Source organism: Panulirus ornatus, chromosome 10 (assembly GCF_036320965.1).
Source record: "Panulirus ornatus isolate Po-2019 chromosome 10, ASM3632096v1, whole genome shotgun sequence".
Taxonomy (NCBI): domain Eukaryota; kingdom Metazoa; phylum Arthropoda; class Malacostraca; order Decapoda; family Palinuridae; genus Panulirus; species Panulirus ornatus.
In genome coordinates this window covers 6,493,012-6,781,369 of record NC_092233.1, presented here as the reverse complement: position 1 = coordinate 6,781,369, position 288,358 = coordinate 6,493,012, and the positions used below count along the sequence as shown (strand labels likewise).

Below are 288,358 nucleotides of genomic sequence, written 5' to 3'. Positions count from 1 at the left end.
CATCACCATCACCATCACCACCACCACCACCACCACCACAGTAATATCCTCCGGGTCTGTCCCATCTCAACAGTCAAGACTCAGTACAATGGAAGCCTGGTGAGCGGACAATTGGTAACTGGCTGAGCCACCTGCCAGGCCCTCCAGCACCAGCTGCATCCTGGAAGGTCCGGACGAATACCCTCCAGCGCCAGCTGCATCCTGGAAGGTCCGGACGGATACCCTCCAGCACCAGCTGCATCCTGGAAGGTCCGGATGGATACCCTCCAGCGCCAGCTGCATCCTGGAAGGTCTGGACGGATACCCTCCAGCACCAGCTGCATCCTGGAAGGTCCGGATGGATACCCTCCAGCACCAGCTGCATCCTGGAAGGTCTGGACGGATACCCTCCAGCACCAGCTGCATCCTGGAAGGTCTGGACGGATACCCTCCAGCACCAGCTGCATCCTGGAAGGTCCGGATGGATACCCTCCAGCGCCAGCTGCATCCTGGAAGGTCTGGACGGATACCCTCCAGCACCAGCTGCATCCTGGAAGGTCCGGATGGATACCCTCCAGCGCCAGCTGCATCCTGGAAGGTCTGGACGGGCAGTTGAGGAACCTGCCAGGCCTTCCAGCACCAGTTGCATCCTGGAAGGTCTAGACGGGCAGTTAAAGAAAAAAAAACCTGCCAGGCGTTCCAGCATTTTCATCATCCTGGAAGGTCTTTACGGGCTGTTGAGGAACCTTCCAGGCCTTCCAACACCAGTTGCATCCTGGAAGGTCTGAACGGGCAGTTAAAAAAAACCTGCCAGATCTTCCAGCACTCTCATCATCCTGGAAGGTCTGGACGGGCAGTTTAGGAACCTTCCAGACCTTCCAGGATGGGCAGATAAGATAATTGCTAGAACTTTCAGCAGTAGCTGCATGCTGGAAGGTTCCTCGAGTGGTAGTTGAAGCGCCTGCCAGACCTTCCAGCACCAGGTGATTCCTGGAAGGTCTGGATGGAGAGTAGTGAAGAACCATGGAACACTTGGCATATCTCACTATAAGACTCAGAAAATGATATAAAACAAATACCTGTTGAACTTCACTCACTGAATCATCATATAGTCATTTGTACTCTCAGTCTTTATGTGTACTTTGTACACTCTGAATCACGTCTCGTTTAGTACATCCTGAATCATGTTGGCCTTTGCACTCTAGGTCTAGGTATATATTATTTGTACACTCAGATATGTGCAGTTTGTACTCCCCGAAGCAAGTTGTACTTCTGAGTCTTGCTTTGTCCTTTGTACATTCTGAATTCGTATGTGCATCGTACGCCCTGAATTATGTTGTACTTTGAACTCCTTGAATCATGTACTCTGTACTCCGTGAATCATGCTACGCTTTGTACTCCCGAATCTTGCTGTACTTTGTACACCCTGAATCATGTTGTGCACTGTGCTTCTTGAATCACGTTGTACTTTGTAACTCCCTGAATCATGCTGTACTTTGTACTCCCTGAATCATGCTGTACTTTGTAACTCCCTGAATTATGCTGTACTTTGTACTCTATGAATCATGCTGTACTTTGTACTCCCTGAATCAAGCTGTACTTTGTAACTCCCTGAATCATGCTGTACTTTGTAACTCCCTGAATCATGCTGTACTTTGTAACTCCCTGAATCATGCTGTACTTTGTACTCCCTGAATCAAGCTGTACTTTGTACTCCCTGAATCATGCTGTACATTGTACTCCCTGAATCATGCTGTACTTTGTACTCCCTGAATCATGCTGTACTTTGTAACTCCCTGAATCATGCTGTACTTTGTACTCCCTGAATCATGCTGTACTTTGTACTCTATGAATCATGCTGTACTTTGTACTCCCTGAATCATGCTGTACTTTGTAACTCCCTGAATCATGCTGTACTTTGTACTCCCTGAATCATGCTGTACTTTGTAACTCCCTGAATCATGCTGTACTTTGTAACTCCCTGAATCATGCTGTACTTTGTAACTCCCTGAATCATGCTGTACTTTGTACTCCCTGAATCAAGCTGTACTTTGTACTCCCTGAATCATGCTGTACTTTGTACTCCCTGAATCATGCTGTACTTTGTACTCCCTGAATCATGCTGTACTTTGTAACTCCCTGAATCATGCTGTACTTTGTACTCCCTGAATCATGCTGTACATTGTACTCCCTGAATCATGCTGTACTTTGTACTCCCTGAATCATGCTGTACTTTGTAACTCCCTGAATCATGCTGTACATTGTACTCCCTGAATCATGCTGTACATTGTACTCCCTGAATCATGCTGTACTTTGTAACTCCCTGAATCATGCTGTACTTTGTACTCCCTGAATCATGCTGTACTTTGTAACTCCCTGAATCATGCTGTACTTTGTAACTCCCTGAATCATGCTGTACTTTGTAACTCCCTGAATCATGCTGTACTTTGTACTCCCTGAATCATGCTGTACTTTGTACTCCCTGAATCATGCTGTACTTTGTACTCTATGAATCATGCTGTACTTTGTACTCCCTGAATCATGCTGTACTTTGTACTCCCTGAATCATGCTGTACTTTGTACTCCCTGAATCATGCTGTACATTGTACTCCCTGAATCATGCTGTACTTTGTACTCCCTGAATCATGCTGTACTTTGTACTCTATGAATCATGCTGTACTTTGTACTCCCTGAATCATGCTGTACTTTGTAACTCCCTGAATCATGCTGTACTTTGTAACTCCCTGAATCATGCTGTACTTTGTAACTCCCTGAATCATGCTGTACTTTGTAACTCCCTGAATCATGCTGTACTTTGTAACTCCCTGAATCATGCTGTACTTTGTACTCCCTGAATCAAGCTGTACTTTGTACTCCCTGAATCATGCTGTACATTGTACTCCCTGAATCATGCTGTACTTTGTACTCCCTGAATCATGCTGTACTTTGTAACTCCCTGAATCATGCTGTACTTTGTAACTCCCTGAATCATGCTGTACTTTGTACTCCCTGAATCATGCTGTACTTTGTACTCCCTGAATCATGCTGTACTTTGTACTCCCTGAATCATGCTGTACTTTGTACTCCCTGAATCATGCTGTACTTTGTACTCCCTGAATCATGCTGTACTTTGTACTCCCTGAATCATGCTGTACATTGTACTCCCTGAATCATGCTGTACTTTGTACTCCCTGAATCATGCTGTACTTTGTAACTCCCTGAATCATGCTGTACATTGTACTCCCTGAATCATGCTGTACTTTGTACTCCCTGAATCATGCTGTACTTTGTAACTCCCTGAATCATGCTGTACTTTGTACTCCCTGAATCATGCTGTACTTTGTAACTCCCTGAATCATGCTGTACTTTGTAACTCCCTGAATCATGCTGTACTTTGTAACTCCCTGAATCATGCTGTACTTTGTACTCCCTGAATCAAGCTGTACTTTGTACTCCCTGAATCATGCTGTACATTGTACTCCCTGAATCATGCTGTACTTTGTACTCCCTGAATCATGCTGTACTTTGTAACTCCCTGAATCATGCTGTACTTTGTACTCCCTGAATCATGCTGTACTTTGTACTCCCTGAATCATGCTGTACTTTGTACTCCCTGAATCATGCTGTACTTTGTAACTCCCTGAATCATGCTGTACTTTATCGCTCTCTTGACTCGCGTCTCCCTGCGTACTTCTGGAGAATGGTTATCATTAGATCCTGTTTTCTATGTAAAGATGCTCGTTTTCTCTGTAAAGATGCTCGTTTTCTGTTAATGTTGTTGAACCATGGCAGCTGATGTTGTGAGCGAGATCTTGACTTGAATAATTGAAGGAAAGGTGATTGAGACCTGCTTTGTCGAACGAAAAATGGTGAATTTACATTTCTCTCTAATTTCCTATATATTCTTTAGTGAACCTTGAAGTGAGGCAGCCGTGGCCATGAATATTTCAGGAAGTCTTTTATGAATATTTTAGAAGTAAAGGGAAATTCTCGGGAGTTGGTGACAAGAGTTCGTGTCCCGTTGCTTCACAGGACTTTAACCTCAGCCAGGGATCAGACACACACACACACACACACGTTCACGGGCCGCCCGGGGTCCAGTGCATAGGTTCGAATCCTGGTTACGGCAGTCGGTTCACCGTCGACCCAGCTGTTCATCCACCCTTTCAGGTTTAATCGATAAAATGGGTACCTGGCTTACCCCAGATGTGTGTATATATATATATATATATATATATATATATATATATATATATATATATATATATATATATATATATATATATATATATATATATATATATATATATATATATATATATATATATATATATATATATATATATATATATATATATATATATATATATATATATACACACGAAGCGTCGTGTTGTTCTCTGTTGTGTTTTGTTGCGTTATATTACTGTATCCCTAAGTGGAATTACACTAATGGGTTCTGCCTGAGTTTGGTTTCAACCCTGTTATAAAATTTTACCAGCTTATTGGTAAACTACCAGAGCAATATAACAGAAGCATTAGACAGGTTGTGAATATATATATATATATATATATATATATATATATATATATATATATATATATATATATTTTGCGACAAAGCAAAATATATATATATATATATATATATATATATATATATATATATATATATATATATATATTTTTTTTTTTTTTTTTTCAAACTATTCGCCATTTCCCGCATTAGCGAGGTAGCGTTAAGAACAGAGGACTGGGCCTTTGAGGGAATACCCTCATTTGGCCCCCTTCTCTGTTCCTTGTTTTGGAAAATTAAAAAAAAAAAAAAAACATACATATCCACTTTATCTACCTCTCCTCATGCATATATATATATATATATATATATATATATATATATATATATATATATATATATATATATATATATATATATATATATATATATGCATGAGGAGAGGTAGATAAAGTGGATATGTTTGTCAGAAGTGAAGAGGAGAGAGAAAGGGAGGAGACCAAATTGGAGATGGAAGGATAGAGAGAAAAAGATTTTGAGTTCTGGGTCTCAGCATGCAGGAAGGTGAGAGGCGTGCACGGGATAGCGTTGATTGGAAGAATGTGGTATACAGGGGGTCGACTTGCTGTCAGTGGACGGTACCAGGGCATGTAAAGCGTCTGTGGGGCCTGGTTGTGGATAGGTAGCTGTGGTGTCGGTGCATTACGAATAACGGCTAGAGAATGGATACGGGCGAATGCGGCCTTTCTTCGTCTGTTCCCGGCACTACCTCGTTGATGCAGGAAACGGCGGTCGAAGTATGAAAAAGAAAAAGAAAAGATATATATATATATATATATATATATATATATATATATATATATATATATATATATATATAAGGATGAATATCCTCTTTCCTCTACCTTGCTGGAAAAAAACGCTCCTCTTTCCAGTGCAGAACAAGATGGTGTGAAGACTCTCATACGACCTCGAACTGGATCAGAGACGTGGAAAACATTTAAGATGATACCTGGAGGAAGAGGAAGGCAAAAAAAAAAGCATTCAGGAAATATCTTTTCGCCTCTCCCAAAGAACAGACAGCAGCAGCAGAATTCGCCTCGGGTACAATTGAATTTCCCATTTGGAGTTGACGTGTGTGTGTGTGTGTGTGTGTGTGTGTGTGTGTGTGTGTGTGTGTGTGGAGGCCAGAACACCGTGGGGACTCAGCCTTCTCGTCTCCCGCCCTAAACTCGTGTAGTAAACGAATAATACCCTTCCCTTACTGGCGCTATGTTTGGCCAGGCGGCTCCCCCTTCGTCCGCTCGCCTCTCCAACACCTCGACCCGTGTAGGCACAGCCTGTCTGCCCCAGCCATTATAAAAGCCGTTCTATTCATAAAACTCAATGTAATTCCTCCCGGAAATGGGCTTAGCGCAGCGCTCTCCCGTCTTGATTCCTAGTAAAGAGATTCCGGAGTGGTCCCCTGAGGGTTTTGTCTCGCTAGGAGGGAAGTACGTTTGCCAAAGGCTTGAGTCTAAGGCTTAGAGAGGGCTCATTACCGGTGCACAATGCAGTGGCCACCTTCTTGATGTTCGGGGGAGGGGCTTTGTGCTCCTCCTGGTGCACCGGGGGTGAAGGGGGGTTACTTCTGGATATTCCCTCCTGCTCGTAGCTTCCTCCTGAAGGGCCTGGTGAGGGGGTACCTCTGGGTATTCCCTCCTGCTGGTAGCTTCCTCCTGAAGGGTTTGGTGAGGGGGTACCTCTGGATATTCCCTCCCACTGGTAGCTTCTTACATGAGGGCTTGGTGAGGGAGTACCTCTGGGTATTCCCTCCCACTGGTAGCTTCCTCCTGGAGGGCCTGGTGAGGGGGTACCTCTGGATATTCCCTACTTCTGGATATTCCCTCCCACTGGTAGCTTCCTCCTGAAGGGCCTGGTGAAGGGGTACCTCTGGGTATTCCCTCCCACTGGTAGCTTCCTCCTGAAGGGCCTGGTGAGGGAGTACCTCTGGGTATTCCCTCCCACTGGTAGCTTCCTGTGTTAAGTCCCCAGGGGAGTGGTGCCACTCATTACCCTCCATTGCCAACTTCGTATAGGATTGGTGCGTGAGGGGGTACTTACCTCAGAGCGCCCTCCTCCACTGCTGCCAGCATCCAGGACCAGCAGCGCCCTCCACAGGTCCCGCCAGGGAGGTAGGAGGGAGGGAAGGATGAATAAATGAACATGTGCCTGACCTACTGTTGTCAACATGCACATGCCCAGTGTGCGCGTCCGGTTGCGCAACGGTTATCATTGCGATCCGTAAGTCTCCTGGGTCCGGGTACGAGTTCCGGATAGGGCCATCCGGTCCCGAACAGCCACCTCATCCGGTATTCCACCTCCTCCTCCTCCTCTTCCTCCCCACCATAGATCGGTCCATAGACGTACATCTGTCGTAAGATGAGGGATGTGTATGGACGTAGAAGGTTTCTATATAAACTCCCCTCTGATACGCCCACACACACACACACACACACACACACACACACACACACACACACACACACACACACTCCGGGTGTGTGTGTGTGTGTGTGTGTGTGTGTCATAAATCACCGGATATTAAGAGAGACGTCATCAAACATTTAGCGGACATGATCAAGTGCTGCAGGGCGTAAAAGCCTCGTCAGTGAGAGTGAATGATTGATGTTAATTCCTGGCTGGCAACTGCTGCAGGATGAGGCCTTAATCCCGCGCTACGCCGTTGCCTACCACGCTACAGATATTCGGATCTTCCTGAATATTTGACGGCCCGCCTGGTTTAGCACTTTCATGTACCCATAATGTATCATGGTGTTCCTTTCATTACCAGCAAATGCCGCCGTGATTTTCTTTTGATGGGGAAAATTGTGTCTCGTTTGAAGCACGACCAAAAATGTCAGAGGTTTTTCCGATGTCATCCTATTATATATATATATATATATATATATATATATATATATATATATATATATCTGTGTGTGTGTGTGTGTGTGTGTGTGTGTGTGTGTGTGCGCGTGTGTGTGTGTGTTGTGTGTGTGTGTGTGTAGATTATTTTATGAAAAGTTTTGTATATGGTTATTGCCTTCGAACTATTGTGTTACTTTATAAATTATCTATCATTTTAATCTTCTAAGGGACATGATATAACTATTTTCTTTCTTTTTCTTTCTCGTAACTTGTATTTCAAGTTATGTGGCATCCTCTTACAACTGTCCTTTCCTTCTTTTCTTTCATTTAGGAATGAATGAAGATAACCTGCTCTATGAATGTATGATGTCGTATTCTTTTCTGTTGCTTTCTTTTTAAGGATTTTATTCTGCTTGTATTTCTACTGCTTGGTGCTTGCTCTGTGAATGTGTGTGTGTGTGTGTGTGTGTGTGTGTGTGTGTGTGTGTGTGTGTGTGTGTGTGTGTGGCCTGCCTGCGCCGCCAGGGAACAACCAAGAAAGCAATCGTTTTACTCATGCTTGATGCTGAAAGCAGTTTTCTTTTCCGGAATTCCACTGTGGCAGGTTCATCTTTCCACACACACACACACACACACACACACACACACACACACACACACACACACCGACGACCTCACGCTCACTACCTTCCTGGAGTGAGAGAGAGAGAGAGAGAGAAAGAGAGAGAGAGAGAGAGAGAGAGAGAGAGAGAGAGAGAGAGAGAGAGAGAGAGAGAGAGAGAGAGAGAGAGAGAGAGATTGTGTGATACACACAGCAGAGGCAGGGGGTGTGGGGTGTACTTCCCCTCCTGTTAGTGAGTGTTGACGTGATGGCCAGAACCATCTCCCTTACACCCCGACGTGTCAAGACTGCTGCTCTTAATTTCTGCCGTCATTCAAACCAAACTGCCGAAACAGACTTTTCGCCACACAGAAACTCAACACATTTCCTTCATCATCTTGTTTACCCTTCACGTCATTGCACTAGTGTTTTTTTTTTCCTTCATCATCTTGTTTCCCCTTCACGTCATTGCACTAGTGTTTTTTTTTTCCTTCATCATCTTGTTTACCCTTCACGTCATTGCACTGGTGTTTTTCCTTTTTTTTTTCTTTCCTTTCCCGTGTTTATTTAATTTTCCTCTCCTTCCTCCCTCACAGGGACCTGGCCTTGATGGTGTCATGGTCTCCGGGAACGGAACCCTGGTTACGGTAAGTACACAAGACACTGTAGCTGTACCTTGCATCTCCGACGTCAAATTATAATCCCAAAATTTCATATCTTTCTTCTTTTTATTTTATTTTTTCTTGAGATTTTCCTCTTTTCCCCTCTACTCCTAAAAGGAAAATAACATCATGAACTTCATCAAAAAAAAAGAAGTGTTTTGTGATGTATCAGGGATACTAGAGGGTTGGTGAAGAATAGGTACGGGTTGAGAACGTCCCAAATTTGCAAATTTAATAAAAAAAAAAAAAAAATATCTAAAATTATACCTGCGTCACCTCGCCTGTTGTTGCCAGGCCAGTGAGCAAGCGATGGAAAATGAGGAGATAAAAATGTTCAACGCAACTTTTCTTCTTTCTTTTTTTTCCTTCTTAACTAAGACGCGAGTGAGTTAAGCAACACTTAACGTCGTCTTTTAGGAAGTGAAAGAAAAAAGAAATTAGAAAGAGAGGCAGCCATGACGATATGTGTGTGTAGAAAATATAATCAATATATTAGGTATGTTTGTGAAGATAGATGGAATGATAGATGTTGATCTATTAGCTGAATGTATGAACATAAGGGCCAGTCCAATAGATAGGGAATCATTACAAGCAGAGGTATATGTATATACATGTGTATGTGGGTGGGTTGGGCCATTCCTCGTCTGTTTCATTGCGCTACCTCGCTGACGCGGGAGACGACGATTAAGTATAATAATGAATATACATACATATATATATATATATATATATATATATATATATATATATATATATATATATATATATATATATATATATATATATGTATGTATAATTATCCCTGGGGATTGCGGAGAAAGAATGCTTCCCACGTATTCCCTGCGTGTCGAAAAAGCGACTAAAAGGGGAGGGAGCAGGGGCTGGAAATCCTCCCTTCCAGTTTATACTTTCCCAAAAGATGGAACAGAGAAGGGGGCCAAGTGAGGATTCTCCCTCAAAGGCTCGGTTCTCTGTTCTTGATGCTACCTCGATAAAGCGGGAAATGGCAAGTATGTATAGAAGTATATAATGTATACGGACAAGTATGATCATCATATCTACATATATATATATATATATATATATATATATATATATATATATATATATATATATATATATATATATATATATATATATATAAAGGAGGTCCCCATTTGAACCGCTCGTTCTTGCCTTTTTTTTCCCCCACTTTAATTTACTCTCTGGAGTACGCCACTCACCGACCTCTCGACAACCACAGGCTCGGCACCACAATATCTTGCTTGAAGACCCCCGGTTCCTTGGTCCTGCCTCGTATCCCCCTCGGGACTCATTCTTTAAGCCAGCTTTTGTATGACCCAATGAGAGGGGGAAGACTTCGACGCCTACCTTGCCTCAGCCACACACCTCTCGCTCCACCCGCACTCCTCCTTCCCCACCTCGTCCACCCACACACACACACACACACACACACCTTTGCCTCACCGACGTCTTCCGCCTCCCATCCTCCACCCACCCCACCCTCGCGCGCGCGCGCGCGAGCTGAAATTATACCGAGTGTCGGCAGAATAAGGAAGGTGAGCATGGGAGTCTATGGGAAAGAAAAGACAGATAAAAGGATGTATTTTATAACCACGACGAGGTTATCTGCTGGTGGGGAGTAATAGGGACCTGATGTCCTGGTCTTATATGATGGAGAGAGGATAATACAAGTCGAAAGTATCACTCCCTCCCGTCCTGCAGGAGAGAGAGAGAGAGAAAAGAAAACAAATGTGGAGTTAGTAAGGAGAGTATATACTGTCACGGAAATTCTATAGGAAAGTGTTTACCGGAAAAGAGTTTCCCGCGCTGACAGGAGCTGGTTTCTCAAGGGACGAGGATCGAACGGGAGAAGAAAACGATTTTGAGAAAAATACATTAATAAATGTCTTTTTTTCTTCATAAAACACTTGTAAATGCTGATGATAGGTACCGATCAAGTATTGGTCCAGCCTTCTTGATACAGGCATATGTGTACTGATAACAGATACCACAGAAGTGTTGCCCCCAACTTTGGTCTGAGGGCATTGCTCAACTTGGCATTCCAGTATTCTACGACTCCATCGCTGAAAAGAAAAAGAACTTGTGCTCGCGTCCCTGTTACATTTAATTTCATTTTGTTATTTCTGGTCGATGAATCTTTATTGGATGTCGAGAAATTCTCTAGTGTCATATTGTCGAATGTATCTTCTGTTAGTCTCCTCGAAGTCTGTCATTTTTAAGAAAGATTAGCTTTATGTATCTAAGTTTTCTTCGTCAGGCTTTTCTCTGAGTGACGGAATGAGTCATGCTCCTCCTCTCTAAATGTGTTCCAGGCTTTCTCCATCTTTCATCAGGTTTGGTGACCAGAAGTGAACACTGTGTTGGTCTTGGTCACGACGTTGCAAAAAGCATGTCTTTGATCATTTATTATACGGTCGATATTTCTGGCTGTGAAACCTTGTGTTCTATTTAACTGTTGTGTGCGTCATTATCCCAAGGACTCTTTCATCCCTTACCGAGGATTCTGTAAAAGGAAATTTTCTCACCGATATCCTTTACTTTACCTTTGTTTACACTGAGGACTTTTTGCCGACCCAGATGACCACTCCATCAATTTATCACAACAATTTCGAACGCTTTTGTGTCTGACTAGGCTATGTTTCCTAAGTTCACGTCGTGGGCAAAATCTTGACATTGGACTGGTGAGTCTTGTCTCCCGGTCGTTGACGTAGATGATGAAGAGCATAGGTCCCAGGACTGATCCTTGTGGTACCCCGCTCCCTCTTGTCTCGTGAAGCCAGCCAGTTGGATGTGTGTCATTTAAAACCGCGCGATGTTCCCCCGTTTGTGGGGGCGCCAATCCGCCACCCATCCGTAGGTAGACTCGCTCTCCCTAAAAGCCGTTGGCTGTAAGTTATCGACGCTTATCTTTTTTAATGTGGCATTGTGGAGTGACTTCTATGGAAGCCTAATGTAGGAGGAGGAGGAGGATGCGAGGGTGACGGAGGAAATGAGAGAAGGGAAAGGAAGGTGGGTAAAGAGGGAAGAATAAGGAAGGAGGGAAGGAAGGAAGGAAGGAAGGATGGAAAGGAGATGAAAAAAATAAAGTCTGACTTGAGGGCAACTTCTACGCCCTCTCTGGTGGAGACAGGAACCATTATCTCTCACTTAATTAACGGGTAAGTTCCTTGTCTCATTACGAGGCAAGAGTTTGCCTCTGTTGTCCCCAAATGGTCCAAGACTTAATGATAACGAATATTCCTGTTATGATATATAGGTTCCTCAATGTCTCTGTTATGATATATAGGTTCCTCAATGTCTCTGTTATAAGATATAGATTCCTCGATGTCTCTGTTATGATATAATGGTTCCTCAATGTCTCTGTTATGATATATAGATTCCTCGGTGTCTCTGTTATGATATATAGATTCCTCGATGTCTCTGTTATGATATATAGATTCCTCATTGTCTCTGTTGTGCTATATAGATTCCTCGATGTCTCTGTTATGATATATAGATTCCTCGATGTCTCTGTTATGATATATAGATTCCTCGATGTCTCTGTTATGATATATAGATTCCTCATTGTCTCTGTTGTGCTATATAGATTCCTCGATGTCTCTGTTATGATATATAGATTCCTCGATGTCTCTGTTATGATATATAGATTCCTCGATGTCTCTGTTATGATATATAGATTCCTCGATGTCTCTGTTATGATATATAGATTCCTCGATGTCTCTGTTATGATATATAGATTCCTCGATGTCTCTGTTATGATATATAGATTCCTCATTGTCTCTGTTGTGCTATATAGATTCCTCGATGTCTCTGTTATGATATATAGATTCCTCGATGTCTCTGTTATGAGATATAGATCGCTCGATGTCTCTGATGATTCATCCTAACTAAAGACTAATCGTACTGATAACAGTAGTATACTGTCTTCTTAGAACTTGTGCTAGTAGACTCAGTGATAGACGGCCAGAAATTATCCATTTCTCCACAAGCAAAGACGAACGACGAGTGGGAATACATCGTCAGTGGATGACCAACCTCGCGCCCCATAAATGTACAATATTACTAGCCAAATTATCTACATCTCAGGATAGTAATGCTTCTCCTCGTAGCTTGGAGGTCTGGTGAGGGGGACGGGAAAAGGGTTTATTGTACAGAGCGATGTGGTGCTGATGCTGATGGTGTCAGGAGGGGAAACTAACATGTGTCTAAAAGTGATTTGTTGGAGGACTTTTGCGACTCCGCTGCGTGCCGCTCCTGGGTGAGGCCGCTCCTGGTGGTCCTCAAATCTTGATGCGCGGGGATGTCGGGGCCAGAGAGAGACAGGTATTGAAGGAAAGATGCTTATATAATGTTACTTGTGTGTGTGTGTGTGTGTGTATATATATATATATATATATATATATATATATATATATATATATATATATATATATATATATATATATATATATATATATGTATATATATATATATATATATATATATATATATATATATATATATATATATATATATATGTATATATATATATATATATATATATATATATTATCCCTGGGGATAGGGGATTAAGAATACTTCCCACGTATTCCCTGCGTGTCGTAGAAAGCGACTAAAAGGGGAGGGAGCGGGGGGCTGGAAATCCTCCCCTCTCTTTTTTTTTTTTTTTTAATTTTCCAAAAGAAGGAACAGAGGGGGCCAGGTGAGGATATTCCAAAAAAGCCCCAGTCCTCTGTTCTTAACGCTACCTCGCTAACGCGGGAAATGGCGAATAGTTTGAAAGAAAGAAAAGAAAGATATATATATATATATATATATATATATATATATATATATATATATATATATATATATATATATATATATATATATATATATATACATACATACATATATATACTTAAAGCTTCCAGCCCCACGACCTTGTTCTCCGGGAACTCCTGCAGCGCTCAGGGAGCTAGCCACGTCCACCGGGGGGTTGTCCACAGGCCAAGTATAGTGTAGTAAGACGTGGATATCGTGTGCTTGTCTTTGTGAGGTGAATGAAGGACAGGTGAGGAGTAAGTGTTCTGTGTCTCTGGCATGGAGGCTGTGTCTGTGGTGTGGAGGCTGTGTCTGTGGTGTGGAGGCTGTGTCTGTGGTGTGGAGGCTGTGTCTCTGGTGTGGAGGCTGTGTCTGTGGTGTGGAGGCTGTGTCTGTGGTGTGGAGGCTGTGTCTCTGGTGTGGAGGCTGTGTCTGTGGTATGGAAGCTGTCTTATTGAATCGTTGCTCGTAATGTTAGAGAGGCAGGTGGTGTCCAGAGTGTAGAGGAGAAAGTGTAACTCATACATGTCTGGTAAGTGTAGTTTCAAATGGGTGTATTTTTGGCGGTATTGAGTCTCAGATTAGCTTAGATGGACTCCAGTGTGAATGTGTTTTGTCAGTGGTGTGTTCGTTGAGGGGGTGGGTGTTAGTATAGATTGACACAGTGAGATGAAAAGATTATATTTTTTTTCTACATGGGTTTGCTGCCTGGTTGTGGAGTGGCTTATGTGGGAAGAGTTGCACAAATATATGTTGTACCGAACATGTTGAAGTGGGAGTGTGACTGGGAGAATTTTACTTTTGTTACATATTGTGTGTGTGTGTGTGTGTGTGTGTGTGTGTGTGTGTGTGTGTGTGTGTGTGTGTGTGTGTATGGACTGAAGCATTGTTACTTTTGCCCTTGGGAAGTGTGGATTACCAAGGAGGAGGGAGGAAGGCATATGTCAGGGTGGGTTACACGTCTGGATGCTAATGGGTTACAAGCCCCTGTGATAGGGGGTTACAAACCTTATGTTAGTGGGTTACAAACCTTATGTTAGTGGGTTACAAGCCTGAATATTAGTAGGTTACAAGCCCCGGTGTCACTGGGTTACAAAGTCGGATGTCAGTGGGTTGCAAGCATGGATGTTAGTGGGTTACAATCCTGGGTGATATTGGGTTACAATCCTGGGTGCGAGTGTGTTACAACTCTTGGTGTTTGTGGGTTACAAGCCTGGGTGTCAGGGTGGATTGGATGAATTGTTTTGCTCGAGGGTATTGAAGTTCATGGAAACTAGTGGTTGGGAAGGCTCTTCAGAGAGGGAGGGAGGGAGCGGGTGAACAGCAGTGTGTTAGTTTATGGCCTCTGTGTTGACGCTTGTGGTTTGAGGGGATGATTTGTACATCCGTGTACCGTGTGTCGTCAGTGTTGTGTGCAGTGGGAGTTCGAGGCTGCGGGAGGATGTCAGATGAACCCACGTCTGCCTGGGTTAACAAGGTGACGGAGGCTTTCCAGCCGGGTCGCAGACTAAGTTTGAGTGTTGAGTAGAGTCTTGTGTTCTCGTGATGAAGGATGTGTGGTGGAGATAGGAGGAGGAGGAGGAGAGAGGTAGGTAATGTGTCGCTTGCCTGTTGTTGTTCTGTGTACAGTGTGCTGTGATGTGAGTGTCCGGCCATAAGGCATCATTCATGCTGTGGGTCGTTGGAGTGGGTGAGAGGCACGGGCGGAGGAGAGAGAGAGAGAGAGAGAGAGAGAGAGAGAGAGAGAGAGAGAGAGAGAGAGAGAGAGAGAGAGAGAGAGGGACTTATGGATCAGATTCAAGGGAAGTTTGACGTACACTAAACACACACAAACAGATGACAGAGACATCTAATACTATGCAGGCGGTGTAACGTCTCCGCAGCGAACGTGTATTACGAAGGAAAGAGGAAAGAAAACGAAGAAGAAGAAGAAGAAAGGGGGGGAAAAAACACACGTAAAAGCTAGAGCGATAAAGAGGCAACTCCTGAATTTGGCAAGGGGATGAAGGTGGTAAAAATAAATGAAAACTCATCATAAACTTCTTTGAGGAAACTGAGGAAAAATACAGGAGCAACAAATATCAATGGTGTGTGTGTGTGTGTGTATGTGTGTGTGTGTGTGTGTGTGTGTGTGTGTGTGTGTGTGTGTGTGTGTGTGTGTGTGTGTGTGTGTGAGCGCCGAGGAAAAGAAGAAATTGCTTGAAAGAAAGGACGAAATTCTGGAGCGTTCAGTGGTGTAGTGCCACAGCAGAGTCACCACCTGACCGGCCTGGCTGCTCCTCCTGTTGTATCTGCTGCTGTACAGGCTGCTGCTCCTGCTGTGGGTGGCTTGGCTGCTCCTCCTGCTGTGCCTGTTGCTCCTGCTGTGGCTGCAGCTCCTGCTGTGGTTGGCCTGGCTGCTCCTCCTGCTATGTGGCTGCTGCTGCTGCTCCTCCTCCTGCTGTGGCTGCTACGTGGTGAGGGAGTATCCTCTACCCCTGGCGGGACCACAACGGAGGCAGCCAAAGCCTCCGATATGACCGCCAGAGAGAGAGAGAGAGAGAGAGAGAGAGAGAGAGAGAGAGAGAGTGGGGGGGGGAGTGGTGAAGGGAGGAGTAATGGCATATTATGTGATAAAGATTCGGTTTTGTGGAGAATATTGATTAAAGATAAAGATACGAGGGAATGATGAAAAAAAAAGAAAGAGAGAGTGTGTGTAAAGATGAGTGAGACGTAATGAGGATAAGGTGAGAGTGTGAGAGACACTCACGGAGTAGTAAAGTGTAGGATGAGAGAGAGAGAGAGAGAGAGAGAGAGAGAGAGAGAGAGAGAGAGAGAGAGAGAGAGAGAGAGAGAGAGAGAGAGAGCAGTCAATGCCAGGTGAGGCAGAGACGAGAGGGTTGAGGGGGAGGCAATGGCTGGAGTGAGGCAGGATGATATTGCCTCGGGGGGGAGGTGGGGGGAATGCACGACCGTGCACTGCTCTGCACGATGGTGGAGGGAGGAGGTAAGGAGAAGGAAGGGGCTAGAAGAGAAGGATTGACGTGGTGGAACTGGGAGAGAGAGAGAGAGAGAGAGAGAGAGAGAGAGAGAGAGAGAGAGAGAGAGAGAGAGACGTAGGTTCAAAAAAGAAACCACATTACATTCGTCGACTGTCAACTGTGTATTGATACCTTGCTGGATGTTATGATGTCTCCCATGTCCCATGACCCATGGCTCCCGCCCACCACACTCCTTCATCAACATCACCCTCTGGGACGCTAGTTATCCCTCCCCGTCTCCCCACTACTTTATACACCCCTGGGACATTAGCTATCCTCCTCCCTACCCTCCCCCGTCTCCCCACGGCATTAAGCACCCCTGGGGGCGCCCCGCGGGTCGTGACCCCAAAGTAGCTATGATAGAAGAAGCCCCACCTGGTGGGTGGTGGGCCCTACCTGCGTGGCTTGTGTTGGGAGACTCATGTCTGGAAGTACCTGCTTGTACTGTACACTGGTGGGGTCTCCATCTCTTGTACTGTACGTGGAAGTCAGTTGTACACTGGTGTGGTCTCCGTCTCTTGTACTGTACGGAGGAGGGGGTTGTACGCTGGCGGGGGGCCCCATCTCTTGTACTGTACGGAGGAGGGAGTTGTACGCTGGTGTGGTCCCCATCTCTTGTACTGTACGATGGAGGGAGTTGTACACTCGTGGGGCCCCATCTCGTGTACTGTACGGGGAGGGAGTTGTACACTCGTGGGGCCCACATCTCTTAGACATTTTCTGATACCTTACAACTTCTTAAAGTTATGTTTTCTGTCCATATTTACATTTTCATCCTTCAGTGTGTTTGTGTGTGAGTAATGCTAGCTCGTGTTTAGCATTTGTGTGTTGCGGGATGAGATTTTCACTCTTGTGTTGCCCCGTCTCTGAACCCTGAACATGTGCCATGTCTTAACCTTATATTTATTATTATTATTATTATTATTATTATTATTATTATTATTATTATTATCATTATTGTCATTTCTATTATTATTATTATTATTATTATTATTATTATTATTATTATTATTGTTATTGTTATTATTATTATTATTATTATTATTATTATTATTATTATTATTATTGTCATTATTATTATTGTCATTTCTATTATTATTATTATTATTATTATTATTATTATTATTATCATCACACACACACACAAACCCCCGCTCCGTTTTCTATGCGCAGGAGTGTTCGCCTTTATTGGATCCGACAATGAATGATGAAATCTGAGTTTCTCTTGGTTTGTGAACACAGAAATATTTCCTCTATTTTTCCTCCCATGGCTCCATACGAGCCCTCCAAGGCGGTTATCTTGCCTTTCGCAATGACCTCAAATGACCTTTAATGACCTCAGGTCACGTATCGTCCTCCTGTATAACAGCTTGTCGTTTATTTCAGGGAGGGTGGCCACTAGATGTTACGTGGTGTCTGCCTTCCACTGTAGGTGGGTGGTGGTGATGTCTGCCTTCCACTGTAGGTGGGTGGTGGTGATGTCTGCCTTCCACTGTAGATGGGTGGTGGTGGTGTCTGGCCTCCCACTCTAAGTGGGTGGTAGTGGTATCTGCCTTCCACTCTAAGTGGGTGGTAGTGGTATCTGCCTTCCACTCTAGGTGGGTGGTAGTGGTATCTTCCTCCCATTCTAAGTGGGTGGTAGTGGTATCTGCCTCCCACTCTGGGTGGGTGGTGGTTGGTATCTCCTCTCCCCCCCTCCCAACTCTAAGTGGATGGTAGTGGTAACTTCCTCCCACTCTAAGTGGGTGGTAGTGGTATCTGCCTCCCATTCTAGGTGGGTGGTAGTGGTGGGTGTCTCCCACTGTTATTCTTATATAAAGTAACTGCCAGCTTCGAACAAAAGTCCTCTTTAAGGCCAGGCTTTTATCAGTGAAATATTACCACGGTTAAGAAACACAGGAGAAAGAGAGAAAAAAAAAATTCAGCTTTTGGAGAGAGTGGAAAAGCTGCCTTTTTTAAAAAAAAAAAAAGGGGGGGGGGGTGTCAGATAGTAGCTGTTAGGGAGAGATATGAGAAGATAAAGAGCTCCAAAAGCTTAGCGGTGGAGGGAAAGAAACAGAGGCCACAACAACCCCTCCGTGAGTTAACACAGACACACTTTTATCATGTGAGTCCGAGGCTTGCCGAGAATTAAGTGTTTTAGCAGATAGCGGCGGCAAGCAAGCAGCCTGCTCTCGGAAGCAAAGTAATATATATATATATATATATATATATATATATATATATATATATATAAGAGGGAAAGAGAATCGACGCTGCAGCCTAGGGTCAAGTGGGTCAAGTTTGAACGTCAGGTTGGAAAGGATGATAAGTATGATTGAACTCGACCCGGTATAGAAAGAAAAGTTGGAATCTCTCCACAAATTATGTCTGATTGGCTTCAATTTTGTGTAGTATGTGGCATTGGAACCTCTCGAAAAATTATGTCTGATTGGCCTCAATTTTGTGTAGTATGTGGAATTGGAACCTCTCTAAAAATTATGTCTGATTGGCCTCAATTTTGTGTAGTATGTGGAATTGGAACCTCCTCAACAAAAATTATGTCTGATTGGCCTCAATTTTGTGTAGTAAGTGGAATTGGAGCTTTTTCAAAAATCAAGTCTGATTAGACTCCACTCTGTGTAGTAAGTAGAGTTGGAACCTCTCCAAAAAAAATTATGTCTGGACTCCACTCTGTGTAATAGAGTTGGATCCTCTCCCAAAGTAAGAGCAGTACACCTTACAAGGAACGAATGAATCCTTTTTGTGTACAACTTATTTTTCTTTCTTTTTTACCTCTTGCGAAGATGGTCAAATCTGCACAAGCCTCTGCAGGAGTGGCATGCCTGATGCAGGCAGTGTCCTTCGTTGATATGGTCAAGTATTACAACCCCGTAATGGTAGTACTGTGTTGGCTTGGCCTGGCAGCAGCAGCAGACGGCTCGGCTGGTGGTGTATCCGATCTCCCTCAGGTGGTGTCGAGGTACACTTCGCCATCCCAAGGTCTCCGTGGCGGTCTGGGATGCCCCCATATTATTGCGCGAGGTGAGTTGTGTGCAGGGAGGAGGAGGAGGTGGGTGTGGCGTCCTCTGTCTAAAAGGGATTCAGGTTTATATTCTCCGCTGGAGTTGAGGACACCTCTTGGTAATGAAGATTCTGGTGATGGTTCTGTGGGTACCGCGGCTGTGCTATGGTTAAGGAAGTTACACAGTAATATTTCTTTACTTTCCTGTGTATGTGGGTGTAACTGTTACTTCCCTGTGTATGTGGGTGTAACTGTACACAGGCGTCCGCTCATCCAAACCTTATCTAAGGCTTTGCTTATGTCTCTTTGTATAATCGTGCAGTTATTCCTACTTTTTTTTTGCCCCTGGTACTTCTTGCAAATAGGTAGGTGGTTTTTTTTAGCGTGCAGTTCAACGTGTCTGATATTGCTGTTGTGACGGTTACCAGACTTCCCAGAATCACAGAGGAAAGAGGTGTGTGTTGAGCGCTGATGTGTGGCTAAGGACTATTTCACGGTTAGATACTTTATTTTGTGTGTGTAAGTGTGTATCTGACTCTCTCCTATGGCTGTTTATATCGTTATTAGGATGGCTGTCTGTAGCTGTGCTCTAAGAGAGGTCATTTTCCTGGAATAAACGTGGAGAGGCTGTCATCTGGTCGGGGAACTGTTCTGTGACCGATCTCGGTCAGTCAGTTGAGGTGCTTCCCATTCTTTGAATTGATTTTTATTTCCGTTTTCTTCGAATGTAAAGATTTGGAGCACAGACTTTTATATATTTCCGAATTTACACGCCATACCTTGGCCGTTATCTATTTTGATATCACAGGCCTTAATATATTTGATGATGCCTCAAGCGTTTGTTTGTAGCCTCCGAACCCTTCATCAAAATTCATTTGTTTTCCATATATACTTGTGCTAGAGTGGATCATCTTTTCCAGTCTTTTGCAGTATTCTGTTTTTGCCTTCGCCATTAGAATCATCAACAGGTTGGGCCTTGTGTTGCCATATGCAGTGATGATGGTTTATCATGTCTGACACATCCCTCTGTGTTTCCTCCATTACCCCCAGCCAAATAGTAGATTTTCTTGCACAACAGAATCTCATGTTCATGATCGTTCAGTCAAGCAATTTAACATATGTCTTATCTAATGTGAGGCACCTGAGGACTGATGGAGTTTATTCACTGTGCTCTTGCTTAAGGGCAACAAGGGCAGTGAATTCGGTAAGGTGTATGAAAAAGTGGAGATTGAGAGGTAGTCACGCACAGAGCAATTGACTGAGGAGAAGTATTATGGTCTTAAATGCAGAGGATGTATGAACCAGTTGCTTACATTATAGAGGGTATGAGGAAAATATGGAGAAAGTGACTTGCACTGTATGTGACACTTTTGTATCTAGAATGTAGATAGGACTAACAGAGAACCCTGTTGGAATATGTCTTGGATATATGAGATAACAGGAAAACTATTAGATACAGGAAGGAGATTATACTTGGGCAGTAAGGCATGTGCACAAGTAGGAGGGGAGGAGAATGTGTGGTTTCTAGTAAGGGTGGTAGCGAAGTTGGGCCCACATTAAATATGTGTGATGTCACCGAGGATATTTAATTTGTGGTTAGGGTAGTGATATAGATATATGCAAGGGAATGGGGACTTTGAAGGTGACTCAGTCGTTGTTTGTAGACAAAGCTTTCATGGCAATTTCCAGAAACTCGGAGCTAGTGACAGATTTAGGGACACTGTGAGGGTAAGTACGTAAATGAAGAAAATTGAAAGTTAGTTCGAGCAAAAGGTAGATAATGAGTTGCAGAAAAATTTTAGAGAAAATTCTCTAAAATCAACATGAAATATATGTAAGGTAATCCAGCTGAACTAATACCCACATTACTTATACCATCAGAGTGACTGCCAAATTCATCTATGATTGGTATGCAAAATGAGAAAAAGATATAACTCCATTATGAAGATGAGGAAGCTTGATCAGCCACTCAAAAAAAAAATAGAGAGCAAATCATTTGATATGACCAATGAGAAAAAAATAAATTTGATAACTTAGGTTTATTTATCTATTATTAGGGAATAAATTAAGCAGATAACTGTACATTTTGGATATTACTACCATCTAGTATACCATTCAATACAGGGATCATACACACATTGGAAGGTCAGAATTCAGACCTTTTTCTAACTTTTCAGGTCCATTATGACCACATTTCAAACACTTTTCAGAAATGTTAACTTATATACAAACTATAATTAATAGAAGTTCTAAACAAATATAATTATGCAATCACAGCATCAGTATTAAAATACAGGTACTTATCTAAAAAGATACTTCATAGGAATAAAGGATTAAGTTTATGGGAATATTTATCTTTTGGGCCTCTTTTTCAGGTCTTATGTCTAAAATTCAGACCAAATAGCAATTTCAAGACTATTTTTCAAACTTTTCAGTTTTGAAGTTCTTGCCATGCAAAAATCATTTTGGCTTTACAGACTCATGAAAACCCTGTCAGTATAAATCATTTATAATTTCAAGCCTTGATAATTCATTGAAGTTAATTTCATTAAAAAATACAGAGCACAAGGTACTAGAATAATCAATATGTTCATTTGGGTAGTGAGCGTTTATTTTCTGAGAATATCAGTATGTTTATGGGCTTTGATCATCCATGACCATATCTTCAATTATAAGGGCTGATGACTGACTCTCAGTATGGCTCAAAGAATCTCCACCTACATCTGATGAATGCATCACAGGTTGACCTGTGGATAAAAGCCAAGATTTTCAGAATAATATCTAATATATACATATACTAATGTTGGGAAAAGAATCTTGAAACATGTTGCATGAAACATCATCTGGTGTTAAAACTAAGTTAATTATCAAGTTGAAAGATGTAGGCTGAGAAATATATCCTCAAATTTCTAACTGGTACACAAAAATTCTAACTTTTATGCATATGTGAAAGAGTATGAAACTACAGGTACACCACCGGATTTCCGACAACTGATGGTCGGCACCTCCTTTAGTCCAGACAAAATTACGTGAGGGAACTTGAAATTCGTGGCCACCAGACAAGTTTACTGGGCGGCCACAGATGGCATTGTGTGTAGGGCGCACTTATTTACATTCTTTATACTGCACTTGGTGGTAATCCTGCAACTCTGTGAGATTCTTAGCTTATTTTGCTTTAATTCAACCCTTGATATGGCTTCTAAGACATATGAGAGCGTCACTCATAATGTCAAACGTAAACACCAGTCAATATCGATCCAAGATAAAGTAGAACTGTTGAAAAAATGGATCGTGATGTTTTTGTGCATAAGCTGTGTGACATCTACAGTACTGATTCATCAACTGTTTATGATATAAAGAAGCAAAGGAAGAAAATATTGAAATTCTGTGCAGACAGCGATTCCAAGAAGCAAATGACAATTAGAAAAACTATGAAAGATGGTAAGAGTACTGAGCACAATCGAGTGATGATAGAATGGTTTTGACAGTGTCAGAGTGATGGTGTGGACTTGTCAGGTAGCATGATAATGTACCAGGCTAAGTTGTTCCAGAAAGAACTTAAATTACAACATGAGCGTGACTATAGTGAAGGATGGCTTCAAAGATTCAAGAAGCATCATGGAATTTCCATGAATGAAGTGTGTGGAGAAAAGTGATCTCAAGCAGAGAAGGAGCTGCCGAGTATGTGGACGAATTTGTGAAACTCGTAGCTAACGAGCACCTCAGTCCTGAGCAGGTGTATAATGCAGACAAAACTGCATTATTCTGGCAATACACACCAAGGGAAAACACTAACAACAGAAGACAAAGAAGACCCCACAGGATTCAAACTAATGTACTATTGTACAAGCACCTGTATTTCATTTATTTATTTAATTTACATTTAATATTTGTTTAATTTAAATTTCTAGCAGTCCATGGTATACTTTAGACACATGGGAGATGTATAATTAGTGGGTTAGAGGTGTGTTGATGAATTATTATTTCGTGACCACAGTTAGTCCGGCAAAATGGTTAATCCGGCAAGACTTTGGAACCAAGAGTGCTGGAAAATCAGTGGTGTACCTGTACTACCTTACCTACAAACTATCATTGAGGGGTCTCAATTAATTAGATTATTTTACTAAAAAATTATTGAAAAGTAGGACAAACTCTACCGAAATTCTTCACCTCTATTGCAACAATCATCAGAATTATCATTATGCTCTGTATAAACATTTACAAAAATAGTTTATATTACCTCATATGCATCAGTGTTCATATAATGTTCAGGCAGAATTTTTTCTTTAATACAACTGTTTCTTAAAGACTAATGCACATAAAATACTAGCTTTCTGTTGGTTTTCTTAATTTTTCTCATATACACTTATACACATTAGGTAGAAGTAAATGATAGGAAAACTATGTAGGAGCCTCTTAAAACACTGGCTACAGCTGCTCTCTGCCAGTGGCCTTTTAAGGATGAGACAATAAAGGATAAAAAGTGGCACATGAGTTCAACAGTTGAGTGTAATTGGTTCACATGGGGTATTCAGTGTTATGAAAAGAAATGGTGGAGCTTGTGGAGTTGTGTGTTGAAAGAACACTGGTGAATGAGAATACCTGGTTTAAAAAGACAGATATACACAAGAATACATATGTGGGTAGGAGAGATGGTCAACGGGCATTATTAGATTCTGTATTAATTGATAAGCATGTAAAAGAGAGACTTTTGGATCTGATCTAAATGTGCTGATAGGGGCAGCTGGTGGGATGTCTGCTCACTGTCTTGTGGAAGCAAAGGTGAAGATATGTAGAGATTTTCATAAAAGAGGAAACACTGTTAGGGAGAAGGTAGTGATGAGAGGAAGCAAGCTTAGAAAGGTGACTTATGAAAAAAATACCAGTGGAGATTGATTGTAGAATGGTAAAAGGTGAAAGCAAATGAAGTGAGGGGAGTGGATGAAGAATGGCATATATCAGGGAAGCAGTGGTAGCATATGCAAGAGATGCATGTGGCAAGCGAAAGGTGGGAAGTGGGCAGATTAGAAAGGCCACATCCGCTCACACTCGTTCTCTAAATGTCGTGTGTAATGCACTGAAACCACAGTTCCCTATCCACATCCAGACCCCACAGATCTTTCCATGGTTTACCTGAACACTTCACATGCCCTGGTTCAGTCCACTGACAGCATGTCGACCCCAATATACCACATTGTTCCAATTCACTCTATTCTGTGCACGCCTTTCACCCTCCTGCATGTTCAGGCCCCGATTACTCAAAATCTTCCTTACTCCATTCTTCCACCTCCAATGTGGTCTCCTGCTTCAACTTGTTCCCTCCACCCCTGACACATATATCCTCTTTGTCAACCTTTCCTCACTCATTCTCTCCACAGAAAACAGCATCGCTACCTGCAAGGTAGTGCCAGTAAAACAGACAAAAAAGGCCACATTCACACTTTGTACATGGGTGATTAAAAATTTAAAAGAATCACCTGTCATTAGCTCCCTAACTTCTTATGTATAAACATTTCATATCTGCCAATACCTTAAATCAAACTTCATTTATGAAACCTAAGATATGAATAATACAACTGTGGTCTGTGTTTTAAACATAAGCTAATGACCCAAAACTTACCTATGCTGGACCCTAAGATATTGGTGTCACTGAGGGGGTCTTCTGCCGAGGCTGGTGTAATATCACTGGTATTTGTGTCTGTACCCACTAGCTCCGATGGCAGATCTAATGTTGGCACATTATCATCACCTTAAATAAAATATTTTCTGAATTAGATATACATTAGAAAACCAAATCTGGAGCTGAAAAAAAATTCATTTCCTCTCACCTTAAACTGCTTTACCAATTACTGTCCCTTAATCCAGTTGCTAACTAGTTAGACACTTACCATAAAAAAAGAGCATGTAGATCTAAGCATGCTTGCACTAGATGTGTGCAGATACATTTGACAAACTTCTTGAAATACTGCTCAAGATGTTACTGAAGAGAGGGAAAATGCAAAGAAAGTGGAAAGGGACAAGCATCATACCTATCCGCAAGAAATGAGACTGGGAACAGGCAATGAATTACATACTGGTTGCATTGATGAGTACCATCTGTAAGATTCTGGAGAAGATAATTAGAAAGCAAATGAATGATTGTGTACAAAGCAGAAATTAACCAAGTGAGAGACAGTACAGTTTTACAGAAAAGATAATTAGTAAGCAAATGGATAATTGTGTACAAAGCAGAAATTAACTAAGTGAGAGACAGTACAGTTTTAAGGAAAAGATATGGACTTTTGTCCATGACTGGAGCCATCAACATAAAAAAAAATTAGATTTCTATAGAGAGAGTGAGCTTTGTCTCAGATAAAAGGGAAGGCTAGGTGAATTGCTTATATTTGAACTGCTAGAAAGTATTTGACACAGTCATGGATGGGTCGCTGATTAAGAAACTGGATCACCAGGCAGGAATATGGGGGGAAACAAACTCGTGGATAGGATCAAAATATGCATGTCAGAGGAGCCTTCTCAAAATGGGCTGAGGTCACCAGCATAGTGCTTCATCTTTCAAGGGGACCTTGACATACTTCAAAGTTGGTCTGATACATGGTTGATGAAGTTCAACCTAAGCAAATGTAAAGTGATGAGAATAAGGCAAAGTGAAAGAAGACCTCATTATGATTATCATCTAGGACAAAACCAGCTTCAGGATTCTGTCTGTGAAAAGGCTTTGGGAGTTGACATCATCCCTAATGTAGCACCAGAATTCCATAAGAATAGTTTTCAAGTACGTGAATAAGGAAATGTTTAGCAAGTTGTTCATATCTTGCATAAATACAATACACTTCTCAAGTTTGCTCACTACTCCTAAAAAAGCACAGAGAATTAACAAAGGAAGGCAATAAAGATGGAACCAGAATTAAGAGAGCTGAATTACAGGGAAAGGCTAAAAGCCAAAATTTTGCCCATCTTGGAAAAAAGTGGAGTTGGGGAGGACCTAATCACAGTCTTTTAGTTTTTAAATCAGATTGATGATGTAGACAGTGAACAGTATGCCTGTAAAGGTTGATGGGAAAGAACAACCAGATGATATAGCTTGTAATTAAGCGATAAACTTTTTAGAAAAGATGCAAAGAAGTACTGTTACAGAATGAATGGTGTATGAATGGAAGAAAATAACTGAGTTAATGCCATGGTTAATGCAGACAGCATACATAAATTCAATAAGCTTTATAATAGTGAAGAATGTGTTCAAGAGATGGGGCCCCAAAATTGTTAAACTCCCTTTTTGTCCACTGCAAATAAGTAAGTACACGCTGCAAAGAGTATCAACTCCTGGTTTCGAAACAGGAATATCCATACAGTAAGTACGCAGAATGTCCTAACAGTAAGGGAATTGAAAGAAATCCTGGTAAATGATTAACCAATTTAATCTATGAAGAAACAAGCCCTTACACTTCACAGCCAATAATCAGATGGAAAGTTTGATCTACAAAGAAGGTTTAACATATTTTTTTTTTTTAAAAATGACATAATTTCTACAGGAAAGAAATATGAAATAGGAAAATCTTGTGCAAAAGATTCCTTGTTACTTACAAATTACAATCTTCAGCAGCATATTCACGAACAGTACTATCAACAATTCACTCCATCTGGAAGGATTTAGATAAACTTGAAGAGGATATAAAAAAGGGCAACCTGAAGCCAGTACTTTGCAAAATTAATGCCAGTTGTTTGGCCTACACATAGATGAATACTAGTGACAGCCACTGTAATATGCTGCCATCACTAACTCTCCAAATGACTAAGCAGGACAGTGGTAACTCCATGGTCGTTGGTTGCCTTCCACCCACTATCTATGAGTGCAATCACATATTTATACTGCATAGGAAGGGTATTCTACATGTGTATAATTAACCTATGTGTACAGCATGGGAAGGGAGCTTTACACTCAAGTGGTCCTTAAGCTGAGATTGCACGGGTAACTGAAACCCTAATCAAGGCCATCTCATTAATGCTATATTTATGTATATATATATATTCCCTAGCTTGACCCAGGACCACATTTTATCAACCAACCCTAGGGGTGGATGAACAGTCAGGTTAACTGTGGACCAACAGATGTAAACAGGATTCAAACCTATGTACTCAACCCTGGGTGGCCCATGAATGCACCAAGGTCAGGACACTAACCATTATGCCACCTTCTCTTCTATCATACAAGTTTTTGAACCTTTATATGCTGTCTGCATCTCTCATTACCTTATTTGGTTCATCCACCACTATTAGACTGTACAAGCATTTCCTGACATCAAGTTTCTGGCCTAATTTCATGCTACATCCTTTGGTTGTTCTGTCCCTACATCTTTCAAAAAACTGTTCACTGTCCATGTTATCAGTCTGGTTTACAAACTCACAGGTTGTGATCAGGTCACTCTCTATTTTTCTCTCTTCCATAAAGGGCACATTTAAGGCCTCTAGCCTTTCCCTGCTACACAGCTCTCAGTATGTAATCACCACATGTATTTACTTATTTATACTGTACAAGAAAGGCATTTTACACTCATGATAGCCCACCTCTGGAACCATCTCATCTACCATGCAACCTTCTAAACTTCTGTATACTTTTTTCAATCATACACCACTTCTGTACCATAAAAGTATTTATTGGTCTTTTTTTCAACATATTTTTGGCTTTAATTTGAATTATGGCATCTGGTTGTTCTCTCCTTGCATCTCTTGAAGATCTGTTAACTATCTACACCATAGCTGATTTAAAACTTCAAAGTTGTAGTCAAATCATCCATCAGGCCTTTATCCATTCCGTCACTCAGCTTTCTTAATTCTGGTACCATCTTTGTTGCCCTTCTACAGACTTTCTCTATTAACACTTTGTGTTTTTTTTTAGCATTGTCTTTCTCTATTACCACTTTGTGTTTTTTTTAGCTTTGTGACAAAACATGAGAAGTATATTCTAGTAATCTCTTTATGTAGGATGTGAACATCTGAAATATTTCCTTATCCTTAGACTTCAATGCAGTTCTAACATTTGCAAGTCAACCACTGGCCTTCCTAACTATTCTCCTATGCTGGGGACTCAAGTGATAGGTTATGGATGATGTTGACTCACAAGTCTCTCTCGCACAGATTCCTCAAGCTACTTCCATATTCATATCAAGAGTTTCTTTTGTAGTAACCCCTCTTCATTATTCTATATCAGGGTTTGTAACAATTTTCTCTATGTGGATCACATAAAGGCACCCAGTGTGTCTGAGGACCATCTTCAGCATATATCTAATATTATATTGGGGTCTAAAATCACAATCAAGAAGAAACAATACCACTCAAACACTTACTAGTGATAGTAGATTTTTTGTCATACTTGATTGCCGTTTTCTACATTAGCAAGGTTGCAACAGGAACAGATGAAGGAAGGCTACATTCTCTCACATACATTCTCTAGCTGTTATGTCTAATGCACTGAAACCACAGCTGCTTATCCACAACCAAACCCCTCAGGCCTTTCCATAATTTATCCCAGATGCTTCACATGCCTTGGTTCAGTACATTGACAGCACACTGACCCCAGCACACCACATCATTCACTCTATCCTGATAATGCCTTTCACCCTACTGCATGTTCAGTCCCTAGTCACTCAAAATCTTTTTCACTCCATCCTTCAGTCTCCAGTTTGGTCTCCCCATTCTCCTTGTTCCCTCCACTTCTGACACATATATCCTATTTCTCAAGAGGATATATGTGATATTCATTATTTATTTCTATATTTTTGTGGACCATATCTCTCCACTTCTGATGCATATATCCTCTTTCTCAAGAGAATATATGTGTTATTTATTTATTTCGACCCTTCTGTGGACCTTGTTCTCTCCACTTCTGACACATACCCTCTTTCTCAAGAGGATTCATGGGTTATTCATTTATTAATTCATTATCTATTTCAACCCTGGGTGGCCCATGGACACTGGGAAATGGTCTATAGATCACTAGTGGTCCATGGATTACAGGTTAAGAACCCTTGCTTTACATTTACTTGGAAGCTTTTCATCAACCATGTATCAGACCAGCTTTGGTTGCTGTCTACGTTCCCTTGTAAGGTGAGGCATTCTCCCCTACTTTCTACTTTTCTCAAGACCTTTGCATCATCTGCAGACATATTACAGTAGGGATCCATATCTTCTTGGCAAGTTATTCATTCAGATCAAGAGTATTTGCAGCACCTCAACCAATTTCAAGATAGCTAACATGACAGGCATCCTTTGTTCCCTTCCATGAAGATAATCTTCTATCTATCTTGTTCCTACATACCATACAGAAAAGCTTCAAATGCTTTTTGGCAGTCTAAGTACAAACAATCCAACTAGCCTTCTCTTTTGTCTAAAACTGAACTCACCCTCCAAAGAAATCTTACAGGTCCATTACACATGACTTTCTTTCCCTAAAACCATGTTATCTCACATAGATAATTTCTTTTTGACAGGAAGTCATCCACTTGCTCTCCGATTATTTTTGCCCAGTACCAAGCAAACCAAAGTCATCTTGGAGACTAGCCTGTATTCAGCACATCTTCCCAGTCTCCTTTCCCATAGAAAAGTATGACCTGCCTTTTTCCACTCTCTTGGCACTTTGCCTTTTCCCTGTGACATCTTAAACAAAATTTTAAGTGGTTTATCAAGTATATCTGCACACATGTTCAGCTTATGTGGTGAAATTTTATCAGGAACATGAGCCATGTATAGGTCAAGACCCTATGTAATCATTTCAATGTCTTTTCTTGATATCTCATTGCTTTTTATGACTTCCTCTCCATTCTGTTTCTTTGATTTTGGGGCTGCCTCTGTGAAAAGACTTTTGAATTTGTCATTCAACCCATCACATATCCTTACATTATTGTCTAAAACTATTTGAATCCTGTTGCAATTTAAGTTGCTTATTAACAGATAATTTGCTGGGATTTATGAGTAAGTTTAGGATTTTCTCCTGACTTGTCTGCAGTATTCTTTTCAAACTTTCTCTGTTTCTCATTTTTTTATCCTACTATACTCATTACTTTCTTTCTCATCCTTCTAAATGCTGTCTGGGTAGAGTACCACCTATATTTTAGCCACAACACATCTCAAAGCTCCTTTGCTTTTGGACATCTTTCTCAACTTCCCTTTGTATTTGAGGCTTGTTGTATCCATGCTCCTAATTATTCACTCTAAAGTTTACATAACATTTCCGCGCAATGCCCTGATTCCTGGCTTCCATACTACAAATTTCAATTTATGTTACCCCAAGAATTTTTAAGACCTATGTAGTTTCCAAGCCTATATCTTCTCTTTAAATCTTGCTTCATCTCAGCTCTATTTACAGTCTTATTTACCACATAGTCGAACTTCAGCATTATATGATAACTTTTTCCATTCATTTTATCCTGGATGTACTGAAGAGTGTGGCGACAGAGAGGTTACTGTCTTTAGGGACAAAGATGGATATGTTTGATGGCATAATAGACAGTACTGTATGGGTGTGAGGAATAGACCACAATAAAAATGTATGGAATATGGTATATGAGTTGGAAATTATATGCTTAAGGAAATGTGGTGTGGGAAGGGTTGAACTAATAAGGAATCATAGGGTAAGAGTTAGTGTGATAATAAGAAAAGTATAGTTGAGGGAGCTGAAGAGGGTGTGCTGAAATGGTTTGATATGGCCAGGATCAATAATGAATGAACATATCAGAAAAGGAGGGTATGGGGAGAAGGGGAAAACCAAAGACTAGATGGAAGGATGGAAAGAAGGATGCTTTGAGTGATCAAGGCCTGAACATCCAGGAGGATACGAGGCGTGAATTAGATAAAGTGAACTGGAGCAATGTGGTTTACAGGGTGCAATATGCAGTCAGTGGGCTGAAGCAGGGCATATGAGGCAATCAAGGGGAACCACAGAAAGATCTGCAGGGTATGATTGTGGATAGGGGGGTTCTGGTTTTGGTACAATATAAATGAAAGTCAAAGAGAGGATGTGAGTAAATGAGGCCATTTTTTGTCTGTTCCTACCACTACCTCACTCCACAGGAAAGGATGAAAAAATAAATAAATTATCCCTATGGATAGGCCCATATATTCCCTGTATGTCATAGAAGGCAACTAAAAGGGATGGGAGCAGAGGATTGGAAGTCCTCCCTTCCTGTTTTACTTTCCAAAAGAAAGAACAGAAAGGAGGCCAAATGAGGATTTTTCCTCTAAGACTCATTCATCTGTTCTTCACGCTACCTCACTCATGTGGGAAATGATGAATATGAAAAAAATATATATATATATACAAATGAATATTGAAACTACATAACTATATAATACTTATTGATAACTTGGTAGGCTGTGCTTCTCACAAATCACTGTGATACCCACAAATAAATATATTTCTGACATCCTAGTCTCTAAATGCTTACCATATTTAATTATCATTATCTTATCATCTGTAATTTAGAGAGTTTTTACTGTATTTTATGACTTAAGTAAGTTTAAAATATATGTTATCTTTAACTGAAATGTATGGTAGTGTCTCAGTGTTTCAAAGTGGATTATGACTCAAAAACCATCTTGGGTCTACATCATGAGTAGAATATTTTGGTTGCAAAAAAAGCGAAACCAAGCCATTGCAAACACGAACACCAAACTCACACATGGCAAGAAAGACCTGTTCTTATATTACTCCTGATATAATCATATTCACATTCTTTGCCATATTCCTACCTCTTAATTCATAATTTCTTTCATCCATAATGTAAATGTATTGATATGAAACCTCAAACAACATCAGTAAAAATATATCAAACAAGGGTCTAGTGCCATTTGCTAAGTTCTGATACTTAAATAAGTTACAGAGGCTTTTCTTGATCCAAATCAAAGATTATAAAACTCCAACAAACAATTGTATATGTTTGTTTACAAAAGCCAACAGCATCAGTAGCTTACCTTGAAATGCTGGAGTCTGTGCCATAAGTTGCTCCATGACAGTTGTCAGAAGAGTTGTGGCAGTTGTGTCATCTCGATGCAATGACAGAGCCTTATGAAGAGACACCACAGCTGCTTCATAATCACCTAGAAGGGATTGTACTAGACCTAAGGCTGAGTACGTTGATGAAACACCAGGACACAGCCGTAATGCCTGAAAGAGGTAATAGCGTGTATAACAACTAGGCATAAATAAGGGAAACATTTTCATTCTCTCTGAGCGTACTGATTACTCCAAAATTCACTTCACAAGAATAGCCTTAACACTTTATAAAGAAAACTACAGGTGGTCCTCTCAACAAAATACGTTCTAGTGAGAAATACGATTCAAATAGTTTAAGAAATATCATAGAGTATAAGGTAAGATTCCATGCTAATTTGTGAAATCTTAATTTATCAGTATACCTGCTGATGAAAGTGAAGTGCCTCTTCATATTTCTGCAGTTTACGACAAGTGTGAGCAAGGTTATTCAGTAAGGCAGCCCATTTCTCTGGTACTACCACCACACCACTCTCTTCCACTAATGCCACAGCACGTCTTAAGTACACCTCTGCTGATGTGTACCTGAAGAATGCCACAATATGTTCATCATCATAATGTATCTAACCTTAATCTCATTTCTTATTCTAACAATAAATCTTGTCCTATTCCTATATAACTCTAACTATTCTTATACACATGAAAAGATGCAGATGACACAACATTTGAAACATATATGACAAAACGACAACATGTGAATAGTAAAATGTATGAAAATTAATGCAGTAAATCGAGGAGGAAGTTTTGTAAAAACACAGTAAATACAGCAAATTATAATTCAAAAATATTTCATACATGTTCTGGGAAAAAATTATCAATAACTTTCTTATTGAATTCTCATTTCTGTTAATCTGGCATAAAAACATGGCTTCTGTTTACACTTATAACATGCCATAAATAATTTCAGAATATTGTGCATTACTGTAATCAGATATTGTCAATTCTAACCACTTCACTTTCATGTCTAACATTTCTTACATCTTTTTACACTCACAAACTCTGAAAATTTCATAATACATAAGATCCTAAGCAAAGTAAGTTGTTGTTACCTAAGCTTTTTTTAATTCTCCCCTGAAAAAATAACAAAACACTCTATTGGTTTCATAGAGTTATCACTCAGAGAATAGATTTTGTTATTAGTAATGATTTGTACTCACTCCTGATTACTAAAAGCTACAACCCCAAGTTCATGTAAGACGAAGGGATCCTCAGGTGCTATTTCTAAAGCCTCTTTGAAAAACTTTTCAGCAAACTTGGGGTTGTTAGTAAGGCCATACTCCATACCAATATACAGTAATGGAAGATGACATCCCTTCATTAGCTGAGCTGCTTTGAAGTAAGCAGCCATTGCTTGATCATGTTCATTCTCTGCTGCAAATGAGTGTCCATAAGCTATCCATGCTGGCCCAAATACTCTGTCTAATGCTGTTGCCTTGCTCAAGTACCTGCGTGCCTGTTCATTTTTACCTAAAAAAATACAGATGTTCATATCGTTATATATCCTATTAAGAAATGGAAGATCATATTAAGAAATGGAAGATCATATATTATGTTTATTCAGTTCCTATGAAAGAATACAAACAACATGTAAGAAATCTTATGTCAAAACTTACACAAAGATAGTTACCTATTAGATAATAGTAACAGCCAACTGCAAACCAAGCAAGTGCACTTTCTGGATACAAATCAACTAGCTTGTGGGCTAGCAAAAACAGTGCTGCAAAAAATGAACGTGAGATATTAATTACAATTTTTGTGCATTATGCATTATTGAAAAAATCCATAACTGCTAGAACCAAACAAAATGTGGATTTTGGATTTTTGCAGGATGTAGAAGTATTTAAAAGTACTGTAGTCTGAACATATCATATCTTTAACTGTGTGTTCCATATATCTAAAGCAGGCACAAAATACTATTAGTTTGTAATATAGACTATACAAAATATTCACCGCAGACATTTAATTAGATTATCAGATGGGTCTCCTGTTTAGATGTCGAAACTTCTTCTGAACAGTTGCTCTGGTTATACAAGGGATTGATTCATTCTTGTATGTATTACTGCTATCACATTTGGGGTGATGCTAGCTCTGTATCCTTACTCAACAGAGTTAAGTTGAAAGTAGTCTGACTTATAAACTGTCCCAAGCTAACTTCCAAACTTAACCCTCTTGCCCTATGTTGCAACGTAGATTCACTTTCCCTCTTCTATAGGTATTACTTTGGTTTTGCTCCTGAAAGTTGGCTGCTTGTGTGCCCAAACCACTAGCTAGACCATGCAATACCTGGCAAGCTGCTGCATCACATGATTGTTGTGTGACCATCAGCAACTCAAGGGTGAGCTGTTTTTAAATTTGCTTCTTTCCCTACACATCGAAGCTTTGGAACTCTCTACTTTCTCATGTCTTTCCCAAAAACTATGACCTGACACATTTCAAGACAGGTCTTTAACTTTCTCAAAAACTAGTAAATACTTTCCCTTGTCTTTTCTATTACCATTTCATAATTCTCCCTACATTTCAATTAAGGCCTGACCTTGATGTGGACTTTTGTCTGTGACTGGAGCCTTCAACATTAGAAAAAAATATATATATAGTATGGCCCAAAACGAGATGCCTGAGGACTGGCAGCATGCCTGTATAGTGCCAATTTATGCTGGCAAAGGGGATAAAAGAGAATAATCACAGTAGAACACCATCTGTTAAGACGTATACCTGGTGAGCTGTATGGGAGAGTGGTGATTGAAAAGGTGGTCGCATGCACAAGGTATCTGACTAGGAGGAGTGTTATGGCTTCAGAAGTACTGCAAGGAATACAAAGGAATTAATAAAGAGGAACATAGCACTGGGTCCTTTTGAGGCTGTGTGATACCAGAAGATATTAGAAACTTGCAGATTAGTGAGGTTGATTCAAAGAGAAAAACCCACAAACTGTTTGATTTGACTAAGGAGGCACAAATAATGTTGACTGTTAACTAAGGACTTGAAGCAAAATATTCATCAAGAATATCCTTTATCATATCTAGTGCTGCTTTCAACTACTCTGATCGTTAAATATTCCAAATATTAACGATTCTTCTGAAGAAAAGTACTTTGCTTCATTTGAGATAAAACATTTGTTCAAAAGTTTGAATCCATTACCATGGGTGAAATCAGATGAAGGAACCCTTAAGTACCTTATTAGATAGAGATTCTTTGCTATGTATATTTGAGTCATTTAGTTGGCTTTAAAAGGATTGCTTTCTAGTCTGGGAATTATCTTTTTTGCTTGACAATATAATATCTCCATTTTCTGTCTTTTTTCAAGTAGGGTGACCATAACAGAACACAATATTCAAGATGGAGAAGCACCAATGAATCGTAAAGTGACTATGATCTCCTAAGACATAAATTTGTAACCCCTTCCTTTGAATCAAAGAAGTTTGTTCACTCTCTTTACTACTTCTGTGTACCGTAGACTTGGCTTAAGTCTCTAGAGATTATTACACCGAAGTGTTTTCCCTTCCTTACTTACCTTTTGTATTTCAAGTGAATTCATACTGTAGTGTACCTTCTCATTTTTACTACCATAATGTAAAACTTTGCACTTATCAACAAAAAAATTTTTGTTTGCTACCAATGAACCCTGTCCACTAGTTAGTCTGTGTCAGTTTCAAACTGCAGACATTCAAGTTCAGTTGTACATTTATTTCCCAGTTTGGTATCATCTGCAAATTTCAGTAATTTACATTGCAGTCTATTATCAGTATCATTAATGTATATGAAAAAGAGAACAATTCAAGTTCAGTTGTACATATATTTCCCAGCTTGATATAATCTGCGAATTTCAGTGTCTTACAATTCAGCTATTATCATTACCATTAATACATATGAGAAATAGAACCAATCCCAAAACTGATCCCTTAGCATTTGTTATGTCAGACCATTCTGAAGCTTGGCCATTAATCACTACTTTGTTAACAGCCATTTAAACAAGTTCCTAACCATCAATCTACGACCCCATCTATATTATGTAACTTTACTTTGCTAACCTTTGATGCAGATTTTATTAGATACTTTTTGAAAATCTAAACAGATGACAACAACTGTTCTACTTTCTCCATTAATACTGAATATATCATAAAAGAAATCAATTAGGTTTGTCAGATATGTATAATTTTCTTGAAAAGCCTGCTGAGAATGGTTTATTAAGTGGTGATCCTCTAAATGGCCTACAATTTTGTCCCAAACGATGGTTTCCACAAGTTTTCCAACTATAGACATTGAGTTTATTGGATGATAATATCTGGGCAGTGACTCATTACCTTTTTTGTATATTGTTTATTGGTGTTACGCTGACAAACTTCCAGTCCTCTAGAACTTTCCCCACAGCAGGCATCTTATTGAAAAGAGCAATCAAGGACTTAAGTGTCTTATTTTTCAAAGGCTGTATATACCTGGTCCTCCTAGTGGAACTGGGAATCAAGAAATCAAGATAGAATAGAATATAAGATTATGCTAAAAGAATTCATACTGTAGCAAAGTTTTGAGGTTTTACTGAAATTACATCAACTTACTGTTGGGCTGTTTCAGCTCCACTAGACATGAAATATGGATGGGTAAGCAACCTGTGTGATAAGGATCTCTCTTCAGTACTCTGAAAAAGGAAAAAATGCATATATAAAGATGATGTGAATATTAGAGCAGCATACAAGTAACCTCAAGGCTCAATGCAAAATTTTAAGCATTGGCATGATACCTATCATTTAAAAACTAATGGTGAAAAAATTTTTGCAGATAGTAAGGCCTTTAAAAAAAAGACTGATTTTCCTAAATTAGCAAAGAATGAAGAATTAAATTTGAACACACTTAGAACATGGTCAAGACTGGAATGTCTTCGAGATATCTGCCCTGCAACATGCTTGCTGGCATTGAGACTGAGACATACAAGGTCAGAGCATCCCAGAGGACTAATAAATGGGCCAAGATCACTCAGAATACTGCGTAACCACTGGTTAGTTCAACTATTCTATAATACCTGAGGTTCATACACAGTACAGAAAAGTGGGGTTATGAGAGGACAGTGAAATTATTTTTCTTTTAGATACCTATTCAGCTCATGTTTCAAAGGAGCAGTAGGATGCTGAATATGTACAACATCTTAAGCCCTTCCACTGTGATATTCCTAATATCCACTGTGCTTTGTGTGTGCAGAATATTCACAAATATTCTATGGAGAATATCTCATAAGTTTGTTATGACTAAGAACATAATTTTCTTAATCAGATTACTTACAGCTCAACTGAGTGAAACATTGTTAAGCATGTGGTATGAATTCTTTGACTTGTGCTGCTCCACTGCCAGGCATATGAGGTACACCAGGCATAGATAATGAGATGTGTGGTATTTTTGTAGAATTTGTTTTGTCATATGATTACTAAGGGTTTTTATCACCGATATCTATAATCTTATAATAGTATCACTATCAGAGCTTTACTTCTGTTGGGGTTCCCTTCAAGATGTGCATGTGGCCTTGGATGAAAGTGATGTGCTTGCAAGCACTTTCAGCAAAAGAAGTAGATCCCATGATCAGAGGCTGAATGTACCTGATCTACCCCCATGAAACTGGGCTTGGAGATGATGAAAGACAGGTAGCTAGAGCTTGTTTTAGAAGACAAAGAGATGCCATAAATTCGTAGAGGCTACCATATATGGACCATGGTTTGTTTGTAATATATGTTAGGCGGGGCCAGTATCGAACTGTATCATAAGAAGCTATCTATTTATTTATTATACTTGATCGCCGTTTCCTGCGTTAGTGAGTTAGCACAAGGAAACAGACAAAGAATGGCCCATCCACTCATATACACACATATATATATATATATATATATACATAAATGCCTATATACATACATATATATATCAACATATACACTTATACATGCACATGCACAAACATACATATATACACATGTACATATTCATACTTAATTGCCTTCATCCATTCCTGGCACCACCCCACCCCACAGGGAACAGCACATATACATACACATACACAAAGATATATACACATGTACATATTCATACTTGCTTGCCTTCATCCATTCCTGGCACCACCCCACCCCACAGGAAACAGCATCACTACCCCTTGCCAGGAAAACAGACCAAAAAAAAAGGCCACATTCATTCACACTCAGTCTGAGCCAGGTACCCATTTTATTGGCTAACCCTAAGGGGTGGACGAATAGCTGGGCTGACCGTGGATTGACTGCCATAACCAGGATTTGAGCCTATGCGCTCAACCCTGGGCGGCCCATTAATGCGTCACGGTCGGGAATACTAACAGCTATGCCATGGGAGTCTATAGATTTTTAAGTCCCTACGAACAAGTATAAACCAGCCTCATATGTTTTATAATAATTGAAGGGGGTAGAAGAAGGATGGACCATTAGGTAAAAATGCTAAATAGAAGTGGTCATTTGGAATATTAGGTAGAAGCCTCTGTAAACACCACGCTAGAGTTGCCCTCTGCCAGTTGCCTGTTAAGAGTGAGGCATAAAGGCTAAGATGCAGCACTGGAGTTCATTAGTAATGGAGATTCTATTGAGGGAGTTCCAGGAGGAAATAGACATTAGAGATATAGATAGATAGAATAGAATCATCATAGATACATCCCATTTTGGAAGATAAACCTGTTTTTACCATATAATGAGCAATTGCTATCTGAAGATGCTCTATCTGTGGGCAAGAAAAAATGTAAATTGCAATATACTTTTACCCAATTAAGAATGGGGATTAGATACACAACCCTGGAAGAAATGGGTAAGAGCTTTTTGAAGGTGTTCACACCAAAACAGCATTGGAAATACTAACTCTTGTGTTAATCGATAACACTGGGCAAAATTGCAATTATAGTAGAGTTTTTCAGCTTGTGCTGTAACAAAATCTGCATTTGATGCCAAAGGAGTAGCTGGCTGTGGAAGTGCTTGGCTTGGGGAACTGTACTTGTTGACTCTTGTTTCATATACAGCCATAACTACAGCACTCTCTGCCTCATTACATGTGCGGGACAGTGGTAGGGATGACAACAGATCTTTCTCTGCAAAAAAATAAGAAAACATTGTGTTTATCTTTATAACAGGGGTTATTTTACTAACATGAATAAAATCATTCCAACTCCAACAAAAATATCTAAGATATGGTACAAGAAAGGACTGTAGATTATCTACTATGTCCATTTGTATCTGCAGATACAGTAGAACTTCTAGTATTGCTCTCTGTCTGTATAAAATTAACTTACTTTGCTAGACTTGATATATTTTTTCAATAGGTGAACCATAAACATATATTCCATTTTTCTTACCCCCTCTCTTCATGCTCTTTTTTCTTATCCTTTCTCATTTTAACTTTTTCTAACAGGTACTAAGAAAATGTGAATATGAACCCCACTGCAAGTGTCATGATATGCAAAAGAAATTCCAGTGTTTTTTCTTCCCCTCCTGTCAATCAGATGGAAGGCTCAGGAAGTGACAGTATTGGCTTCTTCCAAGACCCCTGCTCTTCTGGTAATCTCTTTTTTCATCGTAAACATAGGAGATTGAAGGTAAATGCAAGTAAGAGTAAAGTAATGTTATTTGAAAGGAAATGAAGTGAAAGTATATATTTGTAAAACCATACAGAGTGAAAGAAAGTGTGCTAAATTGTGCTGTGGATATGGGGAGAAAAAGACAGGAAAAAGTGAGGCAATTTAAGTATCTGGGAGTTGTCTTGGGTAAATGCGGTGATATGGAAGGAGGGTTAAAGGAGAGAGCAGTACAGGGTAGAAGAGTCATTGGGTCCCTTAATAGAATAATGAAGGGTAGAAGTGTAAGTATGGAAGTGAAGAGAGCACTAAGGGACAGCATAGTCCTCCCAACCCTGACCTATGCAGCTGAAACATGGACATGGAATAAGTCACAGAGATCAAGAATCCAGGCTGTGGAAATGAACTATTTGAGAAGAGCACGTGGTGTGACTAGTTGGAAAAAAGAAAGAAACGAAAGGGTGTATGAGATATGAGGTATGGCAAGCAATGCAAAGGGAAAGAATTGTGGAGTGATAAAATGGGTGAAACATAATTCTTTGAAGTGGTTTGGGCATGTGGAAAGAATACAAGACTGGGAGTTCATAAGGAGTGTAAGATAGTACAATTAAAGGGGTTGGTGCAAGTGGAAGACTACCTTTGACTTGGGCAAATAGGGTGGAAGAGTACTGGTAGGAGAGAAACAGAGGAAGAATGCATGGAATGGTGTATGCAAGGGAGGCATGTAAGGACAGGGATAAGTGGAGACTCTTTTGCCCTGGTCACCCCTTGATGGGAGTTCCTGGAGGGAACGGGCATCAGAGATATAGACAGATAGTATTGCTAATCTCTGATTACCCTTTCTGAAGGATTTAGGGGAACCTTATGTCATAGTCCTTGATATTGTGAAAACTTCTTACAGGGTCTGATATTAGGCTCTGATCACCATTCTCCCCAACCCCTCTTTTGGGAGGCTTTCTCCCTTCACTATTATATTTTCAGCCTTCTCTGGCGAGAGTAATTTTTGTCAGTAAACTTTTTTCCTTAACAAATAATCCAAATCATTCATAGGATAATTACTCAATTCTGCTTTACATTTTCTTCAAATCTGCTCTAACTTATATTTACATCCACCTTACCTCGGCCATCACATTAAATTCAGATATAAATAGGATTCCCAATTAGGAAATATCACCCAATTATGCTCAACAATACTGAGTCCGACCTTCTGCGTATATCTATTTCTAACTCATGACTTTTTCATCCCATGTAATGGCTTTATAATTCCTCCACTCAGTGCAATAAGTTCTATAGTTCTTCCATTCAGTGCAATAAGTTCTCAATGTCACTATAATGTCAAATCTATCTTAGACACCCAACATTGCAAAAGGAGCTTGGTGTGCCTCTACAATATGGGAAATCTTGCTCAAATATAAATGATCCTTCTCTCATGAGAAGTTACTCTACATGTGCAAATGTTTAAAATGTCTTTATGTGTAATACTGCTCTCGCATCTTAATCAGAATCATTTACTTATTTAACACATAATCTGAAACAATATGAAAATGTGAGAAGAACATGTTGTGTGAAGAAATCATAAGAAAAGTGCATAGACCAAAGATAACATGCATATACAAAGTAAAGTAGATGATAAGCTGGTCAAAAATATGTGCAACAATACAAAAAAGAGTACAGAAAGGAGGGAAAGATCACAGAAGATATGGATAGATCCAGAAAAAGCAGATTGGGATTTGGGATTTTTCAGATAAAGAAGCCATAGTAATGACCCAAGAGTGGATGCAATGGGAGCAATTTCTGTGTATAGGACATTTACATGGAATCACTGGTCTCAATTGATGAATCAGCTCACAGTGCAATGTGAAAAAGTAGGATGCACTTTTATGAATTGGTGTGGGGGCTTATTTTTCACTTCAACATAATGAACATGGGTTGATGATGTGCATGAGTGATTTTGGAGGCTGTATGTACTTGATCAACAACAAGCAATTGGGAATTAAGGTAGCTGTAACATACATACATATGAATATATATGCTCCCCTGTTATATCAATCTATTTACATATGCAAGGCCTTGGGTTGTGTGGGCCAGCTGATATGTCAGGATTTAATATCTGTATGTAGTTTTGTAAACACTATTACTCTACCCCATATGTTAATATATGTCTCTCCCTCACATTCCAGACACCAATAACCTGATATAGAGAATTATATTAGGATTGTTGAAAACATATTTCAGTAACTTCTTTCTCTCTACTGACCTTCCTTTACTGTTAACATATGATGCTGAGTGAGGGCATGGATGGCTTCATAACACAGAGGATCACCCTGGACAGCAGCTCTGAAACTCTCTGTGGCAAGTGCACGGTTATCACTTGCCTCGTATATGTATCCTTTAAGTAAGTGTATTGAACACTCAATCTGTTGAATAACAGAAGAATCTAACTTCATATAAAACATACCGACAACACATTTTTCTAATTATTACCCTACATTCATGTTGCTTGATTTTTCTGGACAACTGCTTTAATCACATACATGAATCTTCACACATATGTACACTACACTCCAAATTTCTGTCATCCACTTATTTTGAAAAAAAAAAATTATAACATAATTGCATAAGGTAAAAGAAAATTCTGGAGGAAAATGGTCCCTTCAAGAGAATACTAGCATGTCACTGAGGGCCTTATGGCCAGAAGGGGTAATACACCAACAATACTCGATTTCATTCTAACCTAAAATAGCCTGGAAAAAGGTAACATAAGGTAAAGTATTATACTAGGAATACTAAGGAAGTCATACAGAATCAGACCATTGGGTCCTTTCAAGCCTGTTTCCAATAGTAGATATCAGAAACACATATTAGCATGGTAAAGTAAGGAGGCACAAATAATGTTAGGTGTTATCTTGAAGCAAAAGATTTATCATGTCTAAGTGAAATATATATTATATCTAATGAATCATTTCTCAAACGATCATAAAGTGCTCGAATCTGTTTATAAGGTTAGCAAAAACATTAAAATGAATTCTACACCTGACCTAAAGATGAGATACCAGGCTGGTAGCATATCACATATAAATTCTTCTTGGACTACCATGGGAAAGGGAATTTCACCAAAACAGTACAGAACAATGTTACAAAAGGTTCTGTGAAATCTAAAGTGGGGGAGTCAGAGAATGGGTAAAATGCCTTATGGAAATATAAATGGCACAAAAACCAAGGCAGGTTTTGAAAATATGAGGATAAGAAATGAGTACTGTAAAATGAGGATGAGGTACAAAAATATGAGAGAAACACAATGGAAAAAGCAAGATAACCTAAGCTGTGCTGTACCAAATACAAGACTAAAAAGTTTTCACAATGGATGCAGACTTTTGAGCTGCTAACTAATTCTAGCAAACATGATATCTCTTAAGAAACAAAGGTACTGAGTAGAAGTGCAGCTTCAATAGAAAGTACACTTAGAATGAGGATCTTCCACTGTAAGAGTTCTAACTTTATAAGGAAAATAAACAATCACGATTGCACCATATATCTTTTGTCAATCATAGGTAATTATATTCTACTTACAGACATTGTATCATCAATCTCTGGAACAGATATGACCTCTCCTTCTGCCTTAATACGAGACACATTGTTATTATCACTGTGTTCTAACATGTCTAAGGCAGCCTGGAATTCACCAACTTCATAGTAGCACAGAGCTACCAAATATCGACATGTTGGATTCTGAAAGTTTGAGAAAAAAAAATCAGTTTCGAGTTAAAAGACCACATAGTATATATAACTTCTGTGTGCTGTTATTGTATTGAGTTATAAAGAATAACTTTACCTTTAATTTTAATAAAGAATCCTGACTGCACATGCGTTGATGACATAATAAAGTTAAGCATGGCATCTTAAAATTGCATGAATTAATGATCGACATTAATAAACATCAGTTCACATTGGCTTACAGTCAATAAATGGAATAATTTCACAATTCCAAATTATCTACAAAGGTAACAAATAGGCTTGATTATCAAATGGAAATTAATACCTTTCCTACCTGTAATGAGTAACAATCAGGTATACATGTAGGTAAGGCATGGTATCCAACAACTCCCTTTTTATGGTAGCACTGTTTTATAACATGAGGTTGCAATATGTTAAGGACATTACTATCTATCACTTTGGACTCAATTCCCAATTCCACAGGATTGATCATATACATACTACCTCTAAAATTACTAATACATACCCTAAACCAGTCTCTAGTGTGTTGAACTTAAGCATGTACTTCCACACTTACCTAAATCCTTTTTACTTTTTCACTTTATGTACAAAATTGATTTGTCATGTAAAACTATTTCATTCACACCACCTCAGTACACAATCTGCTTCCATCACTTCTAATTCCAATCACTGCTCTGACATGCTTATCTAATGGATCACAAAAACAATGTATTTCAAAACATACAATTTTCACAAAATAAAATGTAACATGAAAGGAGAGTCGGAAGAACAAGCCTAGACTAATTACAAAAACAAATGTGGGAATTGCAGTATTTAGAACTCTACAGAAGGTAATCTTATTTGGCAAGTGCTTTTGGTGATATAAGACATTCAAACACGCTGCATGATTCTCAGATTTAGTTAACGATTATGCTAAATGAAGCACTTGGAAACTTACTTTACTCTCAAATACTATACATATGATCAATTTCCACCATAGACATATACAAAGGCTATAATTTACTAATTGCTCAGTACTTACTCTAGTTAGTTTATGACCATTTATAAGCAGGATGGCACGGTGATACTGTTTCGTGAGAAAATAGCTTTGAGCCAGCCAGTAGACATCAGCAGGTGCCCCATTGCTAAGACTAACAACCTTATCTGCCCAGAAAACAGCTGCCTTGTAGTGATGCTGAAATAGTAATTACTTGGGTGAGCCATGCTTCAGAAGCAAAAACACATCCTCACTTTTCAGGAAAAAATGGAAGGGGAGTCTTCTTACAGCTATCAGTACATCAGTTGGAGGTATGTCTTTAGCTGTCTGTAGGATGGTCATTTGCAAAAGCCCTTACACTACAAGCAAGGACATTTGCAAACTGCTTTTGGTTTCCATACACACTCTCCTTCTGTTCTAGTTGATATATTTTCATAAAAGTGGCACCAGTCGATTCTTCACACTCTAACAGTACGTAAGCAGTGCTTAAACCCCCGACACTTTCCCCTCTAATCAAAGTCCTGCCCACTTTTGTGCGGGATTAGAGTTATGGGTTCAGAAAATGCCACAAGTAAAATCCCAAATTCTATATTAACTCTAGTGTATGGAATCCGTTGGTACCATTTTCATTAAAATCTAGCAACTAGATCATGTATGCCCACTTTCTGATAAATTACCCCAATATTTCAACACCCACACAGATATACAAAAGCATACAACTCATAACAGTAATTGATATCTGTATATCACTTTTCTTTTCTTTTTTCTGAGCAATGGGTGAGCATGATTTCAGATAAACTGCACAGTTTAGAAGTTAATCAAACAAAATGATCAGTCTAAAACACAATAACAAATTGACATTCGAATGTTTTCATCTTCATTAGTAACTTAATCACACTTAACATTCATTTACATAATTCACAAGTTCCAACCAACATCACTCATCTCTAATCATGGATCAATGAAAATTTTAATATTAAGAGGAGTGGGTCATGATCAGTGGGCTGGCATGCATGTGAGCGAAGACTCACGGCATCTATAAACTATCTTCTACAATTTCATGTTTCAGCCCATTAACAAAGCAATTTGCAACTTAAACCATACCACCTTCGATCGTTCTAGTCTCTTTTAATTCTTGAAATAAAATCGGAAACAGTATTTTGTGATATCATACGATGAAAATCAAGAAAATTACTCAAAAATGTACATAACGATTAGTTTTACTTTACTAGGGGGAAGAGTAAAACGAAGACACTTGAAAGGAGATACCTATATGTACATCATTATTGGCATCAACCATCCATTTCTATTAATCTTACAACATAAAATGTCATGATTTCTTACCCTTTCTATATAACTTCGAACAATTTTCCGAAACTTCTCCAGATCTAATGATTCTGGAGGAGAAGTGGGCATACATTCAAATTCTTCTGCCATGTTGTTTACAAATACACAACCAGTTGTTGTTGTGGGAAATTTACCAGCGCATACCAGCAGCGACCACTTGAATTAGCGAACGGATCTGCATAAAAATGAACAAAAACAAAATTATTTAAAATTGTTACATGAAGAAATCTGTAGTTTATGCTCTGCCTTAATCTTAGTTATCTTGTGAGTTTTTTTTTCTTTCATTGTTTTCAGCTATGTCTTAAACATGTCCTGTTTCAGTCAGACAACTGAACATTCTGTATAAACTGATTGATTTTATGGTAGCTATTTTTACCATGTGTTGCATCACTTCCAGTTTTCCAGTTACTCAACCAATATAGAATTATAGCGAATATTATTTTCATTGCAGTTCAATGGTGTGATCCATGTTTCAAAAGAATCATGTCTGCTATGGGTTTTTAAAGTACTCTCACGAAAACCAATACTGTTAACAAAGTTGTTTCTTTTCTTAATATCTTTTACACTAGTTTGCTCCCTAGAGGGAAAGCTACCTTGATATAAATACGTGTAGCGACGCTATGAAACTCCTCCCAACTCGCAGCCAAAATGCACGAGAGACTCCCACGATGGCAGCAGTTTTGTAATTGTCTAACGTCTTTCTTGGCGACGAGGACAGAGAGATGTATACGGAAACACTGGTGATAACGCAATACGAATAATTATTGTACAGGGAAGTGTAGCTTCAAGGGAGAGCAGGAAAAGAGGTGAGGCACAAGTGAGGAGTATATTTAAATTTCTCCGCGGTGCTATTGCTGAAGGTGCGAATCATTACCTGGTCTCATAATGCTGTTGTGGAAAAGTGGAGGCTTTGCCTAGGTTCTTGGCTGTTTTCCAAAGGGTATAAGGCGTTGCTGAGATCCTGTGGTTGTGTGCAGGAGGCATTGCTGAGTTTCTGTTGCTGTGCAGCAGGAAGAAGACGTTGCATAGATACTTTGGTTTGTTCTGGGAAGAAGAGGGTGTTGAGATCTTAAGATAGTGTCGTTGCTGCGAGAGGGACGAAGACTGGCTTGCGGTCAACGGAAAGAAGTTTTCAGGCACAAGTTGCGCACTTCATGACTTATCTTTAGCCGGTCGACAGATGATAGGGTTGTGGTGACTGATATGGGCTAGTTGGGTCCTCCATTCTCGGTTGTAAGTTATGATACCAAGCTGGAAAGGTTGATGATGTGGCGGTGTGTCACAACAGGTGTGAATCATATATGGTTGCTGCTGGTAGGGAGTTGTAGCGTACCTAATCTTGAGGTCGTTCATGCTATCTGGAATGTGAATTCTGACTGCAAGTCAAACAAGGTGTTAGGGTGTGGTTTTTGCACGGCGCCCAGGTACTTGCCGGGAGCCCGTGTGGACTCGGGGTTTTGTGAGGTGTTGCTACAGTCATTACATCTGTACTCCACACTGCAGGTGGAAATTATGACTTGGGAGCCTTGTGTAATTTATATCGTGCTTTACAACTCCCCCAAAGGATCCCCCAAAGGATCCGTAGTCTTGACTTCACGTCCTCGATGGCTTGAATGATGTGGGTGCTTCGCGCAGCTTTAGGATCGTCCTGCAACCGTTGCCCCCCGCCCTCAGACATAATGTATACGTCAGTTGGCGTGAACGATCTCTACGCCTTGCGTAACCTCGAAGGCTACAGATGTCACATGCCGTGCTCCTACAAGCCTTATGGGCTGCCCTTTGCCGCAAAGGCATCTCTGTTCTTCAGCTGAGGGCATCAAGACGCGCATTGCCCGTAAACATCTCATTATGATTATTATAATTCTCCGTCAGTAAACAGAGTAACCTCTCAATTCTTGTGTTTGACAAGCTGTGGTTTCTTAGGGTTCCCCCCATATCGTCCTTCCAACTTCATGGTTCTTCCCTTGGTTCTTGGGTTATCAGGTTTCTTAAAACTCTACCTACTACCAGGATTTATTTCATGCACTGTTCTTTCTAATAGTTTAATCCATCTCTGTTGTTTTGCTTCTTTCTTTGTCACTTGTACGTAGCTCTTTCTATTATTATCTCCCTGTATCAACTATTGTCTTCGGTGATCTGGACTCTCTCTTATCTTTGTAAGATGTTGCCTAGTTCTTTGCTGCATTTGATAGTATTGGTACAGGTATACGTTACCATTAGATATATTTAATCTTGTGGGGATATTGGGAACGTACATGTTTTACTGTATTATGTAAAGATATTCTAGAACACTTGCCTACCTATGAGTACACACTTATTTTGCTATTAGGCAGCGTTGAGGCATATAGATCTCATTGTAGGAAATCTAGAGTTATATGAGTTGTGAGTTATAGAGTGTTGTGTGTGAGATGGAGAGAGTGTGTCTGTGTACTACTGAATGGTAGGAACCCATATGTATGAGAGAGAGGAAGACAGCAACCTAAAGGCCAGGAGGGGGAACTTAAGAGCTAATGTAGCGTTGGACCTCTGGGCAGCCGTCGCTAACTCCAATAACCTAGCGGTAGTACCTCCCAGGTTCGTGCTTGCTTATAACCTGCCGTTTGAGAGGAAGAGTTACTTTGATGAACAGCAAATAATGTCGCTTACAACGCACCATACGAAAGCACCAAGTGCATAAGCGTACGTGGCGTGTGATCCTCTTAATTTATGAAGGTTTACAGTTGCCTTCGTCAGCCCTCGCTTCTGAGCAGCTGACTTAATGATCGCCTTCACTAGCTACTATTGAGCGCTTCTTTTGTGTTGCCTCAAGTGTTCGACCCTGTTCGTTGCCGTCTTAAAAGAGCAGGTCCGTAGCCAGCTTTGTGTGGGGGGATAGGAAAGGGGCGAGGATAAACAGTCTTTTCTTGGCAAGGTGGAACTTGTCTTTGTGCCTGGGGGTCCAAGGGCAATGCCCCAAGTGGAGAATCATATATACATACAGCTAGACTAAACTGTTTGATATGAATAACACTTTACCTTATAACAACGTTGTATTTCGTATTGCATAACCCTAAACAAATGAATGTCTTGGTGGGCGCAGCCTTCACCCATTGCCTTACTGAAAACTTCCTTGTAGCCTCGTCACCCATTTTTAGACCGCTTGGAGATCCATGCCAAGCTTTTATATGCAATACGCAGCTAGTTGCTCGAAGAAGCACGTTTGTTCATTGTTTTTTTAATCTAATTTGACTCCCAGTCACAATCAATAGCTTCACTTCCATTTTAGAGAAAGGGGATCTTCATTTTCTAGCAACGAATACAGCAAAAAATATACCACTTGTATATGACAGATAAACGAATAAGGAATACAAGAGCATTGCGACCAAATACAACGCATTACTTCCTCACCCCGACCGAACTCTTTCACCTCGCTGGGAGGGGGCAGGGTTCGAAACCCCCTAACCATCCCTGGCTACGTGCCTGAAGAGAATACCTGCTCAGAACTTTATGTTGATTTGGCTCCAAGTATTATGTATTGGCAAGGGTACAGCGACCCAATAGGTGTGGAAATTGCATGTTATGAAAGTGATGTTACAGTATTCAAGGATTTTGTTTGTAATTACTATTCATGTATGTGACAATTGAACCCACACACAAACATATAACTTTATCGGTGTAATTGTCATGTAGTGTTACATTTTTGTAATCGTAACTGTAATCACTTATATCGTTATATTTCCTTAGTACTTATTGTAATCATGATACTGGATCATTGTAATGGTTTACATGTTCATGTGCTCGTGCCCCACTCTGGCTGGCCTCTGGGGACATGTGAAAGACATAGACCTTTGAAATACCGTGTACACAACGGAATAACGCTTAGTTGTCTAGCCAAAGCCTAGCCCAGACTTCCATTCTCAAAACGCTAATATGCTCTCTAAACGAACGTATTTTGATGAAGGCTAACGAAGAAGCCAAACGAAGTATGAGATCCATATGGCGTGTCGTCTCACAGATAACTGACAGTCTGGCGCACATACAATTACCAGAGTAAAGTCGATAAAACTTCTGTAAGTATTGATTATAATGCTGCGTCCGAATTCAACGACTTTACGGCGCTACCTCGCGCACGTGCGGGGGGGAGGGGGTTGTTATTTCATGTGTGGCGGGGTGGCGACGGGAATGAATAAAGGCAGACTATGAATTATGTACATGTGTATATATGTACATGTCTGTGTGTATATGTATACGTTGAGAAGTATAGGTATGTATATTTGCGTGTGTGGACGTGTATGTATACACATGTGTATGTGGGTGGGTTGGGCCATTCTTTCGTCTGTTTCCTTGCGCTACCTCGCTAACGCGGGAGACAGCGACAAAGCAAAATAAAGATAAATAAATAAATGAATATATATATATATATATATATATATATATATATACATATATAATATTTCTCTATACTTGATCGCCGTTTCCAGCGTTTGCGAGGTAGCTGCAGAAACAGATAAATAGAGGACGTTTTTGTTCCCATCCATTCTGTCATTTGCAGTGCACCAAAACCACATCTCCCTCTCCACAACCAGGCCTCAGAGACCTTTCCATGGTTTACCCCGGCCACTTCAAATGATGTGGTTCAGTCCGTCGACAACACGTCGACCACACTATAGCATATCGTTCCAATTCATTCAGTCTCGGAAACGTCTTTCACCTTCCTGCATGTTCAGGCCCCAGTCTCTCAATATCTTTTTCACTCCATCCTTCCATATCCAGTTAGGTTCCATGTTATCGTTTACTTCTGATACATATATCCTCTTTGTCACTCACTCACCTACTGTATACCTTTACCAGTCATATACTTTTTACCTGTATTTAATACCACAGTAGCCTTAATGGTAGTATCAACAGAGTGTAAATGTTGTGGCGTGACACACCCATATTTGCTCTGATGCAAAAGCCTTAAACCCATTTGTTCCCACGCTAAAATGGCATAGATAGCCCCATCGCAGAAGGGCGAGTAATCTACTGTCGTGTTCATGCTAACATTGCACTGTTCTTCCTGGAAATAATGCTTATTTTGCACGCTAAAAATCCTGGACTCGAGTCTAGAATGTTCCCGGTCTTGAATAATGGACTCTCTGCCGACCTGCATCTCTTTTGGTGCCTCTCGTTGATGCAGTTTACGTATGAATCACACTGATACTGCGGGAATCAGATTCTCTTCTCGTAGAAAATGAATCTGTTTTGGTCTCTTAAAAGGCTCAGTAAAGCTTAAATATAGACGAATTGCTTCGAAATCTCGTGTCTTCTCTTGAGGTAAATCAGCATCAGTTATTGAGTCAGCATATGATGCATTTGAATGCACCATATGTACCGTTCAGATAGATGAGGCTAAAGTTGATGTATCAGAGTCAGATTCCTTACCTGTGATGCTTAGTCTAAAAGGCTACGAAATCCATTGAAGTGAGAGAATGGAGGAAGGAGATTCACTGCCGTTACCAAACACATGGACGATTTGATGATGCCATACCATCTATGTCCAACTTGATGCCGATGATGTCGGTGTTCAACCTAGTATTGCCATACCATCTATGTTCAACTTGTTGCCATACTATCGGTGTTCAACCTAGTATTGCCATACCATCTATGTTCAACTTGATGCCGATACTATGGGTGTTCAACCCAGGGCCTGATTTAAGGTGCTGATATGCCTGGGGATAAATGATCCAGATAGACCTATAATTATATTTTTTTATGGAGACTTCCATGGCTTCAGAGCCGCTGAAGATGCAAAGTCTCGATCCTTCATCAGCTTACAACATCCACAGGAGGATTATAAAGAGCAAAAGTACTATAAAGAACAGTTCGAGAAGATTCGTAGAAAATGCTGAGCAAAAAGCAAATGATGCGGAAATACCTGTGGTCAAACAAGAAGAAAAGTTCCTGGGAAGTACAAATACAGTGCCATTTTCAGATGAAGACCATTCAGCTTCAGTCGTCAGAAGTATTACCATGCCTGTCTTCAGTACTTTGTCCTAGATATCATGATTAATGAAATAAAAAGATCCAAAGGGAAAAGTAACATTGCGACTGGTCAAATTTCGAGATCCCTTCGCTCCCTTACAGTTGAAATCCCTTCACCGCCTTGCACTTGAGATCCCTTCACTACCTTGCACATGAGATCCCTTCACTGCCTTGCACTTGAGATCCCCTCACTGCCTTGCACTTGAGATTCCTTGGCTGCCTTGCTGTTGGGATCCCTTCAACGCCTTGCATTTGAGATCACTTCAACACCTTGCAGTTCCATTTCACTGGGGAAAGATAAGTAAAACTGACCAAACTATTGTCAGTTCTGAGGCTTTCACTGAGAGCAGGTAAAGGTCCTAACAAAGCATTTTTTTTTTTTATCTCAGTTCAATAAGAAAAAGAATGGAAGTGCTAAGAGAAGTCTAAGTGTATATTTTCCTCTCGGGAGTTTATTTTTTATGTTTTGGCGTTTTGTCAATTTTCTCATAATGATTTGGTTAATGATAGGTGCCTGGGGGCAAATTAAAGTTCTTAATATTAACTTTAAAGACAGTGATGCTGCGTGTAACATAATCAGCAGAGGGGTATAGAATAACGAGATTTTCAAGATCTATGGAGTGATCATTTTTATGAGTGTTTAGCGATCGCATTTTTGTGGTCATCCCTGCGTACTGTATGACAGTGCCAATAACATCCCTCCTTTACAGTTTTTCCGGTCTGGTCTGTGTATATGACTGGTACATGCCTTGCATTTGATGGCATAAACACTCCCAATTGTTGCATGATTTGTCTTACTACTTATTAAGTTCTTACTGATAGTGTTGTTGTACTGGAAAGCAACATTACAAGCACTGTTTTCAGAACCTGGCTTACATTGGCTAAGTTGGGTGAATAGGGCAACACTAAACATTTAGACTTATCCTCATTTGTCGCATTTATTACTTTTTTTTTTTTTTACAAGAGGCATGAAATGCCTTCCTAGCTTTCCAGTAACCTTTGTTCACAAACCACTTGGGATAATACAACTGCCTAAAGATACGTCTTTTATAACTACATTTGTCTACCAGGTCTATGGGATCACATATCCGCAGTGCTCTTAAAAACAGACATAACTACAGACAATTTTGTAGAAGAATCATGTACTGAGAAATGATGAAGATATCTCTCAGAGTTGGTAGGCTTCCTGTAGATCTTAAAGGACAAATGATCAGATTCTCTAGTTATCAACACATCAAGAAAGGCCAGTTTGACTCTTGTTTCCCATTCAGTCTTGAATTTGATGGTGGAGTGGATGCTAATTAATTGATTCAACATAATTCTTGGGAGGATGGCCACAGGAACCGCACATCAACATCATCCACGTATCTAAACCAGATTTTCGGGTGATTATTGATTGAAGTTAGAATTTCAGTCTCAAAATATTCCATAAATAAGTTACTAAGAATAGGAGTAAGTGGGAAAATCCAGCACCAGCAATAGCAGATCACCCACGAACCTCACTTCCTTGCACTTATCAGCAATGCATAGTTTTATACCTTATGTTTCCGTATCCCACTCTCAGATCTCACATTACAAGAGATCATATAAAAACGGTTGAAAATATTTAAAAGGCCCCTACTGCCCCAGGTTCAGTTCTAACATTCCTCTAAGCTGGTGAACCTTTAAAATATGCACTTTTGAACTTTGTGTATCCTCAGCACAGGTGGCTAGCTTTGTTGCTTGAGCATAGATTTTCTTATGAATATCTTCGTTTGTAGTCATCACTAATGTCATCAGTATTGTACATGAATAAGCATGATTAGTTTGTTGGTCTGTGTGATGCAAAGGTTAGTCCAAGATCAAATTCTTTGGCGTCAGCATCGGATAGATATTGAGTGAAACAATACGCATCTCGTGAAAGTCCACCTATATTGCCTTCGAGAAGAATGTGAATGTTTTAGACCATCCTGTTACCTTTTAGATTATCCATACGTGTTCCGTGGAGTATGCAAATCTCTCTGCATCTCCAATCACATAACACCGACATATGTTCGGATACTGTCTTTTTTTCCCCGCGTTGTAAGTATGTTTTCCTGCCTCATGTCATGAATGTATGTGTACAGTCATGAGAAGAAAAAAAAAAAAAACATTACATGAGTCATGCGCCTGGTTGCTGCTAGATATTGTAGTAAACGTGAAGTATTGGCGGCGGTGGAGGTCCGTGGCAGAGAGAGCGACGTGATTGGCTGCCGCCGGTGCACCAGCAGCCAAGGCTCAGCCAGCCAGTCGACCTGTAACGCTGGTGAGCGGAGGATTATTGAATGACGCATCCGATCTAAACCCATTAATAACAATGCCGATATTTTCGAAAGACTGGAGAGACCCTGGGGACAAATGGGTAAAGACCGACGGTGGTTGGGAAAAGGAGAAAGTGTTGTGTTGTAGCCCGTTAACGGAGATGGTGGTGAGGCAAGTATAACCACTGGTTTAAACGTCTTTGTTTGCTTGGGAGACAGGACGATCAGCTGAGCAGAAGCGCATCTTAACCACGAAAAGCAGACGCCTGGTTCTCGCTAAAGGTTAAGTGACACCTCAAATTAAGGGAAATAGCAAATACTGTGACCTACGACCATGGTTAGGCTGCAACAGGGAGATGTTAGCTAAACGCTCTTAGGTAAAGCTGGACCAGGAAACTGCGTGACTGTTTGGAGGCGAGGGTGGGCGACCAGCAGGGTAGGTTGGCTGCGTCGTGCTTTTGTCGCCATGCACACAGAAAACCTCCTCCAACCTGGCCAGAATTTGCCCCCATGATGGAAGATCCATATAACCATGAATATGTGTGGATGTGCCAGTGTGCTGAACGTGTCAGTGCACATCAGGTGGAATTATTTTTGTTATTCCCTTCAGAGCATAACGTAGCGTGTACAAAAAGAATTTAATTCGTGTGAGTCAAGGATAGACATGCTATTGGCAACTAACACAACCGATGTATGTGTGGAAGTTTCAGGCGAGCCTTCTGCAAGAGCTAGACTACATTATCGAGAGATCCATGGACGATATATATATATATATATATATATATATATATATATATATATATATATATATATATATATATAGTAATGAGTTTTTTCTGTTAATTGCTGATTTTGTAATGTGTACCGATTACGTTTAGTAAAATATTTTTTACAAGTGACCTGTACTATGTGGCTGCAGAAGGATGTCCATGTATGTAGTTTTTCTTATACCAATCAGTGAGCACTGCTCACGATCACATTCTGTTTGAGTGTTCAGTAAAGAGGGTGAGTGGCCGTGAGATGAGGTAACTTCTCCCTCTATTCTGATGACATTTAAAGAACGTCGAGAAGGAATGTAATTACTAATGCAAAAGTAAATCAGGTCGCATTTTTTGGATGACATTTATTAAGCCCGACGTTTCATCGTGTTATTGTGTATATATATATATATATATATATATATATATATATATATATATATATATATATATGTAGATAGATAGATAGGCATACGGCGCATTCGTATATGCACCATTAGGCGTTTTTCATCCATTGAATTGAAAGATATAATTTACTGTAAACACAGCTGGATAGGAATATTGATGTAACATAGGAATTCAAAGATTTTTTTCCTCTTGGAGTGGCATGTAATGGGCACTGGGAAGTGCGTTGACTATGATGCGTTCCTCAGCATGTAAATATATTCATTGTTGTCGCTGGTGGGGGGGGGGGGGGCAGGGAGAGGGAGGAGGCAAGGTGCCAGCTTTTCTTATTTGCGTATGTGCAAAGGATGTGTGAGTTGAGGCTAGAAGTAACATCTAACGTAGATGTTGAATCTGCCTTTGCCTAGGAAGTAGTTTTGCATTCATTTAAATCGGCCGGAGATGTGTTTATATTGTGAATGTTGACTTATGAAAGATATGATTCCTCCTTCATTGGTAACTGCATTCCAAAGTGAATAGACATTACCATGTTGCTATAACGACCTAGCAGAATTATTTTGAGAAGATAGAATGATGAATCATGGTTACAGTCTTGTATTGTGAATCTTGGGAACGATCAGGCTACAGAATATATATATATATATATATATATATATATATATATATATATATATATATATATATTTTATACTTTGTCGCTGTCTCCCGCGTTTGCGAGGTAGCGCAAGGAAACAGACGAAAGAAATGGCCCAACCCCCCCCCATACACATGTATATACATACGTCCACACACGCAAATATACATACCTACACAGCTTTCCATGGTTTACCCCAGACGCTTCACATGCCTTGATTCAATCCACTGACAGCACGTCAACCCCGGTATACCACATCGCTCCAATTCACTCTATTCCTTGCCCTCCTTTCACCCTCCTGCATGTTCAGGCCCCGATCACACAAAATCATTTTCACTCCATCTTTCCACCTCCAATTTGGTCTCCCTCTTCTCCTCGTTCCCTCCACCTCCGACACATATATCCTCTTGGTCAATCTTTCCTCACTCATCCTCTCCATGTGCCCAAACCATTTCAAAACACCCTCTTCTGCTCTCTCAACCACGCTCTTTTTATTTCCACACATCTCTCTTACCCTTACGTTACTCACTCGATCAAACCACCTCACACCACACATTGTCCTCAAACATCTCATTTCCAGCACATCCATCCTCCTGCGCACAACTCTATCCATAGTCCACGCCTCGCAACCATACAACATTGTTGGAACCACTATTCCTTCAAACATACCCATTTTTGCTTTCCGAGATAATGTTCTCGACTTCCACACATTCTTCAAGGCCCCCAGAATTTTCGCCCCCTCCCCCACCCTATGATCCACTTCCGCTTCCATGGTTCCATCCGCTGCCAGATCCACTCCCAGATATCTAAAACACTTCACTTCCTCCAGTTTTTCTCCATTCAAACTCACCTCCCAATTGACTTGACCCTCAACCCTACTGTACCTAATAACCTTGCTCTTATTCACATTTACTCTTAACTTTCTTCTTCCACACACTTTACCAAACTCAGTCACCAGCTTCTGCAGTTTCTCACATGAATCAGCCACCAGCGCTGTATCATCAGCGAACAACAACTGACTCACTTCCCAAGCTCTCTCATCCCCAACAGACTTCATACTTGCCCCTCTTTCCAAAACTCTTGCATTTAGCTCCCTAACAACCCCATCCATAAACAAATTAAACAACCATGGAGACATCACACACCCCTGCCGCAAACCTACATTCACTGAGAACCAATCACTTTCCTCTCTTCCTACACGTACACATGCCTTACATCCTCGATAAAAACTTTTCACTGCTTCTAACAACTTTCCTCCCACACCATATATTCTTAATACCTTCCACAGAGCATCTCTATCAACTCTATCATATGCCTTCTCCAGATCCATAAATGCTACATACAAATCCATTTGCTTTTCTAAGTATTTCTCACATACATTCTTCAAAGCAAACACCTGATCCACTCATCCTCTACCACTTCTGAAACCACACTGCTCTTCCCCAATCTGATGCTCTGTACATGCCTTCACCCTCTCAATCAATACCCTCCCATATAATTTACCAGGAATACTCAACAAACTTATACCTCTGTAATTTGAGCACTCACTCTTATCCCCTTTGCCTTTGTACAATGGCACTATGCACGCATTCCGCCAATCCTCAGGCACCTCACCATGAGTCATACATACATTAAATAACCTTACCAACCAGTCAACAATACAGTCACCCCCTTTTTTAATAAATTCCACTGCAATACCATCCAAACCTGCTGCCTTGCCGGCTTTCATCTTCCGCAAAGCTTTCACTACCTCTTCTCTGTTTACCAAATCATTTTCCCTAACCCTCTCACTTTGCACACCACCTCGACCTAAACACCCTATATCTGCCACTCTATCATCAAACACATTCAACAAACCTTCAAAATACTCACTCCATCTCCTTCTCACATCACCACTACTTGTTATCACCTCCCCATTTGCGCCCTTCACTGAAGTTCCCATTTGCTCCCTTGTCTTACGCACTTTATTTACCTCCTTCCAGAACATCTTTTTATTCTCCCTAAAATTTAATGATACTCTCTCACCCCAAAGACGCACTGTATCTGATGATTTTTATTCTTTATCATAATAAGTATTCGATAGCTGGTGAAGAATATACCAGACTTCATGTTTTCACGTTTACGATGGCAAGTCGCATTGATATGATAACGACAAAAGTACGGAAAATAATGTCAAACTCCTTACTACATTACAGACTTTTACTTTAGAAAGATGTCCTCTCTCTCTCTCTCTCTCTCTCTCTCTCTCTCTCTCTCTCTCTCTCTCTCTCTCTCTCTCTCTCTCTCTCTCTCTCTTGGGCATCCTTCATACAGATCGTACGAAACACGTCTCATTAATTCTCGTAAAGTCTTCGAGCGCAAACATCCTTTATTGTATCATTATCTAGACATAATATATCTTTCTTAAAGACATCCTTCTGTAAGATGCTTATTACAGAGATTCATCATCCACACACACTGCAAAAACTGACATCTAGTCATACTTCTCTCTAGAGTTGGTTTGTGATTGAATCAAAATGTTTCTGTGAAACTTTAAGTTAGATGTCCATTTAATTTAGATTATTTATTTTTCTCTCTGCTACTCATTACCCTTGACTGTGTGAGATTACGAGACCAATAAACCTGTTAGATATATTTATGTATAATTGTATTGAACATTGCCTTATTAGAAACATAATAGGCAGCTGGTGGGTATAAATTACTGTAGTATTTATTGATTACAGTACGTATTTAGAGACAGTTCATACGTACGGGATATAGGGAGGTCATTGATTAATTTTATGCATGAACACAGTGTCATGTTGGTAATAGTTTTGAATTACTGAATACTGTAGGAATACCATTTCCCCACAAAGATATAAGTAGCGTATTTTACTTTATGTAGTGTGTAGAAGCTTTCAAATAACGACATGTTGGTGATATAATGTAAAATGTTTATAATGGAGTCATTAGATTGTTAGATATCAGGCTCTGAAACTTATTCGATTCTAAACTTTCTTACATGTAATTATTCCCCTCAGAATTTTTTGAATAACTCAGCCCCGAATCCTTCTTCGGGAACTGACATAATATGTAACAGAAATCGTATACAAATGTAGAAAATATTTTCTATGTACCTAGGAAGTTAGATGACACCATTTTTTAAAATTGTAATATATATATATATATATATATATATATATATATATATATATATATATATATATATATATATATATATATATACTGATTTATGTTAATGTAGGTGATATGGATAGAATTAGAATTTTCTTGCCATACGTTATCTGGAGGCGTGACATGTCGCCTTTAACTAGAGTGTAGAAGCGTCAGGAAAGTAGGCCAGGCCGTTTTAATATCTTGTTAAAACGTTTTTCTTTATTAGAATATTAGGCATAATTGTACCAATATCCTGTAAAAACGTTTTTCTTTATTAGAACATGAATCAGTATTGTACCACTACTTCATCCAATGACTTGTGTATTCGTACAAAGGAGTTACGAGAATTCCAGCGAGCACATCCTTAGAACGATTTATGAATTAAGTACCTTTGCATTAAACAAGAATAGCCTAATAAAAAGAAAAAAAAGAATAGGTTCATTTCCATTGACACCCAGAGAGCTGTGGGCTAGGCTAGGCAACCATTCTGGGAACTTGCGTCAAGGTCGATCGTGTTGGGAACTGGTCTCAAAACGTAAACAAACATGACACACACACACCAGGCATCAGGTCGCGCTGGAACTCTATGTCTCTCATGACAGTGTCATTTCCAACTTCCCTGCGGTCTCTAATTGGGCATTACGATAACAGCAGTACATTTTTACTGTCAGTCTCGTTGCTAGGGAGGTTAGGTGAGGATTGCCTCAAGGTTTATTGATTTTTACGAGCGTCTCAAAATTTCTCTCAGCCTCTTCTCTCTCGTCCCTTAAACAGCGTTAACATTACCTTAACATTAGTACATTTTTACTATAAATCGCGCAGCTTGAGAGGTTAGGTGAGATTCAATGTTTATTGATTTTTTTTTTATGTCTCCAACGTTTACACAATACATTTTCCATGATCTTGAAACTTCTCGCAACCCTCACATACTGTCTTTGAGGAAATTATAAGAGGGATAGTGTTTCCGAACTGGTACCATTCCTCGATTTCTCCCTGCTCCAGAACCAGTAGAGCCAGTTACCCATGAGATGCATTTATGTAAGGACCCATACATGGTCTTGAGGTTTGATGAGACTGGTTCCTAATGTTTGTCTGTGGTGATGTCCTAGGACTTAATCAAAGGAGTTAACTAGTGAACTATGATGTGACATAAACATGCATCAAAAGATCTCACATCAACTCAGCTTTTCTGATTCCAGATTTATTTTTATCTTACAATAAATGAATGAGAGTGGGGAGGGGTATGAAGATCAAGGGATAAATGGAGATCATATTGAAAAGTGGTGAAACAATAGTGGAAACCAACACAACCTGTGAAAACCCAATATAACTTCCTCTCTAAGCAGCCAAATTTCTCATAATTTCTTATCATCAAAATGCAAACAATGGTGGCACCATTGCCCATTCTGTCTTACAGTCACGCTTTCCAAATGGTTTTATATCATGTAAGTGTAGGTATATTAAGTGTTGTTAGTTTTTAGTGTTAGGAGAGGTTAGGTGATGGTTTCATAGCTTTCAATGATTTCTACAATTGTATCACTTACCATACTTTAGAATTAAATGAACCCACATTTTCTGTAATATTCATACACCTCCCCACTATCACAAAGGTCAGGAGTTTCTCTTGAAATTTTATCTATTTCCAGTTTTACCAGGCTATGAATAGAGATCTGGGTCTACTTTAGATTTTGATAGTGGCTTTAGGTTAGATTTTATGTTGTTCACTTTTGGTTCCTAGGTTAGTTGATTAAGTTAGAAGTACAACTAGGCCTTAGCTTAAGCTTAGGTACTTGATCTTACAATTGAAGCTAACCTAAAACCTAACCTAGAACTTCATTAAAGCATGGTATAAGGAATTTATCAAGAATATACCTAAGGACATGATATCAAATATAAGGACCTGACATATAAACCTTTCCAAACGTAGGATCAAACAGAAGGACCAGACCAATGAACCTAACTTAGGACTGAACCTAGAAAATAAGTTAACCTAGAACTTATTCATATGTGCCTAATCTTGGGCTTATCAAGGACCTGACTTTATGGACATAGCTGAGAAACTAGCATAAGACCTATGCACTTATGAATAACATTAGGCTAGAAGCTACTATATAACACAAGCCTGGAACTTGGCATGAGACTTAAGTACTTGACAGGAATAACCGTAGGCTCTAACTTGAGAACCAGGCCAAAGAACTTTACATAGAACCTAACTTAAGGACCTAACCTGAAAAAAATCCTATGGATATAATCTAGGACCTAATCCAAAACCTAACAGACAGACCTCAGCAGCATTCCACTGATGCCCTCATCCCATTTTGTGAAGGCTGCTTAGATATGCATACTTTGTTCAGTTACACTTTGATAATTTTCTTTACATCAAAGTATAGACCATGTTATTTTATTTGCAATACCATACTAATAAAAGCAAAATTTGTAGCTATGCATGTAATTTATTATTGGCCAAAGCAAAATAAAGCCCTGCTGACACTCTGTTACTGCTTGACATTACCCACAAGTATTCATAAGCCTCCACATTAGTAAATTTTTATGTTTCCCAAAGCAATTTACTATATGAATCTTACAACTGGATTATCGTTGTTCTGCTCTTCATTATAGGTTGGATGTTGAAGAAAATCAAGAGAACATAAATCCCGAAGATATGGGTCTCTTAGATCGACGTGGCAGTCGTGGTGAGTTGATGGTAGCTCAGCCTTACTGCCGCATCTATACCCGTAACACCAAGGAGGTAACTAATGTCACATTTAGCAGTTTTATATAAGTTTTAAACTCTCTATGTATGAAGAATGATTAAAAAATGTAGAGCACAGTCACCATATAATGTTGATTGATCCGTAAAGACACATAAAGTTTAAAACATGATAAAATTACTTCATTTCCCTCCTTCACTTTCATTTTCTAAAAGTAGGAAGAGAGTAAGCAGCAAAGAGAGAAATGCTTATACTGCTCAAAGGCTCAGTCATGGGTGTCTGAATGTACATGGATGTAAACAATTAAAAAAAGGGAGAGACAGATGGCATGTTTTGGAAGAGGAACCTGGATATTCTGGATCTGGGTGAAACAAGGCTCAAGTCAAAAGGGGGAAGAATAGTTTAGGCAGGTTTAGGAGGGGGTTGGAACTTCTGCTGAAAGAGGAGTTTTGGGAATGTGTTAAAGAGTGTAACTAAGTGAGTTCCAGCTGGATTTGGATGAGTTTTCCAAAAATCAAGTTATCAGTTGATATGAAACAGTAAGAAAATTAAAAGAAAAAGAAGTAATCACATAGATCAACTTTTTTTTTCTATGCAGGCAATTAAACTTCATGTGCCAGTTGTGCTTAACTTATTGCTGGTTTGTTGACAGTCGTTGATATCCATCTTTGTCTCTTCTCTGCCTTTACTACTGACTCTTTCATTCTTACCACTTCTCTGCCACCATGAGTGAATAACTGATATGCATGGAACTTTCCCAGTGATAACAGTTTGACATCAGTTGAATCATCATCTCTATCATTAGTGTCCCAGAGACTTTCATTGATTTACTTGGGGCATACCAAACATACATGCCAGGGTCATACTTTCTTCCATTATGTTATATAGATATCTAACAGTGAAATATTTCTCAGGTGTTTAATTATAGTTGCTTCTGACGAAGGTCATCTCTGCATAGTAATAAATTGTGCCTTCCAATTTAAATTATGGTAGAAAGGGGAAACTTTTATAAGTATGACACCAAAAACTGTTTAAGTCCAGGTAGAGTCCTCTGAGAGTTTAAATATCTCTTTAGGCTTGAACATACATCATCCAACTCTACATACAAGTATGTTATTATTGTGTAGAGGACTGAAGTATATGATCAGCATCCAAAGTTCCGTAAACCTTTTTAATGTAAGAATAGAAAATGCCATTAGTGAGAATGGTTTGGACATAAACAATTGAAGACGTAGGTTTTACTTGGCTCCATCCTTGGAAGGTTCCTGAGACCAAACTTTGCAGGGATTAAATGAAACCAAAAAGCATCATTGCCTTGGTAATGAAAATAAAAGTAAATCCCTTCAGGTTGTTACTAATTATGGTATGATAAGAAAGATATTTTGATTGCCCTAGATGTGATGAAGGAGTGGGTTTTGTTCTAGTTATCAAGAAGACTGTCATCTAGCAGAACTACCCAATAAATCTTACCGTTTTCACTGCAGAAGTATATGGTATTCAGTCCGCACTTAGATTGATTTAGATGTCTCCATAAAAGAATTTTACTATCTTTTCTGTTTCCCAGAGTTCACTTCAAGCTACATCACATTATGCTTCATTGACTCATATAATTCTAAAAGTCCAAGTTTGGATTTGTAAGAATCCAGTCATAGGATAAGGATAAAGAATTCTGCTGTTGTCTTGGACATGCTGGCAAATATAAGAATAGCTTTCAAATTTTTGGATAAGGAAGTATTTTGCAAGCTATTCATATACTACCTACTGCCAAAACTAGAATGTGCTTCTCAGGTTGGTTCACTGCACCTAAAGTATAGAGAAAGTCCAGAGGAGGGCAACAAAGATGGTACCAGAATTAAGAGAGCCAAGGTACAAGGAAAGGCTGGAGGCTTTTAAATTTAGCCAAGTTGAAAGAGAGAATAGTGAGGTGCGACCTGATAATCTTGTAAGTTTTAAAGAGAGATTGATGAATGGACAGTGACATAAACAGTTTTAAGTTTTGAAATATCTTTTATATGCTAAAAAAACTGCTGAATAACCATTAGGTTTTACTGCTTTACAAATTCCAGATAATCAAATCAAACCTTGGATAAACCAGTGTTATCCTTAGAAGCCTTATAAACTCTCCCCAGTAATTTTAGGTAATTTATTTCCTCCTCTACAAGCAATTACAAGTAGGTCCCTTCTTCCCTCATGTGATGAACCATTCTTGCATATGAGACATACTCTGCCAACAGAAATAAGGTTTTGAAATATGAAAAACTTTTTCCTGAATGGAAGTTAAGGATGGCAAATCTTATTTATTGTCCCACCTTTCTCTTCACCTTTGCTTGTCCTTCATCTCAAGTTACCTTCTCGCTTCAGGATGGAAAATGTGGAATATATATACTGTGCTGGATGGGAGTTTACTCTCTTGGGGCCCCATCCCCTGAACACTACAGTCATGCAACCTCTTGAATGCTGTCTGCATTAACCATGTCCTCTGTAACTTGTTCCAGTCATCCACCACTTTTATACTATTAAAGTATTTTTTACTTACTTTTGGGTTATACCATCTGTTCCTCTATTGCAGCTTCTCTCAAAGCACTGTCCACTTTGTACTTCATCCATTTCCTCTAAAACTTTAAAGTTGTGATCAGGTCACCCTTTGCTCTTTTCTTTTCGAAGATGGGTAGATTTTAAAGTCTTCAGCCTTTCCCTGTACCTAAGCTCTTGTAAATCAAGCACCATCTTTGTTTCTCTCCACTGGGTTCAATGGCAGGGATCTAGAATTCAAACAGAGAAGTCTTGTGTGAATGTTTTCAGATCTCAGAGCAAGCATTTGTCTGTTGGACAGGTAAGGGGGATTTCATTCATTGGGAAGGGATCAATTCAACCATTAAAACCATTTGGGTATTTGGACTCTCAATCTTGCTTACAACATTTCAAAATCCCAGTGAACTCCCACAAGTTGATATGAGTCTGTAGCTAATTATAGGATAGAGAAAAAAAGAGTCTTCCTCATTGTGGGATGTGGCTTAACCCTGGAACACTATGCTTGTGTTTGTGTGACCCAATGCTTCTTGAAGTTCATTTGTTCTAAAAGGTTCCCATGTGTGTATGACCATGTGGATCCCTCTACCTTTAGTTTTTGTTCAGACATTGTTGAGTGTAGGTGAGTCACTCTGTGCTCCTGTTCTTTCTTTGTGTTTTTATGGTGTTTGGTTCTGGTCGACCCCTGAATAGCAATAATGTGGGGAATAAATAACATAGATGATAATCATCCCACAGATCATGGTAATGCAGGGAGACTCTTTATCCGCTAGCAGAAACTAGTGATCTGGAGCATGGAGATCTGCAGTATTAAGTTCTTGTAATGAATAGTTTTTGTGTTGATAAGAATTGTGATTTTTTTATATAAATTTTAATTTTTTTTCTTCTTTTTCAGAGTAACAGCATCCATTTACATTTTTTTTTATTTTTGTATCTTGATCAGGTAAACTTAAAGTGCATGAACTTTTTATTTTCAGCAAATTGTGATTCCAACTGTTTTTCTTCCCCCACCGGGTTTATTGGACCCAAGGGTAGTGTGGTGTTCCTAACATGTTACAGTAGTGTCCTAGAATCAATTACATAGAGAAAAAATTTTTCCTTCCCATGTTATTAGTATTCAGAATTCTAAGACTCAACTGACACATGCTTTATATCTTAGAGTAAAGCATTGCATTTTTGTAATTGATAGAAATGACATGTATTCTTTTGGCTGATTATTAGAAAATGTACTTATCTGCTTTGCAGTTTGGGAAATTAACTGTTTTTTTAGATTACTATATAATGTAGTGTAGGACATTCTGTGTATGAATATTGATTTTATGAGTTTTTATGTGATAGGTTTATGATTTCATTTTTATGTCATTTTTACTCAGTCGGATTATTAATTCTTTCTTAGGTGGCTGGCTTTAATGGCTTGGGTGAGACTTTAAAGAAGTTGGACTTCATCAATGCAGTTCATGACATTCGACGTTTCCGATACATATGCAAACTACTGGACCTACTCATCACACAGAAACTTGCTACTCTATCAGGCGGAGCACAAAAGGTTATTTTATTTATATCCTCTAAAGGATTAGGTGTTGAACTGTGTTTTTAGTAATATATAGAAGATAATTTCTGTAATTTATGGACATTCAAGGAAATAAATAAGTGAAAATGAATGGGTAGGAAATTTTGGTAGATGAGGCTACCCATGCTTTATTCTTGGACATGAGCAAGATGTGGTTGAAAAATAATTGAATGCTAAGCAGAGTATAAACAGGTAAGAGGGCTTTTATTGCAGAAATGTTGGATGATTAAGCCTGGAGATATGGTGTTTTTCATACTATTTCACCATTGGTTGCATAATGAGGTAGCACCAAAAACAAATGAAGAATGACTTCCTTAACTCATCCACTCTTCAGCTGTCGCATACCATATACCTCAACCAAAATTCCCACCCCACTGACATTTCTGTGGCTTCCTGTGACTGCTTCACATACAAACGGCCCCAACTTACAGTGGTTCCACTTATGAGTTTTCGACTTTATGATGGAGAGATATTCAACACTCTATTGTATAATAGGCTTTGTGGTAGATGATTTTGTTCAGCCGTAGGCTAATGTAAGTGTTCTGAGAATGCTTAGGATAGGCTATGCTAAGCTATGATGTTTGATAGGTTAGATGTGCAGTATTAAATGTATTTTCACTAAGTTATTTTTAACTTACTATGGGTTTATTGGAGTGTAACCTCATCGTTAGTCGAGGAGCATCTGTACTCTGGTTCAGCCCATTGACAGCTTATCATCTGTTCATAACATCACTCCAGATCGTTCTATCCCATGCACACCACACCCTTCTACACGTTTAGGCCCCACTTACCCAGATCATCCACTATTCCATCCTTCAGTTTTATCCTCAGCCTCCCTTTCTTCATGTTCTATTCTTTTCTAACATATATATCCTGTTAGATGGCCTCTCCTCCCTTATCCTTTTTCTATGTCCAAACTATGTCAGAAAACCTCTTTTGCTCATGAACATACTCTGAAACATTTTTGTTCCTGTTGAATAGGACTTCTCTTTCCACATACTCTGCAATTCACCAAACAAGAAGAAGGGTGAAACTCTTTCAGTGATAGAGGATTACCTAGTGGAAGGTTGAATAGGACACATGCTGGAGGAGCCCTCTAGAAAATGGTTGAGGTCACTGACAGATTACCACAGGGTTCTGTTCTGGAACCATTACTCTTCTCAGTCTGTGTGAATGAATTGCCAGAAGTTATGGACTCTTACCTGAATATGTTTGCAGCTGATGCAAAGGTCATGAGTAAAATGAAAAGCTTACAGGACCTCAACAGATTCCATAGGTGGTCAAATACATGGTTGATGAAGTTCAACCTGAGTAAATAGGAAATAAGGAGGATGGGCCACAGTGAAAGAAGGCCTTGATAGGATTATCATCAATGAGAAAATTAGTTGCTAAAATGTGTGCTTGAGATGGACTTGATAGTCATTATTATCACTAACCTGTTGCCAGAGTCCCACTTTCAGAGACCAAATAAGGAGGTATTAGCATTATATTAAATTTCATGGATGTTTACATTATACATAACACCAAAACTAGTATATGCCTCTCAGGTTTGGTCGCCTTTCCTAAAGTAGAACAAAGAGCTATTAGAAAAGGTCCTAAGGAGAGCAACAAAAATGGTACCTGATTTAACCCATTAAAGGCGGGTGATGTTACCTAACGTTTGTCCTGTAGAAACGGGGCAACGTTACGTAACGTTGGGCTATTTTGTGTCATAATTGTTTTTTTTATTTTGGCAATGTGGCATCACTGTCATCTATTATCATGACCTCTGTTTACGCATTCCTGTAAACAGCTACCTTCTCTTGCCATCCATGGTCAGTGCCGGTATTAGCTGCTATCTAACATTCTTACAATAGTTGGTGGGCAACGTCACATAACATTAGGCCCTTTCGCGTCGTAATTGCATGGTGAAATTAGGTGATGTGGCATCTCTGACATGTAAATAGATGTACATAGTAGTTGTAAATAAATGCATAGATGATGAATTTAGTTTAAAACAAAAGTGACCACAGAGTCCCTTAGCCTCACCGCTGGTGCACCTGATAAGCTACCACTCTGGGTCCTCTTGCGCTACTCCCATCTCCTCCTACAGCCAGCTATGATGCAGTATTGCATAAGTAACGCCTCTTACTTTTGTTTTTCATCCAATTTTTTCTATTTATGTATGTATTGGCTTATTCCTTGATACTTTATTATTCCCAAAATTTGCCTGCCTTTAATGGGTTAAAAGAGCAGAGTTACAAGGAGAGGTGGTAGACCTTAAATTGCTCATCATAAAAGAAAGTATGAAGGATGACCTGATCACTACTGTTTTAAGTTTTCAAAACAGAGTGATGAGAGTTCTTTGAGAGTTGTAGGGATAGAACAACCAGACCACCCAACATGAAATTAAGCAAGAATCATGATAAGAAAGATATATTTATTTATATTTATTTTGTTTTGTCGCTGTCTCCCGCATTTGTGAGGTAGCGCAAGGAAACAGAAGAAAGAAATGGCCCAACCCACCCCCATACACATGTATATACACACACATCCACACACGCAAACATACACACCCATACATCTCAATGTACACATATATATACACACACAGACACATACATATATACCCATGCACACAATTCACACTGCCTGCCTTTATTCATTCCCATCGCCACCTCGCCACACATGGAATACCATCCCCCTCCCCCCCTCATGTGTGCGAGGTAGCGCTAGGAAAAGATAACAAAGGCCCCATTCGTTCACACTCAGTCTCCAGCTGTCATGCAATAATGCCCGAAACCACAGCTCCCTTTCCACATCTAGGCCCCACACAACTTTCCATGGTTTACCCCAGACGTTTCACGTGCCCTGATTCAATCCACTGATATATGGTTATATATTTATTGTATTTGAGTGGTAGATGAATATGATAAAATGAATAAAGACATAGTTAATGTAGGCAGGATACATAGATTTAAGAAGTTGTAAGATAGTAGAGAATGCTCTAGAGAGAGGACTCCTCAAGTGTAAAACTCCTTCCCCAGAGCCATAGCCCTATCATCCATATTATGGTTTACTTCATCTCCCATGGTTCGATTTGCTGCTTTTTTCCACTTCCAGGTAAATGAAAACCTCCACTTTCTCCAGGTTCATGTCATTCAAACTCACACCCTAACCAACCTTTCTCTCTACCCTGCTGCACTTGGGAACTTTACAGTACTTCTGTTCACATTAACTCTGCATTTTCTACTCTCATGCACTCTTCCAAGCTTAGACACTAGCTTCTGTAGTTTTTAGCTTGAGTCTGTTACCAGAGTAATGTCATAAGCAAACAGCTACTAAATAACCTTTCAGGTTCAAAAGATAGGGCTCTGTGAGTTTAAAACTCATTCTCTTTACAGTACAAATATGTATTTACACTAAGATTTTTTTTTCATACAAATTTGCCATTTCCCATGTCAGTGGGACAGTGTCTTTTGAAAAAGTAAAACCGGAGGGTAGGATTTCCAGCACCCCAGCCCCCACCCCTTTAAGTCACCATCTCTGACACACAGGGAATACATGGGAAGTATTCTTCTCCCCTGTCCCCAGGGATAATTTGTTTTACCTTACAGAATCTATCCATGGACTCCTTTGGTGTAGAGGTTAGCATTCCTGACTGTGACACATTTACGGGTCGCCCAGGGTGGAGTGCACAGGTTCGAATCTTAGTTATAGCAGTCATTCCACAGTCAACCCAGCTGTTTATCCACCCCTAGGAATGGATCGATAAAATGGACACCTGGCTCAGGCTAGGGTATACAGTAAACCCTCGATTTAATGGACTGCTAGGTGGAAGGGGTGTCTGTTAAGGCCAAAAGTCTGTTAAATCGAATGTAACCTATTTTTGTGCCACATTCAAGTTCACACACTTTCCATTAACTCCTGTATCACTGTAAGGTGTAGTGTTTAGTACGATAGTTGGGCAGCAGGCACCCAGCAGCATGGGAATGCTAGCTGGACATTTGGAGTCAGGAGTCAGACTGAGATAGAGTCGATGTCATCCCTCTCCTGTGAAAGGATACTTTTTTATAGTAAAGTAAGGATGAACTTCCTGCTTTCATTGCACCTCTGACTCACTTCCCAAGCCTTTCATCCCAAACAGACTACATACTCACCCTCTCCTGTGAAAGGATACTTTTTTATCGTAAAGTGAGGATGAACTTCCTGCTTTCGTTGCACCTCTTACAGTCACTGCTGCAACTTGCATTTATATCCCTAACTACCCCATCCATAGATAAATTAAACAACCGACCTTCACTGGGAACCAGTCACTCTCCTCTCTTCCTACTTGTACACATGCCTTACATCCATTATTATGATTATTATTGTAATTATTTTTATTATTCGCTACCTCGCTTACACGGGAAACTGATTAAGTATAATGATAAGGAAAATAATATTATCATTATTATATCTACCTATCTACTTATAGCCCTTATGCCTGTTCCCTCCAGGAACTCCCATCAAGTGTGGCCTCGGCAAAAGAGTTTCCCTTATATAAACCATTCCATGCATTCTTCTACCATTTTTCTTCCTCCAGTATTCTTCCACTTTATTTCCCCATTATTATATCATTTCATGAAATGTACAAGGACAATGAATGGTGTGAGTTGGTTTGCTCAAATATGTAATAAAAGGGTAAGAGAGAGTCGTGGTAATAGGAAGTGTGGTTGAGAGAGCTGAAGAGAGTTTGCCGAAGTGTTTGGACATATAGAAAGAATGACTGAGGAGAGGTAGACAAAGATGATACATGTGTCAGAAGTGAAGCAGAAATGGAGAAGTGGGGGAACCAAACTGGAGATGGAAGGATGGAGTGAAAAATATTTTGAGTGATCGGGGTCTAAACATGTAGCAGGGTGAAGGGCGAAAGATATGCATGGGATAGAGTCAGTTGGAAGAATTTGGTATAAAAGAGGCAACATGCTGTCACTGGACTGAACCAGGGCATATGAAGTGGCTAGGGAAAGCCATGGAAAGTTCTGTGGAGCCTGGTTGTAGAGTATTAGGTGGTTGTGTATTGCATGACATCTAGAGAAAGGATGTGAGCAAGTGTTCTGGGTGCTACGTGACTGACATGGGAAATGGTGAACAAGTATGAACGAAAAAGAAATATAGTTTTTTTTTTTTTTTTTTATACTTTGTCGCTGTCTCCCGCGTTTGCGAGGTAGCGCAAGGAAACAGACGAAAGAAATGGCCCAACCCCCCCCATACACATGTATATACATACGTTCACACACGCAAATATACATACCTACACAGCTTTCCATGGTTTACCCCAGACGCTTCACATGTCTTGATTCAATCCACTGACAGCACGTCAACCCCGGTATACCACATCGCTCCAATTCACTCTATTCCTTGCCCTCCTTTCACCCTCCTGCATGTTCAGGCCCCGATCACACAAAATCTTTTTCACTCCATCTTTCCACCTCCAATTTGGTCTCCCTCTTCTCCTCGTTCCCCCCACCTCCGACACATATATCCTCTTAGTCAACCTTTCCTCACTCATTCTCTCCATGTGCCCAAACCATTTCAAAACACCCTCTTCTGCTCTCTCAACCACGCTCTTTTTATTTCCACACATCTCTCTTACCCTTACGTTACTTACTCGATCAAACCACCTCACACCACACATTGTCCTCAGACATCTCATTTCCAGCACATCCATCCTCCTGCGCACAACTCTATCCATAGCCCACGCCTCGCAACCATACAACATTGTTGGAACCACTATTCCTTCAAACATACCCATTTTTGCTTTCCGAGATAATGTTCTCGACTTCCACACATTCTTCAAGGCTCCCAGAATTTTCGCCCCCTCCCCCACCCTATGGTCCACTTCCGCTTCCATGGTTCCATCCGCTGCCAGATCCACTCCCAGATATCTAAAACACTTCACTTCCTCCAGTTTTTCTCCATTCAAACTCACCTCCCAATTGACTTGACCCTCAACCCTACTGTACCTAATAACCTTGCTCTTATTCACATTCACTCTTAACTTTCTTCTTCCACACACTTTACCAAACTCAGTCACCAGCTTCTGCAGTTTCTCCATGAATCAGCCACCAGCGCTGTATCATCAGCGAACAACAACTGACTCACTTCCCAAGCTCTCTCATCCCCAACAGACTTCATACTTGCCCCTCTTTCCAAAACTCTTGCATTTACCTCCCTAACAACCCCATCCATAAACAAATTAAACAACCATGGAGACATCACACACCCCTGCCGCAAACCTACATTCACTGAGAACCAATCACTTTCCTCTCTTCCTACACGTACACATGCCTTACATCCTCGATAAAAACTTTTCACTGCTTCCAACAACTTGCCTCCCACACCATATATTCTTAATACCTTCCACAGAGCATCTCTATCAACTCTATCATATGCCTTCTCCAGATCCATAAATGCTACATACAAATCCATTTGCTTTTCTAAGTATTTCTCACATACATTCTTCAAAGCAAACACCTGATCCACACATCCTCTACCACTTCTGAAACCACACTGCTCTTCCCCAATCTGATGCTCTGTACATGCCTTCACCCTCTCAATCAATACCCTCCCATATAATTTACCAGGAATACTCAACAAACTTATACCTCTGTAATTTGAGCACTCACTCTTATCCCCTTTGCCTTTGTACAATGGCACTATGCACGCATTCCGCCAATCCTCAGGCACCTCACCATGAGTCATACATACATTAAATAACCTTACCAACCAGTCAACAATACAGTCACCCCCTTTTTTAGTAAATTCCACTGCAATACCATCCAAACCTGCTGCCTTGCCGGCTTTCATCTTCCGCAAAGCTTTTACTACCTCTTCTCTGTTTACCAAATCATTTTCCCCAACCCTCTCACTTTGCACACCACCTCGACCAAAACACCCTATATCTGCCACTCTATCATCAGACACATTCAACAAACCTTCAAAATACTCACTCCATCTCCTTCTCACATCACCACAACTTGTTATCACCTCCCCATTTGCGCCCTTCACTGAAGTTCCCATTTGCTCCCTTGTCTTACGCACTTTATTTACCTCCTTCCAGAACATCTTTTTATTCTCCCTAAAATTTAACGATAGTCTCTCACCCCAACTCTCATTTGCCCTTTTTTTCACCTCTTGCACCTTTCTCTTGACCTCCTGTCTCATTCTTTTATACATCTCCCACTCAATTTCATTTTTTCCTTGCAAAAATCGTCCAAATGCCTCTCTCTTCTGTTTCACTAATAATCTTACTTCTTCATCCCACCACTCACTACCCTTTCTAATCAACCCACCTCCCACTCTTCTCATGCCACAAGCATCTTTTGCGCAATCCATCACTGATTCCTTAAATACATCCCATTCCTCCCCCACTCCCCTTACTTCCATTGTTCTCACCTTTTTCCATTCTGTACACAGTCTCTCCTGGTACTTCCTCACACAGGTCTCCTTCCCAAGCTCACCCACTCTCACCACCCTCTTCACCCCAACATTCACTCTTCTTTTCTGAAAACCCATACAAATCTTCACCTTAGCCTCCACAAGATAATGATCAGACATCCCTCCAGTTGCACCTCTCAGCACATTAACATCCAAAAGTCTCTCTTTCGCACGCCTGTCAATTAACACGTAATCCAATAACGCTCTCTGGCCATCTCTCCTACTTACATAAGTATACTTATGTATATCTCGCTTTTTAAACCAGGTATTCCCAATCATCAGTCCTTTTTCAGCACATAAATCTACAAGCTCTTCACCATTTCCATTTACAACACTGAACACCCCATGTATACCAATTATTCCCTCAACTGCCACATTACTCACCTTTGCATTCAAATCACCCATCACTATAACCCGGTCTCGTGCATCAAAACCACTAACACACTCATTCAGCTGCTCCCAAAACACTTGCCTCTCATGATCTTGTTATTATTATAATTATTTTGATATGCAACTCCATAACCCCTTTTATGGGTCTCTTGGAACTTTGAGGCTGCTTTTCACTTCAGTGCAGGTAATTGATGGATTCTTTGTAGCAAAAAGTTGCTATTCCTTTTTCTTTCATTGACAAAGGCACAGTCTTGTTGAAGGAGCCTTTCTCATTGTAGTGTAACCACATGCAGGTGGAGTCTTGCAACACCTTCAAATGTGGGATTTATGAGTTTTTTAGTGAAGTGTAAATAGGAAGTTTGTTTGTGGAATGGGTTCCAGTAACCCTCATGTATATGAAGCAGAAAAAGGGAAAAAAACAATATACATGTAGTTTTAATGGGCTGAAAATTTTCCAAGTGTCTTGTTTGAGGTTCATGAACACCCAAGTCCCACAGAACACACTACTGTCGCAGATGTAAAGGAATCTCTTTTTGTTCAATTACGCTTTCTTCTCTACCACATTTTCAGTGCAGCATCAGGTGGATGAATGCCATATGTTCACTGTCCTTTCTGGGATTCTTGTTTTTCTTATAGTGTCCCCACTTCAAAGCAAATAGATAAGATATTACCTTATGCAGTCTGCTTATGTGTTTGTGTAAGTGTTCACTTTAGTTGAGGGGATGCAGTTTTATTTAATCAACTCTTCTGGAATTTTTCTTTGGTTAAACTGAAATTGTGCAAATTTGTGTTCATCATATTGGAGCAGTGTACCATGTTGTGGTGGCCATAAATGAATGTTTACAAAAATTATTATTTGTTGAACATCCCATTTTTTTTATGGTGTATTGTGCAGCGCAATACTTTTATTGTGTATTACGATCCTGTTACATCTATCAATATTTTGGATTGAAATGTTTAAGATTTGTTACGTCCATGTTTAAGATATGCATGTGACATTATTTTAGGCATAAATGGTTTCTCACAAAAAGTACCTTGCATTGAACTCACTCATGCTTTAGCTATATTGTTAAGCACAGTATCTTTTTTGTTATGAGTTGCTATCACAGTTTTGTTACTGGATCAAACTAAAACCTTGTAGTTCATTACATTTAAATTTGAGATGTACATAAATGAATTTTCACAGAAATTATCATGTATTGAAAGTAAGTACACTTATTGTTTTATTGTTAACGATAAAAAAGATATATGCGTTCTTTTAAATGTATCTACTTAGTTCTTCAACAACAAGACACTGGATTTCCTTGTTACCAATTACATATGCAACTGGGGCATTCATGTCATTCTGACTCTCCAGTCTCAAGTTCTTTTTCCTTAACTTTTCTTTGTATATGCTTCCTTACATTTGATTTACCCCCTTTATATATGCTTCCTTATATTTTTTTACCCCCAATGCTTTGATGCTGAAGTAATTAATGTCTTCCACATACTCATATTTTTGATATATTTTTAAATGCAAACAAATGGTGTGCAACTCTTTTTTGTGATGGCTGAATCAGTTTGTAGAATTTAGCACTTAATTTTATTTTTTCTTATGTTGAGATAGCCCATATCCACATTATGTAGGAGGAAAGATTCTAAATGTTCCATCTAGTTTTGATTAGGAAAGGGTGCTTGAGATGATAATGATGATGAAAAGTGTTTGGTAACTTTGTGTAACAGTCAATTTTAAGTCTACTTGGAGCTGAATGTTTACCTTTTGAATGAGTAGATGATAAGTAATTGTTTTGCAGATGTTGTTTGGTATGTTGGAGGAAGTAGCTCATGAGGTCACTAGAAGGCAACAAAATGTACATATGCTCCATCATCTTCTTCAGGAGCTACGGAAAAGACTTGAAGATTACCTTTGGGGCAACAAGCTTGGTTCTGCCATCCTGTGGGAGCAACACTCACGACGGCTTCAGGGCATACATGCTATTGCAACCACCATTCAGATCCAACGGGTACCTACTCTAGGATAACACCTTCTTCCTTTGAACTCAGTAAAGAAAATATGATTTTGCACTAGAGAAACTTGAGAAACACGTAAACTACAAAACTTAAATTTCAGTTTATTGCAGTATCAGCTTTTGTGAGAGTGAATGTTTGCAAATGATTGTATGAATATTTGATACAGTTATAATGCTATATTATGTGATCTCCTGTTCGGTAAGATGGGTCCTACAACTTTTGCATATGTCAGCTGATTAATCTATTCAGCCCCATTAGCTGTACTGCCTTCATACATACATTTTGCCTTATTTTTCTTGTTTTGTTACTGATTTTTTTCATTCTTAATCTATTAATATCTCATGTCTGTACTGTCAGTTCTTCATCTTTGAATTTACAGATAACTTCTTTCAAAATGCATCTATCTCTGTATGTATTATCATTATTCCATTCCCAGTTCAGTGGGTTGGATCAGCTACATATAATCACTGAACATCACTCACACACATCCTTAACCATGCACATTATGCTTAAGTGAAACATGGATCTCCACGCTTTTAAAAGTGCTTTCTTACTGCTCACGCACAGTTGATTTATCAAGTGCGAGCATTTATACCTCTACCACACTCAAATACTTCCATTATGTCCACTCCCCAATCATTCCTCTAGTATCTTCATCAGAAATATTCCTTGCCTTAACTCCGTCAGTACATGTATTCACCTATATCTGGTGTACGTCTCTTTCTTGTACCTTCTGAACTGCTATATATCTCTTTTGACCTGCATGTCATCTGCCTTTCCATCTATATGACCATACCATTGCCAAATACTTTCATTTATGAACCTCTCTAATTATTTCTTCACATATCCCTCAGCCTTAATCGTTCATCCTGTATACCATCCTATTTCCAAAAATATTTTGCAAGTCATTCATCTCTTAATCTTGATCTGTCCTGACTTATATACATTTAGGTTTCATATTCATACATCAGGGTAAGGAAAAGTACTCTTTAATGGAAGCTTCTTTGCATTTTCCTCACACCAAGACTTCCAGTAAACTCTCAGTTTTTCTCCTTTGCATGTCTCTCCTTTCAACCTCAGCCATTACCTATCCTCATTAACCTTACTCCCAAATATTGAAACACAACATCCAGTTCTTCATTGTGCAAACTGGATTTAAACTCAGATCTCTTATCGTGGTCAGAAACTGGCATCTTTCTGTTATTAGTGTGCACTTTCAGCAGTCTTCTGCTTCATGCACCATTGAAACATGCCACCATTCTAAACATCTCTTCTCTTGATTAGCGTACAGCACAGGATCTTCTCCACACAACAACAGTGGCAACTTTCATTGAATTTCCTCATGGTCAAGTATCAAACCACAATCACCCCACCATGCTCTCCTCTCATGTAATGCCCTATTCATAAAACCATTAAACAACCATGATGACATCATGCAACTAAGATGTACCCCATCATCTATTTTAAACCACTCTCACTACATCTCATTCTCACACTTGCTGTACCAGAAGCTTTTAGCTGCTTTCAAAAGTTTTTCATGTGCATTTTGTAGTATTAAAACTTCCCAGAGAGCTTTCCTATTCTTTTGAACTTATTCCTTTTGTAGTTTCATGAATGTTACATACACCTTTATATCGTACACTTTTACCTTTATGTGTCATTGTGTAAAAATGTGATCTGTACACCTTCATCTCTTCATAAACCCAACTTGTTCTTCATCAACAAAGAGTTCACTAATCCTTTTGAAATAGTCAGTCCCCATCCTTTCATACACTTTGCCTGCTAAGCTAAAGGAGTGTATTCTTTTGTTATCCTTACAGTCATTTTTATTACCAGTCTCTTTCCATTTTTGTCCAGTCATTGGACACTTTACCACTTTTTCATGCTTCCAGGCACTCTTTCCAGATCCATGCTAAGCAGTATCATCACTTTTTTACCATCTTGTTCATCATTCCATATAAACACCCAGCTTTTCTGCCCGATAAGAGCTATATTACTCTTCTTTCTCCCTCTTTTGTGATGTTTTTCCTACCACATATCTATTTTACTGTGCCAGTATACATGGTTTTCATTATTAGGATGACTATGAATTTGGATCTGTAGGGAGGAATAAAAGGGGAACTTTTTAACACTCCCACATGAAGGCCGGGTGTCTAAGGTGAGTGAAGCCTTTACAGCTAGGAGTGATGAATGTGGCTGTGGTTTTTGGTTATATATATTTTTTACATGCATTTGTTCTTAAATGATTTTTCAGTAATACTACATGCACCAAATAGTATATCTTATTCCAGGTCCACAATTACAGCAAGTTTGATTAGATGTACTACAGCTAGTACATAAATCTTTATGATAACTAGATGTATGATGCAGTGGTTGATGAAATTATTTTATATTTATTTGTTTGTAAATGATTACTTTGTGATATGTTATAAATCAAACAGTAACTCCTATACCAATATTATCATTATGAAGCAAGTTTGTCAAGTGTTGCTATGAATATTTATAACAGTGATCAATAAACTCACTTTAGATATCATTGGTGTAAGAGTTATTATTTGTTTTATGTAATATTATAGAGCAAGCATTTACATAAGCATGCAAAGGAAATTGTAAGACAAAAAAACAGTATCACAGATTTAAAAGCACATGAAACATGTACATGCAGCTGACTGCTATTGTCACACCTTCTGGTAGTATAGAATGATTCGTTTTACTATTTCTTTAAGTCATTTTCCTGCCATATTGATGAATAGACAATAATTACATTATGCATCACTAACATTTTCAGTGCATGAGCTCATGAGATATGTACTGCCCTGTGCAAGACCATAAAAGTTACTGGTTTGAGGTGTGGTGGGGAGCCCCACTGAACTTAAGACATGTGATATAACCAAATAATGTGCAGGAAAGGGCAGCTTGCATTTTAAGCCATAACGTGCTCCTATAGACCCATCATAAATGCTTGTAGACCCAAGACAGATTTTTATTTGATATTTAAAGGTTTTAATGCCTATTGCATCCAGTGCACACTGGCAAAAAAATATTGTGGACAGTGCATATTGAAACATTTATGTGCGAGAGTGTTAAGTGGAAGGAAAAGTATTTAAGTGGAAAGAAACAGAGAACACTTGAGAGAGAGACTTTTTCATATTGAATAAGAATAACCAGTGAGTCCCATGAGTTTTGGTCTTAAGACCACTGCTATTCCTGGTTTATGCAAATGATTTACCAGAAAAACTGGAATCATACTTGAATATATTTGCAGATGATGCTAAACTTATGGAAGTAAGGAGTCTACTGGATTGTGAAAACCTTTTAAGAGTACCATGAATGGTTCCAACTGTGGTCTTATACATGGCTGCTGATATTCTTCCTAGCTAATTATAAGGTAATGAAGATGGGACAAATTGAAAAGAGGCCTAATTATGACTACCATCATGCAGGAGACAAATGCAGGGACTATGGGTTTGACATGGTACCCAGTCTGTCATCAGAACATCACAACAGGATTGTTAAGGAGGTAAATTGTTTACAGGTCATCGTTAGAATTGCCCCAAGTACATGGACAAGATGTTCAGAAAATATTTGCAGGATGTATTAGACCCAAACTTAGTGTGCAATACCAGTTTAGTTTCTCAACTTTAGTAGACACACTGGTTTGCTGGAGAAGGGTGAGCAGCAGGCAATGAAGATTGTATTCAAAGTAAGGGGACTGAGGTAAGGGGAGAGGCTATCAGACATGAAATTCCACTTGGTGGAAGAGAGAAGTAAATGGGAAGCCAATGCAAATCAGGAGAAAGATTCAATATGGTGTAGTTTCCATATGATAGAAATGAAAAGTCAGTTAGAAAACATGCCCAGAAACTAAGTGAGAATAAAGATACAAAAGATTTAATAACATTATAGTTGTCAGTACATGAAACAGTCTCATTGAGGAAACTGAATGCAAACTATAGATAAGGTTTAGATATTTTGTGTTACTAGGGGTAAATTAAGAGATGTAGCCCCTAGTTATAAAACTACATTCTTCATAGAACTAGTGAACTATAATTTCAAGTAGTGTTATAGCTTTTTTTTTTTTCGTTCTTACTTAAGGTCTCAAAGTTTTAGGCTTGTTATATGATCAGTGTATGGATGCATGTATCCAAATAACCTGTGTCATTTTAAAAGACAATTGAGTCAACAGAACCTAAGATGCCCTTTGACCTATTCTCCAATATTCTCACCCCTTCCACATACAATGAACACATTTTTGCTGTTCTTTCACTATGATCATCATGGCTGTCATTTTGTATGACATATTTATTCTTAACTCCCCTGATGGTTCTTTGTTCTCAGTTTTTCCAGTTTTATATTAAAGCTGGGATTTTATTCTATGTATTCATCCCACTTTGGTCTTCCTTTTTAGAGTACCATTTAAGGCTTAGACAATTTTTTTCATGATTAGGTTGCTTTCTTTTCTTTCTTTTAAACTATTCGCCATTTCCCGCGTTAACCAGGTAGTATTAGGAACAGAGGACTGAGCCTTTTTTGGAATATCCTCACCTGGCCCCCTCTGTTCCTTTTTTGGGGGAAAAAAAAAAAAAAGGCCCTGTAGTTTTGCAACATTTTGTGGAATTCCTTTCCTTTTGAGATGATGCTTGATTAGTACTACCTGTGATCTCTTTTTGCATTGTGGCCACTATGTCAGTTTCTAAGCTATTTCACATCTTATGTAAAGTGTGGAAATCAGTGGTATTTACCAGATTTGTTGGTTTGATATGGTTTAAGTAAGAATTTGCATAAAGAAAGATTATCTTGATATGAGTTATGAATTTCATTCTAGATATGCTTTGAATGAATGAAGATATTGGTTATAAAACAGAACATGTTTTTGATTGTGGAAGTCCGTTTTACATCAGTGCATTAGGTATGGGTTTGATGTATGTGTAAGTGATATTTGGATTCTTTATGTACCTGATCCTTCCCTTTAAGTGTAATGATGATAGATGTGCATTGATTACAGTGGAATCATAACCCAAAGCTAACTGTTGTACTATATATATCATGACCTTTGCTAAATAGTGAGTACATTTTTTTTTTTCTTTTTTTTTTTTTTTTACAGACAAAAGTCCACATTAGGGCTAGGCCTTATTGGAAATATAGAGAGGACTATGAGAGCGGGGGGGGGGGGGGGGGGGAGAGAGAGAGAGAGAGAGAGAGAGAGAGAGAGAGAGAGAGAGAGAGAAAGAGAGAGAGAGAGAGACAGTGAAAAGATTTGTGAATTTTGGAGGAATTGAAAAACCTGTCTTTACGTGCCAGGTCATAGTTATTGGGAAAGACATAGGAGGTTAGAGAGTTTCAAAGTTTTGTGGTGTCGGGAAAGAAACCGCTATCAAAAGGACTTACCCTTGAGTTGCAATAGCACACAGTAATCATGTAATGCAGCAGCTTGCCAGGTAATCCTTGGTCAGTCTTTGGTGGAGGCACACAAGCAGTATTGCTTGGTCTATCTGTGGTGGGGGCACCCAAGCAGCCAGCTCCCAGGAGCAAAAACAAAAGTAATACCTATGGAAGAGGGAAAGTAAGCCAAGATTGTGGTGTAGGGCAAGAGGGTCAAGTTTTGAAGTTAGCTTGGAAGAGTTTATAAGTTTCACCACTTTTGACTCAACTCTGTCTCATGAGGATACAGAGCTAGAGCCACCGTAGATGTGAGAGCAGTACTTCATACAAGGTTGAATCACTCCTTTTTATAAATGGAACAGCTATTCAGAAGAAAAAACTTCATCATCCAAACAAGATTCCCAGTTTCTTAGGAGCAGACTTAGCTACTTCTTTAATTTGGGGTTTCCAAGAAAGAGTGGATGTTACAGTAATGCCAAGCATGTTCATTGAGTCAAGAGGTAGAAATACAGAACTGTCAAAAGAGGGATGAGAGTTGTTAGGAGTTTTTGATTGAGAGATAGGCAGAATTCAGTTTAGGGAGGCATTAAACTTAAGTGGTTTCATCTGTCCCACTCAGATATCTTGTCCAAGGCTGAGTATATATTGAGGAAGTTGTGTCAAGATGAGATGCAGATTGAGTGAGACAAGGAGTGGAATTGGAGGATGTGGATAAGTGCAGTGTTTAGTCATTTGCAGATGAGTGTATTTGCTTATTTACGGAAGAAAGGAAATTCATTTATTAAAAGAAGAAGAATTATAGGGGACAGAACAGAACCTCAAGGGACACAGCTGTTGATTTGGGGCCAATCCATCAACAACCATAAGATAGTTTGGCTAGAGATGAGACCCCAGTGCCTCACCCTCTCAAAAGACTCCTCAAAATATTTCAGGGATGATGACCAGACGTTAGTAAGATAGGGAAGAATATCAGCAGCAGATCTTGCCTTACAGTAGCCATACTGGTGATCAGAGAGAAGACTGCAAGATTCAAGGTGTCTAAGTGTAGGGGAGTTGATGAGGGATTCAAAGACTTTGGAAATGGTAGATGTCAAAGCAGTAGGATAGATAATAAAGGGGTCTGAATGGTCACCCATCTTAGGAATGAGATGTATTAACACATGCCTCCAAAAAAGAAGGGTAAATTTTGTTTTTTAAACACAAGCAGACATTGTCAGTGGATTGAACGAGGGCATATGGAGCATCTGGGGTAAACCATGGAAAGCTTTGTGGGACCTGGATGTGGAAAGGGAGCTGTGGTTACGTTGCATTACACATGTATATGTCGGTATGTATATGTATGTATACGATAAAATGTATAGGCATGTGTATGTGCGTGTGTGGGCATTTATGTGTATACAAATCTGGTGTTAAAATAACGTTTAGACGTCTTTATGACATTAAATTAAGCTCTTCAATGAAGTCTATTTCAAAATATTTTATGCTCCTTTTCATCATATTTCTTCGGTATGTATCTGTAACCGAGAGCATTATGATATATTTTCCATGATTATTTCAAGTATATATGTGTTTGAATATTTTATATTTCAATTTTGGAAGAAAAAGTTTTTGGAGGCAAAAAATACCCTGAAGTATTACCTTGAATTTTTGACATTATTCTTAGAAAAATGGATTTGCTTTAAAACCTCATTATGAAAAGTATGTTTTATGCTGAATACAAATCCAGTTTTAAACTATCATTTACTTGACTTAATGACATTCAGTTAAGCTTTTAAATGAATTAGATATTAAATTCTTCCTGATCCTTTGCATTGTATTTACTGGGTATGTATCAGTGAGTAAGAGCATTTTGATATATTTTCCATGATTATTTCAAGTATAGAAGTGTTTCAATATCATATGTTTCAATTTTATAACTAAAATTTTTTCAGTTAAAATGTACCCTGAATTATTACCTTCAGTTTTTGGCATTTTTCTCAGAAAAACAAATTTCTTTTAAAGACTCATTACAAGAAGTATTTTTCATCTTGAACACAATTCTGGCATTGAAATATCATTTCGTCATCTTTACGACATTCATTCAAGCTTTTAAATGAAGGCCATTTTAAAGTATTTTCTTAACCTTTGCATCGTATTTACTGAGTATGTATCATTAACTGAGAGCATTATTATATATTTTCCGTGATTATTTCAAGTATAGAAGTGTTTCAATATTTTATCTTTCAATTTTGAAAGAAAAAGTTTTTGGAGCTAAAAAATACCCTGAACTATTACCTTTAATTTTTGGCATTTTTCTCAGAAAAATGGATTTCCTTCAAAACCTCATTATAATTAGTATTTTTCATACTGTATACAAATCTGGTTTTAAAATAACGTGTAGTCATCTTTATGACATTCAATTGAGCTTTTAAATGAAGTGAATTTCAAAATATTTTATGCTCCTTTTCGTCATATTTCCAGGGGATGTATCAGTAACCGAGAGCATTATGATATATTTTCCATGATTATTTCAAGTATATATGTGTTTGAATATTTTATATTTCAATTTTGGAAGAAAAAGTTTTTGGAGGCAAAAAATACCCTGAAGTATTACCTTGAATTTTTGACATTATTCTTAGAAAAATGGATTTGCTTTAAAACCTCATTATGAAAAGTATGTTTTATGCTGAATACAAATCCAGTGTTAAACTATCATTTACTTGACTTAATGACATTCAGTTAAGCTTTTAAATGAATTCGATATTAAATTCTTCCTGATCCTTTGCATTGTATTTACTGGGTATGTATCAGTGAGTAAGAGCATTTTGATATATTTTCCATGATTATTTCAAGTATAGAAGTGTTTCAATATCATATGTTTCAATTTTATAACTAAAATTTTTTCAGTTAAAATGTACCCTGAATTATTACCTTCAGTTTTGGCATTTTTCTCAGAAAAACAAATTTCTTTTAAAGACTCATTACAAGAAGTATTTTTCATCTTGAACACAATTCTGGCATTGAAATATCATTTCGTCATCTTTACGACATTCATTCAAGCTTTTAAATGAAGGCCATTTTAAAGTATTTTCTTAACCTTTGCATCGTATTTACTGAGTATGTATCATTAACTGAGAGCATTATTATATATTTTCCGTGATTATTTCAAGTATAGAAGTGTTTCAATATTTTATCTTTCAATTTTGAAAGAAAAAGTTTTTGGAGCTAAAAAATACCCTGAACTATTATTACCTTTAATTTTTGGCATTTTTCTCAGAAAAATGGATTTCCTTCAAAACCTCATTATAATTAGTATTTTTCATACTGTATACAAATCTGGTTTTAAAATAACGTGTAGTCATCTTTATGACATTCAATTGAGCTTTTAAATGAAGTGAAATATTTTATGCTCCTTTTCGTCATATTTCCAGGGGATGTATCAGTAACCGAGAGCATTATGATATATTTTCCATGATTATTTCAAGTATAGAAGTGTTTGAATATTTTATATTTCAATTTTGGAAGGAAAAGTTTTTGGAGCCAAAAAATACCCTGGCATTTTTCTCAGAAAAATGGATTTCCTTCAAAACCTCATTATAATTAGTATTTTTCATACTGAATACAAATCTGGATTTAAAATGATGCTTAGTCATCTTTATGGCATTCAATTGAGCTCTTAAATGAAGTGAATTTCAAATTATGTTATGCTCCTTTTTGTCATATTTCCTGGGGATGTATCAGTGAGTAAGAGCATTATTATATATTTTACATGATTATTTTAAGTATAAAAGTGTTTCAATAACTTATCTTTCAATTTTGAAAGAAAAAGATTTTGGAGCTAAAAAATACCCTGAAGTATTACCTTGAATTTTTGGCATTTTTCTCAGAAAAATGGATTTCCTTCAAAACCTCATTATAATTAGTATTTTTCATACTGAATGCAAATCTGGTTTTAAAATAACGTTTAGTCATCTTTATGACATTCAATTGAGCTCTTAAATGAAGTGAATTTCAAAATATTTTATACTCCTTTTCGTCATATTTCCTTGGGATGTATCAGGAACCGAGAGCATTATGATATATCTTCCATGATTATTTCAAGTATAGAAGTGTTTGAATATTTTATATTTCAATGTTGGAAGAAAAAGTTTTTGGAGCCAAAAAATACCCTGAAGTATTACCTTGAATTTTTGACATTTTTCTTAGAAAAATAGATTTCCTTTAAAACCTCATTATGAAAAGTATGTTTTATGCTGAATACAAATCCAGTGTTAAACTATCACTTACTTGACTTAATGACATTCAGTTAAGCTTTTAAATGAACTCGATATTAAATTCTTCCTGATCCTTTGCATCGTATATACTGGGTATGTATCAGTGAGTAAGAGCATTTTGATATATTTTCCATGATTATTTCAAGTACAGATGTGTTTCAATTTTGAAACGAAATTTTTTTCAATTAAAATGTACCTTGAATTATTACCTTCAGTTTTTGGCATTTTTCTCAGAAAAACAAATTTCTTTTAAAGACTCATTACAAGAAGTATTTTTAATCCTGAACACAAATCTGGCATTGAAATATCATTTCGTCATCTTTACGACATTCATTCAAGCTGTTAAATGAAGGCCATTTTAAAATATTTTCTTGTCTTTTGCATCGTATTTACTGAGTATGTATCATTGACTTTGAGCATTATTATATATTTTCCATGATTATTTCAAGTATAGAAGTGTTTCAATATCTTATCTTTCAATTTTGAAAGAAAAAGTTTTTGGAGCTAAAAAATACACTGAAGTATTACCTTGATTTTTTGGCATTTTTCTCAGAAAAATGGATTTCCTTCAAAACCTCATTATAATTAGTATTTTTCATACTGAATGCAAATCTGGTTTTAAAATAACGTTTAGTCATCTTTATGACATTCAATTGAGCTCTTAAATGAAGTGAATTTCAAAATATTTTATGCTCCTTTTCGTCATATTTCCTGGGAATGTGTAAGTAACCGTGAGCATTATGATATATTTTCCATGATTATTTCAAGTATAGAAGTGTTTGAATATTATATATTTCAATTTTGGAAGATAAAGTTTTTGGAGCCAAAAAATACCCTGAAGTATTACCTTGAATTTTTCTCAGAAAAATGGATTTCCTTCAAAACCTCATTATAATTAGTATTTTTCATACTGAATACAAATCTGGATTTAAAATGATGTTTAGTCATCTTTATGGCATTCAATTGAGTTCTTAAATGAAGTGAATTTCAAAATATTTTATGCTCCTTTTCGTAATATATCCTTGGGATGTATCAGTAACCAAGAGCATTATTATATATTTTCCATGATTATTTCAAGTATAGAAGTGTTTCAATATCTTATCTTTCAATTTTGAAAGAAAAAGTTTTTGGAGCTAAAAAAATACCCTGAACTATTACCTTGATTTTTTGGCATTTTTCTCAGAAAGATGGATTTCCTTCAAAACCTCATTATAATTAGTATTTTTCATACTGAATGCAAATCTGGTTTTAAAATAACGTTTATTCATCTTTATGACATTCAATTGAGCTCTTAAATGAAGTGAATTTCAAAATAATTTATGCTCCTTTTCATCATATTTCCTTGGGATGTATCAGTAACCGAGAGCATTATGATATATTTTCCATAATTATTTCAAGTATAGAAGTGTTTGAATATTTTATATTTCAATTTTGAAAGAAAAAGTTTTTGGAGCTAAAAAATACGCTGAACTATTACCTTGATTTTTTGGCATTTTTCTCAGAAAAATGGATTTCCTTCAAAACCTCATTATAATTAGTATTTTTCATACTGAATACAAATCTGGATTTAAAATGATGTTTACTCATCTTTATGGCATTCAATTGAGCTTTTAAATGAAGTGAATTTCAAAATATTTTATGCTCCTTTTCGTCATATTTCCTGGGGATGTATCAGTAACCAAGAGCATTATTATATATTTTCCATGATTATTTTAAGTATAGAAGTGTTTGAATATTTTACATTTCCATATTGGAAGAAAAAGTTTTTGGAGCCAAAAAATACCCTGAAGTATTACCTTGAATTTTTAACATTTTTCTTAGAAAAATAAATTTCCTTTCATTTCCTTTCCTCATCATGAAAAGTATGATTTATGCTGAATGCAAATCCAATTTTAAACTATCATTTATTGGACTTAAATGACATTCAGTTAAGCTTTGAAATGAATTTGATATTAGATTCTTCCTGATCCTTTGCATCATTTTTACTAGGTATGTATCAGTGAGTAAGAGCATTTTGATATATTTTCCATGATCATTTCAAGGACAGAAGTTTTTCAATATCATATGTTTCAATTTTAAAACTAAAATATTTTTCAGTTAAAATGTACCCTGAAGTATTACCCTCAGTTTTTGGCTTTCTCAGAAAAACAAATTTCTTTTAAAGACTCATTACTAGAAGTATTTTTCATCCTGAACACAAATCTAGTGTTGAAATATCATTTCGTCATCTTTACAACATTCATTCAAGCTGTTAAATGAAGTCCATTTTAAAATATTTTCTTGTCTTTTGCATCGTATTTATTGAGAATGTATCATTAACTGAGAGCATTATTATATATTTTCCATGATTATTTCAAGTATAGAAATGTTTCAATATCTCATCTTTCAGTTTTGAAAGAAAAAGTTTTTGGAGCTAAAAAATACCCTGAACTATTACCTTGAATTTTTGGCATTTTTCTCAGAAAAATGGATTTCCTTCAAAACCTCATTATAATTAGTATTTTTCATACTGAATACAAATCTGGTTTTAAAATAACGTTTAGTCATCTTTATGACATTCAATTGAGCTCTTAAATGAAGTAAATTTCAAAATATTTTATGCTCCTTTTCGTCATATTTCCTTGGAATGTGTAAGTAACGGGGAGCATTATGATATATTTTCCATGATTATTTCAAGTATAGAAGTGTTTGAATATTCTATATTTCAATTTTAGAAGAAAAAGTTTTTGGAGCCAAAAAATACCCTGAAGTATTACCTTGAATTTTTCTCAGAAAAATGGATTTCCTTCAAAACCTCATTATAATTAGTATTTTTCATACTGAATACAAATCTGGATTTAAAATGATGTTTAGTCATCTTTATGGCATTCAATTGAGCTCTTAAATGAAGTGAATTTCAAAATATTTTATGCTCCTTTTCGTCATATATCCTTGGGATGTATCAGTAACCAAGAGCATTATTATATATTTTCCATGATTATTTCAAGTATAGAAGTGTTTCAATATCTTATCTTTCAATTTTGAAAGAAAAAGTTTTTGGAGCCAAAAACTTTCTCAGAAAAATGGATTTCCTTCAAAACCTCATTATGATTAGTATTTTTCATACTGAATACAAATCTGGATTTAAAATAATGTTTACTCATCTTTATGGCATTCAGTTGAGCTTTTAAATGAAGTGAATTTCCAAATATTTTATGCTCCTTTTCGTCATATTTCCTGGGGATGTATCAGTAACCAAGAGCATTATTATATATTTTCCATGATTATTTTAAGTATAGAAGTGTTTGAATATTTTATATTTCCATTTTGGAAGAAAAAGTTTTTGGAGCCAAAAAATACCCTGAAGTATTACCTTGAATTTTTAACATTTTTCTTAGAAAAATAAATTTCCTTTAATTTCCTTTCCTCATCATGAAAAGTATGATTTATGCTGAATACAAATCCAATGTTAAACTATCATTTAGTGGACTTAATGACATTCAGTTAAGCTTTAAAATGAATTTGATATTAAATTCTTCCTGATCCTTTGCATCATATTTACTGGGTATGTATCAGTGAGTAAGAGCATTTTGATATATTTTCCATGATCATTTCAAGGACAGAAGTTTTTCCATATCATATGTTTCAATTTTAAAACTAAAATATTTTTCAGTTAAAATGTACCCTGAAGTACTACCCTCAGTTTTTGGCATTTTTCTCAGAAAAACAAATTTCTTTTAAAGACTCATTACTAGAAGTATTTTTCATCCTGAACACAAATCTGGTGTTGAAATATCATTTCATCATCTTTACGACATTCATTCAAGCTGTTAAATGAAGTCCATTTTAAAATATTTTCTTGTCTTTTGCATCGTATTTACTGAGTATGTATCATTAACTGAGAGCATTATTATATATTTTCCATGATTATTTCAAGTATAGAAGTGTTTCAATATCTCATCTTTCAGTTTTGAAAGAAAAAGTTTTTGGAGCTAAAAAATACCCTGAACTATTACCTTGAATTTGTGGCATTTTTCTCAGAAAAATGGATTTCCTTCAAAACCTCATTATAATTAGTATTTTCTATACTGCATACAAATCTGGTTTTAAAATAACGTTTAGTCATCTTTATGAAATTCAATTGAGCTCTTAAATGAAGTAAATTTCAAAATATTTTATGCTCCTTTTCGTCATATTTCCTTGGAATGTGTAAGTAACCGGGAGTATTATGATATATTTTCCATGATTATTTCAAGTATAGAAGTGTTTGAATATTTTATATTTTAATTTTAGAAGAAAAAGTTTCTGGAGCCAAAAAATACCCTGAAGTATTACCTTGAATTTTTGGCATTTTTCTCAGAAAAATGGATTTCCTTCAAAACCTCATCATAATTAGTATTTTTCATACTGAATACAAATCTGGATTTAAAATGATGTTTACTCATCTCTATGGCATTCAATTGAACTCTTAAATGAAGTGAATTTCAAAATATTTTATGCTCCTTTTCGTCATATTTCCTGGGGATGTATCACTGAGTAAGAGCATTATTATATATTTTCCATGATTATTTCAAGTATAGAAGAGTTTGAATATTTTATATTTCAATTTTGGAAGAAAAAGTTTTTGGAGCCAAAAAATACCCTGAAGTATTACCTTGAATTTTTGGCATTTTTCTCAGAAAAATTGACTTCCTTCAAAACCTCATTATAATTAGTATTTTTCATACTGAATACAAGTCTGGATTTGAAATAATGTTTAGTCATCTTTATGGCATTCAATTGAGCTCTTAAATGAATGAATTTCAAAATTTTTTATGCTCCTCTTCGTCATATTTCCTTGGGATGTATCAGGAACCAAGAGCATTATTATATATTTTCCCTGATTATTTCAAGTATAGAAGTGTTTCAATATCTTATCTTTTAATTTTGAAAGAAAAAGTTTTTGGTGCTAAAAAATACCCTGAACTATTACCTTGAATTTTTGGCATTTTTCTCAGAAAAATGGATTTCCTTCAAAACCTCATTATAATTAGTATTTTTCATACTGAATACAAATCCGGTTTTACAATAACGTTTAGTCATCTTTATGACATTCAATTGAGCTCTTAAATGAAATGAATTTCAAAATATTTTATGCTCCTTTTCGTCATATTTCCTGGGGATATGTAAGTAACCGGGAGCATTATGATATATTTTCCTTGATTATTTCAAGTATAGAAGTGTTTGAATATTTTATATTTCAATTTTGTAAGAAAAAGTTTTTGGAGCCAAAAAATACCCTGAACTTTTGGCATTTTTCTCAGAAAAATGGATTTCCTTCAAAACCTCATTATAATTAGTATTTTTCATACTGAATACAAATCTGGATTTAAAATGATGTTTAGTCATCTTTATGGCATTCAATTGAGCTCTTAAATGAAGTTAATTTCAAAATATTTTATGCTCGTTTTCGTCGTATATCCTTGGGATGTATCAGTAACCAAGAGCATTATTATATATTTTCCATGATTATTTCAAGTATAGAAGTGTTTCAGTATCTTATTTTTCAATTTTGAAACAAAAAGTCTTTGGAGCTAAAAAATACCCTGAACTATTACCTTGATTTTTTGGCATTTTTCTCAGAAAAATGGATTTCCTTCAAAACCTCATTATAATTAGTATTTTTCATACTGAATGCAAATCTGGTTTTAAAATAACGTTTAGTCATCTTTATGACATTCAATTGAGCTCTTAAATGAAGTGAATTTCAAAATAATTTATGCTCCTTTTCATCATATTTCTTTGGGATGTATCAGTAACCGAGAGCATTATGATATATTTTCCATGATTATTTCAAGTATAGAAGTGTTTGAATATTTTATATTTCAATTTTGGAAGAAAAAGTTTTTGGAGCCAAAAACTTTCTCAAAAATGGATTTCCTTCAAAACCTCATTATAATTAGTATTTTTCATACTGAATACAAATCTGGATTTAAAATAATGTTTACTCATCTTTATGGCTTTCAATTGAGCTTTAAATGAAGTTAATTTCAAAATATTTTATGCTCCTTTTTGTCACATTTCCTGGGGATGTATCAGTAACCAAGAGCATTATTATATATTTTCCATTATTATTTTAAGTATAGAAGTGTTTGAATATTTTATATTTCCATTTTGGAAGAAAAAGTTTTATGGAGCCAAAAAATACCCTGAAGTATTACATTGAATTTTTAACATTTTTCTTAGAAAAATAAATTTCCTTTAATTTCCTTTCCTCATCATGAAAAGTATGATTTATGCTGAATACAAATCCAATGTTAAACTATCATTTAGTGGACTTAATGACATTCAGTTAAGCTTTGAAATGAATTTAGTATTAAATTCTTCCTGATCCTTTGCATCATATTAATGGGTATGTATCAGTGAGTAAGAGCATTTTGATATATTTTCCATGATCATTTCAAGGACAGAAGTTTTTCAATATCATATGTTTCAGTTTTAAAACTAAAATATTTTTCACTTAAAATGTACCCTGAAGTATTACCCTCAGTTTTTGGCATTTTTCTCAGAAAAACATTTCTTTTAAAGACTCATTACTAGAAGTATTTTTCATCCTGAACACAAATCTGGTGTTGAAATGTCATTTCGTCATCTTTACGACATTCATTCAAGCTGTTAAATGAAATCCATTTTAAAATATTTTCTTGTCTTTTGCATCGTATTTACTGAGTATGTATCATTAACTGAGAGCATTATTATATATTTTCCTTGATTATTTCAAGTATAGAAGTGTTTCAATATCTCATCTTTCAGTTTTGAAAGAAAAAGTTTTTGGAGCTAAAAAATACCCTGAATTTCTGGCATTTTTCTCAGAAAAATGGATTTCCTTCAAAACCTCATTATAATTAGTATTTTTCATACTGAATACAAATCATGGTTTTGAAATAACGTTTAGTCATCTTTATGACATTCAATTGAGCTCTTAAATGAAGTAAATTTCAAAATATTTTATGCTCCTTTTTGTCATATTTCCTGGGGATGTGTAAGTAACCGGGAGCATTATGATATATTTTCCATGATTATTTCAAGTATAGAAGTGTTTGAATATTTTATATTTCAATTTTGGAAGAAAAAGTTTTTGGAACCAAAAAATACCCTGAAGTATTACCTTGAATTTTTGGCATTTTTTTCAGAAAAATGGATTTCCTTCAAAACCGCATTATAATTAGTATTTTTCATACTGAATACAAGTCTGGATTTAAAATAATGTTTAGTCATCTTTATGGCATTCAATTTAGCTCTTAAATGAAGTGAATTTCAAAATATTTTTTGCTCCTTTTCGTCATATTTCCTTTGGATGTATCAGTAACCTAGAGCATTATGATACATTTTCCATGATTATTTCAAGTATAGAAGTGTTTGAATATTTTATATTTCAATTTTGGAAGAAAATGTTTTTGGTGCCAAAAAATACCCTGAAGTATTACCTTGAATTTTTGGCATTTTTCTCAGAAAAATGGATTTCCTTCAAAACCTCATTATAATTAGTATTTTTCATACTGAATACAAATCTGGATTTAAAATAATGCTTAGTCATCTTTATGGCATTCAATTGAGTTCTTAAATGAAGTGAATTTCAAAATATTTTATGCTCCTTTTCGTCATATTCTCTGGGGATGTATCAGTGAGTAAGAGCATTATTATGTATTTTCCATTATTATTTCAAGTATAGAAGAGTTTGAATATTTTATATTTCAATTTTGGAAGAAAAAGTTTTTCGAGCCAAAAAATACCTTGAATTTTTGGCATTTTTCTTAAATGAATGAATTTCAAAATTTTTTATGCTCCTCTTCGTCATATTTCCTTGGGATGTATCAGGAACCAAGAGCATTATTATATATATTCCCTGATTATTTCAAGTATAGAAGTGTTTCAATATCTTATCTTTCAATTTTGAAAGGAAAAGTTTTTGGAGCTAAAAAAATATCTTGAATTTTTGGCATTTTTCTCAGAAAAATGGATATCCTTCAAAACCTCATTATGATTAGTATTTTCCATACTGAATACAAATACGGTTTTAAAATAACGTTTACTCATCTTTATGACATTCAATTGAGCTCTTAAATGAAATGAATTTCAAAATATTTTATGCTCCTTTTCGTCATATTTCCTGGGGATGTGTAAGTAACCGGGAGCATTATGATATATTTTCCATGATTATTTCAAGTATAGAAGTGTTTGAATATTTTATATTTCAATTTTGGAAGAAAAATTTTTGGAACCAAAAAATACCCTGAAGTATTACCTTGAATTTCTGGCATTTTTCTCAGAAAAATGGATTTCCTTCAAAACCGCATTATAATTAGTATTTTTCATACTGAATACAAATCTGGATTTAAAATGATGTTTAGTCATCTTTATGGAATTCAATTGAGCTCTTAAATGAAGTGAATTTCAAAATATTTTATTCTCCTTTTCGTCATATATCCTTGGGATGTATCAGTAACCAAGAGCATTATTATATATTTTCCATGATTATTTCAAGTATAGAAGTGTTTCAATATCTTATCTTTCAATTTTGAAAGAAAAAGTTTTTGGAGCTAAAAAATACCCTGATTTTTTGGGATTTTTTTCAGAAAAATGGATTTCCTTCAAAACCTCATTATAATTAGTATTTTTCATACTGAATGCAAATCTGGTTTTAAAATAACGTTTAGTCATCTTTATGACATTCAATTGAGCTCTTAAATGAAGTGAATTTCAAAATAATTTATGCTCATTTTCATCATATTTCCTTGGGATGTATCAGTAACCGAGAGCATTATGATATATTTTCCATGATTATTTCAAGTATAGAAGTGTTTGAATATTTTATATTTCAATTTTGGAAGAAGAAGTTTTTGGAGCCAAAAACTTTCTCAGAAAAATGGATTTCCTTCAAAACCTCATTATAATTAGTATTTTTCATACTGAATACAAATCTGGATTTAAAATAATGTTTACTCATCTTTATGGCTTTCAATTGAACTTTTAAATGAAGTGAATTTCAAAATATTTTATGCTCCTTTTCGTCATATTTTCTGGGGATATATCAGTAACCAAGAGCGTTATTATATATTTTCCATGATTATTTTAAGTATAGAAGTGTTTGAATATTTTATATTTCCATTTTGGAAGAAAAAGTTTTATGAGCCAAAAAATACCCTGAAGTATTACCTTGAATTTTTAACATTTTTCTTAGAAAAATAAGTTTCCTTTAATTTCCTTTCCTCATCATGAAAAGTATGATTTATGCTGAATACAAATCCAATGTTAAACTATCATTTAGTGGACTTAATGACATTCAGTTAAGCTTTGAAATGAATTTGATACTAAATTCTTCCTGATCCTTTGCATCATATTTACCGGGTATATATCATTGAGTAAGAGCATTTTGATATATTTTCCATGATCATTTCAAGGACAGAAGTTTTTCAATAGCATATGTTTCAATTTTAAAACTAAAATATTTCAAGGACAGAAGTTTTTCCATATCATATGTTTCAATTTTAAAACTAAAATATTTTTCAGTTAAAATGTACCCTGAAGTATTGCCCTCAGTTTTTGGCATTTTTCTCAGAAAAACAAATTTCTTTTAAAGACTCATTACTAGAAGTATTTTTCATCCTGAACACAAATCTGGTGTTGAAATATCATTTCGTCATCTTTACGACATTCATTCAAGCTGTTAAATGAAGTCCATTTTAAAATCTTTTCTTCTCTTTTGCATCGTATTTACTGAGTATATATCATTAACTGAGAGCATTATTATATATTTTCCATGATTATTTCAAGTATAGAAGTGTTTCAATATCTCATCTTTCAGTTTTGAAAGAAAAAGTTTTTGGAGCTAAAAAATACCCTGAACTATTACCTTGAATTTCTGGCATTTTTCTCAGAAAAATGGATTTCCTTCAAAACCTCATTATAATTAGTATTTTCTATACTGGATACAAATCTGATTTTAAAATAACGTTTAGTCATCTTTATGACATTCAATTGAGCTCTTAAATGAAGTAAATTTCAAAATATTTTATGCTCCTTTTCGTCATATTTCCCTGGAATGTGTAAGTAACCGGGAGTATTATGATATATTTTCCATGATTATTTCAAGTATAGAAGTGTTTGAATATTTTATATTTCAATTTTAGAAGAAAAAGTTTTTGGAGCCAAAAAATACCCTGAAGTATTACCTTGAATTTTTGGCATTTTTCTCAGAAAAATGGATTTCCTTCAAAACTTCATTATAATTAGTATTTTCATACTGAATACAAATCTGGATTTAAAATGATGTTTAGTCATCTCTATGGCATTCAATTGAACTCTTAAATGAAGTGAATTTCAAAATATTTTATGCTCCTTTTCGTCATATTTCCTAGGGATGTATCAGTAACCAAGAGCATTATTATATATTTTCCATGATTATTTCAAGTATAGAAGTGTTTCAATATCTTATCTTTCAATTTTGAAAGAAAAAGTTTTTGGAGCTAAAAAATACCCTGAACTATTACCTTGGTTTTTTGGAATTTTTCTCAGAAAAATGGATTTCCTTCAAAACCTCATTATAATTAGTATTTTTCATACTGAATACAAGTCTGGATTTAAAATAATGTTTAGTCATCTTTATGGCATTCAATTTATCTCGTAAATGAAGTGAATTTCAAAATATTTTTTCCTCCTTTTCGTCATATTTCCTTTGGATGTATCAGTAACCTAGAGCATTATGATATATTTTCCATGATTATTTCAAGTATAGAAGTGTTTGAATATTTTATATTTCAATTTTGTAAGAAAATGTTTTTGGTGCCAAAAAATACCCTGAAGTATTACCTTGAATTTTTGGCATTTTTCTCAGAAAAATGAATTTCCTTCAAAACCTCATTATAATTAGTATTTTTCATACTGAATACAAATCTGGATTTAAAATAATGTTCAGTCATCTTTATGGCATTCAATTGAGCTCTTAAATGAAGTGAATTTCAAAATATTTTATGCTCCTTTTCGTCATATTTCCTGGGGATGTATCACTGAGTAAGAGCATTATTATATATTTTCCATGATTATTTCAAGTATAGAAGAGTTTGAATATTTTATATTTCAATTTTGGAAGAAAAAGTTTTTGGAGCCAAAAAATACCCTGAAGTATTACCTTGAATTTTTGGCATTTTACTCAGAAAAATTGATTTCCTTCAAAACCTCATTATAATTAGTATTTTTCATACTGAATACAAGTCTGAATTTGAAATAAATGTTTATTCATCTTTATGGCATTCAATTGAGCTCTTAAATGAATGAATTTCAAAATTTTTTATGCTCCTCTTCGTCATATTTCCTTGGGATGTATCAGGAACCAAGAGCATTATATATATTTTCCCTGATTATTTCAAGTATAGAAGTGTTTCAATATCTTATCTTTTAATTTTGAAAGAAAAAGTTTTTGGAGCTAAAGAATACTCTGAACTATTACCTTGAATTTTTGGCATTTTTCTCAGAAAAATGGATTTCCTTCAAAACCTCATTATAATTAGTATTTTTCATACTGAATACAAATCCGGTTTTACAATAACGTTTAGTCATCTTTATGACATTCAATTGAGCTCTTAAATGAAATGAATTTCAAAATATTTTATGCTCCTTTTCGTCATATTTCCTGGGGATGTGTAAGTAACCGGGAGCATTATGATATATTTTCCATGATTATTTCAAGTATAGAAGTGTTTGAATATTTTATATTTCAATTTTAGAAGAAAAAGTTTTTGGAGCCAAAAAATACTCTGAACTTTTGGCATTTTTCTCAGAAAAATAGATTTCCTTCAAAACCTCATTATAATTAGTATTTTTCATACTGAATGCAAATCTGGTTTTAAAATAACGTTTAGTCATCTTTATGACATTCAATTGAGCTCTTAAATGAAGTGAATTTCAAAATAATTTATGCTCCTTTTCATCATATTTCTTTGGGATGTATCAGTAACCGAGAGCATTATGATATATTTTCCATGATTATTTCAAGTATAGAAGTGTTTTAGTATTTTATATTTCAATTTTGGAAGAAAAAGTTTTTGGAGCCAAAAACTTTCTCAAAAATGGATTTCCTTGAAAACCTCATTATAATTAGTATTTTTCATACTGAATACAAATCTGGATTTAAAATAATGTTTACTCATCTTTATGGCTTTCAATTGAGCTTTTAGATGAAGTTAATTTCAAAATATTTTATGCTCCTTTTTGTCACATTTCCTGGGGATGTATCAGTAACCAAGAGCATTATTATATATTTTCCATGATTGTTTTAAGTATAGAAGTGTTTGAATATTTTATATTTCCATTTTGGAAGAAAAAGTTTTTGGAGCCAAAAAATACCCTGAAGTATTACCTTGAATTTTTAACATTTTTATTAGAAAAATAAATTTCCTTTAATTTCCTTTCCTCATCATGAAAAGTATGATTTATGCTGAATACAAATCCAATGTTAAACTATCATTTAGTGGACTTAATGACATTCAGTTAAGCTTTGAAATGAATTTAGTATTAAATTCTTCCTGATCCTTTACATCATATTAATGGATATGTATCAGTGAGTAAGAGCATTTTGATATATTTTCCATGATCATTTCAAGGACAGATGTTTATCAATATCATATGTTTCAATTTTAAAACTAAAATATTTTTCAGTTAAAATGTACCCTGAAGTATTACCCTCAGTTTTTGGCATTTTTCTCAGAAAAACAAATTTCTTTTAAAGACTCATTACTAGAAGTATTTTTCATCCTGAACACAAATCTGGTGTTGAAATATCATTTCGTCATCTTTACGACATTCATTCAAGCTGTTAAATGAAGTCCATTTTGAAATATTTTCTTGTCTTTTGCATCGTATTTACTGAGTATGTATCATTAACTGAGAGCATTATTATATATTTTCCATGATTATTTCAAGTATAGAAGTGTTTCAATATCTCATCTTTCAGTTTTGAAAGAAAAAGTTTTTGGAGCTAAAAAATACCCTGAACTATTACCTTGAATTATTGGCATTTTTCTCAGAAAAATGGATTTCCTTCAAAACCTTATTATGATTAGTATTTTTCATACTGAATACAAATCTGGTTTTAAAATAGCGTTTAGTCATCTGTATGACATTCAATTGAGCTTTTAAATGAAGTAAATTTCAAAATATTTTATGCTCCTTTTTGTCATATTTCCTGGGAATGTGTAAGTAACCGGGAGCATTATGATATATTTTCCATGATTATTTCAAGTATAGAAGTGTTTGAATATTTTATATTTCAATTTTAGAAGAAAAAGTTTTTGGAGCCAAAAAATACCCTGAAGTATTACCTTGAATTTTTGGCATTTTTCTCATAAAAATGGATTTCCTTCAAAACCTCATTATAATTGGTATTTTTCATACTGAATACAAATCTGGATTTAAAATGATGTCTAGTCATCTTTATGGCATTCAATTGAGCTCTTAAATGAAGTGAATTTCAAAATATTTTATGCTCCTTTTCGTCATATTTCCTTGGGATATATCAGTAACCAAGAGCATTATTATATATTTTGCATGATTATTTCAAGTATAGAAGTGTTTCAATATCTTATCTTTCAATTTTGAAAGAAAAAGTTTTTGGAGCTAAAAAATACCCTGAACTATTACCTTGATTTTTTGGCATTTTTCTCAGAAAAATGGATTTCCTTCAAAACCTCATTATAATTAGTATTTTTCATACTGAATACAAGTCTGGATTTAGAATAATGTTTAGTCATCTTTATGGCATTCAATTTATCTCGTAAATGAAGTGAATTTCAAAATATTTTTTGCTCCTTTTCGTCATATTTCCTTTGGATGTATCAGTAACCTAGAGCATTATGGTATATTTTCCATGATTATTTCAAGTATAGAAGTGTTTGAATATTTTATATTTCAATTTTGGAAGAAAATGTTTTTGGTGCCAAAAAATACCCTGAAATATTACCTTGAATTTTTTGCATTTTTCTCAGAAAATTGGATTTCCTTCAAAACCTCATTATAATTAGAATTTTTCATACTGAATGCAAATCTGGTTTTAAAATAACGTTTAGTCATCTTTATGACATTCAATTGAGCTCTTAAATGAAGTGAATTTCAAAATAATTTATGCTCATTTTCATCATATTTCCTTGGGATGTATCAGTAACCGAGAGCATTATGATATATTTTCCATGATTATTTCAAGTATACAAGTGTTTGAATATTTTATATTTCAATTTTGGAAGAAAAAGTTTTTGGAACCAAAAACTTTCTTAGAAAAATGGATTTCCTTCAAAACCTCATTATAATTAGTATTTTTCATACTGAATACAAATCTGGATTTAAAATAATGTTTACTCTTCTTTATGGCTTTCAATTGAGCTTTTAAATGAAGTGAATTTCAAAATATTTTATGCTCCTTTTCGTCATATTTCCTGGGGATATATCAGTAACCAAGAGCGTTATTATATATTTTCCATGATTATTTTAAGTATAGAAGTGTTTGAATATTTTATATTTCCATTTTGGAAGAAAAAGTTTTTGGAGCCAAAAAATACCCTGAAGTATTACCTTGAATTTTTAACATTTTTTCTTAGAAAAATAATCATTTATTATTTTTATTATTATACTTTGTCGCTGTTTCCCGCGTTTGCGAGGTAGCGCAAGGAAACAGAAGAAAGAAATTGCCCAACCCCCCCCCATACACATGTATATACATACGTCCACACACGCAAATATTCATACCTACACAGATTTCCATGGTTTACCCCAGACGCTTCACATGCCTTGATTCAATCCACTGACAGCACGTCAACCCCGGTATACCACATCGCTCCAATTCACTATTCCTTGCCCTCCTTTCACCTTCCTGCATGTTCAGGCCCCGATCACACAAAATCTTTTTCACTCCATCTTTCCACCTCCAATTTGGTCTCCCTCTTCTCCTCGTTCCCTCCACCTCCGACACATATATGCTCTTGGTCAATCTTTCCTCACTCATTCTCTCCATGTGCCCAAACCACTTCAAAACACCCTCTTCTGCTCTCTCAACCACGCTATATTTATTTCCACACATCTCTCTTACCCTTACGTTACTCACTCGATCAAACCACCTCACACCACACATTGTCCTCAAACATCTCATTTCCAGCACATCCATCCTCCTGCGCACAACTCTATCCATAGCCCACGCCTCGCAACCATACAACATTGTTGGAACCACTATTCCTTCAAACATACCCATTTTTGCTTTCCGAGATAATGTTCTCGACTTCCACACATTCTTCAAGGCCCCCAGAATTTTCGCCCCCTCCCCCACCCTATGATCCACTTCCGCTTCCATGGTTCCATCCGCTGCCAGATCCACTCCCAGATATCTAAAACACTTCACTTCCTCCAGTTTTTCTCCATTCAAACTCACCTCCCAATTGACTTGACCCTCAACCCTACTGTACCTAATAACCTTGCTCTTATTCACATTTACTTTTAACTTTCTTCTTCCACACAATTTACCAAACTCAGTCACCAGCTTCTGCAGTTTCTCACATGAATCAGCCACCAGCGCTGTATCATCAGCGAACAACAACTGACTCACTTCCCAAGCTCTTTCATCCCCAGCAGACTTCATACTTGCCCCTCTTTCCAAAACTCTTGCATTTACCTCCCTAACAACCCCATCCATAAACAAATTAAACAACCATGGAGACATCACACACCCCTGCCGCAAACCTACATTCACTGAGAACCAATCACTTTCCTCTCTTCCTACACGTACACATGCCTTACATCCTCGATAAAAACTTTTCACTGCTTCTAACAACTTTCCTCCCACACCATATATTCTTAATACCTTCCACAGAGCATCTCTATCAACTCTATCATATGCCTTCTCCAGATCCATAAATGCTACATACAAATCCATTTGCTTTTCTAAGTATTTCTCACATACATTCTTCAAAGCAAACACCTGATCCACACATCCTCTACCACTTCTGAAACCACACTGCTCTTCCCCAATCTGATGCTCTGTACATGCCTTCACCCTCTCAATCAATACCCTCCCATATAATTTACCAGGAATACTCAACAAACTTATACCTCTGTAATTTGAGCATTCACTCTTATCCCCTTTGCCTTTGTACAATGGCACTATGCACGCATTCCGCCAATCCTCAGGCACCTCACCATGAGTCATACATACATTAAATAACCTTACCAACCAGTCAACAATACAGTCACCCCCTTTTTTAATAAATTCCACTGCAATACCATCCAAACCTGCTGCCTTGCCGGCTTTCATCTTCCGCAAAGCTTTCACTACCTCTTCTCTGTTTACCAAATTATTTTCCCTAACCCTCTCACTTTGCACACCACCTCGACCAAAACACCCTATATCTGCCACTCTATCATCAAACACATTCAACAAACCTTCAAAATACTCACTCCATCTCCTTCTCACATCACCACTTGTTATCACCTCCCCATTTGCGCCCTTCACTGAAGTTCCCATTTGCTCCCTTGTCTTACGCACTTTATTTACCTCCTTCCAGAACATCTTTTTATTCTCCCTAAAATTTAATGATACTCTCTCACCCCAACTCTCATTTGCCCTTTTTTTCACCTCTTGCACCTTTCTCTTGACCTCCTGTCTCTTTCTTTTATACATCTCCCACTCAATTGCATTTTTTCCCTGCAAAAATCGTCCAAATGCCTCTCTCTTCTCTTTCACTAATAATCTTACTTCTTCATCCCACCACTCACTACCCTTTCTAATCAACCCACCTCCCACTCTTCTCATGCCACAAGCATCTTTTGCGCAATCCATCACTGATTCCCTAAATTCATCCCATTCCTCCCCCACTCCCCTTACTTCCATTGTTCTCACCTTTTTCCATTCTGTACTCAGTCTCTCCTGGTACTTCCTCACACAGGTCTCCTTCCCAAGCTCACTTACTCTCACCACCCTCTTCACCCCAACATTCACTCTTCTTTTCTGAAAACCCATACAAATCTTCACCTTAGCCTCCACAAGATAATAATCAGACATCCCTCCAGTTCCACCTCTCAGCACATTAACATCCAAAAGTCTCTCTTTCGCACGCCTGTCAATTAACACGTAATCCAATAACGCTCTCTGGCCATCTCTCCTACTTACATAAGTATACTTATGTATATCTCGCTTTTTAAACCAGGTATTCCCAATCATCAGTCCTTTTTCAGCACATAAATCTACAAGCTCTTCACCATTTCCATTTACAACACTGAACACCCCATGTATACCAATTATTCCCTCAACTGCCACATTACTCACCTTTGCATTCAAATCACCCATCACTATAACCCGGTCTCGTGCATCAAAACCACTAAAATACTCATTCAGCTGCTCCCAAAACACTTGCCTCTCATGATCTTTCTAGAAAAATAAGTTTCCTTTAATTTCCTTTCCTCATCATGAAAAGTATGATTTATGGTGAATACAAATCCAATGTTAAACTATCATTTAGTGGACTTAATGACATTCAGTTAAGCTTTCAAATGAATTTGATATTAGATTCTTCCTGATCCTTTGCATCATATTTACCGGGTATGTATCAGTGAGTAAGAGCATTTTGATATATTTTCCATGATCATTTCAAGGACAGAAGTTTTTCAATGTCATATGTTTCAATTTTAAAACTAAAATATTTTTCAGTTAAAATGTACCCTGAAGTATTACCCTCAGTTTTTTGCATTTTTCTCAGAAAAACAAATTTCTTTTAAAGACTCATTACTAGAAGTATTTTTCATCCTGAAAACAAATCTGGTGTTGAAATATCATTTCGTCATCTTTACGACATTCATTCAAGCTGTTAAATGAAGTCCATTTTAAAATATTTTCTTGTCTTTTGCATCGTATTTACTGAGTATGTATCATTAACTGAGAGCATTATTATATATTTTCCATGATTATTTCAAGTATAGAAGTGTTTCAATATCTCATCTTTCAGTTTTGAAAGAAAAAGTTTTTGGAGCTAAAAAATACTCTGAACTATTACCTTGAATTATTGACATTTTTCTCAGAAAAATGGATTTCCTTCAAGACCTCATTATGATTAGTATTTTTCATACTGAATACAAATCTGGTTTTAGAATAAAGTTTAGTCATCTTTATGACATTCAATTGAGCTTTTAAATGAAGTAAATTTTAAAATATTTTATGCTCCTTTTTGCCATATTTCCTGGGAATGTGTAAGTAACCGGGAGCATTATGATATATTTTCCATTATTATTTCAAGTATAGAAGTGTTTGAATATTTTATATTTCAATTTTAGAAGAAAAAGTTTTTGGATCCAAAAAATACCCTGAAGTGTTACCTTGAATTTTTGGCATTTTTCTCAGAAAAATGGATTTCCTTCAAGACCTCATTATAATTAGTATTTTTCATAATGAATACAAATCTGGATTTAAAATGATGTTTAGTCATCTTTATGGCATTCAATTGAGCTCTTAAATGAAGTGAATTTCAAAATATTTTATGCTCCTTTTCGTCATATTTCCTTGGGATGTATCAGTAACCAAGAGCATTATTTTATATTTTCAATGATTATTTCAAGTATAGAAGTGTTTCAATATCTTATCTTTCAATTTTGAAAGAAAAAGTTTTAGGAGCTAAAAAATACCCTGAACTTTGATTTTTTGGAATTTTTCTCAGAAAAATGGATTTCCTTCAAAACCTCATTATAATTAGTATTTTTCATACTGAATACAAGTCTGGATTTAAAATAATGTTTAGTCATCTTTATGGCATTCAATTTAGCTCTTAAATGAAGTGAATTTCAAAATATTTTTTGCTCCTTTTCGTCATATTTCCTTTGGATGTATCAGTAACCTAGAGCATTATGGTATATTTTCCATGATTATTTCAAGTATAGAAGTGTTTGAATATTTTATATTTCAATTTTGAAGAAAATGTTTTTGGTGCCAAAAAATACCCTGAAATATTACCTTGAATATTTTGCATTTTTCTCAGAAAATTGGATTTCCTTCAAAACCTCATTATAATTAGTATTTTTATACTGAATACAAATCTGGATTTAAAAGAATGTTTAGTCATCTTTATGGCATTCAATTGAGCTCTTAAATGAAGTGAATTTCAAAATATTTTATGCTCCTTTTCGTCATATTCCCTGGGGATGTATCAGTGAGTAAGAGCATTATTATATATTTTCCATGATTATTTCAAGTATAGAAGTGTTTGAATATTTTATATTTCAATTTTGGAAGAAAAATTTTTTGGAGCCAAAAAATACCTTGAATTTTTGGCATTTTTCTTAGAAAAATTGATTTCTTTCAAAACCTCATTATAATTAGTATTTTTCATACTGAATGAAAGTCTGGATTTAAAATAATGTTTAGTCATCTTTATGGCATTCAATTTAGCTCTTAAATGAAGTGAATTTCAAAATTTTTTATGCTCCTCTTCGTCATATTTCCTTGGGATGTATCAGGAACCAAGAGCATTATTATATATTTTCCATGATTATTTCAAGTATAGAAGTGTTTCAATATCTTATCTTTCAATTTTGAAAGAAAAAGTTTTTGGAGCTAAAAAATACCCTGAACTATTACCTTGATTTTTTGGCATTTTTCTCAGAAAAATGGATTTCCTTCAAAACCTCATTATAATTAGTATTTTTCATACTGAATGCAAATCTGTTTTTAAAATAACGTTTAGTCATCTTTATGACATTCAGTTGAGCTCTTAAATGAAGTGAATTTCAAAATAATTTATGCTCCTTTTCATCATATTTCCTTGGGATGTATCAGTAACCGAGAGCATTATGATATATTTTCCATGATTTTTTCAAGTATAGAAGTGTTTCAATATTTTATATTTCAATTTTGGAAGAAAAAGTTTTTGGAGCCAAAAACTTTCTCAGAAAAATGGATTTCCTTCAAAACCTCATTATAATTAGTATTTTTCATACTGAATACAAATCTGGATTTAAAATGATGTTTACTCATCTTTATGGCTTTCAATTGAGCTTTTAAATGAAGTGAATTTCAAAATATTTTATGCTCCTCTTCGTCATATTTCCTGGGGATGTATCAGTAACCAAGAGCATTATTATATATTTTCCATGATTATTTTAAGTATAGAAGTGTTTGAATATTTTATATTTCTATTTTGGAAGAAAAAGTTTTTGGAGCCAAAAAATACCCTGAAGTATTACCTTGAATTTTTAAAATTTTTCTTAGAAAAATATATTTCCTTTAATTTCCTTTCCTCATCATCAAAAGTATGATTTATGCTGAATACAAATCCAATGTTAAACTATCATTTAGTGGACTTAATGACATTCAGTTAAGCTTTCAGATGAATTTGATATTAAATTCTTCCTGATCCTTTGCATCATATTTACTGGGTATGTATCAGTGAATAAGAGCATTTTGATATATTTTCCATGATCATTTCAAAGACAAGTTTTTCCATATCATATGTTTCAATTTTAAAACTAAAATATTTTTCAGTTAAAATGTACCCTAAAGTATTACCCTCAGTTTTTGCATTTTTCTCAGAAAAACAAATTTCTTTTAAAGACTCATTACTAGAAGTATTTTTCATCCTGAACACAAATCTAGTGTTGAAATATCATTTCGTCATCTTTACGACATTCATTCAAGCTGTTAAATGAAGTCCATTTTAAAATATTTTCTTGTCTTTTGCATCGTATTTACTGAGTATGTATCATTAACTGAGAGCATTATTATATATTTTCCATGATTATTTCAAGTATAGAAGTGTTTCAATATCTCATCTTTCAGTTTTGAAAGAAAAAGTTTTTGGAGCTAAAAAATACCCTGAACTATTACCTTGAATTTTTGGCATTTTTCTCAGAAAAATGGATTTCCTTCCAAACCTCATTATAATTAGTATTTTTCATACTGAATACAAATCTGGTTTTAAAATAACGTTTAGTCGTCTTTATGACATTCAGTTGAGCTCTTAAATGAAGTAAATTTCAAAATATTTTATGCTCCTTTTTTGTCATATTTCCTGGGAATGTGTAAGTAACCGGGAGCATTATGATATATTTTCCATGATTATTTCAAGTATAGAAGTGTTTGAATATTTTATATTTCAATTTTGGAAGAAAAAGTTTTTGGAGCCAAATAATACCCTGAAGTATTACCTTGAATTTTTGGCATTTTTTTCAGAAAAATGGATTTCCTTCAAAACCTCATTATAATTAGTATTTTTCATACTGAATACAAATCTGGATTTAAAATGATGTTTAGTCATCTTTATGGCATTCAATTGAGCTCTTAAATGAAGTGAATTTCAAAATATTTTATGCTCCTTTTCGTCATATATCCTTGGGATGTATCAGTGAGTAAGAGCATTATTATATATTTTCCATGATTATGTCAAGTTTAGAAGTGTTTCAATATCTTATTTTTCAATTTTGAAAGAAAAAGTTTTTGGAGCTAAAAAACACCCTGAACTATTACCTTGATTTTTTGGCATTTTTCTCAGAAAAATGGATTTCCTTCAAAACCTCATTATAATTAGTATTTTTCATACTGAATGCAAATCTGGTTTTAAAATAACGTTTAGTCATCTTTATGACATTCAATTGAGCTCTTAAATGAAGTGAATTTCAAAATAATTTATGCTCCTTTTCATCATATTTCCTTGGGATATATCAGTAACCGAGAGCATTATGATATATTTTTCATGATTATTTCAAGTATAGAAGTGTTTGAATATCTTATATTTCAATTTTGGAAGAAAAAGTTTTTGGAGCCAAAAACTTTCTCAGAAAAATGGATTTCCTTCAAAACCTCATTATAATTAGTATTTTTCATACTGAATACAAATCTGGATTTAAAATAATGTTTACTCATCTTTATGGCTTTTAATTGAGCTTTTAAATGAAGTGAATTTCAAAATATTTTATTCTCCTTTTCGTCATATATCCTGGGGATGTATCAGTAACCAAGAGCATTATTATATATTTTCCATGATTATTTTAAGTATAGAAGTGTTTGAATATTTTATATTTCCATTTTGGAAGAAAAAGTTTTTGGAGCCAAAAAATACCCTGAAGTATTACCTTAAATTTTTAACATTTTTCTTAGAAAAATAAATTTCCTTTAATTTCCTTTCCTCATCATGAAAAGTATGATTTATGCTGAATACAAATCCAATGTTAAACTATCATTTAGTGGACTTAATGACATTCAGTTAAGCTTTCAGATGAATTTGATATTAGATTCTTCCTGATCCTTTGCATCATATTTACTGGGTATGTATCAGTGAGTAAGAGCATTTTGATATATTTTCCATGACCATTTCAAGGACAGAAGTTTTTCAATATCATATGTTTCAATTTTGAAGCTAAAATTTTTTTCAGTTAAAAACCCTCAGTTTTTGGCATTTTTCTAACGAAAACAAATTTCTTTTAAAGTCTCATTACTAGAAGTATTTTTCATCCTGAACACAAATCTGGTGTTGCAATATCATTTTGTCAACTTTACGACATTCATTCAAGCTGTTAAATGAGGTCCATTTTAAAATATTTTCTTGTCTTTTGCATCGTATTTACTGAGTATGTATCATTAACTGAGAGCGTTATTATATATTTTCCATGATTATTTCAAGTATAGAAGTGTTTTAATATCTCATCTTTCAGTTTTGAAAGAGAAAGTTTTTGGAGCTAAATAATACCCTGAACTATTACCTTGAATTTTTGGCATTTTTCTCAGAAAAATGGATTTCCTTCAAAACCTCATTATAATTAGTATTTTTCATACTGAATACAACTCTGGTTTTAAAATAACGTTTAGTCATCTTTATGACATTCAATTGAGCTCTTAAATGAAGTAAATTTCAAAATATTTTATGCTCCTTTTTGTCATATTTCCTTGGAATGTGTAAGTAACCGGGAGCATTATGATATATTTTCCATGATTATTTCAAGTATAGAAGTGTTTGAATATTTTATATTTCAATTTTAGAAGAAAAAGTTTTTGGAGCCAAAAAATACCCTGAAGTATTACCTTGAATTTTTGGCATTTTTCTCAGAAAAATGGATTTCCTTCAAGACCTCATTATAATTAGTATTTTTCATACTGACTACAAATCTGGATTTAAAATGATGTTTAGTCATCTTTATGGCATTCAATTGAGCTCTTAAATGAAGTGAATTTCAAAATATTTTATGCTCCTTTTCGTCATATTTCCTGGGGATGTATCAGTAACCAAGAGCATTATTATATATTTTCCATGATTATTTCAAGTATAGAAGTGTTTCAATATCTTATCTTTCAATTTTGAAAGAAAAAGTTTTTGGAGCTAAAAAATACCCTGAACTATTACCTTGATTTTTTGGCATTTTTCTCAGAAAAATGGATTTCCTTCAAAACCTCATTATAATTAGTATTTTTCATACTGAATACAACTCTGGATTTAAAATAATGTTTAGTCATCTTTATGGCATTCAATTTAGCTCTTAAATGAAGTGAATATCAAAATATTTTTTGCTCCTTTTCGTCATATTTCCTTTGGATGTATCAGTAACCTAGAGCATTATGATATATTTTCCATGATTATTTCAAGTATAGAAGTGTTTGAATATCTTATATTTCAATTTTGGAAGAAAATGTTTTTGGTGCCAAAAAATACCCTGAAGTATTACCTTGAATTTTTTGCATTTTTCGCAGAAAAATGGATTTCCTTCAAAACCTCATTATAATTAGTATTTTTCATACTGAATACAAGTCTGGATTTAGAATGATGTTTAGTCATCTTTATGGCATTCAATTTAGCTCTTAAATGAAGTGAATTTCAAAATATTTTATGCTCCTTTTCGTCATATTTCCTTTGGATGTATCACTAACCTAGAGCATTATGATATATTTTCCATGATTATTTCAAGTATAGAATTGTTTGAATATTTCATATTTCAATTTTGGAAGAAAATGTTTTTGGTGCCAAAAAATACCCTGAAGTATTACCTTGAATTTTTGGCATTTTTCTCAGAAAAATGGATTTCCTTCAAAACCTCAATATAATTAGTATTTTCCATTTTGAATACAAATCTGGATTTAAAATAATGTTTAGTCGTCTTTATTGCATTCAGTTGAGCTCTTAAATGAAGTGAATTTCAAAATAATTTATGCTCCTTTTCGTCATATTCCCTGGGGATGTATCAGTGAGTAAGAGCATTATTATATATTTTCCATGATTATTTCAAGTATAGAAGTGTTTGAATATTTTATATTTCAATTTTGGAAGAAAAAGTTTTTGGATCCAAAAAATACCCTGAATACCTTGAATTTTTGGCATTTTTCTCAGAAAAATGGATTTCCTTCAAAACCTCATTATAATTAGTATTTTTCATACTGAATACAAATCTGGATTTAAAATGATGTTTAGTCATCTTTATGGCATTCAATTGAGCTCTGAAATAAAGTGAATTTCAAATTATTTTATGCTCCTTTTCGTCATATTTCCTGGGGATGTATCAGTAACCAAGAGCATTATTATATATTTTCCATGATTATTTCAAGTATAGAAGTGTTTCAATATCTTATCTTTCAATTTTGAAAGAAAAAGTTTTTGGAGCTAAAAAATACCCTGAACTATTACCTTGATTTTTTGGCATTTTTCTCAGAAAAATGGATTTCCTTCAAAACCTCATTATAATTAGTATTTTTCATACTGAATGCAAATCTGGTTTTAAAATAACATTTAGTCATCTTTATGACATTCAATTGAGCTCTTAAATGAAGTGAATATCAAAATAATTTGTGCTCCTTTTCATCATATTTCCTTGGGATGTATCAGTAACCGAGAGCATTATGACATATTTTCCATGATTATTTCAAGTATAGAAGTGTTTGAATATTTTATATTTCAATTTTGGAAGAAAAAGTTTTTGAAGCCAAAAACTTTCTCAAAAAAATGGATTTCCTTCAAAACCTCATTATAATTAGTATTTTTCATACTGAATACAAATCTGGATTTAAAATAATGTTTACTCATCTTTATGGCATTCAATTGAGCTTTTAAATGAAGTGAATTTCAAAATATTTTATGCTCCTTTTCGTCATATTTCCTTTGGATGTATAACTAACCTAGAGCATTATGATATATTTTCCATGATTATTTCAAGTATAGAATTGTTTGAATATTTTATCTTTCCATTTTGGAAGAAAAAGTTTATGGAGTCAAATAATACCCTTAAGTATTACCTTGAATTTTTAACATTTTTCTTACAAAAATAAATTTCCTTTAATTTCCTTTCCTCATCATGAAAAGTATGATTTATGCTGAATACAAATCCAATGTTAAACTATCATTTAGTGGACTTAATGACATTCAGTTAAGCTTTGAAATGAATTTGATATTAAATTCTTCCTGATCCTTTGCATCATATTTACTGGGTATGTATCAGTGAGTAAGAGCATTTTGATATATTTTCCATGATCATTTCAAGGACAGAAGTTTTTCAATATCATATGTTTCAATTTTAAAACTAAAATATTTTTCAGTTAAAATGTACCCTGAAGTATTACCCTCAGTTTTTTGCATTTTTCTCAGAAAAAACAAATTTCTTTTAAAGACTCATTACTAGAAGTATTTTTCATCCTGAACACAAATCTGGTGTTGAAATATCATTTCGTCATCTTTACGACATTCATTCAAGCTGTTAAATGAAGTCCATTTTAAAATATTTTCTTGTCTTTTGCATCGTATTTACTGAGTATGTATCATTAACTGAGAGCATTATTATATATTTTCCATGATTATTTCAAGTATAGAAGTGTTTCAATATCTCATCTTTCAGTTTTGAAAGAAAAAGTTTTTGGAGCTAAAAAATACCCTGAACTATTACCTTGAATTTTTGGCATTTTTCTCAGAAAAATGGATATCCTTCAAAACCTCATTATAATTAGTATTTTTCATACTGAATACAAATCTGGTTTTAAAATAACGTTTAGTCATCTTTATGACATTCAATTGAGCTCTTAAATGAAGTAAATTTCAAAATGTTTTATGCTCCTTTTCGTCATATTTCCTGGGAATGTGTAAGTAACCGGGAGCATTAGGATATATTTTCCATGATAATTTCAAGTATAGAAGTGTTTGAATATTTTATATTTCAATTTTAGAAGAAAAAGTTTTTGGAGCCAAAAAATATCCTGAAGTATTACCTTGAATTTTTGGCATTTTTCTCAGAAAAATGGATTTCCTTCAAAACCTCATTATGATTAGTATTTTTCATACTGAATACAAATCTGGATTTAAAATGATGTTTAGTCATCTTTATGGCATTCAATTGAGCTCTTAAATGAAGTGAATTTCAAAATATTTTATGCTCCTTCTCGTCATATATCCTTGGGATGTATCAGTGAGTAAGAGCATTATTATATATTTTCCATGATTATTTCAAGTATAGAAGTGTTTCAATATCTTATCTTTCAATTTTGAAAGAAAAAGTTTTTGGAGCTAAAAAATGCCCTGAACTATTACCTTGATTTTTTGGCATTTTTCTCAGAAAAATGGATTTCCTTCAAAACCTCATTATAATTAGTATTTTTCATACTGAATGCAAATCTGGTTTTAAAATAACGTTTAGTCATCTTTATGACATTTAATTGAGCTCTTAAATGAAGTGAATTTCAAAATAATTTATGCTCCTTTTCATCATATTTCCTTGGGATGTATCAGTAACCGAGAGCATTATGATATATTTTGCATGATTATTTCAAGTATAGAAGTGTTTGAATATTTTATATTTCAGTTTTGGAAGAAAAAGTTTTGGAGCCAAAAACTTTCTCAGAAAAATGGATATCCTTCAAAACCTCATTATAATTAGTATTTTTCATACTGAATACAAATCTGGATTTAAAATAATGTTTACTCGTCTTCATGGCATTCAATTGAGCTTTTAAATGAAGTGAATTTCAAAATATTTTATACTCCTTTTCGTCATATATCCTGGGGATGTATCAGTAACCAAGAGCATTTTGATATATTTTCCATGATTATTTTAAGTATAGAAGTGTTTGTATATTTTATATTTCCATTTTGGAAGAAAAAGTTTTTGGCGCCAAAAAATACCCTGAAGTATTACCCTGAATTTTTAACATTTTTCTTAGAAAAATAAATTTCCTTTAATTTCCTTTCCTCATCATGAAAAGTATGATTTATGCTGAATACAAATCCAGTGTTAAACTATCATTTAGTGGACTTAATGACATTCAGTTAAGCTTTGAAATGAATTCGATATTGAATTCTTCCTGATCCTTTGCATCATATTTACTGGGTATGTATCAGTGAGTAAGAGCATTTTGATATATTTTCCATGATCATTTCAAGGACAGAAGTTTTTCAATATCATATGTTTCAATTTTAAAACTAAAACTTTTTTCAGTTAAAATGTACCCTCAATTTTTGGCATTTTTCTCAGAAAAACAAATTTCTTTTAAAGACTCATTACTAGAAGTATTTTTCATCCTGAATACAAATCTGGTGTTGAAATATCATTTCGTCATCTTTACGACATTCATTCAAGCTGTTAAATGAAGTCCATTTTAAAATATTTTCTTGTCTTTTGCATCGTATTTACTGAGTATGTATCATTAACTGAGAGAATTATTATATATTTTCCATCATTATTTCAAGTATAGAAGTGTTTCAATGTCTCATCTTTCAGTTTTGAAAGAAAAAGTTTTTGGAGCTAATTAATACCCTGAACTATTACCTTGAATTTTTGGCATTTTTCTCAGAAAAATGGATTTCCTTCAAAACCTCATTATAATTAGTATTTTTCATACTGATTACAACTCTGGTTTTAAAATAACGTTTAGTCATCTTTATGACATTCAAATGATCTCTTAAGTGAAGTGAATTTCAAAATATTTTATGCTCCTTTTCGTCGTATTTCCTGGGGATGTATCAGTAACCGAGAGCATTTTGATATATTTTCTATGATTATTTCAAGTGTAGAAGTGTTTGAATATTTTATATTTCAATTTTGGAAGAAAAAGTTTTTAGGGTTAAAAAATACCCTGAATTTTTGGCATTTTTCTCAGAAAGACAAATTTCTTTTAAAGACTCATTACAAGACGTATTTTTCATCCTGAACACAAATTTGGTGTTGAAATATCATTTCGTCATCTTTACGATATTCATTTAAGCTATTAAATGAAGTCAAATTTTAAGATATTTTCTAGTCTTTTGCATCATATTTACTGAAGTTGTATCATTAACTGAGAGCATTATTATATATTTTCCATGATTATTTGGAGTATAGAAGTGTTTCAATCTTATCTTTTAATTTTGAAAGAAAAAGTTTCTGTAGCTAAAAATACCCTGAATTTTTGGCATTTTTCTCAGAAAAATAGATTTCCTTGAAAACTTATTATAAGAAGTATTTCTCATGCTGAATACAAATCTGGTTTTAAAATAACATTTAGTTATCTGTATGACATTCAATTGAGCACTTAAATGAAGTCAATTTCAAATATTTTATTCTCCTTTTCATCATATTTCCTGGGTATGTATCAGTAACTTAGAGGATAATGATATATTTTCCATGATTATTTCAAGTATAGAAGTGTTTGAATATTTTATATTTCAGTTTTGGAACAAATATTTTTTGGAGCCAAAAAATACCTTGAGTTTTTGGCATTTTTCTTAGATAAATAGATTTCCTTTAGAACCTCACTATGAAAAGTATATTTTGTGCTGAAAACAAATCCTGTGTTAAGCTATCATTTAGTTGCCTTAATGTCATTCAGTTAAGCTTTTAAATGAATTTGATATTAAATTCTTCCTGATCCTTTGCATCTTATTTACTGGGTATGTATCAGTGAGTAAGAGCATTTTGATATATTTTGCATGAGTATTTCAAGTACAGAAGTGTTTCAATATCATATCTTTCAATTTTAAAGCTAAATTTTTTTTCAGTTAAAATGTACCATGAAGTATTTACCTTCAGTTTTTGGCATTTTTCTCAGAAAAACAAATTTTCTTTAAAGACTCATTACAAGAAGTATTTTTCATCCTGAATACAAATTTGGTGTTGAAATATCATTTTGTCATCTTTACAACATTCATTTAAGGTGTTAAATGAAGTCAGTTTCAAATATTTTCTGGTTTTTTGCATCATATTCACTGAGTATGTATCATTAACTGAGAGCATTATTATATGTTTTCCATGATTATATCAAGTATAGAAGTGTTTCAATACCTTATCTTTCAGTTTTGAAACAAAAAGTTTTTGGAGCTAGAAAATACCCTGAATATTGAATTTTTGGCATTTTTCTGAGAAGAATAGATTTCCTTGAAAAACTCATTACTAGAAGTATTTTTCATGCAGATAAGAAATCATGTTTTAAAATAACGTTTAGTCGTCTCTATGACATTCAATTGAGCTGTTAAATGAAGTCAATTTCAAAATATTTTATGCTCCTTTTCGTCATATTTCCAGGGTATGTTTCCATAACCGAGAGCATTATGATATATTTTCCATGATTATTTCAAGTATATATGTTTGATGGTATAGTCATCCCAATGGTATTGTATGGATTCGAGGCATAGGCCCTATATGAAAAAATATGAAACAGGGTATGTGTGTTGTTAATTGAATAATTAAGGCTGACATAGGGTGTAAGGGGGGTTATTTCCTAGTGCATATTGAATTGAATGTGAAGAATCATGTCTTCAGTTTTATTTTTATGCCACTTACATGAAAGAAGGTTTAACCTGGTTTCACTCCCAGTAACAGTGCTTTGCTGGAAATGATAAATGTTCCATGGAATTCCCTTCAAATAAAGAAGTTTAACTTGGAACTTAGCATGGTTATTTCACTCTTGAATAGGTTTGATTTAGAATAAAACTTGGCTCATAAAATGTAGAAACTTCCATCATTGGCTATGACTCTTTTTACAGTTTTTTTCCAGCATCTAGAGAACTGAATGGCATAATACCCATAACCCTTTGTTTATCTCTATTTCTTTTAGGAAAAGGTTATGGTGGTTTCACTCCAATAATTATACTATTCTTTTGGTAGATTATGTGCTCCATAGAATGGCCTTTTAATTTCAAGGTATTCTAATTGTCTTAGGCAAATCTGTAGCTGCCCTTTTTTTCATGTACACATAACTGGTACACACTATGAAAATCTTTTGAACCTGCTATTTGATTGATTTATTGATGCACTCTTGTTGGTCTTTATAAGGTCCGTAACTTAAAATCAGTATCTGCAGTACCTCCACTGTTTTTTCACTTTTTTATATTTGATCATATGCCACTCTACCTGAAGGTATTTTTTAGTTTTAATCATTATGTTGCCTGTTTCATTATCATTCTGAGTCTTTTGATCACCACCTCTCCTTTTTTGTGCAGAAGTTTATATATGATAGATGCTTGAAATTTTGAATCATTTGTGTTGTTGTCCATGCATATCTTGTACCACACTTATGTTCATGTACGTTTTCTATACTATTCATACAACTGAAAATAAGTCACTGGTAGCACTGACTGTTTTATACATGAATTGCTGGGCAGGTTACTGTATGATGTATAAGGTTGAATTATTAGTACTTTTTGAACCTCTGACCTGCTTTAGTTTACCAATTTAAGGGCACAGCTGATTACCTTTTATTTACGTTTATGTTTCAGTTTTCATGCACATTTATTCACAGTGACCACAATTCTTATGTGATGTTTGTTTATAATGATACCAGGACCCCTTTCTGAAAGGGTCCTGGTGTTATCCAGGATCTCTTTTCCAGGGGCTCCTACAGCCCAAGGCTGCATTGCACTTACTAACAGGGATAGGATGGACTCTTTTGAAGCGAGAATTTCTTTGATGAGATTCTGCTATGTTTGTCAACTGTCAATGATACAGTCTTGCCAAAGGTGACTTTTAATTTGCTATGTAACCCCAAGCAGGTGTAGTCCAATAGTAACCTCTTTTTTGGCATATGTCCATATACATTAATGTGTCACATGCACATAGGTACATTCCAACTTCCCATATCCATTCTTTTCTTAAGTTAATCTCTCTTCCTATACTTCAGTCCATAGTTTCCCCTCTGCTTCCTCATTGACATCAGTGGACAATCATATTGGTAAGATTAATTTCTGCTTGAGCTCAACTTAAATCTCAAATCAATTACTTTTTATGAGGTATGATGCAGTTTTTACTGTTTTTAAGAAATCTCTCCTTCTTCCATGTTATGTCATTGAAACACTGAAGTATATTTTTTGCTTGGTTAGTAGAGGCATTTAGACTTGCATCCTTAATTCTGTTTCTAACTTGCATCTACTTGCATAATGTGGCTACCTTTCTTGTGAATTATTATTGGATTAAAAATTTCCATGATGTAGTTTCTCATGGTTTGCTAGCCTTGATTTATGACCAAGTACATTGTTTATTATATAGATATTTATCAGATGTCTAATGAATTTACATAGAGAAGATATGATTTTTCAATTTTGCTTATATTAGGTCTTTGAAGAGATAAGGTTGAGGTTTTTGCAAAATGTTTGAATTTACTTTTATAACAGACAGTTTTATCAGGAGTGAATACTTCATAAAATGCTGGTTTGACAGCCTGATGATGATATGCACCCAACCTTGCAAGAAGTCCCTGAGGAATGCATACGGGAAATTTTGAGGCGACTGGACAACCACAATGACATCAGAGTAAGTACTTATAAGATATTTGCACTCATATATATCTCTCAAATTGCAATTTCATACATTAAAGGTATTGTAGATTGTTATTTGAATCCAGTTAAATTACAGCTGAGAAAGGAGATTAGATGTGCTGCAAGGAAATCTTAACGGGAATAAATAAGTATTCAAAAAAAATTAAATGAGGGGCTGGAGTGTGGCTCTGATGAAAAAAGGATGTTTATAAGTGGTTTGTAGTGGATCAAGATACTAGGAAAGAGAAACTACCTTTGAACTTTTTTTTTTTTTTTTTTGCTTCCTGTAATGTTTTTTTCTTCTTTGTTTATTTGAGTTTGCAATGATTTTCTAAGTAAAAGACTTCATTATTCAGTGAGAGATACAACTTGATTTTTATTTCCATACAAGAAAATTCTACCAAACCAGAAAATATAGCATGCTATAGCTTGTAACTTTGAATATAGCATCAAATTAATCATGTTTTTAAAGTTATGCAAACCTCACTTTATCTGTACAGACACGAAGCCATTCGCAATTCATCCACATAGATGGATGTTGTTGCAAACTCCACTAGAGTATGTACATAAGAAAAAATGTTGTTGAGAATGCACCTTGGGAGAGTAAATTCTCTTATAACAGAAGGCAAAGTCTAGCTTATAACTTCTGTGCTTCCCATGGAGGATTTTCTAATCCATGTGCATCCACATCAGACATTAAGTACTCTAATGGGAGGAGGAAGACAACTAGATAAAGCTGATTATGATTTTAGATAAGAATTTATTTTCAAAATTCTATTAGCTTTTAAAGATTGTTGTTTTAGGGGCTGCATATAAGGCAGAATTTAGTAACAGATGTCCCATGCATTCAGAAGCCCTATAGGTACTTGTAGACCTGACTCTTAAAGGTGGAAAGATTATAGAAACAGGGAATTATGAAAGAATGAAGAGAATTCCATAGCTTTGCTGTTGTAGGAAAGGAGGTATGCTTTTGAGGCTGTTCTCCTCCATGGGTAGAAGCCTGCGCTGCAAAGACACACTTGGACAGCTTACAAGAGCTATGACAGAAGGACTAGCTGTAGAACAGGGAGAAGGCAGTAACATCATTTTGAACAAAAAGGAATGGTTGAAGAAAGGTGATAGCAGGAGAATTGCTAGATCAGAAGGCTTTTGATCCCACTCTGTCACCTCAGATATTCAAGCAATACTCCATAACAGGGTGAATAAAATCCCAGTAGATATGGAATAGCTGCTAATGGAGTAAACAGATTTGTTATGTTTATAATGTGAGGTTTCTAGGACAGAGTGAAATGTTTGATTATGCCTCATATGTATACTGTTTTAGTGTTGAATTGTAGTGTTCTAAAATATACTATTGGGAAATAGGAGAGGTTTAAAAATTTTCTTTCTTTCTATCTGTATTTCTGATGCCTGTTCCAGTTGGAACTTCCTCAAAAGGATGGCTAAAGCATCAGTCTCCATAACTAAAGAACTCCAGTGCTGCTTCTTAGCCTTTAGTGCTTCACCCTCAACAGGCCACTGGCAGAGGGCAAGTCTAGTGCAGTTTTTGGCAGAGACTCTTACCTAACACTTCTATCTAATGTTTCTACTTAATACTCCTGCCTAAATGTTCCTGCCTACTACTTCTGTCTACTCCTCCTATTTTGCTAAAAGGCAGAGCTAGCATATAGTGCTCACCGCAGGAGAGTCTAGAGTTATGAAGAATGAGCTGCTTGAGTTAAGTGCTGTCAAGTGTTACATATGTCAAGGAGAGATTGTATGTTTGTGAACAGAATGCCAGTAGTCCACATGTTAGTGAGGCAGAAAGAAAAGACAGTTACCTGGGTCAGAGGAGTGCAACTTGATAACCACTAAAGTGCTGGCTCACTAAGTGCATGTCACTAACCCTCCTTGATACCTAGTTGGGTAGTACTGATAATGTACCTTCTTGGCCATTGGCTGCCTACCAACTACTACCTACAGTTGTAAGTACTGATATAGTTTTTGCAGTGTTGAATTAAACCAAGATTGTTTTCCCATGCAGCACAGGTCCAAATTAAGAAAGAATACATGTTTAGTGTGAGAGAAGGAATGAGTGTTAGAGTGAAAAGAGGACAGTGAATGGGATGAAGCATATAACTGTGCAGTTACAGGATTATTTTTTATGCAACCCATCACCTAATATCCAGTTACATACTTCATCCATGAGCCATGTGATATTAGTTGGCATGGTAGAAAACTCAGTGATAGATAAGTTTAACTTTAATGTTTCTTGGATATATGTGAAATGCTGCTTAAAAACAGCATTGTGATCACCTACTAAGACATTATCTCTTATCTTCCAATCTATATCATCATCCCATCTCTTGCCAAGCTTCATTCTCTTCATGTCATCTTCAGGATCAGCATGTAGAAAGCCTTCTCACAGTTAAATACAATTAAACAGTAACCTACCCCATTAATTTTTAATGTCTGTTTTATAAACCAGTCAGAAAATATGATCCTCAGTGGTAGTTTCTTTGTATAGTGTCTGACATGGCACTGTTAAAACAAGCCCTAATCAAAGGCCATCCAAGTTAAAAGAAAAATATAAAAGAAAAAAATGAAATCAATCAGGGCCCCACAGGTGTTTGTAGACTTGATCCTTGAAAGTAGAAAGGTTGTAAGAAAAGAGGAAGATGAAAGGGGAAGAGAGTTCCACAACTTATCTTTTTGAAGGATGAAAAGAGTATCATAACAGCCAAATCTCAAGTGGCCAATCTTTGCATGGAAACTGTGGGAAGCAGTGGTGAAACATGTGCCTAGGGTCCAAACATGGAAACTGTGGGAAGCAGTGGTGAAACATGTGCCTAGGGTCCAAACCTTGGGGGTAGAGACATGTGTGGACAGCTCATTTCAGTGACAGTTAAAGTTATACCTGGAGAACAGAAATGGAGTAACAACATTGCAGCATAGAGAAAAAGATAGTGAAGGAGTTGATGCCAGGAGGATTATTGAAATGGAAGACTTCTGATTTCACTTTCACTGATAGGGAGGCCAAGGATGTGTGAGCAGTGTTCCATACTTCGATGGGTAAAACCCCTGTAGATATGGAATAGCCACTCATAAGAAAAATGATTAAGGCACGTGTACAACACTCCTTGCTTTTGGCAAGCATACTGTGATGCTGATTGGGTGGGTTTTCCATGAGAGTGGAGGATATGGTTATACACCCACATGTTTGTTATTGCAAGATTGAATTGTAATGTCTTGAAACTGAACTGAGGGAAGTGAATGATTCTTTATATATATATATATATATATATATATATATATATATATATATATATATATATATTTTTTTTTTTTTTTTTTTTTTTTTTTTTATACTTTGTCGCTGTCTCCCGCGTTTGCGAGGTAGCGCAAGGAAACAGACGAAAGAAATGGCCCAACCCACCCCCATACACATGTATATACATACGTCCACACACGCAAATATACATACCTACACAGCTTTCCATGGTTTACCCCAGACGCTTCACATGCCTTGATTCAATCCACTGACAGCACGTCAACCCCGGTATACCACATCGCTCCAATTCACTCTATTCCTTGCCCTCCTTTCACCCTCCTGCATGTTCAGGCCCTGATCACACAAAATCTTTTTCACTCCATCTTTCCACCTCCAATTTGGTCTCCCTCTTCTCCTTGCTCCCTCCACCTCCGACACATATATATATATGTATATATATATTTTTTTTTTTTTTTTTTTTTTTTATACTTTGTCGCTGTCTCCCGCGTTTGCGAGGTAGCGCAAGGAAACAGACAAAAGAAATGGCCCAACCCCCCCCCCATACACATGTATATACATACGTCCACACACGCAAATATACATACCTACACATCTTTCCATGGTTTACCCCAGACGCTTCACATGCCTTGATTCACTCCACTGACAGCACGTCAACCCCGGTATACCACATCGCTCCAATTCACTCTATTCCTTGCCCTCCTTTCACCCTCCTGCATGTTCAGGCCCCGATCACACAAAATCTTTTTCACTCCATCTTTCCACCTCCAATTTGGTCTCCCTCTTCTCCTCGTTCCCTCCACCTCCGACACATATATCCTCTTGGTCAATCTTTCCTCACTCATTCTCTCCATGTGCCCAAACCACTTCAAAACACCCTCTTCTGCTCTCTCAACCACGCTCTTTTTATTTCCACACATCTCTCTTACCCTTACGTTACTCACTCGATCAAACCACCTCACACCACACATTGTCCTCAAACATCTCATTTCCAGCACATCCATCCTCCTGCGCACAACTCTATCCATAGCCCACGCCTCGCAACCATACAACATTGTTGGAACCACTATTCCTTCAAACATACCCATTTTTGCTTTCCGAGATAATGTTCTCGACTTCCACACATTCTTCAAGGCCCCCAGAATTTTCGCCCCCTCCCCCACCCTATGATCCACTTCCGCTTCCATGGTTCCATCCGCTGCCAGATCCACTCCCAGATATCTAAAACACTTCACTTCCTCCAGTTTTTCTCCATTCAAACTCACCTCCCAATTGACTTGACCCTCAACCCTACTGTACCTAATAACCTTGCTCTTATTCACATTTACTCTTAACTTTCTTCTTCCACACACTTTACCAAACTCAGTCACCAGCTTCTGCAGTTTCTCACATGAATCAGCCACCAGCGCTGTATCATCAGCGAACAACAACTGACTCACTTCCCAAGCTCTCTCATCCCCAACAGACTTCATACTTGCCCCTCTTTCCAAAACTCTTGCATTTACCTCCGTAAAAACCCCATCCATAAACAAATTAAACAACCATGGAGACATCACACACCCCTGCCGCAAACCTACATTCACTGAGAACCAATCACTTTCCTCTCTTCCTACACGTACACGTGCCTTACATCCTCGATAAAAACTTTTCACTGCTTCTAACAACTTTCCTCACACACCATATATTCTTAATACCTTCCACAGAGCATCTCTATCAACTCTATCATATGCCTTCTCCAGATCCATAAATGCTACATACAAATCCATTTGCTTTTCTAAGTATTTCTCACATACATTCTTCAAAGCAAACACCTGATCCACACATCCTCTACCACTTCTGAAACCACACTGCTCTTCCCCAATCTGATGCTCTGTACATGCCTTCACCCTCTCAATCAATACCCTCCCATATAATTTACCAGGAATACTCAACAAACTTATACCTCTGTAATTTGAGCACTCACTCTTATCCCCTTTGCCTTTGTACAATGGCACTATGCACGCATTCCGCCAATCCTCAGGCACCTCACCATGAGTCATACATACATTAAATAACCTTACCAACCAGTCAACAATACAGTCACCCCCTTTTTTAATAAATTCCACTGCAATACCATCCAAACCTGCTGCCTTGCCGGCTTTCATCTTCCGCAAAGCTTTCACTACCTCTTCTCTGTTTACCAAATCATTTTCCCTAACCCTCTCACTTTGCACACCACCTCGACCAAAACACCCTATATCTGTCACTCTATCATCAAACACATTCAACAAACCTTCAAAATACTCACTCCATCTCCTTCTCACATCACCACTACTTGTTATCACCTCCCCATTTGCGCCCTTTACTGAAGTTCCCATTTGCTCCCTTGTCTTACGCACTTTATTTACCTCCTTCCAGAACATCTTTTTATTCTCCCTAAAATTTAATGATACTCTCTCACCCCAACTCTCATTTGCCCTTTTTTTCACCCCTTGCACCTTTCTCTTGACCTCCTGTCTCTTTCTTTTATACATCTCCCACTCAATTGCATTTTTTCCCTGCAAAAATCGTCCAAATGCCTCTCTCTTCTCTTTCACTAATACTCTTACTTCTTCATCCCACCACTCACTACCCTTTCTAATCAACCCACCTCCCACTCTTCACATGCCACAAGCATCTTTTGCGCAATCCATCACTGATTCCCTAAATACATCCCATTCCTCCCCCACTCCCCTTGCTTCCATTGTTCTCACCTTTTTCCATATATATATATATATATATATATATATATATATATATATATATATATATATATATATATATATATATATATTTTTTTGCTTTGTCGCTGTCTCCCGCGTTTGCGAGGTAGCGCAAGGAAACAGACGAAAGAAATGGCCCAAACCACCCCCATACACATGTATATACGTACGTCCACACACGCAAATATACATACCTACACAGCTTTCCATGGTTTACCCCAGACGCTTCACATGCCCTGATTCAATCCACTGACAGCACGTCAACCCCGGTATACCACATTGATCCAGTTCACTCTATTCCTTGCCCTCCTTTCACCCTCCTGCATGTTCAGGCCCCGATCACACAAAATCTTTTTCACTCCATCTTTCCACCTCCAATTTGGTCTCCCACTTCTCCTCGTTCCCTCCACCTCCGACACATATATCCTCTTGGTCAATCTTTTCTCACTCATTCTCTCCATGTGCCCAAACCATTTCAAAACACCCTCTTCTGCTCTCTCAACCACGCTTTTTTTATTTCCACACTTCTCTCTTACCCTTACGTTACTTACTCGATCAAACCACCTCACACCACACATTGTCCTCAAACATCTCATTTCCAGCACATCCATCCTCCTGCGCACAACTCTATCCATAGCCCACACCTCGCAACCATACAACATTGTTGGAACCACTATTCCTTCAAACATACCCATTTTTGCTTTCTGAGATAATGTTCTCGACTTCCACACATTCTTCAAGGCTCCCAGGATTTTCGCCCCCTCCCCCACCCTATGATCCACTTCCGCTTCCATGGTTCCATCCGCTGCCAGATCCACTCCCAGATATCTAAAACACTTTACTTCCTCCAGTTTTTCTCCATTCAAACTTACCTCCCAATTGACTTGACCCTCACCCCTACTGTACCTAATAACCTAGCTCTTATTCACATTTACTCTTAACTTTCTTCTTTCAAACACTTTACCAAACTCAGTCACCAGCTTCTGCAGTTTCTCACATGAATCAGCCACCAGCGCTGTATCATCAGCAAACAACAACTGACTCACTTCCCAAGCTCTCTCATCCCCAACAGACTTCATACTTGCCCCTCTTTCCAAGACTCTTGCATTCACCTCCCTAACAACCCCATCCATAAACAAATTAAACAACCATGGAGACATCACACACCCCTGCTGCAAACCTACATTCACTGAGAACCAATCACTTTCCTCTCTTCCTACACGTAGACATGCCTTACATCCTCGATAAAAACTTTTCACTGCTTCTAACAACTTGCCTCCCACACCATATATTCTTAATACCTTCCACAGAGCATCTCTATCAACTCTATCGTATGCCTTCTCCAGATCCATAAATGCTACATACAAATCCATTTGCTTTTCTAAGTATTTCTCACATACATTCTTCAAAGCAAACACTTGATCTACACATCCTTTAACACTTCTGAAACCACGCTGCTCTTCCCCAATCTGATGCTGTGTACATGCCTCCACCCTCTCAGTCAATACCCTCCCATATAATTTATCAGGACTACTCAACAAACTTATACCTCTGTAATTTGAGCACTCACTCTTATCCCCTTTGCCTTTGTACAATGGCACTATGCACGCATTCCGCCAATCCTCAGGCACCTCACCATGAGTCATACATACATTAAATAACCTTACCAACCAGTCAACAATACAGTCACCCCCTTTTTTAATAGATTCCACTGCAATACCATCCAAACCTGCTGCCTTGCCGGCTTTCATCTTCTGCAAAGCTTTTACTACCTCTTCTCTGTTTACTAAATCATTTTCCCTAACCCTCTCACTTTGCACACCACCTCGACCAAAACACCCTATATCTGCCACTCTATTATCAAACACATTTAACAAACCTTCAAAATACTCACTCCATCTCCTTCTCACATCACCACTACTTGTTATCACCTCCCCATTAGTGCCCTTCACTGAAGTTCCCATTTGCTCCCTTGTCTTATGCACTTTATTTACCTCCTTCCAGAACATCTTTTTATTCTCCCTAAAATTTAATGATACTCTCTCACCCCAACTCTCATTTGCCCTCTTTTTCACCTCTTGCACCTTTCTCTTGACCTCCTGTCTCTTTCTTGTATACATCTCTCACTCAATTGCATTTTTTCCCTGCAAAAATCGTCCAAATACCTCTCTCTTCTCTTTCACTAATAATCTTACTTCTTCATCCCACCACTCACTACCCTTTCTAATCAACCCACCTCCCACGCTTCTCATGCCACAAGCATCTTTTGCGCACTCCATCACTGATTCCCTAAATACATCCCATTCCTCCTCCACTCCCCTTACTTCCATTGTTCTCACCTTTTTCCATTCTGTACTCAGTCTCTCCTGGTACTTCCTCACACAAGTCTCCTTCCCAAGCTCACTTACTCTCACCACCCTCCTTACCCCAACATTCACTCTTCTTTTCTGAAAACCCATACTAATCTTCACCTTAGCCTCCACAAGATAATGATCGGACATCCCTCCAGTTGCACCTCTCAGCACATTAACATCCAAAAGTCTCTCTTTTGCACGCCTGTCAATTAACATGTAATCCAATAACGCTCTCTGGCCATCTCTCCTACTTAGATACGTATACTTATGTATATCTCGCTTTTTAAACCAATTATTCCCAATCACCAGTCCTTTTTCAGCACATAAATCTACAAGCTCTTCACCATTTCCATTTACAACACTGAACACCCCATATATACCAATTATTCCCTCAACTGCCACATTACTCACCTTTGCATTCAAATCACCCATCACTATAACCCGGTCTTGTGCATATATATATATATATATATATATATATATATATATATTTTTTTTTTTTTTTTTTTTCTGTCTCCCGCGTTTGCGAGGTAGCGCAAGGAAACAGACGAAAGAAATGGCCCAACCCACCCCCATACACATGTATATACATACGTCCATACACGCAAATATACATACCTACACAGCTTTCCCTGGTTTACCCCAGACGCTTCACATGCCCTGATTCAATCCACCGACAGCACGTCAACCCCGGTATACCACATCGATCCAATTCACACTATTCCTTGCCCTCCTTTCACCCTCCTGCATGTTCAGGCCCGATCACACAAAATCTTTTTCACTCCATCTTTCCACCTCCAATTTGGTCTCCCACTTCTCCTCGTTCCCTCCACCTCCAACACATATATCCTCTTGGTCAATCTTTCCTCACTCATTCTCTCCATGTGCCCAAACCATTTCAAAACACCCTCTTCTGCTCTCTCAACCACGCTCTTTTTATTTCCACACATCTCTCTTACCCTTACGTTACTTACTCAATCAAACCACCTTACACCACACATTGTCCTCAAACATCTCATTTCCAGCACATCCATCCTCCTGCGCACAACTCTATCCATAGCCCACGCCTTCACAACCATACAACATTGTTGAAACCACTATTCCTTCAAACATACCCATTTTTGCTTTCCGAGATAATGTTCTCGACTTCCACACATTCTTCAAGGCTCCAGGATTTTCGCCCCCTCCCCCACCCTATGATCCACTTCCACTTCCATGGTTCCATCCACTGCCAGATCCACTCCCAGATATCTAAAACACTTTACTTCCTCCAGTTTTTCTCCATTCAAACTTACCTCCCAATTGACCCTCAACCTTACTGTACCTAATTACCTTGCTCTTATTCACATTTACTCTTAACTTTCTTATTTCACACACTGTACCAAACTCAGTCACCAGCTTCTGCAGTTTCTCACATGAATCAGCCACCAGCGCTGTATCATTAGCGAACAACAACTGACTATATATATATATATATATATAGGGAGAAATTGCATTTTAATACAATTGAATCTAAATAGGTTACTGCTTCCCCACTGTGAGATGCAGCACAGTTCCAAGTTGAGGGAGAACAAGTATTAGAAGGAGTAGAGGAGGGGAAGTGAGTTGAAGAGTGTAAAGTGGATTCTACCTCATGAAAGTGAATAGGGTTAGAAGTAGAAGAGGATCATTTATTGAGAGAAGAGAGTGGGCAGTAGGCCAGAACCATGAGGAATGCTTGGTTAATAAGATTTGATTGGTAAGTCTTTTATCATTGACTATTTCAATGGAATGGCTAGGGAGGAGACTATCTATTAGGGATAGAGAAGCAGAAAAATCAAATGAAGGTAGTTTAAAAAGCAGAGATCAAGAATTGTGTGGATGATGAAAGTAGAGAGTGGGATTTTGAAATATGCAAGGTTAAGTGTTTTTGTACCTGTGAATATGAATACTGTTTGAGATGAGGATGAATGAATCATTTCCAGAGATATGTGAATTACTGCATAGATGGAGTTGAGAAGGAGAGGAAGATGGTTGTAATGGATTATGTGAATGCAAAGGTAGGATGTGATGAAATTAGCAGAAATTTGTGCCAGAAGATTGAGTTAAACATATTATTGTTCCTTTATCCAAAGAAAAAGAGTGCCTGGAGTAAATGAGAATGGAAGTTATCTTGTGGATGTATGTGCTGAGAGGGTTTTTTTTGTTGCAAACACCTTTTTTTAGCACAAGATGACACAGATATATGTAGATGAGAGATGATGGAAGAGAATACGAAAAGCGTTTGATTGATTATGTGGCGGTGGATGTTTGGCTGAGAAAGGTTGTGTTTAGTGCTAGAGTTGTGAGATGATTCATTAGAGATTCTGACCATTTAGTTCTTGTGTAAGTGAGGATCAGGGAGAAGTGGATGTCTGGTGCAAGGAAAAATGGAGAGGTAAAAGTGTTATTAAGTGAGAAGATGAATTCGAGAGAACGAAAGAAGGGTGACAAAAAATTTAGGTGAACGTACTGTGAATGTAGGACTGCAGTCATGTGTGAATGAGGTGTTTAAAATGTTTAGAAAAAGACTGTTAAAAGTTGTAGAATTAGTTGTTAGATGCAAGGTTGTGAGACATAAGAATAAAAGTGGAAATGCGTGTTGGATGTATGAGATTAAAATTGTGGAAGAGAAGAAAAACACATGTGGTAGAATGCTTGGGTGTGCTAATGGAAGTTCAGCAAAGGAGGAGGAAGATGTGTAAGTGAATTATTAAGGAGCTGTTACAGGAAAGCAAAGAGTACATGAAGATTGTGGAAGAAAGTTGGGTGAAAAGTTTAAGGAAAATAAGAAATTGTATTGGACAGAGGTGAAAAAGGAAAGAGGTGGATGTAAGAGTGTATATGTAAATGTAAGAAGTAAGGAAGGGGGTTTCTCAATCAAAAGGAGAATTGAAAGGAAGATGGAAAGAGTGCTGTGAAGAACTGATGAATATGGGAGGTGAGGCAGCAGTTGTTACATGTATGGATATGAAGGATAAAAGGAAAAGGATCGAAGTGCAGGGGCTTATAGTAAGAAGAGAGGTAAAATGTACAATAGTGAAGTTAAAGGAAGGAGAGGCAATTTGCTGAAGTGGATGAGAATATAATTGAAATGTTGAAGTATGGAGGAGAAAGTGTGATAGAGTGAATGTATTTGATATGTAATTTATCATAGTTGCAGAAATATGTGCCAGAAGATTGAGTTAAACATATTATTGTTCCTTTATCCAAAGGAAAAGAAGCTTAAGATGTATGTAGAAATTACGGGGGAATAAGTCTTTTAAGTACTTCAGGAAAAGTGTATTCAAGAATGTTGCTTGATAGAGTGATGGAAGTGACTGAATGCTGAATAATGAGGAGTAAAAGGGGTTTTAGGGAATTTCTTGATTGGATTTTTGTGGTAAGAATGACTGTGGGAAAGTCCTTAGTGAAAGCTAAGAAGCTGTATGCTGCTTTAATGACTGTGGAAATGTATCTAGCAAAAGGGAAGAGTCTGTATGCAGCTTTTATTGAGCTGGAGGTGTATGAGTCATGTGGAATGCTTTATAGGATGTGTTAATTATATATGGGGTATGAAGACAACTGTTGAATTGTGTGAAAGCCTTCTGTAAAGGAGGAAATGCTTGTGTAAGACTGGATGGAAAGTTGAGCAAAAGTTCCAGTGAGCATGTGGGGGTGAGGCAGGGCCGTGTGGTGTCACTGCGGCTTTTTCACATGGACTGATAAGATAGATGGAAGCAAAACTAAGGAAGAGGGGTGCAGAGATGGAGTGTGATGGTGAGATATGATGGCTAGTGACAAGCCTGCTTTTGGATGATAATGTTTTGTTTGCTGAAAATGAAGAGGAGTTGCAGAAAATAGTGTGTTTTATAATGTGTGTAAGCATAGGCAATTGAAGTTGAATGCAAGTAAAAGTAAAGTAATAGTGTTTGAAAGGAAGCAGAGTGAAAGTATAGATTTTGCAGAGCCCCCAAGAGTGAGAGGAGAAAGTATAAACTGTTTTATAGATATGGGGCTGAAAGACTGAAAGAATTGAGAGAATTTAAGTATTTGGGAGATATCTTGGTTAAGTTTGGTGATATTGAAGAAGTAAGAGAGACAGCACTACAGAATAAGGTCCCTTAAGAGAATAATGAAGGTTAGTGATGTAAGAGTGGATGCGAGAAAAAGTTTAAGTGACATTATAGTCCTCCCAACCCTCACCTATGCAGCTGAAACATGGACATTGGATGAGTCACAGAGGTCAAGAATCCAGGCTGTGGCAATGAGTTATTTGAGAGGAGCATGTGGTGTGAGTAAATGGAATAAAGAAAGCAATGAATGGGTGTATGAGAGATTGGTATGGCAGGAATGCAAAGGGAAAGAGGTGGGAAGTGTTAGAATGGGTGCAACGTAATACTTTATGGTAATTTGGGCATGTGGAGAGATTGCAAGATAGGGAGTTTAAAAGGAGAGTGTATGATATTATGATTAAAGAGGTTGTTGTGAGTGGGAGACCATCTTTGATATGGGGAAAGAGAATGGAAGAGTACTGGAGGGAGAGAAATGGGGGAAGAATGCTTGGAATGGTGTATGTAAGGGAGGAGTGTAAGGACAGGTGGAGACTTTTGTTGTGGCCACCCCCTTGATAGGAGTTCATGGAGGGAACAGGCATCAGAAGTATGGATAGATAGATAACTAGATAGATAGATAGATAGACAGACTTGTACCACATTTTGTCAAATGCTTTAGAGATGTCTTAGGGCTGTGACAAAAGTATCACTAAACTCCCAGAAGTGAATCATGTAGAGGAGATCACCAATAGAGCTGGCTTTGCAAAATTCATGCCAGTGATCAGAGAGAAGGGAGTAGGATTTCAGTGTTTGAGAAATGAGGGAAGGAGAAACTCAAATGATTTTGAGGTAACAGAAGTGAGAGCATGTGGGTGATAGTTAGCGGGGTTTCCTTCCTTAGGGATGGGTTACACTAAGGCGTGCTTCCAGGAGGAAGGAAGCATGTAGGTGTTTAGACAGAGGTGAAATAGGCAAGCAAGGGTTGGAGCTATCTCAGAGGCATACTCCTTTAAACTTGAGGAGGTATGCTATCTGAGCCATGGAGTTTGCACTAGTTATATCATTAGAATGCCTCATTTTCTTAAAAAAATTGGGAGGAGGCATGGATTGAAATATGAGGAAATTTAGGAAGTAATGAGATGATTGCTTTAATGTTGATGAACACACCTTTGTTATGGATATGCTCAACATTTTTATATTTTTGCAGAGTTGAATTGTGGTTCTTTAAAACTGATCAGAGGGAAATGAGTAAGGTATAAGGAGGAATTGCAGTTTAGCACTGTTAGATTTAACAAGGTCACAGCTTTCCCATTCAAAGATGTTGCACAGGTCTGCATGGAGAAAGGAAATATAGTTTGTAAAAGAAGAGAATGAGTATTCATAGGAGGAGACAAGGGAAACTAAGTTGAAGTAAGCAAGACGGAATCATCAACATTAGAGGGAATAGTGGTAGAGTACCTCATGTGTAGAGAGTGGAAAAATATTATGTGATTGGACAAAACCCTGAGGAATGTTACAGTTGGTAGGATAAGAAGGGTCATTCTATCAATGACTACTGCAATGGAATGGCCAGAAAGGAAGCTGTGCATTAATGAATAGAGAAAATTATGGTAACTAAATGAATGTAGTTTAGAAAGCAAAGACATGCCAAACCCTGTCAAAGGCTTAGGAGATATTGAGGGCTAAGACAAAACAAATCACCAAAAAACTTGAGAAAAGAGGGCCAGTTATGAGTCTTTTAGGACACCAACAGCAAAATCTATATGGGTGATCAAAAAGAAGGGAATGGGATTCTGAATACTTAAGAAAGAGATTTGGTATGCCATAATTTTATGCAGTACTGTATACTTCCTAGGGGATTACATATTATTCATATTTGTGATGCAAGAAAAGATTAATGATATGTCATTAATGAATAGCTTTATGTTGCATCAGGAATCCCAAGAACAGTAGAATTGCAGAAAACTCCAAATGATATATCTTGATTAATAGGAATTCAGTTGTACAATAGTTGTGTGACTTCCTTTATTGTTATGTGGGATGTGAAGTAAATTATATTTATCAGATTGAATACCATATTTCAAATAAGTGCGTAGAGCTTAGATAAATGCACATTTAAGTGGTGAAGGTATATTTCAGTCTGCTGGTGAAGCATACAGTCTGATGGCAAAAGTAAGTGAAGAAAAAAGTATTTGGCGTCAGCTGTGCCGGTTTCATTGGACACCTGCCCAGATAGAGCATGTTATTCAGATGCACAAAGAGTTGCAAGTTCAGAAGAATTGGCAACGAATATATGACAGACTAAGGAGGTAAGTGCTCATTTGTAAAGAGAAGTCAACTGATCCTATAGGATGCAGTGTGTGATGTATTTTGTCACTTTCTTTCAGACCATAGATAATGTGATATACTTTGTGATTACCTATTTATACTTTAGGGGGAGGGAGTTTTACATTGATGGGACCCCAAGTCTTTGGACATTTTCTTTTATCATTCAACTTTTTGAATTTCTGTATCCCTTTTGCTTTGACCACACTGTCTTTCAGTTTATTCCTTAAGTCTGTCTCTCTTATATTCTTAAAAGTTACTTCTTTACATCTCTTTTAGCAAGTTTCTTGCTTAAATGCTTGTTATGTCCTCTGGTTCTATCCCTCCTTCATTTGAAGAACTCTTCACTGTCTGTGTTATCAGAGGTTTTGATCAGAATACTCCTGTAACTCAGCTCTCAAAATTCTGTTACTATTTTTGGTACTTTCCTGTGGACTTTCTCTTTAGCTCTTTGTGTTTCTGCAGATATGATGACCAAACCTGAGAAGCTTACTCTAATTTGGGCCTTATGTAGGACATTAATATGTACTTGAATGTTATTCTAATACTTGTCAGCAGACAATTTATTTCCCTAACTATTCCCCTAATGTAGGACTCTTAAGACAGGTTAGGAACAAAGTCAACTCTCAAATCTCTCTCACATACAGATCCCTGGAACTTATTTCATGATAGATAATATTCATATTTAGGCCTTTTAATATCCCATCCTCATTTATTTACATTTACTTGGGTTAGATTTCATCAACCACATATCAGACCAACTTTGTGATGTGTTTAGGTCCCCTTGTAAATTGATGCAATCCTCCTCACTTTTGACTTACCTCAAAACCTCTGATTCATACGCAAATATATTCATGTAAGAATCCATGCCCAATGGTGAGTCATTTACATAAATTAGGAAAAGAAATAGTACCAGAGCAGAACCCTGCAGCACTCCACTGGTGACCTCTGCCCACTTTTTCAGTCGAAAAGATTCCTGCACATGCATACTCTCTTCCCATCCCCCTTATTGCTGCCTGGTAATCCAACTTCTTCATCAGCCTCCCATGCAGTTGTCTCACATGCTCTCTGGTAATCCAGATACAGACTATTCAACAATCCTTCTCTTTTGCGTAAAACAGAGCTCACCTTATTATTAAAATCCTGGAGTTTTTTTTGTACTGTTAATCCAGTATTTTTTTTATTTATTATTTATTCATGCTGTTTACATTCCAAAGGTAGCTTAATTGTGGTTTTGTTTAACTGGTTCATCATACCATCATTTGGCAGCTTTTATGAAAGTACAGCTTTTTCACATTTTAATGAAAAACAGATTTATTGATAATTTTCCATACCTCTTTAACTTATGAAAGAATTTTATCTACATTCCTAGATAAGGTTAATGGTGATATTTTTGAGCTAGTTCAGCAGACCATCAGTTGGCAGCTTTTATGAAAACACAAATGTTTCCCATTTGATGAAAAACATATTTCTTGTAAATTTTTTATTTATGAAGAAATAAATCTTTAATAAAGTTTCCTTGATTTTTATCCCAGCTGCTGCAGGGGATTCATATTTATTGTTCAACAGGTTTTCTTGGATAACCTGAATGGGGATTTTTTTGAGCTGGTTCAGCATACCATCATTTGGCATTTGTAATAAAGATACAAATGTTTCCCATTTGATTATATACAAATTTATTAAAAATTTGCCCTGTCTATCTACCTATGTATATAGGTATGTCTTTTGTGCCCACTCCCATCTGAAACTCCCTCAAGGGGATTGCCATGGCAAAAGAATCTCCATAATTGGTGAACTCCAGTGCTGTTTCATAGCCTTTTAGTGCTTAGTGCTTCACTCTTAACAGGCAAATGGGAGAACAACTCTAGCTCTACCTTTTTAATTCATGAAAAAATAAAGCCATATTCTGCAGTCTACTAATTTTTAGCCCAGTTCTTACCAGGGATTCATATATTTTGTTCAACATGTTAAAAGTTTTCAAGATTAATCATAAATATCACAGGACAAAAGTTAAATGTAAATAGCACTTTATTATGCATATAACTCCAAGTTTATGGCAGGGTAGAATGCAAGAAATATCTGGAGTTTGTTTGACTGTTGTCAGTGAGTTGGAGAATGTGGGTACTAGTCAACTTTCACCCTCCAGCAAGATCTGACTTTTTTCCATTTACTTTGCTAAAATTCCCAGTCTTCCTGCTGATCTTTCTTCTCTTGAACACCGTCAAGCTAGTATCCCTGTTGATTGATGTCTAACTGATCCTAAGGACCCAAGTGTCTAATGATGGACCTTTTTGAATATTCAACCATAATCTTCATCTATAGTTCATACAGAGGAGAAATTGATGCTTATTCTGGCTCTAATATGCCTGGTGCATTCTTGTGGACTGGGAATCTCCAAACTTTAATGTCATCTGGCTGTTGATTATTCTCACAGCTGCCCCAGATTTTCTCTTATGTACTCCGTCCTTCTAACTCTACAAGTTTTATAACATTCTTTGCCTTGAAGACATCCACTCATCCTTTAGTTTAGGTCCTCTGCTTTAGGTTATGAAGTTGAATTAGCTTTGTATTCCTTCAGTTCTTCCTGTCCATAACATCTGCTGCACACTCCATTTCTAGCTTGTAGTAACAACATACGTAGATTTGGATGAAATAGATTCAGATTAAGATAGGATTTCCCACTTTGGGCGGCATAATCAAGGAAAACATTTGGTGAGGTAATTGCATTAATTTTGCATGCACACTGGAGCCAAATGTTCAAAATAATAGGAAAAAAGTTTTAAGCATGTTCTTATGATTAATTAAAGAGTAAAGTTCTGATTACACTTCAAGATGCTGAGTCATTTTTTACAAGGGCTGTAGGTCTTGAACTTGTTGCACTACTTCCATTTGTGTAAGGTACTCCATGAGTATTTTCAGGAATACAAAGTGAGTTATATGGGTTTTTTTTTCTTTCACAAACAAGGATGGTTGCTAAAAGTTTTTACAAGAGAAAAATGTTTTATCTTGTACGAGTGACACAACAAAAATTATTACAGAACACAAGGGTGCAGATTTCATACAGGCATCTTGATATGGATGTTTAGAAATGAAATTGAGGACATGTGTAGTGTGATATGGTTTGATTAAATAAGTAATGAAAGGGTAAGAGAGATGTGTGGTAATAAAAAGAGTGTGGTTGAGAGAGCTGAAGAGGATGTGCTGAAATGGTTTTTACATATGGAGAAAATAAGTGATGAAAGGTTGACAAAGAAGGTATGTGTATCAGAAGTGGAAAGAATATGGAGAATGAGGAGACCAAATTTGAGATGAAAGGATGGGGTGAAAGAAATTTTGAGGGTGAAAGACATACATGGGACATAGTGAGTTGGAGCAATGTGGTATAATGGCGTCAACATGCTGTCAGTGGACTGAACCAGGGCATGTGAAGCATACAAGATATACCATGGAAAGTTTTGTGGGGCCTGGATGTGGATAGGGAGCTGTAGTTTCAGTGCATTACACATGACAGCTGAGGAATGGATGCAAGCAGATGTGGCCTTTCTTTGTCTGTTCCTGGTGCTGGCACAGGAAATGGGAATCAAGCATGAAAAAATACTTTCTAGTGTATGGAGAAAGTTTAGGCTGTAGTTTGGAAACAATGAATGGGAAGTCGCTACAAGTATAAGTGGATGTACATTTCGCAGTTAAGGTGGAGACAGTCATTTCAAGAACTGGTCCTCATATGAGGTCAGCTACTCCATCCAAATCATAAGGTTTAAGTGTAACACCTCAAAAACCCAATTTCTGTTTGGTTCTCTTTCTAAAGCTTTCACAACTTTCACATCTGTTTAATGATTGTAATTCTGCCACTCAGTGCATTTAACATACTTCATATCACCATAATGATTGACGTATCTTGTAGACCCCACATTTCACAAATAAGTAAGTTTGCTTTTAAAAACTGATAAGCTTGTTCAGATGCTGACAGTCATTCTTTACAGAGCACTTACTCCAATTGTACAAAAGACTGATTTGACCTTTCATGGAGTACTACTTACACATTTCAGTAGATTCTTGTTCTGTGTACTTGTGTGATAGAATCAAAAGTAAAGGAGTCTGTCCTAATGGCTATTCCTCTTTTACTTTAAAATTTGACTCACTTTCTAGTGGATTTTAAGTTTTTCTTTTATATATAAACTTCTTCTTGTACATCTGAAGTTTTTCAGATATGTCTAAAGTTCTTGGTCATTTCCAAAATGATTTCATGTATTCATTGTCCTGAAAGATTAAAGTTTTTATCTTCTCAGGACCTACGGGTTGCGAGAGGATTATGCAGAAAAACTTTGCCTCTGTCGGAATTGCAGCTGTATGTTTTGGGAATCATATGGCCATCCTTGCCGGACTGACACAGATCCTAGTGTTTCAGTTGAAGACCAAGTGGAAGAAGTTAAGTCTAATATTATCTGCATCTCCATAACGCCACAGCAGTTTCTCAAGTACTTTCACCTCTAATATACTTTACTGGTTGTGATTAGTAAGATGCTTGCTGGAAATCATATTTTTTCTGTTTGGTTGCCATTTATGGAATAATGGTAGGTGGTGGATGTCTTAAATGACTGCTAAGGAATGAATATTAAGGATATGAATTGGTAAGGATTTTTAGATGTATAATGATGAGAGGTGGATGGCAAATTGGGAATTGTATGTGACTTGTAAACATTAATGGATCATAATGGTACATAATACACGGCAGCTAGAGAGTAGATGCAAGCAAATGGGGCCATTCTTCATATGTTCCTGGCACTACCTTATTAATGTGGGAAACAGTAAACATGTGAAGAATGAGGGCTGGCTAATACTTCATAAAATAGGAAATTAAGAAGAGAATGAATAAATGAATGATTTGATCAGTGTGAATTATGCTGTGTAAGTAACTTTTTAAGGTAGGTTATAATTCTGAATATCTTTATCATGGAAAGTGAAGAAATATAAGAATTCAAGGGAGTCACATTGAAAATTAGGTTTTAAAGATTGACTGAAACAGTGAGTATGCTTTATAGGCTTTATCAAGTATAAAGAGTTATATGGTAAGCACCTTTTGAAATACAGAAAAGTGCTCTGGAGATAACAGACCGTGAAATATAGCTTTAGTGAACTTATGGTGGTGATGGAAGAGGAGAGAGAATGTGATATTAAAATGTAAGGAATTATATAAACCAAGGATTTATGGACCTTTTGTGTTGAAGAAAAGGGTAATGTAATCTCATGATAGCAGGATGGTTTAGGTTCTGCTGACAGTGATTCATATGTTTGATGTAAGTTAGCATCTTTTTTATGCTTTTCAAAGGCAGGTTGAGTTAGGATTCTCTTTTTTCGTTTTGCTACATGCCATCAAGGAGGGATGTTATGAAACTTGCTGCTATTCTGTAGTTTTATTGAGGTTGTTGTTACTATTAAGCATGATTTATACTCTTGAGGAGTGGAAGGAGACTTGACAGATGTTTCAAACACATAATTGTAGTGTAATGATAGTAAATAATTGATGTATCTTCTTTTGTTGTAACTCCTTTTTAAGAGTGAGACAATCATGTCAAGAGACCTATGCCAGATACTGTGTTTTCTTTGTACTGTAGTCTTAAAATGATATTTGTGTTTAATATGTAACCCTAGGATCTCGTGTATAGGGCTCCTGCAGCTTTGAGGCTGTGTTCCATATGGGAGCAGGGTAAGGTGGACTTCTTTTCAGCAAAAATGTCCTTGATGACTTTACTCTTTTCTCTCTGTTGACAATGATTAAGCCTCATCAAGAGTGATGCCTTGTTTTCATGATATTTAGACCATAGATTTTTTTCCAGCAAGATTGGAAAAGGTTTTCTTGGATATTTTTAGGAAAATCAGGGTTTGGACCCCAATCTCTGTCTTTCTGGTCAGGAAATCTCAGCTATCCACACCCCTTGCTAACCACTTCAGTAAGTGCAGTAGCCTGCTCATTTTGGGCCTGCCTTTAGCCAGCCAGAGACTGTAACAGGGATGATGTCATTGACCCACTCGGCTCCACCCACTCAGTAGCACACAATTCTCTGGGATTGCTAGCTGACAGGACATTTGCTATTATACCAATTTTCCTGACCCTATAGAAAATTGTCCTTTTTCTGTTTTTTGATATTCATTATTCATTGTATTAAGAGAATCATGTACTAATATGTGCTTTAGTTAGTATTCTAGGACCTTAAACATTGCAATTATCTGTTCATACGAGGAGGTAGTTTTACATTCGCAGGGCCCCATCTTTTAAACATTTTCTCATATTGCGCAACTTCTTGAATTTATTTACAATATGCTTTTAGCATAAGCATGTTGTCACTCATTCTGTTTCACTCTCCTCCACCACTCTTATACTGTAGAAATTCTTTACGTATTTTTTGATGAGTTTCTTGCATAGATTTTGTGTCATATCCTTTGGTTGCTCTGTCCCTACATCTTTTGAAGAACTGTTCACTTCCCATGTCATCTGTCTGTTTTAAAAACTTAATTTTGTAATCAGGGCACCGCCTCACTCTTCTTTCTTCTAAGGTGTGCAAATGTAAGGCCTCTATCCATTCTCTGTAACTCATCTATCTTTATTCTGATACCATCTGTTGTTGCCTTCATATGTACCTTTTATGTTAGTAATAAAACTCGAGAAGCATATAATAGGTTTGACCTTATTTAGGATATGAATACCGACATCATCTTTTTAAAAATGAGCTGTTGGTCCCATGGTTTTTCACCTCACAGAACATCATGAGTCTGAGGTGCATAATTCTGTCTTTGGTGGACAATAATAAGACTTCCAATGATAAGATTTCCTTTTCAACTGCCTGATAAAGATATGCTCTTGTGAATTCCATCTTCTGTTAGAGGTGGTGGAAAAGATTATTTCTTTGGCTATGTCCTGTGGCATATCTCTCCAAGCCTCTTATCTCCAAGGGGTATTTACTGTCTTAACATATATCCTGTTGATATCAGACACAATATCAACAGAAATATGTGTAGGAAAGGAGGCTCACTTGGATTCTTACCATAGGATTGGCACCCCACCAGAACTAATGCATTACTACTGATGTATGCATCTCCAGATTTAGTCTTGGGGGCATTTGCAATAGATGCTCTGTCCTTTGATTGGAATCATTGGAACTAGATTTGGATATGAATTATCTTTTTACCCCAGTCAACTGCTGAAAGTTTTAAGAATAGCTAGAGTTTGAAGTTTAGTAATGCTGGTAGCCCTAAAGAGGGACAAAAAGCCTTGGTGCCAGACTCCTTCAGCTTTGCTGTACTTCATGGTTGATACCTCATATTCTTTTAAACTGCTTAATCCTTTTTTCAGGACCCTTATCTCAAAGACTTGGATTCTGGAATTTACTTTTATGGATAATCTTAGACACTTCTGCAGATGATCATTAACACAACATTTACCCATCTTAAAAATGTTGATTTGGAAAGCCTTTCAGTCTTTCTTCGGGAGATATGATGCCTTGGACATACCTTTAGCCTTATTTTTAATTCCCCTCTTGCCTTTGCAAGATAAGAATAAGGCTGGTAACACTTTTGCCTCTGATAAGAGTGCCCTTCATGAACTCCCCATCTTTGGGTGTTGGTATTAATCTAACTTGTTCTGTTATAGGATAAAACTTCTAAGTCTTTCTCTTTGAGAAGACCTTGTTGTTTCTTCACTGTAGCTAAGTTAGGAGTTTTCAAAATTCCTAGACTACAGTACAATAGTTTTTCTGGAAGTTTTACTCCTGGGTTTCTTCTGGAAACTTTTCCTTGTAACCATGGGTTCTGAGAGGATAGTGAGTGAAGTACAAGCTATTTCCAATGCAAGAGTCTTTTCTTTGGTGATAATCTCTTGGAAAAAGGTGAATGCAGACCATATTTTTGGCCAAGAATAAAACCATTAAGTTTAGAAACAGCCATGTTGTCATCCATTGAAAGACTTTATCAAGAGAGCATCATGCCTTATGTTGAGTTTAATCTCTTAAGAAGCCTTTTGGACATCATCAGAGATTACCGAGGTTACCTTTTATTTGTGTACCCTGGAACGAATCCTGAGATTCTGTTTGGAAAGGAATATATCTACATGAACTAAGAAACTCATTTTATTGGCTCAGTTTTGGCTATACACTAGAGCACATATGAAATATATGGCCTCTACCACCAGCTTTTTTAGAAACCTTATATTAGAAGAAATCAAGAAAGATATTCTTTAGCACTCATCTACACCACCTTTAGTTAGATAGTATTTTCGTCAAGATATCATGGATCCATCGTATGTGGATCTGGGAATTCCTTGTTCAGGAGAGACACATTCCTATGTGCCTCCAAGCCATCATTAAAGGTAAAATTTTCACCTTAGGCTTTAGTCTTCTTACCGGAAAGGTTTCCTTAAATCCTCTTTCTTCATTTGGGTGTGCTTTCATGCTTGTGGGACAGACTGGAGGGAAATGTTGGTTTTGAAACTTGCAAAGCTTTTTCTTTCTAGGGCTATGTCCCTTGATGTCCTGGTTTGCTTACCCTGCCCTGCATCCCCTTATCTTTTTTGAAAAACCTTTTCTCTGTACCTACTGTGACCAGTTTTTGATTGATGACCATGATATGTGAATTATTTGCTGCTGAACATCTAGAGGCGAGTGGGTTAATGATGTGATCCCAGTGGTTATCACTGACTGGCTGAAAGTTGTCCTTAAACAAGCAAGCTGCTGCAGCCATGGATGAAGAGGGACAGTGCTTACTCTCCAGAAATATTATGGGATAGAAAGCCCTGACCCTGATTTTCCAAGGGATATGATAGAGAATCTATCATGCTCAGGAAACACCACCACAGAGAGATGTTTTTCTACTTTCAGAACTTACATCTCTAATAAACAAATTTAAATATTTTATTTAGTCATTATTTCAAGTTAATAATGTTAACTGAATAAATTCATATGAATGTATTAACATCAAAATTTTCTTTTTTTTCTGTTCATGTGAACTTTTGTTGTAATGAATAGTTATATATTTAACTGTAGTTGTACAGAAGAGAAAAATCAGGTAATGTCCATTTGTGCAAGTTTGATTCATGAAAGCTTTGATATTTTGTACTGCGTGCAACATACTTCTTATGAGATATAATTCATGGTTGTGTATCTGCATTGAGTTGGTGTTTAAAAGTATTTTTGTAAGCTGAGACAAAATGTGTGATATGCTCACTTGCTTATTATTTGACTCAGTGGATCTATGTTGCTTTCTTCTTATCAGGGTTATAGATAGTATATTACTGTGATCTCATCAAATTATCATGCATCTGCAACATGATTTTGATTATTTATGAATTATTACTTCATATATACCTTTTTGTGTGAATGTAATGGTATTCAGTGCATTACTCCTTTCATCAAAGCTGCTTTCACTTTAGGTAGAGCACCTCACAAACAATGGAGTATATTTTACTCTCTAAAAGTCTAATGTTAGAGTATCAGTGTTTCTGTGATTTGAAAAGAATTAAACATTACATACCTCATAGGTCCCTATCAGTCTTGTGGTGCATTATTACATTGAATTTCATTTATTTGTTTTTCTGATTTGATTTCATAATTGACCTACTGCTGCACAAAAGTCGTGTGAATATATTTGATATTGGGTGCATGGGTAGAAAAACCACCTAAAACCTGTTATGATATGTTGAATGATTTCTGTTTATTATGAATGATGAGAAACATAACTAGCAGTGTGCCACTTGTAAAGCATCACCAATGCCATTTTTACTACTACCGTTATTGGTTACTGTCAGCAGCACCAGTCATTATTTAAACAATTATAGGAAGGAGCTATTTTTCAGGGTTTTATGCAAGTGAAAATTAATTCACTGGAAAATAATTACTGTATGAGTTAATATCATGAGTGCCTCTAAACATTCTTTTTTCCCTTCATTTCCCATGTTAGCAAGGTAGTACCGGAAACAGATGAAAAAATCCTCATTTGTTAACAACCACATGCATTTCTTTCCAAACAGGAACAGGTAAAAGTCATTTATCTAAGCAGTCATGTACATTTTTATTACTTTAATTGAATATAACTGTTGTTTATGATTCAGTTTTTTAAGTATCTGACATTCAGGAAATCCTGAAAGTATGGGATAACTGGGATGATTTTTTTTTTTGGGGGGGGGGCATTTTTTCTTTGCAAAGTTTAATTTATTCTTTGGAAGTAGGGTGCAATGCACTTTTTTTCTTTTTTTTTAAAGCTTGAATTCTTTGCTGCATATATTCTTTTTTATGGAAATGACTCTTAGGGTGCCCCTGCTATACTTTTTTCCCAAAATTTTTTAATATCTTAAAAAAGTGCTTGGTTGAGTTGTACAAGATAATTTGTGTAACAGTTTTGAATGTGTCGTGATAACTACCACATATTCTTCCTGCTTTTAAATATAGCTAGAAACAGCATCATCATTAACATAGGTGATCATAAGGGGAAACTTCTTGCTAGAGCAGTACTATATAAACTTTTGTGGTTGACAAGGATTCATGACAAACTGGTTTAGATTTCCAGTATGATAAAATTTAGATGTAAACTAACATTTTTCATTGTGTGCATGAAATACAGAGAAGGGTGAAAATCCTGTTTGATTTAACTCCACAGCTGAGACATGTGTAAAATGAAGCTCACCCAGTGTGATTTTTCCCCTTATAGTATATCTCTATCATGCATTATTGAAGAAAATACCCTAGAAAGTAGTATACCTTCCAATGCATTGGTGTGGGAGGGTACTGAGTTGACAGGGAAGGGCCCTGGCTGGTGGCATGGATGCTTGTATTTATGATAATTATGGGTTTGTTCTTGGTCTGATTTCATTCTGCATACACCGAAACCTATTACTCAAATTATAGTATTTCCATTTACGATTTTACATGTCCCCACATGTATCATTTACATATTCTTTTTACACCATGTATTTTTATGTTTTAATGTATTATAAGCTTTTTTATGTATTCATATATCATTCACACAGAAAACATTATTTACACAAATAAATGAAAACCTTATTTTCATCCAAAATATAAATTTACACTACTATAAGAGAAATTGTCCCTTATTCAACTGACTTCAGTAGTTGCTGTGTAAATCTGGATTCCCGTCCTGATGATGCATTTACACTCTGATGATTTGTGGATGACTGTGATGCATGATATTTTTTTCCCAACTGTATTGTTAAGTTGGGAGTGACATTTGTGTTTAAGATATGGAATCGTACGTCAGCTGGGAATTTAAAACATTGCCTCCAATGTCTTTGCCAGTTTACCAGCAAGGCTTTGAAGCAGGTCAGTATACTAGCACATCACAGCCCAAGATGATTGATGGTCAGAGCAGGTAGACATATTATTTTTGTTTTCTGATGAAGTAATATGATAAGAATATTATTATTCATGTTTTCTGATGAATTACAGACCCTCCTTGCTTTTCTTTGGGGTTGAGTTTCATGCATAATGCTACTTTAAGCAATGCAACGAAATGTCGATGCATAGAAGTTCAGTGTTAGAAGATGGGGTTGCATTTCTGAGGCAGTTTTTAGTAAAAAAAAAAAAAAAAATTGGTAGTATAATCTCTAGTTACTTTAAGTAATGTAAAAATCATAAAACAGTTACACAAGATGGTTGAGAAGCTTGCATATTGAGGCTTGCTGAGTTACGGTAGGGGATGGTGGAATTACTCAGAGAGACATACACATCATCCGCCTTTGCATTTACATTTGCAGGTGGGTCATCTGCCTTTCTCTTGAAGAACACTTCACGAGTTTCCTGAATTGCTGCTTTCTTTTTCTGCCCATAAAGCTCTTTGTAGCATTGTTTTAACAGCTGAAAGCCTCTTCACTAGAGAGCTGTGCTCTCTGTCTGAATCAGTACCAGTTAAGAGATCCTTAATTTTGTCAATTCATTGGAAGAACTCAAGACATCAGTTTTGCTGTTAATATTCATGGGTTGGAAGCATCATCTAACTTCTTCATTGTTTGCCTCTTCCTTGCCTTTTTTGATCCAACAAAATTAAATCCTTTTTAGACTGTGGTTGTGCACTGGTCTCAAGCATACTTTTTCCATTTTTTTTATGCCTAATTGCTTTTCCTGCCTTAATGAGGTAACACCAGAAATAAACAAAGGTCTCATTTGTACATATCCACTTCATACATGGTCATATGTAATATACTGAAACCAAAGTATACCATCCAAAGCCAAGCCCCACAGACCAATTCACATGCCCTGCTTCTGCCATTTCCATCATATAACCCGCATATTACACATTGATCCAGTTCATACTATCCCATGCACACCTTTCACCCTCCTGATATCCCAAAGCCTCCTTCATCCCATCCTTCCATGTCTTTCTTATTTTCCCTGTCTTCGTGCATCCTCCACTTTTGACATGTAGATTCTCATAGTCAGGTCTTATTTTGCTCATTCTTTCCATATGTCCAAACCACTTCAGCAGACCATGGTTAGCTCTCTTAGTCAAACTGTGCTTACTATTATATCTAACTCTTACACTGATGTTCCCTTACACAACCTGCTTCACACAACATATCATCCCGAGGTATTTGATTTCCAGCACATCCACCCTTTTCCATTCTCTGGTATGCAAGGCTCAAGACTAATATGTGTTCTGTAACATTAGAACTACTTAACCTTCAAAGGTTAATTTTTGTCATAACATACATTGGGCTCCCCTCTTAAGGGTTTCTTAATGCATCCAGGACCTTAATCCTCTCACACTATGATTCACTTCTGCCCTCTTGACTTCATTTGTTGTCATGTCCACTTTCAGTTGCCTAAAACACTCCATTTTATCCATATCCAGTTTATTAAAGTTCAAGTGCAAACCATCCTGTGCGCTTACCCCACCTCCCCTGCTGCACCTCATTACCTTATTGTTCACATTAACCCTCTGCTTCCTCATATAACACATTCTCCCAAATTCAGACCTAGCATTTGGAATTTGTGTCTTGAGACTGCCACCATGGCAGTGTTATCTGCAAACGGCAACTGACTCACCTCCTTGGCTTCCTAAACCCCTTGCATATATAGACCTGTCCCCTTGCTCCAAAACCCTCACATTTAACTCCTTTGCCACCTTGTTCCTGAATTCAATTAACTTCTTTCCTTAATCTATAAGTAAAACACTTGAATAAAGTAACAAAAAACAAGGAGGGTTTGTAATATATTTTAAATATTACTTATGTGTTGTGATGAAGTACTATGATATTACAAATATCAATATTTATGTTTTGTGATGTATTATCATGTTAGAATTGTTTAGTTGTTATGAATTTATATTACTGTAGAAATGTATTTATTATATTTGTGAAGTAAAATGTTAGAAACATTATTATTTATGTTTTGTGATGTAATATGATGTTAGAAATAAGAAAAAATTTTCTATTCAGTTAAGATCAACATCCACTGCACTTTTGAAAAAGCAGAAATAAATCAATTTGAAATATGCAAGTAAATATGTCCGTAATTGTTACATTCTGATATTAGCATGTATAGGAATGTTGATTGCTATTCCTACAATACTACAAAATTGTAATTGCTAATACATATAGAAGATCTCTAGTCTGAATTTCATGGGACCAAGCAGTGTTTGAATTATGAATGTTTTCATGTTACAGATACTGAATTTTCTTGTGGGGTTGTTCGGGTTTTGGGTGTTATTTGCATGTAGTATATGTAAATACATACTGTATAAAACTACTGAAATATACTTTATTGTTCTTTGCCAAAATTCTACCTTTTCTTTGCTTTTAGAAAACAATTGTAGACAAAGCTTGAGTTCAGAGATTAGTATAGATAAAGTGCTGGGGGTTGGACATTTTTTATTCATGTGGAAAATGCCCATGTTCTGTCCTTGGAAAGAGCAGAACAAGGTCAAAAACCTCAGAGATAACAAAAACAAATGAGGAAAGCAAGGGGCACAACTGCCTCAAATTCAAACTTCCAGATATCTTACATCATGGCAAAAATCTTAAATGCACAGTATTTTGAATAAGAATTTTTGCTTACAAATACATGGACTGGAGATCTACTACTTGTATTAATATTGGTTTGTTTAAGGAAATGACAGAAAATTTCCTCTGGTGATTGAAGCATAGCATAATGAAGATTCCTGTTTCCAGATGGGAAAGTTGCAGTAATCTAAGGAAACTTGCCTAATGTACTTGACAGTTTGTATGTGTTCAGAAGAGCCAAAGATGCAAAGATCCTTTACATTCTGGCCTAGACTTATTTGTTCTAGAATATGGGAGAATTTTATGTACTGTGAAGTTTTGTAAAAGTTTACTTTTCATGTTTGGAGCAAAGGATTAGAATTGTAAATATAATGTAGCTCTCCTGTGCCTGTCCCTACTTTAAAATAAGAAACAGCGAAGCATATATTAAAGTTAGTATGGAGCTTGGAAGTTATTACATTGATGTCTTTTAATCTGTAGTAAAAGGGTAATATTTTGGTGGCAGACTCCAGAGAGTAACTCCAGCAGCTGGTGTCCAAGTTTGGGAGAGTGTGTGAAAGAAGGAAGTTGAGCACAAAACAGGTAATGTGGTGCAGTAGGGGGATGAGATGGGATTTTTCAAGAGTTAGTATAAATGGGGAGGGCATAGAGAAAGAGGAGTACTTTGGGAGCTTGGCTGTGGATAGACCCATGGAGGGCTGAAGTGAGTCACAGAGTGGGAATGGGGAGCTAAGACCTTGGTTATATTGAGAGGTGTGTGGAGAAGTAAGAGTCCTTTACAGAAAAGATTTTTACACTTGAAGGAACAATGGACCTGGCAGTGTTGTATGAATATGAGTTTTGGCAGCTCTCCCTTAAAAGAAAGAAAGGTGGGGAGGGGGACAGAGGAAATGGAATGCCTTAGGTTGGTATGTGCTGTGAGCCAGATTGATCATTCAAATAAAGACATTGTAAGAGAGGTGTGGTAGTTTGTGCACTATTATTGAGACAGCTGAGCAGGTTGTGTTGAAATAGTTTGGACATAAGGACAGGATAAGCAAAGAAAGATTGACTAAGAGGATCTGCATGCCAGAAGTTGAGGGAGAAAGGGAGACTTAGAAAGAGATGGAAGGATGAGTTTAAAGAGGCTTTGGATTATTAGGGCCTGAACTTCATTAGGAGAGAGTAAGAAACAGTGGGGTAGAATGAATTTCATCATTGTGGTATATGGGGTGTAGTATGTCATCTGTAGGTTGAAGCAAGGTATGATATGCAGCCATATTAACCCGTAGAATAGTATGTGGGGCTTTGCTGTGGATGGTGGGCTCTAGTTTTGGTGATTATATACATGACAGCTAGAGAGTAGAAGTGTGCAAATGAGGCCATTGTTGTCTGTTCCTTATGCTACCTTACTATGGTGGGAGCAGCAGCAGTTGTACATGAAGGAAAAAAAAAAGTCATATTATCTTGTTCAGTACAAATGGAATGATACTGTGTTTGAACTTTCATTTTGCTGTATGATTTATGACAAGGTAAATCTCTAATGAATAAATGTATCCTATAATCTGATTTTTATATGATCATAACAAGCAAATCTTTATAATGATTATCGATTCATATAATGTAGATTTAGGAACTTCCCAGTTACTTCTAGTCAATCATTGAATTATGAGATTGTTAACTATTAAGAATGAGGGCATTAACATATGATATTACCATCAGTAAATTCCCTGCAGCTACAAGGAAGTGCAGAAGAGTCATTTAATTGTTTTAAGGGTAACTTTAAACTCCTTCGTCATACTTCAAGTTAAAAAGTTGATCAGTAATATGTTCTAAGCTATAAGTCATTGTGAAACATACAGGTATCACTTAAGGAAATACTCTCTTTATGTAGATAATAAAAATATACCTAATACATATTGCTGTTAACTTTATTACATAAATGAAAATTCTATTTTTTAATAATGAATCCTATGCAACTAATACGCTACTATTTGCCAGATATACAAGTGTGTTTGTTAATATTGTTCTGAAATTATGCCTTGTTTTTGCTTTTTATTCAGGAGGAATACAGACGCATGTATATACACTGTTCCAGTAATAATTTTTATCTTTCAATGAGATGTTTGATTTTACCCAAGTGTTTGCATGTTTCTGTATAGCTTTACATATCAAGGTTGGATTGAATGGAAAAAATAATTATTTTAGGTGTTTCTTACAGAAATATTTTTGAAAATCAGAGCATTATTATTTCCAAGCTTTCAAAATGTGTTATTAGAGAGCAGGTGGTGTGACAAGATGGAATGAAGAAAGTAATGAGGGGGTGTAGAGAGATTTGGTAGGGCAAGGAATACAATGGGAATGAATTGTAGAGTGTGTGAAACATAATACTTTAAGGTGGTTTGGGTATGTTGATAGAATGCAAGATGGGGAGTTTACAAGGAGACTGTATACTGTATAATTACAGGAAGACAACCTGTGACATGGGGAGAAACAGTGGAAGAGCACTAAAGGGAGGGAAATGGTAGGAGACTGCATGGATTGGTTTATGCAAAAGAAGCATGTAAGTACAATCATAAAATGGAGACTCTTTTGCTGTGGCCACCCCTTGATGCAAGTTCCTAGAAATATAGCTAGATAGATAGCATACTGGGGATAGGGGAGAAAGAATACTTCCCAACATTCCCTGCATGTTATAGAAGGCGACTAAAAGGGGTGGGAGCGGGGGGCTGGAAATCCTCCCCTCCAGTTTTTACTTTTCCAAAAGATGGAACAGAGAAGGGGCTAAGTGAAGATTTTCCCTCAATGGGTCAGTTGTCTGTTCTTGATGCTACCTTGCTAAAGCAGAAAATGGCAAATATGTATAAAAATAACAAAAAAAAAAATGATAGCATACTGGCCTGTTTGTTGCTGTGGAAGGCATGAAAGCAGCCCAAACCTTGAAAAGAGTGCAGCATAACAGCCAAAGGTGAAGGCATGAAAGTAACCAACACTTGAAAACAGGTTTAAGTAATATCTGTAAAAAAATGAGAAAGCAATTAAGGGGAAGGGTTGCAAATTGAGAGGAGACAGTTTTCATGTAATGTTATTTACTTACACCTCTCGAGTTCTAATGTAATACTATTTACTTAAGGTAAACTTGAGGAAGACCTTCCTCAGGTTTGCAGAATACTTTTATGACTGAATGAGAATTCATAGCAATTTTTGAGGCCAACTTATTGTAGTGGAATGCCTCATACAATATCAGAATTGGCGATTCAGCTGAAGAATCCTCAGACGGAAGTAAGACAATCTTGAAGAGAAAAGTAGAAAGAAACTGGGTTTAGAAATACTGAATTTGTTTAGATTATTTTGACCCAACTGAGAAATATTGCCCAAGCTCAAAATGAAGGATAATTGTGGGCAAAAGGTCATGGGTAAAGAGGTAAGAGATAAAGCAGAGCCAGTAAGAACACTACAACTAATAAGGTAGGAAGGAGAGGTTGATCTATCAAAAGTTATAGCAAAGGATTGATCAATATTATTTTGTATAGCAACTGGGGAAGCTGCAGCAGAAAGATTTAAAAATGAGATGTGCCAAACATTCTCCACAGCTTTTGCAAGCTTATGGTCAGGACAAGATCCCTTGAAGTAAAGACAGGACAGAGTAAGGATCAAATAGGAAAGAGTATGAATGATTTTTCACAGCATGAAAGATTTTGGTATCAATCTTTCCATGTAAATTGAGAGGTGATTAAATTTTTTTTGAAAGTGAAAGTCAAGCTACAGCATAAAACCATGCAGGATTACAATGGTCTTCCTCTGGTATATTTTCAAGAAGAAAAAATTCAGTATTTATTTCTACATATGGGAAGAAGGTTATTCACTTGTGGGGCCTTATCTCAAATTCTGTTCTTCAGGCAGAGGCAAAACAAACAAACAAACACAGGTGCAGAATTACATGCTAACTTCTTTGGAATAAAACAAGGAATACCAACCAGTCTGTGTGCTTAACTTGTCCTTAACAAGATGAATAATGTGGGAACTTAAAATCCCCAAGATGAGATGCCCTAATACCTGCTGTTGTTAATACACTTACAGATCAATATTTTTCCTATCAGTAACATAAAGGTCATAAGAAAGGATATTGGTAATGATTTATGATCTAGAGATGTACACAAGGATACTCTATGTATATAGCACATCAAACTGGGATTCTGATAATTAACAATAATTATGGGGTGATGTTTCAGATTAAAGATATTATTCACAATAGCAGGTCTTGGGAAAGCAATTATATATTTCATACGTTCAGAAAATGAGAACACATCATCAAAGGCAGGAAAATATACAGATCAAAAAGTAAAAGTAAACACAAAAAAGTGGCTTATCTTTATGAGTGATTAAAGAGGGTTGGAATAGTAAATTTGTCACTTTGAGAGGGCTCAACTGGTCTATCTTGCACAATAATAATACTTTCCTTGAGACCAATACTGCTTCACCACCACAGTTGTGTTGACCACATAGGACAGGTCATCTGGCTGGGATGGAGTCTCACATCCCTTCTTCTAAATCTTTTTCTCCTGAATTGTGGTTCAATTGCCTTTAATCTGATGCTTGTTGCATCAAAGAGCATTTCAGGCCATGAAGCTTGCCCCATTTCTTGAAACTCATTCCACCTTCATTTTTGCTTGGATCATTGCAAAACAAAATGAATTTCATAGAAAGGAAATGTTCTGATTCAACTGCCTCTTTAAATGACATAGTCTTTCTGGTTTTTAACCCTCAACTCTTCCAGATGTAATTTTACATGTCTCCTCTAGATATGAATATCTGCAACTTCAAAGGCTGCCTGCTGGGCCTCCACACAGTCCGTCATCCTCTAGCCAAGGAAGTGGTGCAGCTTTAGCTAAATGTAGAGGGCCAGGCAGATGATCCTTCATTACTTGATGATGATGATTGGTGATGTTCACCAGTTATAGAGACCCTTGTGCCATGGCCACCCCCTTCAGGGAGTTCCCAGAGGGAATGGGCATCAGAGATGTAGATAAACAGATGGATAGATTGGTCTCTGAATCATGTAAAGAGTCATTTTATGGACATTGATTCTTCCAGCACTGAAAGCTGACCAAGATGAGGCATGAGAAGGTGTTTGTGGGACAAGTGAAGGCCGTGTTGCCACTGTTCACCTTACCTTGACAACACCACATCTGACAAGTGCAACTGATAATGTTACATACTTCTACATTTCTTGCTCTGAAAAAATTTTCAATTAACTACATTGATTATAACAAGATTTAATATATGAAATAAAACAATAATAATCGTAAATACATTTTTCTTCACGGTAAAATAAATGAAAAAGTAAGAGCATCAGCAACTCATGTAACATTAAGCATTTACTCCCACACTCTCTAGCTTATGTGCTGATACAACTATAAAACATATGCATAATATTCAGGTGATAGTACTGGACTAAATATACTTGGAATAAGATTTCTGTCATTCAATGAGTAACTCTGAAACTGTAAGGTTAAATGCATTTTCCACACTTGAAAAATACAAGATTCTCAAAGTTGTATAGGAAACTTAACCGAGATGGTAAAGGGTTAACCAAAAGCATCTTTAACAACATTCTCTTTGAAAACTGGGCCAAAATAATGAGATGTTTCACCTTAAATTATCAATGCAGAAAAAAAATTTGTTATTCAAAACCCCTACAATCACCATTGTGGAAACATGTTTCAACCTCTTAAGCTGTTCACACACTGACCCTGGGGAAAATATGAGGGTTGTTGAAAGACCTATGTGATACGGACAAACATTTATCATCAGATATATCAGGAGGTGAAGAAAGTGAAAAACAGGTGAAATGGAATGAAATAAGTGACTCGTATAATAATATCAATAGATGAGGAAAAAAGTGTATATGCAGAACTGATATTAAGTCAAATGCACCTAATTTTCATGAATGTAATCACAGGGTGACAGAGGATTTTAAGGTAACATACATCTGTGAAGAGCCACAAAATTTCCATGCCTAGTGTGACTAAAGATATTTTTATATAATACTTCATCATTTTACTGAACAAAATGTTTAAGTTCTCTCCATATTTTTAATGTAATTTACCACCAATGCTGCGCTGTAAGAACTAAATATAAAGTGTGATATGTCTTGGAAAAACCCACTAACCAAACAGGACTCTGAATGTCCTCCCTTCTTATCTTAAGGTGAAGGACTGCCCCAAATGTGACTGCCATGCATCCTCCTCCAGCTCCTTCAACGTGCATAGTGAAGCATTTCTACAGATATTCAGATTATTTACCAATAATGCAGTGCAACAAACAGAGTACAGGGTAATACAAAGTTCATAAAAAAAAAAAGAAACCTCCATGTCCCATGCCATATCTTAAGGTGAGAAAGGATCACCCCAAATGTGTCTGCCATACCCCTTCCTCCAAGTAAAAGAAGACAAATGATGTGAAATTCTACAACCTCTTTATTCCATACTCAAACAACTAAATCAAGTCCTGTGAATTCTGATAAAACAAAGAGTTCTAAAGCAAGTGTTTTCCTTGATAACCACATTCCAGATGTATGGTGAATGTATGGTGGAGCTGAGATCAAGTAACATCTGAAAGCTCATAAGAAACTCAACTTTGCAGGTTTCAATTTGCGAGCTTCCAGCAAACTGTCATCTGAGGTGGTTTGGCTTCTCTACTGCCTTTAGAACAAATTATAAGAAAGAGTCTCTCTACAGCCAGCTGTCAAGTGTTGTAAAAAGTGATAAAACCCAAAGAAATTCATTTATACACATCTAAATATATTTGAAATGTTATATAAAAGTTAAAATATATAAATATGTAAAGAACTCTTACAAATAAAAATGCTGGTTTTGAAATATGAAAAACCATTTCTATACCAGAGGGAGAGCCCAGTGACATAAAAGAGAATACTTGCTCACTGGGAAATACCTTTTAACTTCTAAAATAAGGTGTATCTGCCAGGATTCATCCTCTTTGACCACCTTAACATCTATGAGACTTGCTAATGCTTGGTCAGAGCAAACAATAACCACAGCAATCTTCCTCAGTCTATTACTTTATTGGTAAAAGAAAATGTAGACCCACCCTCCCACCTACCTCAGAAGTTCTCTATACTTGATGTACTCTTAGTCTCCACAAAAAGATCTTAGATTACCATCTAAAATAAGGCTTTAATGAGTCAGTTCTCATAAGCAGTACTCACTTATGGTTGGGATGTTGTATGTCTGGCAGCATGGTGCAGTCTTCAAAGTCAGCTGAACATGATTTGTAGCTTAAGTTAATCTAAGCTATTAAGAGTACACGCATACATTTTCTCACCGGCTTTGAGTCTAATGATATTTTCCCTTTTTCTATCCTAGGTGATATTTTACTTCTACCAGTAACTAATCATGGGTCATATGAAGTTGTCCCAACAAGAAAATGTGTCTACAAGCAAGATTTCAACATGTACTGGCAAGGTAGAGTCCACCCTCAGGACAATTGTTGTCTCGGCTGATGGACTTTCTCCTGTCATAAACCTCTCCAAAAAACTGGGTGTGTTTGACCTGGGAAGACCACTAAAGTGATTTGATGACCTGCTGAAAAACCCATTCATATCTGCAAATCAACCAGAAAAATCATCCCATAATCCATGTAAGGGTGTCAGAAAGAATGATAAACACCGCATGCAGGATGATTTCAAGTTACCACTTTAGTGAGATGCCAAGAAACCCCTTTTCACACATCAGATGCATTTGAAATGCTTGGCTTTTCACCATAAAGACTGGACAGTTTCACAGTGGCATGATGTGATGTGATGAAAGCTCTCTTAAGCATACTACAAGGTATAAAAGGGTGTCAGCCAAGTAACATCTGTTGCTTCTCACCTCATAATACACTGAAAACAGTAAACCATCCTTATTCTATGATGGTGATCTTTCAGTGGTGAGAAAGGTTGAGGGAGGTTATATTTTCTCCCCAGGAATTGTAACATGTATGGAGAACATTACAAGTCAGTGCTGAATGATAACTCTTTGTGTTTTAAGATCATCAAGGTACCAATGCTTTTATGCAAGATGATGCACCTTGCCACAAAGCAAGATCAGTGATAGAGTGGCTCAAAGAGAAAAATATAGAAGTGTTAGACTGGCCAGGTAACTAGTCTGATCTGATTCAAAAGAAAATTGTTGATGCGTCATGATAAATAGACTGTCAATGCAAGGCCTTATAAATGTCCAGACTGCAACAAAAAATCAAAAGCATTTGGACTGAAGATATGGACTTTGAACATCTTAAGAAGTTATCAGATTCGATGCTAAACAGGCTGAAACAGGTCATCAAAGCTAGTGGCAACATGACAAAACCCTAAAATGTAAGCAGTTAAGCTTTCTTTTGTTTTACAAATTATAGTATATATACTATACTATGTCACTGTCTCACGCGTTAGCGAGGTAGTGCAAGGAAAGAAACGAAAGAATGGCCTAACCCACCCACACACATATACATACCTATACATTTCAAAATATACATATATACATACACAGACATATACATATATACACGTGCATATTCATACTTGCTGCCTTCATCCATTCCCGTCGCTACCCCACCACACATGAAATGGCACCCCCCTACCCCCGCACGCGTGTGAGGTAGCACAAGGAAAAGACAACAGAGGCCACATTCATTCACACTCAGTCTCTAGCTGTATTGTGTAATGCACCAAAATCACAGCTCCCTTTCCACATCCAAGCCCCACAAAACTTTCCATGGTTTACCCCAGACGCTTCACAAGCCCTAGTTCAATCCACTGACAGCACGTTGACCCCTGTATACCACATCGTTCCAATTCACTCTATTCCCTGTACTCCTTTCACCCTCCTGTATGTTCAGGCCCCGATCGCTTAAAATCTTTTTCACTCCATCATTCCCCCTCAAATTTGGTCTCCCACTTCTCATTCCCTCCACCTCTGACACATATATCCTCTTGGTCAATCTTTCCTCACTCATTCTCTCCATGTGACCAAACCAATTCAGTATACCCTCTTCTGCTCTCTCAACCACACTCTTTTTATTGCACATCTCTCTTACCCTTTCATTACTTACTCGATCAAACCACCTCACACCACATATTGTCCTCAAACATCTCATTTCCAACACATCCATCCTCCTCCGCACAACCCTATCTATAGCCCATGCCTCGCAACCACATAACATTGTTGGAACCACTATTCCTTCAAACATACCCATTTTTGCTCTCCGAGATAACGTTCTCGCCTTCAACACTTTTGACAACGCTCCCAGAGCTAGGAAAAAAATTTGAACATAATCATCAACAAAGTTATTAAAACTTGCATGCAAGAAAGTCTCATTCCATGGCTTGCAGACTTAGACTTTGTCAGGGAGTTGTCAGGACACATGCTACCAAGGGTCAAGGGGACAGTGGGTTAGAGACAATGAGTGAAAAACATTTGCAGAGCTGAGGGCCACCAACAACTTTGGTAAAATTAACTTCTATCAGGGACAAAAAGATATTCATCGTAAGAGCAACTGCAATGAGAAGTACCACCAGACCCTGCTAAAAGGGAGTGTTAAGTCCCTGGAGAGCTGTCACTCTAGATCTCCACTGTTACCAGAACAAATGAAAGTCATGTTATAAGGGGGGTTTACAGTCCTATGGAAAAATTTTCACTAACTAACTTGCTGGTACGGACTGTACGTGAAACACAAATAAACAAAAACATACAAAAAGAAGTGCTTAGAAGACTGACCCACTTACCATAACAAATGTCTATGGTCATGCAATGCTGAAAGAAAAACTACCTCAAAGCTCTAAAATTCAATCATACATGAAAAACACTACAATGCACAAACTACCTTCAAAACATAATAAAGAGACACACGGAGTAGATTACTACTCCAATAAGATGAACATGACTGTTTAATTAGTGACAAGATGCACTACCATGAGCTGCAAAGCTCTAAAGAAAGAAAAGAATATTCATATTTCCAGTCTGTTAAATTGAATACACACAGTAACACAACAGAAATGTGAAATTTCTAGAGAAAAAAGGAAAAGCCATGAGGTAAATATACTGATGGCTGAAAACAACAGTCAAGTCCACTCTGGGATATCATGAACATGTAAGTAATAGGATATCTAAGTAATAGGTTATGGAAGCCAAGGAGCACCACCTACTTTCATGGTGCCAATGATATCACACATCAGGGTGGTTGCAGTATGTTTGTTGCATCTCTATGAACTAGCATCAACCAGCCTCATGATGTTATGATGGTCAAAATGGATGAATCATGGTGGATGCAACCTGCTCTAGGGGGTAAAATGGTGTTTAAACCCAGCCTGTGAGCATGTGCTCTCTTTAATGCTTACATAGCTCTGTCTGGAGGTGAGAAATGTACATACATAATAAAAAGTAAAGAGATCTATTTAAATACAAAACTAATACATACTTTATGATCACAAAAACTATGGCTTGAATTCATGGTAATAAGTTCAGCTTTTCTGCATTCATCTAACCCTGATTTCAGTTATCTGATCCATTACAGCAGAAACTGTCCTCATCAAGGTGGAGTAAACAAATGCCACTTCTGCCAAATTACTTATCAGTGAGACTTGTTACTTCTACCAGTGAATTACTACAGTTAGAGGAATGAGTGTGGTCAAAGTCCTTACTCAGATCCGGCTTCAGCACTTTAGAACTTCAAATCATTCTTAACACCCCATCCTACACCTCTCACATACTATTACAATAATTTCCAACAGTTCAAAACCTATCTCCAACAGTCCCCACCATACTGAAAATACTTCAGAAGTTTCCCTTACTCCTCTTACATATTTTCAAAACAGTACCAATACTTGGCATTTCTCCATCACCACTATTTTTAATATAACACCATCTACAAATTATCCCAACTTCTTCACATATCAATACTTGGCTAAAACATCTTAATTAGTATACTTCAGCATACCTACACTTCTGATATATCTAACTCTACTCCAAAAGTCTTTGAACTTAACTGAACACTCCATCAGTTTTCCCCAGTAAATCTCAAAGAGATCCAACAAGACTTCATCACTTCTCCAAATTTTTCTAGTGGTACCCCATCTACTCTCAAATACTGATAAATATCGCTGTTGCCAAATAACTTCTCAATCACACCTCTAACAATCATTCATTAATTTCAACATTCTCTAGTTGCCAAAAGCTTCAACACTCTTATCAGTAAGGACTTTTACTTTACCCTGTACTTCTCTAATCTCACTGGCTACTGTACTTTTATGTTCATGCCATAAACATTAAATCACAGACAACAGAGGAAACCAAGTATATTTTAGCAAAATTAACTTTCAATAAATTGATCAAGATATCCCCTCTCACAGTCTAGTTAACCTGGGATACACTGTAATCAGTAAAGCATTATCATTTATATCTTTTTGGAATAACAGCATACTTCATTTTCATTGTTAAAAAAGTTTCAAATAGACCTAAACTGCTATTCCTTCACCAATCTTGAGCAACAATTAATATCTAATAAAGATTAGAAAATTATATTACAAGTTTAATTAAGCTTTTAGAAATGTTTACATGTTAGTTATCAGCCTTCAGAAACTAAACAGAGATATCTGGTAAAATCACAAGGAGAACTATGTCAAACAGAATAACAGCAAAGACAGTATTTCTAGTATAAGCTCGAGGTACCTCATCCAACAAATGTGACTACCTGCTAGAGCAGGTGGGCAGTGAGACCAAAGCTACAATAAGAATACAATTGTATCAAATTTGTACTTAGTCCCACTGACCAATAACTCACTTGTAAACCAAAATTAGGCCTCACTTAAAATTAATCATTAATTTGGAGAAAAAAAAAAAAAGGCTTTTTCAATCACCACACTGTAAGATGGGACAAGAGGGTCATGACTTACATGAGGAAAAGGCAATGTAATGAACACATCAGTATGAAAAGATATAGTTTTTTGAATAATAAAATATTTCCTTAACACTGTAACTGAAAACCTATTTACATATTTACAATCACAATAAAAATTCTCCTAAAACACATACAAAGAACTACAGCTGAAGAAATTTACTAACTTATATATAAATAAAGCCATAGACATATCTACGAAATCCTGTACCTGTGGTAATTCAAGACCAGTCAACAGGGTAACTAAGGCGATTGTCCATTTACAGATCAATGATCATAAACATCACACCCCATACTATTGTTATCAAAACCCTTTCAATACACTAGATTATGCCTACAGTGGTAACCCCTTTTGTTCCCTTATACACTGCCAACCATCCTCTTTACTGCAAAACTGACTCAAATCTTCATTGTACTCTACATTTTTTTCCTTCCTCAAACACCAACTCTGAAACACACTGGATACACACACACTTAAGCTATGCCTATTCATTTCACTCAAAGAATGCAATACATCCCAGATACACTGCCAATGAAGACATCTTTCAGATTTAAATTCTAGCAGAATGAAAGAACATGAAGACAAAAATGATGACATGTGGCTTTTCTTTTACCAATATCACAGGAATGGAACAGACCAAAAAAAGAAATGGGCCATATCTTAACTTTTAACAAATGTAAACCTGTCAAATCAACAAACATTTGAGAGTAACAGACAACAGTCTGCTCTAACCATAGGCCAATCTAAGCATTAAATTCTTCTCAAAAGAAAATAAGCTTGGTTGAAAATTTCAAGATGCTTAATTCCCTAAAGTATTTCCCACAGCGTAAGTAGGCAGTTTCCTGAGCGAGGAGTCATGTGGTTTGAAGCCTAAAACAGCAGACTGATCAGTTATGCATATATCATTGCGAGCAATGCTACACCATTCTATTAGTACTATGGACTAAATCCAGGTCCTCCTAAAATGAATGCAGCTTGCTACCTTCTGAATTACAGCAGCCCCTTTCATTTCTCTGGCTGATGCAGCACAGTTACATATTATATCTGACTTTACAAAAATGCTCTCCACACAAATTTGGTGGTACTACAACTAAATTTATGAGTTCGATAATTTGCTACATTTAATTGACTCATGTAGAAAAAGTAGAATATATTCTACCTACTATATATCAATTAATTTCAATATCCATATAATGAATAACTTCTTACAATGCTTATAAATATATTTCAAAATCTATAAACTTTATGGAAGTAATCAACTGATGCAGAACATCATATGCCCACATACCATAAATAAAGGTAAATCATTTACATTATAACATGTAAATTTCAACAAAAGATCTTGAAATATCAGATCTCCAGAGTGGTCCAACTTTGCTTTCTGACTCAAGTTTACCATATCATCATTCTTCACCAAACCATTGTAGTGTCAATATTCTGACATCATCATGCACAGATAGCCAGTTGTTTACCACACTGCTGTAAGGTAGCTTTTGCTGGTTCTTATCTGAACTCCAAATTGGAAAAATCTCCAGAATGCATCTATTTGACTGAACTGCCTTCAGCAGCATTAGTATGCTCCTGCAAAACATCAATGAAAATTAACATCTGATTCTGGAAAACAGGAATATATATTCATTGCAAGGAAAGAAACATAAGATGCCTTGAGCAGGTTATTTTTGGATACAGGTATGTTTATAGATAGGACGGTGAGGGATCAAAAAGTGTGGGGTCTTGCAAAGAGTGTGTGTGTGTGGGTGTGTGTGTGTGTGTGTGTGTGTGCAGTATGTCAGAAGTTGGAGGGGAGTCATTTACTATTTACTGATGACACAGCTCTGGTAGCAGAATTCAGAGAGACACTGCAGTAGCCTGATGTTTGGCAGAGTGTGGGATGGGTTACAGCTGAGAGTTAATATGAATAGAAGTAACGTTATCAAGTTCAGTAGAGTAGAAAGACAGGTTAAAAGGAGTAAGAGTTTGAGGGAACCAAACTTGGAAAATGTGGAGTGGTTTAGGAACCTAGGAGTGGACATGGCAATGGATGGAACCAAGGAAGATGAAGTAAAGCCACACAGTGGGTGGCTGAGGGGCTGAGGTACAGCAAGAAGTGTATGGAAAAGGATGACACTATCAGAGAGGGCAAAAATGGGTGTCTGATGGTATTGTGGCAATGATATTGTTGTATGAATGTTTGGCATGGGCCACAGATGAAAAAAAAGTATATGGAGGAGGGAGGGTGGATGTGTTAGAATAGCATGTGGTGTGAAGTGTTGATCAAGTAAGAAATGATAAGAGTAAGAAAGAGGGATGGTAGCAAGAGGAGAATGTTTGAGATAGCTGAAAAGGGTGTGATGAAATTATTTGGACATACTGTATGGACAGATTGAGTGAGGAGGCTGACTAAGTGGGCATACATGTCAGAAGTAAATGAGATAAGAAGGGGAACACTGAAGTAAAGAAGGAAGAATAAAGCAAAAGATGATTTTGATAGACTGGAGCCAGAGTATGCAAAAGTGTTTGGGGCATATAAGAGAAAGAGTAAACTGGGGTAATCTATTATACAGGAGGTGACATGTTCATAATCACTATCATATATACACAAACTTTTTATAATTCACTTCATGATACATCTAAGTTCAGTCGTTTATGACAATATTTTTCAATCCATGAAATTAAACTCATGCAAAGGAAAACAGGATGAAAACAAATTTTGCTGAATATACATAATTACCAAATAAAGGGTGTGTGGTCCTTACCCTAGGGTCATGTTATGTCCTCTTTAGCATTTGGTTTGTCTTCGACCTCTCGTCTCTCTTCAATATATCGGCGACACATAGGACAGATCTCTAGTTGTAAAGCACATCTCTCACAAAATCCCCTTAAATCAAAACAGCTGTGTTAACCCAATTCCCAAACACAATAAGATCTAAGAAAGGATATAAGGACATGAATAAAAAATGACTAGAGACATGAAAAATACTATACATGGATAAGAATCATAAATGACTAGGGGCATAAAAAGTACAAAGTATTATCCAGAGATGTTTGAGGACAATGTGTGGTGTGAGGTGGTTTGATCGAGTGAGTAACGTAAGGGTAAGAGAGATGTGTGGAAATAAAAAGAGCGTGGTTGAGAGAGCAGAAGAGGGTGTTTTGAAGTGGTTTGGGCACATGGAGAGAATGAGTGAGGAAAGATTGACCAAGAGGATATATGTGTCGGAGGTGGAGGGAACGAGGAGAAGAGGGAGACCAAATTGGAGGTGGAAAGATGGAGTGAAAAAGATTTTGTGTGATCGGGGCCTGAACATGCAGGAGGGTGAAAGGAGGGCAAGGAATAGAGTGAATTGGAGCGATGTGGTATATCGGGGTTGACGTGCTGTCATTGGATTGAATCAAGGCATGTGAAGCGTCTGGGGTAAACCATGGAAAGCTGTGTAGGTATGTATATTTGCGTGTGTGGACGTATGTATATACATGTGTATGGGGGGGGGTTGGGCCATTTCTTTCGTCTGTTTCCTTGCGCTACCTCGCAAACGCGGGAGACAGCGACAAAGTATAATAAAAATGAAAATAATAAATTATCCAGAGACACAAGGATTGAGACAGTGAAAGATAACAATACTGTTGGTAAAAAAATATCACCTTACAAACATACTAACACATCCAATACTTCATTATCCATCAAACATTAGCGTAAAGGTGTATAATTACCAATCTGTAACGTATAGGGAGACAGTTTTATGCTCATGGGGCCCCATCTCTACAATCATACAAACTTATTACCATTTACGTACTGTCTGCATTTTCCACATTCTCTTTCAGTCGTTCCAGTCATCCATTAGTCTTATTCTTTAAAAGTACTTTTTTTTTTAACAAGGATCTTGCTTAATTTCATATGTCTAATTGTTCTATCCCTACATCTCAAGAACTGACCACTGGCTATATCACAATCTGGTTAAAATATAAAAGGTTGTGATCAAGTCATCCCTCACTCTTCTGCATTCAATGATGAAAAAATTTAAACCATCTAGCCTTTCCCTGTAACTCAGTTCTCTTAATTCTAGTATCATCTTTGTTGCCCTTCTCTGAATCTCCTCTATTAGCTCTTTGCACTTCATTAGGTCCGGTGACCAAATCTAAGAAGGATATTCTAGTTTTGGCCTACTGTAGGCCATAAACAGCTTGCAGAATATTTCCTTATTCATGTACACAAATGCTTTTCTAATACCTGCCAGCAGACAGCTTTTTTTTCTACTATTCTCCTAATGTGGGACTCTGGTGACACTTTGCGATATCAACTCTCAACTCACACACATTCCTGTAGCTTATTTCCTGCTAGATAATATTCATATCCACTGTGTCCCATTCTCATTACTTTACATTTAATCAGGGTTAAATCTATTACCAATCTACCAGACCAACTTTGGAGTCTCTCAAAATATCCTTGTAAACTGATGCAAACCATCACTTACCTTATGACTTTTCCATTATCTCCAAACACATTCAAATAGAATGCCATATTTTTCTGGCAAATGGGGAGTGGTAACAGGCAAAAATGAGGTGAAGAGGACTTTGAAGGACTGCTATATGTGTTTGATTACAGGGTGGCATATGTAAGTTGTTAGGTTGGGGAGGTATGCAGAATGAAAGAGTCATAGCAAATGGTTTCATAAAAAGAGAAAAGGAGGTGAAAGCCTTGCATAACAAAATGTGGCAAGGTGGCTAGAGTGAATGATAATGTACTGCAAGTTAAATTCTTAAGGAAGAGGGTGACTGTGCTGTTGATTGGTTGGTTAGGATTTTCATTGTAGGTATGGATCAAAGGGAGATGCCTGAGGATTGGCAGAATGTATGTATACTACCACTGTATAAAGGCATGGGGAAGAAAGGTGAGTGCTTGAATTAAAGAGGTATAAGTTTGTTGAGTGTATCTGGTATGTTGTTTGAAAGAGTGGTAATCAAAAGGACCTGTGGCATTCACAGAGCATCAGATAGGGTAGGAACAATCTTGTTTCAGGAGTGTTAGATGTGAGGATCACGTGTATAAATGATTAAGGATGTTGGAATGAGGGTTTTTAAAGGTAACAAAAGCCAGTGCTATTCAATGCTGAAATGAAAAAAAATCATTTTGTTTGACACTTTTGGAAAAGTCTGCTAATACAAGGAATAAAATCACAAAACAGCTCACCTATGTGTACATGGAAGAAGAATAATGGTGGCACTTTCATCAAAACAGAGGGTACATGCTCCTTCTTCAACACTCATTGCACGTAATTTTTGAAGTCTGATGTGTCTGCAAAAGTTGATATTCCAGGATCAGCAAAAATAATATCTGAACAAGTTTGAAAAAGCTGATATCCTTTTCCACCCCCCTAGCATCTTCCTTTTCTCCAGCCACATCTTGAACAGCATTTCACACTGTCTTTAAAGTGTGTTTGAACAAATCCTTAACACTTACACTAAAATTTCATTAGGACCATGAGCCTTTCATGGGACAAGACCCTTTGGTATTCTGTTAATGCCTTCTCTAGATATCTCAAGTGCTCTCTAAAGCATACTCACATTACTTGGCCTTGGCATTACAGTGTCTTACACTTTAAAAAGACTTTTGAACTTGTCATTTAGTTCCTCATATATCCTTTTATCAACTTATGCAACTCTTTCCTCTGAGTCCCCTGCCTGATTAGCTGTTCTTTAAATGACTATTTACTCCTGAAGAATTAACGGAGTTTTTTATTTTCCCATGCCTCGTCCACAATGTTTTTTCAGTTGTCCACAAAATTCTTTTCAAAGTTTCTTTGTTCCTCCCTTCTTACCCTGTCAAATGCCTTCCTTGCATTCTTTATCTTACAAATGCTGGCAAGCTGGAATGGCACCTATATCTCAAAACTCTTTTACTTTTTGACTTCCTCTATTAAACCCCCCCTCCCTTTTTCTCAACCTTCCCTCACTCTGTGCTTGAGGCTAAGGGTACCCACATTCTTACTTCTTCAATGTAAATTTCAAGGGATGTTTCAGCACAATGACCTATTTGCTACTGAACTCTGTGTCCTAGTTTACAGTATGTTACCAAAGAAATTGCTGAGCTCTGTGTACTATGGTTTCCATGACCATATCATCTCTACGAGTCTGGTCTTATCTGTGATAAACATTTGTAATCAATATTTGTAAGTGATAACCATTTAAGATTAATATTTGTAGTGTTACTAGAAAGAATCTTAAAATAATATTGCTCCATCTCTTAACCTTATTTATGTACCAAATCTTCACTCTTATAAGTAAAAAAGTGTGTGTGTGTGTGTGTGTGTGTGTGTGTGTGTGTGTGTGTGTGTGTGTGTGTGTGTGTGTGTGTGTGTGTGTGTGTGTGTATTCTAAGATATATTCTACTAGTTAACTGTTGTTTCAACTGTACCTGGGTAATATAATCTTCTCACTTTCTTTGAGGTGTGCATGATCATTAAAGCTTTGGAAAGGAACATCTTTAGGTGGGTGAATGAATGGCTTCTTTCCAAAGTTGAATTCACACTGCTGGAAGGACATAAAGCTGGCAGCTGCAAAAAATCCACACCTGTGCAGGCAAAAAAAACTTTTCTTGTATATATAAACTTTCATACAGGTGTTTTTGAATACCTAAAATCTTTGAAATATTTATCTAATTATCATACATGATACCAATTTCCCATGTTAGGGAGGTAGTGCCAAGAAACAGATGAAGAAAGACCCATACACTCTCATACAAATATACACATACATAAACATATACATAAACATAAAAATACATATCTATTATTCATTCTATTTATTAGACTTGATCGCTGTTTCCTGCATCAGCGAGGTAGCACCAGGAAACAAAGAAAGACCCATCCACTCATACCCCCATATACACATACACACACATGCACATACACATGCCTTACATCGAGGATGTAAGGCATGTGTACGTGTAGGAAGAGAGGAAAGTGATTGGTTTTCAGTGAGTGTAGGTTAGCAGCAGGAGTGTGTGATGTCTCCATGGTTGTTTAATTTGCTTATGGATGGGGTTGTTAGGGAGGTGAATGCAAGATTTTTGGAAAGAGGGGCAAGTATGCAGTCTGTTGGGGATGAGAGAGCTTGGGAAGTGAGTCAGTTGTTGTTCGCTGATGATACAGTGCTCGTGGCTGATTCATGTGAGAAACTGCAGAAGCTGGTGACTGAGTTTGGTGAAGTGTGTGAAAGAAGAAAGTTAAGAGTAAATGTGAATAAGAGAAAGGTTATTAGGTACAGTAGGGTTGAGGGTCAAGTCAATTGGGAGGTAAGTTTGAATGGAGAAAAACTGGAGGAAGTAAAGTGTTTTAGATATCTGGGAGTGGATCTGGCAGCGGATGGAACCATGGAAGTGGAAGTGAATCATAGGGTGGGGGAGGGGGCAAAAGTCCTGGGAGCCTTGAAGAATGTTTGGAAGTCGAGAACATTATCTCCGAAAGCAAAAATGGCTATGTTTGAAGGAATAGTGGTTCCAATAATGTTGTATGGTTGCGAGGCGTGGGCTATGGATAGAGTTGTGCGCAGGAGGGTGGATATGCTGGAAATGAGATGTTTGAGGACAATATGTGGTGTGAGGTGGTTTGATCGAGTAAGTAATGTAAGGGTAAGAGAGATGTGTGGAAATAAAAAGAGCATGGTTGAGAGAGCAGAAGAGGGTGTTTTGAAATGGTTTGGGCACATGGAGAGAATGAGTGAGGTAAGATTGACCAAGAGGATATATGTGTCAGAGGTGGAGGGAACAAGGAGAAGTGGGAGACCAAATTGGAGGTGGAAAGATGGAGTGAAAAAGATTTTGAGTGATCGGGGCCTGAACATGCAGGAGGGTGAAAGGCGGGCAAGGAATAGAATGAATTGGATTGATGTGGTATACTGGGGTCGACGTGCTGTCAATGGATTGAATCAGGGCATGTGAAGCGTCTGGGGTAAACCATGGAAAGTTCTGTGGGGCCTGGATGTGGAAAGGGAGCTGTGGTTTCGGGCATTATTACATGACAGCAAGAGACTGAGTGTGAACGAATGGGGCCTTTGTTGTCTTTTCCTAGCGCTACCTCGCACACATGAGGGGGGGAGGGGGATGTTATTCCATGAGTGGCGAGGTGGAGATGGGAATAAATAAGGGCAGACAGTATGAATTATGTAAATGTGTATATATGTATATGTCTGTGTGTGTATATATATGTGTACATTGAGATGTACTGGTATGTATATTTGCGTGTGTGAACGTGCGTGTATATACATGTATATGGGGGTGGGTTGGGCCATTTCTTTCGTCTGTTTCCTTGCGCTACCTCGCAAACGCGGGAGACAGCGACAAAGCAAAATAAATAAATAAATAATACATACACATACATATACATAAACATACATATACATATACATATATATACAAATGTACATATTCATACTTGCTCAGCTTCATCCATGCCTGGCACAACCCCACCCCATAGGAAACAGCACTGCCACCCTTTGCGTCAGCAAGGTAGCACCCGAAAAATGAAAAAAAGGCCACATCCACTCACACTTAGTCTCTAGCTGTCATATGTACTGCACTGAAACCATAGATCCCTATCCACATCCAGGCCCTACAGACCTTCCCATGGTTTACCGCAAACGCTTCACATGCCCTGGTTCAATCCACTGACAGCACGTCGACTCCAGTATACCAATCGTTCCAGTTCACTCTATTCCTTACATGCCTTTCACCCTCCTGTATGTTCAGGCCCCAATCGCTCAAATTCTTTTTCACTCCATCCTTCCACCTCCAATTTGGTCTCCCACTTCTCCTCGTTCCCTTCACCTCTGACACACATATCCTCTTTGTGACATCACAGCCTCACACCTACATGTATCTCAAAACTTTCAGTCAACTCTCCATCCACTCTTACACATACATTTGCTCCTCTCTAGAAGGCTTTCACACCATCCAATAGATGTCCCCATATATCATATATCTTTAACACATAACACAAAGCATTCCACTCAACTGTCATACACTTTCCCTAGATCCATTAAAGCTGCATACAACTTCTTTCCTTTTGCTAAATACTTTTCCATGATCATCTTTACCACAAAAATCTAATCCACACTTCCCCTACCTTTCCTAAAACCTCCTTGCTCTTCACTTATTCTGCATTCAGTCATTTCCATCACTCTATCAATTAATATTCTTGCACACACTTTTCTTGGTATACTTAATAATCTAATTCCCCTATAATCGCTACAGACATCCTTAGCACCTTTTCCTTTGAATAAAGGAACAATAATAGCTTTCACCCAATCCTCAGGCACAACCTTCTGATTCCACACTATCATACTTTCTCCTCCATACTTCAGCATTTCAGTCATAATCCCATCTACTCCAGGCACCTTTCCTACCTTCAGTCTCATCATTGCCCTTCTTACCTCCCTTTTTGTTATAGACCCTTGCACTTGTATCTTTCCTTCCTTCCCTCCATGAATATAAGTTGATAGCATTTCACTGACATGCATGTAAACTAGATTTGAATAAAATTCATCGAAAATCTGTGTAAAGCAACAATCAGTATGTCTGCATAGTGCTAAGAAGCAAATGAAAATGAGTTAGTAAAAAAAAATCACTATGTACAACCATTCCTATGATACAACTATGTAAAGGTAAAAGTAATATCAATTTTTACAATTGCAGCATGATGAAAACTGAACAATAACATTCACTTTTACTTCAGAGACCGCAAGTTTCTTATAAAAGCAGTGTAACATGAAATGAAGTACTTCCCTTCCCATCTTACTTACGTGGCATTATTAAAAACTTGGGTTAGGGGTGGTAATGGATCACCATTGAGATAAAAAATAACTTGAGCTTTGGTGAGGTCAAGGAGTGAGCCAAGAACATCACCTGGCTGCCAACTGGGATGTATGTGACTCTGACTCTGTGCATTATGCCAGAATAGTTGTCTACATCCATCATAGGCTACAGAAAACTCATCATCACCAATGCCATAACCTTCCTATGAAGAAAAAAATTAAGAATATATGGATAGGAAAAAATCATTTTCATTATTTTTCAAACCTAAAGAAATTTATCTATCTTTCTATCACCAGCAACTTTGTTTCTAATTCTACTGGATGGATCACATACATGCCGTCTCTCATCACTGATACATAAAGCTAGAAAAGTTAGTGGAAACTGTTGAAAAAATATTAGTTATCACAACTGGAGCAAATGAAGGGAGAGACTAGAATAGTCCCACCACTATTGCAGAGGGGTAAGGAATGTTAAGGAATGGATGTGTCAGATTGAATGTAGTGTATACAAATGTAGGAGGACTATTATCTTATAGTAAAGAGCTGGATTTCATGGATTTAATCAGGGAAATTATACCTAATAGAAAGACTGGAAGAGGTGAGAGAATTTAAGTGCTTGAGAGCTGTCTTAGGTAACATTTTGATATGGAAGGAAAGTTACAGGAAAAAGCAGTACAGGACAGAAGATTTATTGGGGTCCCTTAATATAAAAATTAAGGGTAAAGGTGTAAGTATGGAAAGAGAGAAAGGATAAAAGGATAGCATGGTCCTCCCAACTCTGACCTCTACAGATGAAACATGGATGTGGCATGAATCACAGAGATCAAGAATCCAGGCTCTGGAAATGAGATGTATAAGAGGAGCATGTGGTATGTACTCAATGGAATGAAACAAGTAATGAAAGGGTGTATGAGATGTTCAGTATGGCATCTAAATTAAAGGAATGAATTGTGAAACAGTAGAGAGGGTGAAACGGAATACTTTGAGGTGGCTTGGGCATATGGAGAGAATGGAAGATAGGGAGTTTATTAGGAAAGTGTATGAGAGTACAATTAAAGGGGTTGGTGTGAGAGGAAGACCTCCTGTGACAAGAGGAAACAGAGTGAAAGAATACTGGAGGACCAGAAATTGGGGAAGAATGCAAGAAATGGTATATGCGAGAAAGGGATGTAAGGACAGAGGAGAGTAGTAAAAGGAGATTCTTTAGCCGTGGCCACCCCCTTGATGGGAGCTTCTAGAGGGAAGACATGCCAGAGAGAGATATGTATATATACATATATATATATATATATATTTTTCTATCATTATTTTGCTTTGTCACTGTCTCCCACGTTAGCGAGGTAGCGCAAGGAAACAGACGAAAGAATGGCCTAACCCACCCACATACACATGTATATACATACATGTCCACACACGCAAAATATACATACCTATACATTTCAACGTATACATATATATATACACACAGACATACATATATACACATGTGCATAATTCATACTGCCTGCCTTTATCCATTCCCATCGCCACCCCGCCACACATGAAATGACAACCCCCTCCCCCCGCTTGTGCACGAGGTAGTGCTAGGAAAAGACAACAAAGGCCACATTCATTCACCCTCAGTCTCTAGCTGTCATGTATAATACACCGAAACCACAGCTCCCTTTCCACATCCAGGCCCCACAGAACTTTCCATGGTTTACCCCAGACGCTTCACATGCCCTGGTTCAATCCACTAACAGCACACTGACCCCGGTATACCAAATCGTTCTAATTCACTCTATTCCTTGCATGCCTTTCACCCTCCTGCATGTTCAGGCCCCGATCACTCAAAATCTTTTTCACTCCATCTTTCCACCTCCAATTTGGTCTCCCACTTCTCCTTGTTCCCTCCACCTCTGAGACACATATATCTTCTTTGTCAATCTTTCCTCACTCATTCTCTCCATGTGACCAAACCATTTCAAAACACCCTCTTCTGCTCTCTCAACCACACTCTTTTTATTACCACACATATCTCTTACCCTTTCATTACTTATTCGATCAAACCACCTCACACCTTCCTTTTCCCTATGCAATGATATTTCCCTTCCCTTTTCTACAAATGTTCTTTTGACCTTCGTTCTCATAAGCTATCTGCACATGTCCCCATCCACAGGGTTTGGAACCATGACATGTGTTTGGCTGTTGCTCCCCAAAGTTTCTGTAAGGAGTCTGGCTATCTAAGGATTGGCTGTTTTAACACTTCCTTCTCCCTCGAACAGCTAAGTTGTGGAACTCTCTTCCTTCTTCTGTCTTTCCCTTTTCGTATATAACTTTTCTTCCTTTAAGAGTCAGATGTGCAAACACCTGCAGCATCCTCATTAATTTCTACCCTCTTTTCCTTTTACTCTGTCTTCTACCTGAGATGGCCTCAGCTGGGGTATGTTTTGCCTATGTCATGTCAGTCACTACGAAAAAAAGTATTTCAAAGGTTTAGTAAGTTCCTATGGATGGAAAACACAAGAGATAGCTATCAGTAACAGATTCTCTCTTTACATAACAATGAAATTACTGTAAATTTAGGCTTCTACTAGAAATAAAGTTTTCATACATTCTATTGTTAAACAAAAAAAAATCAGACTTTAACAGTACTGCACATTTTCCCAGATCAACACAGCCCTCTCCACTCTCATGTAGGTAAGGTTTTAATGCATTCTCTTGATTTAAAGTATTTCCCTTGCTTTTACAATGCTCTACATTTTTCCATATCAACATAACCCTCCTGACTGTCAATTAGTTATGCCTGTCATATGTTTAATTGTCTTCTCAAAGTGTTTCCCTTACTATCATGGAACCTTATATTTTTTCTGATCAGTGCAGTCCTCCCCACTAACAGCTTGGTAAGATTTTCAAAGGATTTCTTAATTTCTGAAGGAGTTTCTCTTGTTTTAATAAAGCACTCTTCATTTTTCCAAAATCTGCATAGCCTACCCTACTGTCTGTTATGTGAGATTTTTAGGATGAGTTTTAATAGGTTGTAATGACTCATAAAACAACAGATCTCCATCATATATCCCCATCATTATATGAGGGCAAGAAGAACCTTGGCATGGGAATGGTGTTGGACCAGTTTTCTGTTTGAATACAATTTCCACCAGTGGTCTACCTCTGCCTCTTTCATCTGTAACCATAATCCATGCCACACCAGCATGAGAAAGCATAAAGTTGTAATATGGCTGAGAAATACCTCAAAAAGGTTAAGTTATCTATTGAAAAAAGACCTTTCATCATTGTCAACTGATTCACTACTTCCAACATTGATAGAGGGTTCCTAAACTTGCAACTGATCTGCTGTGCCCTCCTCTTCATTCTCTGATTCCTCAATTTATCATTCAAAAATATATTTCGAACAAAACTTTGTCAATTTCTAAAATATTGTGTCACTGTCTCTGTATAATGTTACAGAATTAAAAGTGAGAGGTAGCCTGAAATATTAGTCACAAATCATACAGAACCAATGTCTGAACTCACATTCAGAGGATGCATGAAGCCTTCACTTGTTTTACTTGCATGTGCATGATCTAAAAAGTTCAGGAATATTTCAGAATTTCCCAGAATGTTGTAATGTTACATTCTAGAATCTACAATGATCTAAAGAGCTGTCCTTTGGGATACACAAGAAAGAATACATAAGTCTCCTGTAAACCAAAGGGGGTACACAAGAAAGAATACATAAGTCTCCTGTAAACCAAAGGGGGTATGTTTCTGTAAGATAATGTGGTTGACAAAACTATGGTTTGCAAGACCCATGGAAAATGGTAAAATTAGGGAAAGTGCCTCTTGGAACACACACTTTAAGTCTTACAATGAAGGTTGAAAATAAGCTTGTCATACTTCAAAAATAACAACATACTTATTCTATGAAAGTACAAAAAAAAAATGTACAAAACTGTGAAGTAATAATGTGATGGCAATATGTTGCCCAATGCCACGCCTCTGTAATCCCACAAGTAGCCAGCTATCTACACTGCATATAAGGCTACCCTGACACTCATCCACACAACATCGCCTGGTTATGATGCCCCTCTAGCCTCTCTTGAGCATTGTGTTCTGCCCGGCTGAGCTAAAAGCAGCCTGTGGCTATGTGACACTAAGCCAGTGGGCAAAAAATATTGGCAGTGCCTTGGAAAACCATGGGTACTTAAAACCTGATGCTGTGGTTGGTAAAATATAGTACTTTTTTTTTTTTTTTTCTGTCTCCCGCGTTTGCGAGGTAGCGCAAGGAAACAGACGAAAGAAATGGCCTAACCCACCCCCATACACATGTATATACATACGTCCACACACGCAAATATACATACCTACACAGCTTTCCATGGTTTACCCCAGACGCTTCACATGCCCTGATTCAATCCACTGACAGCACGTCAACCCCGGTATACCACATCGATCCAATTCACTCTATTCCTTGCCCTCCTTTCACCCTCCTGCATGTTCAGGCCCCAATCACACAAAATTTTTTTCATTCCATCTTTCCACCTCCAATTTGGTCTCCCACTTCTCCTCGTTCCCTCCACCTCTGACACATATATCCTCTTGGTCAATCTTTCCTCACTCATTCTCTCCATGTGCCCAAACCATTTCAAAACACCCTCTTCTGCTCTCTCAACCACGCTCTTTTTATTTCCACACATCTCTCTTACCCTTACGTTACTTACTCGATCAAACTACCTCACACCACACATTGTCCTCAAACATTTCCAGCACATCCATCCTCCTGCACACAACTCTATCCATAGCCCACGCCTCGCAACCATACAACATTGTTGGAACCACTATTCCTTCAAACATACCCATTTTTGCTTTCCGAGATAATGTTCTCGACTTCCACACATTCTTCAAGGCTCCCAGGATTTTCGCCCCCTCCCCCACCCTATGATCCACTTCTGCTTCCATGGTTCCATCTGCTGCCAGATCCACTCCCAGATATCTAAAACCCTTTACTTCCTCCAGTTTTTCTCCATTCAAACTTACCTCCCAATTGACTTGACCCTCAACCCTACTGTACCTAATTACCTTGCTCTTATTCACATTTACTCTTAACTTTCTTCTTTCACACACTTTACCAAACTCAGTCACCAGCTTCTGCAGTTTCTCACATGAATCAGCCACCAGTGCTGTATCATCAGCAAACAACAACTGACTCACTTCCCAAGCTCTCTCATCCCCAACAGACTCTTTTCTATGGATGTATATTCAAAACCATGGTTGGCAAAATTGTGGTAAGCAAGGGACCTCTGTACTGCCCAAGTATCCCCTGCATATCACAGAAGGCAACTAAGAGGGGTGGGAGCAAGGGGCTAGAAATTCTTCCCCCATATTAGTTTCCAAAAGCAGGACCAGAAGAAGGAGCAAAGTGATTCTTCTTTTTAGGGTTCAGTAATTTGTTCATACAGGAGACAGTGAAAATGTATGAAACAAACATTTTAATGAGTGATCACTTTTAAGTACTTGGTCCTTATGGTTAGATTCACAAAATTCCATTAAAAACAAAGCCAATAAAATCATCGGAACATGATATAACAGCAAAGACAAATTCTTGAAAAGTTAGGGAGTGTCCCTTGCTAACATAACTAAACTCACGGTGACATTTGTCTGAAATATGATAACAGTTAAAAATAACTACTCTGTACTTCTTGTGTTGAGAAGTGTGTGGAAGGAGTGGTCAGTGTTTATCAAAGTAAAATCATTATGTTGAAAGGTATAGTATTCATGAAAATGTTGCAAGGATGTGAATCTTAGGCATTGTAAGAAAGAAAGGAAGAAGGTTGTTGGAAACAAAATCCCTAAGGATACATGGTCTGTGAGCTGGGTCGATTATGTAATGACAGTGTACAAACAAGGTGTGATGGTAGGCACAATCTGGTTGAGAGAGAGATAACCAAGGCGGGCTGAAATGGTTGGGAGATATGGAGAGGATGAACAAAAAAAAGATTAACTCAGGAAATCTACAAGTCAGATGAGATGGGATAAAAGAGAGGAGGCAACTTAGAAGAAGGAAGGATAGAATGAAGGCTTAGGGCCATGCACAGCATCAAATACATTGGACAGATATGGTATATGGTGGGTCACTGCTGTCAATGGGCTGAACCAGGGCATATGAAACAGTCAAGGTAGACCACGGAATGATCTAAGCGGATTGGTTGTGGTAGTCTCTGGTTTAGGTACCTACTACAGGACATAAAAAAACTGGATGTGCCAACGATGCTGTTATTTTTTGTCCCTACTGCTACCTTGCTAAGATGGAAAAAGCATTAATATATAAACATATAATGAAAGTTTAAAAGTTTTGTTCCATGACCATTAAAAAACAAACCAAACAGCATTATACTAAAGAGCAAAATATCTATTCTAAATATTGCTGTTGGATCTCTGTCGTGGAGTAATACTAAAATATATGCTGATGGAAAACTCTACAATTCATTTACATGTAACACGGAATGATCTAAGGCGATTGGTTGTGGATGGTATTCTCTGGTTTAGGTACCTACCAAATGACATCAAAAAACTGAATGCATGCCAACAATGTTGTTTTTTTTTGTCCCTACTGCTACCTTGCTAAGATGGAAAAAGCATTAATACATAAACAATTAATGAAAGAAGTTTAAGTTTTGTTCCACGACCATTAAAAAACACACCAGATAGTATCATACTGAAGAGCAAAATATTTATTCTAAATATTGCAGTTGGGTCTCTCTCATGGGTTAAAACCAAAATATATGCTAAGATGGAAAACTCTACAAATCATTTACAGGTAACACTATGCTATACTTGAAAAAGCAAATACTTTGAAAAAGAATATGAACAGAATACTAATTGAGCTGCATATTTCATATTACAAAAAATAAGCACATACATGGTTTAAAAACTTGCTGTCCTTTGTGGCCCAGCCAATTTGCATGACACCAGCAGTAATTATAGTTGCCTCATAGTACCATACACCAGAATCAACTTGGAAAGTGCACCGCACACTTTCAAAGGATGATGCATCACAACGTGCCTGTAAAGCAGAAGTAACAGTATCATAATACAATACAAACACACTCAAGAAAAAGAATCCTTCGATATCTTTACAATTAAGTCATCTGCTCAACCCAAAACTGCTCTATGAATCACCTTTCTGATCATTCACTCTTTTAAAAACAAACATGAAATACTTCACACAACACAAAACAAAGCACTCAGAATAATTAATAGATACTTAGCAATCATAAATCCTCCCCTCTCACTTTTTTTTTTAATTTTCCGAAAGAGGGAACAGAGAAGGGGCCCAGGTGAGGATATTCCCTCAAGGGCCCAGTCCTCTGTTCTCAACGCTACCTCGCTAATGCGGGAAATGGTGAATAGTATGAAAGAAAGAAAGAAGCAATCATAAACATTCAAAACCTAAACAGTGAAATAAAAATACTTCCTATACAATCCCACTTCAACATGCATGACACCTAATCCTACATAACAGCACTGATCCCCCCCAACCAAGCCACTTCATTAAAAAAACTATTTTACTCATACTTCACCAATTCATACCCACAAACAACTCACCCCCCAGTAAACACTAAACTGACAAAACATATTCAAACTATAATGACTGAACAAAAAACTAACACCCACATCCCAAACCAATTTTTGAAATACTTTCCACCATTCATACACCTATGTGGAATTACATTCCCCAGACATGTCCGAGTCACACATTCTCATCTATAGTTTGGGAGCCATCCATTTCTTTGACACTGCATACATTGATTCAACATATTACAAGACCTTTTATGCCTAAAACACAGTGAAGATACAAAACATCTACTCCTCAACTATCTTAATTTCACTCCCTCAAGACAAACGCATCACACTTCTTGACTTATGGTCCCAACAAGTGAATGTGACTAGGTATTTGAGTGCACCAAGAGCTCCATAACAGGGGCCCTCAGGCTAATAATAACAAAGCACGGGAGAAGTCACCCTCAAACTGGCTGTATCACTACTAATGGATGGAGAGGGGTATGGAATCATCAAGGACCCTCTCCCTACAAAAAATCCTATGTTATCCTTCTCCTGCATAAGGCACATCCTCAAAACTACAGGAAACCCATAAAAGTGGTTCTATGGTTATATAATAATAATATAGTAGTAGTAATAGTAGTAATAGCAATAATAATAATAATAATAATAATAATAATAATAATAATAATAATGTAAATGGAAATGGTGAAGAGCTTGTAGATTTATGTGCTGAAAAAGGACTGATGATCGGGAATACCTGGTTTAAAAAGCGAGATATACATAAGTATACTTATGTAAGTAGGAGAGATGGCCAGAGAGCGTTATTGGATTACGTGTTAATGGACAGGCGTGCGAAAGAGAGACTTCTGGATGTCAATGTGCTGAGAGGTGCAACTGGAGGGATGTCTGATCATTATCTTGTGGAGGCTAAGGTGAAGATTAGTATGGGTTTTCAGAAAAGAAGAGTGAATGTTGGGGTGAAGAAGGTGGTGAGAGTAAGTGAGCTTGGGAAGGAGACCTGTGTGAAGAAGTATCAGGAGAGACTGTGTACAGAATGGAAAAAGGTGAGAACAATGGAAGTAAGGGGAGTGGGGGAGGAATGGGATGTATTTAGGGAATCAGTGATGGATTGCGCAAAAGATGCTTGTGGCATGAGAAGAGTGGGAGGTGGGCTGTTTAGAAAGGGTAGTGAGTGGTGGGATGAAGAAGTAAGAGTATTAGTGAAAGAGAAGAGAGAGGCATTTGGACGATTTTTGCAGGGAAAAAATGCAATTGAGTGGGAGAAGTATAAAAGAAAGAGACAGGAGGTCAAGAGAAAGGTGCAAGAGGTGAAAAAAAGGGCAAATGAGAGTTGGGGTGAGAGACTATCAGTAAATTTTAGGGAGAATAAAAAGATGTTCTGGAAGGAGGTAAATAGGGTGCGTAAGACAAGGGAGCAAATGGGAACTTCAGTGAAGGGCGTAAATGGGGAGGTGATAACAAGTAGTGGTGATGTGAGAAGGAGATGGAATGAGTATTTTGAAGGTTTGTTGAATGTGTCTGATGACAGAGTGGCAGATATAGGGTGTTTGGGTCGAGGTGGTGTGCAAAGTGAGAGGGTTAGGGAAAATGTTTTGGTAAACAGAGAAGAGGTAGTAAAAGCTTTGCGGAAGATGAAAGCCGGCAAGGCAGCAGGTTTGGATGGTATTGCAGTGGAATTTATTAAAAAAGGGGGTGACTGTATTGTTGACTGGTTGGTAAGGTTATTTAATGTATGTATGACTCATGGTGAGGTGCCTGAGGATTGGCGGAATGCTTGCATAGTGCCATTGTACAAAGGCAAAGGGGATAAGAGTGAGTGCTCAAATTACAGAGGTATAAGTTTGTTGAGTATTCCTGGTAAATTATATGGGAGGGTATTGATTGAGAGGGTGAAGGCATGTACAGAGCATCAGATTGGGGAAGAGCAGTGTGGTTTCAGAAGTGGTAGAGGATGTGTGGATCAGGTGTTTGCTTTGAAGAATGTATGTGAGAAATACTTAGAAAAGCAAATGGATTTGTATGTAGCATTTATGGATCTGGAGAAGGCATATGATAGAGTTGATAGAGATGCTCTGTGGAAGGTATTAAGAATATATGGTGTGGGAGGAAAGTTGTTAGAAGCAGTGAAAAGTTTTTATCGAGGATGTAAGGCATGTGTACGTGTAGGAAGAGAGGAAAGTGATTGGTTCTCAGTGAATGTAGGTTTGCGGCAGGGGTGTGTGATGTCTCCATGGTTGTTTAATTTGTTTATGGATGGGGTTGTTAGGGAGGTAAATGCAAGAGTTTTGGAAAGAGGGGCAAGTATGAAGTCTGTTGGGGATGAGAGAGCTTGGGAAGTGAGTCAGTTGTTGTTCGCTGATGATACAGCGCTGGTGGCGGATTCATGTGAGAAACTGCAGAAGCTGGTGACGGAGTTTGGTAAAGTGTGTGGAAGAAGAAAGTTAAGAGTAAATGTCAATAAGAGCAAGGTTATTAGGTACAGTAGGGTTGAGGGTCAAGTCAATTGGGAGGTGAGTTTGAATGGTGAGAGGCTGGAGGAAGTGAAGTGTTTTAGATATCTGGGAGTGGATCTGTCAGCGGATGGAACCATGGAAGCGGAAGTGGATCATAGGGTGGGGGAGGGGGCGAAAATTTTGGGAGCCTTGAAAAATGTGTGGAAGTCGAGAACATTATCCCGGAAAGCAAAAATGGGTATGTTTGAAGGAATAGTAGTTCCAACAATGTTGTATGGTTGCGAGGCGTGGGCTATGGATAGAGTTGTGCGTAGGAGGATGGATGTGCTGGAAATGAGATGTTTGAGGACAATGTGTGGTGTGAGGTGGTTTGATCGAGTAAGTAACGTAAGGGTAAGAGAGATGTGTGGAAATAAAAAGAGCGTGGTTGAGAGAGCAGAAGAGGGTGTTTTGAAGTGGTTTGGGCACATGGAGAGAATGAGTGAGGAAAGATTGACCAAGAGGATATATGTGTCGGAGGTGGAGGGAACGAGGAGAAGAGGGAGACCAAATTGGAGGTGGAAAGATGGAGTGAAAAGGATTTTGTGTGATCGGGGCCTGAACATGCAGGAGGGTGAAAGGAGGGCAAGGAATAGAGTGAATTGGAGCGATGTGGTATACAGGGGTTGACGTGCTGTCAGTGGATTGAATCAAGGCATGTGAAGCGTCTGGGGTAAACCATGGAAAGCTGTGTAGGTATGTATATTTGCGTGTGTGGACGTGTGTATGTACATGTGTATGGGGGGGGTTGGGCCATTTCTTTCGTCTGTTTCCTTGCGCTACCTCGCAAACGCGGGAGACAGCGACAAAGTATAAAAAAAAAAAAAAAAAAAAAAAAAAATAATAATGAAGTGAGAGGGAGAATAGTGAGTATCTTGAAGATTTGTTGAATGTGTTTGATGATAGAGTGGCAAATACAGGGTGTTTTGGCACCTCCCAAAACACTAATCTCTCTTCCTCATTCCTATTGTTATTAGGTGCATAAGCATTAACAACCAACAATATCTCATAATCCAATTTCATCTTCACCCATACACTTTTGGAGCTCCCTTCCTCACATTAGCACATTTCCAAAACTCCAGCAGAAGTGCCACCCATTCCTTAGCTCTCAACCTCACATTAACCCCTGACTTTAGCCCACAGACATTCCCAAAGCATTCTTCACCCTTCCCTTGAACTTAGTATCACTTAAACGATAGTACATCTAGGAACATCTCAATCTTACTTCTCATCCAAGTTACATCTACACACAATCAGAAACACCCATCTGAATGTTCAAAGAGGAAGAAAAGTCCTATACATTCTTCAAACCTCTTCATCATTTCTTAGTTCAGTAAGGAAGCATCAGAATCTGTTGACTTAGACTTAGCAGAACAATCATTACTTTGCTCCTTTCTCTTCACCTTCTTTTGGAGAGTAATAACACAAGGAGGGAAGGTTTCTTGGTCGTCTGCCCCCACTCTTCTTAATCCCATTGTGAAACATGCAGGAGGTTAATGGATTGTATACAAAGATATACAGAGAATTCCATTTTACAAATAAATTAGCATATATACCTTGCAAAAACTTTTATCCCATATAAAGTAATTCAATTTAAGGCAGTGGTTCCCAACCTTTCTCAATGCAGCACCCCCTTTCAAGAAACAATGATGGCAAATGCCTACCTTACAGAAATTTAAATAAACTAAATATGAAGAATGCTTTCTGGTGAAAACCCTCACATAACTCCTTTAATATGAATATAAAACTTTTTAATCCTCAACTTCCAATATCACATGTGCCACAACCATACAAGAATGAGGTGAAAAAAATGGGGCGCATATCAAATGCTTTTACCTAAACAAAATATGGAAACAACCTGTGCAAACTTAAACTGGCAGCTCATGTGGCTGATGCATGATTTCGGTTTTCCCTCTAACCCTTTCTTCTTCTCCAAGGTGGTATTATTCATGGACACCTAGTGTAAGCGAAGTATAGGACATGAGAGACACTTATGGTCACTGAGCTGTCACTCTAATATTACAGTGAGGTCAATGGATAGAAACCTTATGTATATGTATTATGGAAGCAATTGATGCCATTCTAATATTTGTTGTACCTTTAAAATAAAGTACACTGAAATTTTCTAATTGCGCCCTGCTGCCTCCCCTTAGTATTTACCATCACTGGATAGAAAGCTGATGGGTAAGTGATCTGAAAACAATTAAATCTTCTTTACTGTTTTTATTTATTTATTTATTTATTTTGCTTTGTCGCTGTCTCCCGTGTTTGTGAGGTAGCGCAAGGAAACAGACGAAAGAAATGGCCCAACCCACCCCCATACACGTATATACATACACGTCCACACACGCAAATATACATACCTATACATCTCAAGGTACACATATATATACACACACAGACATATACATATATACACATGTACATAATTCATACTGTCTGCCCTTATCTATTCCCATCGCCATCTCGCCACTCATGGAATAACATCCCCCTCCCCCCTCATGTGTGCGAGGTAACGCTAGGAAAAGACAACAAAGGCCCCATTCGTTCACACTCAGTCTCTAGCTGTCATGTAATAATGCCCGAAACCACAGCTCCCTTTCCACATCCAGGCCCCACACAACTTTCCATGGTTTACCCCAGACGCTTCACATGCCCTGATTCAATCCATTGACAGCACGTCAACCCCGGTATACCACATCGATCCAATTCACTCTATTCCTTGCCCGCCTTTTACCCTCCTGCATGTTCAGGCCCCGATCATTCAAAATCTTTTTCACTCCATCTTTCCACCTCCAATTTGGTCTCCCACTTCTCGTTCCCTCCACCTCCGACACATATATCCTCTTGGTCAATCTTTCCTCACTCATTCTCACCATGTGACCAAACCATTTCAAAACACCCTCTTCTGCTCTCTCAACCACGCTCTCTTTATTTCCACACATCTCTCTTACCCTTAAATTACTTACTCGGTCAAACCACCTCACACCACATATTGTCCTCAAACATCTCATTTCCAGCACATCCACCCTCCTGTGCACAACTCTATTTACTGTTTTTATATTCATATATATGTCTTTATATTCATATATATTTTATATATATTTTATATATTTATTTTATTTATTTTGCTTTGTCGCTGTCTCCCGCATTTGCGAGGTAGCGCAAGGAAACAGAAGAAAGAAATGGCCCAAACCACCCCCATACACATGTATATACACACACGTCCACACACGCAAACATACACACCCATACATCTCAATATACACACACAGACACATACATATATATCCATGCACACAATTCACACTGCCTGCCTTTATTCATTCCCATCGCCACCTCGCCACACATGGAATATATATATATATATATATATATATTTATTATTATTTATTATACTTTGTCGCTGTCTCCCGTGTTTGCGAGGTAGCGCAAGGAAACAGACGAAAGAAATGGCCCAACCCCCCCCCCATACATATGTATATACATACGTCCACACACGCAAATATACATACCTACACAGCTTTCCATGGTTTACCCCAGACGCTTCACATGCCTTGATTCAATCCACTGACAGCACGTCAACCCCGGTATACCACAACGCTCCAATTCACTCTATTCCTTGCCCTCCTTTCACCCTCCTGCATGTTCAGGCCCCGATCACACAAAATCTTTTTCACTCCATCTTTCCACCTCCAATTTGGTCTCCCTCTTCTCCTTGTTCCCTCCACCTCCGACACATATATCCTCTTGGTCAATCTTTCCTCACTCATCCTCTCCATGTGCCCAAACCACTTCAAAACACCCTCTTCTGCTCTCTCAACCACGCTCTTTTTATTTCCACACACCTCTCTCACCCCTACGTTACTCACTCGATCAAACCACCTCACACCACACATTGTCCTCAAACATCTCATTTCCAGCACATCCATCCTCCTGCGCACAACTCTATCCATAGCCCACGCCTCGCAACCATACAACATTGTTGGAACCACTATTCCTTCAAACATACCCATTTTTGCTTTCCGAGATAATGTTCTCGACTTCCACACATTCTTCAAGGCCCCCAGGATTTTCGCCCCCCTCCCCCACCCTATGATCCACTTCCGCTTCCATGGTTCCATCCGCTGCCAGATCCACTCCCAGATATCTAAAACACTTCACTTCCTCCAGTTTTTCTCCATTCAAACTCACCTCCCAATTGATTTGACCCTCAACCCTACTGTACCTAATAACCTTGCTCTTATTCACATTTACTTTTAACTTTCTTCTTCCACACATTTTTCCAAACTCAGTCACCAGCTTCTGCAGTTTCTCACATGAATCAGCCACCAGCGCTGTATCATCAGCGAACAACAACTGACTCACTTCCCAAGCTCTCTCATCCCCAACAGACTTCATACTTGCCCCTCTTTCCAGAACTCTTGCATTTACCTCCCTAACAACCCCATCCATAAACAAATTAAACAACCATGGAGACATCACACACCCCTGCCGCTAACCTACATTCACTGAGAACCAATCACTTTCCTCTCTTCCTACACGTACACATGCCTTACATCCTCGATAAAAACTTTTCACTGCTTCTAACAACTTTCCTCCCACACCATATATTCTTAATACCTTCCACAGAGCATCTCTATCAACTCTATCATATGCCTTCTCCAGATCCATAAATGCTACATACAAATCCATTTGTATATATATATATATATATATATATATATATATATATATATATATATATATATATATATATTTCTTTCTTTCTTTTAAACTATTTGCCATTTCCCGCGTTGGCGAGGTAGCGTTAAGAACAGAGGACTAGGCCTTTTTTGGAATATCCTCACCTGGCCCCCTCTGTTCCTTCTTTCGGAAAATTAAAAAAAAAAAAAAAAACGAGAGGGGAGGATTTCCAGCCCCCCGCTCCCTCCCCTTTTAGTCGCCTTCTACGACATGCAGGGAATACGTGGGAAGTATTCTTAATCCCCTATCCCCAGGGATAGTATATATATATATATATATATATATATATATATATATCTTTTCTTTCTTTCATACTATTCGCCATTTCCCGCATTAGCGAGGTAGCGTTAAGAACAGAGGACTGGGCCTTTTAGGGAATATCCTCACCAGGCCCCCTTCTCTGTTCCTTCTTTTGGAAAAGAAAAAAAGAAAAAAAAAAATTGAGAGGGGAGGATTTCCAGCCCCCCGCTCCCTTCCCTTTTAGTCGCCTTCTACGACACGCAGGGAATACGTGGGAAGTATTCTTTCTCCCCTATCCCCAGGGATAAATATATATATATATATATATATATATATATATATATATATTTTTTTTTTCTTCAAAACTATATATATATATATATATATATATATATATATATATATATATATATATATTTCTTTCTTTCTTTTAAACTATTTGCCATTTCCCGCGTTGGCGAGGTAGCGTTAAGAACAGAGGACTAGGCCTTTTTTGGAATATCCTCACCTGGCCCCCTCTGTTCCTTCTTTCGGAAAATTAAAAAAAAAAAAAAAAACGAGAGGGGAGGATTTCCAGCCCCCCGCTCCCTCCCCTTTTAGTCGCCTTCTACGACATGCAGGGAATACGTGGGAAGTATTCTTAATCCCCTATCCCCAGGGATAGTATATATATATATATATATATATATATATATATATATATATATATATATATATATATATATCTTTTCTTTCTTTCATACTATTCGCCATTTCCCGCATTAGCGAGGTAGCGTTAAGAACAGAGGACTGGGCCTTTTAGGGAATATCCTCACCAGGCCCCCTTCTCTGTTCCTTCTTTTGGAAAAGAAAAAAAGAAAAAAAAAAATTGAGAGGGGAGGATTTCCAGCCCCCCGCTCCCTTCCCTTTTAGTCGCCTTCTACGACACGCAGGGAATACGTGGGAAGTATTCTTTCTCCCCTATCCCCAGGGATAAATATATATATATATATATATATATATATATATATATATATATTTTTTTTTTCTTCAAACTATTCGCCATTTCCCGCGTTGGCGAGGTAGCGTTAAGAACAGAGAACTGGGCCACTGAGGGAATATCCTCACCTGGCCCCCTCCTCTGTTCCTTCTTTTGGAAAATTAAAAAAAAATTGAGAGGGGAGGATTTCCAGCCCCCCCGCTCCCTCCCCTTTTAGTCGCCTTCTACGACACGCAGGGAATACGTGGGAAGTATTCTTTCTCCCCTATCCCCAGGGATAATATATATATATATATATATATATATATATATATATATATATATACATATATATATATATATATATATATATATATATATATATTTTTTTTTCATACTATTCGCTATTTCCCGCGATAGCAAGGTAGCGTTAAGAACAGAGGACTGGGCCTTTGAGGGAATATCCTCACCTGGACCTCTTCTCTGTTCCTTCTTTTGGAAAAAAAAAAAACGAGAGGGGAGGATTTCCAGCCCCCCGCTCCCTTCCCTTTTAGTCGCCTTCTACGACACGCAGGGAATACGTGGGAAGTATTCTTTCTCCCCTATCCCCAGGGAATATATATATATATATATATATATATATATATATACATATGACCCAGCCCAAGAAGGGAAGATATATATATATATATATATATATATATATATATATATATATATATATATTTTTTTTTTTGCTGTCTCCCGCGTTTGCGAGGTAGCGCAAGGAAACAGACGAAAGAAATGGCCCAACCCACCCCCATACACATACCTTGATTCAATCCACTGACAGCACGTCAACCCCGGTATACCACATCGCTCCAATTCACTCTATTCTTTGCCCTCCTTTCACCCTCCTGCATGTTCAGGCCCCAATCACACAAAATCTTTTTCACTCCATCTTTCCACCTCCAATTTGGTCTCCCTCTTCTCCTCGTTCCCTCCACCTCCGACACATATATCCTCTTGGTCAATCTTTCCTCACTCATTCTCTCCATGTGACCAAACCATTTCAAAACACCCTCTTCTGCTCTCTCAACCACGCTCTTTTTATTTCCACACATCTCTCTTACCCTTACGTTACTTACTCGATCAAACCACCTCACACCACACATTGTCCTCAAACATCTCATTTCCAGCACATCCATCCTCCTGCGCACAACTCTATCCATAGTCCACGCCTCGCAACCATACAACATAGTTGGAACCACTATTCCTTCAAACATACCCATTTTTGCTTTCCGAGATAATGTTCTCGACTTCCACACATTCTTCAAGGCTCCCAGAATTTTCGCCCCCTCCCCCACCCTATGATCCACTTCCACTTCCATGGTTCCATCCGCTGCCAGATCCACTCCCAGATATCTAAAACACTTCACTTCCTCCAGTTTTTCTCCATTCAAACTCACCTCCCAATTGAATTGACCCTCAACCCTACTGTACCTAATAACCTTGCTCTTATTCACATTTACTCTTAACTTTCTTCTTTCACACACTTTACCAAACTCAGTCACCCGCTTCTGCAGTTTCTCTGCAGTTTTATATATATATTCATATATTATTTATATATATATTCATATATTATTTATATATATGAAACTTTGTGAGTGCTTACCTAATGCTTAACATTCCCCTCAATTTCAAAAGTACCTACAGGGGGTGGTAACACCTAGGTTGAGAACCACTCAGTTAAAGGAATCAACTTACCTGTAATCCATCTGGAGAGATTTTAAGGTATTCACTAACATCATTACTATTCAGCATTGCATTAAGGTGGGTTGTATCCACATTTTCATAAGAGTACGGACGGCCTTCACATATAACTGAAATATAAATATGTTCACGCAAATAGATCTGCTGTAACAATTGCAGGTGACTAGCTAAGTTCATCAGTAAAAATCAGACGCAAAATCTATGACAACGACAACCTTCAGTATACCAAATCAAAGCAATTAATATTCAAGGTTAAATTGAAAACTAACAGTCAACCCAACAAACCAGGTTCTACCTAATCAAAACACCCATTTCAAGTCACATGACACATTCTGAAAGAAGAGGCACAAGATTCTTTTCCCATACTTATGAGGTACGAGGGGTTGCAACTTTGTATCTCTTTTGTATCTCTACAGATGTTGTCTTTCAAAACACAAACTTAAGTTTCTGGTTGCAGAAAGTTATTTTCAGTAGCATCCACAGAGATACAGAAATGCACAAGAGCAGCAAGTGGAGAGCTATTCACCCTTTATGGAGAGCCATGTATCACTTAGTCTATGTCTAGGAACAGAATTCTGTGCAAATTATGAGTGGGGATAAAACACTATTACTCAATCATTTGGATAACTGACTCACCAACATCACTCTTATCAGATTTGAACAAACCCCTTAAATCTATATGTGTGCAATTGTAAATTCTAGGAAGGAGCATATATCCCTAAACTAGCACAGCTGAAAATCTAATCACACTTTATAGAATCCATTTGAAGCTTTATTACAGCCAAAAGTTAAATAATTTGACTGATTTTAATTTACTGCAATTTTCATTGGCTAGAATTGGAAACTAGACACTTTGGAATTAAATAACTAACAGATGAAACAGTTTATCCTTCAAAATAACACTGAAAGACATCAGAAATATGATCACTGCCCATAGTATCATAGTATGTGACTGCATCAATATTTCAAGTAAATATTAATGTTTACATGTATTATATGTATTTACATATATTTGGAAGGGTGTGGGAAAGCAGAAAGTTGAGAGTAAATGTAAACAAAAGCAATGTTATCAAGTTTAGCAGGGTTGAGGGCAGTTTTACTGGGGTTGTGAGTTTGAAAGGAGAAAAACTGGAGGAAGTGAAAGGTTTTAGATATCTGAGCGTAGGCGTGACAGCAAAGGGAACCATGGAAAAAGAAGTGAAGAATGTGTGGAAAGAGAGACTGTTAACTGGGAAGGCAAAAAGAGTGTGTCTGAAGCAGTAGTCCTAGAAATATTATATAGATGCAAGGCACAGGGTACAGAGAAGGCTATGCAGAGGAGGGTGGATGAGCTGGACGTGAAATGTATGAGGACAAGAGGACAAGTCGTGTGAGGTGGTTTGACCAAGTAAGTAATATGAGGGTAAGAGATGGGGTGGTAATAAAAAGTGTGGTTGACAAACCTGAAGAGGGTGTGTAGAAGTGGTCTGGACATACAGAAATAATGAGTGAAGATAGGTTGGCAAAGATAATATATGTGCCCAAAGTGGAGGGAACAAAAGAGAACAGGATGACCAAACTGGATATGGAAGGAGTAAAAAAGATTTTGAGCAATCAAGGCCTGAGCAGGTAGGAGTGTTAAAAGTGTACATGGGACTGAGTGAACTGGAACAAAGAGGTATACAGGGGTCAACGTGCTGTCACTGGACTGAACCAGGGCATGTGAAGTTTTTGGAGTACATCATGGAAAGGTCTGTGGGGCCTAGTTATGTGGCTTTGGTGCATTACACATGACAGCTATAAAATGTGTGTGAGCTGATCAAATTTCTGCATAGCCATGCATGCTTAAATCATCCAAATTTTTGGATGGCTTCAAAGAATACACAAAAGAAAAAATATTTCTAAATATGAAAAATGATTGTAATGAACTTACACAAGTTGTCAAGACACCACTGAGCACAGAAGCCAACTTGACGGTGCACAAAATCCATGTGATACATCCAATCTTCTAGAGTTCTAAGTGGGTTACATATACCAAGCCCAAGACTCTGCCCTATACTGGTCTTGTTTTCACTGGTCTGGGCAAATTTTTCAAGGGCTATAAGGGCAAACAGGATGACACAGGGGTGGTTATTCTCACTCTGTAAACAAAAGATAAATGTTATACCACAACCACTTCTGTATGAAATGTGTAGCATTAGTCAACAGTTGTGTACATGAATTCTAGATGGCACACTTTAACACTGCTAACCCAAATAACCTGGTAAAATTTTAACCAGAAGTGAAGTAAACAGATACCTGAAAGATTCCAGACACTGACAAAGATAAGTCATTCATATGAAATTGATCCTAAGCATTAATTAATGAGAAAGCTTCCTTCGATATGCAGGCTAAAATTTTTCACAATAATCCTTAGACAGCAGGATAACTATCAGCCATTACAAAAAATCTAAAAAAAATATCCCTTACACATAATCTTTATCATATCATCTGTTATTGAAGAAAATATCCAAAAAAGGAATATGACCTTTACACTGATGTTGAGGGGGGTATCAAGTTAATGGGGGAGGGCCTTGGTCAGCAATATGGATGCTCCTTATCTAGTAAATGCACAATGATTATAGGTGGAGCTGTGGCTTCAGTACACTACACATGACAGCTAGAGACACAGTGCGAGTGAATGTGGCCTTTTTTTGTCTATTTTCTTGGTGCTAACTTGATGAGGGTGGGGTCAGCGATTGCTGTTTCCTGTGGGGTGGGGTGGCACCAAAATTGGATTGAAAGCAAGCAAGTATGAATATAAACATGTGTATATATGTATATGTCTGTGTATATGCACTGAGTTTGGTAAAGTGTGTGAAAGAAAAAAGCTGAGAGTAAATGTGAATAAGGGCAAGGTTATAAGGTTCAGTAGGGTTGAGGGACAAGTAAATTGGGAGGTGAGTTTGAATGGAGAAAAACTGGAGGAAGTGAAGTGTTTTAGATATCTAGGAGTGGATTTGGCAGCAGATGGAACCAAGAAAGCGGAAGTGAGTCACAGGGTGGGGTAGGGGGCGAAGGTTCTGGAAGCGTTGAAGAATGTTTGGAAGGCGAGAACATTATCTTGGAGCAAAAATGCGTATGTTTCAAGGAATAGTGGTTCCAACAATGTTATATGACTGTTAGGCATGGGCTATAGATAGAGTTGTGCAGAGGAGGGCGGATGTGCTGGAAATGAGATGTTTGAGGACAATACGTGGTGTGAGGTGGTTTGATCGAGTAAGTAATGAAGGGTGAGAAAGACGTGTGGTAATAAAAGGTGTGGATGAGAGACCAGAAGAGGGTGTTTTGAAATGGTTTGGTCACATGGAGAGAATGTGTGAGGAAAGATTGACAAAGAGGATAAATGTGTCAGAGGTGGAGGGAACGAGAAGTGGGAGACCAAACTGGAGGTGGAAGGATGGAGTGAAAAAGATTTTGAGTGATCGGGGCCTGAACATGCAGAAGGGTGAAAGGCATGCAAGGAATAGAGAGAATTGGAACGATGTGGTATACCGGGGTCGACGTGCTGTCAGTGGATTGAGCCAGGGCATGTCAAGCATCTGGGGTGAACCATGGAAAGTTCTGTTGGGCCTGAATGTGGAAAGGGAGCTGCGGTTTCGGTGCATTATACATGACAGCAAGAGACTGAGTGTGAATGAATGTGGCCTTTGTTGTCTTTTCCTAGCGCTACCTCACGCACATGCAGGGTGGAGGGGGTTTTCATTTTATGTGTGGCGGGGTGGCGACGGGAATGAGTAAGGGCAGACAGTATGAATTATGTACATGTGTATATAAGTATATGTCTGTGTGTGTATATATATGTATACGTAGAGATGTATAGGTATGTATATGTGCATGTGTGGACGTGTATGTATAAACATGACTCTGTGGGTGGGTTGGGCCATTCTTTCGTCTGTTTCCTTGCGCTACCTCGCTAACGCGGGAGACAGCGACAAAGTATAACATATAAATAATAAATAACATAAATGCCGTTACATGCACATATACATATATATACATATCAACATATACACATATACATACACAGACATATACATATATGGACGTACATATTCATACTACTTGCCTTCATCCATTCCTGGAATTACCCAGCCCCACAGGAAACAGCATCCCTACCCCCTGCTTCAGCGAGGCAGCACAAGGAAAACAGACAAAAAAGGCCACATTTATTCACAATCAGTCTCTAGCTGATCCACATCCAGGTCCCACACACCTTTCCATGATTTACCCCAGATGTTTCACATGCCCTGGTTCAGTCCAGTGACAGCATGTCAACCCTGGTATACCACATCGTTCCAATTCACTCTATTCCTTACAAACCTCTCACCCTCCTGTATCTTCAAAACACTTCTCTTTAGTATATTGACCTAACTCATGGACTAATAATTATCCTAATATTCACAAAAATAATGGAGAAAAAGGGAAAAGTAACCAAGACAGCAAACCAGTTTCCATCCACCATGCAAGTACAGGGAAGTACTTCTGCCACACCCTTATGACTCAAAGCATTAATGAAAACTTACCAGAATAAGCAATGATGAGGAACTGAGGTGGTGTAGTGGAATATGGAGGAATAAGGATAACTGGGAGGGAGAGGGATGGGCACTAGACTTCTACGTTCCTACCTAAATCATATGATTCAGCACTGTTGCCAAATCACAGGAATTGCACACTTTACATGGTCCTTCACTGCCCTGGAATTTTCTGACTGCAACATTAAAAAGAACTTCAGGTTAAAATTTCTTTCAGCATTCCCAAACTAGTATGAAGAATTGAGCAGTCTCTTGTTCCTGACTTTCATTCTTCTCTAAAATAAGCCAGTCCCATCCATTATATTAGTTGAGGTGTGTAACCTCCTTCCACAATGACTTTCTTTAAAAATGCAAAAAATGTTAGCATGACCATTCATTCATAATCAGCAGCTGGGATCTGAATTGTAATGTACTTTACTCAGTGTTCTTCGATGTGACTCCATTATTTCCCTGTCAACATTACTGAATTTCTTCTTTAGTTCTTCTAACTTATCTCTGCTTACTGAATTTTTTAGCTATTTCTTCTAATTTCTTCTCCAATTCATCCACTGTTTTCTGTCTTTTGCTATCTTTATTTTACAAGTTTTCATTTATATGGCACCAATAATCATTTGTTTTACAAACTGATAAAAAACTGTTGTAATTGTTTTTGCTTCATTGTGGTTGAGAACTTCTTTCTATTTATATTCGCAACTGAGTACTTGCTTCATTCCACACTATCTAATCAAAGTAAAATCATACAGAATTGGACAGAATGAGGAAAACAAGAGAAAAAAAACGTGAGCATCAGCAAGGGGGTGCAAAAGGGAAATGGTAACAGGCAAAGAAGAGGTGAAGAGATGGAGAGAGTATTCTGAAGACTACTGAATGTGTTAGATGATATGGTAGCAGATAAGGGTGTTTGGGACAAGGAAGGGTCCGATGCAAATGAGAGTCATGGGGAGGGTTTGGTGTAAGATGAAGTGTGGCAACGAGACTATTGTCGATGGGATTGCAACTGATTTTCTCAAGAAAGTGCCAGTACTGTTGACCAGTTAGTTACAATCCTCCATTCATAAAAAGCCTAAGGTGAAAGATCCAAGGACAAGCAGAATTCCTGCATGATACCTTTATCAAAAGGCAAAGAGGATCAGAGAGATTGCTTAACTTACAGAGTTACAAGTTTGATGAGTACGCATGGTAAGTTGTATGCAAGAGTGGTGGCATGCACACATTATCAGACTGGTAAGGAACAATGTTATTTCAGGGGTAGTAGAGGGTGTGTGGATCAGATGTTTGCTTTGAAGAATGAGTATGAAAAATACTTAGAGAAAGAAGAAGTTGTAAGTGGTATTTATGGATCTGGAGAAAGTGAATGATATGGCTTACTCAGAGACCTTGTGGAAGGTGCTACGAATATGCAATGTGGGAGGAAAAACAGTGAGAGTCTTCATCAAAAGAATGAAGCACGTGAGAAAAGGATGGGAGGAAGGTGAGTGGTTCCACATGAAGGTGGGTCAACATAAAGGGTGTTAAGATCACCATGCTTTATATAAGTTGCAATGGGTTCATCTCTGTCAGATCAAACAGCAAATGAATTACTGTCCTTCACAATCAAAGTGTCTATGCTACCCATCACTTCAATACTTAAACCTTACTATTCCTCTAGCACTAAATCTAAGTTTCAGTGTTTCAGTTACTTGAGTGTCTTCTTTTCCATCACATCCACACACTTCTCTGTCATGATATCACATCAGAATAGTTTTGAGCTTCATCACCTTGCTGACAGACTTACCAGGTGTGCCACCAAGTACTCAAGGGTGGTATGGGTAAGAAGAGCTATTGAGGCTGGTCCAGCAAGCTTCTCAGCAATACAGCCCAGCACTACACAGATATTGCGATGAAGACGGGGATCTTTCCAACTCTCATGTGCACTCTCACCACCTAATTCAAAAAACTTGCAAAGATGGACAACAGTCTCCTGCAAAAATATAGAGATGTTGCAAGTTATATCAACTGAAAAATGAAATACTTGACAAGTAACATCACCTGGATCAGACATGCATATCAACATGATTCAAACTACTGCATTCATGGCTCTAAAAAATTTCAGAATCACGAAGATTTGCAATCTTTTAATAAACTGGAAACTAAAGTAAAAGCCTTTCTATGGAAATCCTTGGAATCATGTCTATTCATTTTTGCATCTAATAAAAATATTCATGTGGATGACTTGGTGAGAGTAAAAGTAAACAATGTAGTATGCACCAACTCCTACAATGAGAAATGGCTTTCTATGAGGTATGATGGGTCAGTTTAAACAGAAGCCTTAAACCAATTTTCCCTAAGCATACCATACGGAAGAAAACACCATTATCTATCTCAAAGATGAAACTGAGGAGACATTTAAGAAAATATAGAATTCTTCTTCAAACTCCAGATGTTCAATAAAAGTAGAGAAATGGAGGATGACAAGCCAAACAAAATGAAAGTTATGAAATTTCCCAGGGGGAGTGTTGAAATAAAGAAGTGAGGAAAAGTGCATCCAGGAGTGGTAAAAGTTCATTTAGGGATAAATGTGTTGTAAAAGGGGCACTTGCAGGGAAAGGAAACAGATAAGTGAACACTAATGGAAGGATTACTGGGGGAATCAATCCTCACATGTGCTTGTAAGCATCTGCCAAGGAAAGGAAACTGGGTAACAATATCATTAGTAAGCTGACTGGAGAATCAGACCATGCCATACTCCTGGAAGCATGTAAGGCATGAGCAGGGAACAAAAGTAAGAGCTACAGAGCTCAAGCAGTTTTTTGATAAGGAAGCGGAAATTATCATGAAAGTTGTACGAGGACCAGTGAGAAGGGGTAGACATGTGAAAATCTGACATGGAGAGAATGCTAAAGGAAAATGGCAGTATATCTAAAGTGGTCAAAAATGGTGTAACAGACGTATCACATTAAAGGAGTAAACATGAATGAACAACCAAAAAGTCAAATTGATCTTGGTGTTTATGAAGATTTTTCCATTCTCAATCAGCCTTAACCACTGGTTGGGAAAGAAATCATCTATAAGTAAAGTAAAAATATGTAAAAGGTTGTTAACAATAAAGAAATGAATTGTCTCAAAAACTGGACATGTAAAACTGGACTTACATGCCATCTAGGTGATGCTGCCTGACCACTGTTGCTCTTAATCAGGCTCTGCTGTGAGCCCTATAGCCATGATTCCTTATCACCAAAAGCATCAAGGAACACTATATAACAATATTACCATATCATTTCTTGCACAATCAATCCTCCTCATGCCACATATTGTCCTCAAACATTTCATTTCTAACTTTCAACACATTCACCTTCTCCCATATATTCTTATCTATAGTCCAAGCCTTGTATCCATATAATACCACATAAAGCCCGTTTGGAGGCTCCAAAGGCTATTAGAGTGGCATGGTGGCAAACAGAACAGATGAGGAAAATTGAAGGCTTAATCTAAAGCCCCTCTGAAGGCACCAAAGACCATGAAAGAGGTGTGGCATCATCCAGAACCAAAGAGGAAAATTGAAGGTATAATTCAAAGCCCCTTTGGCGGCACCAAATCCCATTAGAGTGGCATGGAGGCATCTAGAACCAAAGAGGAAAATTGAGGGTTAATTTAAAGCCCCTTTGGTGGCCCCAAAGCCTAACTAATATACCTTCAAACAAACCTAAATTTGCAATCCCAGACAATGACCTCTCTTTCCAAACACTCTTCAATGTTCCCAGAACTACACCCCCTAACCCATCCTATGCCTCACTTCTGCTTCCATGGTTCCATTATCTGCCATGTCCACCTCTGTTCAAACTCACACCTCAGCTAACCTGTCTCTCTCTAGTGCTAAACCTAAACACCTTGCTTTTTTCACATTCATTCTCATTTTTCTCCTTTCACTCACTCTCCCAAACTCAGACACCTACTTTTGCACTTTCACCAGTAACTACCACTAGCAGCATGTAATCAGCAAACAACTGATTCACCCACCAGGCACCCCTCACCCCCAACAATCTTGCATACCTGCCCCTTTCTCTGTGATGCTTCATTTACCTACCTAATTCATAAATGAATTAAACAGCCATGATGACATCACATACCCCTGCCACAGACCCATCTTCACCTGGAACCACTCACCCTCTTCTCCACCTAGTTGTGAACACAACTTGCTCTCATTATAAAAACTCCTCACTGCTTCTAATAGATTTCCCCCAACAACATATATTTGTAATAACTTCCACAAACCATATCATATGCTTTCTCCAGATCCACAAATGTCACATACAAATCCTTCTGTTTCTCCAAGTACTTCTCACACATATTCTCAAAGCAAACACCTGATCCATAAATCCTCTACCACTCCTAATACAACACTGTTCTCAATCTGATGCTCTGTGCATACCACCACCCTTTCCATAACCACTCTTCAATATAACTTACCAGGTACACTCAACTAACTCGCACCTCTGCAATTCCAACGTTTGCCTTTGTCACCTTTGCCTTTCTACAATGGCAATATACATGCATTCTGCCAATCCTTAGGTACCTCGCCATGATCCATCATACAATGAAAATCCTAACTAAGCAATCATATACTATCACCCTTTCTTAAGAAATTGAATTGCAACATACAATCCACTCCAGCCACCTCACCAAATTTCATCTTATGTAAGGCTTTCACAACTTCTGTTCACCAAACCACTTGCCATGAAACACTCACTTTGTGCACCCACCCAACCCTATCATCAAACACATTAACTACAAATACACATTCAATTATCCTTCAAGATATTCATTCCATCTCCTCACCTAATCAATGCGTATTACCAATTCCTTATCTACCCCTTCATCAAAATTCCTATTAGTTCTTGTTTTTCTCACACTATCAACCTCCTTTTAAAATATTTTCTAATTCTTCCTGAAGTCTACTGATACTCATTCACTCCTACTTAATGATAACAATAGTACAGTAATAATAATAATAATAATAATAATAATAATAATAATAATAATAATAATAATAACAATAATAATAAAAATGATAATAATAATAATAACTGCAGGTTGTGACTATTGCTTACTAAGATAGTTTTACAGGTATGTAATGAAGTTATTGGGAGGAAGAGGGATGGTAAGTGGGATCATCTACTTCACCCTAAGAAAGTGATTAATGCACAGGACAGGGGTTGAAGATCTGTGCAAGTGATGTCCTAAGACTGTTCATACTTATTCTACAACCATTAAGCTGGGAATGGATTATACTACAGTGGTGATAATATTATACAACAGTCTATAGGGTTAATAGTCTCTTTTCTTATCAACTTCTAAATTTGTATTTTTCCATTTTTTGATGGACAGATGCTATATTTAAATGTCAGAGATTCAAAATTTCATTTTAGAAAGTTTTAGCCTTCCATTTTTCCCTTATGTTTAAAGCAATATTCAGTAAAATTCCTACAGAAGTGCCACCAAGCAGGGGATACCCAATGTTATAGCTGGATGACATAACTTGTACCATCCTAGAGTAAACAAAGCCAGATTTACCTCAAATTTTCAGGAACTTAGCTATGAAACAGAAAAATAATAATTCCATCATCAACTGAAGAACCGAAAAGCACCTTCTTTCATTACTTAAAGAACAAACCTTGCTGGGCAAAGGGCAGTCATCTAACAAGAGTGTGATGACCGCTGGTCCAAGAGGGTCATTCAGGGGAATCACTTGCACCATAGACCGCACCACCACTAACCAACCAGCTTCCTTATCAGCTATGGCATGCAGCTTCAGCATGGATGGTGGGGGTTCTTGATCACTGATAAAAAAATAAAAGGCATTTATTTTACTCTGCATTAAAGGTGCGTCATCTTTAATCAGAAGTAATGTATCAATTTCAATGTTATTGGGAGCTGAAAAAATTTGCTATTGTAGGTGTAATTCACCCTGCAGTTTAAAAGTTCCAACAATTCTCAAACTAACATGAGTCATTTCTATGAGAAGAATACTATGAAGGATGAAAGTAAGTCAAGATAAATTGTACAAACTTATGCCACATTCCTTGCACTAAGTGAAACCTTTTCACCAAACTGTGCTAAAATGATAATGATATCCAGCCAAAGAATACTTTTCTGGATATGATAAATAGCTTTACTACATCAACTATAATCATACTATTCACGCATATCAATATTAGCATGATCTTCATAAAATCAATGGAAAAGGCCACTTCTTCCAGTATAAGGCTCACCCAAAAAATTCTCAACAAGTCAGAATATGGATGAAGTAAGCCTTAATAATGTGGAACAGAGTGTATCATCAAAAGTATATCATGCATTTTTGACTTACTTTTATCCTACATATTTTCATTTCCTAAAAAACAAACTATATTAATGAACTTAAGTGAAAAGATATGAAAAGAATTCTTGATAATCATAATAACACTCAGCCATGACACCAGTTGGCTTGGAGAAGCAGCATTGTGTGTAGGAAAGAGGAACGGAGGCAAAAGTGTGTCTGGGAGTAGTAGTAATGTGCATAGGTAGGAGGAAGAGAAGGGACAATGTGGATATAATGATTGCATTGTGTGTGGTTGGGAGGAAGATGCCACTATAGTTAGGAGCTATTGCAGTGCATGACGGGAGTGGGGAAGAAACCAAGAGTGTGGCTGGGTCAGTAGCAATGTCTGTAAGGAAAAGTAAGGGAAGCAACAGTGTGGTTGGCAGCAATGTATGTGGGTAGAATGAAGGGATATGCCGACCTGATTGAGAACAGAAGCAATGAGTGTGAAAAAAGGGAGGTGGGTGTATGAATGGAAGCAGTATCAATATGTGTGGTAATTACCTAACTACCTATGAACACCTACAACAAGATTTTGCCATAAGGGCTGGGCTAGTGTCTTGTGCTCACTGCACATCTTGCTTGATCAATAACATTGTTTCTCTATGCATAATAACTGTTAATCTGAGGTTCATCAAGGACTGACCTCATCCATATACCAGAGCTCCTGACCTTGTCAAAAAAAAAAAAAAAGACAAAAATAGGGAATTTTGAGTAAAAAAAAAAAAAAGGGAGGAGGAATTTGCAAAATGACACATACAACCACACACAATACAGTAATGTTTCATTTTCAGTCCTCGAACTAAGGCAACAGAGGTTCTAATCTTTGTCTGTCTACACATATTCAGTACAGGCTAGAGAGCTTTTTGTTATAAGCAGTGGTTGCCTGTTTGCACTTCAGAAGCGCTTCCTGAATTTCACTTGACGACAACTGTTTTTTGTTTTTTTTTAAATCACATCTATACACTTTCTGTGTGAGAAAATCTGATAATGTTTGCATGTCAAGACTTGGGCAAAATTCAGAGGACTTTTTCCTTACCAAACTGAAAATTCTCTCATCTTCAGCAGTGTTGTGAGCAACTGACAGGATAGCAAGCATGATTCTGGGAAGATGTACATACTTTTCCTTATACAAAGACTTGTCTCTTAGTTATGAAACGGCCACCCACAACTCATCAGCTGATCTATCTGGTAGTGAGCTTCAGGATCAAATTCATCAATCTGCTCTTCTATGAAGTGGAATTTCTTCACAAGGTAGACCACTGATGCAAACTTTGCATCGATTCTCTTCCTTGGGTCAGCAACACTTGCATTCTGAATCAGCATATTCTTCAGGGGAAACTTCTTGAGTACATAATCACATACACAAACAAACTATTTCCAGACTGATGTGATTAATTCTTCCTTCTGTTTTGATGAGAAAGCTTTTGTTGTGAGAATATTCATAACATCATTCCCAACATGAGATCCTCATCTGGTTGTTGAATGCACTTTTCCCTATAACTGCACTGTTCAGGTGATAAAGAAAGAACTAACAATCACTGAGGGCTTCACAAAGCAGAGCAGTATCTCTTGTAGGAAGACCTGTAACTTCTCATGTAAAACATGGATTTTTGGTGCTTCTTGCAGCTCAAGATTGAGCTTGTTGAATAGAGGCATGGTTTGAAGGATGAACATACAATACAGCATGTTGTAATCATTATGTCTTGTAAGGACCTTACCAGCTTCGTCCACACAAACACTTACTACGCAGTCTACAGTGGGAGACAAATCAGCTTTTTTCCTGCTTCCAATCAATGCAGCTTCAGATGAAGCTTTCCTTCTGCTTGAAGCTGCTTTATTATAAGTACATGACGTATCCTTTTCAGTGAAAGCAATGACACTTGTCTTTGCTCCTGCAAATAATACCTCAGTAGATGCAATCACTGTGTTCACTTTGCCCAATCTTTTTGAAGATGAAGATATGTTTGGACAGTAAGACCGACCGTGCAACAATTTGTGCAGTCATTTCTGTGCAATGGTTGGAAAGTGACCAATGTCTGACTGTTATTTTGCACACTGCATTAGTGCTCGCATGTGCAAAGAGAACGTACACTGCATATCGAACAGCGCAGCCCTGTGAACTTCCCATACATTACAAACACAATACATGAACACACAACCAGAATTAGAAAAAAAAAGTATCTTACTAAGAAAAATCATACTGCTGTATCTATCTTGAAAAATGTAATAAATATGGCAAAAACATATTGGTTGGCAGCTCTGATATACCAAAGATAGTTTTAAATGTTTTGATAGTTGTTCCACGTCCTGTATATATCAAAGATAGTTTTAAATGTTTTGATAGTTGTTCCACGTCCTGTATATATTATTTCTCCCTGCTTTTCTCATGGTGTTACCCTGAATATTTCCCACTTTTTCCTGAAATACTTTATCTTTTTTTTTTTTTTTTTTTTTTGCCGGTCTCCCACGTTTGCGAGGTAGCGCAAGGAAACAGACGAAAGAAATGGCCCAACCCACCCCCATACACATGTATATACATACGTCCACACACGCAAATATACATACCTACACAGTTTTCCATGGTTTACCCCAGACGCTTCACATGCCCTGATTCAATCCATCGACAGCACGTCAACCCCGGTATACCACATCGCTCCAATTCACTCTATTCCTTGCCCTCCTTTCACCCTCCTGCATGTTCAGGCCCCGATCACACAAAATCTTCTTCACCCCATCTTTCCACCTCCAATTTGGTCTCCCTCTTCTCCTCGTTCCCTCCACCTCCGACACATATATCCTCTTGGTCAATCTTTCCTCACTCATTCTCTCCATGTGCCCAAACCATTTCAAAACACCCTCTTCTGCTCTCTCAACCACGCTCTTTTTATTTCCACACATCTCTCTTACCCTTACGTTACTTACTCGATCAAACCACCTCACACCACACATTGTCCTCAAACATCTCATTTCCAGCACATCCATCCTCCTGCGCACCACTCTATCCATAGCCCACGCCTCACAACCATACAACATTGTTGGAACCACTATTCCTTCAAACATACCCATTTTTGCTTTCCGAGATAATGTTCTCGACTTCCACACATTCTTCAAGGCTCCCAGAATTTTCGCCCCCTCCCCCACCCTATGATCCACTTCCGCTTCCATGGTTCCATCCGCTGCCAGATCCACTCCCAGATATCTAAAACACTTCACTTCCTCCAGTTTTTCTCCATTCAAACTCACCTCCCAATTGACTTGACCCTCAACCCTACTGTACCTAATAACCTTGCTCTTATTCACATTTACTCTTAACTTTCTTCTTTCACACACTTTACCAAACTCAGTCACCAGCTTCTGCAGTTTCTCACATGAATCAGCCACCAGCGCTGTATCATCAGCGAACAACAACTGACTCACTTCCCAAGCTCTCTCATCCCCAACAGACTTCATACTTGCCCCTCTTTCCAAAACTCTTGCATTTACCTCCCTAACAACCCCATCCATAAACAAATTAAACAACCATGGAGACATCACACACCCCTGCCGCAAACCTACATTCACTGAGAACCAATCACTTTCCTCTCTTCCTACACGTACACATGCCTTACATCCTCGATAAAAACTTTTCACTGCTTCTAACAACTTGCCTCCCACACCATATATTCTTAATACCTTCCACAGAGCATCTCTATCAACTCTATCATATGCCTTCTCGATCCATAAATGCTACATACAAATCCATTTGCTTTTCTAAGTATTTCTCACATACATTTACCAAAGCAAACACCTGATCCACACATCCTCTACCACTTCTGAAACCACACTGCTCTTCCCCAATCTGATGCTCTGTACATGCCTTCACCCTCTCAATCAATACCCTCCCATATAATTTACCAGGAATACTCAACAAACTTATACCTCTGTAATTTGAGCACTCACTCTTATCCCCTTTGCCTTTGTACAATGGCACTATGCACGCATTCCGCCAATCCTCAGGCACCTCACCATGAGTCATACATACATTAAATAACCTTACCAACCAGTCAACAATACAGTCACCCCCTTTTTTAATAAATTATCTTTGTCTAATATAATTCTGGAGTATTCCATTTATTATTGCAGACCTAATAATTCTGTACCTTCCTTCCTGTTTTTAAGTCCAGCACATTATTCTTGATGTAGCACAATGTATCTTTTCCTTCATCCTTCAAGGCAGTGAAGTTAAAAGTTCTTTCAATCTCTTATGATAATTCAAAAGTTCCAAACCAACAATTTAGCCTGTGAGGTGTTTCCGAATTCTAACTTGTTTATCTTCACTGGTCATAACAGTGACCATACTACACAATACTATTCAATTTTGCTTAAGCACAATACATATTAATCATTTTCATCATTAGCTTTCCATGAATACCTATTCATCATTATCTATTCATACTGTAAGGGGAGGGAGTTTCACATTTGTGGGGCCTTATCTCTTGAACATTTATGTATGCTGTCTGCATTAATCATGTCTGCAATACTCCTATTCCATTCATCCTCTCTCTCATTGTGAAAGTTCTTGTTATTTCATTTACAACTACCCTAGAACCTATTTCAATGAAAGAGTCCTGATGTTACCAAGGTTCTCACGATCATGCCAGTAAATATTCAGCTTGATAGCACAAACACATCAGTGTGGGCCTTTATGGGGAGTCAACGATATGTTGTAAACTGCTCCATGACCTACTCACCCATATTTCTCTTCATCATATTCCAACTGGTTTTCTTCTGCCCATTAGTAAATTATATAAAGTCTTTCTGCAATTTTTCTTTCTTTTCCTAATCCCACCATCATACTTATTTTTCTGCCATTTGCAAAACAACTGATAATGCCTCTTTTACCTCCCTGTCTATATCTGATATTACTAAACAAAGTATTGAGGTTAATACCATTCATTGTGGCAATACCAACAGAATGTCCTCTTCCTCAGATATAGTTTCATTTGCCACCACTTTCAACCTTAGATACACACACCACACAGACCCAAGGGTGAATCAATGTTAGTATGATATCGCAACAATGCCACGGAGAGATTAGTGGTCGAGAAGGTAGCATGATATACCACTACATTATGATGACTGACCGGATGAATCACTCAATATCGGAGAGTGACAAATGATGATCAAGCATAACTTTGAAGATATTAAGGGTGTTGCTCTGAACATTTTCTGGGAGCTTATTCCATGCATTAATAATAATGTTGGTAAAAAAATGTACAATTCAGATTTAATCCATTTCCTCTTGTCAGTAATGCTGGCACTACTGTAAAGAAATTATCAACGTTGTTGAATCCTTTAAGCATTTTGAAACATTTTATCAATTTGCCATGGTGGCACCTCTTGCTTAGAAAGAACAGGTTTAATTCTTGCAGTTGTTCCTCATATGGTCTGTTACGCAAGGAAGAAATCAACTTAGTTGCTCTTCACTGCACTGCTTCCAATTTAAGAATGTTCTTACTTAGTTGGGAGCCTAGAACTGCACTGCATATTCAAGGTGTGGAGGGGAGAAAGAATACTTCCCACGTATTCCCTGCGTGTCGTAGAAGGCAACTAAAAGGGGAGGGAGCGGGGGGGCTGGAAATCCTCCCCTCTTGGTTTTTTTTTTTTTTTTAATTTTTCCAAAAGAAGGAACAGAGAAGGGGGCCAGGTGAGGATATTCCCTCAGAGGCCCAGTCCTCTGTTCTTAGCGCTACCTTGCTAATGCGGGAAATGGCGAATAGTTTGAAAGAAAAAAGTTTCTACATAAAGGAGTGACATCTGTCAGTCTCCACTGATCAATAATATTTCAATATCATTAAAAGTTTTGCTATTGTTATCTTTGTCTTTTTAAGGAGGATAGCTGGAATCCCATCAGATCTTGGCATCACGTTCTCTTCATGTTTCTCAACTGCTTCAATTATGTCCCCTTCTGTTGTTTCAAAATTTGTAAGGGCATGCTTGTTATGCTGATAAAACATTTCCTCATCCATATTTCCTTTCTCCTTTGCACTAAGCATTAACTTGCAACTATTTGATTAGAATGTGACATATTTCCTTAAGGTCTTCTTCATGCCATTCTCACTTTAAAAGGGCTTATCTCTAAATTTTTGTACTATGCTTATCTACATATATATGGAAACAACTTTTGGATCCTATTCCTTGCTTTGTATTACCTATTCCTCATCTCTTCTCTGGTCTCTTCGATATAACTCCAGAATTTCCCTGTCAGCATTTCTTAGTTTTCTCTCAGCTCTTCTACCTTCTCTCTGCTTCCTTTTCATCTATTCTCTTTTATTCAACCAATGTTTTCTATTCCTCTGTATCTTTCACCTTATGTTTTTTGTTTTTGCTACAGTGAAGCTAATAATGGCAACACTGTATGGGAATAGGACAGTCCCAACAAGTTTGGGAGCTGTAACACAATGTATGAGATAATTGGGGAAGGAGGCATCAAATGACTGGGAGCACTGTAAACATGCATGGGGAAGAGGATGGGAGGTACAATATGACTAGCACTGGTAGTAATGTGCTTGAAGTGGAAGTGGGGTTTACAGTGTGGCTGAAAGAGGTAGCATTGAATGCATGGAAGCATCAGCATGGCTGGTAGCAGCATATATAGGTAGGGGATAAGGAAGGGAGGCGCCAGTGAAACCAGGAGCAGTAGCGAGTGAGGAGTTAAAAGGTGCCTATGACTGGCAATAGAAATGACATTTGTGAAAAAGGAGGAAAGGATGCTTCAGTGTGGCTGAGAGTGATAGCTATGTGTGCAAGGAGGGAGGGAGGTTACTGTGTGGTTAAGAGCAAGAACAATGTGTGTGGGGTGAATGATGGGCAGTGTCAATGTAACTCAGAACAGCAGTAATGTATGTAAGGAAGAGTCATCAGTGTGGCTGGGAATTGAAGCAATGTGTGTGGAGAGAAGGGACAAAAATAACAGTGTGGTTAAGGTGGCATCAGTATGTGGGAGAAGGAGGCATCAGTATGAATGGGAAGGAGGCAAGTGCTAATGTGGGTGGGAATGGTAGCAATGAGTGTAAAGAGAAGGGAGACATGTGCTAGTGGCTGGAAGCAGTGGCAATGTGCAGAAAAAGAGGTAAGGAGGCACCACTGTGCATGATAGTAGTAGCAATGGGTGTGGATATGAAGAAGGGAGGTGCCAATATGGCTAGAAATGGAAGAATTATGTGTGGGGGAGCAGATGTACAAATGTGGCTAGGAATGTAACCAATAACACTATGATCATTTTGGCTAATGCTACTATTATAATAATTCTTTGTTTTGTGTCATATTTTTCGCACCATACTTTCAGTGTTATAGTTAATATCTTATCAAAACATCAAATTCACATCAAAAAAGGCTTAAGAATGATTTTGGCATTCTTAAGTTTGCTTTAATTTCATCTTTAGGGCTGGAATTTTTTGTGGTAATGTATCTCCAGTTATATGTTAGATGTCAGTGGGAAAAGGGATTTGCTTGCCAGAATCCCACTTAACAATCAACTTTTCATGAACATTTCTATTCTGTTACAAAGGGGAAGGGTGTAAACGGTAAATAAGCCACTGTCTTTCTATCTCATTTTTGAAGCTACATGTATGCCTTTTCTTCTTTCATATTTTCATATTTGTCTCTGATGCAGCATTCTAATGGGTAGTGCATACCGTTTTCACAGATAACATCCTTAATGTTTACAGTCAAGCACACTTATCAAATGACCACCACATAATCTAAATAATGTCAAATGACCACGAACATCGCATTGTGCTCATATTAAACATGAATATGGTTAACCTAACTAGGGTGATGGTATGTTGCTGACATTTGAACAAAAGTCTTCCCGTCAAATAGTAAGTGTAGACAAACTACATGTCTCTGACCTTCAAAATGTTTGTACTTTTAGGTTCAAATAAATGATGTTGAATAAAACTTACGAGATTTTTAGATGTGAAGAATTACAAACTGCAGGCTTCTGACATCTAAAATTATTGCATTTCATTGTCCAAAGCAATGATGTCAAATAAAAAATGCTGTAAACCCTTCCCTTAACTGTGAGACTCAAAGGTGAGGAAGAACAAATCGCAGGTAAATAAGATCATTCTTTTCTAAAAACAAAATGTTCTAAAACAAACAGCATAATACAATTTATACAACACAAAATATAAACACAAAGCACTACATTACTTACTTGTCAACTAAGGTCCTTATAACTGCAAGGGTGTCCAGTACATACTTGTCCGTAATGCTAGAGAGAGCTGTGCTATTTATGCCATCTTCACTTCCCTGAATATTAATCTATCATTATCATCTTATTCATAAAATCAAACAGAGCAACATAATATTCATTTGTCAGCGAAACAAATACAAAGGAATGCTAAAGACCACTTACACATTTCTTTCATTCCAAGTCCTTTATGACATTCTATCATACAAGGTACATAATACATTTTAAAGAGTTCTGACATGCTCTAAGACATAAATTCAACCTTTCAAATGCCAAGTACCCTTGACATTCACTGGTATGACTTGCATATCCATTGGGTTTAACAATCACTTCTTAAAAAATTAGACATGAGGAAAGTAATAAGAATATGCTATATTTACTTACATTTCACTTTCTAAACATCCAATAGTTACAGCAGCTTAAAAACAATGAGAAACTCACCTTACAAGTCTCATATACAACCCAATGAAAAAATATCGCTTTCACTGAAAAGACTGATGCTGTTTCTGTGCTACATGCCATAACATCCTTAGAGCTATTTTTACTGATGCAAAAAAAATTTGCCCTTAATGACCGAGTTTGCATATTCAATATAACAAATAGGCTGCGAATCTAGCACTTATAAAGTAAGCTCAAGAAAAACCATCTGAGTGTGAAGAACTTCCATTCCATTCTACACATGAACTTTATGAATAATTCTCCTTTAAAAACATGACAGATCTTGAATTCATTGAGCGTTCAATAAATACTTAATGAATCTACTGTTATTGCAAACAGTACTGACCCTAAGTTAATTTTGAAAAGCTGGTAGTCAAGCTGTCAAAGCTCAGGAAAATTAAGACTCTGTAACCCATTCTAAGAAGAATAAAAATGACCGTGCATCAGATATGCTATCTGTTCAGAGTACTACGAAGCTCTGCTTGATCATCAGGTAATTCAAAAACACCAAACTCCTTCCTCTGACTTCCAATGCACAAGGCTTTCCATTCAACATGAATGCTTTTGTCAATAAAATCAAATGTGGTATCTCATCCCTGCAAGGGCTTGTTAATGTTGACGAGGCAGGAAAACCTATTAAAAAATTACAAGTTTGGTAAGGTAAAAGGTCCAATCTTTGTCTTCCAAATTCATGAAGAACTTGTCTGACTCAATTTTGTCAAAATCATTTCTTAAATTCAAAAACTCTCCACAGGAGTCTTTACAGGCATGTGTTGATGGCACTTGATCTAATATTCTAAACCATTTGGATCACACTGGTAAATACCTTTTGAGTTTCAAGAACCAGTATCTTAAGAGCCATGACTTGTCAGTGTATCATCCCTTGCAGCCTCTGTATCTTATCTGCCACTTTAACTATTGCCTGGTATCCAAAAAGTAAGATAGGCAATGCAAAATCTTCATCAGATGTAATGTCAAAAAGAAATAGTTTATGTATAATTTATGTACACTTAACTAGTTTCAGAGGTCTTCTAATTCCACAGCTCAGGGTAGGTCCAAGCTTTTGTTTTGGTCTGCTGGTCAACCAGGCTGTAGGAAGCTATGTTCTTCATACATAAATAACACCACAGCCTCTCTGGTCTGGTGCATGTTGTAGATACTTAATCAGGGCCTTCCTAAATATCTACAACTCACATCCCATATTGTTACTGATTGCTGCAAGTAATGTGTTAAACATCCTTGGGTCCAGGATGTATAGTGTGATTTCTTTCTGTGTTTGATTTCACTGGCAATTTTCTGGAAAGTCTTCCAAGACTGTTGTGCATATAGGAAACTATTTTTGAGCAAAAACTGAGAACATGCCTTCCAAGAATTTCAAAGTGAAAATTATGATATGTCTCTCCTGTATGCACTGAGAGAGCACATTCTCAGTTTTTGATTATTCCTATTATTCAGACCCTTTACAGCACCACTGTAGGCTGTGAGATATCTTGACACAATCTTTAGCTGTGTTTAGTAGTACAAGGCATTAAGAATAGTGTCTTACCTTTGAAAGTGTTTCAACAAGGCCAAATCATAAACATTACTGGAATGCATACAAATAAAAAAAAACATATCCAACAAAAACATACAAAAGTCCCAAGAAAAAAAGAGAAAACTCTTTAATGTGCAATACTACCATGAGAAATAAGAAACACAAATGGAACATCCAAAATGTAAAACACTGAGATTTTATTGAAATCAGCTCACATGAACCTGGTATCGACAGCAAGTAAAGTGTGTGGCAGCACAGAGAGACAGTACTATTCATCTAGCAAGACATACAGTGAACAATAAGTGCTAGCCCTGTCATTAGCATCACTGCTACTTATAAACAATTTCTTTCTCACACAAACAATTCAAAACAAATACCTAGTCTACATATCCAGTAAAATTCATGACATCACAATGCTCCTCCCCAATACCTGGTATACATATCTTGTAACACTCAAGAGGCCACATTGCTCCTGCCCAATACTCAGTCTATATATCCTGTGACACTCAAGAAGCCACATCTTTCCTCCCCAATATCTGGTCTACATATCCTGTAACACTCATGAAGTCACACTGCTCCTCCCCATATTCTGTAACATTCATGAAGCTGAATTGTTCCTCCCAAATACTTGGTCTACATATCCTATCACATGCAAGCCACACTGCTCTTCCCGTCTGATGCTTTGTGAATGTAACCTATCAGGTATACTCAACAAAATTGTAATTCAAACATTCACTTTTATCCCCCTTTCCTTCACATAATGGCTCTACACAGGCATTCTGCCAGTCCTCAAGCACCTCACCTTAGGCCATATGTGAACAGAAAATCCTTTCTTTAGAAATTCAACCACAATCCCATTTACTCCTGCCACTTTGCCACAATTCACCTTAGGCACCAACCTCTCTCTTTTCAACAAAACATTTACCAAGAATCTCTCATTCCACTGACCTCCAGTCCTAAACACTTCAACTCTACCACACCATCATCTAATGAATCTACAATCCCTTAAAATACTCGCTCTATCTCTTCCTTACCTGTTCTTTGCCTGTTACCACTTCCTAAACTACTTCCTTTACTGATGCTCCCATCTCTTCTTTTTTCTCTTCACATTATTCACCTCCTTTCAAAAGTTTCCTTCTTCCTCTCTGAAGTTTGCAGATAATATCTCTCCCCATCTCTTATTAGCCCTCTTTTTCAGCTCCTGCACCTTTCTTTTAACTTCCAGATGCTTTTTCTTGTACAATTCCCAATCAGTGCACTTTCTTTTTACAGGTGCCATCCACATGCCTCTATTTCCTCTTTCACTTAACTTCCTCATCCCATCACTCACTACCCTTTCTCATGTGCCTACACGCAAATTTACTTCTACCACACCCTTCACTCCCATATGTAACCACTAACACCCTATATAACTTTCACTCCTTATCCATTCTCCTGGTTTCATCATCTCACCTTAGGTCAATCTTCACTCACCCCTCTCTTAGTATCTTTGTATACTAACCTCTCTTTCAAACTCATAAGCTTTCATTACCTTCTTCCCACATAGTACTCTCCTCTTCTCCTTAAGTAACTACAAACTTTCACACTAGCCTCCACCAAACTGTGAAAGACTATCCCAAAAGGTGCCCCTCTCAGCTGTTGACAATCCTCATTCACAAAGGATAGGCAGGGAGGTATATTACCAGTACTACCTGCCAGGATATCAGGAGGGTTAGTGATATCTGCTTAGTGAGCCAGCACTGAAAGGGTTAGTGATATCTGCTTAGTGAGCCAGCACTTCAGCAGTTGTCAAGGTGCACTCCTATAACCTAAATAGTTGTCTTTTCTTTCTTTCTCACGAACATGTGGACTACTGGCATTCAGTCCACAAACATACAATCTCTCCCTGTTATATGTGACACCTGACAACAATTAACTCACACAGCTCATTCTTTGTAACTCTAGACTTTCCTGCGATGAGCACTATGCACTAGCCCTGCCTTTTGGCAAAATGGTAGGAGCAGTAGACAGTAGTAGTAGTTAGGAACAATCAGGCTTAAGCATTGGGAAGAAACATTAGACAGAAGCAGTAGGTAGGAGCATTAGATAGAAGCAGTCATTAGGAACATTAGGTAGGAGCCTCAGCAAACACTGAACTAGGCTCACTCTCTACCAGTGGCCTGTTTAAAAGTGGGGCACTAAAGGCTAATAAGTGGCACTAGAATTCTTTAGTTAAGAAGACCCTGCTGCCATGGCTACCCCTTTAAAGCAGTTTCAACTAGAACAGGCATCAGAGATACAGATAGAAAGGATGTCCCATGCCCTCAAATTCTGCACTACCCACTCTCGCATTTCCCTGTCCTGGAGCTAAAACTCAATCCCTTGAACTAAAACTGATCAAGCACTTACTCGTCTCCTACCAAAAGACTCACCCTTCTCCCTCATTCCTCTTGCTACCAAGGTTCAAAAGCAATGACAATCACCCGCCTCTCATAATCTATTCTTATTATCACTCACATCAGTCTCAAACAAATTTTCCTAGAGGGAACTCTATCCATGCTTGCACAAGTTGCCTGTTCATACATTCATTCAAACTGGGAGATATGCTTTATCAGTATGCAGAGGTGCTTTACATCACAAGCAACTTTAATTAGCACCAAAAAAAGTCCTAGCATGGAGTTACTCATAACAATAAGTCTGACCCTGTGGGAACAATATCCATACTGGTATGGGCTGCCTTCACCCCTATTAATGTAAACAGGAAGACAATTTATTGATAAACAGTCATTCCTAAATTACAAGAGAGAAATGAAGAGAAGATGGAGTGGGTATTCTGAAAGATGTCTGAACCTGTTAGATAACAGGATTGCATTTGTTGGGCATTTGCAATATGGAGGTATGCAGAGAAAGTCATCACAAATAACTTAGTGAAAAGAGAAGAGGCAGTGAAAGCCTTGGATAAGATGAAGTGAGGCAAAGTGGCTGGAGTGGATGGGATTGTAACTGAATTTCTAAAGAAAGAGGGCGAAAATGTTGTTGATATGTTAGTCAAGATTTTCAATACATGTATGGCTCAAGGTGAGGTGCCTGAGGTTTGGTAAAGTGGATGCACTAAGAAGTGTGTGGAAAGAAAAGTCACTGTTTGTAAGGGTAAAGATGGATATGTCTGAGGTTATGATAGTCCCAATGATACTGCATGGATGCAAGTCAAGGGTTCTAAATGTAAAGGGACACAAGAGTGTTGATGCACTGAATATGAAATGCTTAAAATCAACATGAAATGGGAGCAAGGTTAGCTGAGTAAGGAATGATGCTGTTAGAGAGAGGTGTGGTAGGGAGAAGAGCATGTTTGAAAGATCTGAGCAAGGTGTGCTGAAATGTTCTGAACAACTGGAGAGGATGGATGAGGAGAGACTGATTAAAAGGAGTTTGCATCGGAAGTAGTAAGTGGCAAGAATAAGAGGGAAAGTGAGACTGATGATGGCATGAAATGAAATACACTTTAAGTTAGTAGGACCTGAACATACAGGAAGTTATGAAAGATGAAATGGATAAAAAGAAATGGAGAAATGTAATACAAGATGATACACAGGAGGTGATGTGCTATCAATGGGATAAGGTAGGGTGTATGAAGTGGTCCGTGGAAACCACTGAAAGTTCTGTGGACAGTCTTGGTTACTGAGAATGTGGATCTGGTTGTAATGCATTATACATGACAGAGAATGACATGAACAAAGACTGCCAATTCTTCATATGTTCTTGACACTACCTTGCTAACATAGAATAATTTTTTCCACAAATGCTCTCTATTTCTGAGGCAGTGCCCAGAACAGATGAAGAACTGGCCTCATTCACTCACATCCATTCTCTAGTTGTGTGTAATGCATCCACACCACAGCCCCTAATTCACAACCCAGACTTCACAGACTTTTCCATGGTTTCTCCAGGCCACTTCATGTGCCCTGGATCAGTCCACAGAGCACATCAAACCTTGTATGCCACATCACCCCAATTCACTCTATTCCATGCATATCTTACACCCTTCTGTATATTCAGGTACCGCACACTCAAAACCTTTTTCGCTCAACTTTCCATTTCTATCTTCCCCTTCTTGTTCTCTCCAGATGCTTTCTGTCAACTTCTCCTCACTCATTCTCTACATAAGTCCAAAAGTTTTCAACACACCCTCTCCTTATCATCACATCTTGCTCTTACCCTATAATATCTTAAATCAACCCACCTCTCACCACATATTGCCATAAAACATTTCTTTTCCAACACATTTACCCTTTTCATACATTCACTTCTATAGCTCATGCCCTGAATCCATACAACACTGTTGGGACTATTGTTCCTTCATACATGCCCATCTTAGCCCTCCCAGACAGTGATCTCTCTTGCCACACATTACACAATGCTCTCAAACCCTTCAACTATGACTCACTTCAGCTCCCATGATTCTCTTTACTGCCATGTCCATATACCATCCCTGGGGATAGGAGAAAGAATACTTCCCATGTTTTCCCTGCGTGTTGTAGAAAGCGGCTAAAAGGGGAGGGAACGGGGGGGCAGGAAATCCTTCCCTCCCTTTTCTAATTTTTCCAAAAGACTGAACAGAGATGGAGCCAAGTGAGGATATTCCCTATAAGGCTCAATCCTCTGTTCTTGATGCTACCTCGCTAACATGGGAAATAGTGAATGTGTGAAAAAAAATAATAATAATAATAATAGCTGGGGCTGGAAATCCTCCCCTCCTGTTTTTTACTTTTCAAAAAAAAAAAAAAAGGAACAGAGAAGGGGGCCAAGTGAGGATATTCCCTATAAGGCTCAATCCTCTGTTCTTGACGCTACCTCGCTAACATGGGAAATAGTGAATGTGTGAAAAAAAAAAATAATAATAATAATAGCTGGGGCTGGAAATCCTCCCCTCCTGTTTTTTACTTTTCAAAAAAAAAAAAAAAAGGAACAGAGAAGGGGGCCAAGTGAGGGTATTCCCTTTAAGGCTCAGTCCTCTAGTCTTAATGCTAACTTGCTAATGCAGGAGATGGCGAATATGTGTGAAAAAATAATTCATTTATTTTTTATTTTGCTTTGTCGGTCTCCCGCGTTAGTGAGGTAGCGCAAGGAAACAGACGAAAGAATGGCCCAACCCACCCACATACACATGTATATACATACACATCCACACACGCACATATACATACCTATACATCTCAACATATACATATATACACACAAAAAGACATATACATATACACACATGTACATAATTCATACTGTCTGCCTTTATTCATTCCAATCGCCACCTCGCCACACATGAAATAACAACCCCCTCCCCCTCATGTGCGCGAGATAGCGCTAGGAAGACAACAAAGGCCACATTCGTTCACACTCACTCTCTAGCTGTCATGTAATAATGCACTGAAACCACAGCTCCCTCTCCACATCCAGGCCCCACAGAACTTTCCATGGTTTACCCCAGACATTTCACATGCCCTGGTTCAATCCACTGACAGCACGTCGACCCTGGTATACCACATCGTTCCAATTCACTCTATTCCTTGCAAGCCTTTCACCCTCCTGCATGTTCATGCCCTGATCACTCAAAATCTTTTTCACTCCACCTTTCCACCTCCAATTTGGTCTCCCACTTCTCCTCGTTCCCTCCATCTCTGACACATATGTCCTCTTGGTCAATCTTTCCTCACTCATTCTCTCCATGTGACCAAACCATTTCAAAACACCCTCTTCTGCTCTCTCAACCACACTCTTTTTATTACCACACATCTCTCTTACCCTATTATTACTTACTCGATCAAACCACCTCACACCACATATTGTCCTCAAACATCTCATTTCCAGCGCATCCACCCTCCTCCGAACAACTCTATCCATAGCCCATGCCTCACAACCATACAACATTTTTGGAACCAATTCCTTCAAACATACCCATTTTTGCTTTCCGAGATAATGTTCTCGACTTCCACACATTCTTCAACGCTCCCAGAATTTTCACCCCCTCCCCCACCCTATGATTCACTTCCGCTTCCATGGTTCCATCCGCTGCCAAATCCACTCCCAGATATCTAAAACACTTCACTTCCTCCAGTTTTTCTCCATTCAAACTTACCTCCCAATTGACTTGACCCTCAACCCTACTGTACCTAATAACCTTGGTCTTATTCACATTTACTCTCAACTTTCTTCTTTCACACACTTTACCAAACTTTATCAACAATAATGTCTAATAATAACATTATTGTTTCTTTTATGCCACAAACTGATTTACTGCCAAAACAATATGCATAATTCTACACAAACTATGGTTCAAAAAGGAAAACTACCTTATACGGTATTCAATCATTATTCAAATCTAAGCATATGTTCAAATACTTACTGATCCTGAGATGAACTCAATTTCTCCTCTGTTGATGATGATGTCATCGTTACCCCCTGGCTCAGGTTGTGTCTTGCAGCAACAAGTCCCCATCCCTAATTCCCACACAATATACTCATTGGAATTATTTTCTTGTTTGTCCTAAGATCATGGTACAATAAATCTTGGTTTAGTTCTACAGTGTCTTTTATCAAGTTTCCAGTGATAGCCTTGTTTATACATTATTACCAGATAACTTGCAGAAGCAACATTAGTAAATGCACCACAAAGAAACCTTCATCTTGCCACTGGCTCCACAACCACATTCTGAAAAGCAAAGGGCAGAGGTTAAAACTTTTGGAAAAATTCTACTCAAAGAATGGTCAAAGGACAAGTCTACAAGACCAATATATACCTAGTCCTCTCCAAATCTTCCCATTTTCATCAAGTATTCCCTATATCTTCCCAAGGTCCATCCAGATTTTCCACAGAACCTTCGCAGGCCTTCCACAGGTCTTCCAACAAATCTGCTGCAGAATCTCATTTGGACTTCCTTGGGTCCTTCTCAGGTTTTACTTAGGTCTTCTCCAGGTCCAATTTAAATACTACACTGGAGAGTATCTAAAAACTATATCTCAAAACGGCCTCTGAGGCTACGGCCACAACCAATGTAATGTCCCACATTAGATTGTAGTCATGAAGACAAAGCCTTCTATGGCAAAGTGACATGACATTCAAAGTTAGGATAGGTGTATCGTGTAAGCTGAGGTGTAAAAAAACTACCATATTCAAATAACTGTATGAGGGTACCTGCTTGGGGGCCAACTTTTTAAAAAGTACTCTTATCTTTACATACTTTTGCTAATACTTAGTTGATTTTAAGAGAAAATATTGTTCTTTTATTCAATACCTTTCAATGACTTTCCCTGAACATTTGAAAAACTCCCACATTTAATTAAATCATCAGAGGACACAAGATGCATAAGCATCAATTTGAGAGTAAACAAGAAATAAGCTGAGGTTCTGGAGACCTTCAACAGCTCCACTGATGAGGAGGATTTCCTTTCATCATGGAAGCTTTTACTATTTGAGTATTCTTTAAAGGTCATACTTTTTTTTACTTTTACTTACATAAACTTAGGAGTAGTAGTTTTACTTGAATTTATGAACATTTTCATCAAAGTAGCTTTACTTTCGTAACATATCTTGGTACAATTTAAACCTCTTGATATGTGTAAGGTAAAGTTGTTATATCTGTCCCAAAAGCTTAGTTTTAATGAAACAGAAAGTACAACCACTAATCATGATTTCAGGGGCATAAGAACGACCCTAAGTCAAAACAATAATACTTCCTCAGGCAACTACTCTATATTAATTGAGTACTTACGATAACAACTTTGGACATCTGCTAGAGAACTCGAGTTCCTAAACTTGGAACTCAACTTGTATCTTCAACAGGCCTTATGATCACCAGCACACACTGAACACTGTAAGTACAAAAAAGAAGAGAGTAATTCAAAACGATAAAATGATATAAAAAGATGGCTTATCCTATTATAACCTAATCTGTGGATTAAATGTAGTTAGCAATCATCTTAAGCAAAAACAACCTATCCAACTAGCTTCTCTGATAAGTAAATTAATTACTTTGTAACAGGCTATATCTATAATGATTATATGAATAAAATACTTTTGTAAATGTGTCACAAAATTAAAAGATGCACCTATAAATACAACAAAGACCACATTCACCATATGAATGTTTCCACATCATTCATTTCCAAAATTAAAATGAAAATGAAAACATCCTATGTAGATGATACATTCCTCTGAAAACCTCTATTATCCACAGTGTGAACTGAGATACCTCATAAACTCTTAAGGGAAGATTTATGATTATATAACACTGGGTGTTCACACTGAAGTGCAACCACTTGAACCATCAGCCATACAGCCATGAGGCCTAAAAATAACCATATACATATTTTTCTAAGACGCAGTCTAAACAAGAAATAAAACAACTTAACCATGCTAACTTAAGATAGTGATGGACAGGGAATGCCAATATACTTAAAAAAAATATTTTGAAGTGAAAATATGATCAAAGATATCCAGGATGATGAAAAATCTAAGACAATATTCAATGAGAATGCAGTTGGAGGGAAGGATGAGTGAAAAAAGGGAAGAGCAGAAGAAAAGAGATCAAGATATTAAAGAAGAAAGACAATAATGATAGGAAACTGGTAAACAAACTGAAGAAATAAAAAAAAGGATGTGAACACTACCTCAGTGGGTGATACAATCTAACCCTTCAATGGCAGCCCACATTAACTTATGTGCTCTAAAGAAATGGTTGCTCAAATCTATTGATAAGCTCACTTTTCCAACTTCTGTTTACATTTCTAGCAGACTTATCATAAGTAGCCTATGCAGGTCTCTTCCATCCCTAAGAAGGCACTGGAAAATATTCTGCTTTTTTCAGTAACCCTTCAACCACCATCGTAAGTACATGTCCACTGACATGCAGGTCATGTTTGAATGGTGACTCCATGAAAAATATTCCTATTGTTAGATAACTTATGTGATGAGGAAAAATACTTGTGCATCAGTGGCAAGTGAAGAAAAATGAAATGAGAAACATGACAAAATAAGAAACTCAAAGTGATTTTAGATGGATTACATGAGAAGGCAGGTCAGCAAGGGAGACATTCCCTGTGCCCTAGCACTTGAGGAAATCGTATAACATTTACACCTAATTTTCTCTTTAGAGGATCTGGTGATGGAGGGCCTTGGTGACAGATCATAGGTAAAGAGCCAATTTTCATAACAATCAGCTTGCATGATGAAAGTATAGCAGATGATGTCAATCATTTACAGTTTCATAAACAGATAACCTACAAAGATCACTCATAAAAATCAAACTAAATGGTATCCATGGGGTTGTGCTTTGTTGACTGGAAAATTGGTTAACTAGCTGTATAAAATAGTGATCATTAACAGTCACACCTCAGAAAGGTTTGACAAAAGGAGTGCTGCATTCTTGGAGCCAATGCTCTTTCTCATACATATCAGTGAAACTAATTATGAACTATATTGTCAAGAACATTAGAGAAAAGGACAGAAGGGGACCTAACAGAGACATACATTTTGACAGATAAAGATAAGGTCTTCAAACCAACAAATATACAAAAAAAGGGTCAAAAATGAATTCTAGACTACAAATATGATAAAACTTCTTGAGCCAGAGAACTGTACCTGTATAGTCTCTCATATTATTCTACTGTCAAAACTACAAACAAATCTAAAGCTTGATTCAATAAATACTTGTTCGAAAATATTCTAGATGAAAACATGAAATTCTTTTACATTCTTTGAACAAACTTATTTTGCCTCTTTCAAATCCTGTGCTTCTTGAGCTGAAAAAATTGTGTATCAAAAGACTATACCTGAATTTAATAGAGAATATTGTGCTCAAAAGTTGATTAAATATAATGCTAGACCAGTAAAAATCTATGAGTACTCAATAAAAACCTACAAGCCCTTTAGCATAAGTACATATTTTGAGAAACAATAAAAGCTTTGAATAGACATGAAGCAGAATATCAATTAGCTATCTAGAGCAAATTGTCATCTTCCAGATTTCGAAGATGAATTCTCCAGAAGTAAAAAAACTTAGTTTGGTAAATATGTAGTTATTGGAACCACAAAAGTTGCATACAGAAGAGGAAGATGAGCACATCAATGGACTCCAAACACCTTATGGAAATGAATCTGAAGATACAGTGACATTAGGGAATCCTAAGATAATTAATAAATGATAGATGAGACGACTATAAATATTGGGAAAAAATGTGGGGAAAAGTAAGTTAATCACGTGAATGAATCAACTCAACCTATGAAAACTTAGCTTAAGTTTCATTTGTATCCAACATTCACCTTATGTTCAATGTTATCTGAGAAATGAATCGTTTTTGTCTCACAATTACAGGTTGCTGTGTGTGTTTGCTTCCACACAAACCTTTCCCATTGAATGCAATCACCTCCCTTTCCCATTGAATGCAATCATCTCAAGAGAACATTATTTATCCGGTGACTGGAAGACACTAAAAATTGTTAGCACATTTTGATTACATCAGTAATTAAGGTAGTTTTCAGCCCTCAGGAAAAATTATGCAAGATTTTCAAAGGTTCTGTTGAATTCTATAAAGGTTTTACTTAATTTCACGTCATCTAACTCCAAAATTTTCCCTGATCTTTAAAGACCTACATACAAATCTATTATGAAAACAAAATAATCATCCACACTAGACTATGCACTCTAAAACCTTTTAGCATGTGTGTGGAGTCCACTAATATGCTTTTCTTTAATTCCATAAATGACTTCTACATAAATTACTATTACATATGACAGTATATCCCATTAGTTTTAGTTTTCCACAGATTGATACATACTTCATGAAACTGTCCAGAATCCTGGCCATAAACAGCAATTAATCAGGAAAAGTAAGGAGACATTTTCATGGGCTCTGTTGATAATGATTTGGCATTTCACCTATTCTTAAGTTATTTAACACTACTCTTCCTCTCATCTTCAGTATCCAACCTACTTTTATTATTTACAATCACATTTCCAGAAATGTCAGTGTTATTATCACAAGATCTTATATGAATTTTTATTGCAAAAAAAAAATATTACTATAAATCACGGTAAGAAATATCCAGCATTCTTATCTGTTGCACACACTAACTAAAGTTTTACTAATAATTTACATTATCATAACTAAAATTACTATACAGAGGCCGACAACGTTATAAATGAACATATATGGAGATAATCACCCAGGGTCAGGAGTGTTAGATGAGGAAGTCATAGGAATGATCGGAGATACGATGTAACATCCGCTTTTGGTACATGATGGTTGTGTGACTGGAGACGTGTATCTCACATGAAGAATCATATATAAGTGTTCAAGTCGGAAGGGGGAAAAAAAAGTACAAGCACTTATATAAGTATGAAAGTTTCATGTTTCAATTTAAACACACTGGGCATTCGTTGAGAATGTCTGAGTGACTCGGGGGGGAGCAAGTCCATGATTTAATCAAGGCCATCGGGAATGAAGTTAATGATGACAGATGGACAGACAGACACACCTCCAGACTGACACATACCGTACATTATCTTCTTCCGTTCTTGCGGAAGCGGCCACCACCACCAGCACCACCTTCCTCCCTCCTCCTCCTCCTCCTCCTCTCATATATCGAGTACTCACCTCCCTCAAACTCCCAGCACAACCGTATCTCACCAACTGCATTCATTATCAACGGGACGCAACTACTATCACCGTAACGGATAGCATCGTTAGAATGATCATTTTATCTAGCGATCCATCATAACATATCTACGTAAACAAGGAAACAAGTGAGTTCACGACGGCGTTCGAGTGTGAACGATTTTTTTTTGTGTGTGTGTGGGGGGGGGGGGGGAACACCACAAATACCTCTCATATTTCTTGGAGATTTCCATCAAAATTCATGAAATACTGAGAGAAATTGGATGTCCAAGTCGGTCCGATCAGCTAGTTCATTATGCTACGATAGGGAAACCACTTAAAGAGGATGAAGATGAATTTATTGTTAAAACATAACATTAAGCTCTCGAACATATCAGTGTTTCATGTGAGTGTTCACACTGTCACTTAAGTCATAAATCATTATCCAGTGATTTAAACTAACTTATGACGGGAAATTCTGGTACATTACAAATTTACCTGTTATGCCCATTGGTTATTTCCGTTTTGGCGTATATTAGGGAGGGTGGGTGCTTTCTGTTTGGGCTTACCCATCACTTATCCATATATTTTATTTGAATATGCCGTTTTTTTATATTTCAACGTTATTCCCATTTACTTATTCGATTAGCTGCGTTCATTGCCCTGCTATTGAAGTGCTTCCTCACGTCCATCCGTTCACTTTTCTTGGCGAATGATCAGTTATGCATCATTGTTCCGGATCCCCATCTGACTTCAAAGAAGTGGGATGGTGCTTGTTTAACACTTTGCAAATATGAGGACTGACAGAAGGAGAATGAAATACAAATAGCTCAACAACAATATATCAATATGTAAAGGTAAGTGCAGTTCATGGACGAGGGGAGCTGTTATTGCTCGTCAGGGAGGACGAAGTGAAGTGAAACGTGAGTCATCTCATCTGGTGCTACTGCAAGAAGAGGAGCTTAGCACAGCTGGATAGCCAGACGTTTCTCTTTATTAGCCGCTCCTTTTATGGCTTCTTTATTACAGTTTATCGTACTCTTATCTGTGTTGTAGATTCATTCTTTAATGTTCTCTCTCTCTCTCTCTCTCTCTCTCTCTCTCTCTCTCTCTCTCTCTCTCTCTCTCTCTCTCTCTCTCTCTCTCTCCGCTTTGGAAGCTTCAATAACGGACAAAAGTCCACATCAAGGCCGGGCCTTAATTGAAATACAGAAATTATCATGAGGAAAAAAGAAAAGGAAAAACAATATTTACGAATTTTGGAGGATGTGAAAAACCTGTCTTTTAAAATGGGCCAAGTCTTGGTTAATAGGAAAGACACGGGAGGGAAGAGTTCCAAAGTTCGGGGTGTAGGGAAAGAAGTAGATATCAAAACGGCCAACCCTTGAATCGCCAACGGCCACACAGTATTGCACGGTCTACCTAGTGGTAAACCTCCTCGGTTTTTGGCGAAATTTCAAAATGCAATTCATCCATTATCTGATTTTGGTTGGCTACGTATGGTTGCTGTACTTTTAGTATCCTCTCCTATAGTACTTCAAAGAACAAAACAGAAATGAATAAATTTTGTCTTTTCCCCACAAGGTCGTCGCTTGGTTTTGTGGTAATGCTACAGGCAAGACGTTGCTTGGGGGTACTCTGGTAAAAAGTGTGGTGTCGAGGTTTCGTGGTCGTGCTGCAGTTGGGATGAGGCATTTAATATGACACCCACCCCTTATTTTTTCTTATTGAGATAGACCCAAAATAAATATGCCCTCGTCATGAACATCTCACATAAGATAATTCGTAGAACGTAAAAGAAAGCGAACAAAGTTGATATGAGCTCAGACGTCCGTGGAGCTGGTCAGTAATATATATATATATATATATATATATATATATATATATATATATATATATATATATATATATATATCAAACTCCATATCAAAGATTTTAAAAAATGGGAAAGAGGATATTTGATCATTCAAACATCTACATTATTGATATAATTGAATAACGAGACTGAAATAATTCTTTATGTATGCCAGGCAGAAAAATCAGCGTAAAAATATTTGTGGACATAACTTTCGAAGCCGGCAATAGGAGTGACATTTCACAATGTTTCACCTATTTTGAATATGCTTCTGACTGGAAGGGGAATAGTTATAACGGGAGGAAAGATTGAACTGGAAAAATTCAATTTTTTTTTCCCTGGGAAGATAGGGGTATGTCGTTCCTGTAAAGACAAGAGGTAGCCTAATGATCATTCTTCGTGTTGTTGGTCTCCACACAAACCAAGGGAATCAGCTACCGGGTGCACCCCACGGCCTCAGGCCTTTGTGACTAGAACCCGCACAGTTAGCAGTGGGAGGAACAAGGCGTAGTTGATGTCACTTGATGGCTCAAGACTTTCAAACAATTTGCGTACCCGATTGACGGACTAGCGGGACGGCAAAACTCAGTTTACAAGTCCATGCATAATTAATACCCTAAGAGGTGGGACTTATGACTGTGGCAAGAAGCGGCTGGGGTGAAACATGCCTACATAATGAGTCTTTAAAGCTATACATGCAAGTGAATCTGCTCAAGGTCGTAATGAGAGCCATATATACCCTCTTAGCTCCCTTAGGCCAATATTTCAAACCAACATTGTACTTTAATACAAATCCATGAAATTCTATTTGCTATCCCATAGGTTATGGTCCAGTTAGCGTATTCGGCAATAGCATCTTACGACCTTTAAGCCATGTGACCTTTATGACAGATGTCCGCACGTACATTATGACAGCGGGTGAGAAGGGCTTTGGAGTGGTGCAAGTACATCATCACAGCAGAACTGCCCTACCACCTTTCCATGCAGCAGCCATTAGTTGTAGGGGACTTTGATTAAGCCTCTGGACGTCTATTGCTAGTAGGAGGATGGGGGCAACGTCTGGTCAGCAGCGTCCATATGGGTAATGGTGGCATACGTGAGGTTTAGCCATAGTTGCTAAGCTTTGCTTCTAGTGCATTATTATAAAACAACTCGGGAGTGGATGTGTGCAAACCAGTCCATTGTTTGTGTTTTCCTAACAAAATTCCAATAAGATGGAGGAAGTATTATATATATATATATATATATATATATATATATATATATATATATATATATATATATATATATATTTTTTTTTTTTTTTTTTTTTTTTTTTATACTTTGTCGCTGTCTCCCGCGTTTGCGAGGTAGCGCAAGGAAACAGACGAAAGAAATGGCCCAACCCCCCCCCCATACACATGTACATACACACGTCCACACACGCAAATATACATACCTACACAGCTTTCCATGGTTTACCCCAGACGCTTCACATGCCTTGCTTCAATCCACTGACAGCACGTCAACCCCTGTATACCACATGACTCCAATTCACTCTATTTCTTGCCCTCCTTTCACCCTCCTGCATGTTCAGGCCCCGATCACACAAAATCTTTTTCACTCCATCTTTCCACCTCCAATTTGGTCTCCCTCTTCTCCTCGTTCCCTCCACCTCCGACACATATATCCTCTTGGTCAATCTCTCCTCACTCATTCTCTCCATGTGCCCAAACCATTTCAAAACACCCTCTTCTGCTCTCTCAACCACGCTCTTTTTATTTCCACACATCTCTCTTACCCTTACGTTACTTACTCGATCAAACCACCTCACACCACACATTGTCCTCAAACATCTCATTTCCAGCACATCCATCCTCCTGCGCACATCTCTATCCATATATCCATATATATATATATATATATATATATATATATATTCCTATGATTCCACGGGGAAAATGAAAGTGCACTTTCGTGTAATAATCATAGTTGTATACATCGAAGAGACGAAGTTAGGATGCCATTTGGTAAACATGCGATTGTTTCATTTTCCCCGTGGACTCATAGGAATATCTTGATCACGCGCAAAATTGTGATCCTTTCCTATATATATATATATATATATATATATATATATATATATATATATATATATATATATATATCAACATACACATATGCAGACATATACATACATGTACACATTCAGACTTGCCTTCATCTATTCATGTCGCTATTCCCTGCTTCTTTAGACTTCATCGCCGTTTCCCACGTTAGCAACGTAGCAACAGGAAGACGAAGGAAGGCCAGATCTGCTCATCCATTCTTCAGCTATCATGTGTAATGCAATGAAACCGCACTTCCCTATCCACAACTAGGCCCCACAGACCTTTTCATGGTTTACCCCAGACACTCCACAAGTGCCTTGGTTCAGTCCAGTGACAGCATGTTGACCCCAATGTACCATGTCGTTCCAATTCACTCCATGCTATGTGCTCATTTCACCGTGCTGCATGTTCAGTCCCCCATTGTTCAAAATCTTTTTCCCTTAGTCCTTCCATCTCCAATTTGGTCTCCCTATCCTCCTTGTTCCCTCCAAGTCTGATACATATATGCTTTGTCAACCTTTCTTGACACTTTCTCTCCAAATTTTCAAACCATTTCAGCACACCGTCTTCTTTCTCAAATATAGTCTTGTTAACACCACACCTCTCTCTTACCATTTCATAACTTACTTGACCAAACTAACTCACACCACATATTATCCTTAAACATTTTCAACACATCCACCCTCTTCTATACAGCCTTATTTATAGCCCAAGCCTTGCATCCATATAATATTGTTGGAACTACTATTCCTTCAAACATACCCATTTTTGCCCTCCTAGAGAACATTCTCTTTTTCCATACATTCCTCAGTGCTCTCAGAACCTTCGCCCTCTCCTTCACACTATGACTCATTTCTGCTTCCATAGTTCCATTTGCTGCCATTTCCAGTATCTGGTGTCTAAAACACTTCACTTCCTCCAATTTTTCTTCATTCAAACTCACACCCCATCGAACCTGTCCTTTAACCCTGCAAAACCTAACAACCTTGCCTTTATTCACATTCACTCTCTACTTCCTCCTTTCTTACACTCTTCCAAACTCAGACACTATCAGATGGAGCTATGGAGATAGAAGTGAGTTATAGAGTACAAAGGGAATTAAGGTCCTGGGTGCACTGAGAAGTGTGTGCAAGGAGAGGTCAGTGGCTTTTTGGCCAAAGATAGGAATGTTTAAAGTAATAGCACTCCTGGCATTGTTGTATTGATGTAAGGTTTATGCCCTTAATGCAAAGGAAATGAAAAGGGTGGACATGTTGAATACTTTGGGACAACCTTGACAGGGTAGTTATAATCACTTTATTAAGTTCCAGGTTTGGAGTGCCAACTATTAACAGCCTATGCTTGCACCTCTCCCTGCTCGGGCCATTTGAAAATGTTACAATTGAGACAGCATCTCTCCCTTTAAGAGTGCTGGCTGTGAAGAGCGAAGTGGAGGGTGCAAGAGGGAGGGGGACTGAAAAAAAAGATAGAGAGAGGCTTTAAGTTAACAGGGACCGAAGAAGCGTGAGAGGCACAAATAGGACAATGAATTGGAGTTGTTGTGATATACAAGGGGCAACTTGCAGTTAATGGTTTCAACTAGGGCATATGAAGCAGTCAGGAGAAACCATGGAATGCTCTGTGGAGTTTGACTGTATATAGGGTCTCTGTTTGTGTTGCCTTTTACATGATGGCTAGAGACTGTATGCAAGTTACCTCACTATCAGTGGGAAACAGTGAACAAGTGTGGAAAATGCTGTTTATGAAATAACCACTGTGCAACTTCATCATGCCATTTTTTTCTGTCTTTAAAATATTTTGTATTGTTTAAAGAAACCTTCTGTGATTATGCTCATAAAAGAAACATGTTCAATTCACATCTTTATCATCAACCATAATTTACTATCACACTTTTCATTTAATCTAATAGCAGTTATCAGTATCAATGTAAATAATACATTCAAAAATATCCTGCACTCAAATGAAAACTAAAACATTACTTATCTAAGGTTTATAATTAAATTAATGTCACTACACATTTATTTATTGCATAATAACCATTTTATACAAAGATTAATCTACCCTACTATAATATATTTATGTTTTTTGTCTCAAAACTTTTATAACTTTTATTAATAAGATAAATATAATATATAATAAATCTTTTTCCAAATACTGTAATACCTCTACAGGTATTAGGTTATACATATCTGATTAAAAATCTGAATTAATGACTGCATATGTTACTCTGAAAGTTTTACAGTGCAGTGATAAAATCTGCAATGACAACTCATTAAATGTAATACAAGTCCGAGAGCGGAGAAAGTTGGTGATGTGTCATCTGCTATGTGTGAAAAAGAGTTTTTAATACCAAAGATACTGGTCTAACTTAACCTTTCTTGCTTGAGTGCTTGAGAGCTGCCATCCTATGAAAAGCATGAGATAGCAAAAGGATATTACATGTTAAACAGGTTCACTTTGCAATACAGGTACCGAACCATTTATCTGAATTCCAGAAAACCAATAGTTCTAGCAGGTTATTAATTTGTATCTCTTTAATACAATTTCATTCTATATTTCTCATTGTTTATTCTATATTTTATGTATATATTAGGCCATGTTCCAGAAAACCTGAAAATCTTAAAATTCAAGTCGCCGCCGGTCCAAAGCATTTCAGATAAATGGTTTGGTACCTATATCACCTTTCCAAGGCAAGTTTCTCTAGTTTTACAAGATATCTTGAACCAGTGAACACATTGCACTGTTGAAATATACTGATTCTAAATTGTACCTACTATCTAGTAAAGCTTTTCTCAGTTATTTCCTATGAGTTAGGATGTGGTGTGAATACTGCTAACTAGCATAAAATAAATAAAACTTATGAGTATTAATCAGTACTATATAATCATGTATCATATATGTGACTTAGCAAGCATATTTGCTATTGATATGGCTGCATTAGTTTGTAACTGGATAAAAGAGGTAGTTTAACATCTCATACATTAAATGAGATCTCCTCCAGCTTAAACATTGCAAATCTATCTCCGGGAACATGGCCTCTCCAGAGGTCATCTATTTCTTAAGTCTGGCAATGAATCATTTCTGGATGAAAATTTTGAGACTAAAGTTGTTTCCTCTCTTAACTGTGGCATCAAATGCTTCAAGTTGGATATCCATCTAGAACTGCAACCAAACATAAATTTTGCATGCCATTTTCACTTCACACTTAAGATTTCAGTTATGAAATTTTTTGCATTATAGGTCTATTTGCTAATCATTCAGTCACTTTTGGACAATCGTACGTGTTTTACATTACTAGTGTGCACTGACATCCTTAGTCACTTTACCTTTATTCCATCTGTGAAACCCTTAAACTCTGGGAATCATCACATAAAGATTACATAGCAAGTTCCAATAATCATCATAAGAGCAGTGATTTTCACTTGCTTTGTTTAAATCCCCACCAAAGAGTTGACATTTTGTAAGGCTGGAAAGTGTTGCCCTGACCATTAAAGGTGCTTTTTTCAGAGACTTGCACTCTCTGGAAGCAATTCTGAAGTGTAAATAAATGCAGTATAGGTAAATATGTGTAAACATATGTAAATATTTGCAAATGTATGTAAATGTGAAAGTACTTATGTACAAATCTATGTAAATATGTAACCATAACTAATTATGTGTTGTTGCTCATTGTCCCTTACCTCCCTGTTACCCTATATGTAAATATATGTATATATATATATATATATCTAAATAGTTACCAAAAGTAATGATATGTCATTTCGAAAATTTGCATCACGAGGCTCATCCTCTCTTACTTCCTCCATCCCTGTTACTTCACCAGTGCCTCTACAAGGCAAACTTAGTTTTAACTGTAGCACCATTCCACTGTCATATAAGGTATGTTAACTCTCTTGTTTCTACATATCCTGTACTTTTTTATATAGTTTTTTATTTGATAATGGAAAAACATATGATCTGAGGCCCAGTTATTCGTTCATATTGAGTGCAACTTTCTGCAAGTCCCCCAGACTTTAAGGGTTAATAAGATTTATTTCTAAATTTATTTACTGCCTATAGTATGTTAATTCATTTTCATCAAAATATTCAAGAATGATTAACCTAGTATTTCATGTAAAATGTCCACAAGAAAATTCCTTTCGTTGTTTACGCACAATGGGGTTTTAACATGTAAATGTTCTGCTTCGTTATGTAGTTTACGAAAATATAGGATGTTTTTGTAACAACATTCATGTGTTATTCCTGCTTTGGTACCTGAATACCCAGTAATTCTTATGCTCTGACTGTTTTTATGTAATCCACACACTACTGTTTTTGCATTTTTGTAACTGTGTTGCATAAAAAAATTCATCTTCCTAAATAAAACTTAGATCATCTCTAAAAACTGTTGTATGAAAGAATCCACCTTCCTAGCTTTAAATTTTATGTTGTTTCCAAGAACTGTAACTGATGAAATTATGGTTAAATACATGCATATGTTGACATCATTTTGTTTAGCTATAAAGAGGAAACTTCCTCGAATTATATCATAGTAAACTATCTAATATTCAGGAAATAATGTAAAGAAAACTATTGGCAACTTAAGCACACTACAAATAAGTGGCTAAATGATTTATTGGATTATTTTTCCTGTATTTTTGGGGATCCGAACATCTCAAAAATGAAAATGGGCTTGCTAACGCTGTAATGTTCCTAGACCTTTTGTCAAAATGGTAGTGATCAAAATATGTACAAGTAACAGATGCCCTATAAGTTATAAAGTGGCAATCCATTTTTTATATCACATTGTCCTTCATTTACAATTCCTAAACTGATACCTCATTCTGACATCACTGAAATACTCTGGTTGAATAAGTGGGACGTATTAATAACTGAAATTTCTAAAAGGACACATTAAAACTGAAATCTCTAAAATGATGAAAAGTGGTTACAGCATTCATCTTTGTTTTACAATTAAGACTAGATCAGGCTTCATGAAAAATTTTCAAGCCGGAATATAGTGTTGATTGCCTCTAATACACACTTAACTGTGATTGATGGTTCCTGTAATTTTGACTCTACAGGAAGGAAGTCTCGCGGTGAGTGTTCAAGTAGCTGTTCTCCATTGTAAACTCCGGTCTGGAATTATGAAGACAATAGATATATGTTGTTAAGAAATCATTTAATGCATGGAGGAATATCAGAGGATGAATGGAAAAATACATAAATGCTTTGAGAAATTATCATCCAGTGATGCATAAGTACCTGTTTAAAATCAAGACACTTTTCTATTTACTCTTCAGTTTTTACTTACTGTACCCATTCCGAAATCAGACACATAACTATAATTCGGCTAAGATACAGTTATCAAATCCATAGAAAATCAAACTATCTGACATTTGTCATCATCTCTTCTAACCCCTAAAGACCCCAGCCATACTTGTATGTTTTAAGGTAAGAACACCCTGTTTGTACTTGTATATATTGCTTCTTCCCAACCCTATTCAAATTCAATAGCACACTTTATCAGTATGCAAGGGTGCCTTATGTTATATGCAACTGTAATTAACTACTAGAAGTAATCATAAAATTATATTATATTTCATTTTTAGCTGAGATGGCATGGACAACTGAACCTGTAACCAAGGCCATTTCAGTAACACTATATATAGGAATATAGTGCATGTGAACGTGCTTTTCCATATAACATACAAACCTCCAACAGCCAGGATTGAGCCAGGAATCCCTGAGTGGCAGGCAATCATAGCCTAGCTGTAGACTCCTGCCTGTACGATGGGGTCCCGGGTTCGATCCTGGCTGTTGGAGGCTTGTATGTAACACTATATATATGTATGGTACCTTAACCTAAGCTAGATACCCATGTTGTAGTACTTTAAGTTGAGAGGTGCACACAGCCCTACAATTAGGGCTGGGGAAAGAATCCTAGTGTCTTGGTTAGCAATAGTCTTTGGAAAACTAATTATGGCAGGGAAGCAATGCTTGCATGTGCGAGAGATGCATCTGGCATGCGAGAGGTGGGAGGTATGCAGATTAGAAGCAGTAGTGAGTGGTGAGATGAAGTACAATTGCTTGTGAAAGAGAAAAGGGAAGCATATGGGTGGTACTTAACAGAGGAGTGCAAATGACTGGGAGATGTATAAGAGAAAGTGGCAGGAGGTCAAGAGGAAGTTACAGGGGTTGGAAAACAGGGCAAATGAGAGAAGGGTTGAGTGAGTATCAGTAAACTGTAGGGAGATGTTAGGAAGGAGATTAATAATGTGCAAGAAGACGAGAAAATAAGATAACTGAAGGCGGTGAAAGCCTTACAAAGGATGAAATGTGGCTAGGTGGCAGGAGTGAATGGTATTGCTGTTTAATTTGCTAAGAAAGAGGATGACTGTGTTGCTGACTGGCTAGTTAGGGTTATTGTATAAAGGCAAGGGGATAAAACAGTTTTCAAACTTTAGAGGTATATGTTTGTTGAGTGTACCTGCAAGTTGTATGGAAGAGTAATAATCAAGTGGGTGAAGATGTACAAAGCATCAGACTGCGGAGGAGCAGTATGATTTGAGAAGTGGTAGAGGATGTGAGGATCTGGTGTTTGCATTGAAGAATGTGCGAGAAATAGGGAAGAAATGGATGGATTTTATGTGGCAATTATGGATCTGGAGAAAGCATATGATAAGGTCCCTTTACTTCTCTTTCCATCCTTACTATCATAATCATATAACTCTCTACACACATGATCATGTCTCTTTAGTAAGCTTTGATGCTATAAATCCAATAATATCAGGTGCATTTTCCCTTATCTTTTTCTTTCTTTCATCTATACTTGATCGCTGTTTCCTGCATTAGCAAGGTAGCACAAGGAACAGACAAAGAAAGGCCGCATTTGTTCACATCCATTCTTTAGCTGTCATGTGCAATGCACCAAAACCACAGCCCCTCATAAACAACTTAGTCCCACAGACTTTTCCATGGCTTCCTCTGGCCACTTCACAAGCCATGGTTCACTCCGATGACAGCAGGTCAACTCCTGTATACCACATCGTTCCTCAAGCATGATCAAGCCCCTATCACTTAAAATCTTTTCCTTTCCTTCCATCTCCAATATGGTCTCCCTGTTCTCCTTTTCCACTCTAATTCTGACACACATTCTCTTTATCAACCTCTCTCACTCATTCTCTACATATGGCCAAACCATTTCAGATCACTGTCTTCAGCTCTCTCAACCATGCAATTTTTATTACAACACCTCTCTATTACCATTTTATTACATAATCACACTATCTCAAACCACATTTTGTGCCTAAACATTTCATTTCCAACACATCCACCCTCCTCTGCAAATCCTCATCTATAGCCACTGCCTTGTATATCCCTCTATCTATATATTTCTATATCTCTTGATGCCTGTTCCCACCTGGAACTCCTTCAAGAGGGTGGCAACGGAAATAGTCTCCATAACTAGTGATTGTCATTGCTACTTCTTAGCCATTAGTACCTCACCCTTAACAGACCACTGGCTGAGGGCAACTTTAGCACAATGTTTGCAGAGGCTCCTGCCTAATGTTACTACAGACTACTTCTATCTAATGCTCCTGCCTAATGTTCTTACTGACTACTTCCACCTAATGTTTCTACCTAATGCTCCAGCCTAAATGTTCCTAACTAGTACTTCTATCTATTACTCCTACCATTTGCCAAAAGGCAGGGTTAGTGCACAGTGCTCACCACAGGAAAATCTAGGGTTAAGAAGAATGAGCTTTGTGAGTTAAGGGTTGTCAACAACACTCCTGCAAGATACTCACTCCATCACAAGCTGTTATCACTTCCCCCCTTGCCCCCTTCACTGATGTTTCCATTTGTTCTCTTATATTATGCACATTATTTACCTCCTTCCAAACTATCTTTATACTCTCCCTGAAGTCTAATGATACTCCCTCACTCCAACTCTCATTTGCCCTCTTTTTCAACTCTTGCTCCTTCCTCTTGACCTCCTTCCACTTTCTCTTATACATCTCCCAATCATTTGCACTCCTTACTTGTAAGTTTTTGACTCTTGCTCCTTCCACTTTCTCTTATACATCTCCCAATCATTTGCACTCCTTCCTTGTAAGTATCATCCAAATGCCTCTCTTTCCTCTTTCACTGACAACTTTACTTCTTCCTCCCTCCACTCACTACCCTTTCTAATCTGCCCACCTCCCACCTTTCTCATGCCTCATGCATCTCTTGCACATGCCATCACTGTTTCCGTAAATACATCCCATTCCTCACCGAAGTGTTAGTCTTAACAAAATCAAGAAATCTTAAGAAATCTAATGATATTCTAATGTATAAATGAAGAAAAAATATTAATCTACAGTAACAGACCTACCTGAACAAGTACAGAGTAACACTGATCAGCCATGAGACCTTTGAAGTCATGAGTAGATAAATCAAGTCCTCGTGCACCCTGCATGGCTACACGCTTCTTGCTGCCACGATGTCTCCTTACATACTCTTGGTACAAATTCATTCCAAAAATATCTGTATGGACATTATCTCTGTAATGATAATAAAACAAAGGTCTTACGAGATATTTTTTTGTACATCACATCTGATATAACAAAATTAATGGTATTAATCAAATGCTCTCTAATGTTGAGATGCTACGCTGAATAAACAATGGTGTTGAAGGATGAAGACCATAGAGTCCTATAAGCAAGTGAGGGAGCACTTGCTCTCAGAAGGTTAGTACACCATTTTATCACTTCACAAGAAAAAAAAAAAAATGGGTTTATCCATTTGGATCCAACCTCTTTTGATAACCATAAAACTTAAGATGCTTGCTGACAATGACCAACAACTATAGCAACCTGCCTAGGAATATTGCACCATGGCATGGAGAGGTAGCAATAAGGGGTTACCATTTGTGCATCATTGGAATCTGCATCTCAATTACTATCCGTTGTAAAAAAATAAAGAAAGATAGAGGGGAAAGGAGAAAAAATGGATGCTCATAAGGCCAGGCCTACAGTAAATAAATGGTGTTTCATCACTGAAAACTTTAAACTCTCACCTATGGATGAGTCACTGCTACCCACCCGCAGAGTACCTGTATAAAATATCCCACTCATATACCCATTACATCCATGTTACTGAAAGAGAAACAAGCACCACTCGTTTCCTCTAGTTTCTGTAATTACTTCATGTAGATTTCTTAATTCTCTTGGTAATTTTCTAAATAAATAACCTACAATTAAACTTTGCGAGACATTTTTTATATGTGCTATGCACACTTTTATTTGTGCTGATCTACTGCCAGGGATATATGGTACTCCAGGAGTATTTTCAGGCATACATATTGAGATTTGTGGTATTTGACAAGTGTTTTTGTCATAAACAAATATGATTACTACAGGTTTTTTTCAGTAATAACTATCATTGCATAAGACTGTCACAACTTCAAAAATTATAACATGAAACTTCCTTGAAATATCCACAAATGCTAACCAATTTATGGAAAAATGTTTAGGCTCAAGTGTCTAGAAGAAATGGGTGGGATGCTAGAAGAAGCACTAGTGGCCATATAAAAAGTCCAAGCTGCAGGCAACAACAACAAAAATTATGATATGATCAGTCCTTGCTGAAAAAAAAAATAGGTATATATGCCCATTATGCAGTCTGTTGTGGATGAGAGGGCTTGGTAAGCGAGTCAGTTGTTCTTCGCTGATGATACAGCGCTGGTGGCTGATTCGGGTGAGAAACTGCAGAAGCTGGTGACTGAGTTTGGTAAAGTGTGTGAAAGAAGAAAGCTGAGAGCAAATGTGAATAAAAGCAAGGTTATTAGGTACAGTAGGGTTGAGGGACAAGTAAATTGGGAGGTAAGTTTGAATGGAGAAAAACTTGAGGAAGTGTTTCAGATTCTGGGAGTGGATTTGGCAGCAGATGGAACCATGGAAGCGGAAGTGAGTCACAGGGTGGGGAGGGGGCAAAAGTTCTGGAAGCGTTGAAAAATAAGTGGAAGGCGAGAACATTATCTCGGAAAGCAAAAAAATGGGTATGTTTGAAGGAATAGTGGTTCCAACAATGTTATATGGTTGCGAGGCATGGGCTATAGATAGGGTTGTGTGAAGGAGGATGGGTGTGTTGGAAATGAGATGTTTGAGGACAATATGTGGTGTGAGGAGGTTAGATCGAGTAAGTAATGAAAGAATAAGAGAGATATGTGGTAATAAAAAGAGTGTGGTTGAGAGAGCAGAAGAGGGTGTATTGAAATGGTCTGGTCACATGGAGAGAATGAAAGAGGAAAGATTAACAAAGAGGATGTATGTGTCAGAGGTGGAGGGAACGAGGAGAAGTGGGAGACCAAATTGGAGGTGGAAGGATGGAGTGAAAAAGGGCAATGGGAATGAATAAAGGCAGCAAGTATCAAATATGTACATGTGTATACATGTATATGTCTGTGTATGTATATATATATATATATATATATATATATATATATATATATATATATATATATATATATATATATATATATATACATACATATATATATATATATATATAAATGGGTATGTTTGAAGGAATAGTGGTTCCAACAATGTTGTATGGTTGCGAGGCGTGGGCTATGGATAGAGTTGTGCGCAGGAGGATGGATGTGCTGGAAATGAGATGTTTGAGGACAATGTGTGGTGTGAGGTGGTTTGATCGAGTGAGTAACGTAAGGGTAAGAGAGATGTGTGGAAATAAAAAGAGCGTGGTTGAGAGAGCAGAAGAGGGTGTTTTGAAGTGGTTTGGGCACATGGAGAGAATGAGTGAGGAAAGATTGACCAAGAGGATATATGTGTCGGAGGTGGAGGGAACGAGGAGAAGAGGGAGACCGAATTGGAGGTGGAGAGATGGAGTGAAAAGGATTTTGTGTGATCGGGGCCTGAACATGCAGGAGGGTGAAAGGAGGGCAAGGAATAGAGTGAATTGGAGCGAATGTGGTATACCGGGGTTGACGTGCTGTCAGTGGATTGAATCAGGCATGTGAAGCGTCTGGGGTAAACCATGGAAAGCTGTGTAGGTATGTATATTTGCGTGTGTGGACGTATGTATATACATGTGTATGGGGGGGGGTTGGGCCATTTCTTTCGCCTGTTTCCTTGCGCTACCTCACAAACGCGGGAGACAGCGACAAAGTATAATAAAATAAAAAAAAAAATATATATATATATATATATATTTTAGCAATGAATGAAAAAATTGCTAAAATATATATATATATATATATATTTTTTTTTTTTATTTTATTATACTTTGTCGCTGTCTCCCGCGTTTGTGAGGTAGCGCAAGGAAACAGGCGAAAGAAATTGTTTTACATTTTTCATATGTATATGTGTGTGTGTGTGTGCGTGTGTGTGTGTGTGTGTGTGTGTGTGTGTATATATATATATATGTATATTATCCCTGGGGATAGGGGTGAAAGAATACTTCCCACGTATTCCTCGCGTGTCGTAGAAAGCGACTAGAGGGGACGGGAGCGGGGGGCCGGAAATCCTCCCCTCCTTGTATTAACTTTCTAAAATGGGAAACAGAAGAAGGAGTCACGCGGGGAGTGCTCATCCTCCTCGAAGGCTCAGAGTGGGGTGCCTAAATGTGTGTGGATGTAACCAAGATGTGAAAAAAGGAGAGATAGGTAGTATGTTTGAGGAAAGGAACCTGGATGTTTTGGCTCTGAGTGAAACGAAGCTCAAGGGTAAAGGGGAAGAGTGGTTTGGAAATGTCTGGGGAGTGAAGTCAGGGGTTAGTGAGAGGACAAGAGCAAGGGAAGGAGTAGCAATACTCCTGAAACAGGAGTTGTGGGAGTATGTGATAGAATGTAAGAAAGTAAATTCTCGATTAATATGGGTAAAATTGAAAGTTGATGGAGAGAGGTGGGTGATTATTGGTGCATATGCACCTGGGCATGAGAAGAAAGATCATGAGAGGCAAGTGTTTTGGGAGCAGCTAAATGAGTGTGTTAGCGGTTTTGATGCACGAGACCGGGTTATAGTGATGGGTGATTTGAATGCAAAGGTGAGTAATGTGGCAGTTGAGGGAATAATTGGTATGCATGGGGTGTTCAGTGTTGTAAATGGAAATGGTGAAGAGCTTGTAGATTTATGTGCTGAAAAAGGACTGATGATTGGGAATACCTGGTTTAAAAAGCGAGATATACATAAGTATACTTATGTAAGTAGGAGAGATGGCCAGAGAGCGTTATTGGATTACGTGTTAATTGACAGGCGTGCGAAAGAGAGACTTTTGGATGTCAATGTGCTGAGAGGTGCAACTGGAGGGATGTCTGATCATTATCTTGTGGAGGCTAAGGTGAAGATTAGTATGGGTTTTCAGAAAAGAAGAGTGAATGTTGGGGTGAAGAAGGTGGTGAGAGTAAGTGAGCTTGGGAAGGAGACCTGTGTGAAGAAGTATCAGGAGAGACTGTGTACAGAATGGAAAAAGGTGAGAACAATGGAAGTAAGGGGAGTGGGGGAGGAATGGGATGTATTTAGGGAATCAGTGATGGATTGCGCAAAAGATGCTTGTGGCATGAGAAGAGTGGGAGGTGGGCTGTTTAGAAAGGGTAGTGAGTGGTGGGATGAAGAAGTAAGAGTATTAGTGAAAGAGAAGAGAGAGGCATTTGGACGATTTTTGCAGGGAAAAAATGCAATTGAGTGGGAGAAGTATAAAAGAAAGAGACAGGAGGTCAAGAGAAAGGTGCAAGAGGTGAAAAAAAGGGCAAATGAGAGTTGGGGTGAGAGACTATCAGTAAATTTTAGGGAGAATAAAAAGATGTTCTGGAAGGAGGTAAATAGGGTGCGTAAGACAAGGGAGCAAATGGGAACTTCAGTGAAGGGCGCAAATGGGGAGGTGATAACAAGTAGTGGTGATGTGAGAAGGAGATGGAATGAGTATTTTGAAGGTTTGTTGAATGTGTCTGATGACAGACTGGCAGATATAGGGTGTTTGGGTCGAGGTGGTGTGCAAAGTGAGAGGGTTAGGGAAAATGATTTGGTAAACAGAGAAGAGGTAGTAAAAGCTTTGCGGAAGATGAAAGCCGGCAAGGCAGCAGGTTTGGATGGTATTGCAGTGGAATTTATTAAAAAAGGGGGTGACTGTATTGTTGACTGGTTGGTAAGGTTATTTAATGTATGTATGACTCATGGTGAGGTGCCTGAGGATTGGCGGAATGCGTGCATAGTGCCATTGTACAAAGGCAAAGGGGATAAGAGTGAGTGCTCAAATTACAGAGGTATAAGTTTGTTGAGTATTCCTGGTAAATTATATGGGAGAGTATTGATTGAGAGGGTGAAGGCATGTACAGAGCATCAGATTGGGGAAGAGCAGTGTGGTTTCAGAAGTGGTAGAGGATGTGTGGATCAGGTGTTTGCTTTGAAGAATGTATGTGAGAAATACTTAGAAAAGCAAATGGATTTGTATGTAGCATTTATGGATCTGGAGAAGGCATATGATAGAGTTGATAGAGATGCTCTGTGGAAGGTATTAAGAATATATGGTGTGGGAGGCAAGTTGTTAGAAGCAGTGAAAAGTTTTTATCGAGGATGCAAGGCATGTGTACGTGTAGGAAGAGAGGAAAGTGATTGGTTCTCAGTGAATGTAGGTTTGCGGCAGGGGTGTGTGATGTCTCCATGGTTGTTTAATTTGTTTATGGATGGGGTTGTTAGGGAGGTAAATGCAAGAGTCTTGGAAAGAGGGGCAAGTATGAAGTCTGTTGGGGATGAGAGAGCTTGGGAAGTGAGTCAGTTGTTGTTTGCTGATGATACAGCGCTGGTGGCGGATTCATGTGAGAAACTGCAGAAGCTGGTGACGGAGTTTGGTAAAGTGTGTGGAAGAAGAAAGTTAAGAGTAAATGTGAATAAGAGCAAGGTTATTAGGTACAGTAGGGTTGAGGGTCAAGTCAATTGGGAGGTGAGTTTGAATGGAGAAAAACTGGAGGAAGTGAAGTGTTTTAGATATCTGGGAGTGGATCTGTCAGCGGATGGAACCATGGAAGCGGAAGTGGATCATAGGGTGGGGGAGGGGGCGAAAATTTTGGGAGCCTTGAAAAATGTGTGGAAGTCGAGAACATTATCCCGGAAAGCAAAAATGGGTATGTTTGAAGGAATAGTAGTTCCAACAATGTTGTATGGTTGCGAGGCGTGGGCTATGGATAGAGTTGTGCGCAGGAGGATGGATGTGCTGGAAATGAGATGTTTGAGGACAATGTGTGGTGTGAGGTGGTTTGATCGAGTGAGTAACGTAAGGGTAAGAGAGATGTGTGGAAATAAAAAGAGCGTGGTTGAGAGAGCAGAAGAGGGTGTTTTGAAGTGGTTTGGGCACATGGAGAGAATGAGTGAGGAAAGATTGACCAAGAGGATATATGTGTCGGAGGTGGAGGGAACGAGGAGAAGAGGGAGACCGAATTGGAGGTGGAAAGATGGAGTGAAAAAGATTTTGTGTGATCGGGGCCTGAACATGCAGGAGGGTGAAAGGAGGGCAAGGAATAGAGTGAATTGGAGCGATGTGGTATACCGGGGTTGACGTGCTGTCAGTGGATTGAATCAGGGCATGTGAAGCGTCTGGGGTAAACCATGGAAAGCTGTGTAGGTATGTATATTTGCGTGTGTGGACGTATGTATATACATGTGTATGGGGGGGGGTTGGGCCATTTCTTTCGCCTGTTTCCTTGCGCTACCTCGCAAATGCGGGAGACAGCGACAAAGTATAATAGAATAAAAAAAAAAATATATATATATATTTTTTTTTTTTCCAAAAGAAGGAACAGAGAATTGGGCCAGGTGAGGGTATTCCCTCAAAGGCCCAGTCCTCTGTTCTTAATGCTACCTCGCTAACGCGGGAAATGGCGAATAGTATAAAAGAAAAAAAAGATATATATATATATATATATATATATATATATATATATATATGTGGGAGGAAAGTTGTTAGAAGCAGTGAAAAGTTTTTATCGAGGATGTAAGGCATGTGTACGTGTAGGAAGAGAGGAAAGTGATTGGTTCTCAGTGAATGTAGGTTTGCGGCAGGGGTGTGTGATGTCTCCATGGTTGTTTAATTTGTTTATGGATGGGGTTGTTAGGGAGGTAAATGCAAGAGTCCTGGAAAGAGGGGCAAGTATGAAGTCTGTTGGGGATGAGAGAGCTTGGGAAGTGAGTCAGTTGTTGTTCGCTGATGATACAGCGCTGGTGGCTGATTCATGTGAGAAACTGCAGAAGCTGGTGACTGAGTTTGGTAAAGTGTGAGGAAGAAGAAAGTTGAGTAAATGTGAATAAGAGCAAGGTTATTAGGTACAGTAGGGTTGAGGGTCAAGTCAATTGGGAGGTGAGTTTGAATGGAGAAAAACTGGAGGAAGTGAAGTGTTTTAGATATCTGGGAGTGGATCTGGCAGCGGATGGAACCATGGAAGCGGAAGTGGATCATAGGGTGGGGGAGGGGGCGAAAATTCTGGGGGCCTTGAAGAATGTGTGGAAGTCGAGAACATTATCTCGGAAAGCAAAAATGGGTATGTTTGAAGGAATAGTGGTTCCAACAATGTTGTATGGTTGCGAGGCGTGGGCTATGGATAGAGTTGTGCGCAGGAGGATGGATGTGCTGGAAATGAGATGTTTGAGGACAATGTGTGGTGTGAGGTGGTTTGATCGAGTGAGTAACGTAAGGGTAAGAGAGATGTGTGGAAGTAAAAAGAGCGTGGTTGAGAGAGCAGAAGAGGGTGTTTTGAAGTGGTTTGGGCACATGGAGAGGATGAGTGAGGAAAGATTGACCAAGAGGATATATGTGTCGGAGGTGGAGGGAGCAAGGAGAAGAGGGAGACCAAATTGGAGGTGGAAAGATGGAGTGAAAAAGATTTTGTGTGATCGGGGCCTGAACATGCAGGAGGGTGAAAGGAGGGCAAGGAATTCAGTGAATTGGAGCGATGTGGTATACCGGGGTTGACGTGCTGTCAGTGGATTGAATCAAGGCATGTGAAGCGTCTGGGGTAAACCATGGAAAGCTGTGTAGGTATGTATATTTGCGTGTGTGGACGTATGTATATACATGTGTATGGGGGTGGGTTGGGCCATTTCTTTCGTCTGTTTCCTTGCGCTACCTCACAAACGCGGGAGACAGCGACAAAGTATTAAAAAAAAAAAAAAAAAATATATATATATATATATATATATATATATATATATATATATATATATATATATAGGGGAGAAAGAATACTTCCCACGTATTCCCTGCGTGTCGTAGAAGGCGACTAAAAGGGAAGGGAGCGGGGGGCTGGAAATCCTCCCCTCTCGTTTTTTTTCTTTTTTCCAAAAGAAGGAACAGAGAAGAGGGCCAGGTGAGGATATTCCCTCAAAGGCCCAGTCCTCTGTTCTTAACGCTACCTCGCTATCGCGGGAAATGGCGAATAGTATGAAAAAAAAAAAAAAATATATATATACATGTTGAAATGGATAGGTATGTATATGTGTGCGTGTGGACATGTATGTATATACATGTGTGTGTGTGTGTGTGTGTGTGACTTGGGCCATTCTTTCCTGTTTCCTTGTACTACCTTACTAACGCAGGAGACAGCGACAAGTATAACTGAATAAGAATAAAATGCTCATTATGATAAATTAGTTATGTACAAGCTTTTTCCATGCACAGGCATGGGAGAAACAGGAAGTCATTGCAACTACCAACTTACCATATCAGCCTTATCAAGACAAATGAGCAAGAAATCATTTTCAAACCAATAACCATTCATAAGCTTGTCAAAGCAACTACTTAAACTCAGTGAAAAACACAAAAATATTACATTCTCATACAGGTTTACTCGGAAGTTTATGCTAATGCTTCCTCTGGTAATAAAAAAACAACGTTCAGGTTGAGCAGTGCCATGTAGCTGATAAACCTAATGCCTTTCTGTACATGCATAGTCAATTACTAAGGGCCACTGAAATTTATGGAAACACTCCAAGAAAACTATGGCACAACCAAACTATAAATAAATCGAGATGCAGGGGGACTGACCATATCATTCATTAGGATATTAAAGCAGCACAATATACTCAGCTAAATATTGCCCACTTTTTCATCCAACATACTTCTCTTTAGCTACCCTGTAAACATATCTGTAGCCTCTTTGTCAGTACTTAGGGATTCATGAGTGATTTTATGTTTCAGGGCTGGGTAATTTTTCAAGAAAGACAGCAAACCAAAAGATGCATTGTAGTCCATCTTGAAAACTGAACCAGACCACTTCACAACAAACAACAGGACCATGTCATTATTAAGTATTCAACTATCCTGTGCCTTCCTCTGTGTAACTGAATTTCAGGAGCTATTTCATGCAAAACATCTTTTCAACAGCAGAGATTTTATATGAAACTTGCATCTTTTAAATTTCTCCTTCAGATACCTGATGTAACAGATGTATTTTTCAAAATTAAATATCACAATGTCTAGCATGTTAATGCCTTTTTCCATTTTTCTGGAAATTACCAGCTTACTGATCAAGTTATCTGCATTCTTCACTTGATAAGTTTTACCATTTGTTTTCTTGGCCTCCAGTGCTCATTTATAAATGACAGCTGCCAACAAATACTGCTAGAAAATTACAAAAAGAACTAAGGTCAGCTAATGAAAGGAGCAAACACTATCCTAACAGTGGACAGTATGGCACCTACACTCATGGAGAGAAGAATAAATGACAGCACTAAGAGAAATGCATAAAGGCCTCCTGTATCATCAAGTCCTCCACTGTGAGTCATGAAAGGTTCTGGCATATATTTTGAAAAACTTTCTTAAAGCTAAATTATTATGCAACAAATCAGCTTTTATGTTCCAATGGACTGGAGTATTTACTTATTTGGTGCGCTTCCTATTTCCAAACATTTCAGATATAAGGCAGAGCTTCATCCACTTTGCCAATATTCAATAAAAATACCTGAATTATGAATCACAACTTGCTACTCCTAACTTCCAAAGGTATTAATCCTATAAAGCAAGCCTAATAAGCTTTTTGATTCGACAAATACCTTTCAACAGTAAAAACTGCAGACATTTCATATAATACTCACCCAACTGCATAGAGTTTCGTAATTGGATGATTGATTCCAATAGATCTGGCATGGTGCTGTACCATAGTTTCAGAATGGTAATATGTAATTTCTGATGGTTTGCCAACTAAAGCTGTATAAATAAGGTCATTTCCAGTCACCTTCTTGTATAAAGCTTCTAGGCAGAGTAAGAAGGCTCCATGACCAAACCTGTTGAAAAAATGAAAATAAAGTAATGTATGCAAGAGAAATTCAGTGTAAAAGGCACAGAAAAAAATATACCACCTCTTAACCAAATCAACACATTTACCCAAGCTAAGAAATAGATGCAGAATCTTCTTCAGTTACTGTGCCAAACAATATCAACTATTCAACAGTATTTGCAATTTGCATGCACTCCCATGCATCTTCCCATCTCATCCTGTCCTTTGTGATTCATCCTTAAATATTTACCTTACCCATTTGTTTAATTTTTTCAAGTAATGGACAGTAGCACACAAATTTATGTGGACTGTGTTACCTTGGCATATGAGCTTCGGCCATCCACTGAAGGTCCATGTTGCAAGCAAGAATGGGCAGATGAGGGTAAGGAGCTGTGGGTGCAGCTAATGGGTCTCCTCCAGTCATTAAAACATCAATTAAAAGCTGAAGTGATGTTTCCCACCTTACAGGCTCTCCAAATAACATTATGGCTTCTAGCTTAGGAATGTGTGGTACTGGCTCAACTGGCTGTATGGTAAGTAAAAGAAAAAGAATTTACAATTTGAACTTGGAAAGACAAACATCTTTCATCACTAAAGGCTATCACCATATACTTTTTCATTTTAGTCTCCTTACATCAATAAGATCAATTCAAAAACTCCTTGAAAATCAGTGCACATTTAGCAGAAACATTGATGAATGTATCCAGCTATCTACAGCTGCATGTCAGCTTTTGATTATGGTAAATGTTAAGTGGATAAAAATAAGACCACCTTTGTAACATCACATCATGAATGCTGACAAGATAAACAATGATGGAAAGGAAATCAAGTGACTCTAATTACAGTGGTGAACCAAGTTTAGACTAAGTCATTTTCACCATTTAAATACGATGATGAAGAAGGTGGTGATGTTCCATATCCGGTCAAATAAGAATAAGAGAGAGCAAAAGACAAAAACATTCAACCTCAGACTGAACTGGAAGATGACTCCTTAGACAATACTGACTGGATTATGATTTGCACAATAAAATTATACCATGAATTTTCCAATTATAGCTGATTGTGTGTATCAACTAGAATGATTGTGAATCATGATAGAGCAAATATTTGTTAAATTCATGAACTTTTTCCATAAATCATTAGTAAGGTAAAATCAAACAAATGCATAGCAAATAAAAGAGCGAAGACGTTCAAGACCAGTTTACTCTATGACACTGCATAAAATCATCACTAAAATTACAATGTGCAAAATTAACAGACTGGGTTTCAAAAACCTATGTTGCATATAGGATTTGGAGAGGTTTCTTGGTGGATTTAAAAATTCTGAAAAGCAGAGGAAATTGGAGGGGAAAGCACATCACTGGGAGACTATGAATGTCAACAGCTTACAGTGCTTAAAAGGCTACATGAAGGCATAAAAGCTCAGATGATAGAGCACAAGTGTAGAACTCTCCTACATTCTGTACAAATATTTAATTACACACATACAAACATACACACACACACACACTACATAACCAAAATCTTTTAACATTTTGTGAAACTAGATAGATTATTAACATCATAAGATAAAATTCACTTGTCAACACTAGCACAACAAGTATGCCTGTGGTAAGCCTAGCTCCTGGGTCACTGACCTGTTATCTCCGGTATAAACACCATTCCATCTTACTTTTCTATAAAGCACTAAAATCTATTGTAAATCACTCTCATTTGATTAAGGTACTTCAAGACTGAAAGGTCTTGTCAAATGGTAAACAGTAATTGATTGAGAGTGAAGACTGTTGATAATTTGTTTACCCTAAAATACATGCAAAGATTACTTTCGTATTGTGTGGATAGTTCCTATGGAAGGATTATGTACTTTATCATTCTACCACTCTACAATGGCTGAGTGTCACCTAATACAGCCAACAATGCAACCATTACTACATTCCCAAATGAACTGAAGGTTTCACATATCCATAGCAAGTACTGAATGCTGATAAAAGTGAACTTAAATATCTGTAGCAAACACTTCTGCCTTAAGATTCAAGGAAGCACAAAATAGGTTTATTCTCGTTTTGTGGTAACACTGCAGGTGACTCTAAATGCAAACCAATATTAGTTTACCATTTCCAAAATCTTGAAAGTTTAAAAGGCCTTAATCAATATGGTTTATCAGTTCACTTTTCATTAAATAAGAGGGCCTGGATAACTGTGATAGTGCATGAAGAATGTTTATGAATACCTCTGATAAGGTGGAGAATAGTCTTCAGCTGAATTTTACTTTCAATAATTTACCCCGAAATCTTGCCCAATGGCATTCTGTAAATTCATCCGACTCCTACTCTAATGTTAATGTCTTGTTTCTGCATCCGAAGATCACTTCCTTAATACAGTCCAAAGATCAGGGTACCATATCGACTTTTTAAACCTATCATCTATGGTGGATGTTATCCCAGTTGCTTACTACAGATGTACCCCAGAAAGCCAACAATTCATAAACTTTGGATGAACTACAATATCCAGCTCACAATTAACATCAGGAAGGCATGGGATGAAGAAGAGACCAAGAATATGAATGGTGCCTGATGGATACTGTGAAAGGCAGTTTGTCATAATTTCATAGGAAGTGTGAACTCAACCAGCCAACACCTAACAATACTGTAATCCAACCTCACCTAAAAAAATAGTATACCATTAAGTCTACCTTCAGTGGATGTACTGTACACACATTACTGATATATCATATGTGTATCTGTAGAAACCTTGCAATTAAAAAGCTGTGCTACAACCAGAAGCAAGAAAATGATGGACTCCTTTGAAGCAAATAGTTCCTGAATGAGAATGTACTCCTTTTTGTCAAATGATGATGATACAGCCTCACCAAAGTATGCAGAGACTAGTAACACATACACACACACATATATAGGGGACAGGGGAGAATGAATACTTCCCACGTATTCCTTGCGTGTTGTAGAAGGCAACTAAAAGGGGACGAAGCAGGGAACTGGATGTCCTCCCCTCCCATTATCTAATTTATTTACTTATTCATTTTGCTCTGTCGCTGTCTCCCGCGTTAGCGTGGCAGCGCAAGGAAACAGACGAAAGAATGGCCTAACCCACCCACATACACATGTATATACATACACATCCACACATGCAAATATACATACCTATACATCTCAACGTATATATTTATATACACACACAGACATATACATATATACACATGTACATAATTCATACTGTCTGCCTTTATTCATTCCAATCGCCACCCCTCCACACATGAAATAACAACCCCCTCCCCTGCAAGTGCACGAGGTAGCGCTAGGAATAGACAACAAAGGCCACATTTGTTCACACTCAGTCTCTAGCTGTCATGTAATAATGCATCGAAACCACAGCTCCCTTCCCACATCCAGGCCCCACAGAACTTTCCATGGTTTACCCCAGACGCTTCACATGCCCTGGTTCAATCCATTGACAGCAAGTCGACCCCGGTATACCACATCATTCCAATTCACTCTATTCCTTGCACACCTTTCACCCTCCTGCATGTTCATGCTCTGATCACTCAAAATCTTTTTCACTCCACCTTTCCACCTCCAATTTGGTCTCCCACTTCTCCTCGTTCCCTCTATCTGACACATATATCCTCTTGGTCAATCTTTCCTCACTCATTCTCACCATGTGACCAAACCATTTCAAAACACCCTTTTCTGCTCTCTCAACCACACTCTTTTTATTACCACACATCTCTCTTACCCTATTATTACTTACTCGATCAAACCACCACACACCACATATTGTCCTCAAACATCTCATTTCTAGCACATCCACTCTCCTCCACACAACTCTATCTATAGCCCATGCATCGCATATATTTTTTCCAAGTATGAATCACTCTACAAATTGTGGAAAAGGTACATGTGTGTACAAGGATATGAAATGTTCATAAAGAGTCACAGTTTAAAAAACCATTAAACCTATAAATTCCAAGTCAGATGCTCACAATGTAGTGCTTGAGGATTGGCAGAATGTGTGCACAGTGCCACAGTGTGTAGAAGAGGAGGACATAAATGCACGTTTCAATTACTGAGGTAAAGTTTGAGTGCATCTGGTATGTTGTATGAGATATTGGTGATTGAGCTGGAGGTAGCATGCATAGTAAAGCAATGAAATTTCAAGTGTGGTAAAGGATGTTTGGATCAGGTGTTTGCCTTGAATAATTTACGTGAAAAACAGAAGTACCTGCACGTGGCCTTTATGGACTAGGAAAAAACATATGACAGGGTTGATAGATATTTTGTGGAGGAATGCTACTACATTAAGTGAAGAGTTCTTATCTAGAGAGTATGGTATTGTATGAAGAGGATCAGAGGAGCACAAGTGGTTCTAGGTGCAGGTGAGTCTGACACAAGGGTGTGTGATGTCATCATGGCTGTTTAATCTATTTATGAATGGGATGGTGAGGGAGATGAATGCAAGGATCTTGAAGAGAGGGGCAGGTGTGCTGTCTGTTAGGGGTGGGGGGTGTCTAGAAGGAGAGTTAGATACTGTGCTGATAACAAAGCAGATTCTAGCAAGAAACTGCAGAAATTGGCTCATGAGTTTAGGAGAGCATGTGAAGGAGGAACCTGAGAGCAAATGCAAGTAAAAGCATGGTTATCAGGTTTAGCATATAATGTAAAAGAGATGGCTTCCAATACAGCCCATCTAGGACAAGGGTTGTGGAGCCCTACCAGCACATTTTTCAACCATGTTGAAAGTATGTGCATGTGGTTTCCACAATCAATTATTTTGCAGCTCATCTTTTCAACTCTCATACCTACGAATTTCCTAAACTGGTGAGATACATTTTCCACATATCACCCTGAATTCCTAGCCTGTTTCAAATACCCGTGCACATGACAGAAAGATGGCTTTTGACATCACCAAATTCAGTGAAACATTAACTGATAGTAAAGATTGGTCTTACAGTGGTGAAGAGCTCTGCCAGCACATTTGTCCACCGTCATCCGAGTCTTTATCTGTAAGACACTCACTTGTGTGTAAGTTGGGGGTCTGCTTGACACCTCTTCCCAATTCAGTTCTTTCCACTTTATTTCTATCTAAAGTTTGAATTTCCCATCACCTTTATCTAGCTATGCTCCCACTTCCCTTGCTTACTGACTGAATCCTGTTTGGAAAAAAATGAGTTCTGAATTCATGAAAAGCTATTTCTTCCAAGAAAGAGATCTAGTAAGCAAGCCTCATGCACTCTTGCTATCCTACTCTTTCCTCTCTATCAACTTATAATTCTTATACTGTAGTTCAGGGTTTAGCAGGAATGGATGGCTTAGCTTTGTTCATCAAATTTAGATTCTGACGGTGAGCATTATTTGTAATTTTTTTTCCTGAAGAGGAGATGGTGGTAAGCAATGCTTATCACAAAGTGATCCTATTCTCATGGACAGGTAATGATACTATCCACTGGTTAGTACTGATATTCTACCTATAATTCTAAAAGAGAGTGGGACTCTCAACTTTGCTCACTGGCCTCCTCTGTAAAACAAGAGCTTTTGAGCTTTTCACAAGCTTATTGATCAGTCTTTCAATCATAAGGTACTTCATCATAAATATGTTTATACCAACTAGTAAAAAATATCCAAACCTTTATACTGCGTCTCTTATGATCCACACAATCTAGCTGGGGAAAAGCCTGACGCAGCTCATCTACAGTTGTGGTGTTACAGAAACCAAGATTATGGGCTATTTCTTGAGTGGGACCTTGTCCTGATATCAGCACTTGCTTGTTGAAATACTGGTCAAACATTTTTAGGGGGGAATGTGCCATAACCACCTGGTCTTCATGGATCTGTAAACAAATATTATTGTTAATCAGCTCAGCAAAAAATTTACTTACTAATATACTGTACAAGAATTTAAAAAATTGAAGTTGTAAATCTTTTTTAAAACTTAAGGCAACATATTACAGTTTCATGAAACAAAGATAAACATAACAGAAAAAAGTTACTATAAGAATTTAAGTACTAACCTCGATTCCCAACCACTCAGACAACTGCTCAGCCTTGTCATTACGTAGGGCATTACCGGCATTAGTGACAAATACTGCTGGAACACGAAACTTCCCAGACTGATCAACCAAAAGGTTAAATGCTTCAGGCGCTGATGGCAAGATACGTCTACCTCGAATTATTACTCCATCAATGTCAAACAATAAGCCAAAATTTGGACTTTTTCTTGTAACCTAAAAGGAAAAATCAACAGCTGTAATAGTTTCAATAGATGGAACACTATTAATAAAACAGACCTAATGGTATCTACTTTTTTTGTACTTGATAAAAAGATGCATATCAAAAAATTCAAACAGTCCTACATCCTACATCTATTCTGCAAGATAAAATACATGAATCACTATCTATCTACTCAACGGACAACAGCCACTTCTGATGAACATACCTACAATATCTACTCATGCAAACATAACCCCAGAGGCAAGTCATCCATTAAGTGCTAATGTTTATGGCTATAGCTGACACACACCCAACATATACAAATTGACTTCACTTAGCATATGACAAATGTAAAGTCAATGCAATACATATAAGGCAGGATTTCAAGTGCTAGGTAATAGGAATTACAATCACATTCAGACTGGTAGCAACATAGTAACCTTAACCAACGGACTGTGCTTTCTAAAAATAAGCCTTTTCAACCAATTACAAGTATCCTAGGATCAGGAATATAATGGACAGCAAACCTGCTGGATAGCTGGACATCCCGAAATTTTCAAATGTCAGATATCAAAAATATATATGAATATGAATGAGTATTTGCTTGCCATGTCCATTGTCTGCATCACTTAGCAATACCATCACTAGAGGCTTAAGATGATACAATATGATCACTAGTGGCAAATGAGACACAGATTTTATTAGTGGCATCAGATAATACAAAACCTTGACTAGTTGCAAAAAACAATGCATTACAATTTTCAGTGACATGAGATGAAGCAATAAAATATTGTTATTGCATCATTTAAAGTTAATACCAACACAAAATGCATAACGCACTTCAAAAAGGAGGGCTATGCTTCATTCTTTATTCACTGTGTCTTCATGTTCTTAATACACAGAAATCATTGTGATGTAAAAGAGCATATAATCCTAAATCTGAATAAATGCAGCCCTCACCCAACATGATAGCTGTGCTCTTGGAAATTGATGTATATCAAGAAATTCCACCTTCTGAAGCATCACGTCAGTGGGAAATAGGGTGTTAGGTTGTCAGGGTCTTATACTTTTCATAAATATTTCTAAAAACATGACAAGTACTTAAGTACTTGGAATGGATAATATAATTTCAAATGCCATCTCTATATCAATAACAATAATAAGTGAAAGGGTCAGGGAGAATGGTATGGTAAACAGAGAAGAGGTAGTGAAAGCTTTGCGGAAGATCAAAGCAGGCAAGGCAGCGGGTTTGGATGGTATTGCAGTGGAATTTATAAAAAAAAAAAAAAAGGGGGTGACTGTGTTGTTGATTGGTTGGTAAGAATATTCAACGTACATATGGTTCATGATGAAGTGCCTGGGCATGGGCGGAATGCATGCATAGTGCCACTGTACAAAGGCAAAGGGGATAAAGGTGAATGTTCAAATTACAGAGGTATAAGTTTGTTGAGTATTCCTGGGAAATTATACGGGAGGGTATTGACTGAGAGGGTAAAGGCATGCACAGAGCATCAGATTGGGGAATAGCAGTGTGGTTTCAAAAGTGGTAAAGGATGTATGGATCAGGTGTTTGCTTTGAAGAATGTATGTGAGAAATACTTACCAAAAAAAAGTGCATTTGTATGTAGCACTTATGGATCTGGAGAAGGCATATGATAGGGTTGATAGAGATGCTTTGTGGAAGGTGTAAGAGCATATTGTGTGAGAAGTAAGTTGATAGAAGCAGTGAAAAGTTTTAACCAAGGATGTAAGGCATGTGTATAAGTAGGAAGAGAGGAAAATGATTGGTTTCCAGTGAAAGTAAGTTTGTGGCAGGGGTGCGTAATGTCTCCATGGTTGTTTAATTTGTCTATGGTTGGGGTGGTTAGGGAGGTGAATGCAAGAGTTTTGGAGAGAGGGGCAAGTATGCAGCCTGTTCTGGATGAGAGGGCTTAGGAAGTGAGTCAGCTGTTGTTCGCTGATGATACAGCGCTGGTGGTTGATTTGGGTGAGAAACTGCAGAATTTGGTGACTGAGTTTGGTAAAGTGTGTGAAGGAAGAAAGCTGAGAGTAAATGTGAATAAGAGCAAGGTTATTAGGTTCATTAGGGTTGAGGGACAAGTCAAATGGGAGGTAAGTTTGAATGGAGAAAAACTGGAGGAAGTGAAATGTTTTAGATATCTGGGAGTGGATTTAGCAGCGGATGGAACCATGGAAGTGGAAGTGAGTCATAGGATGAGGGAGAGGGCGAAGATTCTGAGAGCATTGAAGAATGTGTGGAAGGCGAGAATGTCATCTCGGAGAGCAGAAATGGGTATGTTTGAAGGAAAAGTGGTTCCAACAATGTTATATGGTTGCAAGGCAAGGGCTATAGATAGGCTTGTGCGGAGGAGGGTGTATGTGTTGGAAGTTAAATGTTTGAGGACAATATGGTGTGAGGTGGTTTGATCGAGTAAGTAATGAAAGGGTAAGAGGTGTGGAAATAGAGAGTGTGGTTGAGTTGAGCAGAAGAGGGTGTATTGAAATGGTTGGTCACATGGAGAGAATGAGTGAGGAAAGATTGACAAAGAGGATATATGCATCAGAGGTGGAGGGAAAAGAAGAAGTGGGAAGATCAAATTGAGGTGGAAGATTGGAGTGAAAAAGATCTTGAGCAATCGGAGCCTGAACATGCAGGAGGGTGAGAGATGTGCAAGGAAAAGAGTGAATTGGAACGATGTGGTATACCAGGGTCAACATGCTGTCATTGCATTGAACCAGGGCATGTGAAGTGTCTGGGGTAAACCATGGAAAGTTTTGTGGGGGCCTGGAAGTGGAAATGGAGCTGTGGCTTCAGTGCCTTACACATGACAGCTAGAGACTGAGTGTGAATGAATGTGGCCTTTTTTTGTCCTTTCCTAGCGCTACCTCACGTGTGTGTGTGTGTGTGTGTGAGTGTGTGTGTGCTATTTCATGTGTGGTGGGGTGGCAACAGGAATGGATGAAGGCAGCAAGTAAGAATAATAATAATAATAATAATAATAATAATAATAATAATAATAATAATAAGTAATAATAATAATAGCAATAATAAAATAATAATAACAAAAACAACAACAAATAAGGCAGTTGAGGATAAAATCAAGGATATGGTATACTCAATAAAGTGAATGGAAATGGTAAAATGCTTGTGGAGTTGTGCTGAAAAAGGACTGGTGATTGGGATTACCTAGTCTAAAAAGAGAGACATATACAAATGCATATATTTAAGTAGGAAAGATGGTCTGTGGGCATTACTGGATATCTCAGAAGGGGTAGATGAAATCTAGTTAAGTTTAATGCCTCCAAGACCCAGTGAATATGGCCTTCCTTTGTTCCTGGCACTGTCTTACTGAAATGGGAAACTGTAATCAGGTATGAAATTTTTTCCATACTTGATCACCATTTTCCAAGTTAGCAAGGTAGCACCAGGAACAGATAATGAATGGCCACAATCACTCACATCCACATCTGGCAATCATGTGTGATGCACTGAAACCACAGCTCCCTAACTAAAATCAGGCCCCCAGACCTTACCAATGTTTACCCAGGCTGCTTCAATTACCCTGGTTCAGTCCACTGACAGATCATCGACCTACATACACCACATTGTTCCAATTCACTTTATTCAGAGGATGCCTTTCACCCTCCTGCATGTTCAGGACCCAGTCACTCAAAATCTTTTTCACTCTATCCTTTCATCTCCAACTTGGTCCACCCATTCTCCTTGTTCCCTCAACTTTTCATTAGTACACCCACTTTGTTAACCTCTCCAGATACCCAAACCATTTCAGCAAACTCTCTTCAGCTCTCTTAACCACACTCATTTTATTACCACATCTTTCTCTTACCCTTTTATCACATATTTGATCAAACCATCTCACAACACACTGTCCTCAAACATTTCACTTCCAACACTCCACCCTTGTCCAAACATCCTCATCTATAGCCCATGTCTCACATCATTATAACATTGTTGGCACGACTATACCTTTAAACATACTCATGCTTGCCTTCCCAGATAACAACCTCTCTTTCTGCACATTCATCAATGCTCCCAGCATCTTTGTCCCCTTACCCTCCCTATGACTTAATTATGCTTCCATGGTTCCATTTGCTGCCATGTCCACTCCCAGATATCTAAGACACTCCACTTCAAATTTTTCTCCATTCAAACTCACACCCCAGCTAACCTGTCTCTCAACCTTACTAAACCTTGCTTTTATTCACATTCACTCTCAACCTCCTGTCACAACTCTTACAAACTGAGTCACCAAATTTTTCAGTTTCTCATTCAAATCTATCGCCAGTGCTATATAATCAGCAAATGACTGACTCACTCCTCAGACACCCCCCCCCCCCACTCATACCCTACATACAACATACTCAACCCTCTAAGACTCTTGCACTTACATTCCTCACTAACCAATCCATTAACAAATCAAACAGCCATAGTGACATCAGACATCCCTGCTGCAGATCAACCTTCACTTGGAACCACTCTCCTCTCTTCCTACTCCCACACATGCCTTACATCTCTCATAACAGCTTGTCACTGCTTCTAGCAGCTTTTCTCCCACACCATATATAATTCAGACCTTCCATAAGGTATCTCTATCAACCTTACCATATACTTTCTCCAGATTCATAAATGCCAAACACAAATCCTTTCGTTTTTTAAGTAGTTCTCACAAACATTAAAGCAAATACCTGATCCACATATCCTCAAGCACCTTTGACACCACATTGTTCCCCCCCAATCTGAGGTTCTTTGCATGCCTTGATCGTCTCTATCACCACACTGCTGTACAAATTGCTCAGTACTCTCAACAAAATTAAACTTATGTTGTTTGAACGCCCATATTTGTCCCCCTTACCTTTATACAAAGGCACTATACATGCACTCAGCCTATCCCTAGCACCTCACCATGATCCAAACATACAACGAAAATCCTAACTAACCAATCACTCAAACTATTTCTCTCAGTGATAATGCCTTTTCAATAACGGGGTAAATGGTCTACATATAAATTCTTCCCGAGAGTATCAGTTCATATGTCCAGCACCTCTAGAAGCTACTCCCACTTAAGAAACCAAAATGCTTTCTGAAGAATATATAATTTCCTCTGATATACTTCAGAATGTTCTATGATAAAGATTTCAAGGATTCTATAAACCACAAAGGTTAGCCACAGTGCTTGATGTTTCCCCACTTGACAATTATCATCACCTTTCTTGTTTATGGTACAAATATTTGCAATTTACTGACCCTCTGGTACTTTCCCATTCCTCAGTGATTGCTCAAACAACTCTGCCAATGGATTAGCTTTGGAATCTGCTGCCTCCTTTTGAAATATTTGGTGTTCACCTAGGCCAAGAGATTAGATCTATTTTCAGCTCTTTACTGTAACACAATTCTGTCAATTGTTATAACTTCCATTTGATATTTGATTTCTTTGTTCTCCATCCGAGTGTTCTCTATCCCAGAGATTTAATCCTTGCCTTCCCTAATGAAATTGTTGAAGCACTGAGCTAATGTGTTCATCTTCCGTAAATCAATTTCTACTTTCACAGTCTGAGATCTGTAGGTCTGCACAAGGATCTATCATTTCAGCCTACGAGTTTTTCTCCTTGGTTGCAGATCCTTATGGCACTCTTCTCCAATTTCTGGATTTACTTCAGCTGTTGACCTTCATTCCAAATAATGTTTTACCTTGAGGTGATTAAGGTATCCTTAGACGATAAATATTTCAATTTACACTTATTGCTGTCTCTGAATCCTCTTAAATCAAAATTTTTGTCACTTATTAATAAAACAAGCATCTAGACACACACACACACACACACACACACACATATATATATATATATATATATATATATATATATATATATATATATATATATATATATATATAAAGTCACGACTATCTGGTAACGTGAAGTAAGGTTTCCATAAACTAGGTTTGGTGGTTTCCATAAATTGTGTTAACTTCCAAGAATGCTCCACCAAACTAAGGTTACATAAGCCTTTCATTTACCTAGTATTCTAATATTAAGAAACCTCATTACAATCGCCTCAATGAATATCTGAAATAAAATGCATTGTGTCATACTCATTGTTCACGAACATTTTTCCCCGTTCCCTATCCATTACCATTATCAAATAAAATCGAGGTCCAAAAGTAGTTTTACTTCATAGATACAGAGATAATCTATCAAGGTTTCTGCCATTTAGGTCAGATGTCATTAACCATGAAGTCGAGGCTATTTCTTGACTTTGGCCATGACCTAGATCAATGACAACCCCTTCTTACATCATCATAATAGTGACAGCTCTATTTTTGCAACTAGCAACAAACATCAATTATAATGAAGATAATCCATGGGGAAACAATAAAATACATCATATGAAAAAAAAAACCCTAACGCGGTGGAGAACATAAAGGATATTATTACGTAACACTGTACACGTTCGAAGGTGACCTTAACTTGGAATTTTCATACTACCGTAACGAAATTAAACTCTATGTAGATTAATTTGTACATTTATCAAAAGAATTATAAGATCTTCTTCACGATGAGAATGAAGGTTATATGTTTATATGTGTGTCAAGGAAGTCTATAAATTTGTCGCAAGACCATCAGCTGATTGGTAGCCATTCTGGAGTGTTCGAACATTTTTTTTTTATATGAGATGTGACAAATGTAGAATCTTTCTTCATATTTCCACATCAATCTATTTGTCACGTGCATTCATGAGATGATATTTTCAACTTGGTTCTCTAGACTGAGAAATATATATGATACTTATGGAATGTTCCCACAGCTGACGACGACGTAAACACTGTCGTTCATTGTGCACCGCCAGCGATGAATCACTCTCATATTTAAGCGACTGGCTCCTATACAACTCCAAATATCACATGGAATCATGAGATGATATTGCGGCATGCAACCCAAGATGTTTTAACTCATCAATCATCATAAAAAGGTATTAAGTGAGGTCAGTGGCTGGTTAAAATTTAAATCTATTTTTTATAAAAACCAACAAAAAGTAAGGGGATCAGTGTACTCACTTGACTGTATAGCCTTTTGCCTATGTCCCTGCGACATAGTTGCACAAACGGATACTGAATTCTGTCGGTTTTTCTCAATAACAAAAGTCCTCTGGACGAAGACATTACTCCCTGCGGCGGCAGCGTCTTCGACCTCGTTCGTCTGGCAGCGGCACCCGCTTATACGAACGTGGAGAAGCAGTCTTGAACTTGTCCTGTGATTGGCCAAGCCCCTGGTGCCATCCGACGTCAAGGTCCGAATGGCCAATAGGAATGTAATTGAGATCTTGGAAAAATTTATTTTCAGCCGAACTATCTTTAATGTATTCATTAAACTTTACAAAGTATGTACGGAAAAGTATTATCACCTTACGGTTACATTCATTTTCATGAATACTTTATGGTTAAAGTCAATACAGGATATCTGAAATGATCATAAGACTTTCTTGTGTTCTATTTTCACAATTCGTTTTTCTGTAAGTTCAGTAAATCAAAAACGAGTATTTAACATTAGATCAGTAAGTTATGGTGATGAATATAAATGTCTTGCAAAAGTTACTCTAAATGATTACTATAAACTCGTATAGACTGACAGCAAAGACAAATAAGCAGCTTGGGAATGATATAAATATAGCTTTAAGTCTGTCGGTAAATTTAGTTTAGGAATTGACGTCTTTTGTTGACCTAACTGTATTGGCGTTATGGCTTTCATCACTATGTATTTAAGGAAGCAGTATGTACCCCCTGTGGTATAGCGGTTAACTTTACGAACCGTCATGCAAACAATTAATGCCCTACAGGAACGTAGGACTTCTCGTTCCCATTGTGGAACAGCATCGCTTTCAGACCGAGTCGATGAACAAGCGCCATTGAGAGGGATCATGCTATTTGGACTAGCAGTGGAAGAGTGCTTCGATGTTGTTGCAATAACAGAGCGGCCCATCTACGGGAAAATGAGAAGTAAGAGTCTGACTCCTTTTCTTGAAATAAGTTATGGGAACGTCCCTCCTGAGCAGACATTTTTCTTTTAGACGAGATGCTAGCAAGAAGTTCAGCTATATCGTTCGGCATTGCCAAATCTCGGACCAAATCATTCAGTTCTCCTTGAAAATATTTTAGTTCGTCGTCGTCAGGTACAAACGCTGCATCCGTTCCCGTTTCTGCCAATACAGCAGCAGCTTCCCTCACCATTACTTTTCTTCATCTTTGTAACTTCCGATGCCGTCCTCCGGTGGTCAGTGGAATGGGAAGGTCGTCATTGTTGTACGGCACTGGTCGTATTGCCAAGCGCTAGGCTAAGGTAGGCCATCTTGTGCTTGTTCTTGGCAGAGAACCCAGTGACAGTGACCTTGCAGTAATTCCTGTGACATGATGCTTCCGCTCCTTCAGTATCATGAGAACTGCAAAGGGGCATTGCTCTCTCTCTCTCTCTCTCTCTCTCTCTCTCTCTCTCTCTCTCTCTCTCTCTCTCTCTCTCTCTCTCTCTCTCTCTCTCTCTCTCTCTCGTTTCGCCAGCCTCTCAGTCCACTTGAACAAGATGTACAGATGACATATGGTTCCCATTTTCTGTCCTAATCCCCCAAGAGGACACCGAAAGTACAATTGGTATACCTTGATTACATTTGTGATGGTACACACATGCTTAAACACTTTTTTGGCACCTCCAACCCGGAGAATGCCTTTAGCCATGAAGGCCATTAGGGCCAGACGCAACAATATAGCTTCCATCTAATCATGGAACAATAGTAGAAGTGATACAAGAAAACGGATTGCATTCTCGAAATCAGCGTACACAACTACGTCAAGAGCACCCACACAAGCAGGTGTGGGCTGTCATTGACAAGAACCTGTGCCAAGCTGTCTAGATCGATCTTCTCACACACACACACACACACACACACACACACACACATTGCCAACAGTTTTATTAACTATGTCCATTACCCATGACCCTTGACAGGCTGATCAAAAATTGTCTGAAAAGATAGAATGGTTCACCGTTATAAAAACAAAGATGAACACTTAAAAGGAATCACAAATATTGTAAACTTCAAATTTTCCAAGTGGAAGGCTATATAGCATTTTAGTTAGATTTAAGGATCTTAGAAAGTGGAATATAGAAATCAGTCATAAAATTCAGCGTTTTGATAAGAAACTTTTTACATCATTTGAAAATTCTGGTTAACAAACAGTCGTTACTTTAAAGTCATTTTACTTCAAACGGTTTACCTTGATTTCAAAATGAAAAAATAAGGTATCATCTCACTTGAACTGAATATGAAAAGAATAAAGAAATCAAACAAAATATTATCACTCGAAAATGCACACGCACCCACACATATATGGCAATAAGTCAGTGGTGCGAGTGATCTAGTATATGCATAGAACCACAAGGAAAAAAAATACACAATAAGTTCCTAAGTGCACTTTCGTGTAATGATCACATCGTCAGGGGAGATACAAGGAGATAGAAGACGTAGAATAGTCAGTTGATATACAAGGAAGAGACTCAGTCAAGAGGACATTGGTAAACAAATATGGTGTCTTAGCTACGTCTCTTCCTTGTATGCCAACCGACTGAAAAATCTTCTATCTCATTCCCTTATCCCCCCCCCCCCCCCCCCCCCCCCGACGATGTGATCATTTCGCGAAAGTGCACTTGGGAACACGTGTTTTATTTTCCTGTGGTTTTACACACACACACACACACACACACACACACACACACACATATATATATATATATATATATATATATATATATATATATATATATATATATATATATTTTTTTTTTTTTTTTTTTTTTTATACTTTGTCGCTGTCTCCCGCGTTTGCGAGGTAGCGCAAGGAAACAGACGAAAGAAATGGCCCAACCCCCCCCATACACATGTACATACACACGTCCACACACGCAAATATACATACCTACACAGCTTTCCATGGTTTACCCCGGACGCTTCACATGCCTTGATTCAATCCACTGACAGCACGTCAACCCCTGTATACCACATCGCTCCAATTCACTCTATTCCTTGCCCTCCTTTCACCCTCCTGCATGTTCAGGCCCCGATCACACAAAATCCTTTTCACTCCATCTTTCCACCTCCAATTTGGTCTCCCTCTTCTCCTCGTTCCCTCCACCTCCGACACATATATCCTCTTGGTCAATCTTTCCTCACTCATTCTCTCCATGTGCCCAAACCATTTCAAAACACCCTCTTCTGCTCTCTCAACCACGCTCTTTTTATTTCCACACATCTCTCTTACCCTTACGTTACTTACTCGATCAAACCACCTCACACCACACATTGTCCTCAAACATCTCATTTCCAGCACATCCATCCTCCTGCGCACAACTCTATCCATAGCCCACGCCTCGCAACCATACAACATTGTTGGAACTACTATTCCTTCAAACATACCCATTTTTGCTTTCCGGGATAATGTTCTCGACTTCCACACATTTTTCAAGGCTCCCAAAATTTTCGCCCCCTCCCCCACCCTATGATCTACTTCCGCTTCCATGGTTCCATCCGCTGACAGATCCACTCCCAGATATCTAAAACACTTCACTTCCTCCAGTTTTTCTCCATTCAAACTCACCTCCCAATTGACTTGACCCTCAACCCTACTGTACCTAATAACCTTGCTCTTATTCACATAATATATATATATATTATCCCTGGGGATAGGGGATTAAGAGTACTTCCCACGTATTCCCTGCGTGTCGTAGAAGGCGACTAAAAGGGGAGGGAGCGGGGGGCTGGAAATCCTCCCCTCTCGTTTTTTTTTTTAATTTTCCAAAAGAAGGAACAGAGAATTGGGCCAGATGAGGGTATTCCCTCAAAGGCCCAGTCCTCTGTTCTTAACGCTACCTCGCTAATGCGGGAAATGGCGAATAGTTTGAAAGAAAAAAGATATATATATATATATATATATATATATATATATATATATATATATATATATATATATATTTTTTTTTTTTTTTTTTTTTTTTTTTTTCATACTATTCGCTATTTCCCGCGATAGCGAGGTAGCGTTAAGAACAGAGGACTGGGCCTTTGAGGGAATATCCTCACCTGGACCTCTTCTCTGTTCCTTCTTTTGGAAAAAAAAAAAAAAAAAAAAAAAAAAAAAAAAACGAGAGGGGAGGATTTCCAGCCCCCCGCTCCCTTCCCTTTTAGTCGCCTTCTACGACACGCAGGGAATACGTGGGAAGTATTCTTTCTCCCCTATCCCCAGGGATAATATATATATATATATATATATATATATATATATATATATATATATATATATGAAGAGAGAGAGAGTCAAAATAGGATAACTCGCTAAGCTGCAGTGACTTACCAGCTGCAAATTGTTATAAGTGACCTGACGTCGTCTGCGGGAAAGGGGTAGCAAACGTATGGAGGGTATAATCTACTTCCAGCGTATTATACGTGGGATCTAGAGTGTGTGTGCGCGCGAGATGCTTTAGTTCGTCTCTCTCTCTCTCTCTCTCTGCGCGCGCGCGCGCGCGCGCGTGTGTGTGTGTGTGTGTGTGTGTGTGTGTAAAGATACGCTAAGACTGTGCTTGGCTAGGACTCTTGTTAGTAACAGCAGTACTTACCAGTACTTACACAGGTCGTGCGTGTATGCGCTCGGCGTGCCTTAACTGAAATATAAAAAGGTTAATAAAAGGGGAAAAAGAAGAGACAAGGAAAGGTATTTACGAAATTGGAGGAAATGAAAAAAAAGAAATCTTTTATAAAGGGGTGAAGACATAAGAGGGAAGATAGTTGCAGGGCGTTGAGGCCAGGCAAAAAAAAAAAACTGTTATCAAGACGGATTGCTCATGAGTTGCCAACGGTCACACGGTCATGTGACGCAGCAGTTTGCCTGGTATTGCGTAGTGTAGCTAATGGTGGGGTACCTATGCAACCAGATCCCGGCAGCATAAAAAAAAACAAAGTAATACGAATAGAAGAGGAAAAGTGAATAAACATTGCGACGTAGTGGAAATGGGTCAAGTTTTAAAGTTAGCCTGGAAGAGTTAGTAAGTTGGACCGCTATCGACTCAACCCTGTCAAATATGGATGCAGGGCTAGAAAACCACATCCAAGATGTGAGACCAGTACTCCAAAGAACGGATCAACCCGTTGTATAAACGGAGCAATTGTTCGGGAGAAATTTCGACATCTAATCAGGACTCCCAGTATTTTAGAGATAGACTTAGCCATTTCCTAAAAGTGGGGTTTCCAAAACAGTGTGGATGTTACAATTAGTAATAAATATGTATGCTGAGTCAAGAGGTAGGATTACAGACTCGTCAAAGGAGAGAGGAAAGTTGCAGGGAATTTCCGACAGAAAGATAGGTGGAAACTGGGTTTTGCCAAGGCATTAAACTTCACCAGATTTCGGAGATGCAATGCAAAAGTTACTCTGGCCAAGTAACTGAAAATATGCAAATGCCTGAGGATTGCAGGACATTATACGAGAACGCTAGATAAAGTTATAGAGGAGGACGTTAAATTGTAGATAGATAATGACATGAAACTACAAAAGCATTGTATCAAACTTTCCTGGAAGCGACCAGTGATATGAGGTTTAAGGGAAAACCTTCAGCTAGATAGAGAAGCTCATGATACAGTTTCATACTTATATACAACTAGTCCTTGAATACTGCTTCAAGCTTGGGTCGTCATCTTAGTACAAGCAAATTATCACTGACTTGGAAAATGTCCAAACGTGTCGGGCAACAACAATAAAAAAAAGTTATGAAGAAAGGTCAAAGGTCCTGAAGCTACAATTCTTAGAAAATATGTACGGGAGGTGATCTTGTAATATCCCTGGGGATGGGGAAAAAGAATACTTCCCACGTATTCCCTGCGTGTCGTAGAAGGCGACTAAAAGGTGGGAGCCGGGGGGCTGGAAATCCTTCCCTTCAGTTTATACTTTTCCAAAAGAAGGAGCAGAGAAGGGGGCCAAGTGAGGAGTTTTCCCTCTGGGGCTCAGTCCTCTGTTCTTGACGCTACCTCGCTAACGAGGGAAATGGCGAATAAGTATGTAAATATATATATATATATATATATATATATATATATATATATATATATATATATATATATATATATATAAATGAGCCATAAAACTTGATCTATGAATCACCGTAAGAGTTCTAAAACAATACTGATGCCAATATGAACTCTGAAACTCAGTGCTTGTATCGGGAGGACTTCAGCTTATCTAGAAATCATGAATGTATCGGTCATTTTCAGTACAGTGGTACATCCACTTGGTACAGTTATGTAAGTCACTAGAAACATTTGTACCTAGACTGAGGGCAAGAATAACGTCAAAACATTTATTATTATTATTATTATTATTATTATTATTATTATTATTATTATTATTATTATTATTATCATTATTCATATATTATTATATTATAATTATATTATATAATTATATTATCATTATTAGTATTATTATTAATACGCCCTTAGGACCATGTTGCAGAGCTCTTTCTTTTTCCTTTTAAAAGGTTGCACCCCACGCAGGAGCATGGAAATAAACTTCGGAACAAGAAATTCCCTGCAGAGACTGTTATACTCCTTTCCGTCCACTGGCGATGATGACCCCGATGTCATTCGCGGGTAGCCACGTGCAGAAGGAATCCGAGCACCACCATGACAGGAATCTGATCAAATGAAGATCCGTGTAACAACAACAATAACACGAGCGGAACCAGTCAAAACAAGATCTGAACCATAACATCTGCTGGTGCCGGGTGTTTGCTCACCGGGCAGAAGCAGGTGTACGCAGGTGTTGCTCGACAGAGCATGACGTGTACGCAAGCCTCAAGCGTATAAGCGTATAGAGGAAGGTGTTTCTTGTGGTGCGGGAGTAATGAACGCAGATGCGGGCGAGGCCCCGGGCCAGGACCCTCCTCGTAGTGAAGAGGGAGTGACCTCTCCTCCTAGGGAAGAGGGAGGTACCTCTCCTCCTACCAACGGGGATGAAAAGTACGTTCTTGTTCATTAAACGTTTTTCATCACTTCGTTGTATATGACGAGGGACGGTAAATTATGGAGGCTGGTTGGGTTGTTATCATGTCTGGTGTGCAGTAATCTGGAGCTGCCATGGAGCTAACCTTTGATTAACAGAAGCTTTATTTAGCTTCTTTCATTGATTCCATGTATACTATTAAGTCAGAAATAGAAGGAATATAGGTAAATGGATAAGTTATGTGTGGTACAGAAGCTAGAGTTAGGTGGATCATTGAAGAGAAGTGAGAAGAATGATTTTGTTAAAACTGATAATGCAGTAGTACGTTTAAATATATAAGGAGAAGAGTTTGGATGTGAAAGAGTTTACAGGTTCAATATTAGAGCAGTTGAAGATGAAAGGTATTCCACATGATGATGTCAGGAATTTTGCATGAATGTATGCTATGTAGTTGTATTGGTGAAGAGATTACATGATCATACCTTTATTTGTGTTTAATGAACAATCTTTGTTTAGAAAAGGATTAAGAAGTACACTACTATAGTGATGTGGAAGAGTTTGTTGTATTTAGTAAACAACCCGTAAATCATAGGTATGTATGAGTGGACTGGGTGGTTGGTTGCATTTGATCCTATCTATCAACCTATATCTCTGATGCCCGTTCCCTCTGGGAGCTACCTCAAGAGGATGGCCATGGTAAAAGAGTCTCCATTAATTGAGACAGTCCTTGTAAATGTTACTGGAGTTCAAGAAATGAGGTAATTGAATGCAACGAGATGAACTGAAAAAGAATAAGAGTTGATGCCACAAGACTGGAAATGCAGTTGAAAGAATAGAGTAGATGTTGCAAAACAGAAAAAATGAAATGGAAAGAATTGAATGCTATTTGATTTTGCATAACCAGGGATGAGAAAGAAAGCGTGAAGTGAATACTGCAAGATTGTTAGTGGAAATAAAAGAGTGACAACAGAATGTGGATGTACAACAGATGTGTTATAGGCCTTTATGTTGTAATAGTGTGCATAATTGTTTGACTTTGGGAAAAAATTTGCATGCTGTCTGCATTATATTAAATTAGTACTAATACTGGATTGCAGATGGGGATTTGACCTGTACCCAGAGCGAAGAGGAGGCAAGTATAAGCCATCTTTAACCAAGATTGCTCTTTTAGGAGAAGGAAGGGAGAATAGGGATAAATACAAATGTGAGCAGAATGTTTGGAAATGTACACAAAAAAGTGAGTACCTGTTAAGATATATGGTTTTCACATAGCTTTTTAATATTAAACAGATTTTCAGGGGTTGATGTTGCACTCTTGAGAGGGGGTTACACTAAGTCATGATTTTGAGCAAATCCATTTTTTCCATTAGAACCATCTAAAAAACTATCTAAATTCCTTGGAATCTAACTCGAGAATTTTTTCAGTAATGAGTTTTATCTCTCTACATTTATCTCTTTATGTCTCATGCCTGTTCTCTCTGGGAACTTCTATAAAGGGGGGTGGCCAAGGTAAAAGAGTCTCCATTTATCCCTTTCTTAACATACCTACCTCGCGTACACTGTACAAAATCATACATCGTGATTTTTTTATAAGGTAACAGACATAATGAATTGACATACAGTACTGTATAGAACATGTTCCTTTGTAAATGTTATTTTGATATAAAGTACAGTAAGTTCAGTAGGGTTGAGGGACAAGTTAATTGGGATGTAAGTTTAAATGGAGAAAAATTGAGGTTAAGTGTTTTAGATATCTGGGAGTGGACTTGGCAGTGAATGGAACAATGGAAGGAGATTGCGTTATCTCAGAGAGCAAAAATGGATATGTTTGAAGGAATAGTAGTTCCAACAATATTATATGGATGCAAAGCATGGGCTATAGATAGGGTTGTACAGAGGAGGGTGGATGTGTTGGAAATGAAATGTTTGAGGATAATATGTGATATGAGGTGTTTGATCGAGTAAGTAGTGAAAGGGTAAGAGAGATGTGTGGAAATAAAAAGAGTGTGGTTGAGAGAGCAGAAGAGGGTGTGTTGAAATGGTTTGAACATATGGAGAGAATGAGCAAGGAAAGATTGACAAAGAGGATATATGTGTCAGAGGTGGAGGGAACAAGGAGAAGCGGAAGACCAAATTGGAGGGGGGGGAAGGCTGGAGTGAAAAAGATTTTGAGTGATTAGGGCCAAAACTACAGGAGGGTGAGAGGCGTGCAAGGAATAGAGTGAATTGGAACGATGTGGTATACCGGGGCGATGTGCTGTCATTGGACTGGACAATGGCATGTGAAACATCTGGAGTATACCATGGAAAGGTCTGTGGGGCCTGGATGGAGATAGGGAGCTGTGGTTTCGGTGCATTACACATGACAGCTAGAGACTGAGTGTGAGCAAATATGGCCTTTTTTATGTTTTCCTGGTGGTGCCTTGCTGAAGCAAGGGGTAGCAATGCTGTTTCCTGTGGGATGGGGTAGCACCAGAATGGATGAAGGCAAGCAAGTATGAATATGTGCATGTGTATATATGTAGATGTTTGTGTATATGTATGTATATATGTATATGTTGATATGTATATGTATAGGTATGTATGTATACACATATGTGTGTATATGAGTGGATGGGTCTTTCTTTGTCTGTTTCCTAGTGCCACCTCACTGATGGAGGAAATGGCAATCAAGTGTAAGACCAAATTGTAGGTGGAAGGATGGAGTGAAAAAGATTTTGAGTGATTGTGGCCTGAACATACAGGAGGGTGAAAGGCGTGCAAGAAATAGAGTGAATTGGAATGATGTGGTATACTGTGGTTGATATGCTTTGAGTGGATTGAACCAGGGCATGTGAAGTGTCGGGTAAACCATGGAAAGTTTTGTGGGGCCTGGATGTGGAAAGGGAGCTGTGGTTTCAGTGCATTACACATGACAGCTAGAGACTGAGTGTGAATGAATGTAGCCTTTGTTGTCTTTTCCTAGCGCTACCTTGTGCACGCATGAGGGGGAGGGGGATGCCTTTTCATGTGTGGCAGGATGGCAACGGGAATGGATGAAGGCAGCAAGTATGAATATGTACATGTGTATATATGTATATGTATGTATATGTTGAAATGTATAGGTATGTACATGTGCGTGTGTGGGCGTGTATGTGGGTGGGTTGGGCCATTCTTTCATCTGTTTCCTTGTGCTACCTTGCTAACGCGGGAGACAGCGACAAAGTATGATAATGATGATATATATACCCTAGCTTGAGCCAGGTACCCATTTTATCGACCATCCTCTAGGGGTGGATGAACAGTTAGGTTGACGATGGACTGATTGCTTTAACCAGGATTCAAACCTATGTGTTCAACCCTGGGAGGCACATGAATGCATTATGGTCAAGAATACTAACCTCTTGCTGTTCTTCCCCCTCTTCATTTCTATCCTTTTGATTGGCGAGCTTGACAGGAATTTCAAAGCCTTACCTTTTACTGAACAATAATTTGCACCTGCCTCAGTGGTAGAATCTGACCCTTTCCCTGAGGTAGTATTTACCCTCTCTAAGGAAGCTTAGACATTTTTGTTATGCTGATATCTATGCTGTTCCCTATATAATCACTCTCCCTGACCTGCCAGATTTCATGTTCCCACAGTAACTTGGGCTCTGCTCAGTTTGCATTCCTTTTAAATGTCTCAACCTTTACATTACTATTTCTGTTCTCTGTTTCTCCTGGTTCTCATGTTCTTTCTGTTTCATTCCCTTCCATATCTGTACAAGTGGTGTTTTCCTGATTTCCACTCTCTTGGTTTAAGTCTATCTGTCTACTACCTGGTTTGTACCTGTTCTCTTTTATGTCATTATTGGTGCCTGGTTCATTAGGCAAAAATCTTTGGTACTTAGTCATGTATTTATAATGTCTTGTATACTGTTTTTCCTCTGATTATATTCTTTGTCAGCATTACCACATTTACTTTTATCAGAATTGTTGTAGCTAAGTGTTTTTCTTCTTGCTTTCTTCTGATTTTGTTATTATGAAATTTTATTACTATAATGTTGTAGGTTGTAAAAAGGTAAATATTGAAAAGCTTATCATTTACATAAGTACTTCTCACTGCAAGACATTAGGTGTACTGCTTCAGTACAGATAGGACAGAATTCTACTGTGGAAAGGAAGCTTATCTGCCAGTCTACTCACCAGCAACTGTCAGTTAACTATACTGAGCAAATCATTAGAAAGTGCCACAAGGCATAGTTTACATGGCCAACAGAAACATTTTGTTTAGAGTCTGGATGAACAGGGATGACTTTGCTGATATCTGAATATTATTTGGATAGTGGTCTGATATTGTAATTGGATCTTGATATTATCTATTTACCGTACTACATTTTAGAGAATCATTGGGAAGCTTCTGGGCCATCTTGATATTTTTCAGTAATTGGTGAATTTAGTTTATCAAATCCAGATAATTGTGTATTCATCATATTTGTTTGTATGTGCTCAAGTACTCTGACAAAGTATTATTCAGGGTAGATTTGTTGTATATTTTTGGTGGTGATGATAAAAATGATACCATTTGGTTCTCTAAATGACGCTGATTGAAATTTTAGAGAAATATGTGTTTATGTACTGTCTGTGAGATATATAGTAATTTACTAAGGAGCTCTTTTGATATGCGCAGAGCTGATTTATTTCATTTATGGATGGGCATCTTTTATAATGACAATAAGCTCATAAACCTCTAAACTGCATCACAGTGAAGTTATAGTGATTCTGATACATATGATTGGCCTTGTCAATTTCTGAGAGAAGCTGATTTTTCCAAGTGAACATATACATCTATTTCATTACAGGTTCATTTTGGTTAAGAATATCATTTCAGACTGGTATCTACACCATTCTGATATTTGAGCTTTTGTGCCACATAATATATTTGTTGCTGACTTAAGAATTTATGTTAGTTCCAGTATGTATGATTGTCTTTGTCAGTTTCTCAAAGAAGCTGATATTTACAAATGAACATATTCATCATTTCATTACAGGTTCATTTTGCTTGAAATATCATTTTATACTGGTATTGATTCTATTGTGATTTGACATTTTGTGCCTTGTACTATTTTTGTTACGGACTGTAAAATTTATGTTAGTTCTCATCACTTCCTTTCATGAAAATGTACACATTCTCACACAATTTGCAGGTCCGCTTGTGAAGTTGATGATGTCAGCCTTAAAATCTTCTGGTTGGTAAGTAACACCAAGATATTTTTTATTAATTTGTTGGAATTGAGGCAAAAGATTCCATTTTTATAAATCAGGAACTTGCTGTTATAGATTATCTTATAGATTGTTGGAAAGGGGGCAAAGCTTGTTGTTTAATGATTTTTTTTTCATACTATTCGTCATTTCCCACGTTAGTGAGGTAGCATTAAGAGCAGAGGACTGAGCCTTTGAGGGAAAACCTCACTTGGCCCCCTTCTCTGTTCCTTCTTTTGCAAAATTAGAAATGAGAGGGGAGGATTTCCAGCCCCCCGCTCCCTCTCCTTTTAGTCACCTTCTACGACACGCAGGGAGTACGTGGGAAATATTCTTTCTTCCCTATCCCCAGGGATGTATGTATATTTATTTTTATTCACGTACTTATGTAATGTGAGGGGTAGATACTAGGGTCTTGGAGCTAGGAATGAGTCTGTATTGTTTTGGAGGATGGGGTCTGGGAGGGACTGTAGTTGCTGCTTACAGATGACATGGGAAACACCAAAGAGAAACTTCAGAGGCTGGTGACAGTTGTTTTGGAGGATGACATGGGAAACACCAGAAAGAAACTCCAGAGGCTGTTGACAAAGTTTGGGAGAATGTTTAAAAGGATGAAATTAAAAGCTAATATGGTAATGTGAACAAATTGAGAGAGTGTGTAAAAGGAAAAAATGAAAGCTAATATGATAATGAGAACAAATTAGGAGAGTGTGTAAAAGGGAAAAATTGAAAGCTAATATGATAATATGAACAAAAGTACAGTAATGGCTGATGTAGGGTGTTTGGGTAGGGATGTATGGTGAGTGGGAGTCATGGAGAGCGGTTTGGTGAAGAGAGAAGTGGTGAAAGCCTTATGTAGGGTGAATGTGGCAAGGTCACTGGAGTGGATGGTGTTGTTGTTGAATTTATTAAGAAAGTGGGTGATTGTGTTGTTGATGAGTTGATTAGGATTTTCATTGTATTTATGGATCATGGAGAGGTGCCTTAGAATTGGCAGAATACATGTATAGTATCATTTTTTAAAGGCAAGGGGGTAAAGGTGAGTGTTCAAACTACAGAGGTCTTAGTTTGTTGAGTGTACATGGTAAGCTGTATGGGAGGTTAGTGATTGATAGACTAGAGAGAAACAGTGTGGTTTCAGAAGTAGTAGAGGATGTGTAGATCAGGTGTTTGTCATGAAGAATGCCTGTAAGAAATACTTAGAGAAATGGATGAATTTATATTTGACATTTATGGATCTGGAGATAGCATATGATAGGGTTGATATTGATAGAGGTGCCTAGTGGAAAATCTTAAGAATATACGGTGTGGGAGGATAGAAATATATTTTATTTATTTATTTATTTTGCTTTGTCGCTGTCTCCCACGTTTGCGAGGTAGCGCAAGGAAACGGACGAAAGAAATGGCTCAACCCACCCCCATACACAATGTATATACATACACGTCCACACACTCAAATATACATACCTATACATCTCAATGTACACATATATATACACTCACAGACACATACATATATACCCATGCACACAATTCACACTGTCTGCCTTTATTCATTCCCATCGCCACCTCGCCACACATGGAAATATATATATATATATATATATATATATATATATATATATATATATATATATATTTTTTTTTTTTTGCTTTGTCACTGTCTCCCGCGTTTGCGAGGTAGCGCAAGGAAACAGACGAAAGAAATGGCCCAACCCACCCCCATACACATGCCTTGATTCAATCCACTGACAGCACATCAACCCCGGTATACCACATTGCTCCAATTCACTCTATTCTTTGCCCTCCTTTCACCCTCCTGCATGTTCAGGCCCCGATCACACAAAATCTTTTTCACTCCATCTTTCCACCTCCAATTTGGTCTCCCTCTTCTCCTCGTTCCCTCCACCTCCGACACATATATCCTCTTGGTCAATCTTTCCTCACTCATTCTCTCCATGTGCCCAAACCATTTCAAAACACCCTCTTCTGCTCTCTCAACCACGGTCTTTTTATTTCCACACATCTCTCTTACCCTTACGTTACTTACTCGATCAAACCACCTCACACCACACATTGTCCTCAAACATCTCATTTCCAGCACATCCATCCTCCTGCGCACAACTCTGTCCATAGCCAACGCCTCTCAACCATACAACATTGTTGGAACCACTATTCCTTCAAACATACCCATTTTTGCTTTCCGAGATAATGTTCTCGACTTCCACACATTCTTCAAGGCTCCCAGAATTTTCGCCCCCTCCCCCACCCTATGATCCACTTCTGCTTCCATGGTTCCATCCGCTGCCAGATATATATATATATATATATATATATATATATATATATATAATGGCGAATAGTATGAAAAAAAAAATATATATATATATATATATATATATATATATATTTTTTTTTTTTTTTTCTTTTTTCATACTATTCGCCATTTCCCGCATTAGCGAGGTAGTGTTGAGAACAGAGGACTGGGCCTTTGAGGGAATATCCTCATATGGCCCCCTTCTCTGTTCCTTCTTTTGGAAAATTTAAAAAAAAATGAGAGGGGAGGATTTCCAGCCCCCTGCTCCCTTCCCTATATATATATATATATATATATGTAGGAAGAGAGGAAAGTGATTGGTTCTCAGTGAATGTAGCTTTGCGGCAGGGGTGTGTGATGTCTCCATGGTTGTTTAATTTGTTTATGGATGGGGTTGTTAGGGAGGTGAATGCAAGAGTTTTGGAAAGAGGGGCAAGTATGAAGTCTGTTGGGGATGAGAGAGCTTGGGAAGTGAGTCAGTTGTTGTTCGCTGATGATACAGCGCTGGTGGCTGATTCATGTGAGAAACTGCAGAAGCTGGTGACTGAGTTTGGTAAAGCGTGTGAAAGAAGAAAGTTAAGAGTAAATGTGAATAAGAGCAAGGTTATTAGGTACAGTAGGGTTGAGGGTCAAGTCAATTGGGAGGTGAGTTTGAATGGAGAAAAACTGGAGGAAGTGAAGTGTTTTAGATATCTGGGATTGGATCTGGCAGCGGATGGAACCATGGAAGCGGAAGTGGATCATAGGATTGGGGAGGGGGCGAAAATTCTGGGAGCCTTGAAGAATGTGTGGAAGTCGAGAACATTATCTCGGAAAGCAAAAATGGGTATGTTTGAAGGAATAGTGGTTCCAACAATGTTGTATGGTTGTGAGGCGTGGGCTATGGATAGAGTGGTGCGCAGGAGGATGGATGTGCTGGAAATGAGATGTTTGAGGACAATGTGTGGTGTGAGGTGGTTTGATCGAGTGAGTAACGTAAGGGTAAGAGAGATGTGTGGAAATAAAAAGAGCGTGGTTGAGAGAGCAGAAGAGGGTGTTTTGAAGTGGTTTGGGCACATGGAGAGAATGAGTGAGGAAAGATTGACCAAGAGGATATATGTGTCGGAGGTGGAGGGAACAAGGAGAAGAGGGAGACCAAATTGGAGGTGGAAAGATGGAGTGAAAAAGATTTTGTGGGATCGGGGCCTGAACATGCAGGAGGGTGAAAGGAGGGCAAGGAATAGAGTGAATTGGAGCGATGTGGTATACCGGGGTTGACGTGCTGTCAGTGGATTGAATCAAGGCATGTGAAGCGTCTGGGGTAAACCATGGAAAGCTGTGTAGGTATGTATATTTGCGTGTGTGGACGTATGTATATACATGTGTATGGGGGGGGTTGGGCCATTTCTTTCGTCTGTTTCCTTGCGCTACCTCGCAAACGCGGGAGACAGCGACAAAGTATAATAATATAAAATATATAAATATACATAAACGCCCATACATGCACATATACATACATATAGATACACATAGACATATACATATATATAAACATGTACATATTCATACCTGCTTGCCTTCATTTATTCCTGGTGCTACCCCTGCCCCACAGGCAACAGCATCTCTACCCCCCTGCTTCAGCCAGGTAGTGCCAGGAAAACAGACAGAAAAGGCCACATTCGTTCATACTCAATTTCTAGCTGTCGTGTAATGCACCGAAACCACAGCTCCATTATCCACATCCAGGTCCCACAGACTTTTCGAGGCATTTCACATGCCCTGGCTCAGTCCATTGATAGCACGTCGACCCTGGTACACTACATTGTTCCAATTCACTCTTTTCCTTGCATGCCTCTCACCCTCCTGTATGGAAACCATGTAAAGGTATTTGGTGCTTGGCTTGGATAGGGACTCAAGTTTTAATGCACTGTACATGAAAGATAGAGAGTGAATGCAGACAAATGAGGCTGATCATCTTTTTATCTGTGGGAAATGGCAAACTGGTATGAAAATTACCTAGGAACAGGTGTTTAGGTGAGAAGAACTGAGTGGTAAGAAAGTTCTCTGTTGTTTATTGAAGATATGTTTATAGAAGGGTTATAACTCATGTTTTTACTATGATATGATTGGTAGCATTTTCTGAACCACCACTAATGAATTTTCTCATGTAGATTAGATAATGCATTATTTGGCTTGTTTTACCATTAGGTGAAATAACTGAGCATTGATTATATCACACTATGATAGTTATGCACTCTCAGCTTAAGAGACAAGAGCTCCAGGTTGCTGTATTGCAGGGTTTTTGAACATTATCTGCTGTCATCCCACTCTTTCACATTTCATTATGAAACTAACCCTTCTTGTCTGGGAGGTTACCAGCTCATAAAAAGTGGGAAATAGTAAATAGGATGTTAGCATGAGCTTCAATTGAACAAGATACCAAACCTGTTGATATATCTGGTGAAGCAAGTACTTTCAATTAATTTTTTTTCCATGATTCTGAAGAACTTATTCTATCCGTGGTTTTCAGTGAAGTGGATCTCACACGTCACGTATCCTGTGAAGTATGTGATGTTTCTGTCAGTGGAGGCTATGATTCAGAATTAAACCAGGTAAGCTCATGGAAATTGGGATTAGAAAAGGTATAGTTTGTCATGGAGAGGAGGAAGACTTGGTAGTTTAGTGTTTTATATTTGTTTGTATGCAGAATGCTGTGTCTGATCTATGCAGCCAGATGGCTGCTGCAGAATTATAACCAAAGTGCATGTTACTACATTTATTTGTCTGTTCGTCCATACTATTCATCTTGCGCAGTTCAGCGTCCAGGCTGGAAGTACATTTTTAAGTCATTGCTATAGCCACCTTTGAAGGTTTACCTTTCAGAAACTTATATCATTAGTTCTCTCCATAACATTCATATTTTCCTCATATTTGATTTGTAGAAAGTACAAGAGATGGGGCCTCATAAGTGTAGAGCTCTCTCTCCCTTTAATGTACAGATAGTGAATCACAAATGTGCAACATACATAAATTTGTAACTAACAGAAATTTAAAAAGTTGTATGATTTTAGAGGATGTTAAAGAGGCGGGGCCCCATGAGTGAAAACTCCCTCTTTGTGCAGAACAAATAGGTAAATACACACACATATGATGTGTGAAAGCATAGGTAATTGAAGTAAAATGCGAGTAAAAGTATGGTAATGACGTTTGAAAAGAAATAGAGTGAAAGTATGAATTTTGCTAAACCATATGAAATGAGAGAAGAAAGTGTACTAAACTGTGTAATGAATATGGGGAGAGCACAATTGGAAGAGGAGACAGAATTTAAGAATTTGGAAGCTATCTTAGGTAAGTTTGGTGATATGCAAGGAGAGATATGGGAAAGAGCATTACAAGGTGAAAGTGTCATTGGGTCTCTCAGTAGAATAATGAAGGTTAGAGGTGTAAGTATGGAAATTAAGAAAGGATTAAGGGACAATACAGTCCTCCTGACCCTGACCTATGCAGTCAAAACATGATCGTGAGATGAGTTACAGATGTTTAGAATTGAGGCTGTAGAAATGAGATATGTGAGAGGAGCTTTTGGTATGACTAGATGCTATGAAGAATGTAATGAGGGGTTGTGTTAGAGATTTAGCATAGCAGGAAATGCAAAGAGAATGAATTTTGGAGTGGTGGAATGGGTGAAATGTAGTTCTTTGAGTTGTTTGGGCATCTGGAAAGAGTGTAAGATGGGGAGTGTACTTGGAGAGTGTATGATAGTGTGATTAGAATGGTTGATGTAAGAGGAAGGCCACCTGTGACATGGGGAAATACATTGGAAGAGTATCGGATGAGAGAAATGGGGAAAGAATGCATGGAATTGAATATGCAAAGGAGGCATGTAAGGACAGGGATAAGTGGAGACTCCTTTGCTGTGGCCACCCCCTTGATGGGAGTTCCGAATGGAAATTGTGCCAGAGATATAGATGGATAGATTGATAGTTAAGGCATCAAACTGTGTGCTGGCATCTATCAATAGCATTCAAGATTATAGATAAGGAAATATTTAGAATCTGTTCGTATCTCATGTAAGGCCAAAACTAGAATGTTTGTCTCAGATTTGGTCAGCACACGTAAAGGAGCACAAAGAGCTAATAGAGATAGTTCAGAGGAAGGCAACAAAGATGTTACCAGAATAAAGAGCACTAAGTTACAGGGAGACTAGAGGCTTTAAAGTAACCCACTTTGGAAGAGAGAAGAGAAAGGGTTGACCTCATCACAACCTATAAGTGTTTAAAATGGTTTGGTGACATGAACGGTGGACAGGTCTTTTAGAGATGTGGGGATAGAGTAACCAGAGGGCATATCATAAAATTAAGTAAGAAAGGTGTTAAAAAGGATGTAACGAAATACTCCTTTGCCACCCCCTTGATGGGAGTTCCTGGAGGCAATGGGCATCAGAGATATATATAGTTAGATAAAGAAATACTTTTATTGTATAAGAGTGGTGAATGAATGGGAGAGAGTGACTGAGGACATGGTTACTGTAGACAGCATGCTTGAATTTAAGAGGTTGTATGATGGTAGAGAATGTACAAGAGATGGGGCCCTACAAGTGTAAAACTCCCACCTAGTATAGTTCATATAGGTAACACACACACACACACACACACACACACACACACACACACACCTGATTTGCATAGTAAGTGGCAATTTTGTTTATGTCTGAGGTCATTGCTTTATACTTTTTAATGCATACATTACTTAAACCTGATAATAATTTTTTTCTATTTTTCTAGATTGTTATATGTCAAAATGTGACAAGATCAGAAAGCATGACTCAAGGAGTGTTGTCACATGAAATGATCCACATGTTTGATTATTGCCGCAATAAATTAGACTTCAAAAACATCGAGCATTTAGCATGCACAGAAATAAGAGCTGCCAACTTGACACACTGTTCCTATCTGTCAGCTGTTTTCCAGGGGGATGCATCCCCCTTCAGGATTGCTAAAGCTCACCAGGTAATGTTTGTTACAGTTATGTGTTCAGCATTTCTAATAGAATATACTAATGAGGTGAGACTTGTAAAGTGGAATCTATTTATTTATTTATTGGGTGGATGTGTGTGTGAATGAAGTAATTTTTTTGTTTGTTTCTGACATTTCATTGTGAAGGAAGGAGATGCAAGTGTGTATTAAACAGGAGAGAGAAAAAAAATATATTTCATACACGCTTGCCATATCCTGCATGAATAAGGTAGCATTAAGAATAGATAACTGAACCTTAGAGGGAAAATTCTAATTTGGCTCCTTGTTCCATTTCTTCCTTTGGAAAGTAATACAGGAAGGGAGGATTTTCAGCCTCCTGCTCCTGCCCTTCTTATTTGTCTTTTACGACACGCAGTGAATATGTGGGCAGTATTCCTTCTCCCCTGTCCCTGGAGATTATTGTTTTTTTTTTAACTTTGTCGCTGTCTCCCACGCTAGCGAGGTAGCGCAAGGAAACATACGAAAGAATGGCCCAACCCACCCACATACACATGTATATACATACATGTCCACACACACACATATACATACCTCTACATCTCAACATATACATATATATACTCACACAGACATATACATATATACACATGTACATAATTCATACTGTCTGCTCTTATTCATTCCCATTGCCACCCCACCACACATAAAATGACAACCCCCTCCCCCGCATGTGTGCAAGGTAGCGCTAGGAAAAGACAACAAAGGCCACATTCGTTCACACTCAGTCTCTAGCTGTCATGTATAATGCACCAAAATCACAGCTCCCTTTCCACATCCAAGCCCCACAAAACTTTCAGTATATATTTATTTTTATTAAACTTGATCACCCATCCACTCATATATGCACACACACATATATATGTTTATTATTCATTTATGTGAGGCGTCTGGGGTAGACTATGGAAAGCTGTGTAGGTATGTATATTTGCGTGTGTGGACGTATGTATATACATGTGTATGGGGGGGGTTGGGCCATTTCTTTCGTCTGTTTCCTTGCGCTACCTCGCAAACGCGGGAGACAGCGACAAAGTATAATAATAAAAATAATAAAAAAATATTCATTTATTTATTATACTTATTCGCTGTCTCCCACATTAGCAAGGTAGCACAAGGAAACAGACGAAGAACGGCCCAACCCACCCACATACACTTGTATATACATAAACGCCCACACACGCACATATACATACCTATACATTTCAATGTATACATATATATACATACACAGACATATGCATATATACACATGTACATATTCATACTTGCTGCCTTCATCCATTCCTGTCGCCACCCTGCCACACATGAAATAGCACCCCCCTCTTCCCCCGTGCACGGGCGAGGTAGTGTTAGGAAAAGACAACAAAGGCCACATTCACTCACACTCAGTCTCTAGCTGTCATGTGTAATGCGCCGAAACCACAGCTCCCTTTCCACATTGAGACCCCTTAAAACTTTCCGTGGTTTATCCCAGATGCTTCACATGCCCTGGTTCAATCCATTGATAGCACATCGACCTCGGTATTCCACATTGTTCCAGTTCACTCTGTTCCTTGCATGCTTTCACCCTCCTGTACGTTCAGGCCCCAATTGCTCAAAATCTTTTTCAGTCCATCCTTCCACCTCCAATTTGGTCTCCTGTTTCTCCTTGTTCCCATCACTTCTGACACACATATCCTCTTTGTCAATCTTTCCTCACTCATTCTTTCCATATGTTCAGACTATTTCAACACACCCTCTTCTGCTCTCTCAACCACAGTCTTTTTATTTTCATGCATCTCTAGTACCCTTTCAATCAAACACCTCACACTACATATTGTCCTCAAACACTTCATTTCCAACACATCCACCCTCCTCTGTACTACCCTATCTATAGCCCATGCCTTGCAACCATGTAGTATTGTTGGAACTACTATTCCCTCAGACTTACCCATTTTTGAAGCTGAGTGAGTGTGTCAGCAGCTTTGATGCATGAGACCCGATTTTAGTGATGGGTTATTTAAATGCGAAGGTGAGTAATGTGGCAGTTGAGGGTATAATTGGTGTACATGGGGTATTGAGTGTTGTGAATGGAAATGGTGAAAAGCTTGTAGATTTGTGCGCTAAAAAATGACTGGTGATTGGGAATACCTGGTGTAGAAAGAGATATGTGTAAGTATACGTATGTGAGTATGAGAGATGGTCAAAGGCCATTATTGGATTACGTGTTAATTGATAGGTGTGTGAAAGAGAGACTTTTAGATGTAAATGTGATGAAAGGGTATGTCTGACCAGTATCTTGTGGAGGTGAAGGTGAAGATTTGTAGAGGTTTTCAAAAATGAAGAGAGAATGTTGGGGAGAAGAGAGTGGTGAGAGTGAGCTTAGAAAGGAGACTTGTATGAGGAAGTACAAGGAGAGAATGAGTGTAGAATGGCTAAAGGTGAGAGCAAATGATGTGAAGGGAGTGGATGAGGAATGGGATGTATTTAGGGATGCAGTGATGGCATATGGCTTGGGAAAGGTGGGAGTTGGGCAGATCAGAAAGGGTAGTGTATGGTGGGATGAAGAAGTAAACCCCTGTGAACAAGCATCTGTTGGCATTTTTTTTATGATAGATGAAAGGGATGAATCACTTTTCTTTTTTTTTCTCAAGGTGGGGGTTAGTGTGAGCATGTGCTCTCATCTTATGGATTCTGTTTACAGAATCCTACTCTTATTATCTGGAACATTTAGTTGTTGATTATATTATGGGGTTGATATGTAAAAATAGCCTGCTCAGTGAAAGTTATCTGTGATGACATTTATCAAATGATAATGTAAGGTTGAAGAATAATGTATGGCTGAATCATTTCAAATGCATTATAGTTAAACACATTTTTCCCTCCAAATTTTCTCACCACCAAGATACTGTTTTATTTACAGGAAAGCTGGAATTTGAGCATTACCCCCTTTATGCAGCTGCTCAAAAGCTTATGCTTCCCTGTATGCATGAGAAATTCAAAAAATCATGGTCCAGATTTTAACAAAATAGTCTTCAGAAAGTATGAAACACATCAAGCTTGAAAGTCCAGTGAAGTGGTGGGATAGCTCAGATGTTTACATTCCACCCACTGATAGACAGCCTAAATTCTTATATCAAACATGTATGGTACTAGCAGTACAAGACACACTTAAACTTTAAAACAGCAAAGAAACAAACCATAATCAGCTTCCCATAGCACTAGTCTCTGGTGATGTTGGAAGGTCGAAGGGGAAACGTGTAGACAAATAGATACTTTTTCAAGGCCTTTGTGACTATTGTATACTCACAGCAAGTTTAACTCTTTCCAACACAGTGTATTTGATTTATTGATAAACCACAGCTGTAAAACAACTCGAGGCATACAGCTGTAAAAAAAATGGAAAAAATTGAATAAGAGAGCACAAGATGTGGTCACCAGTTAAAAAGTTATGAAAGATGTAATTTATATTTATGTGGATGAATGTATCATGACCTCCTTGGCAATGTATTTTACCTAAGCAATCCCACTGGCATGCATGTGAAAGCTGCAAAATGTGCAGTATTTGAATTTGGGTTCTGCATGGAAATAAGAAATGAATGAAAGTTAGGTCCTGCTAAAGATGGAAATACTTTGAAATAGGTTTAAGTTAGATGTATAAGTAACAATAAAATTGATAAAAGAATCCCAGATGATTTTATATGATAATGCTCTTATTCATTGACTTTTGATTGTGAGGAATAACTTAATTTTTGTGTTTGAGTATTTTATGCTTGCAACCATTTAAATAATGAGATTTATGTATATGCATTAGTTCTTTTGATCTCTATGATAAGTGTTTGTAATCTTTCATTTACACATCTTTTCAGGAGTGTGTGAAGACTAAAGCAGTTTACTCTGTGATGTCAGTACGACAAGTAGACAAGACAGAGGCAAGAGAAGTGGTTGACAGAGTCTTTGACAAATGTTACAATGACCTTGAACCCGTTGGTAGACGGATAAGAAGAAATTCAGCAGACATGCATAAAGCATATAATGAACGCTTTGCTTATGGATATGATTAAGTTGTGCTGTAGTTACAAAATAGATACAAATTGTGTAATAATTGTATGTATTTGTTATTAACCCTTAATTTTTGCAAGGCATGTTCATCAGATAAACGTGAGTATAGGCAACTGTGGTGCACATCAATGGACATAACAGTGTTTTCTGTCATTGCATGAGTTATCCACCTCTGCTGCTGTCCACAGCTGGAAAAGTATTACACCTCTCAATTACCTTCAGATTGACGTAGTTAACATCCATCATCTTGGCATGATGCTAGATTTACACATCCTCTTTTGCAATAATTTTTGGAATAAAAGAAGCAATTTTTATAGTATTAGTATTTATATTTTTGCTGAAAATAAGATTATTTGTTCAATTACTTTTGTGAATACAATTCTTCCTTTGTAAAATAAACATTATTATAATTTTTTTATTATACATAATCACTGTTCCCCATGTTAGCGAGGTAGCAGCAGGAAACAGACGAAAGAATGGCTCATCCACTCAAATACACATTATACATGACAGCTAGAGGCTGATTCACATAGACATATATATACACATGTACATATTCATGCTTGCCTTCATCCATCCCTGTGGCTACCCCACCCCACAGGACAGAGCATCATGTCCCCCTGCTTCAGCGAGGTAGTGCCAGGAAAACTGACAAAAAGAGCACATTCGTTCATATTCAGTCTCTAGCTGTTATGTGTAATGCAACAAAACCACAGCTTCCTATCTACATCCAGGCCCTACAGACCTTTCCATGGTTTACCCCACACGCTTCATGTGTATGATACATGAAAGATACATATAATATGTAAGAAGTATATAAATGATGCGTATATGTAGTGTGAATCATACCCAAAAAGCACCATAAAATGTGTAACGTAATTGGATGTATGTAGAATAATATAGTGCTTTGAATGATTATTGTACATTTATTTATAATTATCCTAGGGCCAATTTCTATGAAAGAGTCCTGGTTACCCAGGACCTTTCTGAAGGCTCCTGCAGCTCAAGGCTGTGCTACTTCCAGTGACAGGGAAATGTAAACTTTATTAGAATGACAAGCTCTTTGATTAGGCTTTGTTCCCAATGATACAGCCTTGCCAAAGATGACTTTCCTCTTGTGGTGTAACCTCAAGCAGACAGAGTCTGATAATACCAATAATCATATATATTTGCATGATCAATGAGGATTTGAGCAACCTGTCCAGGCCTTTCCCATCCACTCAGTACCTTCCCACACCAGCATAGAGGAAAGTATACTACACATTTGGATATTTTGAATAATAATGTTTGATATGATATAGACAATCTAAAAGGATTTTTTTTCACACGTACCTGTACCAGTAAGGAATTTCTTTATCACCCCTGCAAGTTAAGGGTTAAGAAAACTGTTATTCCCCATGTGCAAATATTAAAACTATCTTTGTAAGTTTTTATATTCATCGAGCTCTTTATATGGTCCAGAAAAACATTATTTCTAGTAAAATGTTTATGTACAGTGATGTAAATATTACATTAATGAAGAACGTAAAGGATTTTGATATTTGAAACCTGAAGATTCCATTAGACCTGAATTTTGTTTTATTTATAATCATTGTAAAATAACTTGTCATTCATTTACATGGACTAAGAATTGCATTCTCACAATGATAGGGTCTGTACATTTCTATACTTTTTAAAAAAAATTTCATTTGGTTTAATGTTACGAGCATCAACACACCTCTTGCATGCCTCAAGGACCTTGAGTTTACAAATTTTGGTGTTATGTGGCTCTAGGTCTGTCTCCATACTTCCACACTTTTCCTCTGTTTCACCTATTGCTCTCCTAATTCTACAAATTTTATATCCTTCTTCGACTATCTAAACTCCTGCCATGAGACTGTGACATCCTCTCACCCACAAGCCAATATCCTCTACCTCAGGGATTTCAACATTCACATAGGGAATGGATGAATTCCTCCCATACAGATGGTGAAGATTAAAGCTCTTGTATTCTCCATTCTCAGTGATTTAGAGCAAATTATCTCTCATGCTATCCATATTCCTGACCACAGACTGTAACCAGTCTCCTACTGTTCTGGATTTGTATTTCACCTCTAGTCCATTCCGCTGTAGATACAAAATCTTGCCCCCACTTGGTTCATCTGGTCACACTAATAGATGTATCTATTCTAACAGCACCTACCCCTCCAGCAGACCCTTCTAAGCTTAAATACTGGCACCTCAACAAAGCTGACTGGAATAACTTACGTGACTTCTCTTCTGACCTTCTTTGGGTAAATTGCTGTCTCTTATGTGGTGACGCATCTGGCTCTACCAAATGCATAGTAGAGGTTATTCTTGCAGGAATGGAAGCATTTATCCCCTCTTCAAGACAACTTCTTCATCCAATCCATAGTTCAATCGTTTCTGTTCTGAGGCCATTCAGGCAAGGGGTCAGGCATATTGGGCTCGGAAAAACTCTCCTTCCCATGGCTCACATTCAGCTTTTATCACTACCTGGATTCAATGTAAACATGTTATCTGTGAGGCAAAGTGTTCATTTATTCAAAGGAATGCAATAACCTCTCCTCATCATCCACTGACAGGTCTCTCTGGTCTCTAGCTAAGGGCATCTCTTACAACTTCTTTTGCTCTACCTCCCCTTCACTTTTCCACTTTGATGATATCGTAGCTGTATCCCCAGTGACAAAGCAAATTTCTGGCTCCAGTTTTCCTCTAACTCCACCTTGGATGACTCTAACATTGTTTCACCCTCTGATGCTCCTCTTACTAATCCTATGCCCCTTCCCCTTAATCTCTTTTCAGACCGTCTAAAAAGTGCTTCTTTCTCGGGACACAAGCAAGGTTTATGGTCCTGATGTCACCCATCCCTATGTACTGAAAGATTTTCCATCTGAACTTGCACCTGTGTTTGTTCATCTGTTCCATTTTTGTTTAAAAACCAAAACTTTTCCCACTCTCATATTCTTAAACATCTTGAAAATCACGGTCTGCTCTCAGATCACCAATATGGCTTCTGTTTAAGGCTTGATCTACTGGTGATATTCTTTCCCATCTTACTCTGGGTCTAGTTATCATCCCTGAAAGATTTTGGTGAGTCATGTGTAGTTGCTCTTGACATATCTAAGGCTTTTGATTGGGTGTGGCATTGGGGACTCGTCTCTAAGCTCCCATCTTTTGGTTTCCCTTTCTCACTTTGCTTCTTCATATATAGCTTCCTCTGTGGTTGATGATGGATCAGCCTCCTCCCTTTTCTCCATCAGCAGCAATTTCCCTTAAGCTTCTGCCCCGTCCTCTACACTTTTTCTCCTTTTTTAGAACAATTTTCCTCCTCCACAAATAATCCACAATATAACCTGAACACCTTGAGGCTGATTGCTGGTTTTCATTGTTAGAAATACTGGTCTCAGGAACCAGATATACAATAGTTTCACCCTGAAACCCTCATATTCTTATAACTACAGTAAGCTTTATCCCTGAAACCCTCATATAACTACTGTAAACCTTATCCACGCATTGCTTTTGAAAATTCTTGGGGTTATGCAAGTATTTTTTGAGGACACAGTACTGTACATGCAAATGCAAGCAACACCCTTGAGGTAGTTAAGATGCTGCAGTCTTGACTAATTTCTACTTACAAAAACCATTGATACAAATGAAAGGTCCTCTCCCCCCAAAATCAGCACTTTTAGAGATATTAATCACTTACATGGGCTTACTTGAGAAAGACAAACAACATAAGGCCTGATTGGCCTATGACTGGTTTGTTTAGTAAAAAAAGTTTAACAAGAAAATGTCATTTTGATCAGCAGTTTTTCAAACCACATGATCCTTCTACTGTCCCCGTTGTCGTTGTCATTTATACAGTTTACTTCTGGCTTTTTTCTCCGAGTATAACTAAGTTATAGAATATTTGTCTAAACGACTTTTGAAGGTATATTCTTAGCATTCACTACGTCTGACGGTAACATTCCAGTGTTCAACACACCTATAGGAAAAGAAGCTTCTTCCCGCGCCCGTACTACATCTTTTGAGTTTTATTCCATTTGTCCTGGTAACCGTATTTTCTTGTATTTCGAAAAGATGTTCGTGATTTACATTATCGAGTCTTTGGATTGCATGAGTCCAGCCCAATGCTGGAGACTTGGTTTGTCCACGTAAATATATAAGAAGGTATAGCACTATGTACTATGGTCGATGCTAGGAGTAAGTGTGATAGGCTAAGAGGGTAAAGGTACAATATAAGGAGACTTTAGCGCTATTCATGAATGAGCAGAGGAGAGGCTGATGGAAGTCAGCGAAGAGATATTCAAATAGCTAAATCATGGAAAGATATGCGATGTAGCCGGTACATCTAGCCTCACCAAGAGGGTAGAAATAGTATGGTCAAGACTTCTCTTGGACCTGGAAGAGGGTTGAGGAAAAAAGAAAGAAAGATAAAGTAAATGGTCAAATGATAAATATATAAGCAATAAATGTAAATCTTATTGTCATTTGTTGCCATATTCCTTGTCACATGGACCTCCCCGCCTCCTTCCCTAAGACGGCCGACCCTTCTCAGGGGTGTAACTTGCATTTGGTCTGGGGTGGGAGGAAGGGCGGGAAACTAATTATGAACTCACTATGAAAGGCTCAAAACAAAACTGTAAGAACATATTGTATTCTTATTCATAAAGATAACTTAGTTTTTGAGTTATGTGGGAGTTGATTTCCATTCCTAATGTTACATAAATTCTCATGTAAAACTGAATGCAGCTGGTAAACAGTTTTGTATTACAATATATTTTGATATTTGATAACAGAATAGCTGATAGCAATAATCTACAGATTTTCGTTTAATCAAACAAAATAAATATGTGTTTACAGTTTTCATGATATGCCGATGTTTTGGCAAGGTGGTGACACAGACAGTGTTGGTCCACCGACAGTTATATATACATAGATATTATATCTAATTTTCCCTCCAAGGGATTAAAAACGGTTTGAATATTTGTAGAAAATATTAGTCGTCATTATTAAAGAGTAAGTTTATTGTGCTTATTGTATAGCTCAAGGGGAAGGGGTTGGCGTGAATCCCCCATCACCCCTCGCTTCCTGGTTGCCCGCCTGACCTCTCTACCCAAGGGCCTCCCCTGCGTCAGCCTGACCTCTCTACCCAAGGGCCTCCCCTGCGACAGCTCCAGGCAGCCTTGGCTACGCCCAACAAGAGGACCAGTAGGAGAGGGTATTGGTGCAGAAGACGGAGTTCTCAAAGACAGGGGTAGTCATAAATGAAAAGGTGGACATTGGTGGCCACGCTGGTGAGATCACAGTGCCGAATTAAATCGTGGTGATTTTGAATTCTCACAACTGGTGATGAAAATGTTTATCATATACACAAAAAATTAAAGCTGAAACTGCTGTATTGTATGGTCATTAAGCAAGCTGACAGCAACGAGTTGGGAGGAATTCAGAAACAGTACTTAATCAGCAAAATCAAGGGAGTGGAGAAAGTAGGTTATCATGAACCATTGAGCCAACACTTTCATTGGCTGTCAAGTTTCACTCTTTTGGCCCGTATATGTTCTTTTTTTCTTTCTGTGTTACCTATGGGTGTGCTGCCATTCAGTATACAAACATACTCCATCACACAAATAACGCTTGACAACACTTAACTCCCACGACTCGTTCTTCATAACTATATTTTCCTGTGGTAGTCACTACGCCATGTCCCTGCTCTTTGGCAAATGTGTGGTCGTTGTCCCCTTCATCTGTTCAGAAGGTAATCACGATATGCAGCTCTCTTTCTGCGGTAAATACATATCTGTATGTCGGGTACAATTAAGGAAGTGATCGAAGAAACTTATGCAATATTCATTACACGTTACAGATTTACTCAGTTTTGTATTTAACTGCACATCAACTGTTGTTCTACATCTACTATACAGATTTTCACACCTTTACTCACTTGTTACATCCTTACATTTAAGATCATTTTTTTCTTCACATGTACACGTCATGTTTTGTTCATACAACATTTGTTGCACTTCAACACATTCACACATTCACTGCAAGTTTATGTAATGTCTGTTACACTGTCACACAACATTCTTGGCATCTTTGCACATCTCTCTAAACTTTCACACATTCTCTTGCACTTGTACACAACATATCTTGCGTCTTTATACATGTTTTGCAAATTTTCACATTTTTGAATTTTTTCTCACAGGATTCCTTTATTTGCATCTATAAACTTGTGGCGCATTTGCACAACTCTGTTTATACCCTTGCACAATTATTTGCTGAAGTTTTGCTCACTTTTTTTGCCATTTAACTAACACCTTTATCACACTTTTTGCTCAATACGTCACACATTGTGACGCCCCACTCATTAATACCCAGGATGACGCCTCTTAACCTTGAGAATAAGAGGCTGGAGATGCGGGGGGGGGGGAGAATCATTCCCCATATGCGCCTTTTGTGCTGTAGATCCGGGTTTTTCCACTAAGCTTTTCACCATTAAGGACCATTTATTCGAGGATTATCTGCAGACGCAGCTATACATATTCTTTCCACATACTGCTCTGAGTACGGGATTTACATACAGAGTGTCGCCATTGCCAAAATTATTCCCGATGCCGGAGCCTTGTCCTCTGTGGGGAAGACGTGGTTGGCTCTGTGGGTAGCATATATTGCCATAGTAGGAAGCTTTACCATCTGTCTATCTATCTGTCTATCGATCTATCTATAGAACGCATAATGCCCTCTATTATGGGGTTCATAGCCTAGCCGCTCTCTCTCAAGCTCCCACACAAAAAGGTTGCAGTTCGAATCCTGTCGTCAGGGAGAGCATTATATATATATATATATATATATATATATATATATATATATATATATATATATATATATATATATATATATATGTATATATATATATATATATATATATATATATATATATATATATATATATATATATATATATATATTCCAAATGTCACAGTAGGCTAGATTAGTTCTCTTTATCATGTAGAACTGATTTCTTTTAATGTGATGACTTGGTTCACGAGATGAGGGGCAGTCTGAGTAGAGAGGTTTGATGTGGAAGTGTTAGGGAGTATGGTTGGCTGTTGAGGCAGTATGAGGTGTTAGGAGTATTGTGTGGGAGTATGGCTAAGAGCTGAGGCATCGTGAGGCAGTAGCATGGTTTAGACTTTTACCACAATGTGGTGGACTGAGACTGGAGGTTAGGGCAGTGTGGTGGGATGTAGCTCCATCTTTGGACAGAGTGAGGGAGTGTGGTTGAGATTTTTGGGACAGTGAAGGATTGTCTTTCGGTGTTGGGGAATCGTAGGGAAGTGTGGCGTTAGATGGTGGAGTGAGGGAGTGTGGTTAGATGATGGAGATGTATGGTGGACTGTGGTTAGAAGGTAGGGGACAGCTGAGGACAATGGTGAAGCGTCAGGGCAAAGGGAAAGAAATATGGCTTGACACGGGGGTTGGGGGTTGTTGAAGGGAGTGGATATAGATGCCTTGGGCAGTTTGATGGACTATGACTTGTTATTTGCATATTTGTGAGTGATTGGATTTCGATACTAAGGTATTGTGAGGATTTTACATACTAGGGCAGTATGAAGGAACATGCTTAAATGCTGCTAAAGTTTAAAGGAATGTAGTTTTATGATGCTTTCGTGTGAGTGAGAATGGCCACATGCTGGGCATTGTCAAGCAATGTGGCGAGATGGTAGGGCAGTGTGACTCATTATACCCCGAGTTATCTTATCGTCATTATAACTTTGTTTCAACAACTGCGTTCTGTGCAGGTTTACAGTTATCGTATTAAAGGAGTTAATCTCATTTGTGTATTTTTTTACTGAAAATTGTTGAGAGTTATATGCCGAATCATTTAAAATACTAAGATTGAGTTAAAGCATGATATACTGATTAATGTGTTTAACCTTTGGTGCTGTGATCGAATTGGTGAAGCCCTTTCTTTACCTATAGCTTGGTCGACCTATCGTCGGATCAGTCTTAATTTTCATAATTCATGATTTTCAAAGGCATTTCCTTACACTACTGAACCAGTATGATCACTCACCTTCCTTGTGACGCTTCCTTGTTGCAGTTTCAAAGATTTCTGCCAATTTAGCTTCTAATATCCCTCCTCCCCCTAAAAAAAAGAAAAAGAAAAATGTTCAGTGTGTTGTGTGTATTGTAAAATTTGATTTAAGTCCAGCGACAGTCGCCTGATAACACTTGTTTTGACTCGTAACCATGTTTTGTCTCAACCATGGGCCCGGGACAATAATTTCGAGAATCTGTCATTCTTGAAACATAGTCTCAATTTTTTACTTTTTATTCTTTATTAGTAAGTGAATGAAGGCAATGGGAGGCAGTCTAGCTACATGCTGAGGCAGTGGGAGGCAGTCTTATTAGATACCAAGGATTTCAACTTGATGGTGAATCAGTGGTAGGGGACTTGCTTGATGCTGAGGTGATCAAAGGGGATTTGGTAAGACACTGAGTGGTAGAGAGTCTTACAGGATACTAAGTCTATTGAAGATCTGGTTTGATATTAGAGCTTTAGGAAGGAGTCTGGCTAGATGTTAAAGCAGTGTAAAGGAGTATTTACTCGATAGTGAAGCAGTGAGAAGAAGCCTAGCCTAGTTCTTGTGCAGGCGGAAGGTGGAGGCGGAGGATGGCATGTGTCTCTGAGCTGGAGATTCAGATAGGAGTTAGGGCTGCCTCTGGTGCTGGTGTGTGTGTCCACTCGCGCGTCCTGAGTTCTGGTGATAAGTCGAGTCAGACTTGCGGAAATCCAGGAGATTCCATCCACGAAGGTCCAGGTCTCGGGGGTGAAGTGGGGGGGGGGGATCCTTTGTTACGGAAAACTTTGCTGTTCTGAAGATTCTATAAGACTTAAGAATGGTGGAAAGTCTATGTCGTTGTTAGAGAAATTACGAGACAACAACTGTTATAATGGTACATTAAAAATGGAAAAATGATTATGTGACTCAAGGTTTTTTTCAAATCACAGATTTCAGTTGGTAGAGAAAATTTTAAGAGGCCATCCAGACGGCAACACTACCTATCATTGCCACTGGGCCTTTGAGGGAATATCCTCACCTGACCCCCTTCTCTGTTCCTTCTTTTGGAAGAAAAAAAAAAAAAAAAGAAAAACGAGAGGGGAGGATTTCCAGCCCCCCGCTCCCTTCTCTTTTAGTCGCCTTCTACGACACGCAGGGAATACGTGGGAAGTATTCTTTCTCCCCTATCCCCAGGGATAATATATATATATATATATATATATATATATATATATATATATATATATATATATATATATATATCCCTGGAGATAGAGGAAAAAGAATACTTCTCAAGTATTCCCTGCGTGTCGTAGAAGGCGACTAAAAGGGGAGGGAGCGGGAGGCTGAAAATCCTCCCTTCTCATTATCAATTTTCCAAAAGAAGGAACAGAGAAGGGGGCCAAGTGAGGATATTCTCTCAGGCTCGGTCCTCTGTACTTGGCGCTACCGCACTGATGTAGGAAATGGCGGATGGTAAAATATATATATATATATATATATATATATATATATATATATATATATATATATATATATATATATATATATATGTGTGTGTGTGTGTGTGTGTGTGTGTGTGTGTGTGTGTGTGTGTAAACAGCCGCACCTTGAAAGCGTGTGGGTGGAGGTGTGCAGTGGAAGCTGCACCATCTGGCATTTGTTCTTCCCTGCTCCCACCTGCCTCACTTGGCTGCCGGCCAGCCATGCCTCACCCCTGCCTGTGGTGTATACCTTGTGGTTATAGTACGACGCGTTGCTCTCTCCTGAATAGCGAGAGTGTAACGTGAAGAATTGTGAGATGGAGGAAGAATTGTGGTAGGCTTGTTCCCCTCAATGAGGTAGTGATTGTGGTAGACTAATTGCTCTTAATGAAGTATTGAATGTGGGAGACTAGTTGCTCGTAATGAGGCACTAAAAGAGGAAATCGATGCGAACTATGTAAATGATATATTGACAATCAACGACTCTAAATGTTATGAGAAATGATGACAAAGATGACAAAAATGAGAAAAGATGACAATATTGATGATATTCTTACCAAGGGAGTTCGGTGGAGTTTTTGCATTCAAGAAAACGAGTCACAGTAGCGTCACCAGTCCATAGCTAGGTGAAGCAAAAAGAAATTCAGTTTTAAGCTGAACTCGGTAAAAGTACTGAAAACCTGCAAGTTAGGCCCTACTTTTCCGTCACATTACAGAAGGTTTTGTGGGAAAAGATTGAGTCTCCCAATGAGATTATTTTTTCGTTTTTCCGTTATGTAATGATTACAGAGAGAGAGAGAGAGAGAGAGAGAGAGAGAGAGAGAGAGAGAGAGAGAGAGAGAGAGAGAGAGAGTACCTGTGCTGATTACTTTCTGGAACATTTCAGTTTGATTTGGGCGATGGGAGTGACAAGAACCAAAGTTAGAATGTAATGTTTTCGGTGCGTCAAAATGAATTCTCTGGAGCACAGATACCTAACCGTGAGGATGTTGGCAAATGAATGAGTCTCAAATGAACAAAAAGGAGCAGTCTTTACCTGCAGTAATTGATTAAGTAGATTCAAGGACTGAAATCATTTGGAAAATGGCGTCTAACCAGATTCGGAAGGCTCTGGTATCCTATCTTTCCCGTACTGAGAAATATTATTTCCATAGCGATGTGGAGGTGTGATAGGTGAGGCAGTGATGTAAAGGTTTAGTGCTAGAAGATGGACGACTGGTGAATGATGAGGTGCTTCGGTGATGGAGAGAGGGTGTATCTAGTATTCGTTTGAGGATGACTGGAGTGATGGGAGGTTGAGGAGGATTGGTTTGAAGGGGTATGGAGGAGGATTGGTGTAAATGGAAGTTGA

At 37.8% G+C, this 288,358-nt stretch overlaps 5 protein-coding genes and 1 long non-coding RNA gene across 13 annotated transcripts; 3 read left to right on the top strand and 3 right to left on the bottom strand.

The window, feature by feature from the left end:
• Positions 1 to 19,207: 19,207 nt before the first annotated feature.
• LOC139750760 (uncharacterized) lies at positions 19,208 to 42,439 on the top strand. Its single transcript, XR_011713214.1, has 3 exons — positions 19,208 to 19,539; positions 39,960 to 40,143; positions 42,303 to 42,439. It is a non-coding gene; the product is annotated as an uncharacterized lncRNA (long non-coding RNA).
• Cdc16 (cell division cycle protein 16) lies at positions 21,544 to 46,334 on the bottom strand. 2 transcript variants are annotated; one of them, XM_071665474.1, is made up of 12 exons: positions 46,178 to 46,334; positions 44,879 to 45,031; positions 43,693 to 43,851; positions 42,380 to 42,539; positions 39,414 to 39,639; positions 37,115 to 37,194; positions 34,189 to 34,278; positions 33,719 to 34,028; positions 32,927 to 33,086; positions 32,483 to 32,675; positions 25,140 to 25,268; positions 21,544 to 22,266 (listed from the first exon to the last, which is right to left on the bottom strand). In XM_071665474.1, exons 1-12 carry the CDS (start codon positions 46,268 to 46,270, stop codon positions 22,154 to 22,156), a joined length of 1,866 nt encoding a protein of 621 aa, XP_071521575.1. In that variant the 5' UTR covers positions 46,271 to 46,334; the 3' UTR covers positions 21,544 to 22,153. The 2 variants fall into 2 exon arrangements, with proteins under 2 accessions (XP_071521575.1, XP_071521576.1); XM_071665475.1 differs by lacking the exon at positions 21,544 to 22,266 and adding an exon at positions 27,101 to 27,156 and having other exon boundaries at positions 25,138 to 25,268.
• An 8,108-nt stretch (positions 46,335 to 54,442) lies between these two features.
• Positions 54,443 to 147,289, top strand: LOC139750757 (F-box only protein 25). Of its 4 annotated transcripts, none has more exons than XM_071665468.1 (7): positions 54,443 to 54,634; positions 62,035 to 62,164; positions 66,052 to 66,201; positions 75,954 to 76,079; positions 117,345 to 117,437; positions 131,997 to 132,166; positions 136,472 to 147,289. In XM_071665468.1, the coding sequence occupies exons 1-7, from the start codon at positions 54,519 to 54,521 to the stop codon at positions 136,674 to 136,676; spliced, it is 990 nt and encodes a 329-aa protein (XP_071521569.1). In that variant the 5' UTR covers positions 54,443 to 54,518; the 3' UTR covers positions 136,677 to 147,289. The 4 variants fall into 4 exon arrangements, with proteins under 4 accessions (XP_071521569.1, XP_071521568.1, XP_071521572.1 ...); XM_071665467.1 differs by having other exon boundaries at positions 54,444 to 54,634; positions 75,870 to 76,079; XM_071665471.1 differs by lacking the exon at positions 54,443 to 54,634 and adding an exon at positions 59,976 to 60,107 and having other exon boundaries at positions 75,870 to 76,079.
• A 2,797-nt stretch (positions 147,290 to 150,086) lies between these two features.
• Positions 150,087 to 218,551, bottom strand: LOC139750754 (RING finger and SPRY domain-containing protein 1-like). 3 transcript variants are annotated; one of them, XM_071665463.1, is made up of 14 exons: positions 218,401 to 218,551; positions 214,518 to 214,617; positions 213,152 to 213,457; positions 204,768 to 204,862; positions 195,878 to 196,043; positions 192,002 to 192,187; positions 187,587 to 187,794; positions 185,669 to 185,784; positions 174,822 to 174,965; positions 167,912 to 168,126; positions 164,529 to 164,684; positions 163,305 to 163,409; positions 160,873 to 160,994; positions 150,087 to 159,697 (listed from the first exon to the last, which is right to left on the bottom strand). In XM_071665463.1, exons 3-13 carry the CDS (start codon positions 213,242 to 213,244, stop codon positions 160,880 to 160,882), a joined length of 1,599 nt encoding a protein of 532 aa, XP_071521564.1. In that variant the 5' UTR covers positions 213,245 to 213,457; positions 214,518 to 214,617; positions 218,401 to 218,551; the 3' UTR covers positions 150,087 to 159,697; positions 160,873 to 160,879. The 3 variants fall into 3 exon arrangements, with proteins under 3 accessions (XP_071521564.1, XP_071521565.1, XP_071521566.1); XM_071665464.1 differs by lacking the exon at positions 218,401 to 218,551 and adding an exon at positions 218,300 to 218,350; XM_071665465.1 differs by lacking the exon at positions 218,401 to 218,551 and adding an exon at positions 217,970 to 218,262.
• Positions 218,552 to 224,350: 5,799 nt separating this feature from the next.
• On the bottom strand, positions 224,351 to 254,045 carry LOC139750756 (haloacid dehalogenase-like hydrolase domain-containing 5). The gene is made up of 7 exons (XM_071665466.1): positions 253,890 to 254,045; positions 246,615 to 246,827; positions 246,231 to 246,434; positions 240,910 to 241,118; positions 240,411 to 240,599; positions 230,705 to 230,873; positions 224,351 to 227,463 (listed from the first exon to the last, which is right to left on the bottom strand). The coding sequence occupies exons 1-7, from the start codon at positions 253,992 to 253,994 to the stop codon at positions 227,317 to 227,319; spliced, it is 1,236 nt and encodes a 411-aa protein (XP_071521567.1). The 5' UTR covers positions 253,995 to 254,045; the 3' UTR covers positions 224,351 to 227,316.
• Positions 253,642 to 278,372, top strand: LOC139750758 (mitochondrial inner membrane protease ATP23 homolog). 2 transcript variants are annotated; one of them, XM_071665472.1, is made up of 7 exons: positions 253,642 to 253,804; positions 260,401 to 260,881; positions 261,962 to 262,101; positions 266,030 to 266,075; positions 270,911 to 270,992; positions 273,165 to 273,389; positions 277,262 to 278,372. In XM_071665472.1, the coding sequence occupies exons 2-7, from the start codon at positions 260,766 to 260,768 to the stop codon at positions 277,454 to 277,456; spliced, it is 804 nt and encodes a 267-aa protein (XP_071521573.1). In that variant the 5' UTR covers positions 253,642 to 253,804; positions 260,401 to 260,765; the 3' UTR covers positions 277,457 to 278,372. The 2 variants fall into 2 exon arrangements, with proteins under 2 accessions (XP_071521573.1, XP_071521574.1); XM_071665473.1 differs by having other exon boundaries at positions 253,642 to 253,816.
• The last annotated feature ends 9,986 nt before the right edge of the window (positions 278,373 to 288,358 follow it).

What these genes read in the sequence shown, in the direction of transcription:
- LOC139750758 (XM_071665472.1), top strand. Translation starts at nt 260,766, where the DNA reads ATGAACGCAGATGCGGGCGAGGCCCCGGGCCAGGACCCTCCTCGTAGT. An exon ending in GCCTTAAAATCTTCTGGTTG is followed by an intron (nt 266,076 to 270,910) that starts GTAAGTAACACC and finishes CGTGGTTTTCAG; the next exon opens with TGAAGTGGATCTCACACGTC. An exon ending in ATGATTCAGAATTAAACCAG is followed by an intron (nt 270,993 to 273,164) that starts GTAAGCTCATGG and finishes CTATTTTTCTAG; the next exon opens with ATTGTTATATGTCAAAATGT.
- LOC139750754 (XM_071665463.1), bottom strand. Translation starts at nt 213,244, where the DNA reads ATGGGGACTTGTTGCTGCAAGACACAACCTGAGCCAGGGGGTAACGAT. An exon ending in GTGGTGTCTTGACAACTTGT is followed by an intron (nt 185,785 to 187,586) that starts GTAAGTTCATTA and finishes TTTATATTTCAG; the next exon opens with TTATATGTGAAGGCCGTCCG. An exon ending in TCTCTCCAGATGGATTACAG is followed by an intron (nt 174,966 to 185,668) that starts GTAAGTTGATTC and finishes TCTGCTTTACAG; the next exon opens with GCACGTTGTGATGCATCATC.
- LOC139750757 (XM_071665467.1), top strand. Translation starts at nt 54,519, where the DNA reads ATGCCGATATTTTCGAAAGACTGGAGAGACCCTGGGGACAAATGGGTA. An exon ending in TTAACGGAGATGGTGGTGAG is followed by an intron (nt 54,635 to 62,034) that starts GCAAGTATAACC and finishes TCTTCATTATAG; the next exon opens with GTTGGATGTTGAAGAAAATC. An exon ending in ACAACCACAATGACATCAGA is followed by an intron (nt 117,438 to 131,996) that starts GTAAGTACTTAT and finishes GGTATATTTCAG; the next exon opens with TCTGCTGGTGAAGCATACAG.
- LOC139750756 (XM_071665466.1), bottom strand. Translation starts at nt 253,994, where the DNA reads ATGTCTTCGTCCAGAGGACTTTTGTTATTGAGAAAAACCGACAGAATT. An exon ending in CTGAGTGGTTGGGAATCGAG is followed by an intron (nt 246,435 to 246,614) that starts GTTAGTACTTAA and finishes ATTTGTTTACAG; the next exon opens with ATCCATGAAGACCAGGTGGT. An exon ending in GTTACTCTGTACTTGTTCAG is followed by an intron (nt 227,464 to 230,704) that starts GTAGGTCTGTTA and finishes TCATAATTCCAG; the next exon opens with ACCGGAGTTTACAATGGAGA.
- Cdc16 (XM_071665474.1), bottom strand. Translation starts at nt 46,270, where the DNA reads ATGGCAGAAGAATTTGAATGTATGCCCACTTCTCCTCCAGAATCATTA. An exon ending in GGAGCTGAAACAGCCCAACA is followed by an intron (nt 34,279 to 37,114) that starts GTAAGTTGATGT and finishes CATTTTTTGCAG; the next exon opens with CACTGTTTTTGCTAGCCCAC. An exon ending in CACTTCACTTTCATCAGCAG is followed by an intron (nt 32,676 to 32,926) that starts GTATACTGATAA and finishes TACCTCTTTCAG; the next exon opens with GCATTACGGCTGTGTCCTGG.